This window comes from Phocoena sinus, chromosome 8 (assembly GCF_008692025.1).
Source record: "Phocoena sinus isolate mPhoSin1 chromosome 8, mPhoSin1.pri, whole genome shotgun sequence".
NCBI lineage: Eukaryota > Metazoa > Chordata > Mammalia > Artiodactyla > Phocoenidae > Phocoena > Phocoena sinus.
In genome coordinates, this window is record NC_045770.1 from 49447786 (window position 1) to 49691954 (window position 244169).

Below are 244169 nucleotides of genomic sequence, written 5' to 3' on the forward strand. Positions count from 1 at the left end.
GGAATGAGTCACTGTCAAAAGGCAAAGAAACATCCCTGGTTATCACATGAGAAAGACAAAAAATTATTCCAGTTTAGCAGTAATTTTTTCCCACCCTGCCACATGTTGCAATGCCAGTCATGTTAAAATAAACTCTTTATTTTAGAATAGTTTTAGATTTACAGGAAAATTCCAAATATAGTACAGAGAATTCCCATATACTCTCCAGCTAATTCCCTCTATTAACTACTCTATGGTCAGGCCACTCAGGATGGCTGTTTGCTTGCTCTCTGTGCATTCCCTGCTTCACCAGTGCCTGCTTCACCTACAGCCTATGCACCTGACTCACCTTGCTACAAGCTTGCCCCTGCCTCAGCTGACGCTTGTTCTTATCAAAAGGGCGGTGAGGGGCGTGCCCCTCTGCTAGTTTCCCTGGTAACTAATGAGCCAACCTATAACTGGCAACCTCCCCTTGCCCCACCCCCAGGAGCAAAGCCTGCCGCCATGTCCTCCCCACTGATAGCTGCACACAGTCGGGTGTCACTCCAGGGCCTTTCTCCAGGCAGGTAAGCACCCTATCCATTAACCATTGATATCTCTGTTGCTGACTCTGGGCTCTTCCTTTGGTCTTAAAGCTGGGCAAGTGCAGGCCGTGTAGGCCTGCAGGGTTCAGCCCATAACTACTTGTCACAATTAATGGGCTGATGTTGATATGTTGTTAACTGAAGACCATACTGTATTCAGATTGCCTTAGTTTTTACCTTTTTCTCTTCCTGGATTCCATCCAGGACACCATATTAACATTTCATCATCGTGTCTCCTTAGTCTTCTTGGCTGTGACAGTTCCTCAGACTTATCTTGTTTTTGTGACAGTTTTGAGGAGTACTGATCAGGTATTTTATAGAATGTCCCTCACTTGGGATTCATCTGATGTTTTCTCATGATTCGACTGGGATTATGAGTTTTTGGAAGGATGTTCGCAGAGCTGAAGAGCCATTCTCATTACAGCGGATTAAGGGTGCACGACTTAATCACTGTTGATGTTGACCTTGTCCACCTGGCTGAGGTAGAGGCTTTTTCAAGTTTTTCTGCTGTGAAGTTACTTTCACCCCCCTTTTCATGCTGCATTCTTTGGAAGGAAGTCACTGGGCACAGGCTGCCCTTAATTAGAAGGGAGTTATGCTTCAAGTCCTTGAGGGCTAAGGAGCACAGGAGATTTGTCCATTCTCCCCCGTTTATTTTTTCAATAATTTGTTTCTATCAGCAGGGACTAGTAGATATTCTAAACTTTCAGTTATAATCCAATAATACTTTGTTTTGTTACTCAGATTGCTTCAGGTTTGGCCATTGCGAGCGTGTTCATTTGGCTCCTGCGTTTCTTTGGCATACCCACGTCATTGTGGATTTTTTTTGAGCACTTTCTTACTTTCTGGCTCTACAAGAGATTCAGGCTCATTTTGTAGATTTCCTGCCTGAATCCTAGAATGAGCCATTTCTCCAAAGCACCCTGGTTCCTTTCATTGGAGAATGGTATTAGGAACTGAGATCTCCCCAGGAGGTGTTGCCGGCGCCTGGTGAGGACCCGAGAGTGGCGGGGGGTGGCTTCTAGGCCTAATCTCAAGGTACTGGCGAGAAAGGCGTCAGGAGTGAAAGGTGAGAGAAGTGCTGGGCCATCGGAGAGAGGAAGCCTCAGGGAGCCTCGAGGGCATCACCAGGGTCTGCCAAAGCCCCCAGGCCACTGGCTGGGACCTGGAGAGGTGAGGAAACACTGTGAGGCCTAGTACCGGCTTTGTGTCTGAGGCAGTGTTGGTGGGGGGAGCGGGGAGCCGGAGCCAGGGCAGCCTGGGGAAGGCCTCACCTCTGTCCCCGCCTTTGGGCCTCGCGGCGGCTCTGCTCGTGGCCTCTGTGGAGTATTCCCGAACTAAGTCCACGTGCCTGATGCACAATGAGATCAAAGACACCGAAACATCAGAGTTTGGAGCAGACTCTGGTTTATTGCAGAGCCAAGCAAGGATACAGGATGGCTCGTGCTCAGAAACCCCAAACTCCCTGATGGTTTTTTGGGGAAAATTTTTATAGGAAAAGTTTGGGGTGAGTGCTGCAAGGGGTGTAACTTTCTTCTGCCCGTTGGCAGATCCTCGCCTTCCCTCTTCCCTGCCCTCATCTGCCTTCTCCCGCGTGAATCAGTTCTGAATATGGGAGGGGGAGGGCGTCTGGCTTACTGTTTTTATGAACCCCTGCTTGCGGTTGGGGGTGTATTTAATCTGAGGCCTTAGGGTCCTTTGGTGTCTCTGAGTGTTTTCTGTGTGTGTACATATTTTGCTCTTAATTTCATAAATAAGCATATATTGAAGGTGGGGGAAAGAAACCTGAGATCTAGGGGTTAGATGCTCTCATGGCTACTGAGGTGTCATTTCCCAGGCTGCCAGAACAAGGACATAAATGTATATGTATTAACTCGTATAATATACATACCTAAAATGTTTCTAAATGTAATCACCTCTATATTAAGCTAAACATGAGTTCATACTGATGTCTCCACTCTAATCCATTACCACATAGATCATTCTAGCCTCCTCCCCTTGCTTGTCTGTAACCTCCTACCCCCACAGTGGGAAACCCAATGCCAGTCATTTTTCCTATCTTTATTTCATTTGGACTAACTGATCCAGGGTGGGACCTTCTGCTTGGGGGAAGTCCTAAAGAACCTTCAAATCTTTCACATTTTGGCTTTTAATAGTCTTTTAATTACCTTAGGCTCCTACTTCTTCCCAAACTTGATGATAAACATCTTCATTATAATTCTTCCAGTATTTCACACATCCAAAGCATGGAAACATAGTGAGTAATTGATTGAAAGGGCAACAAATCCAACCTCATATGAGAGATATAATTTTCACAGTCAAAAATGTGAGGATTCGGATTGTTTCTTTCTTTGCTTATCTATTACCATTTTAATGTATTAACTCTGAGCCCTCAACTTGCCTCACATCCTAATCATGTTTAAGCTCAGTCAAATGCAATGAGTTATCTAGTGGTTTAGAATTGTCAAATCTCTTGCCCCTGCTTCCCACAGTATCCGCAGTTGGCATCTGGGTTCCAGGGTGTTTTGCATCACTTCAAGGAATCAGAAGAGATTAGCTTCTGCTCACCAAACCTGACTTGAGTCTCCTGCTCCCTGTGTGATGGTCCCATCTGTTTCTCCTTATACTCTTGATCAACTCTCTTTTGGGTAATTCTTGGAAAGGCCTTAGCAAAAAGGAAAGATTAAATTATGCACAGGCAAATTGTGAATTGTGTATCATGCTGCTTGTATCAGCTAGGGTTCTTTAGTCAAAGGTATAAAGGAAATATCTGAGAAATACAAACATAGATTTACATGCACATTACCCGATCTTCTCCATAGTCAGCCAAGTTACTCACCTTTCTTGGCAGCAGGTGAGGGGTGGGGTAGACAGAGGGAAAATTGGATTCTTAAAGAAGGAATGCAGAGAAAGGTAACAGTCAGCTGCTGACATTATAAGCCAAGGCAATAAAGTCTAAATTTATTTTGTTCCCTTTCTTTTATATAAATTTCTTTTATTTATTTTTGGCTTCATTGGGTCTTCATTGCTGCACGCAGGCTTTCTCTAGTTGCAGTGAGCGGGGGCTACTCTTCATTGAGGTGTCCAGGCTTCTCACTGCGGTGGCTTCTCTTGTTGCGGAGCATGGGCTCTAGACACGCAGGCTTCAGTAGTTGTGGCATGCAAGCTAAATAGTTGTGGCTTGTGGGCTCTAGAGCACAGGCTCAGTAGTTGTGGCACACGGGCTTAGTTGCTCTGCGGCATGTGGGATCTTCCCGGACCAGGGTTCAAACCTGTGTCCCCTGCGTTAGTGGGCAATTCTTAACCACTATACCACCAGGGAAGCCCCTGTCCCCATTTTACATATCAGCTTGATATAGAATTTTTCCCATGGTGTAAATAAGATAGCCGTAAAACTACAAGTAGAAAAGACAGGATAGAAGATAGAAGCAAAAGTGAAGCCCATCCTTTATAATCCAAGGTTATATTGAAGACAGAAGGTGGGCTGAAGGCAGAAGAGAAGAAACAGAGGTGGAGAGGTAGACAAACTGTGCTCCATTCCTCTCCCCGGGCTGCAACCCTGACAAGTTGAAGAGAATAATTAGGGCAGAGGGGTCCTGGCCCACTCCCTATTTGGAACCCTGGGAGGAGGTTGCCTGGTGGGCCAGGTTCCCTGACATGTCCATAAGAATTTGGGGATTGGCCACATGAAAGAAGCTCAATGGTGCAGCCTCTCTCTAGCTGCTCTCTCTTCCCATGGGATTTGTTGGAACACAGGAGCTTCCACTGAACCCTGAAATGGGGAAGCAGGAGGTAGCTGAGTCTGAGAGCCAGCTTTCCAACCAACGGTGGTCAGGGGTGATTCAGCAGAGAAAGATGAACCCCACCCCACATCTGATCTCACCCCAACCAGAAGCCAATGGAGGATATGTGAAGTTTTTAGAGCCATCACTGATGAGGTGAGTATGGCAACTAGGAAGTACTGCAGCCTCTGCCAAGCCTTGCAAAACCAGATTACAAGCTATGCCAGCTTTGGCTTCAGACACAAATGCCAGCAGGGCAAGCATCCCTCTAGTGGGCAAAGAACACTGTCATGGAAACAAGAGATGCTGCTGTGGAGACCAGGGAGGTCAGAGAATATCACGTGAACCCAAAGAACCCTTTCCTTCTACCTGCAAAGAGGACAGAGTAAGCCACAACCCGCTCACCTGAGAGCCATCTTGGAGCAGAGCAGGGTTGTGGTCAGAAATCTGAGCAACAGATGTTTTTACCTAAGAAGAGTAAGCCTTATTTAAAGGGAATTCTTGAAAGTATTGCAAGGGACTAACTCTTCAATATTGTCCAAAAATAAAGTTATATTTCATGTGGTCTCTCTGACCAATAAATTCCAGCCAACTTAGTCAAGAAAAGAAGTGTTAATGGAAGACCCCTGGGCATCTCACAGAGGAGCCGCAGCAGGAGCCTGGGGTGGGGGTGGGGAGAGGACTCCAGCTGGTGGGAATGGAAAAGCTGCAGGCTCTCAAGGAAGGAAGGATACTGTTACTAGAAACAGGGAAGGGATGCTCAACAGGAAACACAACAGATGTTCACAGCTTTCCTCTTAGTAAACAGGGAGGCTTGGTCCAGAAAGCAATCATTCATTCAACAAATATTTATTGAGCACAATGGAGAGGAGCAAGACTACAAAGATGAATCAGGAGGAGGAGCTTCAAGATGGCGGAAGAGTAAGACGCAGAGATCACCTTCCTCCCCACAGATACATCAGAAATACATCTACACGTGGAACAACTCCTACAGAACACCCACTGAATGCGGGCAGAAGACCTCAGACCTCCCAAAAGGCAAGAAACCCCCCACGTACCTGGGTAGGGCAAAAGAAAAAAGAAAAAACAGAAACAAAAGAATAGGGACAGGGGCTTCCCTGGTGGCGCAGTGGTTGAGAATCCGCCTGCTGATGCAGGGGATGCGGGTTCGTGCCCCGGTCCAGGAGGATCCCACATGCCATGGAGTGGCTGGGCCCATGAGCCACGGCCGCTGAGCCTGTGCATCCAGAGCCTGTGCTCTGCAACGGGAGAGACCACAACAGTGAGAGGCCCGCGTACCACACACAAAAAAAAAGAATAGGGACGGGACCTGCACCAGTGGGAGGGAGCTGTGAAGCCCCTGAATCAGTGGCTCCTTTAACCCCATCCTGTCTGAGCAAAGAACAGATGCCCTCAGGCGACCTACACGCAGAGGCGGGTCCAAATCCCAAGCTGAACCCTGGGAGGTGTGCGAACAAAGAAGAGAAAGGGAAATCTCTCCCAGCAGCCTCAGGAGCAGCGGATTAAATCTCCACAATCAACTTAATGTACCCTGCATCTGTGGAGTACCTGAATAGACAACGAATCAACCCAAATTGAGGAGGTGGACTTTGGGAGCAACGACATATATATATTTTTCCCTTTTTCTCTTTTTGTGAGTGTGTATGTGTATCCTTCTCTGTGTGATTTTGTCTATATAGCTTTGCTTTTACCATTTGGCCTAGGGTTCTGTCTGTCCGGTTTTTTTTTTTTTTTTTTAGTATAGTTTTCAGTGCTTGTTATCATTGGTGAATTTGTTTTTTGGTTTGGTTGTTCTTTCTTTCTTTTTAAATTACTTTAAAAAAATTTAATAATTATTTTTTGTTTTTTATTTTAATAACTTTAAAAAATTTTAGTACTATTTTATCTTTTTCTGTCTTCCTTCTTTCCTTCCTTCCTTCCTTCCTTTCTTTCTTTCTGTCTTTTCTTCCTTTTATTCTGAGCCATGTGGATGACAGGCTCTTGGTGCTCCAGCCAGGCATAAGGGCTGTTCCTCTGAGGTGGGAGAGCCAAGTTCAGGACATTGGTCCACCAGAGACCTCCCAGCTCCACGTAATATCAAAAAGGTGAAAATCTCCCAGTGATCTCCATCTCGACGCCAAGACCCAGCTCCACTCAATGACCAGCAAGCTACAGTGCTGGACATACTATGCCAAACAACTAGCAAGACAGGAACACAATCCCACCCATTAGCAGAGAGGCTGCCTAAAATCATAATAAAGTCACAGAAACCCCAAAACACACCACCGGACGTGGACCTGCCCACCAGAAAGACAAGATCCAGCCTCATCCACCAGAACACAGGCACTAGTCCCCTCCACCAAAAGCCTACACAATCCACTGAACCAACCTTAGCCGCTGGGGGCAGACACCAAAAACAATGGGAACTACGAACCTGCAACCTGAGAAAAGGAGATCCCAAACACAGTAAGTTAAGCAAAATGAGAAGGCAAAGAAACACACAGCAGATAAAGGAGCAAGGTAAAAACTCACCAGACCTAACAAATGAATAAGAAATACGCAGTCTACCTAAAAAAGAATTCAGAAAAATGATAGTAAAAATGATCCAAATTCTTGGAAATAGAATGGAGAAAATACAAGAAACATTTAACAAGGACCTAAAAGAATAAAAGAGTGAACAAACAGTCATGAACATCACAATAAATGAAATTAAAAATTCTCTAGATGGGATCAATAGCAGACTAACTGAGGCAGAAGAACAGATAAGTGACCTGGAAGATAAAATAGTGGAAATAACTACTGCAGAGCAGAATAAAGAAAAAAGAATGAAGAGAATTGAGGACAGTCTCAGAGACCTCTGGGATAATATTAAACACACCAACATTTGAATTTTAGGGGTCCCAGAAGAAGAAGAGAAAAAGAAAGGAACTGAGAAAATATTTGAAGAGATTATAGTTGAAAACTTCCCTAATATGGGAAAGGAAATAGTTAATCAAGTCCAGGAAGAACAGAGAGTCCCCTACAGGACAAATCCAAGGAGAAACATGCCAAGACACATATTAATCAAACTATCAAAAACTAAATACAAAGAAAACATATGAAAAGCAGCAAGGGAAAAACAACAAATAACATACAAGAGAATCCCGATAACATTAACAGCTGATCTTTCAGAAGAAACTCTGCAAACCAGAAGGAAATGGCAGGACATATTTAAAGTGATGAAAGGGAAAAACCAAGATTACTCTATCCAGCAAGGCTCTCATTCAGATTTGACAGAGAAATTAAAACCTTTACAGACAAGCAAATGCCAAGAAAATTCAGCACCACCAAACCAGCTTTACAACAAATGCTAAAGGAACTTCTCTAGGCAGGAAACACAAGAGAAGGAAAAGACCTACAGTAACAAACCCAAAACAGTTAAGAAAATGGTAATAGGAACATACATATCGATAATTACCTTAAATGTAAATGGATTAAATGCTCCAACCAAAAGACATACACTGGCTGAAAGGATACAAAAACAAGACCCGTATTTATGCTGTCTACAAGAGACCCACTTCAGACCTAAGGACACATGCAGACTGAAAGTGAGGAGATGGAAAAAGATATTCCATGCAAATGGAAATCAAAAGAAAGCTGGAGTAGCAATTCTTTTATCAGACAAAATAGACTTTAAAATAAAGACTATTACAAGAGAAAAAGAAGGACACTACATAATGATCAAGGGATCAATCCAAGAAGAAGATATAACAACTGTAAATATTTATGCACCCAACATGGGAGCACCTCAATACATAAGACAAATACTAACAGTCATAAAAGGGGAAATCGACAGTAACACAATCATAGCAGGGGACTTTTAGGGGACCTTAACACCCCACTTTCACCAATGGACAAATCATCCAAAGTGAAAATAAATAAGGAAACACAAGCTTTAAATGATACATTAAACAAGGTGGACTTAATTTATATTTAAAGGACATTCCATCCAAAAACAACAGAATACACTTTCTTCTCAAGTGCTCATGGAACATTCTCCAGGATAGATCATATCTTGGGTCACAAATCAAGCCTTGGTAAATTTAAGAAAATTGAAACCGTATCAGATAGCTTTTCTGACCACAACGCTATGAGACTAGATATCAATTACAGAAAAAAAACTGTAAAAATTACAAACACATGGAGCCTAACAATACGCTACTTAATAACCAAGAGATTACTGAAAAATTCAAAGAGGAAGTCAAAAAATACCTAGAAACAAATGACAATGAAAACACGATGATGCAAAACTTATGGGATGCAGCAAAATCAGTTCTAAGAGGGAAATTTATAGCAATACAATCCTACCTTAAGAAACAAGAAACATCTCAAATAAACAACCTAACCTTAAACCTAAAGCAATTAAAGAAGAACAAAAAAAAAAAAAAAGAAGAACAAAAAAATCCCAAAGTTAGCAGAATGAAAGAAATCATAAAGATCAGATCAGAAATAAATGAAAAAGAAATGAAGGAAACGAGAGCAAAGATCATCAAAATTAAAAGCTGGTTCTTTGAGAAGATATACATAATTGATAAACCATTAGCCTGGCTCATCATGAAAAAAATGGAGAAGACTCAAATCAAGAGAATTAGAAATGAAAAAGGGGAAGTAACAACTGACACTGCAGAAATACAAAGGATCATGAGAAATTACTACAAGCAACTATATGCCAATAAAACGGACAACCTGGAAGAAATGGACAAATTCTTAGAAATTCATAACCTTCCGAGACTGGACCAGGAAGAAATAGAAAATATGAACAGACCAATCACAAGTACTGAAATTGAAACTGTGATTAAAAATCTTCCAACAAACAAAAGCCCAGGACCAGATGGCTTCACAGGCAAATTCTTTCAAACATTTAGAGAAGAGCTAACAACTATCCTTCTCAAACTCTTCCAAAATATAGCAGAGGGAGGAACACTCCAAAACTCATTCTACGAGGCCACCATCACCCTGATACCAAAACGAGACAAAGATGTCACAAAAAAAGAAAACTGCAGAGCAATATCACTGATGAACATAGATGCAAAAATCCTCAACAAAATACTAGCAAACAGAATCCAACAGCACATTAAAGGATCATACACGATGATCAAGTGGGGTTTATCCCAGGAATGCAAGGATTCTTCAATATATGCAAATCAATCAATGTGATACACCGTATTAACAAATTGAAGGATATAAACCATATGATCATCTCAATAGATGCAGAGAAAGCTTTTGACAAAATTCAACACCGATTTACGGTAAAAACCCTCCAGAAAGTAGGCAGAGAGGGAACTTCCTCGACATGAAAAAGGCCGTATATGACAAACCCACAGCCAACATCATCCTCAATGGTGAAAAACTGAAACCATTTCCACTAAGATCAGGAACAAGACAAGGTTGCCCACTCTCACCACTATTATTCAACATAGTTTTGGATGTTTTAGCCACAGCAATCAGAGAAGAAAAAGAAATAAAAGGAATACAAATCAGAAAAGAAGAAGTAAAGCTGTCATTGTTTGCAAACGATATGATACTATACATAGAGAATCCTAAAGACTCCACCAGGAAAGTACTAGAGCTAACCAATGAATTTGGTAAAGTAGCAGGATACAAGATTAATGCACAGAAATCTCTTGTATTCTTATACACTAATGATGAAAAGTCTGAAAGAGAAATTAAGGAAACACTCCCTTTTACCACTGCAAGAAAAATAATAAAAAACCTCGGAATAAACCTACCTAAGGAGACAGAAGACTTATATGCAGAAAATTATAAGACACTGATCAAAGAAATTAAAGAGATACAAACAGATGGAGCGATATACCATGTTCTTGGATTGGAAGAATCAATATTGTGAAAATGACTATACTACCCAAAGCAATCTACAGATTCAGTGCAATCCCTATGAAACTACCAATGACATTTTTCACAGAGCTAGAACAAAAAAATTTCACAATTTGTATGGAAACACAAAAAACCCTGAATAGCCAAAGCAATCTTGAGAAAGAAACACAGAGCTAGAGGAATGAGGCTCCCAGACTTCAGACTATACTACAAAACTACAGTAATCCAGACAGTGTGGTACTGGCACAAAAACAGAAATATAGATCAATGGAACAAGATAGAAGCCCAGAGATAAACCCACGCACATATGGTCACCTTATCTTTGATAAAGGAGGCAAGAATATACAGTGGAGAATAGACAGCCTTTTCAATAAGTGATGCTGAGAAAACTGGACAGCTACATGTAAAAGGATGAAATTACAACACTCCCTAACCCCATACGCAAAAATAAACTCAAAATGGATAAAAGATCTAAATGTAAGGCCAGACACTATAAAACTCTTAGAGGAAAACATAGAACACTCTATGACATAAATCACAGCAAGATCCTTTTTGACCCACCTCCTAGAGAAATGGAAGTAAAAATGAAAATAAACGGGACCTAATGAAACTCAAAAGCTTTTGCACAGCAAAGGAAACCATAAACAAGACGAAAAGACAGCCCTCAGAATGGGAGAAAATATTTGCAAAGGAAGCAACTGACAAAATATACAAGCAGCTCAATATCAAAAAAACAAACAACCCAATCGAAAAATGGGCAGAAGACCTAAATAGACATTTCTCCAAAGAAGATATACAGATTGCCAGCAAACACATGAAAGGATGCTCAACATCACTAATCATTAGAGAAATGCAAATCAAAACTACAATGAGGTATCACCTCATACCTGTCAGAATGGCCATCATCAAAATATCTACAAGCAATAAATGCTGGAGAGGGTGTGGAGAAAAGGGAACCCTCTTGCACTGTTGATGGGAATGTAAATTGATACAGCCACTATGGAGAACAGTATGGAGGTTCCTCAAAAAACTAAAAATAGGACTACCATGTGACCCAGCAATCCCACTATTGGGCATATACCCTGAGAAAACCATAATTCAAAAAGAGTCATGTACCACAATGTTCATTGCAGCATGTGGAAGCAACCTAAGTGTTCGTCGACGGATGAATGGATAAAGATGTGGCACATATATACAATGGAATATTACTCAGCCAAAAAAAAGAAATGAAATTGAGTTATTTGTAGTGAAGTGGACGGGCCTAGAGTCTGTCATACAGAGTGAAGTAAGTCAGAAAGAAAAACAAATCCAGTATGCTAACACAGATATATGGAACAACAACAACAACAACAAAAAATATATATATATGGTTCTGAAGAATGTAGGAGCAGGACAGGAATAAAGACGCAGACGTAGAGAATGGACTTGAGGACACAGGGAGGGGGAAGGGTAAGCTGGGACGAAGTGAGAGAGTGGCATGGACATATATACACTACCAGATGTAAAATAGATAGCTAGTGGGAAGCTGTTGCGTAGCACAGGGAGATCAGCTCGGTGCTTTTTGACCAGCTAGAAGGGTGGGATAGGGAGGGTGGGAGGGAGGTAGACGCAAAAGCGAAGAGATATGGGGATATATGTATATGTATAACTGATTCACTTTGTTATAAAGCAGAAACTAACACATCATTGTAAAGCAATTATACTCCAATAAAGATGTTAAAAAAAAAAAAAAAAAAAGAAAGATGAATCAGTCAGGGCCCCTAGCCTCAAGAGCTTACAATCCAGTGGGAGGGGGCCAACAGGAAAAGCTATATCACCTGTCTGAAGGGCAGAGGAGGACAGCTGCTCTTGCAAGAATGAGAGGAAAGAACAACTAATTCCCTCTGGACACATCATAGCTGGCATTTGAGCTGTGCTTTGAAACTGTGTAAGTGAAAGAGAAAGGAAGAAGGATATCAGTAAAGGGAGAAAGCATGAAGAAAGGTATAGATGTGGGAAAGATAATGCACCGTTAGGGAAATGCCAATAACCAGGCATTGTTGGTACTCAGAATGGTTAATGAAATGTTGAAGATAGGAAGCTGGAAAGAAGAGCCGGAAAGAGAATGACTTTTTTTTTTTTAATTGAAGTATAGTGGATTTACAATGTTGTGTTAATTTCTGCTGTATATCTGTGGCTCAGTTATACATATATATACATTCTTTTTTATATTCTTTTCCATTATGGTATATCACAGGATATTGAATATAGTTCCCTGTGCTATACAGTAGGACCTTGTTGTTTAACCATTCTATATATAATCTTTTGCCTCTGCTAATCCCAAACTCCCAATCCATCCCTCCCCTACCTTCCTCCCCCTTGGCAACCACAAGTCTGTTCCCTATGTCTACGAGTCTGTTTCTCTTTCTTAGATACGTTCATTTGTGTCATATTTTAGATCCCACATATAAGTGAAATCATATGGTACTGTCTTAGAAAGAGAATGTCTTAAATGTGAGGCCAGGGAGTACAGCTTCATCCTGTAGATGACAAGGAGCTACACAGTCTTCTAAAGTCATATTTGCAGTTTGGAATATTCACTCTGGCAGCAACACGGGGAATGAATTTAGGAAGGAAGAGACAGGCGACTCTAGTCCATAGGGAAAAGGATGAAGGATGGAAAGAGCAATGGAATGTCAGACTTGCTGGAGAAAGTTTCCTCAGGAAAGAACGTTGGGAAGTGTCCTAAACCCTCTGCAGAAGCCTATCAAAGGCCAATTCATCAACAGATACCCAGGCTCACTCTACGCATGCCTTTTTAAGAGCTGCAGTCCTGTCATTATCCCCTGGGCTCTTCTCCACCCATCTCTCTCCTCGATGGCTCATACCAGCATGCAAGCATACTCTGGTATCTCTCAGATCTGAAAATATTCTTGATGCTGCAGTCTGCTGCCCAATCTAGCTGTTCCACTTCCTTAACAGGGGTTTCTATTTTCAGGTTCTTCTCATGGTTGCAAAATGGCCAGTGTAGTTCCCACCCTCTTATCTGCCACCTAAGGAGAAGAAAGGGGAAATGTAGCTGAGTCAGTCTCTTATGTTTCATTGGCTCCCCACATAGCAAGGGAGGAAACTCTGTTTGTTAACTGAAGAGTTTGCTGCCCCAAGAAAAAGTTAACAAGGAGGGAGAGAATGGATGTGAGGTAGACAAGAAGAAAGCTCTGCTATGCTTCCCTTGATGTCTTTCTAGAACACCTTCATTTCTGTTTTTTAACATAATTTCACAAAAGAGGTATCAACATACACCATCTCCACTCCCACCCTTCGTGTTCTTTCTTCCATCAATCTGGGTTCTATCCACATTACGCCATGTTACTAAATCCAATGGACAGAACTCTCTTTCTCATACTCAGCTTCCCAGTAGCGTTCAAATATTTCTCCATGAAACACTAACCTTTCTCTCTTAGCTTCCTCAGCATCATACTTCTCTGTTTGTTCTCCCACTCCACTAGCCTTTCTCCATTCTCTCACTGACTCCTTCTTCCTTATTAAATCGTATTCAATTCAAGCCTTCCCCCTGCCTTTCTTCTTGTCTCTAGCTATAATTTCCTCACAGGGGATCTCATCCAGTCCATGGCTTTAAATACTATCTGTATGCTGATGACTCCCAAATTCATACCTCCAACCAAGACCTCATCTCTGATCTCGTCTCATACATTTAGTTACCTACCTGGCATCTCAAACTGGTTTTCTCAGAAACCTAGCATGTCCAAACTGAAAGTCTTAAGATCCTCTGATCCCCTCCCCAAATCTGTTCCTCCTCCAGTTTCCCCTTTCTCAGTAAATGGACTCTCTGCCCATCTAGTTTCTATACCAAAACCCAGAAAAATCCATTTTGACCCCTTTGTCTCTCTCACCTTCCACATCCCATCTATCACCAAGTCCTGCCAGTTCCACTACAAATATTTTGTCAATTTATTTTTATTGCCAGTGCCACCAGCCCAGCACATACCACCATTATCTCTCTTCTGGACTACCATAATGTCTTAATTGTTTCTCTTTTCTCCACTCTTGCCCCCCTTCAATCCAATCTCCAGAGGGACCCAGAGTGATCATTCAGTATTTTAAACTGGATCATGTTTTCTCTCTTCAGAATTCCACAATGCCTCCCTATTGCAATTAGAATAAAGCCTAAAGTCCTTACTTACATCGTACATGATGCTTCCTTTGCTGAGCTCTCCAGCCTTCCCCTCCCTTTATGCTCCAGCCAAACTGGTCTTCTGTCAGTTCACATAAATTCAAACTCATTAAATTCTTTTTTTTTTTTTTTTTGCGGTACGCGGGCCTCTCACTGTTGTGGCCTCTCCCATTGCGGAGCACAGGCTCCGGACGCGCAGGCCCAGTGACCCTGGCTCACGGGCCCAGCCGCTCCGCGGCATGTGGGATCTTCCCGGACTGGGGCACGAACCCGCATCCCCTGCATCGGCAGGCGGACTCTCAACCACTGCGCCACCAGGGAAGCCCCCCATTAAATTCTTGATCATGTTAGAAATTTGCCATTTGCGGTTTCTTCTGCCTGGAATGTTCCTCTCTCTGCTGCTCACGTCGCTGACCTTTCTCATCCCAACCTTATCAATTCAGAGAGACATTCCTTTATAACCATATCTAAGATAAGACACTGCTTCCCACCTTAAACAATCACAGCATCCTGCTCATTTCTGATTATGGCATTGACCTGACTATGCAATACTTGGCAAAAATCTTTAGTTGCAAATTTATTATTTATTAATTTACTTGCATATGGTTTACTCCCCTTCCAAGCTATATATTTTGTGCATGGTATACTGCCTGCCACTCATTAAGTACAATAACTAAATATTTGTTGAATGAGTGGAAGGAACAAATAGATAAGCAAACAATATCACATTTAATCTCTCCAGAAGCCTTATAATTTAGGTTTTATAGATGAGTAAACTGAGGATCAGAGGACTTACACAACTTCCTTAAGGATTTCCAAGGAGTAACAGGAATAGGAGTAGAGAAGCGGAAATTCAAAGCCAGGTCAGTTTCCAGAGTTTCTTCTCTTCTTCCACACCAAGCTACTTTCACAAATACCATGTGTCCAAGGCATCGGTCACCCCAATGGGTCATTTCTGTGCTTTGCAGTTGACCAGATAGCCAAGAAAACAACACCAGTTGCTTATGAGACAAAGAATTGAAAAGTCACCCCTGACTTTTATTATCTTCCCAGAACTAATTGGAACTCATTAAAAGACCTGATTCTAAAGGCAGGAAGAGGGGCTTCCCTGGTGGTGCAGTGATTAAGAATCCGCCTGTCAATGCAAGGGACACAGACTCCAGCCCTGGTCTGGGAAGATCCCACATGCCGTAGAGCAACTGAGCCCCTGTGCCACAACTGCTGAGCCTGCACTCTAGAGCCCACGAGCCACAACTACTGAGACCACGTGCCACAACTACTGAATCCCGCATGCCTTGAGCCCGTGCTCCTCAACAAGAGAGGCCACCGCAATGAGAAGCCCACGCACTGCAACCAAGAGTAGACCCTGCTCGCAACAACTAGAGAAAGCCTGCGCACAGCAACAAAGACCCAATCAGCCAAAAGTAAATAAATAAATTTTAAAAATGAAAGGCAGGAAGAAATCATTTTAATGAGCAATAGGACTGACTTTTTCTCAGCAACTAGAAGTCCAGAATTTCAATTTATGCTGAAGGAGGCTTTACTTAGCAAGAAAAGTGGCTGTTTCCACAAAGGATGGAGAAAATACTGAAGTTGAGCCAGGTCCTTTGCAACTTCCTGAAGACATTCTTTATCTTTCAAAGACTGTGACTGTCTGTGGTAGCCAGTTTAACCGTAAATATTTCCTGTTAGATTGGTTACATTTTTATCCTCTTTCATATTGATCTGTGTAAGAAGGTCAGGAAGGACAAAGTTAGGCTAGAAAGCAATAATTAAACTTTACTTCTTTTTATACTTTCTACTTTATATCATTCTTGGCACTTCAATTAGCATTTTAACAAGTCTAAGAAGTCTTGCTGTTAAGAAACCTTTTAAATTGTGTTTAGTCCAGATTTCCCAAACTTATTTGACCATGGACATCTGTTCATAATGTGTGTAGTAGACAGTCTCCATAGGTGGCCACCAACAATTCCTTCCATCCCTGTATGCACCTGCTGCTCTTCCCATCAACAGATGGTTTGTCTCCTCTCTCCTTGAATCTAAGCTGGTCTTGTGATTTACTTTGTTGAATAGAATGTGGTTAGAGTATGCTGTGCCCATTCTGGATTTAGCCCTTAAGAGTCCTGCAGGGGGGACTTTCCTGGTGGTCCAGTGGGTAAGACTCCACACTCCCAATGCAGGGGGCCTGGGTTCGATCCCTGGTCAGGGAACTAGATCCCGCATGCATGCCACAACTAAGAAGCCTGCATGCCACAACTAAGAAGCCTACATGCCACAACTAAAATCCCACATGCCACAACGAAGATCCTGCGTGCCGCAACTAAGACCCGGTGCAGCCAAAATAAATAAATAAATATTAAAAAAAAAAGAGTCCTGGTGGATTCTTCTTCTTCTTCTTAAAATAAATTTATTTATTTATTTGCTTGTTTTTATTTTTGGCTGTTTTGGGTCTTCATTGTGGTGTGCGGGCTTCTCATTGTCGTGGCTTCTCTTGTTGCGGAGCATGGGTTCTAGGTGCGTTGGCTTCAGTAGTTGTGGCACATGGGCTCAGTAGTTGTGGCTCAAAGTCTCTAGAGTGCAGGCTCAGTATTTGTGGCGCACGGGCTTAGTTGCTCTGCAGCATCTTCCCGGATAAGGACTGGAACCTGTGTCCCCTGCACTGGCAGACGGATTCCTAACCACTGTGCCACCAGGGAAGCCCATGGAGGATTCTTCTTTTGCTCTCTGGGAAACTGGCTACCCTGAAACAAGTCCAGCTATTCTACTGGAGAGAGAGGTCCAGCCAGATGTCCAGTTGGGAGGTGACTTTCCCAAGATTATCTAGTTATTTGGGCCAGAACCCTGCTCTCCTGATACCCTGTCCAGTGCTCTGTCCACAACACTTGCTACCACCGATCTGCCTGTAAGAGTGATTGTTCCTGATCTCATGGATGGTTTAATTTAACACATCGGGATTTTAACTTATTAGAGACTCTTAGAAACTTGAAACTATCTAGTTCAATCTAACACATCATTGTAGTTTTATTTATTTTTCTAACTTTTACCATTGAGGGCCTCCCCTTATTTCTGTGGTTTATGTAGAAGCACCCCCCCACCCATGATAACAGTTAGATAACACTAAACAGTTCAGAATCTGGCATCAATCATTCAGAGTTTAAGTCGTAACTCCACTAACTGGCTTAGACAAGTTCATGCATCTCTCTGAGTCTCAATTCCCTCATCAATAAAATGAGGATTTAAAAAGGCCTACCCATTGGGCTTCCCTGGTGGTGCAGTGGTTGAGAGTCCGCCTGCTGATGCAGGGGACACGGGTTCGTGCCCCGGTCCGGGAAGATCCCACATGCCGCGGAGCGGCTGGGCCCGTGAGCCATGGCCACTGAGGCGGCGCATCTGGAGCCTGTGCTCCGCAATGGGAGAGGCCACGGCAGTGAGAGGCCCGCGTACCACAAAAAAAAAAAAAAAAAAAATCATACCCATTAATTAATTAATAGTATTTTTTATTTTGTTCTGCCTTATTTTATCACATGATTTTTTTCATTTTTTATTAACCAAAATCAAACCACCAATCAGGACTTCTGATCATCACAGGATAACTGGTATTACCACTGTGAGCTAAAATAACTTTTGCTAAAAGACAAGAAGATTAATGTCTTCGTTAACCTGAGTGGACTTCTGTAGGAAGATGGTTAATGTCAATGGTTAAGGTTTTCTGGGTTTGGGAGATATTAAAAAGGACTTGAGGTCTCCTATCTTTATTTACAGTGACCCCCTAAAGAGGCACTGGTCCAGAGAACACCCCTTCCAGCTTTGATATTCTCAAATTCCATAGACATCCTCCTTCCCCCCAAAATCCTCTGCCAAAGGGACTGCAGCTTCCAGAGGACTCCTGTGGGCCCCCATCTCTCCTTAGGCTGCATAAGACTCTCCCCAGTGAGATGACCCCTGTGAGAATGGAGAATGAAGGGCAGCCTGCAGGTCTGGGGCTCATTTTCCAGGTGTAAATGCATGTGATCAGTCTGCACTTGAATCCATCCAGTGCTGTTTCTACCAGAGCTGATCTTTGAAAGGATAGGTAAATACCAGCCAAGGAAAACACAGTATCTCAAGGGTATGGAGTGAGTAAACTCCCTGGTTACTAAATGTCCGATCAGAAAAAAAAGTTTTAAAAATTCCATTAACAATCACAGCCATTTAGAATAAACTTTTAAAATGAAAGTTCACCCATCAACATCTCCATGCCTATATTTTTTCAGGAAGTAATAAGATTTTTTTCTTCCTTTGGGACTCAAACGCCAGAGTGAAGCGCTCTCTGACATTTGTGGTTTGAAACAGCATTTCCTGTTTCAGAGATGTTTTCTAAGTTTGATGAGTCTGTTTTTTTTCCTGCAATTTCAAATTAAACTGAAAAAACCTGATAACTTCAGTAAATAACTAGGAGTGGAATAGTAGCATCACATGATAAATGCACTTTTTAAGAAACTGTCAAATCCTTTTCCAAAGTGACTGCACCACTTTACATTCCCACCAGCAGTGTATGAGAATTCTAGTTGCTCCACACCTTTGCCAACAGATAGTATCAGCCTTGTTCAGTTTAGCCATTCTAATTAGTCTCAAATAGTCCCTAATGACTAACAATATTGTGCTTCTTTTCAAAGACTCATTTGCCAAGTGTATCTTCTTTGATGAAGTATCTATGCAGATCTTTTGCCCATGTTTCACTGGGTTGTTTGCTTTCTTAATACCATGTTTGAAGAGTTATTTTTTGTTGTGACTACAATTACATTATCAGATAAGTGATTTACAAATGGTTTCCCCTAGTCTTTGGCATAACAGAATCTTCTGAAGACCAGAAGTTTCTATTTTAGATGAAACATAATTTATAATTTTTTCTTTCATAGATTGTGCATTTCGTGTTACATTTCTAAAAAATTCTGTTTAATACACTGTCATGAAGATTTTCTCCTATGTCATCTTCTGAAAGATTTATGGTTTTAGGCTTTACATTTAGATCTTTGATTCTCTTTGAATTTTCTTTGCGTATGGCATGAGGAGTAGATCAAGTTTTATTTATTTTAATTTTTGGATACAGATATTCAATGGTTAAAATACCATTTGTTTAAAAGATTAGCTTTTCTCCATTGGATTATCTTTGTACTTTTTTTTTTTGCTGTACGCGGGCCTCTCACTGTTGTGGCCTCTCCCGTTGTGGAGCACAGGATCCAGACGCGCAGGCTCAGCGGCCATGGCTCACGGGCCCAGCCGCTCCGCGGCATGTGGGATCTTCTCGGACCGGGGCACGAACCCGTGTCCCCTGCATCGGCAGGCGGACTCTCAACCACTGTGCCACCAGGGAAGGCCCTGTCTTTGTACTTTTGTTGAAAATCATTTGACCGTATATGTGTAAGACCTATTTCTGGACTCTCTATTGATCTATTTATTTATTTTTCTGCCAGTACCACACTGTCTTGATTATTGCTGCTTTATGTTGAATCTTGAAATCAAGTAGTGTAAGTCCTATCCAGGATAATTTTCATATTAGACATTGTAACGTTCATTTCTAAAATTTTCATTTTGGTTTTGGTTTTTTTATATCTGCATGTTACTACTTAGCTATGTTCAATCTTCCTTCTTGAATATATGCAATATAAACACGATAACTTTTTAAATGTTCTTTTCTACGAATTCTATCATCTATGTAATTTCTGGGTCTGTTCCTACTGATGGATTTCGTTATCCTCATCGTGGGTATTACTTTTGCTTCTTTGCATTCCTGGCAACTTTTGATTGAATATCAACCATTGTGAAATTTACTTTGTTTGGTGCTAGATATTTTGTATACCTATAGATACCCTTGAGCTTCGTTCAGGACACAGTTAAGTAACTTGAAGACAGGTTGATCCTTTCAAGACTTGCTTTTAAACTTCATTAAGTGGGATCAGAGCAGCCTGTAGTTTAGGACTGATTTTTCCCTATTGCTGAGGCAATTACCTGAGTGCTCTGCTGTGTCCCATCTATCCATTTCTGGCTCATGAGAACATAACCTATTTTAAGCTTTGTGTGATCGTGGATTTTTCCCTCTATTCTTTCAGGTGGTTCTTATTCCAACCTAACTTTCTTTCTTTAGTTTCCTTACGCACACGTGCTGATTAGTATTCAGCTGAAGACTCGGGGACCCTATGTGGATCTCAGGAGTTCTTTTGCTGGACAGGTCTGTCCTCTCTGATTGTCTGACCTTCAAACTCTAGCCACATTGGTCTCCCTGGATTCCCTACTCTGTTTCCTCTACTTGGGAAGCCTCTGGTTTTCCCTGGATTCCACCCCCTGCCCCACCACATTGCTGCCTGGAAACGCTCCAGAAAGAAAGCTTGGGGCAATCATAGGCTCATCTTATTTGTTTTCTCTTTCTCATATATTTTACTAAGTCCCTGCTAATCCTCCATTCCTGTAAAACAAACTTTGCTACATATCCACCTAGCCTTAACCAAATTCTGATTCTTCTTTATCATATTTGGAAATAAGTCTCTCACTTCACAAGGATCAAGGATGAATGCTTTTAGAAAAGCTGCAGGACAGAAATTGTGAAAGCATTAGATGTGATAGAGAAAATATTCTTCCCTAAATTAGAGGGCTTTTTAACTCTCTGCAAGCACATATGTGTAGTAGCAGCTTTGTAACTTTTCTCAGTTTTCTGTAGTTCCCAGACTTCTTAGTGGAATATTGGAGTCCTAAATAAACTCTGGTTTAATGTCTGATTTTAACTTATGTTTAATAGCCCTTTAAAACTCAGGCAGTAAGTTAATAGTTGTACATAAAAAAGGAAGTCTATGGAATTTAGTGTCAATCATCCATTACGAGTGGCATGTTTGATCAGTTTGGGACCATTTGGGAGAGATTTTTTGACCATGCTTTGGGAAGTATTGCTCTGGGGCACTAGCTCTCAAGTACATTGATGTAATTCAGAGGCATGAGGTACAGCAGAAATAATTTGATGTCATGATTGTAATTGTCAAAGAACAAAACTTCGTGAAACGTTGACTTCTTATAAATTTGAGTAGATTTTACGGTATAACTATAAAAATACTATCACTTTCTCTTGCTTGCCTTCATGTCTTTATGCTTTTATGAGTAGAGAAAAGGGGTTGCCTCGGGTAGTGGAAATTTCCTGCCCCAGGAAGTACTTTCGAGAGCATACTTCCTGTGTGTAAGCCTTCTCTACCAAGTCAGAGCCAAGGAAAGGATGGGCAGTACCACTCCAGAAGATAGCATACTATGTCATTGTTATAACATGATGGAAAGAGCAAGGACTTACCTGCATGAACTCCCAGCTCTAACATTTACTACTTGTACAATCTACCTTGGCAATCTAATTCCTCTGTCAGAGCTAAAGTCACCTTTCTCAATGTCCGTGTTTGCATTGGCAAAATGAAAATAATATTTACTTTGAAGGTTATCGCCTTGAGGGTTATTGAGGATGAGGAATAATATTTGCAAATGTCAATACATATAGCTTATTAAATAAATTTTGGTTAAGTGAATGGAAAAACAAATTAACTCTGGCTCAGGACAAGTCAAAATAATTGTAATCTTTTTTTGAAATTATGATTCTTTTAAGCTCCCCAAATTCCTTCTTCATGCCTCACCTCTTCTTTTTTTTTTTTTTTTGCGGTACGCGGGCATCTCACCGCTGTGGCCTCTCCCATTGTGGAGCACAGGCTCCGGACACACAGGCTCAGCGGCCATGGCTCACGGGCCCAGCCGCTCCGCGGCACGTGGGATCTTCCCGGACCGGGGCACGAACCCGCATCCCCTGCATCGGCAGGCGGACTCTCAACCACTGCGCCACCAGGGAAGGCCCTCACCTCTTTTTTTTTAATTTAATTTTTTTATTGAAGTTTAGTTGATTTACAGTGCTGTGCCAGTCTCTGCTATACAGCAAAGTGACTCAGTTATACACATACATACATTCTTTTTTTTCATATTCTTTTGCATTATGGTTTATCACAGGATATTGAATATAATTCCCTGTGCTATACAGTAGGACCTGGTTGTTTATCCATCCTATTTATACCAGTTTCCATCTGCTAATCCCAAATTCCCAGTCCTTCCCTCCCCCTCCCGCCTCCCCCTTGGCAAGCACAAGTCCGTTCTCTATGTCTGTGAGTCTGTTTCTGTTTTGTAGATAGGTTCATTTGTGTCATATTTTAGATTCCACATATAAGTGGTATCATGGTATTTGTCTTTCTCTTTCTGACTTACTTCACTTAGTATGATAGTCTCTACTTGTATCCATGTTGCTGCGAATGGCATTATTTCATTCTTTTTTATGGCTGAGTAGCATTCCATTGTATATATATATGTACCACATCTTCTTTATCCATTCATCTGTCAATGGACATTTAGGTTGTTTCTATGTTTTAGCTATTGTGAACAGTGCTGCTCTGAACAGAGGGATGCATGTATCTTTTTGAATTATAGTTTTGTCTGGATATATGCCCAGGAGTGGGATTGCTAGATCATATAGTAATTCTATTTTTAGTTTTCTGAGGAACCTCCACACTGTTTTCCACAGTGACTGCACCAACTTACATTCCCACCAACCATGTAGGAGGGTTCCCTTTACTCCACACCCTCTGCAGCATTTATTATTTGTAGACTTTTTAATGATGGCCATTCTGACCAGTGTGAGGTGGTACCTGGTTGTAGTTTTGATTTGCATTTCTCTAATAATTAGTGATGCTGAGCATGTTTTCATGTGCCTGTATGTCTTCTTTGGAGAAATGTCTATTAAGGTCTTCTGCCCATTTTTCGATTGGGCTGTTTTTTGGTTGTTGTTGAGTTGTATGAGCTGTTTGTATATTTTGGAGATTAAGCCTTTGTCGGTCACATCATTTGCAAATATTTTCTCCTATTCCATAGGTGTTTTGTGTGTGTGTGTGTGTGTGTGTGTGTGTGTGTGTGTGTGGTTTCCTCTGCTGTGCAAAAGCTTGTAAGTTTGATTAGGTGCCATTTGTTTATTTTTGTTTTTATTCCTATTGCCTTGGGCGACTGACCCAAGTCTCATGGTGTCATGTCTTATGTTTAAGGCTTTAAGCCGTTTTGAGTTTAATTCTGTGCATGATGTGAGGGTGCATATCTCACCTCTTTTGATAGGAACTTACTGGATAGAAGGAACAAGTTGCCCAGTTATGAATAAAGTGAGCTGACTACTTACAAAAATAACTGTAATTGAGAAATGAACTTAAAAGAGGACAGCTTTTCTCCTTGATGTATTTTATAGTTGATTTTTTTTCAAAAAATAATTCACACTCTTAACACCTAGTATTCCAAAATCAATATAATCCTATAGATCAAAGAAATCTTAATTTGACCTCTTACAACTGGTACACACACACACACGGACACACACACAAAGTTAAAAGCTTCATAAGCATTCAAAATTAAGCGAGCCTAAATTTTGTGGCATTTGTTATATTTTGTTAACTTGTCCATCTGTATTGCCAGACTGAAAACTCCCTAAAGGTTAGAACTATCTTTTATTCATCTTCCCTGAGAAGTCCGGCTTATTTGTTAAATTGTGTGTGCCCCTCCTGGTGCACAGGGACTACGGGATCTGTGATAGAATATAATAGTGTGAACACAATCACTGGAGTCACACCACTGTATTCTCCCCAGCCCAGCCCGTGAAGCTCTGTGGCCCTGAAAATACTGCGTGTTTGTATGTCTCTGTGTCTGCATCATGAGAATAATCGTCATCTCTGCTGAAGAAGGTGGCTGTAAGAATACGGTTTGATAAGATGTGAAAACCAGCTTTTAAACTGTACCTATTTAAAACCTCTAATAAGATCTTTATATGATGCTCACAGTAACGTTGTTTTCTTTGTGGACAGATTGTGTTGTTGTTGAAGTATAGTTTGGTTTACAATGTGTTAGTTTCAGGTGTACAGCACAGTGATTCAGTTATACATATACATCTATAGATAGAGATACACTTTTTCAGATTCATTTCCCTTATAGGTTATTACAAACTAATGAGTAGAGTTCCCTGTGGTATACAGTAGGTCCTTGTTTATCTATTTTATATATAGTAGTATATATAGCAGTGCTTATCTGTTAATCCCAACTTCCTAATTTATCTCTTTGCCCCCCTTTCCCCTTTTGGTAACCATAAGTTTGTTTTCTATGTCTATGCATCTCTTTCTGTTTCGTAAATAAGCTCATTTGTATCTTTTTTATACACTAGTATAAAATTAGAAAAAAGCAAAGTTCAAAAATGGGAGAAATGGTTATACAAACTATAGCATATCTGTATAACTGAGGGTCCGTTCTCTACACACACAGGTGCATGCACGTACACACGCACACGCACATCCCTCCCATTCTTTTCTCTTCTGAATGCCCACTATGGTATGTACTCATTTACCCCTTGACACAATTAATGACCAGGATCCCCAGTCACTAGGGAGTCAATTGGTTCCCAGTACTAAGGGGCGGAGTCTTGCTGAATAAAATTAAAATATAGTTACATTAGAGGTCTTTAAGACAGTTCGACTTGTCGCTGTTATCTAGAACTCAGATCAGTTATTATTCACGAGGACTTGCTGCTGTCCCCAAGTTCTAATTTTATGCCAACTATTTTCCTTCTTGAAACCATCAAACCATATACTGTGCTGACACTGAAAACATCTATCTTTGATGTTTCACTGGGCCTGTTCTTGAGTATTGTATTGAGAAACAATAGGTCAGTTTAGTTCAGAGAGATATAAATTCATTTTCTGAGACCTTACCAGGAATGTTTCCACCTCACCACACCCCATTTCCTTTTCTCTGTTTCTTGCATTGTCTTGCCCAGACAGCATTAGTACCACATCAGGGTCAGCTTTGGACATACTCATCAGAGAGTCATAAATACAGATTCTGATTATTGCTGTGAGGGAAGGAGTCTCACTAATAAGGAAGTTATGAAAGTGGGGTCATGGGTCAAACCATCATGAAGTCAAGGGTCTTATCTCCTAGCACTTCTCTATCCAGCAAATATACCCATTCCTATGGTCCAACCAAAGGCAGAATATAAGTATTGGGTACCCTGGTTCCGAAAATTTTATTACCTTTCTCCTAGGCCTCCCCCAACAGTATCAAAGTAGACAGTCCCAAACCTCACCTGATTTTGAGCTCCACTTATCTGACTGGTCACAGACTTCCCTGCCCCTCCTTATTTCCTAGTGTGGTATTTATAAAATGTCATGATTCACTCCTAGTGAAATGTTGTGAGGAAACAGTCCACGCTACTAAAAGTAATTTTGAAATAACACAAGCTTCTTACTTGTATATCTCAAACACCATGAAGGGAACACAATGTTGGAATCTCATAATTCTTTTTTAAAATCCACTTTCATTCTCTCCTGTCCACAGCCCACCCATCCTGAGGCTGGTCCCTTTTATTTCCTTTAACCCTTTCCTCCCATTCCAATCAGCCTCCTTGCCACATACCTCTTATAATCCCCTCTTCCTCTTTTCTCCAGATTTTCATTAGAAAGGCCAAGAACTGGTATAGCAAGTAGAACCCTGCTCCACAGTGTAGAAGACAACAAGTGGGAATTTTCATACTATAATAGATGTATCTCATCACAGCAAGTAGTGTAGTGTTATCCAGTTTGGCCAATGGGTGGGGGCAGTAGTCATTTTGAATAGCAGTTCTTAGCACAGCAGAAACTATGGAACAGGAACGTTTACGTGTCACTTGGAGTTGCCTAGTTGAGAGAATAGGGTTTCACGTTGCCCATCAACGTGATACTCACTTTCCACTTCCTTCTTGGACCGCAATTCAGGAGGGAGGACAGAGGGCTGTGGAAGTGATGGGAAGGAGGGAAGCTGAAGCAGGCTGGGGGTGCCCAGCAAAGCCACGCAGATGACTGCTGTGGTGATAATTTACCCCTAGCTAGTGTGTTTATTGTGTCAATCCTCGGAAGTTTTTTTTCTTTTCCCTCTGCAGACAAAGAGGTTGGAATTTTAGTTTATTTCTGAGAACCATAATGGAAGAGGACTAACAGGTCTCGGCAGGGATGGGAGAGTAAGTCTTTTGAATAGTGGTCCTCCAAATAGGCGACACAAAATCGCGTATACAGCCACTTAAAATGGTGTTTTGAAGACTATTGAATGACATGGGGAAACAAAATAAGCAGGATGCAAATTGTCTAGGATGTGGCAGCATAATCCTGCTTGTTTAGAGAGAAAGAACATTCACCTGGAAAAAGAAAACTAGCCGTGTTTATCTCTGGAGCCCAGTGATTTTTTAATTTTTATTTGTTCCTTTTTGTGCTTCCTGACATATTACTATTTTAAGTAAAAGTTTCTAAAATTAAGAAAAAATCAGGGGCTTCCCTGGTGGCCCAGTGGTTGAGAGTCCGCCTGCCGATGCAGGGGACATGGGCTCGTGCCCCGGTCCGGGAAGATCCCACATGCCGCGGAGCGGCTGGGCCCGTGAGCCATGGCCACTGAGCCTGCGCGTCCGGAGCCTGTGCTCCGCAACAGGAGAGGCCACAACAGTGAGAGGCCTGCGTACCGCAAAAAAAAAAAAGAAAGAAAGAAAGAAAAGAAAAAATCAGTAAAACATAACCCAGATAGTGAGCATCCCTCCAGTGGCTCACAGGTACCCCAGAACATCACCATTCAAGCTAACCTGTGCCCTGAGCTGTTCCTTTGGTTCCTGAAGCTTCGCCGTGGTGTCCTCACCAGCTCACCGCATGAGGCCCATCCTCCTTTCTAGCCCGCGCCTGTTCCCACAGTTAACTCGGACTACACGCTGCACCTGTGGTGAAGTGGTTGAGAGGAGCAACAGCGATGTGGAGGACAAGGGAAGGAAAGTGAGAAAAAGCAAGTGACTGCATTCATTTTAGGTAGAAAATGACAGCAAGATGTTCTAGGTCACATCTCCCTCTTGAAGGAGGTAGAACAGAGCATCTGAAGAAGTCTCCTCAGACATAAACTCAAGGGCATCTTTGTACAAATCTAAATCTGGCTGCTGTATCTCCATGGGAACAAATATAGTCCTTATCTTAAAGCCTTTTTTTAATGATGGGCACTTTGTGGGCAATGTGATCATCTTCAGTATGTCTGTGAAAGTTTTCAGAAAACAAGGCTGGTGGCCAGGAGAACTTGGCGACTCTAGTCTTACAGGTTTCCAGCATGATTTTGTCAGCTCACCAGATAGCACCATCACTCTGGTAGGAGCTCATACAAGTAAGCTCATAAGAGATTGATAGCTAATGAGAATGTCAGTTCATTCATTGAAAAGTAAAATGACATTAGAGATACGGCCATATGACCCAGCAATTCCACTCCTAGGTATATTACCCAAGAGGACTGGAAATATATGTCCACACTAAAATTTGTACATGAAATTTCATAGCAGCATTATTCATAACAATCAGAAAGCAAACACAACTCAAATGTCCATCAACCAATGAATGGATAAATAAATGTGATATATCCATACAATGGGAAATTATTAGGCAATTAAAAAAAAGAATGGAGGGCTTCCCTGGTGGCACAGTGGTTGAGAGTCCGCCTGCTGATGCAGGGGACACGGGTTCGTGCCCCGGTCCGGGAAGATCCCACATGCCGCAGAGCGGCTAGGCCTGTGAGCCATGGCCGCTGAGCCTGCGCGTCCGGAGCCTGTGCTCCGCAACGGGAGAGGCCACAACAGTGAGAGGCCCGCGTACTGCCAAAAAAAAAAAAAAAAGAATGGAGTACTGATGTGTGCTACAGCATGGATGAACCTTGAAAACTTTATGCAAAGTGAAAGAAGCCAGACACAGAAGGCCACATATTGTATGATTGCATCTATGTGAAATGTCCAGAATAGACAAATTCATAGAGACAGAAAGTAGATGTGTGGTTGTCAGACGCTGGGAGAAAGGAGGAGTTGGGTGTGGCAGCTAACAGGTACAAGGTGGCTTTGTGAGTTGATAGAAATGTGCTGGAATTAGATAGTGGTGATGTCTGCACAACCTTGTGAATAAAAACTCCTGAATTATACACTTTAAAATGGTGATTTTTCTGTTATCTGAAAATGTATGCTCTGTGCATTTTATCACAGTTTGTTTTTTCTTTTGCCGCACGGCATGTGGGATCTTAGTTCCCCCAACCAGGGATCGAACCTGTGCCCCCTGCAGTGGAAGTGCAGAGTCCTTACCACTGGACCGCCAGGGAAGTCTCTCCAGTTTTTTTTTTTTTTTAATTTAAATGATGGCTGCTTAGAGGACAAGATCATTTGACCAGTTCGCCCTCCAGATGTGAACTGAATCATAACCAGAATAACTGACAAGCGTGGATTTTGAGCAAGGGGGAGTTTGTATGGTTTAACCGTTTTGTGGTAACTGATCTGATGCCTGTCCCGTGGAGAGAAGTACTTGGTGAGCGCAGAGGTGCCCAGGGCCCCCCCCCAGCCACCTGGATAGGTACCAGCTTGAGCAGAAGGAGCAATTCTAGACCTTCCCTGCTTCTATGTGGTGAGGATTTAATGTATTATAGCATGGGCTGGGGTTGTTCAGGCCTTGAGCATGGTAGAACCTGCAGGTAATGTCATTCTTCTCTGTATCGGGCAGGAATGAGGGAGCAGGCCTAACAGAACTGTAGTGATAAAATATGGTCATTCTTACAGCCATCCAGCAGGAGACTGATGGCCGGTCTGTGGCCTGATGGTCCCAGTCAGTGTAGTCAACATTCTGTGGACACCTGGGACCCATCTGGAACTATTCCAAGCCCTGGAATGTCATCATGAATGGCCAAGACTTGTGAGTGAGCATCTGGCTGAGTCAGGGGCAGCTCTCGGCGGGGAGGGAGAGTAGGGAAACAACCATCCTGTTGCCTGGTGCACTCATTGCACAGCTGGCCCCAATGAGCCATTTATTTGTTGACCTTGGACTAGTTGCTGAAGAATGATGGCTGGAGAAGGATGCGCTGGAGTGGCTAGGAAGGCAGTTTTCTCTCCTGAGTAATGATCTGTCCTTTCAACACAGCTGTGTGCTTTCAAGCCAGGTCTCTGACCCAAGTAGAAGCATCAGCAGCAATAAATACATTAAGAAGCTAAGCCAAGGCCAGATGTGTGACTTTCTCCATGAGATATCCCTTCCCACTTGATGAAAGCCATCTTCTCATTTTTCTCTCCTTTTAAAAACTTTAATACTTATGGAAATGGTATCTGTCAGTTTAGATGCCCCTCTTACAGAGTGCTTTCGTACTAATTTGGTTTATATCATCTGGCTTAATTCACGTTCCCCACCCTGTATCTGCACTCCCACCTGGCTGCAGCTCTCCATCTTCTCGACCTCTTCTGGGCCTCTTTCAGCAAAGGATGCCTACAAGATTAACTGCATCTACATGGTCTTGAGGGCTTTTAAAAGTTTCACTTTGTTTTCTTATCAATTAAGGAAATAGATTTCTTAAACTATAAGAAGAAATATTTTTAAATTCTTCACTTTAAAACATTGGTGAGGGACTTCCCTGGGGGCACAGTGGTTAAGAATCCACCTGCCAATGCAGGGGAGACAGGTTCAATCCCTGGTCCAGGAAGATCCTGCATGCCATAGAGCAACTAAGCCAGCACACCACAACTCCTGAGCATGTGCCCTAGAGCCCACAAGCCACAACTACTGAGCCCGCATGCCACAACTACTGAAGCCCACACACCTAGAGGCCGTGCTCCACAAGAGAAGCCACCACAGTGAGAAACCTGTGCACCACAACCAAGAGTAGCCCCCGCTCACCACAACTAGAGAAAGCTTGTGTGCAGCAATGAAGACCCAGCTCAGCCAAAAAATAAAATAAATAGTAAAAGTAAACAAATAAATAAATAAATAAAATATTGGTGAAACTTAATATTGCCTCTAGAGCCAATTGCAAGTAGAGATAAAAAAGTTTTTAAATGTATCATTGTTTTCCCCCACCCACTTCTATGCCTCTGTTTCCATCTCTGTTCAATGGTAATTTAAGTTAAGAAATTTTATTTTGCTCTACAAAAATCAACAGCCACCTTGGAGTAGTCATGGTGCCATTTTAGGCCAGTTATAGAGAATTAAAACATTGTATATATTTCATAATTGAATCCCTATCCGTATTAAAGTATTTTCGGCAGTCCCTTCTCAATTCAGACACATCTTGCATCACTAGTAACAATTTATATCCCATAATAGTCAAAATCATTAGATGAATGAGAGGAGAGGCCAGTTTCTCTTTTGGGGGAGTTGAGGGTTGAGGGGGATGGAAATCAGTTAAATACACTGACATGACACTTGAAGATCAAGTCCCCCTTATCCAATCACCTAGCATTTCTCCATCAAAGATCATGGAAGGGGTAACATTTCTTATTTTAATCAGCACAGCCTTCCCTGGCACTCTACATTTTTCTATGTTCTACTTCACTATATTCTAATGATCTGTTTACTTAATTACCTCTCCTCCTAGACTGGAATACTGGGAGGACAGGCACCAGATCTTATTTCTTGCTTTAGTCCCTATGCCTAGAAGAGAGCAGGTGCACAGTAAATAACTATTGCCTGGAACAGAGGAATTACTGGAGTTAGAAGGCATAGGTTCTTAGAGTATCAGAGGTAACTCAAGTTAAAAATAACTGTGAACTGGTCACATCATTTGTTTGTTGTTTGTTTGTTTTTACTGAAGTATAGTTGATACATAATATTATGTAAGTTACAGGTGTACAATACAGTGATTCACAATTTTTAAAGTTTTTACTCCATTTATAGTTACTATAAAATACTGGCTATATTCCCTGTGTTGAACAATATATCCGTGTAGCTTATTTTGTACCTAATAGTTTGTACTTCTTAATCCCCTACCTCTATATTGCCCTTCCCCACTTCCCTCTCCTACTGATAACCAGTCGTTGGTTCTCTGTGAGTCTGTTTTCTTTTTTGCTGTATTCACTAGTTTGTTGCATGTTTTAGATTCCACATATACATCACACAGTATTTGTCTTTTTATCTCTGACTTATTTCACTTAGAATAGTACCCTCCAAGTCCATCCATGTTGTTGCAAAGGGCAAAATTTCATTCTTTTTTATGGCTGAGTAGTACTCTAGTGTGTGTATGTGTGTGTGTGTGTGCGCGTGTGTGTATCACATTTTCTTATTCCATTTATCTGTTGATGGACACTTAGGTTGCTTCCATATCTTGGCAATTGTAAATAATGCTGCTATGAACATTGGGGATCATGTATCTTTTCAAATTAGTGTTTTTGGATATATACCCAGGAGTGGAATTGCAGGATCATATGGTAGTTCTATTTTTAGTTTTTTGAGAAACCTCCGAACTGTTTTCCATAGTGGCTGTACCGATTTACATTCTCACCAACAGTTTTCTCCACATCCTTGCCAACATTTGTTATTTGTGTTCTTTTTGATGATGGCCATTCTGACAGGTGTAAGGTGATAGCTCGTAGTTTTGATTTGCATTTCCCTGACGATTAGTGATGTTGTACATCTTTCCATATGCCTGTTTGGACACATTATTTGTAAAAATTAGGCACAGAGTACCTGTGCATTGACCGACTAACTGGCCCAAGCAATTCAAGGGCATGGCAGAGCAACAACAGTCATTTTTTTACTAAACCTTTTTATTATAAAAAAAATTCATACATTAAGAAATGGTACACCAAAATAGTATAATGAACATCTGTATACCTATGAGCTAACAAAATGTTGACAATTGTTAATATTTAGCCATATTTTCTTTATCTATATCTGTAAAGATTTGTAGACTTTTTAAAGAGCTGTCATGTTTAATAAAAAAGACAATCTTTTATAAAGAGAGCGTCTAAAGAAAGGCCATTAAAAAAAAAAGAAAGGCCATTAAAAGTTCATTCCAAAAAAAAAAAAAAAAAGTTCATTCCATTGCCTAGGGAATGAAGACCAGATCCCTTATGGAAGCTTTCAAGGCCTTTCATCATCTGGATCTTGTTAACTTTCTTCCTGGATTCATCTGTTGCTGCCCCTTGACTTCATCGTCTTCTCCAGCCAGGATGAACTGCTTTAAATTCAGCATCTAGCTTTCTCTATCCTTCCTCTAGGTCTTTTCACATGCTCTTGCCTTTGCCTGGTACATCTTACCTCCTCCGTCCACCTTCATCTGGCTAAATCTTACTTTGCCTCTAAACTTAAATGTCTTCTCCCTCCTCCTTCCCAGCACATTCAGGCTACCTAGGAGCTTCTACCACATGCTTTCCCAGTACCCCTATCAGAACTCTTAAAACATGATGTGACATAATAAGAAATATATATTTGGCCTCTGTGCAAACCCCCTGCCCCTTAACCTGGCACACAGCTCCTAAAACCCTTGGAATCTCTGTAGTGACACGTGTCTTTTTGTTTACTAATGAGATGGCTGTGACTGGGTCTCCTGTATGGCAGCTGGTTGCCAGGAAAATGGACCATGTCATTAGAGGATTGGAACTTTTAGCTTCAACCCGCCCCAACCTCCAGGGTGGGGAGAAGGTCTAGGGGTTGAGTCAGTTAACTAATGGCCAATGATGTAATCAGTCATGCCTATGTAATGAAGCCTCAATAAAAAAACCCTAACTGAAGGGGTTCAGAATGCTTCCAGGGTTGAGGAACACATGAATGTACTGGGAGGGTGGTACACCTAGAGAGTGCATGGAAACTCCACACCCCTTTCCACGTACTTTGCCCACTGCATCTCTTCCATCTGGCTGTTCCTGTTCCTTTTATAATAAACTGGTAATCTAGTAAGTAAACTGTTTTTCTGAGTTCTGTGAGCTGTGCTACCAAATTATCAAACCTGAGGAGGGGTCATGGGGACTTGCAATTTATAGCCAGTCGGTCAGAAGTACAGGTAAAGCTTTAGGACTTGCAACTGGTGTCTGAAGTTGAGGGTAGGTTTGGGGATACGGTCTTGTAGGACTGAGACCTTAACCTGTGGGATCTAATGCTACCTACAGATAGATAGTATCAGAATGGAGTTGAATTGTAGGACACCCAGTCAATGTCCACGGAGAACTGGAGAATTGCTTGGTGTGAAAAATCTGCACATCTGATGTCAGAGTGTTGAGAGTAGTAGAAGAAAACACTGTTTTCCTTTAGTTGGTGAATAGAAGAAACAAGGGAGTTTTTTCCTTTGTATGCCATATGTTTCTCTCCACCATTAGACCTGACCTAGATGATAAGGATCTTCTTTCATTTGTCTATGCAGCCTCCATTCCTAACCAGGTCTTTCCACATAGTAAGTGCTCAACGAGTATTTATTGAAAGAATAAGTTCGTGAAGAGGCACTAGGCTAGGTAGGCATTATAGAACTTGAGGAACTGAATGCCCTTGGCAAACTTTTCCCTCTTTTGGCCTTAGTTTCCCCATTTGTGCTCAATGTGCTCCAGACCTCAAACGCCATTATTCCATTGTGCTGAAAGGAATAGCTTTTAGAGCTACTAAATGCCAAGCAGTTCCTATGGCAACCACAGGTTTTATTGGCCCAGACCTGCAGCATTTCAATCCGATTGCATCAGGCACTAGGAGACTCCGGGGGCCCTCCCTTCTCCCAGAGGGCACCCAGAGGCATTTTATCTGATCTGTCTTCTCTGTTTTTGCCAATTCCTCTAGCCCTGGCCTGTTTCTGAGGTCCTGAGAGATTTAACAGATGGTTGCTATAGAAACAGCATCCTCCTGAAAGTCCTTTCCCTCTCTGTGCAGACTACTCCTGACTATGCAGGTTAGCTCCCAGTGAATGCATGACAGGGTCCTAATAAAAGCTGACTCGAGGGGAAATCAGGAAATAACATTAAGTATAACATATGGCATTTGTAGTGAGATTTCACTTAAATACCAGCTCATCTAATTCTCTTGTCAACTGGGGAAGTGATTGTTACTATCCCTATTTCATAGATGAGGAAACTGAAGCTCTGCTCAGAGAATTAAGAGGCTTTCCTGTGGTCACAAAGTTAGAATGTGAAAGCAGCTATTTAAAGCCAAGTCTGATTTCAAAGCCTGTATTCTTAACCATTAGGTGTTATTGCCTGATAATTCAAGCAGGTGACAGTGAGACCTTAGCACTGTGTTTGGAGAAAATGAGTTCCCTGGAACTGACCAGGTACCAGGGCCTCACCAGCAGTCCAGTCTCCCACATCTGGAAGATAATTTAAGACTGTCTGGAGCTGGTGCCAATGTTCAGTTGGATGGATAAGGCAGGATATACCAGGCACTGGCAGAATTCAAGGTCACACGATTGTGAAGGAAGCCATACCCTCCCAAAGCCTTACTTCTCACCTTTCGTTTATTTAATTCTCATAAAAGGCTCATGAAAAGCAGGTTGTCATGCCCATTTTACAGATAGGGACACTGAGGCTCAAAAATATGACTTGTCCAAAGCTAAGTAGCAAGTAAACTGTTGCAAAGGGGATATTCTAGATCTTCTGATTATAATGGCAGAGGAGAGAGCTGTAAGTACAGTGCTCCAAGTACTAAAAATTTAATCATCTCTTGTCACAGAAGGCATGGCCACAATAGATGATAATGATAATGGACAACATTTATTCAAACTTATGTGTCCAAGAGGCTGGAAAGTTAAGGGACTTGCCTAAGATTTAATATTCTCTCCCATCCTCACAATAACCCCATAGAGTAGATATTACTATCCCTTTTTATAGGTTAGGAAACTGAACTCAGGTAAAGTGTGAAATATAATAAGAATTACATATTTGGTCTTCACCCTAGCTTCTGGCACAAAACGAAAACAAGTTTCCTAAGAGATAATAATAATATGGTGTTTTTGTTATGTTAATGAGGTGACTTTTGGACTAGACCTAAAAGTGGGGGCCGGCTGCCAGGGGAGCCAACCATGTGCTTAGAGTTGGAACTTTCAGTTCCACCCCTGACCTCCACGGAGGGCAGAGGGGCTTGAGATGGAGTTCAGTCCCCAATGGTTTATGACTTAATCAGTTATGCCTATGTAATGAAGCCTCCTAAAAACCCAAAAGGAGAGGGTTCATAGACCTTCGAGGTTGGTGAACATGTGAAGATTTGGGAGAAGATGGTGTGCTTGGAGAGGGCTTGGAAGTTCCAGACCTTTTCCCATACCTTGCCCTATGTATCTCTTCATCTCCCTGTTGATTTGTATCCTTTAATATCCTCTATAATAAATCAGTAATCTGTGGAGTAAACCATCTTCCTGAGTTCTGTGAGCCACTCTAACAAATGAATCAAACTCAAGGAGGAGGTGTTGGGAACTTGTGATTTATAGCTAGTTGGTCAGAAGTACACGTAAAAACCTGAGCTTGTGACGCATCGGAAGTGCAGGGTGGTTGTCTGGGATTGAGTTCTCAACTTGTGGAATCTGATGCTATCTCCAGCCACATAGCATCAGAATTGAGGTGAATTGTAGGACACCCAATTGATGTCAAAAAAAATTGCTTGTTGGTGTGGGAAAACCTCCCCCCTGCCCCGCCAACACACACACATTAGCATGGGTGCGCAGGACTTTTATGAAGGGACTTTCCCAAGTTCATCAAGTAAGTATATTGGTAGAAGCTGAATTTCAGCTCAGGTATATCTGATTATAATCCCTCCACAATTAAAGCAGATCTAGAAGGACCTGGCAAAAATTTAGTTTCTCTTTACCTTGCTCACATTCTGATAGATTCCTCAGCTTAGTAAGCCCTCACCTATCAAATCCAAGCTCTCCCATCTGTATCTGTGTTTTGGCTGCATGTAACCCAAAATAACAATAGTTTAATGATTGGACATTATTTTTCTTTCACATAAGAAAGCCCCAGAGGTAGGTAGCCTCAGGCTGGACTGGCAATTTCAGAATGATCAGGAAGCCAGGCCTCCACCAGCTCTCTCCTCTGCCATTCTTATGGTATGGCCCTCATCCTCAAGGTCCAAGTGGTTGATAGAATTCCAGCCTTCATGCCCAACTTCCAAGCAACAAGATGGAGGAAGGGATAAAAAAGTAATGTACTTCTTTCCATTAAGAGACTTCCTGGAATTACTATATAACATGTTCATTTACATATCCCTGGCCAAACTTAGTCACATCTAGCTGCCACCCCTAGCTGCAAGGGAGGCTGTAACCATATCATTCAACAGGGCATTCTGTTACTGAGGAGCAAGAGAAGAATGGAGGATAGAGTGAGCAATCAACAGTGCTGGTCACACCGTCCTACAAGGCTCAGCTTTAGTTTCATCTCTTTCCTGAAGCACTGCTGACCACCAAAGTCCAATGTGATCTCCCTCCTCTGAACTCATCACATTTACCAATGTGGCTTTTGGCACGCACCATACTAGCTTCTGTGTGACTTATGTGGCAGATATGATAGGTAGGCAGATGATGTGAGACAGATATATCTGAGACATAAAAATGTATATAAGTATCTATATAATAGATGTAGATGTAAACAAAGATATAAACTTTCAGATGGGTATAGCACAGTGGTTCAGAAAAAGTACAGTTTGGAGTTAAACAGATCCATGTTCAAGCCCTATCTCCACCGATAATTTCTGTGCAAATCTGTAGGTGAATTAACCTAAGCCTCAATTTCTTAATCTGCAAAATGAAGACCATAACTGAACCCACCTAATAAGGTTGTGGTGATAGCTAAATAAGACGATGCGTGTAAAGGACTCAGCATATTGCCAGGCACGTAGTAAGTGCTCATTAAATATTAGCCACTCTTATTTCTCCTTCATTCCTCACAATGGCCCTGTGAGATTGATGACATCATTCTCACTTTTAAAAAGAGGAAACTGAAGTTCAAAGAAGTTAAAGAACTTGCCTAAGGTAACAATGCTAATGGTGGTACTACTGAGACAGGAACTCAAACCTGACCTCAAATCCTGAGCTTTTAGTTCAAGACTCCTGTCTCCTGTCTCTTTTCACCCCTGGCATGTCAAATACATAACCTGCTGTAACAAATACAAATGAATCAGCTGTCACTCTGTCTTTTGCTTTAAGGCCTTCTAGGTGTTATCTCTACCGCACATTGAAATACAGGGAAAAATATTTTTAATTTTCAGGATAAGGATCATTTTCATATGAAATCCATATAGGGTGGAAAATCTGATTAGAAAGATTTTATTTAGAAAGAAATTAGCTCAAGGCAGCCTTTTGGACTAGCAGAGGAATAATGAGGAAAAGCAGATGCATGTAAGTAAAATATGAAGCTGCTCTCCCTCGGAGATGAAATTTAGCATTCCAAGTTGTGTACTTCATTTGCTTCAAGTCCGAAACCATTTGAGTCTCTTTCTCACTAAGAATCAAGATATTTTCATAAGCAATAACTCGACTTAGAGATTATTGTCCTTGGGAAGGAAGGATTTGGTACACTCACATACATTTCTAGAAACTAAGAGATATGCATAGTCCATTGTAGCCGACAACCAAAGCAGAGGGCATTCGTACAGTATGTCTTAAGCTGTGATAGTGAGCAGATCAGCTTCTTCTTACAATCCTCTGAGGTGAATCCTTCTTAACGTGAAGAGGCTCAGATTCAGTGTCAAAACTCCTGGGCTCTAGTTCTGGACACTATTGTGAGGTAGCTGCCTTTACACACAAGCACCCCTTCTCTCTGCCTTTCCATTTCAGCTTCAATAAAATAAGAGTTTGGCTATCTGACCATTTAGGAACCATCTAGCTGAAATAATATTTTATAGGTCTGGGATTAATTCTGGACATTTGCAAAGAATTAAGTAAAGCATATTAAACGTTACAGGCCTCATTCTAATTTGTTTTGTCTGCTGATTTTGATTTTTATGAGGCATCTTTTCCTCTTCATTTTTTGTTGTTGTTGCCTTTGAGGGGGTGATTCTCCTTAGGATTTGTACTCTGTACAGAATATTGCATATTGCTGACATATTGATGAATAATTTTAAAAATCTAACATCTGTATAGCATTTCACACACTCCAAAGCAATTTCACTCTCATTATCTCACTCAGTTTTTTTACAATTAACCCCTGAGACTGGAACAGTATTGTTGATGCACTGGAAAAAGCATGGATTTGGGTCTCAAAGAGCCTGGGGCTAAATTTCAGCTCAACCCTTTATAAGTCAAAAGAAGCTGGGAAAATTTCTGAACTTTTCTGAACTTTTCAGTTTCCTTATCTTCGAAACTGGGAAGATGGTAACAATAAAATGAGGTTTTTGCAGAAAACACCTAGCAACCTAATAGTTGGTCTCTCCTTTTATCTTGGGAAAGAAAGCTAGAAAGCTAGATGGTTGAGACTCTCCTAAGGTTAAGAGCTGCCCAAGGCAAAATCTAAAAAGAAGGAGTCAAGAGATTAACCAAATTTAAGACTCCTGCAAAAAGTGTACTTTGTTTTTCTCATATTTTGTTAGAAAGATGAGTGGGTGAGTATAATAAGTGGGAAGGGTCTGAGGAAGTGTTGGTCTGCATTGGGAGTTCTGGCATTTTGGGACCTCCAGGCAGCCCAATCATTCATCCTTGCATCCGAGAAACATTGATTGAGCAGTTACTGTTTGCGAAAAGACCTCTCAAGTGGGAAAAAAGGAAGGGATTTGGAGGTTAGTGTGAGACCCTGAAGGCACAGGGTTTTTTGGTTTTCTTTTTTGTTTTTGTACCTTATTGAGGTGATGGAATCCCAGGGCTGATGGTGGCCTCTGGGAGGGTTCTTAAGTCACTGGTTTATTCTAACACTATGCTGGGTACTGGAGACTCCAGTACTTCTCTTCTTCAAGTTGCTTATGGTCTAGTGGGGACACAGCAATGGCCCCAGGAAAGGTATGAGCACTCAAATAGGTGTCACAGAAGGGAAGGTGCTTCTGTGTAGGAAGGTCACGTAGGCTTCCCAGAGAAGATAGTTTTAGAGCTGAATCTTTGAGGTAAGGCTTAAGAGGAGTTTACCAGACTGACTGACAAGAAGAAGAAATCTTTCCAGGCAGAGGTGAGACAAAGCCCAGAGCATTTTGGAAACCGCAGATAGTTAAGGATTTACAGGGGAGCAGAAGAGGCAAGACTAAAGAGATAGATGGTCAGGGGAGATCCTGAAGCCTGTTAAGGAACAAAATTCAACTGAGTAAAATTTAAAGATCTTATTGGCTTTATTTAGCAATTTATGAATCAGGGAGCATCCAATCTAGCTGATAGAAGGAGCTCGGAAGAGCTTTATAAGGCAAGGGATTCTTACAGACCAAAGTGAGCAGGAAAAAGGAAGTTATACCGGGCATTTGCTAATTGGTTAAAGCAGGGTAACTTTCCTTATATGGAGCGCACGGAAGTCTTGGAGTCTGGCTAGGTAACGTGCTGAGCAGGCAAGCATTGATTGGCTGACCTAGACCTTTCTTCCTTTTCTGGGAACACTGAGCATAGAAACTTAAGTCTTGTTTGCTAGCATGGGGCTAAGCATGAGTGACACTATCTTGGGCCTAATGTGGTTACTTAACAAGGCTTTGACTAGAATCAAAAGTGACAAGATCCTATAGACAGTGAGAAACCAATAAGGATAAGTGTGCAAGTAATACATCCACTTGGTCTCTGAGAGATCCTGTAGGCCCACATTCAGAGATGCACTCAGGTGGGTGGAAGAGAGGGTAAGGTTCAGGTGGACTGACTGGAAGGAAACTTGTGGAAAATTCCTAGTCACCAGAATGGTGCCAAAACTTTAGTAATTTTCTGTAAAAATTTAGAGGAAAATTATTCACTTTTCAAAAATATTCTCATTTCAAGGCAGCTGTAGTTTAGTAGACTGGACTTAAAGCCAGTTTAAATTCTGTTTTATCACTTATTGTCTCTGTGACAATGGACAAGTTTCTTACACTCTTTGCTTCCATTTCATCATCTGTAAAGCAGAAATAATATTTCCTATCCTGCGGGGTTATTGCAAGATAAGGATAATGTATACAAAGGATCTCAGTTTCGGTAGTTAACTTGATAAATGCAATCTATTATTATACAAATGTTTCTATTTTAATTTGCTGCAGACTCAGCTCTCTGAGTATATTTAAATATGACTTAATTTAGAGTGTTCAATCTATAAAAATGGAATTACACATGAAATACCAGGAACACATTTATTTTTTAAAAGGAGGTCTGCCAGCATCTTCTTTGTAGTTCTCCCTCTGTCCCTGAAGGTCAGATTCTTAAAATATTAGGTGGGAGAATAGAATAGAGGGAAAATAGGCAGCAAACTGTTAAATCATTTAATTATATATGTTTCACCTAAATCATTTGAATCCTATGATGACAACTAACCTTTTCCAGTTTTCCTTTGGTTTTTTCTCTTTATAGCTTTAGTCACCTCAGACAAACCAGTTAAATTTCAGAAACCCTTGAAGGATTGTGTGTTCCCAGCTCAGCCTCACTTAGAATTTCAAATGAGATGCCACCTTCTCTGAGAACACTCAATTGTTCTTTTATCAATTCCTGGAATTTCCTAACGTCAGTCATTCAGCCAGCCTTTATTAGGTAATTTCTATTCTTGGTGGGTAGTACAAAAAAGAGAAAAAGACAAATCATTCTGATGCAGAATTAATGGTTTGGGCCTTCTGCAAAACTTGCAGCAAAAAGGGCTTTTTCTCCCTTGCAGTTTACAAGGCACTTCACAGTTTATAAGGTGCTCTCACGGACACTATAGTTTTTAATCCTCCCAAGAACGGTCTTGTGCATTATAATCAGCATTTTGCAAATGAGGACATGTCGCTCAGAAAAGATTTGCAGCCTACTCAGAAAATGCACGGTTAGTCCGAGGGTAGCATTGGTGCTTCAACCCAGGTCTCTCTGACTCCAGGTCCAGGTCTGCTAAGACACAGAGGCCTGACAGCTAAGCCTGAGAAACCTTAATGAAAACGCAAATTATCCTAAACTTGGGTGATGCATGTATATTGTTCAGATTCTTTTCCCTTGTAGGTTATTCAAAATATTGAGCATAGTTCCCTCTGCTATACAGTAGTTCCTTGTTGGTTATCTATTTTATATATAGTAGTGTGTGTATGTGAATCCCAAACTCCTAATTTATCACTCCCCCCCCCCCCCGCCCCCGCTCCACCTTTCCCCTTTGGTAGCCATAAATTTATTTTCTATGTCTGTGAGTCTATTTCTGTTTTATAAATAAGTTCATTTGTATTATTTTTTTAGATTCCATACATAAGTGATATCATATGATATTTGTCTTTTCTCTGTCTGCCTTACTTAGTATGACAACTTCTAGGTCCATCCATGTTGCTGCAAATGGCATTATTTCATTCTTTTTAATGGCTGAGTTGTATTCCTATATCTACCACATCTTGGACATTTAGGATGCTTCCATGTCTTGGCTATTGTAAATAGTGCTGCAATAAACATTGGGGTGCATGTGTATTTTCCAATTATGGTTTTCTACGGGTATATGTCCAGGAGTGGGATTACAGGATCATATGGAAGCTCTATTTTTAGGATTTTAAGGAACCTCCATACTGTTTTCCATAGTAGCTATACCAATTTAAAGTCCCACCAACAGTGTAGGAGGGTTCCCTTTTCCCTTTTCTCCACACACTCTCCAGCATTTATTATTTGTAGACTTTTTGAGGATGACCATTCTGACTGGTGTGAAGTGATACCTCATTGTAGTTTTGATTTGCATTTCTCTAATAATTAATGATGCTAAGCATTTTTTCATGTGCCTTTTGGCCATTGGTTTGTTTTCTCTGGAGAAATGTCTATTCAGATCTTCTGCCCTTTTTTTTTTCTTTTTTTGCGGTACGCGGGCCTCTCCCTCACTGTTGTGGCCTCTCCCGTTGCGGAGCACAGGCTCCGGACGCGCAGGCTCAGCGGCCATGGCTCACGGGCCCAGCCGCTCCGCGGCATGTGGGATCTTCCCGGACCAGGGCACGAACCCGTGTCCCCTGCATCGGCAGGCGGACTCTCAACCACTGCGCCACCAGGGAAGCCCTTCTGCCCATTTTTTGATTGGTTTATTAGTTTTTTATATTGAGCTATATGAGCTGTTTGTATATTTTGGAGATTAATCCCTTTAGAAATCAAGTTTTCTTTCAAAAATGCCTGATTCTCAAAACTAGTCTCCTCCTAAGGATTCATCAAAGAATTCCGGTCTGAAACTGAAAGCCAAATAATAGGTAATTTGCTCTAGGTGGTATCTGCCCTCCCAATGCTTTTGCCCTGGGTCCCGGTGAGTGCAAGATCTTGTGTGCGCCCTCCAAGAGTGGAGTCTCTGTTTTCCCCCAGCGCTGTGGGACTCCTGCAATCAAGCCCCTCTGGCCTTCAAACCCAAATGCTCTGGGTCCTCCTCTTCCCGATGCCAGACCCCAGGGCTCTCACTCCTGTAGGAGAACTTCTGCAATATAATTATTCTCCAGTTTGTGGGTCATCCACCTGTGTGGCATGGGACTTGATTATATCTTGAGTATGGCCCTCCTGCCATCTCATGGATTTTTGCTTTATGTCTTTTAATGTAGAATGTCTATTTTTGGTAGATTCCAGTCTTCTTTATCGATGGTTGTTCAGCAGTTAGTTGTGATTTTGGTGTGCTCATGAGACGAGGTGAGTTCAAGGTCGTTTTGCTCTGCCATGTTGTCTCCTTCCTCCAAGAGCATAATTTTAACCCATTTTACTGTGGGTAAACTCCCTCTAACAGGTGAGTTTGAAATACCTTAAGTAGTCATTTTTAGTGGGTGATGCTCACTGCAATGAAACTCAGTTTTAGGAAAAAATGATTCTGCATTCAGAAAGAGACAGAAAACATGGGAGAAAGTCATTAATAAGACATGAGCTAATAAAGCAAAGACTTAAAAATGCTAGTGATATTACTTTATGATTTTATATTTTCTTTTCCATGTTTTAAAGCAGATTAAATAAATTAAATCAATTAATTTATTGTTTTAACTTTATTGCAGTATAGTTGATTTACAATGCTGTGTTAGTTTCAGGTGTGCAGCAAAGTGATTTAGTTATACATATACACATATTCATTCTTTTTCAGATTCTTTTCTCATATAGGTTATCCCAGAATTCTGAGTAGAGTTCCCTGTGCTGTACAGTAGGTCCTTGTTGGTTATCTATCTTATATATATTAGTGTGTGTATGTTAATCCCAAACTCCTGATTTATCCCTCCCCACCATGTTTCCCCTTTGGTAACCATAAATTTGTTTTTGATAATCTGTAAGTCTGTTTCTGTTTTGTAAATAAGTTCATTTGTGTCATTTTTTTTTTTTTTTTTTTTTTTTTTTTTTTTTTTTGTGTCATTTTTTTAAATTAGATTCCACACATGAGTGATATCATATGATATTTGTCTTTCCCTGACTTCATTTAGTATGATAATCTCTAGGTCCATCCATGTTACTGCAAATGGCATTATTTCATTTTTTATGGCTGAGTAATATTCCATTGTATATATGCACCACATCTTCTTTATCCATTCCTCTGTCGATGGACATTTGGTTGCTTCCATGTCTTGGCTATTGTAAAGAGTGCTGCAATGAACATTGGGGTGCATGTATCTTTTCGAATCATGGTTGTCTCCAGATATAGGTCCAGCATTGAGATTGCTGGATCATATGGTAGTTCTATTTTTAGTTTTGAATAGAGCAGGTTTTTATCTTATAGCCTTATCTTTTTCTTAGGGAAAAGACCCAGATCTCTGAAAGCAAAGACATTTCTTAGATTTGCTTAGTTTGAATTTCCTCCATTTAAAAAAATATATACAATAGAATTGGGCAAAATAGATGGGGTTAACAAGAAAAAACATGGAAAATTTAAAATAGAAGTCAAGTTGGTGCCATGGGCACTGGTGCTAGACCCTGGCTGCTAAGGCTGACACTGAGGCTGCTAAACACTATATAATTCGGATGCCCCTGCCTCCACCACCCCAGGCTGAACTCAACTACCTGATTCTTTCTATCACTTACTTCAGACTCACAGTCCCCAGGCCACATCCTCTCTCAGGGAGCTGAGAGCAGAAAACCTGCCGCTTCAGCTTCTAGTCTAGGGATTAAAGAAAGGAGGGTTTGGATGTGAGACAGCATAAATGTCAGCAATATGCACTGTAAGGACTTAACCTACACATTTTTAGCAATGGTCACAGGGCCATAGACCAAATATTGCTTCTATAAGCACCCCACAAAGGAAGAAGGATGCCAGGTTTGATCTTGGTAAATGACACCAGGTATGTTGCTGGAAATCAGAGCATGAACACGTGGGCTACAACCCTGAGAGGAGAATGTGATGTGGAGGCCAGTGTGCCTGCATCTGGAATCTGTATTCTCCAGTCTGTACACCTATCTGATCTAACACTCCAGAAATGTTTGTCTTGGAAGCTATGTATAATACCATGAAAGTGCAATTTGTCTTAAAGAGGCAGAAACTCATTCATCAATTGACAAGCATTTATTCAACGTGTAGTCTAGGCACCAGGAATAAAAATATCAGCATAACATAGCCTTTGATCATGAATTGGCCACAGTCTGATGAGGGAGGGGACTGTGATTAGAGGTGAAAGTTACAGATGGGGTCCTGTGAAAGGGTGGAAAGGTCACCGGGGTAGAGGACTTACGAGTGGCATGGGGTTACAGAAGGCAGTTACTGAATTGCTCTCTCACTCTGGTATGTAGAACGGACCCTTGAACAACAAGGGTTTGAACTGCACGTGGACACTTCCATGCAGATTCTTTTCACTAAATACATCCTACATTACTACACGATCTGTGGTTGGTTGTATCTGTGAATGTGGGACCAGGGATATGGAGGGCTGACTGTAAAGTTACACGTGGATCTTTGCATGGGGGTCAGCACCGCTAACCTCCACATTGTTCAAGGGTCAACTGTACTGGCAAGAGGGCCAGTTTGCCTCTCTTCGTTCATGAAAATTTTTAGAATATTTCCCCTCCCTCTTCTCTGATACTTTGGACAGTGAATCATGGACTGTCGGTTCTCTGAAGGCTGGAAACAGATCTAACCCAAACACCTCCAAGCAGCTAGCACATAATTGGTGCTCAGAAAACATTTTTCCAACCAAATGAAACTACAGTTACAAGTTAAACCTCTTCCCAGCTTTGGAGCTCAGTTTTCTTCACTATAAAATACAAGGTATAGACTAGACCAGGTGATTTCTGAGGTCCCTGCTACTGTAAACGGTCTAGGACTCCACCTTGCATACTTTTGCAGAATATTCAATTTCCCAGTTCAATTCAAGCCATTTATTTTTTATTTATTTATTTATATTTATTTTTGAATGAGGTGGGTCTTTGTTGCTGCATGCAGGCTTTCTCTAGTTGTGGCGAGCGGGCTTTTCATTGCAGTGGCTTCTCTTGTTGCGGAGCAGGGGCTCTAAACGCGCAGGCTTCAGTAGTTGTGGCACGTGGGCTTCCGTAGTTGTGACTCGCGGGCTCTAGAGCGCAGGCTCAGCAGTTGTGGCACACAGGCTTAGTTGCTTCGCAGCATGTGGGATCTTCCCAGCCCAGGGCTCAAACCCGTGTCCCCTGCATTGGCAGGAGTATTCTTAACCACTGTGCTACCAGGGAAGTCCAATTCAAGCTATTTAAATCTTTGCAAATTAATTTATTAAAATCCTGTGGATCCCAGCTGTTGAGAATTTGGTAGATGGCTGACTTCTGTCTGCAGCGGCTGAGGCTGTGCCTATAAAATGTCAAAACAACCATTGAGCTCTGTCAAACAGCTCAACAGGGCTGATTGAAGAGAGGGCAGCCACTCTCCAGTCTGAAGGGGACAGTCAGTTCGGTTAAAATGTTCACTCCTATGACCTCAGGCAGATGCAAATCTCATTCACCAGATCTTGAGTGTCCTCAGTGGCTCAGGCTCAGCATCCACTCTAATCATAGGAAAAGGAACTTATGATAGACATGTGTGCCTTGAGATCATTTCTGTAAATGGACTTTGCAACGATAGCATGCTATCACAATGTGACTTACTACATTATTGTTAGTAGTGATGTTGCTATTAAAAAGTCTGGAAAAATATACGGCAATCTGTTAGCAGCATTTGTACCCGAAAGGTGAGATTAAAAGATACGTTTTTAGATTTGTGTTTCTAACGAGTTTGAATTTAAAACAATCAACTCACATTAATTTTGTACCAGAAAAACCAATTAAGAGAAAAAGATAAATAATGTGACCTCCTCTGTGTGCAGTATTGTTTTGTAATAATTTTAACCCCATGTCCCTGGGCAGGGAGTCACTTGGAATCCTGATGTTGCCATGTACTTACTAGCTGGGTGGCAATAGCCCAGCCACCTAGCATCTCAAAGCTTATTCCTTTATGTGTTAAATGCGGATAAAACTGTTCTCCTCCCAGAATCAGTGAGAGGACTTCAGAGGTGAATCTAAAAATACAACAGTGTAAATTAAATAAAGGAAGCATTGTCATCTCACTGGATCTTTCCTGTAACCATGTTGTTTTGGCCGGCCAGATTTCTCATCTCCCGATTTATGAAGGATGCAACAAAGGCCCAGATAGGTTAAGTAAATGGTTTTGGACAAGAAGGCTAGTTAGCTCCAAGGTTTATTTCCTATTTGCATATTTTTATGCATATGTTTTTAATGTATCTGTTTGCCTAGGGCTAGGGTATTACTTGCATATCATTTTCTTATACAATCCAAAAAAGAATACAAGTATAAAAGAAGAATATCGCGGTTAACAAATCTACTGTTAACAAGATAGTTGTCACCATCTTGGGCAGCCGTGAAGAAAGAAACCCGAAACCAAACCCAATTGAAGGCTGCCAAACGTAATTTTCTGCAGCTTTATTTATCTCTATAAAGCAATTAAACAAAAGGCAGAAAAGATGAGAGAGGAAAAAATAGCTCAAACTAAGACAACCTAATATTCTTTGTGCTGTCTCTTTCCATCCCCCAAGCCCCACTTCAGCTGCAGCCTCTAGAAGCGCCTGTGAATTCTTAACACATTGAGGCTCTGTCTCATATTTCACAGTTCCTGAAACAACAGATAGTGCACAGGTGTCACTGTGAATGGCCGACCCAAAGACTGGGGGCTCAGCTGCCTCCATCGTTCAGAAGGGAATTGCTGAGAGTTACTTCTTTACCATTCCAGGCAGGCATGGTTGGCTCTGCCACCGGTCAGCGGTTTGACCTCAGACATAGCATTTAACTTTTTCAAGCCTCTATTTTTTTCATCTGTAGAACAGGTATATTTATATCTACTTCACAGAGTTGTTGCAATCATTAAATGAGACACACATAGGATTAAATGAAATTAATAGTAAAGTGACTAGCATGGGGCTTGGCATTTGATAGGCGCTCAAAAACTGCTTACTGGGCTTCCCTGGTGGCGCAGTGGTTGAGAATCCGCCTGCCAATGCAGGGGACACAGGTTCGTGCCCCGGTCCGGGAAGATCCCACGTGCCGCGGAGCGGCTGGGCCCGTGAGCCATGGCCGCTGAGCCTGTGCGTCCGGAGCCTGTGCTCCGCAGCGGGAGAGGCCACGGCAGTGAGAGGCCAGCGTACCGCAAAAAAACCCCAAAAAACTGCTTACTATCTCTAAGAGGCATTGTGGTTTACGGGCTAAGTCCCCGGACCCTGATCCAGGCAGCCTGGGTTTGAATCGTGGCTCTGACGTTTACTAGTGTGTACTGGACAGTCGTTTATCCTGTCGGCTTCTCGTCTATAGAATGGGGATAACGACAGTGCCTAGTATAAGGATTCTAAAGTGCTTAGAACAGGAAGTGTTTGTTAAGTAAATTGCAGAGGGCCCATACATTATCTAAGCTGCCACGTGGGAGGTAAGGAAGCAGAGAGAGCCATCTCAGCCGCAGTCACTCATGGCACCACAAGTGTTCTAGCGACCCAAGGGCACCCGCTCACTTCTCCCTGAATCTGTTGCTAGCGCTCCTGACAGCTTCTCACTCTCCACTCTCTCCTCCATCAGTGGCTTCTGTCCTTGAGCTTCCCCACCTGCTGCACCCTGCCTACAGATTCCTCATCTGACTGGTGTAGTTACTCACCCATGATTCCCCTCCCCTAAGGCACAGATCTCAGGCCAGGCCCCCTCAGAGGCCGCTGGCCTCCTTCACATCCATCCAGTCTCCAGTCTTCAGTTGTGACCACAGTTGCAAAGCGATTCAAAGACCAGCGACGTCTGTTCTAGGAAGGTGGCTGTAAGAGGGGTGAACATTTTAAATTATGGTTGCATAACCATCACAGCAATTAATGAAATCCAATCCTCCTTCATACGTGGGGAACTGAGCTTCAAACTGAGAAGGCGAGCTGTCCAATGGCATGCGCTAGGTTGAAAGGTAGAGCTGGAACAAGACTTCTGACTCCCAGTCCAGTGGTCATTCTACTCCTCCAAATTCCTGAATCTTCCTCAAACATTGCTGAGCGCCTACTAAAGACTCTGCCCTTGGGTAAGTGCACATCGTGGACAACAATAAAGCACATGATGGCCCCCGAGGGGCTCTCATTCTGCTGGGGGAGACAGACAAGCAAATGAAACAGTAAGACAGGCAATATTTTAGAGGCATCTATAAAGTGCTAGGAAAACCCAAAGGCAAGAGAGGTTACCCCTGTGGGCAGAGTCAGGGGAACACGCCCAGAGGGAGGCTTATTTGAGCCAGACCTGGCAGGATGAGTGGAAGACAGTCAGCATGATAAGACGGGGAAAGCAATCTAGACAGGGGGACAAGGGTGGGCAGAGGGCATGGAAAGTAAGGGAGCATGCCTAGTCAGAAGACGGTGTGGCAAGGCTGGAAGGAAGCCAAACTGCACCTGGGGGAAGGGGACAGGAGAGGAAGCAGGGGCCAGTGAGTGCTAACTTCCAAATTAGTGTTCAGCGTGATCACAGCCATAATATTCCTTCATCTCACTGCCCCCTCATTCCCACCACTCACCTAACTGACACCGCCTGGGAGTTTTCCCTAACCCTTATCCCCTTCTGTGCGTTCTTACAGGACTCTGTACACGTCCCTGCCACAGCACTTGCACAGCGTCCCCGAGCCCTGTCTCCCTGACTAGGCAGGGACACTGCGTCCCTTGCCTGTCGCGGTCTCCTCAGTGCTGATGTCTTGCACAACAGTAAACATCTACGGACTAAATAAACAGATGCATGATAGAAACAATGAACAAAGGCTGCATAGGACTTAGGCAGGGGAGAGTATGGTGAGAGAGTCCCAAGAAGGTAAGCTATACTGTAACTGTCCTCTTATTTGAGGATAGCTGGTCTAAGAATCTGTCAGTTACCCGCCCTCCCCCAAAAACAGATTGGTTAAGTCAGAGAATTATAGAAAAACAAAAGCCTTACATATACTGGGGCAGAGATTGCCAGTTATCCCCAATAACCCTTCTACTAATTTCTCTTGAAGTGCTAGAAACCCAGATTTTAGCTGGGTATGTGGCTTCCTAGAATAAAGACTACATTTCCCAACCTGCATCAGCCAGGCCTGGCCATGTGACCAAGTTCTGGCCAGTGAGATGCGAGCAAAAGTGACATGTGCAAGGACCATCACATCAACATCCAGTCATTTCACCTGTACCTTTGACAGTACTTTTGTAAACTCCTTCAACTCTATGGAAGCTTTACCAAAAAATACAACTCATCTTTTATGGAAGTAAGTTCTATTTCATCAATCTATAAAATATTTTATTGAACCACAGCAGGAATAAACAGGTGAGGATCACACTGAACTGACTCTTGATAAGTAGGGACTAATAACCAGAAATTCAGTTAGTGGGAGTGAAAGTCTGCACACAAACCAGAGAGTAGCCTCTTAGCTCTAAGCACTCTTCCTCTCACAGGCATCCATCAGAGCACTTACAGAGGAAATAGCCCCAGTTTACTTGACAAGGCCATAACATGAAGGTAGCTAAGAGAGCTTCTCCTATAAAAGCCAAAAGCACAGGGATATTGGGTATATGGGGGGAAAGATGAGTAGATTAGATGCAGCAGCACTGCCAGAAGTGGCCAGGGCTGGACAAAGAAGTGCTTCTGTGGGGGGGTGGTTGGTCTCCTCTGGACACCTTCTTGGACCACTGGTGGTCAGTGGGCAGTCTCACTGCTTGTCACCACCAGTCTGGCCTTTCCCATAAGCTCAAGTGTTCTTAAAGAGGCAGTTCCTCTGATCTCCTGCAGGCTTGCTTCCTGCCATCTGGTAGGAGCCACCAGGCTGGGCCAGTGCATAGCTCTTTATATACCTGGCAGGTAGAAGGGAGCTTTGCAGTTCACGGTGGGAGAGGGAGAGATGAGATCTCTGGGCTCCTTTGCCATGCATGCCATGCCGTCAACAATAATATATATGCAAAGAAGCATGTTAGGCTTGGAAGACCTCTGGTCCCTGAGGCCACATGCACACAAGAACAGCCTGTACTTCCTGGGAAGCTGGCCCTACTCCCTCTATGGGATGTTTGCCCAAGAAAGAACAGCAGACCTGGTCTGTTCTGTGGCTTGGAAAGAAGGGCATGCCAAAATAGTTCAGGCAACAGGAGACAGAGAGAACAAACAATGACATAGGAGCCAGGAAGGCTCATGCCTGAACCAGGAGAGAGATACACATGTACTGAGCAGGAATTCTAGAAATGTTTGGTGACTGGATAAATGTATCACTTTCCTGTTAGGTGTATGCATCAGTGTGTGTGTCGACCTGCATTTGGGCGCCACCAAGTCGTCTGTGTTCTCATAGCGTGGTAACCTGTAATTGCTGTTAGGATGGGTCACAGTAGCTTAATTATGTGCTTACTTGTTGATACCCACCTCAAACTGAAAGCCCCACAAGGGCAGGGACTTTATCTTATCCTGATCTTCTCAGGAACCAACACAGACATAGATGCCTATAATCATTTGATGAACGAATGACGTGCTATACACTTTATAGAACACTTTTACAGTCATTATCCCACTTGATCTTCTCCCTAAAGCCCTGTGAGTTAGCAAGAGCAGCTTTATTATCCTCATTTTAGAGATGAGCGCACAGACTCAGAGAGGCCAAAGCAGCAGCTAAAGTAAGTGACAAAGCCTTTTCTCAAAGTAGATCTTCAATCTCAGATCTCCTTTCCAGGGAAAAATAAAATGAGAGAGCATCACCTCCCGATGGGGAGGAGGAAACAGAGATCTCTGGTCTGACTCCCTGACTTTGTGGACAAGGACAGCAAGGCCTAGAGAGCCAGTCAGTGGGAGAACGGAGGCTTGAACCCAGGTCCCCCACCTCCAAGCCCAGTGCACTGTCCTGTTCAGCAGGCAGAGTCTCTCTCTGCCTGGGGGCTGTCGGTCCAGTTGTTGGGGATGCTGGTATTGACAGAGTGACAGGGACGAAATTCTGATAAAAGACCGGGGGACAGACAGCATGGCGTCTCAGTTGCTGTCAGCTGTGCCCTAAGCAGGGAGGCCAAGCACCACCCAGCCAGCTGTGCTGGTGACCGTTTTGGCCCCAGCAGCAGAGGGATATACATTGAATCCAAAGGAACCAGATTCCTCCATCTTGCTTTTTCCTTTGGGGTCTTAGCAGCCTTTCCTTCACTTAAGAAAGAGATTCAAGTTTATCCTCCCACCACCCAACCCATGTCATGGTAGCAGATATGTGTCTCAACAGTAGAAAAACCATGCCCATCATCAGTGCTTTGGCAGGAGTAGCTCTCATCCCCTCTTTTCTAATGGGCTTCCCCATGGATATCCGTCCATCTGTACGGGACACCATTGCCTGGCACGAAGTTGCCATTGGTGAAGGGCTCATCTCAGCTGGAAAGTTTCCTGCAGACTGAAGTGCCCAGCTGGCCACCTATGGACGGGGACTAAAGAGCTCACGCCCAGAACCGCTCACAGACCTCACAGAGCAAGTGGGCTCTGGGCACAGGCATGGGGGGTGGTGGTGGGGGGGTGCTGTCAGCCCTGGCTCAAGAGCCACTGTCCAGAGTTTGGGGGGGTCCCAATTCTAGTGGGATGAAACTCACCCATTCCCTCATCACCCCTTCCAGTGCCTGAAGAGGCCACAGAAGCTCTGTTTATGGAAGCCAGATGCCCCATAGGACCTAGTCGCCCCGCCCTTGGAAGCAGATGAGGCTCCCCTTAGGGTCTGGCCTATTCCTGAGGCCTGTGCTCTCATGATCCAGTGCCAGGGACTGTGCAACTGCCCTTGTTTTGCCCCGCATCACCCCAGATGCACGCCTCAATCCCTTCACTTGTTTCCCCAAAAGGATTTTGTGAGTTTCAGAGAGGTGAGAGGGACAGGGAGACAGCCCAGCACAGAATGCTGACTTATGCCATCTCCCTGGCTCCAATATGGACCATGCCCGGTAACGGACCCCAGCCTGCATACCCTTCATCCACTTCTGAGTCCCCCGACAGCTACAGTACGTTGTTTCCGCAACACTGCAGCTTTCCACCTGTGTCTACTCCTCCAACTGTGGGCTTTCTCCAGCACCTAAAATTTATTCAACCCATCCAGGGCAGCCCCGAGGTGCCGGCCAGGACTAATCTTCAACCAAGGAGGGACAAGAGCCCAGAGAAATACTCCAGCCTCCTTGACTCCAGATGGGACAACTATGAGGGACATTCAATCCAGTCCTTCAGTCTCTTTGGGACTGAGCCCCCGTTGCCCACATGCGACCTCCTCAGTAAAGTACCTCTAGGGCTTTCTTCCTTCCCTGCCCCTCCCCTCCTTCCCTCACCTGTGCTCCCTAGGCTCACCTCTCAGATAAACAGCCTGCACCCTACCCCTTGTCTCTGGCTTGGGTTTGGAGGGACCCAAAGTCAGACACTCCCTTTGGCACTCCAGCAGTTCCCTTCTCGGCTAGTCAGATGGTTCATCCCCCTTCTCTGGTGACAGCAGATACTCATGAGGACTCAGCTCTCCTAAAGAGGCCAGTGCGGTTTCTTCCCACAACAGTTGCTTTCTCGCTAAGGGGAATTCTGTACCTACTTTTAGAAAAATTTTCTCTCTCTCTCTCTCTCTTTCTCTCTCTCTCTCTCTCTCTCTCTCTTTCTCTCTCTCTCCTCTCTCATACGTCTGGTTGTTTCATTTGTGTTTCCTCTGTGAGAAACACGTGCTTAAGCTAAACAGGGTAACAATGGGCAGTAGAAAAGCCCATTTTGGCCTCACCCAGCTAGTACCCAACTGCTGAAACTGGGAGCTAGAAGGCCTGGCCTCTGGTCCATTTGTATCACTCACTTGTTGGCCTTGGGCAAGTCACATACCTTTCTGGCATCTCTTTCATTACCTCTTAAAAGAAGGAGGTGGTGTAACTAGAGATGATCATACTAAGTGAAGTAAGTCAGGAAGACAAAGACAAATACCATATGGTATCACTTATATGTGGAATCTAAAATATGACACAAATGAACCTATCTATGAAACAGAAACAGAATCACGGACATAGAGAATAGATAGGTGGTTGCCAAGGGGGAGAGGGGTGGGAGAGGGATGGATTGGGACTTTGGGATCAGCAGATGAAAACTGGTGTATATAGGATGGATAAACAACAGGGTCCTACTCTATAGCACAGGGAACTATATTCAATATCCTGTGACAATAATGAAAAGGAATATGAAAAAGAATGTATATATGTATAACTGAGTCACTTTGCTATACAGCAGTAATTAACACAATGTTGTAAATAAATTCAACTTCAATTTAAAAAGAAAGAAGAAAGAGGTGGGCTAGGAGTGTTACTGCACACAAGTTCCCATGCCCGACGCACAGTGAGGCCAAACAAACGGGAACATCAGAGCTGGGAGCAGAGAAAAGTCTATTGCAGGGCGGAGCAGGAATAGGTGGCTTATGCCCCCAAAACCTTGAACTCCCCGAAGGGTTTCAGCAAAGCATTTTTAAAGGCTCGGTGAGGGAGGGGCATCCCAGGGCACGTGATCAGCTCATGCACAGTTCTCTGGTTGGTTGATGTTGAGGTAACAGGGTGGTAAACATTATCCCTCCTTAGGCCCCAGCAGGTCTGGGGGCTACGTGCTCATGATCGTCACGTAGTTAATTTCTTCCACATGGTGGTGGTTTTTAGCATCCAAAAAACTCAGGAAATATGCATGAGATACTATTATCTGGGTACGTCAGAGAGGAGCTACATCAGAGGATACGGGGGTGGAGGTCTGCCCCGGGAAGGCCCAATAGGTTCCTGCTTGCTTACAGGAGAGCTGTGAGGTGTGTAGGTAGCAAAAAGAGAGCCAAGAGGTGACACTACTCACCAGAGGAGCAAACCATGTCAGCCCCCGCAGTCCCTCCATATCCCCAGTTTCCTCTCCAACAAAGGAGTTGGTCCAAATGGCCTCTGACCTCCTCCAGCGCCATAAGCCACAGAATCAAGTCCCTGCTGCTGGTAACATTCAGAGATAATTAGCAAACTGCAAAAAGAGAAAAAAGTGAGTGCTCGGGTCCAATTGATGTTGTTTTCAAAGTAGAGCAGCCTGCCCTAAGATGAGTGGATAATTGAGAAGGAAAAGCACATCCCGCCTCTGAGATTCCCACAAACCCCCCCCCCCCCCGGCACACAGAAGGAAAGGCATCCGAGACTGACCCCTGACTAGAAATGCTGGGGTGGTTCTTGATGCCGCTAGCAACACAATTCACAGTCTGAACTTGTTAAGGAGAAAAATGTAAGAGTACCTTGTTCCCCCAGGTGACACGATCACCAAGTGCCATGGATGTTGCATCCTAAATACAGGTTGCCCTCACAGCTCAGAGCTAACCATGGGAAACGTCAAGGAGGAAAAGCCACTTTCTCTGCTTCAATACTGTTTTTACGGTCATAAAAGAGTACCTGTTCACTGCAAGGAAATTTTCAAATACACACAAAGGAGATGCTAAGCCTGGGTCCTGCGGTGGGTGCCAGGCCAGGCTCTGGACTCTAACCTGCTGGGCAAATGCCTTCATCTGCCCAAGTCACAGATCCCTCACTCGTAAAATGGTGGTGACAACACACCCCTCGTAGAACTACTGTGGGCCTCAAATGGGGCAGTGTGTGTGCGAGGGCTTTACACACTGCAGCCACCTCTTCGGACTCCAGAAGGGCGGTGCTTAGCAACTGAGCGCACACACCGGTGCTGCAGGCTGAATGCTCCCAGGTGCCACTGATTGATCCTAAAGCCCGAGAACGTTCTTTACTCCTGTGCCGGTCTTCTTGCCTGCAAAATGAAGATGATAATAATAATAGCTGCCTCCTAGAGGGTATTGGGGGAATTAAATGTGATCATTTACATGACATTCTCAGATCAGTACCTGGCCAAGATAAGCCCTCAAAAAAAAAAAAGCAAGTTATTATAGTATTTCTCATTTAGCATAGGCTCCTTGAGGGCAAGAATGTAGCTCTTTTTCCAGACCCTCATACAGTGCCTGACACATATGAATAGTAAATCAATATTTATTTTCACCACCTCCTTCTTCATCCACCCATGTGTTCTCTTGTCCAGGCAAAACCTCCCTGGTATCAGTTACATCTCAGCCGACATGGACTCTGAGATGTGTCCCCACTCATTTGGTTTCTGCCTCTCTTCAAACATGGTGCCCATCCCTGGAGAAGGACTGTGGGTTGAATGAAGGACCCCCAAATTATGGTCCTAATAGCTGAGATTATTTTCTACACCATAAATGTGGATACAAGTTGAGTTGGATTAGAGGCGTGTCCAAAATGCTGTGAACTTGATGAGAGGCAGTGACAGCTGAGCCCTTTACCACTGCGTGGGTTATGAGGCACCAGCCCAGAGCCTCTGTCTACAACCTGGAAACAGCCAGAGTGGGCCTCAGCCCAGGAACATCTCAGGCAGACCTGCCTGTGCCTACAAAGGGCAGAGGAAAATGAAAACTGCCATTGAAGCGACTTGGCATCACACAGAAAAACAAGTGAACAAAAGATTTATTAGCTGAATTCAACAGTAATTATGCTTTCCTACTGGATGCAGGAGACTGCCTTGTGTAATATAATAAGAGCATCCGACATGGCCTGGGAAGACTCAAGTTTTGCTACTCGTCTTTCTGAGCCTCAGCTTCCTTATCTGGGAGATGAGGATAATACCATCTGCACTATTTCCTCTCTCTCTCATTGTGAAGATCAAAATAAGGTAAGGAGGGCTTCCCTGGTGGCGCAGTGGTTGAGAGTCCGCCTGCCGATGCAGGGGACACGGGTTCGTGCCCCGGTCCGGGAAGATCCCACATGCCGCGGAGCGGCTGGGCCCGTGAGCCATGGCCGCTGAGCCTGCGCGTCTGGAGCCTGTGCTCCACAACAGGACAGGCCACACAGTGAGAGGCCCGCATACCGCAAAAAAAAAAAAAAAAAAAAAAAAAAGTAAGGAACCTGAAGAGCCTGGAAATAATAATGGCTGTATCAATTTAAGAAAGATCAAAATCTATTTTTGCATTTCTTCTTTAGCCATGAAGAGTGGTAACAATAATGCCTTCAATCTTTGTAGGATGGGTAGTCATATGGGTGTTCCCACTGTATTTCTACCTCCTAGCACAGGGTCTGGCAACTGTAGGTACTTAATAAATATCTGAAAAATGACAGAATTAATGACTACCACCAGCATTTCCATTTTCCTAACCGTGAGGACCCAAGGAATATTTTCTTTAAGTGAAAAAAGCATGACTTAGTGACTCCTACACATCTGGGTTCAAATCCAGATTGGACCATTAATAGCTATCGAAGGCTAATCAGTTAGTGACTTTGAACCTTCGTGTCCTCTTCAGGAAAGTGTGGACCATGGGCCCTTATCGTAACAAGTTGTTGTGAAGAAAAAGAATGATATAACCTACGTAAAGCTCTTAGTTACCGTTATTCTGCCTCTGATGTCCTTATCAATTCAAGAAAAATTAGGTTCGTATGAACTCAGAACCATGAGAATTCTTAAAAATTCTTTATTCCAATTTCATCAGTGGAAACCTAAGGCCCAGGAGTTAAGGTGACTCCCAAGGTCACAAAACTCTCGTATGTGCTCCTTTAAGTTGCCTTCCATCTGGGCACCTGGGTGTTTTAGGAGCACCCACAGGGACCCTAGACAGTGCAAACAAAGAGCCCCATCTTCCTGCTGCCTCCGTCTGTGAGGGCATAGAAAAGCATCATTTGGGATGATAGCTGAGGTTTTTGTGTAGTTTTTCTTACTTGAGCTCCTCTGATCTGTAAATTTCTACATAGATACTTGTATCTGATAAAAGAAATTTCAAAGCTTTAAGATTGAGCATAAAACCAGAAAGTATGACCATTGTCCTTGGTGGGTTGTTTTTTTTTTTTTTTTGGCTTTGTTTTTTTAATGATTCTACATTTTAATTACCATAATCTCCATCTGCTATTTTTTTTTTTTTTTTTAATTAGAGAGACAGTACTGGAGCACATATCTTACAACACTTTTCTAAAGCTGCCAAGCACTCGGGCTCTTATGCGCATAGTTTATTCTGTTTTCCTTGGGAATGCACTAATTGCATTTACCCAAGCCATGTGCTCCCATTCCAGTTGGGAACATCTATACTGTAAAGCTTCTGCTGCAGAGAAGAGCAGATGGAGAAATGGCTGATAAAAGAAGCGTTCTTTTGGGGAAAGGAGCCTGGGTGCCAACCAGCAAAATGCCTTCTTTTCCTGTCACTGCAGAGAAGTATGCCAATGACAGAATTTGAGATCAATCAAGGTGGCAACTTATCTAAATTATGGCACAAGCATCTTTGGGCAGATTGTATACAACCTCTTGATTCTGGGAGCTATGCGAGACATTTTAAGTGGTTCCTCATTTAAGTGGTTTTTCATCTCTGAAGGTCCAAGCAGAACCTAATGACTATTGGGGGGACATCGTAATCCTGATGATGTAATCCTACTATATGCCAGGTATTCTTCTGCCTTTCACATCTCTAAGTCTCACAATAGCCCTGTAATAAAGATACTATCATTCTTCCATATTATAAATTGAGAACTGAGATTTGAAGAAATTAAATTCACTTAAAATTAACTTGTCCAGGGCTTCCCTGGTGGCGCAGTGGTTGAGAGTCCGCCTGCCGATGCAGGGGACACGGGTTCGTGCCCCGGTCCGGAAAGATCCCACATGCCGCAGAGCAGCTGGGCCCGTGAACCATGGCCCCTGAGCCTGCGCGTCCAGAGCCTGTGCTCCGCAGCAGGAGAGGCCACAACAGTGAGAGGCCCACGTACCGCAAAAACAAACAAACAAACAAACTTGTCCAAGGTCCTACAGCTGATAAGCAGTAGAGCCAGAATATAAACTTGTGTCTGCCTGGCTTTGAATGAAGTCTGTGTGTTCTGTCTCTTAGGGCCTGGACCATGTTCTTTCCCACTCTGCATTCCACAGAGAAAGGCAGGTGCAAATAGGAACAGGGAGTTCAGCTTCAATTAAAGAGTCTGATCAGCAATATCTAAGGATCCTTCCTATTCTGATGTTCAAAAACTACAAGAGGACGTTTCCATGTATGTGCTTGCAATCATAAAAGTCCTCTACAAAGACAAGTTGCTATTAAACCTTGAAACCTTCTCTGGTTCTCAGCTTGTAGTGGCCTCCGATAGTCTGTTCCTATTTTTTGCTCCCTCTTAACCCCTCTGTACCTAATCTCCAATGAAAAGAAGAGGCAAAATGTGCAATCATCATAAACTTTCTAAAAGAGGTGACTGGGTAGTCTCTGCTTTGTTGGGGGAAGGGGAGGATGACGCTTCCTAGCCTGGAGAAATGGAGCAATAGGTGATTCCTGCCTGGACCTGCCTGTAGTAACATTTGCTTAAGAAAAGTTAATGTACGGGGGCTTCCCTGGTGGTGCAGTGGTTAAGAATCTGCCTGCCAATGCAGGGAACACGGGTTCGATCCCTGGTCTGGGAAGATCCCACATGCCGCAGAGCAACTAAGCCCACGAGCCACAACTACTGAGCCCACATGCCACTGCTACTGAAGCCCATGCTCCTAGAGCCCGTGCTCTGCAGCAAGAGAAGCCACCACAATGAGAAGCCCACTCACCACAACTGTAGAAAGGCTGTGCACAGCAACAAAGACCCAATGCAGCCAAAAATAAATAATAAATTTATTTATTTATTTATTTTTGTGGTACATGGGCCTCTCACTGCTGTGGCCTCTCCCGTTGTGGAGCACAGGCTCCGGACGCGCAGGCTCAGCGGCCATGGCTCACGGGCCCAGCCGCTCCACGGCATGTGGGATCTTCCCAGACCGGGGCACGAACCCATGTACCCTGCATCGGCAGGTGGACTCTCAACCACTGCGCCACCAGGGAAGCCCAATAAATTTATTTTTTTTAAAAAAGTTAATGTATGTATTCCTCACAAAATCCTATAAGGAAAGTACTATTACTAACCCCCTTTTTACAAACCTCCATCTATAAATGAGGGAATATCAGGTACAAAGAGATGAAATAAATTGTCTGAGCTGGTAAGCTGGTGGAGAAATATATATATATATGTATATATATATATATATATATATATGTGTGTGTATATATATATATATATACACACATATATATATATATATATATATATATATATACATATATATATACAGTCTCAGTCCATCTGGGCTGCTACAAAAAAGTTACCATAGGCTGGGTGGTTTACAAACAACAGAAATTTATTTCTCATCGTTTTGGAGGCTGGGAAGTGCAAGGTCTATGCATCTGGTGAGAACCTGCTTCCTGGTTCATAAATGGTCGTCCTCTTACTGTATCCTCACATGGCAGGAGGGACAAGGGTCCTCTCTGGGGTCTCTCTTATAAGGGCATTCATCCCATTCAGGAGCGTTCTACCCTCATAACTTAATCACATTCCAAAGGCCCACCTCCAAATGTCATCACTTTGGGGATTAAGTTTCAACATATGAATTTTGGGAAACACAAACATTCAGTCTATAGCACATATATATATTATATTTATTTATAAAATGTAGGAGAATGTCTTATTTTTATGACCTTGGGGTAGGGAAGGATTTCTCTTTCTTTTTAATTTATGTTATTGAAGAATAGTGGATTTATAATATTGTGTTAATTTCTGCTGTACAGCAAAGCGATTCAGTTATACATGTATATACATTCTTTTCCACATTCTTTTCCATTATGGTTTATTACAGGATATTGAATATACTGTAGTTCCCTGTGCTATACAGTAGGACTTTGTTGTTCATCCATTCTGTATAAATATAATGGTTTACATCTTCTAATTCCAGACTCCCAATCCTTCCCTCTCCCACCATCCCTCCCCTTTGGCAACCACAAGTCTGTTCTCTATGTCTGTGAGTTTGTTTCTGTTTCATAGATAAGCTCATTTGTGTCATATTTTAGATTCCACATACAAATGATATAATATGGTATTTGTCTTGCTTTCTGACTTACTTCACTGTATGATAATCTCTAGTTGCATCCATTTTGCTGCAAATGGCATTATTTCATTCTTTTTTATGGTGAGTAGTATTCCATTGTATATATATATACCACATCTTCTTCATCCATTCATCTGCCTGTCAATGGACATTTAGGTTGTTTCTATGTCTTGGCTATTGTGAATAGTGCAGGGCAGGGAAGGATTTCTTAATCAAGACATACACACAAAGAAGAAAGTCTGATAATTTCAACAACTTAAAATTTTTTCATGATTATTTCTCAAAAGTTACTATTTAAAAAAAATTAAGATAAAGCCACAGACTTGGAGAACATGATTTGCCACACATATAATCTCTGTAGAATGGACAAATGTTTTCAGTCTAAGAGATGTAGTCATGATTTAGTAAACAGGAAAAGTCCCATTTTAATATCCCTTCCCATAATATCCATAAATAATAATATTCATAAACAATATCTGCATGTGTTAAAATTTATATAAATGGTATTTATTATTCTAGAGCTTGCTTTTCTCATTATCTTTTTTGATCCATTTAAATTCACACCAGTTATTTTACCTGTTGTATAATATCCCATTGTATGACTATATCATAATTTTCCTTTTCTATCCATTCTTCTATTGATGGGCATTTAAGTTGTCCTAAATCTTTCGCTACTACGAATTATGCTGTTAAAACAGAGTAGCGTGACCATTCTGTTTAGGAGTACATTTACAAATATATTTTTATACTCCTATTGTTTATTTCTAATTTAATTATATTGAGATCAGAGAAATAGTCATTGGTTATTGACTCTGAAATTTGATGAAGCTTTCTTTGTTTCTCTTGTATGATTATTTTTTTAAATGGCCCGGGGTACTTGATTAAAATGTATATTCTTTATTGTTGGGTAAAAGACTTTATCAATTAGGTCAGAGGGTCTGGAAGTTATAGCCTTAGGGCCAGATCTGGCCCGCAGGCTGTTTTTGTAAAGTTTAATTTGAATATAGTCACGTTCTTTCATTTAGCTACTAGTTGCTTCTATGCTACAAAGGTGAGGGAACCTTATGTGGCCATAAAATATTTACTATTATCTGATCCTTTACAGAAAAAGTTTGCCACTCTCGCATTAGGTAAAGCTTTTAATTGTGTTGTTCAAAATGTTCAGCTCCTGCTAATTTTATATCCATTTAATCTGCTAGTTCCTGATAGCGGTGTGTTAAAATCTCCTACTGTAACTGTAGATTTGTCAATTTCTTTTTGTAATTCTATCAGATTTTATTTTATGTTTTTGACACAGAGGAAAGCCCTGGAGGTCCAGGACCTTCACACTCTCCATCCTGCTGGCCCCCCAGCCACCCTCTTGCACTTGAAATTATTTTTGGACTTAAGTCAGGTATCAGCTTCTGTGGCCACAATCTCTATGAGACAAATGTTGTTTTCAGAATGTTTCTCTTTTATTTGACTTGAGGAAGATGTTCAGTAAGTGATAGCTGTCAAAGAAAGGCAAAATAGAACATGTCTATGTCCTGAGGGCAAGCTATTAATTTCACTCTGCAAGTCCAGCCTTTTTCTCTGGCCCCAAACAAAAATCTCCCCGTCCTCTAAAAAAATGTCTAGCAAAGCTAGTTGTAAGCATGGTTGTGGGGAGAGGTCCAAAGCCGAGAAATGTCAACAATGGGTCCCACAAGGTGTAGAGCAAGCACATTTGGAGAGGACTGACAGGATTTATTGGAGGGAAGATAATTTGCCAGCCAGAGAGACTGACTGCATTTTGTACACTGCTTGACTTTCCGCAGCTGCCAGAGACAAACCAGAGATTAGGGGACATTACAAGTCCTACCACAGATGTTGCAGCATTACTGAGGACATCAGCTGTGACCCAGATAACATGGTGAATAATGTGACCCCTTGCCCAGCACTGCTCATGTGGAAAAGTACAGATTTGTATCTGAAAGAAGCAGGTTAAAATGGAATTTTAAAAATTTCAAATCAGGTCAACATGTGTGTATAATCCAATCACTATACGCCAGGCAATGAGCAAGGCTCTTACATACTTTACTTAATTTAAACCTTACAAAAGTTCCCATTTCCAGATGAGTAAACTGAGGCCACAGAGCTGGTAACTGAGTGCCATGATGTGAACCAGTTTTGTCCGGCTTCGAATCCCATGCTCTCTTCCCTTCAGAAGTAAGTACACTCATACCTGGTTGAGGGTCACACCAGGACACATAGACCCATGATGCAAAACAGCGTGGGGCAAATGCCTCAGGAAGCGGGGGAGGGTGGCAATGCTGCTTGTACAAAGACTAGAGAGGAGAGAGCCAGCACTCACTGCGCGCTTACTCAGTGTTACTCAGGGTTGACTGTGTTCTACTAAGAGCCTCAGGGGTGCATCAGTGTTCTGATTCTACAGATAAGGAGACCGAGCCACCTAACTTGACTAGATCACAAAGCTATTAAGGTTAGAACCAGGATTTGTGCTCAGCTCATTCTAATTCCTTACCATTATGAAATTTTTTGAGCCATCATATCAGACTTAGGGAGGCAGGAAGGGACTTTCATAAATCTTTAGTGAGAATGTTACTTAAGAGGATCCATGGAGGGCTTCCCTGGTGGCGCGGTGGTTGAGAGTCCGCCTGCCAATGCAGGGAACACGGGTTCATGCCCCAGTCCGGGAAGATCCCACATGCCGCGGAGCGGCTGGGCCCGTGAGCCATGGCCGCTGAGCCTGCGCGTCCGGAGCCTGTGCTCCACAACGGAAGAGGCCACAGCAGTGAGAGGCCCAGGTACAGCAAAAAAAAAAAAAAAAGAGGATTCATGGAGTATACATGTATAACTGAATCACTTTGCTGTACACCTGAAACTAACACGCCATTGTAAATCAACTATACTTCAATTAAAAATAAATTTTAAAAGGGGGAAAAAAAAGAGGATCCATGGAAATATTGGTGGGATTTCAACTGGTAGAGCTAGAATGAGGGTCTGGAATGGCAGGGAGACTGTGGGAGCAAAAGTAAGTTAGCTCTGGAGGTGGCCGTGGAAATTGAGCCATGGGGTCTGGCATGAGCTTGAGGTGTAGGCAGTGGAGAGGAGAAGGGGGACGTGGGCTAACTCTACCCAGGGAGGGCCTGACCATGCAGGGTCCTGTCCACAGCAACACAGCTTCTCCACTGAGGAGAGCAGCTACTGGGTTTGTGGAGAGAACTCCAGAAGCAGCAAAGCTGTAGTTAGGTTAGCAGAATTTGGCTTTGCAATCTGTGTACAGGGGAAGGAGGACAGGAAATCTAGAGCCATGAGTCACTTGGAAGTTTAAGTAGGAAGAAACAAAGCTGTCAGTATCCACAGATGATATGTGTGTCTACATAAAAATCCCAAGAGAACCTAAAATCTAATTATCTGAATTATAGAAATGTTGGTAGATAAAACAAATGTGAAATATACACATAATGAAATATTATTTAGCCTTAAAAAGGAAGGAAATTCTGCCACATGCTACAACATGGATGAAACTTGAAGACATTAGGCTAAGTGAAATAAGACAATCACAAAAGGTCAAATATCCACTTGTACACGGTACTAGAATAGTCAGATTCACAAAGACAGAAAGTAGAGTGGTGGTTGCCCGGGGCTGGGGGGTGAATGGGGAGTTAGTATTTAATGGATATGAAGTTTCAGTTTGAGAAGATCAATTCTGTAGATGTAGAGGGGCAAAGGTGGCACAGAATTGTGAATATAGTTAATTATATTTAAAATATGGCTAAAATGGTGTTTTATGTTATTTATTTTAAAAATAGGGTTAAAGAAAGTATGTGTATAGACAAGAAACCTGGAAACACTGAAACTATCTTATTGATTTGCTATCTTATTGGAATAGTAAGGTTGTGGGTGACTTTCTTCTATATGTTTGTTGCTACAAAGTGTTTACAAAGAATAAAAACTTTAAAGAAAAAAAATGGATGTAGGACTTGAATAGAGTTTTCTCCCAAAAAAAGATATACAAATGCACATAAACAGATGCTCAACATTATTGGTCATTAGGGAAATGCAAATCAAAATCACAATGAGATACCAGTTGACGCTAACATAGCTATTATAAAAACATTTAAAAAAATTTTTAGTTTATTTTTTTTAATTTATTTATTTTTGGCTGCACCAGGTCTTCATTGCTATGTGCAGGCTTTCTCTAGTTGCAGCGAGCCGGAGCTACTCTTCGTTGTGGTGCACGGGCTTCTCATTGCAGTGGTTTCTCCTGTTGTGGAGCATGGGCTCTAGGCATGCAAGCTTCAGTAGTTGTGGCACACGGGCTCAGTAGTTGTGGCTTGCGGGCTCTAGAGCGCAGGCTCAGTAGCTGTGGCACACAGGCTTAGTTGCTCCACGACATGTGGGATCTTCCTGGACCAGGGCTGGAACCCGTGTCCTCTGCATTGGCAGGAGGATTCTTAACCACGGTGCCACCAGGGAAGTCCCAAAACAATTTTTTTAAAACAGAAAATGACAAGTGTTAGGAAGGGTATGAAAAATTGGAACTTTCATACACTGCTGGTGGGAGTATAATATGGTGCAACTGTTTTGGAAAACGGTCTAGCAGTTCTCCAAAAAGTTAAACATGAGTTACCATATAATCCAGCAATTTCCTTGCTAAGTACATACACAAGAGAAATGAAAACACATGTCCACACAAAAACTAGTACATGAATATTTGTAGCAGCATTATTCATAATAGCCACAGGTAGAAACAGCCCAAATGTCAATCAGCTGATGAATGGATAAACAAAACATGGTATATCCACATAATGGAACTTTTATTTACTATAATGGAATGAAGGAAGGTACGTGGGAATACTCAACACTTTCCACTCAAGTTTGCTAAGAACCTAAAATGGCTCTAGAAAATAAAGTCTATTAATGTTTTTTTTAAAGAGTGAGGGAAGCAGGTGACTCTTCCTGCGGTGGTGCGGGTTTGAGGAGGAGGCTTGCGGGGGTGAGGCATTTAGGTGCAAGGCTTCCCCACCCTCACTGGGTGATGTAACACAGACCTTGGAGCCAGATTTGCTGGGTTTGTACCCCAGCCCCCATATTAAGTGCTCTATGGCTTTGGACAACTCAGGTAGCATGAATCTCATCGGCACAGAGAGAAATCTTCACTGAAAACTCATTGCAGAGTGGCAGGGGAAGCCGGATGCCACGACGGCAGCAGCAGGGCTTGTGGCAAGAATCATGGCTTGCAGGCCTCCCCGAGTGTTCTCGTCTTCCTGCAGCTTGTAGACCCTCAGGCGTAGGAGCTGTTTCAAGCACACAACCTTGAGAGACTAAGGTGTTCTTGAGACCATCTGTACCAAATCCATGACTGAACCCAGTGAAGACCTCTATAGAAACGTTCAAGATTCTGGTAGCACATGCAGTGACCTACTCTTTCAGCTACCAGCTGCTGGAAGATAGCCTTGTAGACAAATTGCTCCCAATTCAGCCTGTTCTAGCTGAACAGCTACTGTAGACCCTCATAATCTGACTTCAGAAAGGAGACCGCCACATTCACTGCCATGCAGCTGACAGGGTCCTGGTGCTCAGGCCGGGTATCAGGCCTGAGCCTCTGAGGTGGGAGAGCCAAGTTCAGGACATTGGAACACCAGAAACCTCATGGCTCCACGTAATATTAATCGGCAAGAGCTCTCCCAGATCTCCATCTCAACACTAAGACCCAGCTCCACTCAACGACCAGCAAGCTCGAGTGCTGGACACGCCATGCCAAACAACCAGCAAGACAGGAGCACAACCCTACCTGTTAACAGAGAGGCTGTCTAAAGTCATACTAAGTTCACAGACACCCCAAAACACACCACCAGACACGGTCCTGCCCACCAGAAAGACAAGATCCAGCCTCATCCACCAGAACACAGGCACCAGTCCCTTCCACCAGCAAGCGTACACAACTCACTGAACCAACCTTACCCACTGGGGGCAGACAACAAAAACAACAGGAACTACGAACCTGCAGCCTGCGAAAAGGAGACCCCAGACACAGTGAGTTAAGCAAAATGAGAAGACAGAGAAACACACAGCAGATGAAGGAGCAAGATAAAAACACACCAGACCTAACAAATGAAGAGGAAATAGGCAGCCTACGTGAAAAAGAATTCAGAGTAATGATAGTAAAGATGATCCAAAATCTTGGAAATAGAATGGAGAAAATACAAGAAACGTTTAACAAGGACCTAGAAGAATTAAAGAGCAAACAAACAAAGACGAACAACATAATGAATGAAATTAAAAATTCTCTAGAAGGGATCAATAGCAGAATAACTGAGGAAGAAGAACAGATAAGTGACCTGGAAGATAAAATAGTGGAAATAACTACTGCAGAGCAGAATAAAGAAAAAAGAATGAAAAGACTTGAGAACAGTCTCAGAGACCTCTGGGACAACATTAAATGCACAAACATTCGAATTATAGGGGTCCCAGAAGGAGAAGAGAAAAAGAAAGGGACTGAGAAAATATTTGAAAAGATTATAGTTGAAAACTTCCCTAATATGGGAAAGGAAATAATCAGTCAAGTCCAGGAGGCACAGAGAGTCCCATACAGGAGAAACATGCCAAGACACATATTAATCAAACTATCAAAAATTAAATACAAAGAAAAAATATTAAAAGCAGCAAGGGAAAAGCAACAAATAACATAAAGGGGCACTCCCATAAGGTTAACAGCTGATCTTTCAGCAGAAACTCTGCAAGCCAGAAGGGAGTGGCAGGAGATATTTAAAGTGATGAAAGGGAAAAACCTACAACAAAGATTACTCTACCCAGCAAGGATCTCATTCAGATTCGATGGAGAAATTAAAACCTTTACAGACAAGCAAAAGCCAAGAGAATTCAGCACCACCGAACCAGCTTTACAACAAATGCTAAAGGAACTTCTGTAGGCAGGAAACACAGGAGAAGGAAAAGAACTACAATAACAAACCCAAAACAATTAAGAAAATGGTAATAGGAACATACATATTGATAATTACCTTAAATGTAAATGGATTAAATGCTCCAACCAGAAAACGTACACTGGCTGAATGGATAGAAAAACAAGACCCGTATATATGCTGTCTACAAGAGACCCACTTCAGACCTAGGGACATATACAAACTGAAAGTGAGGGGATGGAAAAAGATATTCCATCCAAATGGAAATCAAAAGAAAGCTGGAGTAGCAATTCTCATATCAGACAAAATAAACTTTAAAAAAGACTATTACAAGAGACAAAGAAGGACACTACATAATGATCAAGGGGTCAATCCAATAAGAAGATACAACAATTGTAAATATTTATTCACCCCACATAGGAGAACCTCAATACATAAGGCAAATGCTAACAGCCATAAAAGGGGAAATCGACAGTAACACAATCATAATAGGGAACTTTAACACCACACTTTCATCAATGGGCAGATCAACCAAAATGAAAATAAATAAGGAAACACAAGCTTTAAATGATACATTAAACAAGATGGACTTACTTGATATTTAAAGGACATTCCATCCAAAAACAACAGAATACACTTTCTTCTCAGGTGCTCATGAAACATTCTCCAGGATAGTTCATATCTTGGGTCACAAATCAAGCCTTGCTAAATTCAGGAAAATTGAAATCATATCAAGTATCTTTTCGGACCACAGCGCTATGAGACTAGATATCAATTACAGGAAAATAATTGTAAAAAGTGCAAACACATGGAGGCTAAACAATACACTACTAAATAAACAAGAGATCACTGATGAAATCAAAGAGGAAATCGAAAAATACCTAGAAACAAGTGACAATGAAAACACAACGACCCAAAACCTATGGGATGCAGCAAAAGCAGTTCTAAGAGGAAAGTTTAGAGCAATAAAATCCTACCTGAAGAAACAAGAAAAATCTCAAATAAACAACCTTACACCTAAAGCAATTAGAGAAAGAAGAACAAAAAACCCCACCAAAGTTAGCAGAAGGAAAGAAATCATAAAGATCAGATCAGAAATAAATGAAAAAGACATGAAGGAAACAATAGCAAAGATAAATAAAACTAAAAGCTGGTTCTTTGAGAAGATAAACAAAATTGAAAAACCATTAGCCATACTCATCAAGAAAAAAAGGGAGAAGACTCAAACCAACAGAAATAGAGGGACTTCCCTGGTGGCACAGTGCTTAGAGAATCCGCCTGCCAGTGTGGGGGGCACAGGTTCAGTCCCTGGTGCAGGAAAATCCCACATGCCGTGGAGCAACTAAGCCCATGCACCACAACTACTGAGCCTGCGCTCTAGAGCCCGTGAGCCACAACTACGGAGCCCATATGCCACAGCTACTGAAGTCCACATACCTACAGCCCGTTCTCCACAAGAAGAGAAGCCACTGCAATGAGAATACTGCGCACTGCAACAAAGGCTAGCCCCTGCTCGCCGCAACTAGAGAAACCCCACACGCAGCAAGAAAGACCCGACGCAGCCAAAAATAAATAAATAAAATAATTAATTAAAAAATAATAATTTACAAAATAAAATGGTAAATTAAAAAATAACAGAATTAGAAATGAAAAAGGAGAAGTAACAACTGACACTGCAGAAATACAAAGGATCATGAAAGATTACTACAAGCAACTATATACCAATAAAATGGGTAACCTGGGAGAAATGGACAAATTCTTAGAAAAGCACAACCTTCCGAGACTGAATCAGGAAGAAATAGAAAATGTAAACAGACCAGTCACAAGCACTGAAATTGAAACTGTGGTGAAAAATCTTCCAACAAACAAAAGCCCAGGGCCAGATGGCTTCACAGGCGAATTCTATCAAACATTTAGAGAAGAGCTAACACCTAACCTTCTCAAACTCTTCCAAAGTATAGCAGAGGGAGGAACACTGCCGAACTCATTCTACGAGACCACCATCACCCTGATACCAAAACCAGACAAAGATGTCACAAAGAAAGAAAACTACAGGTCAATATCACTGATGAGCATAGGTGCAAAAATCCTCAACAAAATACTAGCAAACAGAATCCAACAGCACTTTAAAGGATCATACACCATGATCAAGTGGGGTTTATCCCAGGAATGCAAGGATTCTTCATTATGTGCAAAACAATCAATGTGATACACCATATTTACAAACTGAAGGGTAAAAACCATATGATCATCTCAATAGATGCAGAAAAAGCTTTCAGCAAAATTCAACACCCATTTATGATAAAAACCCCAGAAAATGTTGGGAACTTACCTCAACATAATAAAGGCCATATATGACAAAGCCACAGCCAACATCGTTCTCAGTGGTGAAAAACTGAAACCATTTCCACTAATATCAGGAACAAGACAGGGTTGCCCACTCTCACTGCTATTATTCAACATAGTTTTGGAAGTTTTAGCCACAGCAATCAGAGAAAAAAAAGAAATAAAAGAATACGAATAGGAAAAGAAGAAATAAAGCTGTCAGTGTTGGGCTTCCCTGGTGGCGCAGTGGTTGAGAGTCCGCCTGCCACTGCAGGGGACACGGGTTCGTGCCCTGGTCTGGGAAGATTGCACATGCTGCTGAGCAGCTGGGCCCATGAGCCATGGCCGCTGAGCCTGTGCGTCCGGAGCCTGTGCTCTGCAACGGGAGAGGCCACAACAGTGAGAGGCCCGTGTACCGCCAAAAAAAAAAAAAAAAAAGCTGTCAGTGTTTGAAGATGACATGATACTATACATAGAGAATCCTAAAGACTCCATCAGAAAACTACTAGAGCTAATCAATGAATTTGGTAAAGTAGCAGGATACAAAGTTAATGCACAGAAATCTCCTGCATTCCTATACACTAATGATTTAAAATCTGAAAGAGAAATTAAGGAAACACTTCCATTTACTGCTGCAAGAAAAAGAATAAAATACCTAGGAATAAACCTACCTAAGGAGACAAAAGACCTGTATGCAGAAATCTATAAGACACTGATGAAAGAAATTAAAGAAATACAAACAGATGGAGAGATATACCATGTTCTTGGATTGGAAGAATCAACATTGTCAAAATGACTATACTACCCAAAGCAAACTACAGATTCAATGCAATCCCTATGAAACTACCAATGGCATTTTTCACAGGCTAGAACAAAAAAATTCACATTTCCTATGGAAACACAAAAAACCCTGAATAGCCAAAGCAATCTTGAGAAAGAAAAACAGAGCTGGAGTAATCAGGCTTCCAGACTTCAGACTATACTACAAAACTACAGTAATCCAGACAGTGTGGTACTGGCACAAAAACAGAAATATAGATCAATGGAACAAGATAGAAGCCCAGAGATAAACCCATGCATATATGGTCACCTTATCTTTGATAAAGGAGGCAAGAATATACAATGGAGAAAAGACAGCCTCTTCAATAAGTGGTGCTGGGAAAACTGGACAGCTACAGGTAAAAGAATGAAATTACAACACTCCCTAACACCATACACAAAAATAAACTCAAAATGGATAAAAGATCTAAATGTAAGGCCAGACACTATAAAACTCTTAGAGGAAAACATAGAACACTCTATGACATAAATCACAGCAAGATCCTTTCGGACCCACCTCCTAGAGAAATGGAAATAAAAACGACAATAAACAGATGGGACCTAATGAAACTTAAAAGCTTTTGCACAGCAAAGAAAACCCTAAACAAGACGAAAAGACAACCCTCAGAATGGGAGACAATATTTGCAAAGGAAGCAACTGACAAAGGATTAATCTCCAAAATATACAAGCAGCTCAACATCAAAAAAACAAACAACCCAATCGAAAAATGGGCAGAAGACCTAAATAGACATTTCTCCAAAGAAGATATACAGATTGCCAACAAACACATGAAAATATGCTCAACATCACTAATCATTAGAGAAATGCAAATCAAAACTACAATGAGGTATCACCTCACACCAGTCAGAATGGCCATCATCAAAAAATCTACAAGCAATAAATGCTGGAGCGGGTGTGGAGAAAAGGGAACCCTCTTGCACTGTTGATGGGAACGTAAATTGATACAGCCACTATGGAGAACAGTATGGAGGTTCCTCAAAAAACTAAAAATAGAACTACCATGTGACCCAGCAATCCCACTATTGGGCATATACCCTGAGAAAACCATAATTCAAAAAGAGTCATGTACCACAATGTTCATTGCAGCACGTGGAAGCAACCTAAGTGTTCATCGACAGATGAATGGTTAAAGAATATGTGGCACATATATACAATGAATATTACTCAGCCAAAAGAAGAAACAGAATTGAGTTATTTGTAGTGAGGTGGACGGACCTAGAGTTTGTCATACAGAGTGAAGTAAGTCAGAAAGAGAAAAACAAATCCAGTATACTAACATATATATATGGAACCAAAAAATAGGGGCAGGACAGGAATAAAGACATAGATGTAGAAAATGGACTTGAGGACACAGGGAGGGGGAAGGGTAAGCTGGGATGAAGTGAGAGAGTGGCACTGACATATATACACTACCCAATATCAAATAAATAGCTAGTAGGATCAGCTGCATAGCACAGGGAGATCAGCTTGGTGCTTTGTGACCACCTAGAGGGGTGGGATAGGCAGGGTGGGAGGGAGACGCAAGAGGGAAGTGATAAGGGGATATATGTATACGTATAGCTGATTCACTTTGTTATACAGCAACAACTAACACAATAATGTAAAGCAGTAATACTCCAATAAAGATGCTAAAAAAAAAATAAAAAAGAGTGAGGGAGAAAAGGAATGAAGTATTACTACCATGTTAGTTACTACTGTAGCTCAGGCTGCTGTAACAAAATACCATAGGCTGGGTGGCTTAAACCTTGGGCATTTATTTCTCACAGTTCTGGAATGCTGGGAAATCTGAGATCATCAAGGTACTAGCAAATTTGACTCCTGGTGAGAGCCCTCTTTCTGTCTTGCAGATGGCCCCCTTTTTGCTATATTCTAGAATGGTGGAGAGAGAGAGCTCTCGTATCTCTTTCTCTCCCTGTAAGGGCACTAATCCATTATGGGGGCTCCACCCTCATGACTTCATCTAAACCAAATACCCAAAGACCTCACCTTCTAATGCCATTACATTGGGGGTTAGAGTTTCAACATAACAAATTTTGGGGGGACAGAAACTTTCTCTCCATAATAGTTACTACATTAGAAGTAACATGCTACAATATGATTGAATCTTGAAAACATTATAAGTGAAAGAAGCCAGACACAAAAGGCTGCAATATTATATGATTCCATTTCTATGAAATGTCCAGAATAGGCAAATCCAAAGAGACAGAAAGCAGATTAGTAATTGTCAGTAGCTGGAAAGAAATTAATGGATACAGGGTTTTCTTTTGAGGTGATGAAAAATTTCTTGAAATAGAGAGTGGAGATGATTGCACAACATTATGAGTGCATTAAACGTCACTGGATTATATACTTTAAAATTGTTAAGATGGTAAATTTTATGCTATGTGTATTTTATCACAGTAAAAAATACTATTATTCATTTTTTAAAAGGTGACTATGTACTCCAGAGAAAATTTTTGCAAACGTGCACAAGAGGACATGTTTATAATTGCAGACTTTAGTTAGCTGGGGGAAAGGGGAAATTTATGTGTCCCTCAGCGGTGTAATAGATAAACTGTCGTTCATTCATATCCTGGAATACTAAGCAACAATACATGAAGGTTCGTAGCAGCATTATTCATAACAGGTGCAGATGGAAACAGCTCAAATACCTATCCACTTATGACTGGATAAACAAAAAGTGGTCCACCCCTATATCCCTCCTGCTCCTGCGCCCACCACCAAGCCAACCCTCCCCATCTTCCCAACCCCAGCTCAGGTCAGCACTTTGAGGGGCTTCTCACAAGAGTATGGACATCTCCATTGCTTGTCCAAGCTCTGTGCATCCTCTACTCCCTGAAAACGGACTGCCTTAGCCAGTCCTCACGCCTGGGGGAGGACACGATCTTGTGCGGTCCTCCAGAGAAAGGATCTGGGAACAGGCCTGTGCAGGCTCTGAAAACAGGAGTGGGGCCATTTGGACAGGAAATTCTGGGATCCTGGGTTTTCAAAAATCGGTCTAGAAAAATATTCTCCCTGTGAGGAGGGACTTGGCCAGAGGAAAACTAGAGTGAGGTACTCTAAATTATGGGGTCCAGGGCAGACCCTTGCCACCTTTGGATGCTTAGGTCTTTTGGTGATACTAGACTTAGATAGCCATGTTCTATTGCTTCCAGAATCTGACAATTAAGGCAATATTATAACACTTTGGAATCAGCATTTCAGCCCTGTGAACATTAGTGAACTTAATACACTCCCTCTGAAAGAATTTGTAGGTTAACTTGGGGCACAAGAATGACAAAGATTTTTTTTACTTGAAGTATAGTTGATTTACAATGTTGTGTTAGTTTCAGGTGTACAGCAAAGTGATTCAGTTATTTATATATATATATATATATATATTCTTTTTCAGATTCTTTTCCATTATAGGTTATTATAAAATATTGAATATAGTTCCCTGTGCCATACAGTAAATCCTTGTTGTTTATCTATTTTATATATAGTATTGTGTGTATGTTAATCCCATACTTCTAATTTATCCCTCCCCACCCCTTCACCCTTTGGTAACTATAAGTTTGTTTTCTATGTCTGTGAGCCTGTTTCTGTTTTGTAAATTAAGTTCATTTGTATCACTTTTTTAGATTCCACATATAAGTGGTATCATGTAATATTTGTCTTTCTCTGTCTGACTTACTTCACTTAGTATGATTATTTCTAGGTCCATACATTTTGCTGCAAATGGCATTATTTCATTCTTTTTTATGGCTGAGTAATATTCCATTGTATATATCAATATATACTACATCTTTATCCATTCATCTAGCGATGGACACTTAGGTTGCTTCCATGCTTGGCTATTGTAAATAGTGCTTCTATGGACATTGGGGTGCATGTGTCTTTTCGAATTAGAGTTTTCATCTTTTCCGGATACATGCCCGGGAGTAGAATTGCTGGATCATATGGTACAAAGATTTTTTTTAACAGCTGCCAGCCAGTGCCACCACTTGTTTTGCTGCAGCAGTGGCCCATGAGCAGAATTCTGAAAGCTGGACTTCCATGTGAGTCCTGGTGGATAAAGTGGCTCTTTTTCTGGAAGCAGCCACATCACTTCTGCCAACACCCAGGCCACCAATCTGCTACACTCTCATACTCCTGGATGAAGCCGACTTTGCAGAGACCATGATGTTATTTCTCAGCTCCTCAGCTTTCTGGGAGTCCTTTTTCTATTCACAGAATGGCTTTTAAGCTGCAGTTTTCCATCAACAAGGACTAGCCATGACCTTGTGCATCAAAAGAAGTTATAGCTGGTCAACTTTTCCATCAGCACTCAGCTCACCCCATTTCAAAAGAGAAGTTCCTAAAAAAGCACATTGCAAATATCCTCTTTTCATTGTTGATGTAATGAACTTTATTACCTCCTTCCTATTAATGATGTGGGGACCTAAACATTTAATCCGAGGTCCTCATTTTGAACTCTCTACCATTTCTAGTACATTGGGTTTCTGGGGCTTTTGTGAAAAGGCTGGGGATGAAAGGCAGTGTCTCCATCTGAATGGAAATTACGCATGAGAAGTTATTACAGACCCAGGTGAACTGGAAGTGAAATAAATAGTCACTATACCCCAAGCAGGAAACCACTAATTAGATTTTTGAGCTCAGCATAAATGTCTCCTAAGCTGCATGTTAATACAGGAACTCACTGTATATTGATTCAACTTGCTTGAATCAAAGGATGCACTGGCTGGATGTGTCTCCAGCGCTTTAATTGTGCTAAGCATCCCACAGCAGCGGTTATATTGAAATGTAAATAACACCCTGAACCATCATTTGTGTCTATAGTGTTTGGAAGCTGGTCATTCTAGGAGGAACAGAAGAGAGCTCAACAAGGGCGTGGATAAAGAAAAAGGGACAGAGGAAAGTAAATGCAAAGTGGCGAACTATTTGCTTGGTAGAATGCAACAGAGGACATTTATAGCACTTGAAGACAGAAGCCTAACTTTTCATCCTGACACAGGGGAACTCATTCCACCCCCAGCATAAACTGAGAGCCGATTAGACAAACACTCAGAGTTCAGAGGGCAGGGCAACTATTTATATACAGTTCTCCTTGGGTTAGCCTTCTCTCAGAACAGTCTGCCTCCCAGGATCTTCTGGGTTGGGAGAAGAGTGGTGGTTGCCTCACTTTGAATTTCTTCCACCCTGCCTCCCCCCAAAAGAAAACAAAATCAACAATGAAAACAAAATCAACAATGGAACAAGGAGGAGACCCTGAAACAAATAAGAGGCTGAGAGTAGGGAGAAGGAAGAAAGAAATCTACCCAAAATGAATGAAGTCAATCAAGCTTCTCCTCAATCAATGATTCTAAAGAGTGGTCCCTGGATTCTCAGCATCAACATCACCTGGGAACTTGTTAGAGATGCAAATTCTCAGGCCCACCACAGATTTACTAAATTGAGAACTCTGGGGGTTGGTCCAGCAATCTGTTTTTATAAGCCTTCCAGGTGATTCTGAGGCAAGCCAGAGATGGAGGACCAAACTGTCTTAAATCATTATCTCCCCAAGACCATGCACCTTCCGTAGCCTAGCTGAGGAAGCCCCAGCAGCTTTCAAGTCAGCTGCTTCCATTTCTAACAGAATATTGTGAAAATAATGCTTATCTGACACTGAACACCACACCGGGAGCTTCAGGAAAGAAAATCAAATAGATGTCTCCCAGCAACCCTCACCCTGTGACATCTACCCCTTTCCTCAGTTTGTTTGTGGGCTGTATTCTTCCTCTAAGCTTGGGGTTCCTAATTTCATTTGTCTTCCTAATTTTATTGTCTTGCCTTAGAGCAAGGATCTGCAAAGGATCTTTCCAGGGAATAACCAGGTTAACTCCATGCAGATTTCAAGTTTGAATTAAGAAGCATACCGATGTGGCCGCCAGAAAATTAAATTATCACTGTATCATCCCATATTCATAGCCAGGGACACCATTCTTTCATAATTTATAAACACCATTTTCTTAAATCTCTTAAAATCTGCTTCTCATAACTATTTTTCCAGAGGATTCCTGGTAATGCATATATAATTTTATATGTATGTAAATGTAACTTTTCCCCAGGATTCCTGGTTATTATAAAGACCCTTGGTTTCCTCACCTTTAAAACTAAACAGTAATACTAAACTTTCAAGGTCATTGTGAAGACCAGATACAATGTAGTGTTTGTCAGCAGTATACGCTTAATAAATGGCATCTAATTTTACTGATATTTTCTGCTTAGTCTGTTGTATCTAAACTTCCTAAAGGGTCCAAAATAAAATTCTTCACTCTAATAAGACAATGAATAACCTGGGAGAATAATGGGAACTTAAATTTTTAATTTTAAGAAACTTTAAATTCTGGAGCGAATAAACACAGTAAAAGAAACTTTCTGTTTGTATGGTGTATCCATAATACACCAAGTAAGAAGGTTCTTAAGGGCCTGTAGATTGTCACTACCTAAGTGGGCTTGGAAGAGAAGAAATCGCTAACAGAATGGCCCAAGTAGATGGTGCTCATAGAGTGAGGGACTTGAGGATTAATAGGAAGTTAAGTGATTTCCACCTGACCTCTTCTCTACCAAGCAGATGGCGAAGAGTGTGTGTGGTCTGTGAGCTCAGGCTGCCTGCTTTGGAATCTGGCTCTATCGTTTCCTAGCTGTGTGTTCGTGTGCGAGTCACTTCATATCTCTGCACCTCTGTTTCCTCATCTGTAAAATGGGGACAAAAACAGCACTCGAATTGCCTGGCATATAAGTCAAAAGTCAAAATGTTTTCAAGTGTTTAGTGTGAGCCCAGTACCAGTCTACATTCTTTATATGTATTAGTTGCTTTGGTGCTTATAACAGTCCTAGGAACTATCATCACTTTACAGCTAAAGGGAAAGAGAGGTTGAGTGATTCCTCCCACAGCTAGTCAATTGCAGGCCCAGCATACAAACCCAGGTAGTCAGGATCCAGAATTTTCTCTCCATCTACTACCCTGCATGGCCCCCTTACAGCAAACAGGAGCAATTATTATTACCACCACCACTGCTTCTGCAATGAAGGTGTAATTTACTTGTTCAAACTCTGCAGAGCTGATAACATTGAGGAAGCACCCACTGTATTCAAAACACAACTTCTAATCTATCTGTGGAGACAAGATATACAGAATTTGCTCACTACTTATCAGATGTGCAAAGGAAGAAGGGGAGGAAGGGAGGAGGGAGAGAGAAAAAAAACCTTAACTCTCATTTCCTATAACCTATCTCACCTTGCTTTCAAGCACTCATCCAACTAAGGTAATGGGGAGATGTGGGAGAGAAAGAGTTGGAAAACTTAAAACCTAGGGGAAGCTATGCTTCTTCCCCTTGTTTCCTTCCATCTCCTGCTGCCTCTGCTGTTGATGGGTCTGTGACTGGCCTCCTCTGGGTCTTTCTCTCACTAAAGTTTAAGACTTTAAACTACAGGGGACACGGGACTAGTGTAGCCATACCCTGGATCTCACTGGAACCACTGGTCCTCTAAGACATCTGCAACTGCTTTGAGGTCCCCAGCGTGGGTGGCCTGCCCTGCCCTCTGCCGTACTATCTCTTCACTTCTATTATGAACAACCTCCTTGGCCTTCTGAGCTCAATAGCCAGCATCTTCCAAGTGCCCCAGTGCCTGAGGACCACATATAACTTCTGCATCCCCTTAGTAGAGAACTAAGGCCCATCTCTTAAGCAATTCTTTTAGCAATTCTTACCCTACCATCTGGATACCTCACAGGCCGGGGTGCCATGCCAAATTCTGGGCTGCCCCATGGGGGTTACAGTGTCTTTGCGGCATGTGTGAGGAAAGCAGGACACCGGCTCATATATTTTCTATCTTTATGCTTCTATCATCCTGTCTACTGGTCCACGACCATCCTCAATATCTGATTCCAGAGAGAGGAAGGGAAAGTCATTTGCATCTGAGCTCTCTCACCTCTTCTACCCGGTACCAGAAGGTCTTCCAATTTTCTCTTCCCTCCTGGAAGGGACATTCCTTAGGTCATAGCCTCCTCCTTTCTTCATTTTAGCCTTTTGGTCTTATCCTGTTAGAGAAAACATTATGGAAAAATACACAGAATTAACAAGAAGTGAAATTGCAACAGGAGTTATTTTTAAAATATCTATGTTATAGGCACAAAACATTAAGTTGTCTGAGTGGGTTGTATTAAACACTTGATAAGAGGCTACAGGAGTTCAGAGGAGTTCAAGGGGGCAGCAATCATCAAAGCTAAGATAGTGTAGGAAGGCTTCATGAAAACGATGGGATTCAGGGTGAGTTTGAAAGCTTTGTACTCCTTGGACAAGCAGAAGAAAACTGGAATTGACATTGCAGGAAGGGAAAACCAAGTGAGCAGGACATGGCATGTGTAAGATCTCCTGGGCACACCAGTTTAGATGGAGCAAAGGGTTTGTTTTGGGAAATGATGCAAGACAAGACAGGCCACTAGTGGTTGGATTATGATGGACTTTGAATGCCTCAAAACAACCCCATTAGGTAGGCAATTTCTGTATCCCTGTTTTACAGATGAGGACCCAGAAGCTCCAAGAAATTAAGTGGCTTGTCTAAGACCAAACAACCAGTTAGTTGCAAAACCTTCAGTCATCAAGTCTTAATCTTCACATGGATAAAACAAAGTTATATTTGATGATCCATATACTTTCATGTTCCTCCATGATACCTTGATGAGGAGAGGTTGGTATCCATATACCAGAGTCATTTTCAACCTCACCAGCACACGCACAGTTACTCTAAGGTCAGCGTGGATTCTTTGTGCAGCTTGAGCTTTCAGATGTGTGCTGTGGGCATGATAGATACCGTTGGCGCTGACAACTGAAGGCAAATTGAATTTTCTCCTTGACATCTCCACAGGATGTAGTTTACCAAGTAAAGCCCTTTTCTATATGCCATGGGCTCTGAAAACATGACCGCAAAAGGTACAGTCATGTAATGTTGCTGTTACAAGTTCCATTCAATTTACTTCGAAATGTCATTAAAAAATGCTTCTGTCAGAGCGCAGGCCTTGGAAAGGAGAAAGGTCTGTTGGGGTGTTACTGGAGATGACGGGCGATCACTGCTGTAGACCATGGATGGAAACCAGGCAAGGCAGAGAGTCCAGCACAGGGAGGACCTTTGCACAGGGGATAAATATAAGGACTAGGGGGAGCTAACGGGCGCAGGAGTGGTGCATAAGGTGCTCAGAAGGGACCATGCTAAGACAAAACACTCCTCCCAGGCTCTCAGTTATCCTCATGATGAATAAGACTCTCAGAGCAGTGCTCACTCTCTGCTTAACATCTCCACTTGGAAACTGATACAAGTCTGGGTATCCTTGAAATGTTTACACTCTAAATTTCCCTTAACCTAATTACAGTCACTTCATCATAATTGGGTTGAGTGACTCTACTTTCAATTCTAATCAAGCTCTAGCCTAGAGGTGTGGATCTTCTGATTTGCATTTCTATCATTTCCTTCTCAGTATCTATTTTCAGCTTTTTCTCCTTGGCTTCCCTCAGAAAATGGGGCAGAATTGTCGACTGGCTCTGTAGCTTAATAGTCTGCAGTTTCCCTCTCCTTTTCTTCTTTTTTTTTTTTAAAGCCTATTTACTTACATTACGTAATCACAGCTGGAAGAATAAGCCCTTGCTTCACTAAACCATGCACCAATGGCTTTGAGACAATGAGCAAAGTGTATTAAATGTCAGTGCTTCTTAAGAAATATTCGCAGTGAGATTCTGCCCCGGAGTGTCACACAGAGAAGGCCACTCTAGTCATAGGTGCTTTTGGCAGGGCCACTGCGTGTACTCGTCTCTCCCTCCAGCTCTGGAATTCTCTAAGGCGGGCCAGTTTCCTCTGGGTCTGACAGGACTGATGTCTTGACATTTGTTTGCCTTGTTTTTGGCATGGGACTCTACTGCACAGTGAGCTCCTTTCCAGTCCTTGTCCCCAAGGAGCATCTGTGTGTCCACAGATGTGCATAGTCATGTTATTGTTTTTTCTTAACTTTTGAGCATTTTGTTCAGTTGCCACACCTTGGATTTCTATTTTGCACCACTTCCTCCAGCATAGATGGTCCTCAGAACACAGTGTTTTCTCACCCCTTTGGACTTTACATATTGATATCTCTGTCTCAGATATTGCTGTCCTAGAAAATATCCACTAGAAAGCTTTCCCAAAGAATCCCTAGAGAAATGCAAACACTTCTTTGTCTGTGCTCTCATTACACTTTGTACATGCGACCAACCTTTAAGGCAGTCTTCACACCAGATTAGAATTACTTGTTTGCATGTCTGTTTCAAGAGATAGGGAGGTATTTAAGAACAGCTGCTGTGTTAGGGTCTCCAAAGAAACAGGACCAATAGTGTGTGCATACAGAGAGAGAAGGTGATTTATTTGAAGGAATTGGCTCATGTGATGGTGGAGGCTTGGTGAATCCAAAATCTAATAGGGGAGGTTATAGGCTGGAGACTCAAGAAAGAGTTGCAGTTTGAGGCAGTCTGCTACAGAACCAGAAAGAGTCACTGTTGCAGATGAAGTCTGAAGGTGGTATGCTAGCAAATTCCCCTTGCTTTGGGGAGGAGATCAGTCTTTTATTCTATTCAGGCCTTCAACTGATTGCATGAAGCCCACCCATATTATGGGGGGCTATCTGCTTCACTAAAAGTCCATTGATTTAAACGTAAATCTCATTCAGAAACACTCTTATAAAAATATCCAGAATAATGTTTGACCAAATATCTGGGCACAGTGGCCCAGACCGGTTGACACATAAAATTAACCATCACAGGGACTTGGTCTCATTTGTCTTTGACATTCTTAGCACCCAGCAAAAGCTTAATATACAGGGTGTTTGCTGAATAAATGATGTCCAATGAAGAGAGAACAAATGTTCTTAAAACACCCAGTTCAGTATGACCTGACATTTTCTTTTTGACTTATCTGTGTAATTACAAAACCCCTTAAAACAGTGGCAGTGTTCCATTTAGAGACTGATAGACAATCTGGCCTTACAGGCAAAAATGGTAGGAGCAAATCCTGGGAAGAGAAAAATAAGCCTGTGCCCAGAAATGAGAAAGGCTATGTCATGCCCATTCTTAAAGCTGAGACCATGTAATATTTCCATTTATGGCTCTTCTCTTTTACTGGGCCTCTGAGTTGGAATGGAAATACATCCAACAAGGACTTTCAGACTAATCCCTGGGCACACCCTGCACCTTCTCTTCCATCCCTGTTGCTCTTAAGCCACATGAGTCACAGGTAGAGATTGTAATAGATGGAATGCAAGGTTCCATCTCATAAATTCAGAGAGGCCACTTCCCTACTTTCCCATCCTTTGGTCTGTATTTGTCTCTTCAAACTTTCTATATGCCCCCTGAAGTCAGGGTGAGAAAAGAAGGGTGTTGGAGGTGCCAGTATGAATTGTACTAAGATTATTTTTTAAAGTAATAGAATGTCCTTGAAAGACCTATAACTATAATGATATAACAGAGAGACGCATGAGGGCATTCTATCTAACCAGCAATAGAGGAAATGAACCTGCAGTTGCTTGGGGATTTTCTTTGTTTGATTTATTGCAGCCCTTTTTAAATGACACGGGTGAATTTAGCTCCTACCTTGGGACTCATTTATGGGGTTTTGATAGGCTCCATAATTTTCAAGAAGAGTGAAGTGTCCGAGCACTTATTCATTCATTCAAAGCACATTTATTGAGGCCTCGTGCTAAGCCATGAAGATGACTAAGACCCAGCCCCTGCCTCAAAGAGCCCAGTGGGGGGAGGCAGCCATATACAGACGGTTTAAGTAGCATTATTTTCTATGCTTTCTTTGATGGAGACATTTGGTTGGTTTCCAGTCTTTGGGGGATAAAAATAAAGGCTGGCGTTGTATGGGGACCTCTGATGAGAAAGGATGCAATTAAAAATCTCCAGTCAACAGGAAGTCAAGGTATAAGTGATTCATTCTAAATTTGCAATCCTGACTTTATGAGCATTTCAAACAATTTATGAGAATTGCCAATGAGAATACAAACCAACCTGATATTCTGAACAGTTATTCTTATTAAAAGCTAATGACAATTTCTACACATGATCTCCCTACCTCATCCTACTTTTGCACACAGAAGCTGCCTTATTGAATCCGACTGTGATGGGAGGAGCCTGAGGTCGGAATTGCAGAATTCTTAAGTGTCATAAATTTTACAGTCAGACAGCAGTGCCCTCAGTAGTACTTGGGGGAGATATAGACACAATTGGACAGTCAGTGGTGGGAAATTATATTTATCACATGGTCCTGATTGTAACTCAGTGCATATTTTCATGCATCCATCCATCCACTCATTCTTTTCTTAGACAATGTTCTAGGCACTGTGCCAGACACTGGAGGTAGGAAGTTGAATATGGTCCATGCCCTTAAAAGAGCTCCCTGTTAGAAAGAGATACAAAAAAGAGAAAAGGTGATTATAAGCAAGGTAATAAGTGTTGTTATAGAGTAAACACAAGGGCCACCCGTTGTTATTTATTTATAGAATAAAATTGCACTGCTACTCCCTAGAGATGTGCGTTAGGAAGACCTAGGAGACTGCTGAAATACAAGAGCTAGACAAGGACAGAAAAGGCTCCAGTAGAAGGTGGTATTGGGCTTCCCTGGTGGCACAGTGGTTAAGAATCGCCTGCCAATGCAGGGGACACAGGTTCCAGCCTTGGTCTGGGAAGATCCCACATGCCTTGGGGCAACTAAGCCCGTACGCCACAACTACTGAGCCTGTGCTCTAGAGCCCATGAGCCACAACTACTGAGTCCTCGCGCCACAACTACTGAAGCCTGTGCCCCTAAAGCCTGTGCTCCGCAGCAAGAGAAGCCACCACAGTGAGAAGCTCGCACACTGAAACAGAGTAGCCCCCACTCGCTGCAACTAGGGAAAGCCCACACGCAGCAACGAAGGCCCAGCACAGCCAAAAATAAATAAATAAATTAATTAATTCATTAAAAGAAGGTGGTATTGACCTGAGTCTTGAAGAATGAGGAGAAGCTGGCCATGTGAAAGAGGGAAAAGGGAGATATGTGTGAAGATTCAGTTTTGTTCCTCATGAAATAAGATTTATTCTTCACCTTGAATCATTTAACCATGAAGATGTCATGTCTACTTCCTGTCAGGTCCATTCATTCTTGAGAAATTTTTAGGTGTTGAGAATCTACTAATTCCATTTGGACAGGAGAAAATTCCACAAAGTCCAACAGATCAAGTACATGTAACTATCCTGGAGAATCTGGAATTTGAAAGCCTATGAGGGAACAAATAAATTTAAAGAATAATAAAAACAGTTTCTATTACTTGAGTGTAACTCTGCACCAGGCCCTGGACAGGGTACATAGTAAATAACGTCTCAGTGAATCCTTGCAAAAACCGTAAGTGGTATGTTTTATAGACATTGCAGCTGAGGCTTGAAACAATAAATTTACCTGCCCAAAGTCACAAAGATAGTAAGTGGAGGACCTAGTTTTGTTTGAACCCAAATCTTTGCTCTTGAGAAAATAAAATGAATTAAGAAATAGTAAAGATTTAAGAAGTCATATAAAGTTCTCCCTGTCCCAAATCTCTCCAATTATAGTTTTGTAGGAGAATCTAATCTACTCTCCCACCTCCCATAACCCACTGAAGGACCCACTTCTCCCCCCAAGAGAGGTAATAAGAGTAAAGTAATAGTTTTGAACTTGTATCTTTTTTGACACAACTCAAATGATACACATTTTGGAGAAGCATTTCCAACCTTTTATTACAGATAAAAATCATCTGTATAACTTCCAAAGAAACCATCAGACGAGTCTGGCTTCACTAAAATCATTAGAAGTTGTTGTGTGTAGTGGATTTTATTACTGGTGAGAATTACACAAGTATATCCCACTTTCTCTAATATACAACAGCCTAGAAGGGACATATTGTCCAACAACTCAAAGGAAGAAATAACAACATTGATATTGAACCACAATATCCCCTGGCAGAAACAACAAAAATAAGCATTTCACTTTCTCTTTCAAAAATCCTGAACCCTTGTTTCAGTAAAGCATTTCTGAGTCACAGACTTACATAAAAAGACATCCTCCTGTATTAGTCAAGGTTCTCCAGAGAAATAGAACCAACAGGATGTATATATAGGGAAAGAGGGACTTATTTTAAGGAATTGGCTCATGCAGTTGTGGAGGCTGAAAGGCCAAAATCTGTAGGACAGGCTGGTGGGCTGGAGTCTGAGGGAAGTTTAGGTTGCAATCTTGAGTCTGAAGGCCATCTGAAGGTCTCCTTCCTCATGGGGTCTGTCTCCTTCCTTAAGGTCTTTAGTTGATTGAATGAGGCCCATCCACCTCAATCATGGAGAGTGATCTTCTGTACTCAAAGTCTACTGATTTAAACGTTAATCATATCTAAAAAATACATTCACAGCAGCATCCAGATTGGTGTTTGAACAAAAAAACGAGTGCCACAGCCTAGCCAAGCTCACATAAAATTAACCATCACATCTTCCAAACTCCAAATCTCAGAAAATGGCAGCACCATGCACCTGACTGCCCAAGTGAGAAGCATGGAATCATCTAGATTCTTTCTCTTCCTTCACCCCACAACCCAAGTCCCGAAAATACTAACTCCCAAATATTTCTAGACTTAGTGCCTTCCTCTTCAACCCCATGCCTACTGCCAAACCATTGTCTCTTATCTGATTTATTAAAATTGTCCCCTAATCTCCTTGCCTCAAGTTCATCCTCCTCTTACATTTCAAAACCATTAAACTCATGTTCCATCTTAAAATGCTTCAGTGATTCTTCATTGTGATCTAGATAAAATCCAAGCTCCCTAACACATGGCCTTCGGGGCCTTCATGACCTGGCCCCTGCCTCTCTGCCTTCATGTCCCTCCACTCATCCTTACCCCAAACCTGGACAGCTCCTTGCAGGGGCCAAACACCCCATAAATTTTTCATATTGCAGTAATAGTCCACACACTGCTCCCTCTGTAAATAATGTCTTGTCCATCTGGAAAATGCCTACTCCTCCATCTTCACGTCCCAAATTTCCCTTCTTCCCAATCAGGCTCACTTTTGCTACAGACGCTTTATACAATACAAGGTTACATTTTCCTTTTTCTGAGTTCCCATGGTATTCAGTTCATACTTCTATCAATCACATTTCATAGACACATGAAAAATATATCTAGTTACATGCTTTTCATCACCATTAGTATGTAACCTGGTTAAAGGATTAGATTTTTGTCTTTATCCATCTTGGTAGCCTCAGTTCAAAAGAGAAAACCCCATTTAGTGCCCATCACTTAGCAAACATCCAGTAAATGTTTGCAATGGTCTTTTTACTTACTTGTAAGCATCTCCTTCTAGATATATGCTCTTCAAGGAAAATAGTTGCGTGTCTGGTTTACCGGTGCCTGCCATAGTGTCTGGCATATAGTAGACATCTAGTAAAGATTTGTCCAATGAATGAGCACTTTAGCCATTAAGTTTGATCATATCAACCTCAAATATTTTCTCTGTTTTTCTTGTCCTGAAGTCTTCAGCTAGGTAGAAAGGCTCTCGTTGGCATGGACTAGTCTTCTACATTTTTGTTGTCCTTTCTCCTCTCTGCCCCCACCCATCCTAGGGCCTAGCACAGGACCGGCTACATGCTGGAGACTCAATATTTGCTGATTAAATAATGAATAGGTTTTACACCTGTGTATTCATTTCTCTGAATCAGAGCTTCCTCATATCAAAATTTATCCCTGAACCTGTTATAATGAACTGGGGAAAATCAGGCTGAGTATCAAAGGTCAGCTCTGCCCAGGAGAGATGGAATGCATGTCTCTTGTGATTAATCTGTACACACCTCAGGAAGGCACACACCCATACTCTCCAAGAGCATTGTATTTCATCCTGATGCTCAGATGAAGGATGAGGGAAGGAACAGTCAGAGGGGGGAAAGCTGCTGAAAGAAGAGAGCTCCATGTAGGTACCTTGGGACTAAAATGAAGCCAGAGCCAACTGGCGTCAGTTAAGTCAAGGGAAGTTGTGGCTTCATCTTGAACCAAAAAGCAACAAGCTCACCCTGAGCCAAGCAACTCACCCGTACCTCTTAGGCAAGCAGCACCTGGAAGGTGACAGTCTCTTTATACACCAGTCTTTGCTCAGAGTTCTGGGCATCCTCCCAACCACATTCATAGCCAAAGCCCTGGACTCCAACATCTCATTCCCACCTTGACTCCTCACTTCTTCTCTGTTCCTTCTGACTGTGTCTTCTGTTTCTAGGTCAGAGGCCAAACCTCCAGGACCTAAAAACAAATATGACTTCTCCAATGTGACCCTCCTGAACACGGTTTTACAGGATAAGCAGTGTATCAGAATGGAAAGAGCAGGTGCTTTGGCGTTATCAGAGTTGGGGCGTTATCAGACTTGGATTTGAATCCCACTCACAAGCTGACATACCTTAACTCCCCAGAGCCTCTATTTCTTAATGGGTTAAAGCAGATTTAATAATACCTACCCCATAGAGAGTGTCTTAGTCCATTCGGGCTGCTATAACAAAATGCCATAAATGGAGTGGCTTATAAACAACATTTATTTCTTATAGTTCTGGAGGCTAGGAAGTACAAGATCAAAGCACTGATAGATTCAATGTCTGGGGAAGGTCCACTTCCTGGTTCACAGAGGGTGCCTCCCTTCTGTGTCCTCACATGGTAGAGGAGTTAGAGAGCTGTCTGAGGTCTCTATAAGCCAGAAGGGCTCCACCCTTATGACTTAAGCACCAAAGGCCTCACCTCCAAATACCATCACACTGGGCATTAGGTTTCAACATATGAATTTTGGGGGACACAAACATTCAGACCATGACAGGGTAGTTTTGTATATTAAAGGAGATAAACAAGAGTAGCTATTATCACCACCATTCATTCACCCAGCCCCTTTCTCTATCTGTATCTGTTGGTCCTCCAACCTAGAGGGAGATGGACATATAACCAGACACGCCAATTGTTCCATTCTTTCCTTCTGGCCATGGTAATTACTTGACAAATGGGCAGGTGGCCCAAACATAACAAATTAGCTCAATGTCTGTGAGGTTTGAAAATGGAAGATGGGAGATGAGATCTCACTTCAGAATCACAGCTCTAAGAATGACATAAGACTCTAAGAGCAAACTGTATAGCCACCTTTACCACCACATAGAAAGACCCTGCCTGAACAAATATCCAGAGAAAACTCTAATTTGAAAAGATACGTGCACCCCAATATTCATAGCAACACTGTTTATAATAGCCAAGACATGGAAGCAACCTAAATGTCCACCGACAGATGAATGTGTAAAGAAGATGTGGTGTGTATGTATACACAGCGGAATACTACTCAGTCATAAAAAAGAATGAAATAATGCCATTTGAGGCAACATGGATGGACCTAGAGATTATCATACTAAGTAAAGTAAGTCAGACAGAGAAAGACAAATGCCATATGACATCACTTATATGTGAAATCTAAAGTATGATACAAATGAACTTATTTACAAACTAGGAACAGACTCAGACATGGAAAACAAACTTATGGTTATCAAAGGGGAAAGGGGGTGGGGAGGGATAAATTAGGAGTTTGGGATTAGCAGATACAAACTACTATATATAAAATAGACAAACATCAAAGTCCTACTGTATAGCACAGGGAACTATATTCAATATCTTTTAATAAACCATAATGGAAAAGAATATGAAAAAAAGATATATATATATATAATTGAATCACTTTGCTGTGATTGAATCACACCAGAAACTAATACAACATTGTAAATCAACTATACCTGTAAACCAACTATACTTCATTTAAAAAAGAAAGAAAGAAAGACCCTGACTGAAACTTAAGCCAATAGAAGAAATCTAACCCAGACATGCAAAAACTGTGTCTTAATATGTCTGAATGCCAGAATCCAGCAGTACCTGGAGCTAGCTCTGTTCTCAGATTTTCCAGTACATGAACAATACACTGCTCCTTTTTGCTTACTCTAATTTGAATTGGGTTTTCATTCACATGCAACAGAGTATAGAACTATATAGAAGGAACACATTCCCTCAGATTCCAGTGGCCAGATTCCAAAGGTGAGCAGTAAGGGAAAGGGGTCAATATCCCTCCTTATTACTGTTTTTTCTCAGACCAGATACCATCTGGCCTTTCTGAAAAACTATATATTCTAAAAGTTACTAAATCATGTGTTATATATCAGAAGTAAGAGAAGGATAAGAAGTTTATCCAGAAGGATCACACAGCACTTCTCAGCTATCTGATAAGAAAACCAGATCGTGTCTACAGATCCATTTTTACTTCAGTCTGTGTATCTGTCAGGAAAACGGAAACCACTCTAAGCATTTCAACAGAGGGAACTTAATATAAGGAATTGGTTAGACAGATGTTGGGGGGTTGAAACAGCAAAAAGGGAACTTTGAGGTACCCAGGGATTGTTAACTGCAATTAGAAGCTACCACCCCTAAGGCTGAGGGAACAAAGAGAGAGACTAAAGGAGGCGCTTCACGGAGCTAGGTTCAGACCTCCGGGAGAGGCAAACCTGGCTGCTGCTGATACCACTGATGGAACAAGATGAGGTTAGGGCAGGGAGTTCCGAAAGGAGCTGGAGGCTAGAACCAACTACTCCCACTGGGGCAAAGAGCTATGACTGGGATGATAGTTACAAGAACCACAAGCAAACAGGAAGTCACTTCTCCCCTCCTCCTGCCTTCCAACTTCCTTCTAGTGCCCCCTAGTGGCGGAACCTAAAAAGATGCCAACCTACAAAGGAGAAAAATGTTTTGCCGAGATCCAGCCCCAGCATCACAAAGCAGAGTATAGAAATTTGGATTTGGAGCTGAGTGACGATAATTGAATAACCAACACAGCCCGCACTCTTAAATCATATTTCTACTTGATGTATCTCCCTTCTCTTATCAAGGGAATCTTGATAAGACAGTAAGACAATTCTTTTATCAAGGGAACCTTCCCAGCTCCTTTTGCCTTGGCTGTCAAAGATAGAGCTTAAATAATCCCTAAAAGTTTTTGCTTGTTTGCTTGCTTGCTTGCTTGTCTGTTTTTTAAGACTGAACTACATCTTTGCAAGTCATTTCTCAAGTAGAAGTCCAAATAGAGAACCTGGGCTTGTTTAGCCTGACAGAAACTTATAAGGATAGTTATGAGTGTCCCAGGATCTTCTCTTCAGACAGTATCCCAGTAACCACTGTAAGATAGCAAGAGAATAAAAATCAATCCAAGGAAAACTGCTATACCCACTTTGCTCTGTACAGGACAAGGAAGTAGTGTGTATTACTACTCACTCCTAAAAACTTGACACATCATTATAAACCCTTTAAGTCCAACTTTCAGTGATGCATGCAGGTGTCATGGTACTTATTACAGTCCATATGTCCCTTCCAGCCAATGGACTGTTATGAATAGGCATATTTTAATATCTCCATTCTTGTCCATTTATCCCACAGTACACATAAATGTGACCTGCAGATAGGGTCCTGACTACTCTGCTTAACTTGGCTGATTGCCAGAGTACAGTGACTCCAGAGAACAGTGGAACAGAAAATAAATGGGCCCCCAAAATTGACCTCTTACAATTGGAGTTCTGAAATTCCATGATAAAATGCCTGGGGCAGGGGTTTTTTAATTCATTTTTCTGAGCACTCATTGAATTATTTATATCTGCAAACATCCTTCAATTTTAGAATTTTTATTTTATCTCTTGAATAATTTTCTTCCCTCTCCTTCTCATTTCTTATGGAAACATCAATTACTCAGCTATTGGACCTGTTGACTCATCCTCTAATTTCATCTCTTTTCTCCTCTACACTCCATCTTTGTCTGACAGTCTGCTTTCTAGTAGCCCAGTGGGAGTAAGAGGGTTTGTGCCTCATTGTCCAACATGTAGACTTTCACTTAATCCCACTGCTTTCAGTAAGATGCCTGTCCTCTACTGCCCTTGGTGTCTTGAGTGCAGAACGAGGATGACTCAATTTCTCCAAAGAATAAACTGCTTCCCCTTGCCTGCTGGGATGTGAGAGGTGATTGCCTAGTTGATTAAGGTGCAGAAGAGAATATGGTCGTGTTCCTTGTTCTCATATAATCCTGTCTTTAGCCTCATCCCTCACTTCTACCTTGTGAGGCCTCTGGTATTTCCAATTCCTGAGCCTTTCTGGAGTTATTGAAAGAGCTTTCCTTATTGTCATCTCCCTCTGCAGGATTCCAAAAGTTGTCTAAACAATATAGTAAAGCATTTAAGAGCGCAGGACCTGTGTCCAGATTGCCAAGGTTTGAATCCTAGCCCCTCCACTTACTAGCCATTTGACCATGGGCAAGTTAAAACCTGTGCTTTAGTATTCTCATTTATAAATGGAGATTGTAACAGTCCTACCTCTTTAGGGTGTTATAAAGATTAAGTAATACCTTTAAAATATTTAGACAGGTGAAAGATTTGTACATTGAAAACAACAAAACATTGTTTAAACAAATTAAAAAGGACACAAATGAATTGAAAGACATCCCGTGTTCATGGATTGGAAGACTTAATGTTGTTAAGATGTGAATACTACACAAAGCAAGCTACAGATTTAATGCAAACACTATCAAAATCCCAATGGCTTTTTTTTTTTTTTTTTTTGCGGTATGCGGGCCTCTCACTGGTGTGGCCTCTCCCGTTGCAGAGCACAGGCTCCGGACGCGCAGGCTCAGCGGCCATGGCTCACGGGCCCAGCCGCTCCGCAGCACGTGGGATCTTCCCGGACCGGGGCACGAACCCGTGTCCCCTGCAGCGGCAGGCGGACTCTCAACCACTGCGCCACCAGGGAAACACGGCATTTTTTTAAAGAAATAGAAAACTCCACCATAAAATTTATTTGGTATATCAAGGGGCCCCAAATAGCCAAAGCAACCTTGAAAAAGAACAAAGTTGGAGGTCTCATACTTCCTGATTTCAAAACTTATTGCAAATTTACAGTAATCAAAACAGTGTGGTACTGACATAAAGACAGACATACAGGCCAATTGAACAGAATAGAGAGTCCAGAAATTTTCAACAAAGGTGCCAAACCATTCAGTAAGGGAAAGGGCAGATTTTTCTTTTTTTTTTTTGGGCAGATTTTTCAATACATGGTAGTGGGATAACTGATACAAACATGCAAAAGAATGGCATTAATTCAAAATGGATCAAAGATCTAGACCTATAAAACTTTATGATATTGGGTTTGGCAATGATTTTTTTTTTTTTGGATATGATGCCAAAAGTATAGGCAACAAAAGTAAAAAGAGATAAATTGGACTATATTAGAATTAAAAATCTCTGTGCATCAAAGGACACAGTCAGCAGAGTAAAAAAGCCGCCCATGAAATGGGAGAAAATATTTGCCAATCATATATCTGAAAAGTTGTTAATACCCAGAATATGTAAAGAACCCCTAATTCAAAATAACCTAACTAAAAATTGGGCAAAACACTTAGACATTTCTCCAAAGAAGATATACAAATGGCCTCTCCCCATCTGGCTCCAGTCCCAGAGAGTCAAACCTGCCCTCCCAAGTATCCCTAATGAGGAATGAATCACACAGGAAATTTCTCTCTTTGGGTCATTTTCAGTTCCTTAAACACACTCTCTAGCTCTCCACAAGAGAGTTTTGAAAACTTGAGCATTTGCTGTATACCTCAGTGAGCAGAGCCTTGGGGCTCCTGGATGTGAGATGAGGCACCCTGTCCTCAGATGGTAGGAGAAGGAAATCTCCACATCCCCAGGTAGGACTAAAAGCCCAGGACAGCCTGCAGGCCATACAGATTGACAGAGATCCAGCCGCTGCTCCCTCCCTACTGTTTAATGACATCCTGGAGAGTCTGACCTTCCAGCTCCCCAGGTTTCTGGTACTAAATCACAGTCCCTTAGAAAATCAGCACACTAAGAGGCATTAATCATTTCTCTTTCTCACAGATAAAATGTTTTTTCTACTGATCCTGAGTAGGAAGTGCACCAGAAATGGTGTGTATTCTAAAGTGATTCCTTTCAATCTTCCCGTCTTAGGGAAAGATCTTTCCACCCAGGGTTCCAGCCTGCACCCCAGGCACTTCTCTTCATGATTCGCCCTGGTACTCAGAGAGCTTAGAAGTCATGTAATTCACCCTTAACTCTGTACAGAGAGAGAAACTGAGGTTCAGAGGGAAGATAGGCATGACCAAGAGGCCTGAGCTGTCAGAGCCAGATTCAAGTCTAGATGTCTGTCTAGCCACTTGTCCCACCAGACAAAGGGCAACCATGTCTTTTCAATACTACCAATACCACACCTCCGGAGCCGCCAGAGAGTGTTAAGAGACTAGGCCTTAAGGATTTCCTTCTTTTGTGCTATGTCAGCATGAGCAGGTTACCTACCTTGCTCCTCAAGGTGTGGCCCCCTGACCAGCAACCTCGGCAATACCTGGGAGCTTTTTGAAAATGCAGACTCTCAAGCTGCAAGCCAGACCTACTGAATCAGAATCTGGTTTTAACAAGATCCCCATGTGATTTATATACACATTAAAGTTTGAGAAACACTGACTTAAATTGCCTGACCCTCAATTTCTTTATCTGTTAAATGGGATAATAGTACCTACATTGTGAGATTGTTCCAAAAATTAGCAGCAAGTTTATCTTGCAACCAGTAAGATTCCTTGATTTGAAAGCTTAGAGATTCTCTTCAGGGAGGTTTAAAACTCAGTCATCTGGCAGCATTAAAAGAAAGGAAATCTCCATACACTGCTTCAATTTAATTCAAATATCTTATAACTTACAGTGATGATTAGAGCAGGAGCTAGAATATAATTCAAATTAAGAAACAACATATTTAGTTGTTGGCTCTTGGGTGAGACTGCCTGGGTTCGCTCGTTTCCTAGAAAGGCATCCTTGAGCCACGTATTTACCTTACCTAACCTCAGTTTCTGAACCTGTAAAGTGAGGCTAAGAACGCATCACGTGGTGATAAGAATTCAGTGAGGCCCTCCACGTGAAGCACTTAGCACAGGGCCTGGCTCGTGGTACATTTCCAGAGAAGGTCAGCTCCCGTCACCACCATCATCATCTGCGTCATTATCAACCATAATTATGTTCTCTGTGATGTCACTCAATGACTGTGACTTGGGAAGGTCTCAGCACCAATGCTCCTGATGAGAGAGACAAGACAGGAGCCTCTCCCTCTTTGATGTGAATAATCAATGGAAACCGGCAATAGACATGCTTTCTCATAGTTAAGCATACTTCTCTAACTCTTACTAGTTCCCTTTGTCCTGAATGATTAGGTAAAATTTTCTTTTTACCAAACGTTTTGTGGGGAAAAGCTCAAGATGGTTATATGCAGCGTGTTAAAAGTCATTTTTATGTCCTCCAACCGAGCACAAATGAGAGCATTTCAGCAGTTCAACAGTTATATTCAGTTCAGAATCACTAACTAGTTCTTTACCAATTCACAAGCAGTGTGAATTCTCCAGAGGGGCTTTGCAGGATACTAGGATTCTAGTTACCTAACTTATCTCCTACCCCACAATTAAATTAAACAAAAAGAGCTGCCACCATCTTTCATATCAGAACAAGTTTCTGAAAAGGAGATTCAATTCAGCCCACATTTTGGCCTTAAGAAGTAACTGAGGCCCAGAGACCCCTGGTAATTTAGTAAATGGCAACTTATCCAAAGTCACACAGGAGGTCAGAAGGGGAAATACCTAGGTCTTAGAAAGTTCAAAGGTTGCAGAGTCCAGTGTCTCCCAGCCCTTAAAACCAGTTTATTTGTCCCAGTGTTTGAGCTAATCTCTCCTGCTATAGCTCAAGTGTAATTACTCTTATCCTGCTATCTACATAGAAATCTTCAGGGCTTCCTTTTTAAGTCCCACTCAACTTGCCCTTCACACAGGTATCTTCTAGGGAGAAATTAGTTCAACCCCATTAGCCTCAGATCCCACCATCTTTGAATGGGAGGAGGTGAACCAAAGTGTGGTATGTCCACTCCCTTGAGAGTTGGGGTAAAGAATGGGGCGACCTGTGAATTGTGAGCCCCCTGCAGTAACAATCTAGGTCTCTGTCACTGAGCAACAGAGAGCACAGGGAGTCATCACAGGCTTTTGCTTTTGTTTTTTTGGGTTTTTTTTTTGCGGTATGCGGGCCTCTCACTGTTGTGGCCTCTCCCGTTGCGGAGCACAGGCTCCGGACGCGCAGGCTCAGCGGCCATGGCGCACGGGCCTAGCCGCTCCGCGGCATGTGGGATCTTCCCGGACCGGGGCACGAACCCGTGTCCCCTGCATCGGCAGGCGGACTCCCAACCACTGCGCCACCAGGGAAGCCCAGGCTTTTGCTTTTGTATCGCAATCAACAATTTTCAAAGCACATTCACATACTACTAAGCCTTCCAACCATCCCATGAGGAGAGCAGAGCAGGAATTATGAAGCTTCATACTTTCAGGTAAATAAAATGAGCCTCAGAAAAGCTAAACGATTTTTCCAAAGTCACAAGGCTAATGAGCAGTCAGGCCGGGACCAGCCAGAACCAAGATCAACTATTTCTCCCAGGGTTTCTCTCACACACATTGGAAAAGAAAGCTCAGGATGGATCCTGCCTTAAGCTATAATTAGAAATGCTCTGATCATCATTTGATGCACTAATGAGTGCGAGCTGGCAGTCAACCAAGAACAAGGATGATACAGACCCACTACCATGGGGAAGCCTGGGGTGGAGAAAAGGAGAAGAGAGAAGGGTTCCCAGGGCAAACATCTCAAACTCCATTGTCTTACTGAAGATGAGATCTGACCAGGCCAGACCAACCCATTCATAAGCACTTTGGGCTCTGGTCCTAGACCAAGTCCCTGGGGGACAGAGATTTTGTGTCTCCAGTGGCCAGCACTCTGCTGTGCACGGAGTTGGTAATGAATGAATGAGTCCATGCTAATTCCTGGTTTTGTCTTTCACAAGGTCATTGCCCTCACCTTTGGTTTTCTCCCCTTGTATCCTCTCCAATCTTTCTAGCCGGGGTCAGTGTCAGGGCTCGTAATCAAGAAGGGAATTATAGACCAATAAAGGCCTCACCTTGGCCCATCACAGAGTGCAAGCAGCTCTGGGCCTGAGACAGCAGTTTTCAGTTGAACCAAGCTAGCAGTTTTATTGCCCATTCCACTTGTACACATCAGATTGGACATTTGTCCCAGCAGAGGGATTGCTTATTGCAAAGCAAAATGAAATCAATACAGTTTTATTAGCCATCCAGTGTAATAAATTTGCCCCAGATGACAGCCTCTAGGCCCAATTCTTACCAATCCAGGCTGAGTCTAAGATCGGAGGAATATGTCCAAACATTCCCCATTCCTCCTGCCCTCTCCTCTCTGTCCTGTGTACCATCACCGTGATCCCAGCCTCAGTCAGTCTCAGTCTCTTAATCACTCTTTCTGACTCCAGGCTCTCTGCCCTCTAGCCTTTCTCCACCTGATCTGAACATTCTCTCCTTCCTGTGGCAACATGGCTCACCTCTCTCAACTGATTTCTCACCACTGCTCCCAAACATCCCACAGGTCAATGGAACCATTCCCCAGTCAGCCCATGAGCATCCCCACCTTTGCTCATACTATTCCCTCTGCGTAGAGTGCCCTTCCCTACTTCTTTACCAGGAGAACTCCTACTCATCTTTCAAAACCAACTTCCTCTGGGAAGCCTTCCCCAAAGGCCCCCCAGAAAGAGGCAGTTACTCATTTCTCCACACTCTCTCAGTATTTATTCATATCCTGATGCCTGGCACATTATCTTTTAATTTTCATTTACTTGTCTCTTCTCCTACTTGTAAAATCCTCTAAGATTGGTATGGAGCGTGATTCAATGTTCAGACAACCTTGAATACCCATGCCTGTCATGACATCCATACCAGGCACACAAAAAAGTGTGTTGACATGCGCTGAAAGTGTTACTGAGAATTGTCCAAATCTCTAGAGAACTCAGGAGCTATTGATTCAAGCAATTCACAGATTGCATGCTGGTAAGAGCTATTGAAAGTTAAGGAACACCCTCTTAAAAGTATGCAAATTAATGAAATTTTTTAGAGCGCAATATCGTGATATAGTGCAACATTTTAAACGTGTAAACTCTTTGACTTGGCCATCCCACTTCTAGGAATTCTTCCTGTAGGTATTCTCACATATGTGCACTAAGAAATATCTACAGGAATGGTTGGTGCAGCTTTGTTTATCACAACAACAACAAAAGGATACAACTCAAGTGTCCATTAATAGGAACACCAGCTAAAAGGAGAATGTTTTACCTAAACCATGTAGTACTATTCAGTTAGTAAGAAGAATGAAATAGACCTATATGTACTGATTTGGAAAGATGTCTGAGGTATAACCATAAGTGAGAAAAGCATTGCAGCACAATGAAAAAAAAAAATACACCAAACAGTTAACAGTGGTTATCTTCAGGACATGGCATTAGAGAATAATTTCATTCTAAACTCTAGAGATTCCCATACTTTTTTATCTCCAGACAAGCGATGCATTTATAGTAAAATGCATGCTTTTTTTTTTTTTTAAGCAGAAGGCTCCCCTCGTCTCCTCCCTAGCTTCCCAACTGAGTGCTCTAGAGAATAAGCAGCCCAGCACTGTTCACAGGCTAGAAAAGCTAGAACCTGCTTCTTTGCAGGTGCTCCATGAGGGAGACACAGCTCTGAGTGCTGCTTCCTCCCAGCTGGCAATCACGCCCCCCTCTTCTTCTGCTTATGCTGGGGGTGTGGAGAGGGCTCAGCAGGATGGGTGGGGTGGGAGGCAGGTAGGTGGGAGAACTCTGACATCAAAAGCTGCCTCTGCCTCTCTCTCTTAGCCCTCAAAGCTGCCTTGTTGAGACCAAGAGAACAGAAATAAACTGCAGGTACATCAGTTAACTGCAGAAACAGCCCTCTACCTTGACTTCCAGTGGCATCCTAGGTGCTGGGCAGGGTCTCCCACAGCAGGAAATTCTGCAGACAGGAAGGCTGGCCTGCCCAGACACTGTCTGCAGAAGGCAGATGGAGACATATCTCTTTGGAAAAGAAAAGGACAGAACAGTTGATGAATTCCATGAATTGGCAAATTGCCTAATCTAATCTTTCTCTTTGGGTGAGTGTCCTTTGTCTCTGCTTTAAAGGATGGAAAATGTCGCAAGGGTGACACTGCTGCCAGCTTTCTTCCTATTAAATAACAGGATCCAGGTCTGGCCTCACCAATATTCCAGAAGCCCAGGAAAGGCCATTAAGCCAAATGAGCCTCTCCCACCCTCCCGCTGTGTAAGCTCTAGGATCTGACCTGGGCTGGGAGGGCCCGAAAGATGCATATATAGTAAATAAAAATAATTCTAGTCACGCTATATTATTAGTTCTAATAATGCTAGTATTATTATTATTAGCTAAATAATAGCTCAATAAATATTACTTTTTTACTTTGTGTCAAGCACTGTGCAAATGCTTTATATGCATTTATTTCCCTTTAAAACAGTCATATAGAAAATACTATCATTATGCCCATTTTACAAATAAGAACACTGATATTGTATTAAGTAACTTTCACAGCTAGGAAGTAGCAATACTAGGACTGGTTTAGCCCCACTCTCAACCACTATACTACAGTGGTTTGTACAGAAGAATCTTAGCATTCATGAGAGATACACCAAGATGAGCCCAAACTTTAGGACTAAGCACACATATTTACCTCCCCCTTAAAATTCTATAATACTGCGGGGGGAAAAAATAATAAACCAATTAACATGAGAGTCAGTATAGCATACTGGTCAGACACACAAGCACTGGAATCAGACTACCTAGGTTCATATCTCAGCTCTACCATCTATCAGCTGTATGACCTTGGGCAAATAGTTTAACCTCTCTGAGCCTACTTATTATAAACCTTACCTTCTGTGTGAATGCATAAGGTATGTATTATCTCATGTAATTCACAAAACCCTGTGTAAGACATCTTCAGTTATAAGAAGTACCATTGATTTATGGACCACTAAGAAAGAAAAATTCCCACCATTTAATCTATACATCCCAATTTCAGAGCCGATAAAATTAAAAAGAAAACGTGTCTTAGAATCAATGAAGGATGGTATTATCCCCAAGGTACAGATAAGAAAACTGAAGCTCATTCAGATGTAAACAACTTCTCAGTTAGTCTTCTCTGTGCTCTGCTTGGGTTGTGTTTCTGCTCTCCATCCCACACTTAGAGCTGGTTTTGTTTGTTGGTTTGTTTTTAATTAAGCATAAAAACCACACCACACTTTTCCTGCTAGAAGCATCCAATTTACTTGAACAACTCCAGAAAGGCCATGACAGTTTGGAGGATTGGGTGTTCTGTGTTTAAAGGCAATTCTGATGTTTCATATGACCTAAAGACAGGACCCCTCACTCAGACTATTTCATGTACAAAATAGGGCTTTCCCTTGTTCCCTTTTATGGCAAACGCCTCAGGGTTTGTAGGAAGTTGAATGGGAACACTTGAAAAGAAAAGCAGCATTTCTTAGTAGAAAGAGCATTTAATAGAAATCCAGATGCCTTGTTTTCTTAGTAGAAAGCACTTAGTAGAAAGCACTTAAAAGATATCTCGTTCTCTTTCTGACCTTCTCTTTGGTCCATCAGGACTGGGGAGAGCCGGTGAGGAACAGCAGCTACAGACCCCCAGCATTTCCTCCTTCCCCCACTCAAGTTGGAAAGGATCCTGGAGGGCATCTGCTCCAGCCCTCATGTTATAACGAGGAGAGTGAGGCCCTCCTGGAGGAAGGGACCAGCCTCCATCACACAGTCCGTGGAAAGAACATGGGCTCTGGGCTCCATCTCCGACCTGGACTCGAGCCCAGCTCTGCCACTGTGTCCATATGACCTTGGGCAGGTCTCATAAGCTCCCTGGAAAAGAGCTGTACGAGTTCTTCCCTTAAAGTGTTAAGGATTAATAGATACCTGACAAAGTCTGGCATAAAGAACACAATCAATATCACTTATTATTTACTACCTACAACTTCCCATCATTTACTCTGGTTATACCTTCTCCAACTGTGCAGAGTAAGTCTGATTCCTCTTTAATACAGCAGCCCTTCACATAAGTGAAGAACGTGGTCCTGTTCCCCGGGTCTTATCCAAGTTATGCTACGTAGTCTCTTCAGTCCTATTTTTTGTGACATGATTTTTTGATACCTCATGGACCCAGCTATCCTTGTTGAAAAATTCCATTTGTAGTTGTTTCTTTTAAAATGATACACACTATTAAAGAGTCAACATGGAAAGAAAAAATGACAGATCATGAAAAACTATTCACAGCATATATTAGAGGAAGGATTACTATCTCTCTAGTAGATAAATGAAAAAATCCTATACCATATACTACATACATAATTTTTTTTTTAATTTGAGCCCAGTTTTTTAATTTGAGCCCAGTTTTTTTTAATTTGAGCCCAGTGCATGAGCCCAAAATTCACAAAAAAAGATTTACAACTAGTAAACAAACACCTAGGAAAATAACCAACCTCATTAATAATCAAAGAAATAAAGACTAAAAATGATTGTGAGGTGCTATTTTATACGTAAAATTAGTGAAGAAAAAAAAGGTTTTTGTCATGATAATATCTGGTGCTTGTGAGGGTACAGAGAAACTGTGCTTTCAAAAGTACAACTGCCTAAATAAATTTATACAGCTTATTTATAAAACAATTTGGCAATATATCTAAAGAGCAATAATAAATGTTTATACTCTCATCCAATAAAGTCAAGTCTGGAAGGTTATCTTAAAAAAATGAAAACATTTTGTATTGTTTACAAAACAAGACTCGAATGGCCAACAATAAGATATTGATTTAAACAATTCAGTCTACATTGTCTAACATAATGGTTTAAAAGTCTCGTACCCACATGAGAAAATGGTGATCATGAACCATTTATATTAAAGAGTAAATAAATAGTTAATATTACATTTTTTTAAAGTAGGCCATAAGATGGTATATACACTGTTACTTATGGCAACTATGCTTTAAAGAAAGAATTCATAAGAAAAAAGATGTAAATAATTGTTTTCTTGAGATAGTGGAATTATTTTTACTTTTTTTTCACCTCAGCTGGGAAAATACATGGTGATTGTACTCTGAGAGGCTGCAACTGCAGAAATATCTAACACTTCTGCAGGAAAATTCAGTTAAGTAAATCTCTGACTAAGGACTTTTATGAAAAGGATTTTAAAAATAACAATAATACATTTATTTCAAAAGCAAGTGCTGCCAAAACCAATTTCCCTAAAACCACTTCACTCCAGTATTTGCAGGCTGGTAAAAACATATCAGTTCATGAGGGATGCATATATATTTGTATAAAAAGATGTCATGGCTATTTCCATTTGGGAACAGATCTTTCAGTTGAAATTATAAACCTGTGCTGTCTTTACCTGAAGAGGATAAAAATATTAAAAGGACAACCAGGGTAATATCTTGTTAGGAATAACTTCCCAACCAGCTCCTTGAAAACATTTTGCTTTACTTATTTCATTTGCTGGTTACGGTGGAGAGGGTCTGGGAAACCAGTTGGGACTCTGATTCTAATTATGACAGTAATTAGCTATAAAACCTTGAGCAAGTTACTTAACTTCATCATGCCTCAGTTCTCTCATCTGTAAAATGGGAATGAGAATACTTAGTTATAGAAGTATTATAAGGAATAAATGAAAAGGGGTGTGTATTTTCAACAACCTATCAAAGCAGATGGTTGGACATAGTATCCCATCCTCCTACCAGCCCACGAGGTTTCTGAGGGAAATACAAGTGTGGGGCAAAGTCTGGCTAAAGAACACCCTTTGCTGCTATGAGGCCATGAATACTAATGAAGGCTGGGCCACATGGAGCACTCCTTTGTCTACGCGACCTGGATCCTGGGTTCAAAGTGAAACCAAGTAGGACCTCATGGAGCTTTCCCGGGGACAGAACTCCCATGTTCCCCACCTCTTGTTTGTAGAAAAGCTTTAGCCTCCTAGGCCTTCCCCAAGTTCCAAAGAGCAAATTTAATCAGAGAAGTGAGAAAAAAGCAGAAACAAAACAGTCAAGCAAGACAAAATAATAAGAGTTTAGCCATAAAGCAAAGTCAAGGACTTTTAGTTCCTCCTCAAGGGCTATAGATAATGTCCTGAGCCATATCCTTGAGTTGTTTTGCAGATACTAAAACCCTTACCAGGAGGAAGAAGTTAACTGCATGCAGACCACCAGCATGTAGACCCCAGACGTGTTGGAACCAGAAGATTGATGATGTTGACTACGGAAATACTACCCAGTTACCTCACCACCAACCAATAAGAAGAACGTCCATGAGCTGATCAAGCACCCTGCAACCCTCTCCCTCACTTTGTTTTTAAAAACTCTTCCCTGAAAGCCATCAGGGAGTTTGGGTCTTTTGAGCCTGAGCTGCCTGTTCTCTTTGCTTGGACCCACGCTGAATGCCTTGCAATAAATACTGCGCTTTCCTTTGCCACAACCTGGTATTAGTAGATTGGCTGTACTGCACATCAGGTGAGCAGACCCAAGTTTGACTTGGTAACAAAAGCTGACTGAGTGGCCTCCTTTGCCCCTTCCTTGTCAGCCCGCCTGAGAATCCCAGATCTTACATCTCAGGTAGGGAGGAAAGACCAATGCAGAAAGAAGCCAGGCGAACAAAAGAGCCCACATGCTCAGGAGCAGAGCAGGAGGGCCTCTGCAGGCCTGCCCATGGTAGAGCTGGTCTGGGCTTCACAGACGGGGGCAGTAAAAACAGCCCCTGGCTTGTCCCACCTTTACACAGCAAGGAATAAGAGGCTGAAGGAGCATAAGAGAGCAAGAGAGAGATGGCTGCAGTGTTCCCTGACCAAGAGAAACCCAACCCTCTGGAAGGAAGACAATCCCAAGAGACCAGCTGTCTATCAGCTCTGACCTATAACTGGTTCAACTCAGTGGATTCCCCTCTCCCTGTCCAATGAAATGTGCTCAGACACCAGTGATCTGTAGCAGTGCTCTCCCTACATGAAGTGGAGAGAATGAGGCAGCCTCGAGGAGTGGGTGAGTCTCCCCCGGGACTTACACGAAGGACCAGTGCATGATCCATCACACCAATGATGTTTTCCTTCCCCTTCTGGCCTTCCTCCTCTGGCCAGAACTGTTTGGAAGCCAGGGTCCAAATACTCAAGGGCAGTCAACCCAAGGTTGGCCAGCAACCCGTAGAAAAAAGTGTTACCCAAGCAGGGCCAACAGTAATTAACTGAGTCAGCCTCACTCTCTGGAACTTGGTTAGAGATTTAAGGAAGGAATCAGATATATGTTAGAGGAAGAAGCAGCAAGAACGCTGGGCTGGTTATTCTCTCCTTGCCCTCATCCTACCCTGGAGGCATTCTCTACTCCTCTCTGCCCTGGTCTCCTGGGGGCTGACCTCCATGAGTACATTAACCAGGCTCCTTTTCCCTCTGGCTTCTAGCTGGGTTCAAGTTCAGCCAATGGGGCAACTGGCAGGAGATTGGAGACTGGAGGAGAGAGAGGTCACAGTATTTAATCATCCCACTCCCTCCCTCCCACACCCCAGGTCTGGCGATGTCTGCCTTCGCTTGTGGCCACAGTTCCCGCCAGGCAGTCCTTAGAAGACAGCAACTTCTAACCAGGCTCCAAGACCACCATCTCCTCTCCTTACTCCTGTAGCCCCGGGAGTGACAATGGCTTCCTATGCTTGCTAGTTTCTGGGGTCTTCTTGTGGGTTCCTTATCTCTGCCTACACTTTTGCAAAAAATTCCTTCATTTAAAAGTTGTTCAAAAATCCCAGCTGAGGAATGCCAACCATTTCCTGCAGAGGCCTGAACTGATACAAAGAGAAATGGAATAGAGGGAGGACTTGCTCCTGAGGTCCTGGATTCTGAAGGCTCCCCCTTTTCAGCCTCCTTTATGCCCAGCTACTAAGGATCCCCCTCTTCTCCTGAGGTGTGGCCTTGTCTTTCTACTTTCCAGGGCTGGGCTCACGCATCTATTTTCCTTCTTACCACATGTCTCTACAATAAACGCCCTGTTCTCTTGTTCTTACACCACTGCCAATGCCTAGGTGGCTGGAGGGTGGTACCTCATGCACTGCTGGTGGCCCATAGAGCTGGCACAGCATCTGAGAAAGTCCATCTGGCTGCAGCCACCATTAGCTTAGCTCTTGGATCCATCAGAAGGAGAAGAGGACCACTCAGAGCCTAGATATGAACTCAGATTTGAACCCACGAACTCCTCACTGTTATCAAAGAGATAAAATAAATGAAGTAGGAGCACGTTACTACAAAGGAATCTCGTTTACACACATTCTCCTCTGAGTTTAACAGTATCCCCTTTGGCTTTTCTTTCTGTGATAATTTTCCCATCTTATGTCCTTCACAGAGAACCAAACTCACAGCCTCAACTGTGACGCATGAACTCAGGTGCGGTGGGAACCAAGCTCTTATGATTCCTTTGTACCATGATTTCATTAACATTTTCTTTTTCTTTTTTAATTAATTAATTTATTTTTGGCTGTGTTGGGTCTTCGTTGCTGCATGCGGGCTTTCTCTAGTTGCAGCTAATGGGGGCTACTCTTCGTTGCGGTGCGCAGGCTTCTCATTGCAGTGGCTTCTCTTGTTGCGAAGCCCAGGCTCTAGGCATGCAGGCTTCGGTAGTTGTGGCGCGCAGGCTCAGTAGTTGTGCCACGTGGGCTTAGTTGCTCCGTGGCATGTGGGATCTTCCCGGGCCAGGGTTCAAACCCGTGTCCCCTGCATTGGCAGGCAGATTCTTAACCACTGCGCCACCAGGGATGTCCACATTTTAAAACTCACTGTTACTTGATTTTCTATTCCCATATTTTATCTGGGAGGCAGCCTGCCACATACTCACCCATAAAATGCAAACCTGAAAACTGAAAAATAAACCAAGGGTCTGGATAAAACTAAAAATAATTGCAATCACTCTTAGAGACACTAGAGAGGAGGAAGTGTGGGTAACCTCCACCGCTGGACTAGCTAACCTCCAATGCCCTTCCAGCTCGGAGAATCTTTGCAAGAGTAGCCTTTGTCTGGACAGTTAAGTTGCATGCTGGTAGGCCCAGCCTTGTTCATTGCCAGGATCTGTACCCCTTGTCCTCCAGTGGGTGAGGTCTGGGGATGCTACTTGACTCCTACCTGCAGCACCACCCTCATGCAGTCTCTGGAGCTGGTCCTGTCCAGAGGCAGGCATGAGAGTTTCCTCCTGACCATCTCTGCATTATTGCTTCCAATGGTCAATACCCCAAGGGCAAGAACAATACTTCTGCATGGCTCCTGCCTGAGGCCCTAAACACAGTAGTTTCTCAGAGAATGTTCACTGAATGAATGAGGGAGTGTTGTTCCCTGTGCGTAATCCCCAACGGGGCAGCCTTTCCTGCAGCCCCGCTACGGCAGCCATGGTGAACTCGCTTGCGCAGCCCCTCTACTGTGCCCTTGGCAGAGGCTGCATAACTAGAAACACAATTTTCCAACCTTCCTTTCGCCTACATTCTGAATGTGATTTAGTTTCTCTAATCAGAGGCACTGGTCTGAGACTTAAATACATGGCGAAAGAGACACAGCATGAAGCATCAGTTTGGAGGGTAGAACAGAGTCGAACTGGCTTGGGCCCAGCTGTGGCAGCAGCTTTCTGATTCTGCACTTCCTGATTTTGGCAAAGGCAGCAACCCTGCGGGGTGATTTGGGGGAGTCATTCCTGGAAGCTCAATTTAGATTCTGTTTCTTCGACCTTCCCAGGAATTCTGTGAACCATAAAAGCTTTTTCATAAACCCCTTTCTGCTAACCAGGTGAAGAGGTTCTGTTATTTCTAACTATGAACCCTGACTGACCCCTTCCACGCTCTCAAACTCCTCCCAGGCTTCCACCTGCCAAAGCTGTTCCCCAAACTCAAACTCCCACACGCATCATCACAGCTCAGTTTACCTAAGCTGTATTAAGAACTTGCTTTGCTCAGGGCCCTGGGCAAGACGCTGGAATTATTGACAAAAATGGGACCTAGTCCCTGCCCTCCTGGAGTTTATAGTCTAGTGAAGCAACTAATTGTGTCATCAAATAATTTATCCATCCGAGACCGGGAATCCAAGAAGGTTTTAAGTGCAAGGTACTTCTCTTCTGGGAAGCTCCCTTGTAAGGCAGCTCATCTTCCTTTCACAAGTGTTGACGGAGCCCTGCTCGGAGCATCTTCTACAAAGTGAAACAAGGATGTGTAAACGTTTTGTCAGGTGAGGGATTTTTAAATCTACCGTGAGGTGACAATACTCGCACACCACAGTCAGCTTGACTTCCACGAGGACAACACACACACATGTCCCATCAACTCTACCCTGTTTCTTCACAGTAAAGGCTCCTTCTCATTGCTTATAACAGTGTAAGGGACACACAAAAACTTACCCACATGCAGCTGTCGGGGAAGAGAATGCTGCTTGTCTTGGAGATTCCAAGGACTTGGTGCCATTCCAGCCATATCTCCTATTAATCTCTCCATTCGCCCTGAGGCTCAGACACATCTAACTTTCACCGGCTCCAAAACATGACCTGCCCTGTCTCCCTGCACCTTCCTCCCTCTGACCGTCCACACTGCTCTCCTGCTGTGTCAAAATCAGCTGAATGCCACCTGCATCAAAAAACCTTCAGTCGACGCCTGGAGACAGGATGAACTTCTCCATATCTGTACTGTAGACTCTTGTCATTTACAGATTTTAACACTCTTCATTTTGAACAGTTTCAAACTACCTTAAGGTCCAAGACAGGGCTAATTTGGAGTTTTGTTGAGGAGAGAATTTGAATCACAGCTGCTATGAGGCTGGGGTACAGGAAAGTGTCACTGAACCAAGAGGGTGGTGATAAAGTTTCATGTAAACAAGGTCCTGGAGGAGAAAGGGGACAGAGAATGGTGGTGCTTGCTGGTCCACTTTCACCTTTATCCCACTCTCTTAGAGAAGAAGGGGTTGGTAAGGGATTGGAACCTAGCCCCTGAACGCTAGCAAAAGGGTCTGGGGGCATCAGGAGATGCAGGCCAGGCCCACTAATAAGAGAAAGAGGAAGGCAGTGTAGGGGGGATGGCCAAGGACCAAGGGGGCAGGACTGAGCACTGATGACTAGAAACCAGGGCTCAGGTACCAGCTGTCAGGTAGGAACTAGAGACCTTAGGGCCAGAGAGCCGACCAGCCACCCAGGAGCCAAGTGCCATGTTTCCATATTCCTTTGTCACATCTACCAATTGAGCCTCCTATTTCTGTTGTATTTTTTCTGAATTCTGTGGGAGAGTATGAAGCTATAGAAGATTCCCCAAGTTCAGAGGTCCTAAAGGCCTTGGTATACGCCCTCTGAAATGAGAAAGTATACTGGATTTGGTAAGCGCCTCCATCACTGTACTGTCACCTGGGGGTCTTTTCCTCCACTAGACGGGCCAGGGACTTTGTCCTGGTGGTCCTTGTAGCTATCTATGAGCCCACAGATCGAAGTGGAGCCATCAGGGCACTTGTCTACTGGACCAGGTTGATTGGTTCAGGAGTAAAATCATAGTCAAGCTGGCTCGTGAATCTCTCCCCTTCAGCGTTTGGACTTGGAATCAGAGAAAACTCAGTCAGTCTCTCTCTGGTGGCCAAAGCCAGATGCAAAACTTAAAGCCATCAGAGGCTGTTTTTTTTCCCCTTTTGAAAAAAGCCAGACTGCAACCAAATGATAGTAATAACAGCTAATACATTTTAAGTCACATCTATGTACCAGGCACTATGCCAAGCCCTCTATGTGCCTTTAATCCATTTAGTCCATAATCCATTTAGTCCTCACAACAACCCCAGGAGGTAAATAATGTAATTATATTTGTTTACAAATAAGGAAACTGAGACAAAGCAAGGTTGAGTAACTTGCTCAATATCATACAGCTAGTAAGTAACAAAGCCTAAGGTGATCTGGCTCCAGAGTCCATTATAACCTCTACTCCACCTCGCAGAGTTGGTCGGCATAATGTTAGAGAAGGATGTGTGTGCAACCAGCACACAGCTGGTTCTCTAGGTGAATTTCTGTCACTAGCAACCAAAAAATTCCTAGCGAAGATAATATACGCCCAGAATGGAGCATGGTGTCCACCAACAACCTTGGTACTCGGCATCTTACTCTTCCCATCTCAACTGGGCAGCCAAAGTGAGATCCCAGTTCCAAATGAAATCATATCCTTAAAACCCTCCAACCTCCTCCTAGTGCCCTAGGAGAAAGTTGAGACCTCTCTGTGTAACATACAAGATGTTTCGAGGTCCTGCTCCTGCTTCATTTCTCACCATTCCCCTGCCCCCTTCCCATGATGATCTACAACCAGGAGGAGAAAAATGAGTTCCTGGGCTCCCATGCACTGTCTCAACCCCGCCCCATTTTATCTAAGCTCACCCCAGTTGCTCACAAGCAGTTCTCGGGATTGGTGTCTGATTTGGGTCCTCATCCCCCAACTGGTTTTTGCTACTCACTTCTCCAGAGACAGAAAGCCAAAAACAGAACTCAAGACCTTAGCACTGCCAGATGAGGAGTGCTTACCTGGCTGACTCCCAAACACTGTATCCACATCATTTCTGTCCACTGTATTTCACCTACCTGGGATTCTGCTGCCTAACTGAAATGACATATGAGCAAGCACCCCGCACGGTGCCTAGAACACAGTAGTTGTTCAGTATGTGATATTTTCCTTCCTTCCTTCCTCTCTTCCTCTCTGGGGAACGCTATTATTGTCCTCATCCTGCCCCCATGAGAGCATCTCGGGACAGAGGCCCCACTTCGTCTACGGTGCAGTATATCTGAGAACTATCAGGCCTACTATCCAAGTCCTAGGATCTGACAAGAATAGTTCAAGTCCTAATGCCTTAGGTCAATGTGGGTGCTACTCTGGGGGCTGGGTCTGTGGCTGCAGGTGGGTATCAAAGGGCTTAGCTGTGAAGAGGAAAGAGCTTCAGAAGCTGACACCCCAGCAGCCCCGATGGTGCTGGTCCCACAGCACCTTTCCCTGACACTGGATTCACTATAAAAAGAACAAGCTCAAAGCAAATTATTCTGGAAGCACCTTTCCTCTTCAGAGCAATTCTCTTTGTGTCAGCAGAAGAGGGCTGGAGCATCTCATTCTGGTACAATTGGAACAATTACCCCTTAAATGTGATAATTACAACTTGATCATTTGTAGGCAACAACAAGATTTATTCCAAGATTTTCTCCTCCTTGTTGGAACTTTCTGTGAAGAAACTACTTATTTTCCAGATCCACAGGCTCCGTATTTCTGATCCAGATGTGAATGCCTTCCAGTGCCTATCTTCCCAAGAGGACATAAATTCTGATACTTCTCTTTTGTGCTGTTCTGTTAAATTTAAGGATGACCATGACAACTGCCTGGATAACTTAAACCGGAAGAGGACTAGACCTTTAGCATGTGCCCATGTACTTAAGAGCCAGCTGTCTTGTCAGATGCCATACTGACATCTTGGCAACCATTTGACAAAGGTGGCAACATGAATAGTGTTTCTCTCAAGGCCATGAATACAGAAAAAAGCTATATTCAGATTGCATTTTGTATCTGGAAGCTGCATGATTGATCTGCCCATTCTGGACATCAGAATCTTATCTGCATGATTCAAGGTTTGGAACATTATCATGGCTGCAAAAAGTCGAGAATAAACAAACCTAACCTATGAAATAAACTATATACAAATTATTATGCAAATTACTTAAGCATAAGTGTACATAAAATCAATTATAACCACCACCATGGGATGTGAATGTCACTTCAGGAATCGTGAAGCCTTTTGATGCTTAGCCAGGTATGTCTAAAGAACATTTCTGCCCTCTTCCTGTCCAGAAGGTCTTCATTTGTCATCCTGATCTGCATTATAATCCTTTTCTGGGCCCACAGGGCACATGTTCCACATATACATCTCTGTAATGGCCACCTCCTAGTCTTGAGGTTTGGGGAATTCTCAGTCTCTCTCTTTTTTTGAGATGTTAAACTTTTTTTTTTTTTTTTGCATTTTAATCTTTTAAATTGAAGTATACTTGATGTGCAATATTACATAAGTTACAATATAGTGATTCACAATTATTAAACGTTATACTCCATTTATAGTTATAAAATATTGTCTATTACCCAGTGTTGTACAATATATCCTTGTAGCTTATTTTATACGTCTCCCTTTTCTTTTTTTTTTTAACATCTTTATTGGAGTATAATTGCTTTACAATGATGTGTTAGTTTCTGCTTTATAACAAAGTGAATCAGTTATACATATACATATATCCCCATATCTCCTCCCTCTTACATCTCCCTCCCACCCTCCCTATCCCACCCTTCTAAGTGGTCACAAAGCTCTGAGCTGATCTCCCTGTGCTATGCAGCTGATTCCCACTAGCTATCTATTTTACATTTGGTAGTATATATAAGTCCATGCCACTTACTCACTTCGTCCCAGCTTACCCCTTCCTCTCCCCGTGTCCTCAAGTCCATTCTCTACCTCTGCGTCTTTATTCCTGTCCTGCCCCTAGGTTCTTCAGAAACTTTTTTTTTTTTTTTTTTAGATTCCATATATATATGTTAGCATACAGTATTTGTTTTTCTCTTTCTGACTTACTTCACTCTGTATGACAGACTCTAGGTCCGTCCACCTCACTACAAATAACTCAATTTCGTTTCTTTTTATGGCTGAGTAATATTCCATTGTATATATGTGCCACATCTTCATTACCCATTCATCTGTCGATGTACACTTAGGTTGCTTCCATGTCCTGGCTTTTGTAAATAGAGCTGCAATGAACATCGTGGTACATGACTCTTTTTGAATTATGGTTTTCTCAGGGTATATGCCCAGTAGTGGGATTGCTGGGTCGTATGGTAGTTCTATTTTCAGTTTCTTAGGGAACCTCCATACTGTTCTCCATAGTGGCTGTATCAATTTACATTCCCACCAACAGTGCAAGAGGGTTCCCTTTTCTCCACACCCTCTCTCCAGCATTTATTGTTTGTAGATTTTTTTGATGATGGCCATTCTGACTGGTGTGAGGTGATATCTCATTGTAGTTTTGATTTGCATTTTTCTAATGATTAATGATGTTGAGCATTCTTTCATGTGTTTCTTGGCAATCTGTATATCTTCTCTGGAGCTATTTCGATTTTGGTCTTCTGCCCATTTTTGGATGGGGTTGTTTGTTTTTTTGATATTGAGTTGCATGAGCTGCTTGTAAATTTTGGAGATTAATCCTTTGTCAGTTGCTTCATCTGAAAGTATTTTCTCCCATTCTGAGGGTTATCTTTTCATCTTGTTTATGGTTTCTTCACTGTGCAAAAGCTTTTAAGTTTCATTTGGTCCCATTTGTTTATTTTGGTTTTTATTTCCATTTCTCTAGGAGGTGAGTCAAAAAGGATCTTGCTGTGATTTACGTCATAGGGTATTCTGCCTAAGAGTTTTATAGTGTCTGGCCTTACATTTAGGTCTTTAATCCATTTTGAGTTTATTTTTCTGTATGGTGTTAGGGAGTGTTCTAATTTCATTCTTTTACATGTAGCTATTCACTTTTCCCAGAAACACTTATTGAAGGGCTGCCTTTTCTCCATTGTATGTTCTTGCCTCCTTTGTCGTAAATAAGGTGCCCATATGTGTGTGGGTTTATCTCTGGGCATTCTATCTTGTACCACTGATCTATATTTCTGTTTCTGTGCCAGTACCATACTGTCTTGATTACTCTAGCTTTGTAGTATAGTCTGAAGTCTGGGAACCTGCTTCCTCCAGCTCTGTTTCTCTTTCTCAAGATTGCTTTGGCTATTTGGGATCTTTTGTGTCTCCATATAAATTGTGAAATTTTTTGTTCTAGTTCTGTGAAAAATGCCATTGATAGTTTGATAGGGATTGCACTGAATCTGTAGATTGCTTTGGGCTGTATATTCATTTTCACAGTGTTGATTCTTCCAATCCAAGAACATGGTATATCTCTCCATCTGTTTGTATCATCTTTAATTTCTTTCATCAGTGTGTTATACTTTTCTGCATACAGGTGTTTTGTCTCCTTAGGTAGGTTTATTCCTAGATATTTTATTCCTTTTGTTGTAATGGTAAATGGGAGTGTTTCCTTAACTTCTCTTTCAGGTTTTTCATCATTAGTGTATAGGAATGCAAGAGATTTCTGTGCATAATTTTGTATCCTGCTACTTTACCAAATTCATCGATTAGCTCTAGTAGTTTTCTGGTGGAGTCTTTAGGATTCTCTATGTATAGTATCATGTCATCTGCAAACAGTGACAGCTTTACTTCTTCTTTTCTGATTTGGATTTCTTTTATTTCTTTTTCTTCTCTGATTGCTGTGGCTAAAACTTCCAAAACTATGTTGAATTATAGTGGTGGGAGTGGGCAACCTTGTCTTGTTCCTGATCTTAGTGGAAATGGTTTCAGTTCTTCACCATTGAGAACGATGTTGGCTGTGGCTTTGTCATATATGGCCTTTATTATGTTGAGGTAAGTTCCCAACATTTTCTAGAGGGTTTTATCATAAATGGGTTTTGAATTTTGTCGAAAGCTTTTTCTGCATCTATTGAAATGATCATATGGTTTTATCCTTCAGTTTGTAAATATGGTGTATCACATTGCTTGATTTGTGTATATTGAAGAATCCTTGCATTCCTGGAATAAACCCCACTTGATCATGGTGTATGATCCTTTAATGTGCTGTTGGATTCTGCTTGCTAGTATTTTATTGAGGATTTTGCATCTATGTTCATCAGTGACATTGACCTGTAGTTTTCTTTCTTTGTGACATCTTTATCTGGTTTTGGTACGAGGGTGATGGTGGTCTTGTAGAATGAGTTTGGCAGTGTTCCTTCCACTGCTATATTTTGGAAGAGTTTGAGAAGGATAGGTGTTAGCTCTTCACTAAATATTTGATAGAATTCGCCTGTGCTTTTCTGAGAATTTGTCCATTTCTTCCAGGTTGTCCAATTTACTGGCATATAGTTGCTTGCAGTAATGTCTCATGATCCTTTGTATTTCTGCAGTGTCAGTTGTTATTTCTCCTTTTTCATTTCTTATTTGAGTCTTCTCCCTTTTTTTTCTTCATGAGTCTGGCTAATGGTTTATCAATTTTGTTTATCTTCTCAAAGGACCAGATTTTAGTTTTATTGATCTTTGCTATTGTTTCCATCATTTCTTTTTCATTTATTTCTGATCTGATCTTTATGATTTCTTTCCCTCTGCTAACTTTGCAGGGGTTTTTTGTTCTGCTTTCTCTAATTGTTTTAGGTGTAAGGTTAGGTTGTTTATTTGAAATTTTTCTTGTTTCTTTAGGCAGGATTTTATTGCTATAAACTTCCCTCTTAGAACTGCTTTTGCTGCATCCCATAGGTTTTGGGTCATCATGTTTTCATTGTCATTTGTTTCTAGGTATTTTTTGATTTCCTCTTTGATTTCTTCAGTGATCTCTTGGTTATTTAGTAGTGTATTGTTTAGCCTCCATGTGTTTGCCACTTTTTACATATTTTTTCCTGTAATTGACATCTAGTCTCATAACGTTGTGGTCAGAAAAGATACTTGATACGATTTCAATTTTCTTAAATTTAGCAAGGCTTGATTTGTGACCCAAGATATGACTTATCCTGGAGAATGTGCCATGAGCACTTGAGAAGAAGGAGTATTCTGTTGTTTATGGATGGAATGTCCTATAAATATCAAGTAAGTCCATCTTGTTTAATGTATCATTTAAAGCTTGTGTTTCCTTATTTATTTTTATTTTGGATGATCTGTCCATTCGTGAAAGTGGGGTGTTAAAGTCCCCTTCTATGATTGTGTTACTGTTGCTTTCCCCTTTTATGGCTGTTAGCATTTGCCTTATGCATTGATGTGTTCCTACATTGGGTGCATAAATATTTACAATTGTTATATCTTCCTCTTGGATTGATCCCTTGATCATTATGTAGTGTCCCTCTTCGTCTCTTGGAATAGTCTTTATTTTAAAGTCTCTTTTGTGTGATATGAGAATTGCCACTCCAGCTTTCTTTTGATTTCCATTTGCATGGAATATCTTTTTCCAACCCCTCACTTTCAGTCTGTATGTGTCCCTAGGTCTGAAGTGGGTCTCTTGTAGACAGCATATATACAGGTGTTGGTTTTCTATCCATTCAACCAGTCTATGCCTTTTGGTTGGAACATTTAATCCATTTACATTTAAGGTAATTATTGATTTCTATTACCATTTCTTAATTGTTCTGGGTTTGTTATTGTAGGTCTTTTCCTTCTCTTGTGTTTCCTGCCTAGAGAAGTTCCTTTAGCATTTGTTGTAAAGCTGGTTTGGTGGTGCTGAATTCTCTTAGCTTTTGCTTGTCTGTAAAGGTTTTAATTTCTGCATCGAATCTGAATGAGATTCTTGCTGGGTAAAGTAATCTTGGTTGTAGGTTTCCCCCTTTCATTACTTTAAATATGTCCTTCCACTCTCTTCTGGCTTGCAGAGATTCTGCTGAAAGATCAGCTCTTAACCTTATGGGAGTTCCCTTGTATGTTTTTTGTTGCTTTTCCCCTGCTGCTTTTAATATTTTTTCTTTGTATTTAATTTGTGATAGTTTGATTAATATGTGTCTTGGCATGTTTCTCCTGTATGGGACTCTCTGTGCCTCCTGGACTTGATTATTTTCTTTCCCATATTAGGGAAGTTTTCAACTATAATCTCTTCAAATATTTTCTCAGTCCCTTTCTTTTTCTCTTCTTCTTCTGGGACCCCTATAATTCGAATGTTGGTTTATTTAATGTTGTCCCAGAGGTCTCTGAGACTGTCCTCGATTCTTTGCATTCTTTTTTCTTTATTCTGCTCTGTGGTAGTCATTTCCACTATTTTATCTTCCAGGTCACTTATGCGGTTTTCTGCCTCAGGTATTCTGCTATTGATTCCTTCTAGAGAATTTTTAATTTCATTTATTGTGTTGTTCATCTTTGTTTGTTTGCTCTTTAGTTCTTCTAGGTCCTTGTTAAGTGTTTCTTGTATTTTCTCCATTTTATTTCCAATATTTTGGATATTCTTTACTATCATTAATCTGAATTCTTTTTCAGGTACACTGCCTATTTCCTCTTCATTTGTTTGGTCTTGTGGGGTTTTGCCCTGCTCCTTCATCTGCTGTGTGTTTCTCTGTCTTCTCATTTGGCTTAACTTACTGTGTTTGGGTCTCCTTTTCGCAGGCTGCAGGTTCGTAGTTCCCGTTGTTTTTGGTGTCTGCTCCCAGTGGCTAAGGTGGGTTCAGTGGGTTGTGTAGGCTTCCTGATGGAGGGGACTAGTGCCTATGTTCTGGTGGACGAGGTTGGATCTTGTCTTTCTGGTGGGCAGGACCACATTCGGTGGTGTGTTTGGGGGTGTCTGTGACCTTATTATGATTTTAGGCAGCCTCTCTGCTAATGGGTGGTGTTGTGTTCCTGTCTTGCTAGTTGTTTGGCATAGGGTGTCCAGCACGGTAGCTTGCTGGTTTTGAGTGGAGCTGGGTGTTAGTGTTGAGATGGAGATCTCTGGGAGAGCTTTCGCCATTTGATATTATGTGGAGCCAGAAGGTCTCTGGTGGAACGATATCCTGAACTCAGCTCTCTTACCTCAGGGGCACAGGCCTGACACCCGGCCGGAGCACCAAGACCCTGTCAGCCACACAGGTCAGAGGAAAAGGGAGAAAAAAAGACAGAAAGAGAGAAAAGTAATAAAATAAAATAAAGTTATTAGAATAAAAATTAATTATTACAAATAAAAAAATTAAAAAGAAATGAAAAAAATTATAAAAAATGAAAGTTAGAAAGAAGAGAGCAACCAAACCAAAAATCAAATCCACCAATAATAAGAGGTGCTAAAAACTATACTAAAAAAATTTTTAAAAAAAGGACAGAACCCTAGAACAAATGGTAAAAGCAAAGCTATACAGACAAAATCACACAAAGAAGCATACACATACACACTCACAAAAAGAGGAAAAGGAAAAAATATGTATATATCGTTGCTCCCAAAGTCGACCGCCTCAATTTGGGGATGATTCAGTGTCTCTTCAGGTATTCCAGAGATGCAGGGTACATCAAGTTGACTGTAGAGATTTAATCCACTGCTCCTGAGGCTGCTGGGAGAGATTTCCCTTTCTCTTCTTTGTTCCACAGCTCCTGGGGCTCAGCTTTGGATTTGGCCCCGCCTCTGCGTGTAGGTCGCCTGAGGGCGTCTGTTCTTCGCTCGACAGGACGGGGTTAAAGGAGCAGCTGATTGGGGGGCTCTGGTTCACACAGGCCGGGGGGAGGGAGGGGTACAGTTGTGGGGTGAGCCTGCGGCGGCAGAGGCCGGCGTGACGTTGCACCAGCCTGAGGCGTGCCGTGCGTTCTCCCGGGGAAGTTTTCCCTGGATCACAGGACCCTGGCAGTGGCGGGCTGCACAGGCTCCTGGGAGGGGAGGTGTGGATAGTGACCTGTGCTTGCACACAGGCTTCTCGGTGGCGGCAGCAGCAGCCTTAGCGTCTCATGGCCGTCTCTGGGGTCCGTGCTGATAGCAGCGGCTCGCACCTGTCTCTGGAGCTTGTTTAGGTGGTGCTCTGAATCCCCTCTCCTCGCGTACCCCGAAACAATGGTCTCTTGCCTCTTAGGCAGTTCCAGACTTTCTCCCGGACTCCCTCCCGGCTAGCTGTGGTACACTAGCCCCCTTCAGGCTGTGTTCACACTGCCAACCCCAGTCCTCTCCCTGGGGTCGGACCTCCGAAGCCCAAGCCTCAGCTCCCAGCCCCTGCCCGCCCCAGCGGGTGAGCAGACAAGCCTCTCGGGCTGGTGAGTGCTGGCCAGCATCGATCCTCTGTGCGGGAATCTCTCCACTTTGCCCTCCTCTCCCCTGTTGCTGCGGTTTCCTCCGTGACTCCGCAGCTTCCCCCCACCCATCCCCCCGTCTCCACCAGTGAAGGGGCTTCCTCATGTGTGGAAACCTTTCCTCCTTCACAGCTCCCTCCCTCCCTCCCTCCCTCCCAGGACAGAGATGCAGGTCCTGTCCCTATTCTTTTGTCTCTGTTTTTTTCTTTTTTCTTTTGCCCTACCCAGGTATGTGGGGGAGTTTCTTGCCTTTTGGGAAGTCTGAGGTCTTCTGCCAGAGTTCAGTAGGTGTTCTGTAGGAGTTGTTCCACATGTAGATGTATTTTTGATGTATTTGTGGGGAGGAAGGTGATCTCCGTGTCTTACTCTTCCACCATCTTGAATGTCTATCACGTCTCCCTTTCTGTAGTTCCAAGTTCATGCCTTAAGTGCTGATAGAATCATGAAACCAATATTTTTATGGTTCTAGTGGCCATTATTCCTAATATATAAATGCAAATATCTACAAAATGCTCCAACTTACAGAGGCTCGCAATCCTGCTTGCCTTTCCTGAGCAGTGTTACATGTGTATCCCTCAGCCTTTCAAGGGAAGGGCACCACCTCCAAATGAAGTGCCATCTTCAGGGGTCTCCCACCACCTAGAGGTCCTCTACCCCAGGCTACTTCTCATGTCTTACAAACGTTCCCTCCTGCCCATAACAGTTTGGAGTGTTGCTGTTTCTGCATTTCAAATTCTCTCATATCCAACCTACACATATTCCATTAATCTGTAGAGGATACCTTTGTCACCTCTGGTCCTCCGGTTCTTCCACAGGAAAACATACACCCCATCATCCTTTGATAGACACATTTGGGCTGTTTCTACCTTTTGATTAATATGACTAGTGCTGCTATTAACATGTGTGTACATGTACTTACTTGAGTGTCTGCTTTAATTCTTTGGATAGACATCTAGGAGTGGGATTGCAGGGTCATATGATAATTCTCTGTTTAACCTTTTGAGGGAAGACCCATTTCTTTTTGAAGTGGATGGGGAATTCTTTGTGAAAGGGGATGGATGTTTTCCTGTGGAAGACCCAGAGATGACTGGGTATCTTCTACAGAGGGCAAGACTGTGTCTTATGTCTGGATTCTCATGGCTTAGCACCGTGCCTGGCACCATAAGTACTGCTCAAGGATTAGTTGAAGGAATAAATGAAAACTCAATGAGAGACACTATCAAATACAGTGTAACATTGCAAGGTATATAATGTTTTAACAGTTTTTTTTATCTTTTTCATTTCTTTCAATCATTCTTTCCTTTGATTCCTTGTAACTAGCAAACTTGTAATGGGTTGTCATTGCCGGGCCCCTAATACAATCAGGAAAACTGTCTCCCCATATTTGTGGGGACAGGGGTTGGTGGTCCCTTTCAAGACATGAAAAATGTGATGTTAATATAAAATAACACAAAGCTTTTGTGACAATGAGCCCCTCTGACTCAAAGATTACAGAAAAACTGTAAAATTTGTTGCAGAAATAGGGCAAAGGATTGTCTTCGGTTCAGTCCACATATGCCCTCTAGTGTCAAAAACTTCAAGTAAGCTAAGGAAGGAAATGGAGTCCATTGGGTCCCAACAGTCTCTCTCTCAATGCCTCACTCACCTGCCTTAAAAAATACACTGGGATTCCTTCATATCACCTATTCTAAGAGAAAATAACTGACCGATGTGAGTGGCCCAGGCTGCATCCACTCTCCTTGAAGTCACCAGAGCTACATTCACAGAGCTGGAGGACATCCGGCTATCTCATGCAATTATGTCCAACCTGGGTCCCCAGACCTCTGGGCATCAGAGGAAAGAGTATTGGGGTCCTCTAGAGGGTCCTGGCATTTCAAAATGCCTAAGGAAATCGTACTGTAGCTGGAGATGAAACTGGAAACCACCAAAGAAATTGGCAAGTACCTTTTCCTTCAGCTGGAATTAATCAGCTTGGTGTTGGATCGTCACTGCTTCTCTCCCACTTGCTAAGTGGTAGTTACCTATGCCTTGAATTAATTACAAATAGGAAAATAAGTAATGATTTTACATATGTGGTGGGTAAAGAGTACAAGATATGTTTAAATTGGGGACTCATAAGGGTAAAAACATAATAAAAGTGGTCCTTCACAGTGAAAACTTCAGGACCCACTTCCCTGCTACCCTATTGGCTGGCCTCTGAGGTATGGATTAACTAGGTTGCTTTCAAGAGGGAACATGTCTCATGGCCAGGTCCCCTCATCAGACATTGGGAGTAGCAAAGATTCTTCAGCCTGCATTAGTGAATGGCACATAGTGTTTTCTGGAAAGGTGCTCACACTCGCTTTTATCTGTTTGGGCTCAAAAACTTTTGAAATCTCCCAAGAGTCTACTCAAAATTCTACCCAAATTATTTAGTCCTTTTTTCGTCTTCTTTTTTCAGTTTTATCTCCCCAAATTCCACCCAATCTTCCAAATAACTCCTATGCCCCAATCTGTCAGGTCTTCTCACCAAACTATGATTATATTTTTTTTTTTTTTTTTTTTTTTTTTTTTTTTTTTTATGCGTTACGCGGGCCTCTCACCGCTGTGGCCTCTCCCGTTGCAGAGCACAGGCTCCGGACGCGCAGGCTCAGCGGCCATGGCCCACAGGCCCAGCCGCTCCGCGGCATGTGGGATCCTCCCAGACCGGGGCACGAACCCGTGTCCCCTGCATCGGCAGGCGGACTCTCAACCACTGCGCCACCAGGGAAGCCCTATGATTATATTTTGAACGTATATTCATTCATTCAACACATGTTTACCAAAGGTTCATTATGGTCCAGGCTTTATGCTAGGTGTTGGTGAAAACAGTGACAGACGTGCCTCTACCATCATGCAGGATACAAGTAAGAAGTGTCGTGACATGGGAAAGTTGGGTTGCTACAGGAGTCCATAACAAATAGACGAAATCTACATGTGGGGAGAGGAGGGACCCCCCCCCCCAAACGGGTGTGAGTTAAACTAAGATCTGAAGGATAGGAAGAAATGAACCAGGTAAAGAGGAAGAGAAAGGGCTCCAACTTGAGAGAACACCATGCACAGAGGCCCCAAAGTGGGAAGGAGCATGGAGATTAATTTAATTAATTAATGAATTAAATGTCTTTGTTTACTCCAATCCTCTCTCCTAGACCTTGTCCCTACAATCTCTGCCCACGAAAACCCTTAAAAAACCCTCAAATCTTACCTTCTCTTGCTAACCATGACCGAAAAGTATCATCCTCAACTGAACCAAAGGATTTTTTTTTCTGTAACATTTAAATGACACCAATCCATTACTGCCTTGTGTGGAAGCTATTAGCACACTTGTTCTATTCTCCCAGTTATATTATACGTTCTGGGAGAGCAGAAGTCTTTGCATATAGTAGGACCCAAATAGTTGTTGGACTGAGTTATGTTTCTTTACATTCCTCACACATCTAGCCTTAAACTAACTAGCCGGCATACAGATATTTCTGTGAGTGAAATTAAAAGAATGAAAAATGTTTTAAAGTCCAGTGAAGGGCAACGATTGTTAAGAACTGTGAAGGGTCTAAGATCTTACCTATTTGCAAGACAACAAGTTAGCCTGCCACAGTTGCCTGGATGTTGGCAGAAGACAGGAGGCTCCTGGGCCAGAGACAAAGGACGTAATTACAGCACAGCAAGCTGCCTGATCATCAGCATATTTGCATCAGTTCCCCTTCCCCTGAGTCCCATGTTGTGATGCAGATAGGCCCAGGTGTGTGCCTGAGTGTGCAGTGGATTGCATTACAGAGAGGAACCCTGAGCTAGAAAAACCCAAAGTTTTTATAATAGGCAGTAAGCATGAGGCTCCATTTGGCTCCAGAGGGAGACACTGCACTTCCCAAGGCTGTTCATTATACAAACTTCCTTAAAAAGAGAGTCCATAACAAAAGGCAAAGAGAGCCTCTGCTAACGAGCCATGCAGAAGCATGAGAGACCCATGGAGAATTACTTCTGAACATTGGGCAAAGTCAACAGGCATTAGTAATAAAAATAGCCACTGCTTGTTAGGTGTTCATATGTGCCATGTACCGAGCTGAGTATTTTATATGCATCAGCTCCTTTATTCCTCTCAACGCACGAGAAAATATTAACACATTTATGGGAAAACATTTTTATCAATTAAGACTTTCAGTATACAAATGATAGCAACAATGGAGAATTTGGAAACACAGGAGCCTTAGGAAGGTCTCAGGAAGTGGCTAAATCTATTAGCTGAATACCACCTGGACTCTCACTCCATCTGCTATCTCTGCTTCTGCCTTTCTGTACTTCTCTGGCAAAATTGTGACTGTGCCAGCTCCCAAATTCACTTGCTGTAGTGCCAGCGAACTTCAGAAGATGATTAAGAATCCCTGAATCCAATCGCCAATTCCATATTCAATTCCAAAGAATATGATTGGCCCAGCATCAACACTGTGTATTTGTGTTGGGAAGAGAATTTTACAGTAATATAAATAACAAGAGGTATAAAAGAGGTACACTTTTTTTCATAATCATTACTGAATTTAAGGTAATTTGTGTTCCCACTTACTGATCTGTATCTCCCAGGCTGTGAGCAGCTGCAGTTGTTTTTATTAACAATGCCTGTTGACTTTACTCATATCGTTTAACAGAATTATAGTCACATTGGGGATATATATGTATATATTCAATTTTTCGAGTTTTATATATATTATTAAAATTGTTTTCCAAATATGTTATACTAACATAAATTCCTGCCAGCAGCTTGAGTGACCCTATCTGATGGCTTATTTGGTAGAATTGATCATTATTTTTCAGAAAATCTTTAACAGGTAAGAATCGGTCTATCTTTAGGTTTGACTTTTTTTTTAACTGGTGAGATTAAACTTTTTTTTTTTTTTTTAAGGCATTTATATTTCCTCTCCATTTATTTTTCTGTTAAAGCCCTGGCAGGAAGCAAGCGTTCTTTTAATGTGCCTCAGTGCTTAGAATAGTGCTTGTCAAGAAGATGACGCTCACAAAGCTTTAAAAACAAACTCATAGATTGGCCAACCCAGTGGTAACTGTTTTACATCCTTGTAAGAATAATTAAGCCACTAAAACCTAACAATTGTTTACCATTTTAGAATTTACACAGAATATATTGGCACATTTGAACCCCACAACTACTGTGTGTTGTTATTTTCAACATTTTACCATGTGGGGAAAAGTCTGGAGTACTGAGGTCTGAGAGGGATAAAGATTTAAAATCTTGTCTACCGTAGAAACGAAGGAATTCAGCTTCCCTGAAGAAAGCGACTAAACCAAATACATTTCGTCCTCCTGTGCACGAGAGGGCGAAGCAGCAGGATATGAAGCAGCAAGGAGGGGCCCGCGGGACTACACTTCCCAGAAGGCCTCTGCGCGATCCCCCGGGATGCTCAGCGGCCGAGGACTGCACTTCCCAGGTTGCCGTGGGGCTAGACGTGACTCTGTCTCCCACTGAGCCAAACGGGAAATGGGCATTGGCTTTTCGGTGGGAGTTGGCTGTTGAGCTGTACATCTCATTGCCTGGAAATGGGAGCCGGAAGGTTCTCAAACAAGATTCCGCTTTCTTAGGGCGGTAACAGCGTGCACGGGTTAGGGAGGGGAGGTGGGAAAAGCGGAGCCGCTCTGAACCATGCTAGGGAACTGTGGGTCCGTCTGTGAAGAGGCCCAGCTTTGCGGGACAGCTGTGTGAGCCTGCGCCGAGAGACGCTCGTGTGACAGGCCGAAAACTACACTTCCCAGCATCCTCGCGGTACCAGAACTACCTTACCCAAAAGCCTGAGCGCTATTTATCCAGCCTTTCGCCCTACCCCGCCAGCTGGAAAGCCGAAGACATGTGGGGTCGCTGGTTTGGGCGGCTACTGCGTTCTGAAGGCTGCGGGGCCCGCCGGGTTTCAACTCCCCGCGGGCGTTTTTCGCCGGCCCTGAGGAGAGGTGAGAAAAGGCACCGCATCACCGATGCCTGCGTGCTCTGTAGAAAGACGGTGCCCGTGGTTCGTGCATGCTCGGGCGAGCATGAGGCGAGGGTGCCACGCCTTCCAGCCCACTCCGGGTCCTGGCGACCCTGCTTCCGGGCCTCGCCCCGAGGGATTGAGGCGGGAGGGTCGAGGACGGAGAAGAGGACCGCCTTCCTCTTCGGAGGGCTTTCCTCTGCAGGCCTGGCTTCCCGCCTGGCTCCGCCACTAGAGCCCCGCCAGGCGTCTTTCTGAACCCTTCTCATTATTATTATCAAATGGGGCTGATAATCCCCGCCCTCTCGTAGGTGTGTCGGGAGCAACCGTTAGGTAATCTGTGTTCGGAGAGGCCGTATATTTTTCGCGGCCTGTTCAGACTTAGACTGTGTTGCTTAGGTGCAGTCCTCGAACCCAGGTCTCTGGTAAACTACAGCGTACATTTCAGGTCAGGTCCGCTTTATTTTCGCTGATTTTCAGTACTCTGTAATCACCTAGTAGCCTTTCAAAAAAAAAAAAAGGAAGGAAAAGAAAACGGGAATGCCGTAACTACAAGGGTTGACTGGGAGGCGCAGCTGTTGGCAGTGTGTCCTGGACGTCTGACTTTGAGAGACGTTACCAGAATCTTCTTTCCCCTAATTTAAAAACTCTTTAAGGTTGTCCGCAGAGTAGGCACTTCGTAATAACCATTGTCTGTTCACCTTAAATCTTCAGTGCCGGGTGAACTGAGCCGCCCAGTACCACTACTTTGTGCTGTTTTGCTCATTGTTTCGTTTTACTCACCCAAGCAAGACTGCAGTTGTAGATCCCCCATCTATAAGACCGCTGTTTAGTTCCCAGGGTCCTTGGCAAGGTATTTGTACATATTTAGGTGTTTAGTATACACGCACATCATGATGGGCTTTACAAAATGGACGTAGCATTTTTTTGAACCCTGGAAAATCGCCGCAGCCTCAATCCTTTGTAACCTTTTAGAGCTAATATGATATGTGTCCCTCTTCATTAAACAAATATTTATTGAATGTTTACTGGGTACAAGTAGTTTAAGCTTGCCTCATAATGTCAGTAATCAAGGAATTTGAAAACCTTGACCTCTGACCAAGGGAAGGGTCTTAGTTAACTATCACCTAGTCCCATTCCCTATTTAAAGATAAAGGAAGGGCTTCCCTGGTGGCGCAGTGGTTGAGAGTCTGCCTGCCAAGGCAGGGGACACAGGTTCATCAAGCCCTGGTCTGGGAAGATCCCACGTGCCACGGAGCAGCTGGGCCCGTGAGCTATAAATACTGAGCTCTGCGCGTCTGGAGCCTGTGCTCCGCAGCAAGAGAGGCCGCGACAGTGAGAGGCCCGCGCACCGCGATGAAGAGTGGCCCCCGCTTGCCACAACTAGAGAAAGCCCTCACACAGAAACGAAGACCCAACACAGCCAAAAATAAATAAATTTATAAAAAAAAAAAAAAAAAAAAGATAAAGGAAGGCACAGGAAGGTTTGTCTAAGTTTTGTGACCAATAGTGCTGGATTCCTAGTTCATTACTACTTCCCAAACTTAGCAGAACATCAAAAACACTGGGGGTGCTTTAAAAAACACAGTTTTTGGCCCTTCCGCAGAACTACTGAGTCAGTCTGGAGAGGTGGACCCCATAGATCTCTCTGTTAGTTTATTATTTAATATATTAATCCTGATAATTCTCATGCATCTAGCAAAGCATACGTCTACAGACCAGCATGTAAAAATATATATTAATGATCACCCACATCACTGAAGTGTTGCACCTCTGAAGTTAGCAGTAAATTTTTAAAATTCTTTAAGTATAGTTGATTTACAATGTTGTGTTAGTTTCAGCAGTGACTCAGTCATATATATATATATATATATATATACACACACACACACACACACATATATATTTTTCAGATTCTTTTCCATACTTTATTTTTGTCTTTTTAAAAAGTTTTTATTGAAATATAGTTGATTCACAATGTTGTGTTCCAAATGTATAGGAGAGTGATTCAGTTATACATATGTATATTCTTTTTTTACATTATCTTCCATTATAGGTTATTACAAGATATTGAGTATATCCATTATACTTTATTACAAGATATTAAATATAGTTCCCTGTGCTATATAGTAGGACCTTGTTTTTTTAATCTATTTTATTGATACATATAGTAGTTTGTATCTGGTTTGTAGTAGTTTGTATCCGGTTTGGGTTTAGTTTGCTAAACCCAAACCCCTAATTTATCCCTCCTCCCACCCTTTCCCCTTTGGTAACCATAAGTTTGTTTTCTATGTCTGTGAGCCTGTTTCTGTTTTGTAAATAAGTTCATTTGTATTATATTATATGCCACATGTAAGTGATATCATATGATATTTGTCATTCTCTCTCTGACTTCATTTAGTATGATAGTCTCTAGGTCCATCCATGTTGCTGCAAACAGCATTATTTCGTTCTTTTTTATGGCTGAGTAATATTCTGTTGTACCACATCTTCTTTATCCATTCATCCATCAGCGGACATTTATGTTGCTTCCATGTCCTGGCTATTGTAAATAGTGCCACAGTGAACATTGGGGTGCATGTATCTTTTCAAATTATGGCTTTCTCTGGATATATGCTGAGGAATAGGATTGATGAATGATGTGGTAGCTCTGTTTTTATTTTATTTTATTTGTTTTTTTTGTTTTGTTTTGTTTTGTTTTTTGCAGTACACAGGCCTCTCACTATTGTGGCCTCTCCCGTTGCGGAGCACAGGCTCCGAACGCGCAGGCTCAGCGGCCATGGCTCACGGACCCAGCCGCTCCACGGCATGTGGGATCTTCCCAGACCGGGGCACGAACCCGTGTCCCCTGCATCGGCAGGCAGACTCTCAACCACTGCGCCACCTGGGAAGCCTTGTTTTTATTTTTTTAAAGGAACCTTCATACTGTTCTCCACAGTGGCTGTACCAATTGATATTCCCACCAACAGTGTAGGAAGGTTCCCTTCTCTCCACACCCTCTCCAGCATTTACTGTGTGTAGATTTTTTCATGATGGCCATTCTGACCGGTGTGAAGTGATACCTCATTGTAGTTTTGATTTGCATTTCTCTAATAATTAGTGATGTTGAGCATCTTTTCATGGGCTTTTGGCCATCTGTATGTCTTCTTTGGAGAAATGTCTATTTAGATCTTCCGCCCATTTTTTGATTGGATTGTTTGTTTTTTGATATTGAGCTGCATGAGCTATTTGTATATTTTGGAGATTAATCCCTTGTCAGTCACTTCGTTTGCAAATATTTTCTCCCATTCTAAGGGTGGTCTTCGTTTTGTTTATGGTTTCCTTTGCTGTGCAGAAGCTTTTAAGTTTAATTAGGTCCCGCTTGTTTATTTTTGCTTTTACTTCTATTGCCTTGGGAGACTGACCAAAAAAAACATTGATATGATTTATGGCAGAGAATGTTTTGTCTGTGTTCTCTTCTAGGAGTTTTATTGTGTCACGTCTTACATTTAAGTCTTTAAGCCATTTTGAGTTTATTTTTGTGTATGGTGTGAGGGAGTGGGGTTTTTTTGTTTTGGGGGGTTTTTTTTTTTGGTTGTGCCACACGACATGCGGGGTCCTTAGTTCCCCAACTAGGGATGGAACCCATGCCCCCTGCAGTGGAAACACAGAGTCTTAACCACTGGACCACCAGGGAAGTCCTGGGAGTGTCCTAACTTCATTGATTTACCTGCAGCTGTCCAGCTTTCCCAGCACCACTTGCTAAAGAGACTGTCTTTTCTCCGTTGTGTATTCTTGCCTCAGTTGTCAAAGATTAATTCATCATAGGTGTGTGGGTTTATTTCTGGGCTCTCTGTTCTGTTCCATTGATCCATATGTCTCTTTTTGTGCAATACCATGCTGTTAGGATTACTGTAAGCTTTATAGTATTGTCTGAAGTCTTGGAGGGTTATGCCTCCAGCTTTGTTCTTTTTCCTCAGGATTACTTTGGCAGTTGTGGGTGTGTTTTTTTTGTGGTTCCATATAAATTTTAGGATTGTTTGTTCTAGTTCTTTGAAAAATGTCATGGGTAATTTGATAGGGATCGCATTAAATCTGTACATTGCTTTGGGTAGTATGGCCATTTTAACAATATTAATTCTTCCGATCCAAGAGCATGGGATATCTTTCCATTTCTTTGAATCACCTTCAGTTTCCTTTATCAATGTTTTATAGTTCTCAGCATATAAGTGTTTCACCTCCTTGGTCAGGTTTATTCCTAAGTTTTTGTTTTGTTTTGATGCAGTTTTAAAAGGGATTGTTGTCTTACTTTCCCTTTCTGATATTTCATTTTTAGTGTAAAGAAGTGCAACCAATTTCTGTACATTAATCTTGTATCCTCCTACCTTGCTGAATTTGTTTATCAGTTCTGGTAGTTATTGTGTGGAGTCTTTAGGGTTTTATGTATATAGTGTCATGTCATTTGCATATAATGATAACTTTATCTCTTCTAATTTGGATACCTTTTCTTTTTCTTGTCTGATTGCTGTGGCTGGGACTTCTAATACTATGTTGAATAGAAGTGGTGAGAGTGGGCATCCTTGTCTTATTCCAGATTTTAACGGGAAGGCTTTTAGCTTTTCACCATTGAGTTATGTCGGTTGTGGGATTGTCATAAATAGCTTTTATTATGTTGAGATATGTTCCCTTTATAGCCACTGTGGCAAGAGTTTCTATCATGAATGGATGTTGAATTTTATCAAGTGCATTTTGTGCATCTGTTGAGACAATCATGTAGTTTTTTTCGTATTTTCTTTTGTTGGTGTGGTTTATCACATTGATTAATATGCATATGTTGAACCATCTTTATGATCCTGGGATGAATCCAACTTGATCGTGGTGTATGATCCTTTTTATGTGTTGTTGGATTTGGTTTGCTGTTATTTTGTTGAGAATTTTTTCATCTATATTCATCAAAGATATTTGGCCTATAATTTTCTTTTTTGGTAGTGTCTTTGTGTTGTTTTGGTATCAGGGTGATGGTGGCTTCAGAGGATGACTTTAGAAGTGTTCCCTCCTCTTCAATCTTTTGGAAGAGTTTGAGAAGGATCGGTATAAGTTCTTCTTTGTATGTTTGGTAGAATTCTCCAGTGAAGCCATCCCAGTCCAGGACTTTTGTTTGCAGGGAGTTTTTAAATTATACATTCTAATTCACTTCTAGCAATTGGTTTGTTCGTATTCTCTCTTCTTGATTCAGTTTTGGTGGGCTCTATGTTTCTAGAAACTTGTCCATTTCTTCTAGGTTGATGAATTTATTGGCATATAATTATTCATAGTATTCTCTTACAGTTTTTGTATTTCTGCAATTTCAGTTGTTATTTCTCCTCTTTCATTTCTTATTTTGTTTATCTGGGTCCTCTCCCTTTTCTTCTTGGTGAGCCTGGCCAGATTTATAGATATTGTTTATCCTTTCAAAAAACCAGCTCTTGGTTTTTTGTTTGTTTGTTTTTAAGATTATTCTTTTTGTTTTGTTTTGGCCACACCACGCAGCTTGCAAGATCTTAGCTCCCCGACCAGGGATTGAACCCTTGCCCTCTGCAGTGGAAGCGCAGAGCCCTAACCATTGGACCATCAGGGAATTCCCCAGCTCTTGGTTTTATTGATTTTTTTTCCTACTTTCTTTTATTTGTTTGTTTGTTTTTTGCAGTACGCGGGCCTCTTACCGTTGTGGCCTCTCCCGTTGTGGAGCGCAGGCTCAGCGGCCATGGCTCATGGGCCCAGCCGCTCTGCGGCATGTGGGACCTTCCTGGACTGGGGCACGAACCCCTGTCCCCTGCATCAGCAGGCGGACTCTCAACCACTGCGCCACCAGGGAAGCCCCCTACTTTCTTTTAATCTGTTTTATTTTCTCTCTCTTTATCCCTCTTTTTTTTTGTTTGTTTTTGCACCATGTCGCATGGCTTGTGGGATCTTAGTTCCCCAACCGGGGATCAAACCCAGGCCCTCGGCAGTGAAAGCACAGAGTCCTAACCACTGGATCAACAGGGAATCCCTTTTTTTTTTAATTAATTCTTTATTTTGTTTACTTATTTATTTTGGCCATCCTGTGACTTGCGGAATCTTAGTTCCCCGACCAGAGATTGAACCCAGGCCAAGGCAGTGAAAGTGCCAAGTCCTAACCACTGCACCACCAGGGAACTCCTTATTTTCTCTCTAATCTTTATTATTTGCTTCCTCTGCTGACTTCAAGTTTTGTTCTTTTTCTAATTCTTTTAGCTGGTAGGTTAGATTATTTGAGATTTTTCTTGTTTTTTTTGAGGAAGGCCTGTATTGCTATTAACTTCCCTGTTAGAACTGCTTTTGCTGTATCTATAGATTTTTTATGGTTGTGTTTTCATTGTCATTTGTCTCAAGGTATTTTAAAATTTCCTCTTTGATTTTGTCATTGACCCATTGGTTTTTTAGTAGCACATTGTTTACCCACCATGTAACGTTTCTTTTTCTGTGGTTGATTTCTAATTTCTTGCCATTGTAGTCAAAAAAGATGCTTGAAATAATTTCTATCCTCTTAAATTTTTGGAGGTTTGTTTTGTGTCCTAGTATATTGTCTGTCCTAGAGTATATTCCATGTGTGCTTGAAAAGAATGTGTATTCTGGGGTTTTTTTTTGATGTAATGTCCTAAAGATATCAGTTAAGTCTAATTGTTCTATTGTGTCCTTTAGGGTCTGTGTTGCCTCACTGATCTTCTGTCTGGATGATCTGTCCATTGATGTCAGTGCAGTGTTAAAGTCTCCCACTATTATTGTATTTCCATCAGTTTCTCCCTTTATGACTGTTAGTATTTGTTTTATGTATTTAGGTGCTCCTATATTGAGTGTGTATATGTTAACGAGTGTAATATCCTTTTCTTGTATTGATCCTTTTATCATTATACAGTGTCCTTCTTTATTTTTCTTTATGAGTTTTGTTTTACAGTCTGTATTGTCTGATATGAGTATTGCTACCCCTGCTGTCTTTTCATTTCCATTTGTATGAAGTGTCTTTTTCCCCTCACTTTCAGTCTATGTGTGTCTTTGCCCTAAAGTGGGTTTCTTGTAGGCAGCATAATGTAGGTTCTTCTTTTATTACCCAGTCTGCCACTCGTGGTTGGAGCATTTAGTTCATTGACATTTAAGGTAATTATTGAATAAATAAATATGTATTTATTGCCATTTTAAACCTTGTTTTCCAGTTCATTTTGTATTTCTTCTTTGTTTCTTTTGCTTTTTGTATTTCTTTTTGTGGCTTGATGGTTTTCTTTTGTATTATGCTTGAGTACCTTTCTTTTTGGTGTCTGTGAATTTATTGTATGTTTTTGATTTGTGGTTACCTGGTTTCCAAGTATGTTAACCCATTACTATGTCTACTTGCTTTAGACTGGTAGTTATATAAGCTCAAACGCAGTCTAAAAGATCAACATTTTCGTACTCCCTTTGCCCACATTTTGTGATTTTGATGTCCTATTTTTTACATCTTCATGTTTATCCTTTTCTGTGCATTGTAGTTATAATTGCTTTCATAAAATTTTTTTCTTAATCTCTGTAGTGGTTTATTTAAGTGATTTACTTTCCTATTGTGATTTTCTCTTTCCTATAGATTCTTGCTTCTCTATTTAGAGAACACTTTTCAGTATTTCTTTTAGGATAAGTCTAGTATTACTGTATTCTTTTAGTTTTTGCTTGTCTGAGGAATTTTTTATCTCTCCTTCTATTCTAAATGGTAATATTGCTGGGTAGAGTATCCTAGGTTGCAGGGTTTTCCCTTACTTTGAATATATCTTGCCACTCCAGGCCTGTAACGTTTCTGTAGAGAAATCAGCTGATAGCCTTATGGGGGTTCCCTTGTAACAAATTCTTTATTTTTCTCTTGCTGCCTTTAGAATCCTCTCTTTTTAACTTTTGCCATTTTAACTATAAAATATCTTGGTGTAGGTCTGTTTTGGTTTATCTTGTTTGGGACCCTCTTGTTTCCTGTACCTGGATATCTGTTTCCTTCTTTAGGCTTGGGAAGTTTTCAACCATAATTTTTTCAAATACATTTTCAATCCCCTTTTCTGTTTCTTCTCTTTCTGGGATCCCTATTACGCATAGATTGGCACACTTTATATTATCCCATAGGTCTTTTATGTTGCTTTCATCTTTTTTTTTTTCATTTGTCTTTCTGTCTGCTGTTCTGATTGGGTGATTTCCATTACTCTGTCTTCCAGATCACTTCTTTATTCTTCTCATTATTAATTTCCTGTTTATTGTCTTTAGTTTGGTTTTCATCTCAGCAAATGAGTTTTCTAGTTTAATTGGCTCCCCTTTATAGTTTCTAGTTCCTTGTTAAAATGATCTGTATTTCTATCAATAGCTATTCTTAATTCCTTAAGTATTTTTATTACCTCCTTTTTGAACTCAGCATTTAGTAGGCTGTACAGGTCTGTTTCATTGTTTCTTCTTTCAGGCTAGTTCTCTTGATCCTCTAATTTGGGGTGGTTCTTCTGCTGCTTAATTTTACTTATATTTCTCTGACTGAATTTAGGAGAAACAGTTATCTACTGTGGTCTTGAAGGGCTGTTTTTATGTTGGTGTGTCCCTGCATAGCTTCCATGAGTCTAATATTTTTGCTGTGAGGACACTTTTTAGTATGGATGCCTGCCACATATCCCCTCAGTGTGTTCTGGTCGTTATCCTCTTGATAGGGGGGTGTGATTGGTGTTGTGGTAACCAGAGCCTGCACTGGATGTTGAGCATCGTCTCACCTTTGGTCTGGTTGTCACAGCCCTGTCAGGGGCAGGGTTTGCTTGCTCCCCAGTTGTTGGAGTAGAAGCCCCTAGATCCATGTCTGAGCTGTGGTGTAAGGTAGGCAGGACTGGAGCACTTCTTCTGGTAAAGGAGCCACTGAATATGCCTCCACAGGAGCTGTCCACCAGGAAGTGCACTCTGTCATGTTGCCTGTCATCCGTGTGTGCTCACAGAGTACAATGTTGTTGTCACTCTGTCATGTTGCCTGTCACCCGTGTGTGCTCACAGAGTACACTGTTGTTGGCACTGCGCTTGGCCCCACCTCAGCTGTCGGAATGCAGCAATCAGCCCAAATGTCCCTCAGGTGCTATGCTCACAAAGCCACCAGCACAGGTCCCTAGTGCATTTCCATTGCAATCACATAGGCACCAGTACTGCTGTGGGAGCCACAGAATTAGCCCAGACCCCAGCCCCACCTCTGTGTGCATGCTAATGCCAGACCTGCCTCAGCCATGGGAACACCAGTAAACAGCTCGGATGACCCACAGGTGCTGAGCTTACAAAGGCACCAGCATCATAAATCTGCCAAACTCACATCCTTGGAGATATGGCTCAGGTTTCAGCCCCACCTCTGGGTATGGGCAAGCCACTGGCACTTACACGTTTCCAGAGCTAATAGAGTCAGAGCCATACCAGCTGTGAGCATGCTGGTAATCAGGCTGCTATGGTGGGATATCGCCTCTCCCTTCACACATGCATTAACAGTGGGGCTTCTGTGGCAGACCCAGGCTCCGTTCTGCACACACTCCCAGTTGCAGCCCGGACCACACTCCAGCCACTTTGTGCTATCTCTACTCAGACAACATCAGTCCTCTCCCCGGGTCTGTCTGCTGAAGCTCGAGTTTCAGCCCCCAGCCCCCAGGTGCACTAGCAGATGCGCATCTCAGGATGGGGAGTGCAGTGAGGTGGCCAGGACTGTATGCTGGTCTCTGTTCTGCATGCTGCAAGCCAGTTGCTGCACTATTCCCTAAGTCTCTGAAGCGCCCTATCTATTCCAGCTGATCTCCCAGCCAGTGAAGGGGGTTCCCAGAGTGAGAGAAGCTTTTTTCTTTCACAGCTTCCTCCCAGGGGCATAGGTCCTGTCCCAATTCTTTTTTTTTTTTTTTTCTTTAGTCCTACTGCATTACATGGTGATCTTTCTTGAAGCTTTGATTGTATCAGATCTGCCAGTGTTCACTGAGTATTCTGTGAGAATTGTTCCACATGTAGATGGATTTTTGATGTATTTGTGGGAGGAGGTGAGCTCCACGCCCTTCTATTTTGCCATCTTGATCTCTCCCCTGAGACAAATATTCTTCACTTGGGCCGTCTGAGAAATGATTCTTAGTTTCTTTGCGTGTGATTTACATAAAAATCACATGCCTACACAAAGTATTACCAGCTGCCTCTGCAGTTCTCCTACTCAGGAAAGAAAGCAGACCACTGTCAGAGTGAGGGAGGTGAGGGATGAAGAGCAGCAGCTATGTGTGGACTCTATAGTTTGCTTCAGTTTTACATTTTTTCTCAACTTTGATTCTTTGAAGAGCCAAAAAAGGTACAGAGTACAAATGTTGAAGAATATATTTATTATCGTTATTGTTTTCATAGAACTTTGGCCTACAGTGGCTGCTTTGACTTATAAATCTGACTGTGCATCAGGGCTACCTGTTAAGATTTTAAAGCATTATAGGCTTGGACTGTACCTCAGAACTACTACACAAATAACTCTAACAGTTATGTTTAGGTATATTTATTCTTCAAAATCCTTACAGTTGAGTCTGCTATACAGATAGGGTTGAGAACCACTGGCCTACAGGATAAACTTTAAATACCATTGCATTGCAAGCCATGATCTTCATAGTCTGGGCCAGTCTATTTTTCTAGTCCATTCTCCCTATTCCCTGTATCTACTCTCCTACCTTTGTAGCAGTATTATAGAACTTGCCATTCTCCAGACACCAGATTTTTTTTTAATCTTCCTGAATGTTTCATTTGTTTGTTTGTTTGTTTTTAGCAGAATCTGACTTGTATTTCTTCTTTTGGGACACGGTATAAAAACTAGCCTGGTTGTTTTACTCTGCTTCTCTTTAGGAAGTCCAACCAGGATATACGTTACATGAACTTTTTTTTTTTATGCAGCAGGTTTACATTTCCCTTATCATCTCCATTTCCAGTGTTACTCATTTAGAATAAATCTTGTTTGAGACCCCATGAATTTACAGAAATCCCCAACCTATTGCTAAAATCGCAAATCCAACTATTTTACAACTCATGAAGTGATTTTTATTGATTAATTTTAAAGGTATGAAGCATAAATATCCTTGTTAAGAGTTGGGTACTGTGAAGAGTGCTGAAGAAATATCTGTATAAGGAAGGCTACCTAGTTTTTGGCTTCCTTCTAAGACGGATTTTCAGGCACCCTATTTATCTTCTAAGGAAACTATTATTACCCTCGCTTGTTACCTGCAGTTTCTGGCTGTGGTTCAGGGAGGGGGAGCTCAGAGAAAACCTAGTGATAGGGTGACAAATATAGTCTGATTTGCCCTGGACTATCCATCCCTCAGTTCCAGGCCAAGTAAGATGATTGGTTATTATACCTGGTACATTCTTAGAGTTGAAGAGATGGAACTGACAGTATGGGAGACTAAAATGACTTGAGTTCACAGAACAGATACCATAGAGGAGAATGTGCACAGAGAGAGAACTTCAGAGATTAGCAAAGGATCCACTTAGAGTACTTAATGGAGTAGTGAACAGTGTGTACATATGAGAAGACTGCCTGAGACTAGAGAAAGAACCACTATATATATATATATATATATATATATATATATATGTATGTATGTATGTATGTATATATATATGTACATATATATACACACACCATATATGTACACACACGCACATATATGTATAGTTACATGTATTTAAGGAGAACAGTACCCCACACACCTACAGGACCAGGAACAATGTCTGTTTCCATCAGCCAGATGGGAAAAAACTCATTCATGGGACATTGGGTAGGATACATTTAAGGGTATTACCTCATTAGTTGGGGATAAATAACCCTAGACTGACCACTACTCTGGGCCTGAATAATGTATATTAAAATCCAGACCTAAAAAAATCAAACCGTTTCTGAGTAATTTCAGTGCATTCCAGAATGAAGCTCAAGAATACTTATAAATATATCCACCACCAAACAAGATAACAAACTTATTATTTAGCATCCAATCAAAAATCACCAAGCATGAAAAAATCAGGAACACACAACCTATAATGAAGAGAAAAAAATCAATAATTTGAAACCAAGCTAGAACTGACAGATGTAAGAATTATCAGACATAAACATGTTTAAAAACTTAGAAGATATAGGAAAGGTAAATCTATCAAGTTGAGTTTCTAGATATCAAAAATAGGTTTTATATGAAAACTGCATTAGATAGAATTCCCAACAAATTTGCCTTGCAATATAACTTGTCCTATGTGTCTCTTCCATCTCGTTGTTCCTGAGTTTGGTAGTCTTGATGTTGTCACAAAATAATGTTCCTTTCCTATGAATAAATTTTTAAAAAGTAAATAAAATTCTGCTGAGCTTAGAAAAAAAAATTAGTCTTGCAGAAGAGAAGATTGGAAAATTTGAAAATATAGCAATAAAAACCTATCCAAAGTGTAAAAGAATGTGGGAGGACGAGGTAGAAAAAAGGTTCCAGTGAGCTCGGAGACATCTTCAGTTGGCCTAATATATGTGTAACTTGAGGCCCAAAAATAGAAGGTAGCAAAAAAATTTTGAAGAAATGATGGGTGAAAGTTTTCAAATTTGAGGGAAACTATAAAATGACGAAGCTCAACAAACACTCAAGTACAAGGAACTTGAAGAAAACAACCAAGGCACATCATTATAAAATTTGTTTAAAGCAAAGATCAAAAAATAATAGAAACATCCAGGAAAAAAAATGAAATAAGCATACTAAATACAGAGCAACAAAGATAAGACTGACATCAGATTTCTTCTTGAAAAAAATGCAATTGAGAAAACATTGAGGCACCATCTATAAATTACTAAAATATAGAAAGCTGTCAAGCCAAGAATTTATTTAGGTCTTCTGCCCAAATTTTGATTGTATTATTTTTCGATATTTAGCTGTATAAACTGTATATTTTGGAAATTAATCCCTTGTCAGTTGCATCCTTTGCAAATATTTTCTCCCATTCCATAGTTTGTCTTTTTGTTTTTGTTTATGGTTGCCTTTGCTGTGCAAAAGCTTTTATGTTTAATTAGGTCTCATTTGTTTATTTTTGTTTTTATTTCTATTACTCTAGGAGACAGATCCGAAAAGATATCTCTGATTTATGTCAAAGAGTGTTCTATGTTTTCCTTTAGGAGTTTTATAGTATCTGGTCTCACATTTAGGTCTTTAATCCATTTTGAGTTTATTCTTGTGTATGGTGTTAGAGAATGTTCTAATTTAATTATTTTACGTGTAGCTGTCCAGTTTTCCCAGCACCACTTATTGAAGAGACTGTCCCTTCTCCATTGTATATTCTTGCCTTCTTTGTCATAGATTAATTGATCATAAGTGCATGGGTTTATTTCTGGGCTTTATCCTGTTTCATTGATCGATGTGTTTGTTTTTGTGCTGGTACCATACTATTTTGATTGTTATAGCTCTGTAGTACAGTCTGAAGTCAGGGAGCATGATTCCTCCAGCTCTGTTTTTTCTCAAGATTGTTTTGGCTATTGTGTCGTCCTCAGTTTCTTTAATCACTGTCTTATAATTTTCAGCATACAGGTCTTCTTGCTTCCTCAGGTTTATTCCTAGGTATTTTATTCTTTTGGATGTGATGGTAAATGGGATTGTTTCCTTAAATTTCTCTTTCTGATTTTCGTTGTATTGTGTAGAATTACAACAGATTTCTGTATATTAATATTGTATCCTGCAACTTTACCAAATTCATTGATGAGCTCTAATAGTTTCCTGGTGGCGTCTTTAGGATTTTCTATATAGTATCATGTTTGTTTTCTACATCTGTTTCTCAGTTTCTGTCCTGCAGACCAGTTTATCTGTACCATTTTTCTAGGTTCCACATATATGCGTTAATACGTGACATTTGTTTTTCTCTTTCTGACTTACTTCACTCTGTATCTATTTGACAGTCTCTAAATCCATCCACATGTCTACAAATGACCCAATTTCGTTCCTTTTTATGTCTGAGTAATATTCCATTGTATATATGTACCACATCTTCTTTATCCATTCGTCTGTTGATGGGCATTTAGGTTGCTTCCATGACCTGGCGATTGTAAATAGTGCTGCAGTGAGCATTGGGGTGCATGTGTCTTTTTGAATTATGGTTTTCTCTGGGTGTATGCCCAGTAGTGGGATTGCTGGGTCATATGGTAATTCTATTTTTAGTTTTTTAAGGAACCTCCATACTGTTCTCCATAGTGGCTGTATCAATTTACATTCCCACCAACACTGCAAGAGGGTTCCCTTTTCTCCACACCCTCTCCAGCATTTGTTGCTTGTAGATTTTCTGATGATGCCCATTCTAACTGGTGTGAGGTGATACCTCCTTGTAGTTTTGATTTGCATTTCTCTAATAATTAGTGATGTTGAGCAGCTTTTCATGTGCTTCTTGGCCATCAGTATGTCTTCTTTGGAGAAATGTCTCTTTAGGTCTTCTGCCCATTTTTGGATTGCGTTGTTTGTTTCTTTAATATTGAGCTGCATGAGCTGTTTATATATTTTGGAGATTAATCCTTTTTCCGTTGATTCGTTTGCAAATATTTTCTCCCATTTTGAGGGTTGTCTTTTCGTCTTGTTTATGGTTTCCTTTGCTGTGCAAAAGCTTTGAAGTTTCATTAGGTTCCATTTGTTTATTTTTCTTTTTATTTCCATTACTCTAGGAGGTGGATCAAAAAATACCTTGCTGTGATTTATGTCAAAGAGTGTTCTTCCTATGTTTACCTCTGAGAGTTTTATACGGTCCGGTCTTGCATTTTGGTCTCTAATCCATTTTGAGTTTATTTTTGTGTATGGTGTCAGGGAGTGTTTTAATTTCATTCCTTTTCGTGTAGCTGTCCAGTTTTCCCAGCACCACTTATTGAAGAGGCTGTCTTTTCTCCATTGTATATCCTTGCCTCCTTTGACATAGATTAGTTGACCATAGGTGCATGGGCTTATCTCTGGGCTTTCTATCCTGTTCCATTGATCTATATTTCTGTTTTTGTGCCAGTACCATATTGTCTTGATTACTGTAGCTTTGTAGTATAGTCTGAAGTCAGGGAGTCTAATTCCTCCAGCTCTGTTGTTTTCCCTCAAGACTACTTTGGCTATTGGGGGTCTTTTGAATCTCCATACAAATTTTAAGATTTTTTGTTCTAGTTCCGTAAAAAATGCCATTGGTAAATTGATAGGGATTGCATTGAATCTGTAGGTTGTTTTGGGTAGTATAGTCATTTTCACAGTATTGATTCTTCCAATCCAAGAACAGGGTATATCTCTCCATCTGTTGGTATCATCTTTAATTTCTTTCATCAGTGTCTTATAGTTTTCTGCATACAGGTCTTTTGTCTCCCTAGGTAGGTTTATTCCTAGTTATTTTATTCTTTTTGTTGCAATGGTAAATGGGAGTGTTTCCTTAATTTCTCTTCCAGATTTTTCATCATTAGTGTATAGGAATGCAAGAGATTTCTGTGCATTAATTTTGTATCCTGCAACTTTACCAAATTCATTGATTAGCTCTAGTAGTTTTCTGGTGAAATCTTTAGGATTCTCTATGTGTAGTATATCATATCATCTGCAAACAGTGATAATTTTACTTCTTCTTTTCCAATTTGTATTCCTTTTATTTCTTTTTCTTTGATTGCCGTGGCTAGGAATTCCAAAACTATGTTGAATAATAGTGGTGAGAGTGGACATCCTTGTCTTGTTCCTGATCTTAGAGGAAATGCTTTCAGTTTATCACCATTGAGAATGATGTTTGCTCTGAGTTTATCATATATGGCCTTTATTATGTTGAGGTAGCTTTCCTCTATGCCCACTTTCTGGAGAGTTTTTATCATAAATGGGTGTTGAATTTTGTCAAAAGCTTTTTCTGCATCTATTGAGATGATCATATGGTTTTTATTCTTCAATTTGTTATTATGGTGTATTACATTGATTGATTTGTGTATATTGAAGAATCCTTGCATCCCTAGGATAAATCCCACTTGATCATGGTGTATGATCCTTTTAATGTGTTGTTGGATTCTGTTTGCTAGTATTTTGTTGAGGATTTTTGCATCTGTATTCATCAATGATATTGGTCTGTAATTTTTTTTATATAGTATCTTTGTCTGGTTTTGGTATCAGGGTGATGGTGGCCTCACAGAATGAGTTTGGGAGTGTTCCTTCCTCCGGAATTTTTTGGAAAAGTTTGAGAAGGATGGGTGTTAGCTCTTCTCTAAATTTTTGATAGAATTCACCTGTGAAGCCATCTGGTCCTGACTTTTGTTTGTTGGAAGATTTTTAATCACAGTTTCAATTTCATTACTTGCGATTGGTCTGTTCATATTTTCTGTTTCTTCCTGGTTCAGTCTTAGGAGGTTATACCTTTCTAAGAATTTGTCCATTTCTTCCAGGTTGTCCATTTTATTGGCATAGAGTTGCTTGTAGTAGTCTCAGGATGCTTTGTATTTCTGCAGTGTCTGTTGTAACTTCTTTTTCATTTCTAATTTTATTGATTTGAGTCCTCTCCCTCTTTTTCTTGATGAGTCTGGCCAATGGTTTATCAATTTTGTTTATCTTCTCAGAGAACCAGCTTTTAGTTTTATTACTCTTTGCTATTGTTTTCTTTGTTTTTATTTCATTTATCTCTGCTCTGATCTTTATCGTTTCTTTCCTTCTGTTAACTTTGGGTTTTGTTTTTTCTTCTTTCTGTAGTTCCATTAGGTGTAAGGTTAGATTGTTTACTTGAGATTTTTCTTGTTTCTTGAGGTAGGCTTGTATTGCTATAAACTTCCCTCTTAGAACTGCTTTTGCTGCATTCCATAGGTTTTGGATCATCGTGTTTTCATTGTCAGTTGTCTCTAGGTATATTTTGATTTCCTCTTTATTTCTCCAGTGATCGCTTGGTTATTTAGTAACGTATTGTTTAGCCTCCATGTGTTTGTGTTTTTTATGTTTTTTTTCCCTGTAATTGATTTCTAATCTCATAGGGTTGTGGTCAGAAAAGATGATTGATATGATTTCAATTTTCTTAAATTTACTGAGGCTTGATTTATGACCCGAGATGTGATCTATCCTGGAGAATGTTCCGTGCACGCTTGAGAACAAAGTGTAATCTGCTGTTTTTGGATGGAATGTCCTATAAATATCAATTAAATCTATTTGGTCTATTGTGTCATTTAAAGCTTGTGTTTCTTTATTAATTTTCTGTTTGGATGATCTGTCCATTTGTGTAAGTGAGGTGTTAAAGTCTCCCACTATTATTGTGTCACTGTCGATTTCCTCTTTTATAGCTGTTAGCAGTTGTCTTATGTATTGAGGTGCTCCTATGTGGGTGCATATATATTTATAATTGTTATATCTTCTTCTTGGATTGATCCCTTGATCATTATGTCGTGTCCTTCCTTGTCTCTTGTAACATTCTTTATTTTAAAGTCTATTTTATCTGATATGAGTATTGCTACTCCAGCTTTCTTTTGATTTCCATTTGCATGGAATATCTTTTTCCATCCCCTCACTTTCAGTCTGTATATGTCTCTAGGTCTGAAGTGTGGGTCTCTTGTAGACAGTATATATATGGGTCTTGTTTTTGTATCCATTAAGCAAGCCTGTTTCTTTTGGTTGGAGCATTTAATCCATTCACGTTTAAGGTAATTATCGATATGTATGTTCCTATGACCATTTTCTTTATTGTTTTGGGTTTGTTTTTGTAGGTCCTTTTCTACTCTTGTGTTTCCCACTTAGAGAAGTTCCTTTAGTATTTGTTGTAGAGCTGGTTGGTGGTGCTGAATTCTCTTAGCTTTTGCTTGTCTATAAAGCTTTTGATTTCTCCATCGAATCTGAATGAGATCCTTGCTGGGTAGAGTAATCTTGGTTGTAGGTTTTTCCCTTTCATCACTTTAAGTATATCATGCTACTCCCTTCTGGCTTGTAGAGTTTCTGCTGAGAAATCAGCTGTTAACCTTACGGGAGTTCTCGTGTATTTTATTTGTCGTTTTTCCCTTGCTGCTTTCAATAATTTTTCCTTGTCTTTAATTTTTGCCAATTTGATTACTGTGTGTTTTGGCGTGTTTCTCCTTGGGTTTATCCTGTATGGGACTCTCTGTGCTTCCTGTACTTGGGTGGCTATTTCCTTTCCCACGTTAGGAAGTTTTCGACTATAATCTCTTCAAATATTTTCTTGGGTCCTTTCTCTCTCTCTTCTCCTTCTGAGACTCCTATATTGTGAATGTTGTTGCGTTTAATGTCCCAGAGGTCTCTTAGACTGTCTTCATTTCTTTTCATTCTCTTTCCTTTATTCTCTTTTGCAGCAGTGAATTCCACCATTCTGTCTTCCAGGTCACTTATCTGTTCTTCTGCCTCAGTTATTCTGCTATTGATTCCTTCTAGTGTAGTTTTCATTTTGGTTATTGTATTGTTCGTCTCTGTTCTTTAATTCTTCTAGGTCTTTGTTAAGCATTTATTGCATCTTCTTGATCTTTGCCTTCATTCTTTTTCCGAGGTCCTGGATCATCTTCACATCATTATTCTGAATTATTTTTCTGGAAGGTTGCCTATCTCCACCTCATTTAGTTGTTTTTCTGAGGTTTTATCTTGTTCCTTCATCTGGTACATAGCCTTCTGCCTTTTCATCTTGTTTATCTTTCTGTGAATGTGGTTTTTGTCTTTGTGATAGCTTTGTCTGATTTTGGTTTCAGGGTGATGGTGGCCTCATAAAAGGAGGTCAGAAGTGTTTCTTCCTCTGCAATTTTTTGAAATAGTTTCAGAAGGGTAGGTGTTAACTCTTCTCCAAATGTTTGGTAGATTTCACCTGTAAAGCCATCTGGTCCTGGACTTTTGTTTGTTGGGAGTTTTTTTTTTTGTTTTTTTTGCAGTACACGGGCTTCTCACTGCTGTGGCCTCTCCCGTTGCAGAGCACAGGCTCTGGACACACAGGCTCAGCAGCCATGGCTCACGGGCCCAGCCGTTCTGCGGCATGTGGGATCTTCCCGGACCGGGGCATGAACCTGTGTTCCCTGCATCGGCAGGCGGACTCTCAACCACTGTGCCACCAGGGAAGCCTGGGAGTTTTTTAATTAATTATTTTCAGTACTGGTACTTGGTCTGCTCATATTTTCTATTCCTGGTTTTGTCTTGGGAGTATGCACCTTTCTAAGAATTTGTCCATTTCTTTCAGGTTGTCCACTTTATTGGCATATAGTTCCCTGCAGTAGTCTCTTATGGTCCTTTGTATCTCTGTGGTGTTGGTTGTAACTTCTTCTAATTCATTTCTGATTTTTATTGATTTGGGCCCTCTCCTTTTTTTTCTTGATGAGTCTGGCTAAAGGTTTATCAATACTGCTTATATTTTCAAAGAACCCGGTTCATTGATCTTTTCTATTATTTTCTTCATCTCTATTTCATTTATTTCTCCTCTGATCTTTATGATTTCTTTCCTCCTACTAACTTTGAGTTTTGTTTATTCTTTCTCTAGTTGCTTTCGACGTAAGGTTATTTGAGATTTTTCTTGTTTCATGAGGTAAACTTGTATCGCTTAGAATTGCTTTTGCTGCATCCATAGGTTTTGGATCATCATGTTGTCATTTTCCTTTTTTCAGGTATTTTTTTATTTCCTCTTTGATTTCTTCAGTGACTCATTGGTTGTTTAGTAGTGTATTGTTTAGCCTTGACGTGTTTGTGTGTTTTGCAGTTTTTTTCTTGTAGTTGATTTCTAGTCTCATAGTGTTGGGGTCAGAAAAAAATGCTTGATATGATTTCAATTTTTTTAATTCATTGAGGCTTGTTTTGTGGCCTAGCATGTGATCTATCCTGGAGAATGTTCCATGTGCATGAGAAAAGGATGTTTATTCTACTTCTTTCAGGTGAAATGCTCAATAAATATCAATTAAGCCCATTTCATCCAATTAACTATATATATGTTCTTATTGCCATTTTGTTAACTGTTCCGGATTTTGGTAAGTCTTTTATTTCCCCCTTCTTTTGTTCACTTCTCTTGTGATTTGATGACTATATTTAGTGTTGTGTTTGGATTCCTTTTTCTTTTCTTTTTTTAAAAAATAAATTTATTTATTTATTTATTTTTGGCTGCACTGGGTCTTCGTTGCTGTGTGTGGCCTTTCTCTAGTTGTGGCTAGTGCGGGCTGCTCTTTGTCTTGGTGCGTGGGCTTCTCATTGCGGTGGCTTCTCTTGTTACGGAGCACAGGCTCTAGGCACATGGGCTTCAGTAGTTGTGGCTTGTGGGCTCTAGAGTGCAGGCTCAGTAGTTGTGGCACACAGGTTTAGTTGCTCCACAGCATGTGGGATCTTCCCAGACCAGGGCTGGAACCTGTGTCCCTTACATTGGCCGGCAGATTTTTAACCACTGCGCCACTAGGGAAGTCCCCTTTTTCTTTCTTGTGTGTAGATCCATTGTAAGTTTTTGGTTGGCGGATACCATGAGGGTTTTGTATAGCAGTCTATGTATATAGATGATTGTTCTAAGTTGCTGCTCTCTTAATTTCAAATGCATTTTAAATACCCTTCATTTGTACTTTCTTCCCCTCACAATTACTGGGAGTTTTTTCATTTGTTTTGGTTTTGCTTTTGGTTTTTTTTGGCCGCACTGCACAGCATGCAGGATCTTAGTTCCCTGACCAGGGATCGACCCCATGCCCCCTGCATTGGGAGCTCAGAGTCTTAACTGCTAGACTGCCAGGGAAGTCCCCACAATTACTGTTTTTGATATCATATTTTACATTTAATTGTTTTGTGTATCCCTTAACTGCTTGTTGTGGATAAACATGATTTTACCACTTTTGTCTTTTAAACTCCCTACTGGTTTTGTGTGTGGGTGATCTCCTACCTTTACTGTATGTTTGCCTTTACTGGTGAGCTTTTTCATTTTGTAATTTTCTTGTTTCTAGTTGTTTTCTTGTTTCTAGCTTCTAGGTGGTCTTTATCATCTAGAGAAATTTCTTTATCATTTGTTGTAAAGCTGGTTTGGTGGTACTCAATTCTTTCAGCTTTTGCTTGTCTGTAAAGCTTTTGATTTCTCCATCGAGTGTGAATGAGAGCCTTGCTGGGTAGAGTATTCTTGGTTGTAAGTTTTCCCCTTTCATCACTTTAAATATATTGTGCCACTCCCTTCCGGCCTGCAGAGGTCTGCTGAAAAATCAGCTGATAGCCTTATGGGAGTTCCTTTGTATGTTTTTTGTTGATTTTCCCTTGCTGCTTTTAGTATTCTCTCTTTATTTTTAACTTTGTCATTATGATTACAATATGTCTTGGTGTGTTCCTCTTTGGGTTAATCCTCTGTGGGAATCTCTGCACTTCCTGGACTTGGATGACTGTTTCCTTTCCCAGGTTAGGGAGGTTTTCAGCTACTGTCTCTTCAAATATTTTCTCAGGCCCTCTCTGTCTTCTCCTTCTGGGACCCCTATAATGCAATATTATTGTGCTGATGTTTTCCAGAGGTCTCTTAAACTGTCCTCATTTCTTTTCATTCTTTTTTCTGTTCAGCTATAGTGATTTACACTGTCTTCTAGCTCACTGATCTGTTCTTCTGAATCATTTAGTCTACTATTAATTCATTCTAGTGTAATTTTCATTTCAGTTATTGTATTCTTCATCTCTGCTTGGTTGTCCTTTGTATTTTCTACCTCTTCATTAAAAACTTCTAACTTCTTGCTCTGTTTATCTGTTCTCCTCCCAAGTTCTTTGATTATCTTTACAATCATTACCCTGAACTCTTTCTTGCGTAGATTGCCTATTTCTGCATCAGTTACTTCTTCTGTGGTTTTATCTTGTTCCTTCATCAGGCATGTATTCCTCTGCTATCTCATTTTGTCTGATTTGCTATTTGTATTTTTATGTATGTGGCAGGCTAGTTACCTTGGAAATGGCCCTCTGTAGGCGGCATCCTGTGCATCCCAGCGGTGCACTCCTCTCTTGTCACCCAAGCTATACACTCTAGGGGTTCCCCCTAAGAGGGCTGTGTGGGCAGTCTGGTAGGTTTGGTTGGCCCCTAATCTAGTTGGTTGCCACAGCCTGCCTTGTGTGGATGCTGCTAGCTGCTATTTAGTGGGGCCTGGTCATGACATGGATGGTCGCGGAATCCTAAGGGGTCCCAAGGCTAGTGCTCACTCACTGGTAGGTGGAGTCAGGGTCCCAAAGTCTCCTGAGCTGTTGCCCACCCACCGGCAAGTGAAGCCAGATCCTGGTGTTAGTGCCAGGCTACTGTCAGGCAGAGCTGGTTCTGGAGTCTGGCTGCAGGGCCCAGGGATCCCAGAGTTCATTTCAGATTGTTGGTGTGGGGCCAGCTCCTGACACTGTTGGATCTGGGGTCCAGGGTGTTCCAAAGTTTGCATTGGCCTGCTAGTGGGTAGGGCCAGGACCCAGCTGGCCCCAGGGTAGGGTCTGGCCTCCACTGCAGGATCATAGGTTTGTTGCTTCTAGTGTCTGCCTCCCGGTGTGTGAGGCTGGTCTAAGGGCCTGTGCAGGCTTCTTGGCAGGAGGGACCAGTGCCTGCCCACTAGTGGTTAGAGCTGGGAGTTGGCCCTCCTGTTGGCTGGGCTTTGTCTAGGGGTGTGTCCAGAGGTGGCTGTGGGCTTTTTAGTCTTTAGGCAGCTTCAGTGCTTATGGGTGGAGCCGTGTCCCTGCCCAGTTAGTTGTTTGTCCTGAGGCTTCTCAGCCCTGGTGCCTGCAGGCTGTTGGGTGGTACTAGGTCTTGGCTAATGAGCCAAGATAGCAGCTGCCAGCAGCAGCAGTGCTCACACAGCTGAATGTTCCCCAGTTTCTGCCACCTGTGTCTATGTCCCCAGGGTGAGCCACAGCCACCTGCCTCACCACCTCTCCAGGAGACTCTCCAAGACCAGCAGGCAGGTCTGGCCCACACGCCTATCAAGTGACTGCTTTGCCCTGGGTCCTGGTGTGCGTGAGATTTTTGTGTGGGCCTTTAAGAGTGAAGTCTGTTATTCCCCCAAGTCCTGCGGGGCTCCTGCAGTTAAGCCCCATTAGCCTTCAAAGTCAAACGCTCTGGGGGCTCATCTTACAGGTGTCAGACCACCGGGCTGGAGAGCCTGACGTGGGGCTCAGAAATCTCACTCCTGTGAGATTACCTCTGCAACACAATTATTCTCCAGTTTGTGGAGCTGGGATTTGATTATATCATGTGTTCACCCCTCCTCTCCATCTTGTTGTGGTTCCTTCTTTATGACTTCAGTTGTAGAAGATCTTTTCTGGTAGGTTCCAGTCTTTTTCATCAATCGTTGCTCTGCAGATAGTTGTGATTTTGCTATGCTTGTGTGAAGAGATGAGCTCAGGGTCTTTCTACTCCACCATCTTGGCCACTCTCTCCCAAGATGGAGCTCTTTTTTTGTGTACGCAGTTAAGTTAGAAAAAGCCAGCCTGATAAAAATGTCTTTTCAGAATTCTGACCTTAAACAAAAGTCCTTCTAGGGGGAACTTGCATTTCTCTTCCTTTGTCTTTTAAATGTAAATATACTCCCTGATCTTCGTGTGTGTGTGTGCGCGCGCGCGCGCGCGCGTGTGTGTGTGTGTGTGTGTGTGTGTGTGTGTTTTGAGAACTTGGTCTCTGCCATCCAAAAGGTGCACATATGGTATACATTTGGCAACCTATCGAATAGACTGGGATTCTGAGCAGTCTTTTGTGTGACTGTACCACCTCTCAGGGGCTTTTTGCCATCTTAACCTTTGTTGAGTCAACCTGTACAATGAAGTCTTTTACTTTCTTAACTGTTTTGGGGAGTAAACTTTCTGGATCTTGTTTAGGCTCCATCTTTTGCACTCTCTTATGGGGAAGCCTCTTGCATCTTACTGGTTTGAGTCACTATTAAGGTACATCTCATTAATGACTAGATGATGGATCCTTCAAATTTGAGAAACTTCAATTGGTAAATTTTTAGAGAGCTCATTATAAACAGCTGTTTTATTGGTACCTATGGGGGGGGAAACAAAAGGTGGGAAATACATATAATGGTGTTGACTGAAAAAAACATGCACAACATGAGAGCTGTGAATTAAATTTTATTTGGGGCATAATGAGGACTATAGCCCAGGAGACAGCCTCTCAGATAGCTCTGAGGAACTGCTCCAAAGAGGTAGAGGGAAAGGTCAGTATATATATGATTTTAGTGAAGCAGGGGGGATATGTGCAGTCCGGCACACATTTTTGCAGAAGGTTACTGCTGGTCATGAGAAGCAGATGTCTCCCTTGATGATTTTAGTGCTTTTCTAAATACGAAAAGATACAAGAATTTGGGCTCATAAAACCTTCTCCTGAAAATATCTAACTATTCTGTCAGTTTTTCCCAGAGCACAGAGTGCCTCATTCCTGATCTCCGCCCTGAACTCCTTTCAGGGTGTGTTGAAGGTCAGTGACTGCAGTGGCTAGTGACTTAATACTTAGAGAGGCAGATGGCAAATGCCAGTTTTTAGTTGGCAATGGTTAACCTAAAAACTCCCTAAGTTTAAAACAAACCAAAAATACAAATGGTTTGGGAAGCCTTGTTTGTGGTCTCCACTTCCCCTCAGTGGGTCTTACAGATGCTACTAAAAACATTAGAATAATTCATGTTAACTAGGTTGATTAACAGGGGGGAAAAAACTGAAGGGAAATTCTAGAGACTTTTTCCCAACCAGGTGGAAATTTTAAAGGGAAGTGTCCCAAATTAATAAAGAAATCTTTAGATGGTTATTTTTAAATGGAGTAAATAAAATGGAAATTAATGGGATTAAATCAAAGGTTTGATACAGCACTACCTGAGGTTGGATGGGCCAAAAGGATCCCTTGCTGTCCCCAACATTACAGGGCCCCAGACAAGTCCACTCTGTTTACCTCAGTGTTTTATTTGTTTGTTTGTTTATATTTATGTATTTATATATTTAAAAGGCTGGAAGAAAATTACACTCAGATACCTGACCAACAGTTACTTGGGGCAACAGGCCAATAAAGTTAAAAGATTGAGAAAAGGGCTTGAAACCCTTGGCTCAACCCCCCACTGGGGATCCCAGAGCGTTTTATACAAAAATAGATATAATGGTCAGGATAAAAAGAAAGGCTTTTAGGACTCCTTGTAAGACCTACACTTGTTGATTGAGTCCTTATGGAAACTAAAGTTAAAAGAATAAAAGTTGATAGAATTGAGATGAAAATTTATAAAAGTGTACCCATTTTAAGTGGGCTTTATATAAGATGGTTACATCTCTTTTGCTTAATTATATCGTGGAATAGACATGTTTTACTGGTGAATGCTTCCCCTGCTTGGTATTATAAGGCAGGGCATATGAATTTGCCCCTAAGGAAATATTAATTAAACATGCTAAAGGAAACCAGTAGCATTACCTGAGCCCATACAGTATAAAGTAAAACTGAGAAAGAGGGCCTTTGTTGAATGCCTTATGCAAGCTTTTGAAGGCATGATAAATTCAGCCCTGAAATCCTAGAACACAGAACTCCCGAATTGCAGTTTAGTTGGAAATCTTCTCACTGATACAAAAAAGGAAATTAAAGAAAACATAGTTGGGCAAATTAATCTTTTAATTTGGTGTCATTTAGGTGGCAGACCTGTTTTTGTGGAATTAAAAGCAACATCTTTGTCTTGCAAATCTCTATAAATCAGAAATGTAAATACAGCCCACAATGATCTGAGACTGAACCTAATTAGCTCAGTCAGGTTTCAGAACCTGAAACCACCGAGGGAAAAAGGAAAAAAGTGGCCTTTTTAAACTCAAACCACTGGAAAGGCTCCCTCAGCCAAAATCTAATTCATAGCCTCCTTAAGGGTTTATCAAGGACAAATACAAATATTAAAAGTCTTTTCCACAAATAGTAAAGCCTTTGTCATCTGAGCAAAGAAATTTAACTTACTCCAACTGTTATAAATAACTAGTAAATTTACATTGTAGTACAAGAATCATAATTAAGTTTTTAAAGTGAAGCTATGAGATCTCTAAATTTGTCTATTTATGTGTCTGTGTAGACATTATATGTATGAAATATCTCTACCTCTGGGAAATATTATCAAAATTAAATTTATAAAGAGCTCTATTTAATTGACTTAAAAGTAAGTGCTTACAAATTAAATATTTCTAAATATGAAAGAAACTGGCCGGAAGGAGTTTCAGGGTCACATGATCTAGGAAATATTCAATATTAAATTAACGTCTGGTATTAAAGCTAGCTTAAGTTTGCTGGTTTAATCAATGTAGACATATCTTACTTTTATAATAAAAGTAAGTTTACCGAAGGTCAACATGTTCATGTTATTTCTGTTACAGAGTTTGTCAGCAAAAAAAAAAAAAATTTTTTTTTAACTTGGTATGGTAGTATTTTCATAAGTTATAAAATAAAGGGGAATGGGATGAGAGTTTTTAGGTGAACCCTTTAGGAATAATTATGTTTGGGGTATGTTTATTTAAAATAGTTTCTCCAGAGTTTTGGTAAGTTGAGTTTTGCTAAGTTAAATTAAATGGCAGTTCACTGAATATCCAGGTCATTTCAAATAAGATAAAATACTGGAACAGTAATTGCTAAACAGATCTAAATTTACCTACTTTTGTCTCCTTACGAGAGGGAAACTAAAGATGTTTGGGTTTATTAGACCCATATCTTATACCACATTGAGAAAAGAAATTATGTTATATGTTTCTAGAGGTTATAGGATATTCCAATAAGGAAATGCTGGTATGACAGTTTACAGTTACTTGCTGATTGTTGATTTTTGGTAGAGAGTAAGGTTTTTAAGGGTTAAAGGCGGAATATGTAATTAAAGTTACTAAAAATAATAAGGGAAACATTTCAATATGCAAGGAAAGTAGGATGAGTGTTTTCAGCAAAAGAAGGTGTGAGGAATGAAAATACATTTTGTTAAGGGGAAAAAATGATTGTCCTAGAACTGGTTATTTTTGGATGGAAAAATATAGGATAAACTAATACGTATACAAAAAGTCTTAGAAGGGAGACTTTCTGTAGAAAGTAGACTTTCTGTAGAAAGGGAGCCCTGAAAAAGGAGTTTTGTACATAGTCAGGCTGGGATTAGATTAAATTTAATTAGGTAAATGGATTTTGTTATTAAAAGGCTGGTGCAAAACTGGATTTGGTTCCTCTCTTTGTTAAGAGAACAAAGTTTTCTTGGAGTATTGCTATTGGAAACAGATTGTGTGAGTTTCTTTGCCTTTAAGTGATCTGTATTTGTTTTTTGAAGTACTGTTTCACAATAACCTATGATCCTATTTGACCAAGTGTTTTGAAACCTTTTTGATGTTTTTGACAAACATCCCAAATATGAACTTCTTTTTTTTTAATAGTTCCGCTAACATCTTTTTTTTTGGCTGCGTTGGGTCTTCGTTGCTGTGCGCGGGCTTCTCTAGTTGAGAAAGTGGGGTCTACTCTTCGTTGTGGTGTGCGGGCTTCTCACTGAGGTGGGTTCTCTTGTTGTGGAGCAGGGCTCTAGGCACACGGGCTTCAGTAGTTGTGGCACGTGGGCTCAGTAGTTGTGGCTCACAGGCTGTAGAGTGTAGGCTCATTAGTGGTGGCGCATGGGCTTAGTTGCTCCACGGCACGTGGGATCTTCCCAGACCAGGGATCTAACCTGTGTCCCCTGCATTGGCAGGTGGATTCCTCACCACTGCACCACCAGGGAAGTCCCCCAAATATGAAATTCTAACTAAAGTTCTTTTGACCTCCAGCTAACTCTGATCCGGATGCTTTGAAGGAACCCTGAGACATCTCAGAGAAGAATATTAAACTAATTAGGCTTATTTGGTATGTTAAATTACTTGAGAAGCATCATCAAGTGATTGGAGATGAACCATAGGTTATAGTGTATAGGTAAATGTCATTAATACAGATATTCCAAAATTTATATGGAATACCTAAAAATCTGATGTGCCCTGGTATAAGTTATCAGTCATAAGTCTAATTATCTTAAAATGTGTGTCACATAAGTATCCAAGTTTCTTGTCAATTGCATTGTAATCAGATCTTTAACCGTGCCATTTTAAGTCTTGTCGTTTGTAAACAATCATTGTTTTACTCTGATGCTTTTATAAAATGAAGATCTTAAAGAAGATGCGTAAAAATGACTTTTTGACAAATAAAAGTTTCTGATAATTTTCAGATCATACCACTGAACTGGGTAAGATATTACAGAATTCGGATGGGAGACCTGATGACTGCATTCAGATCTTCAGGAATTAATTACATGAGACTAAATGAACTGATGAATATGATTTATAATTTTATCACTTTTTCTGAAATATACTGGATTTTAATCCTTGTTTTCCAGGAAAACAGGAAAAGCTTTCCTCTTATGCTATGACCTACAACAAGTTGATAAAGTATACCTTTGTAAACAAAGATGAAATATATATCATTTTCTCTCTGCCTGATCCTTCCAGAATTTGGCTTCTCCAGCTGGCTCCCCTGTGAACTTGATGGTTTATTGCAACCAGATTACAACTAGTTATACTAATCATTGCTTTAATTTGTTCTCCTTGTTTTCAATTTGTTTATACTTTCTGTCTCTGCTGTACTATGACTTTATTAATGTATAAAGCTGTATTAGTTGTGTTACCTACATCCTGTCTGTTTTATAAGATTACTGTCGGGCTTCCCTGGTGGCGCAGTGGTTGAGAGTCTACCTGCCGACGTGGGGGACACGGGTTCGTGCCCCGGTCCGGGAAGATCCCACGTGCCGTGGAGCGGCTGGGCCCGTGAGCCATGGCCGCTGAGCCTGCGTGTCCGGAGCCTGTGCTCTGCAACGGGAGAGGCCACAACAGTGAGAGGCCCGCGTACAGCAAAAAAAAAAAAAAAAAAAAAGATTACTGTCTACTGGGGAATTCCCTGGTGGTCTAGTGGTTAGGACTCCAAGCTTTTACTGCTGAGGTTGCAGGTTCAATCCCTGGTCGGGGAAGATCCCACAAGCTGCACAGCGTGGCCAGGGGAAAAAAAAAATTGTTGTCTTTTGCATTACCCAATATGTAACCAGGTCTCCAGCAAAATTAATGATGGCTAAAAGTCTTCAGACCGTTGATTATATATACATAACCTACATAAAATAACTGTAATAGTACAACTCTAGTTATGGGAAGAAGCAACAAGGGAAAACATTTTCTGGATCAAAAGAGACTAGTAAGACAGGTGATCCAGAGAAGTTTAGATTATCAACAGGGCCTAATCCAAAAATTAACACATTGAGTATAGCCTATCAACAGAATCTTCACCTGATCTAGGAATGAGCCTTCCTAGCACCATGGGACAAAATTGGTCATGAAATGCTTCCCAAATGATGGTTGGATTTATGAGCAAGGCGAGGCACTGTGGATGAAAAATGTTGCCTGCCATATCAGTAAACGAAGGATGCTGCAGCCACCAGCCACTGCAGCCACCCTCAGCTATGCACTCGGAGGGGATTCAGGGTGGAGAAAAGCAGGACACCGGTCCTAGATAGTTAAGGTGCATATCAAAGGAATGATTTCAGTAAGCCCAGACCCTTGCATCTTCCCATACATAGTAAAGCGCTAAATTCATTAACTTGAGATGTCTGGTTTTCTTTAACAGTAATCTTTTGATGTTCCAACTACCTGGTTTTTGCTGCAAAACTCCTGTATATCTTGGCTCCTCCCTTACCTCTTCGGAGCAGTCTCTCAGACGATCTGAGAGGCTGTCCTCCAGGCTTAAGTCCTCAGAAAATCCACTGAATAAAACATAATCCTCAACTTTTAGGTTGCACTTTTTTTTTTTCAGTCAACAAGTAGGAAGCTTCTCTTTGTGGAAGGTATTAAGAGTTTGCTGACTGAAGTCAGAGGGACTGTGTACTAATATGCCTTGCTCTGAGACCATAAGATCTCAAATTACTTAGCTCCTCTGAGCCTGTTTTCCTCATCCACAACATGAGAATTTTAAGGATAAAGTAACAGGTGTGAAAATAGTAACATGTTGTATAAATATTATTACTGATTTTTTCCCCTAAACCCCAAATAAAAGACTGAACTTCTAATCAACTGAATGAACTTCTAATCAAGGATAGGTAACTAAGGGTACCAATCATTGTTCCTAATGCAGTTGTTATAGAAATCTGCCCCTCTTTTTCCTCTAATTTTCTTTTTCTCTCCCTCCTTAGGTTCAGTATTGACCCACAGGCACACTGCTTAACTCTTCTAGATGCCACTCAAAGCCAAAAAGATTGCCGACCTCTGTGCTAATGAGTGTGTGTGTGTTCAAAATTGATCCACCTTTACATCTGCTTCCTTTTATTTCTGGTTAACCAGAATTCATCTGAGTACTTGAATGAATTAATATAAAGGACTAGACATTACTCTTTATTTGAATTTAGAGTTTATGTTTAGATTTTTAAAAAAAACATGTTTCCTGTTTATTAGTCTATAAAGTCAATGAAGACATCTGTTATGTCTGGTTTTGCTCATCATCCCCTGTGCCTAACACAGTGCCTGGCACTCAGATGTTTCTTGACTAGAAAGTTATATAGGAAGGAATCACATTTGCCTTACACTATACTAGCAGAAAAGTAATACCTGAGGTTGCAGCTTTGTCTTTTAAGTACCTAGATGTCTTAAGTGGCTTAGGATAAAAAAGACAGCATGGAGTAATACAGCCTGAGATTTGGAGTCAGAAGACCTGGATCTGAATCCTGATTCTGCCAGAGACTCTATGACCTTAGGCAAGACATTAGGCAAAACCTTAGGCTTTACCTTTCCTAGGCTTGATTTTCTTATCTAAAAAGGTGAATAATACCATGATGCCTTGGTAGTATATAAAGTATCTAGTATAGTACCTTGTGTTTGATTAGTAGTTTATACTAATTAGCAGTTATTTCACATAATACATAGTAATGGCAATAAAGTTGTATATAGACAGAGTTCTCCCCCAAAGAAAATACTTTTTAATAAATTCATCAGCAGTAGATAGAAAAGAACCATTCTGTGTCTAGGTTAAAAATTGGGAATTTATTGAAATAGGACATTTATTTCAAAAATGAGAACAACGTCCTAGGTCTTTTGTGTTGATACCACTAAATACTTCTGGATTTAAAATCCGATTCACTGATTGATTCAACAATAAAATACTGTGAGCCAACTATTTGCCAAGCACTGTTTTAGGTACTAAAGATACAGATGAAAGACACAGTCCAGGCCTCATGGCACTTACATTCTGGTTCAGAGAGACAAGCAGTAAACAAGATAATTCAGATTAGAACTGAGAACTGTGTAGGAAATAAACTGTGGATATGTAAGAGTGGGAGGACAGAAAGCTACTTTAGACGGGGGTATATGTCTAAAAATTATCACAGCTCTGTGAAAGACTTCTGAGCAAGAAGGAGAGTTGCTGGACAGTTTCTGCTCTCCAGTAATTAGAGATGTGCCAGCAATACCCAAAGCTTTTTTTTTTTTTTTTTAATAAATTTATTTATTTACTTTGGGCTACTTTGGGTCTTTGTTGCTGTGCGCAGGCTTTCTCTAGTTGAGGCGAGCGGTGTCTACTCTTCGTTGCAGTGTGCGGGCTTCTCATTGTGGTGGCTTCTCTTTGTTGCGGAACACGGGCTCTAGGCGCGTGGGCTTCAGTAGTTGTGGCATGCGGGCTCAGTATCTGTGGCTCACGGGCTCTAGAGCGCAGGCTCAGTAGCTGTGGCGTACGGGCTTAGTTGTTCCGCGGCATGTGGGATCATCCTAGACCAGGGCTCGAACCCGTGTCCCCTGCATTGGCAGGTGGATTCTTAACCACTGCGCCACCAGGGAAGTCCCCCCCAAAGCTTTTGATGTATATTATGTTATGATGTTAGACTGACTCTTAAAATTTTGGCATACTAAAAGACAGCAAACATTTACTGAATGTCTACTACGTACAGAATAATGTTAGAGACTTTTCAAATAAAAGAATCAGGGGCTCAGGGACTTCCCTGGCAGTCCAGTGGTTAAGACTACCCTCCCAATGCAGCGGGTATGGGTTCGATCCCTAGTCAGGGAATTAAGATCCTGCATGCTGCACGGCGTGGCCAAAATAAAAAAAGAATCAGGGGCTCAGACAAATCCTTTATCTTGCTTGAAATTACAGAATTCCCAAGTAGAAGAGCTGGAACTGTATTACAAATAGATGGGGGGAAATGCTTTAGAAGCTAAAATGTGACGCTTCTCTTAGCTACTACAAAAAAACCTGCCTTCTCTTTTCAGATTTCTTCACCACCGCAACCAAGGAAGGATATGATATGAGGCCAGTGGACATAACTCCTTTAGAACAAAGGAAATTAACGTTTGATACGCATGCATTGGTTCAGGACTTGGAAACTCATGGTGAGAAACATGGGTCCCTTTTGAAAGAATATCAACAGTACTCATAACAAATTACCTAGTCAAGACAACATCACCATTATGAACAATTAAGAGTCACTGTTTAGGTTGCTTCCATGTCCTGGCTATTGTAAATAGAGCTGCAATGAACATTGTGGTATATGACTCTTTGAATTATGGTTTTCTCAGAGTATATGCCCAGTAGTGGGATTGCTGGGTCGTATGGTAGTTCTATTTTTAGTTTTTTAAGGAACCTCCATACTGTTCTCCATAGTGGCTGTACCAATTTACATTCCCACCAACAGGGCAAGAGGCTTCCCTTTTCTGCACACCCTCTTCAGCATTTATTGTTTGTAAACTTTTTGATGATAGTCATTCTGACTGGTGTGAAGTGATATCTCATTGTAGTTTTGATTTGCATTTCTCTAATGATTAATGATGTTGAGCATTCTTTCATGTGTTTGTTGGCAATCTGTATATCTTCTTTGGAGAAATGTCTGTTTAGGTCTTCTGCCCATTTTTGGATTGGGTTGTTTGTTTTTTTGATATTGAGCTGCATGAATGGATAAAGATGTGGCACATATATACAATGGAATATTACTCAACCATAAAAAGAAACGAAATTGAGTTATTTGTAGTGAGGTGGATGGACCTGGAGTCAGTCATACAGAGTGAAGTAAGTCAGAAAGAGAAAAACAAATACCGTATGCTAACACATATATATGGAATCTAAGAAAAAAAAAAACACAAGGTCATGAAGAACCTAGGGATAAGACAGGAATAAAGACACAGACCTACTAGAGAATGGACTTGAGGATATGGGGAGGGGGAAGGGTAAGCTGTGACAAAATGAGAGAGTGGCATGGACATATATACACTACCAAACGTAAAATAGATTGCTAGTGGGAAGCAGCCGCATAGCACAGGGAGATCAGCTCCGTGCTTTGTGACCACCTAGAGGGGTGGGATAGGGAGGGTGGGAGGGAGGGAGATGCAAGAAGGAAGAGATATGGGAACATATGTATATGTATAACTGATTCACTTTGTTATAAAGCAGAAACTAACACACCATTGTAAAGCAATTATACTCCAATAAAGATGTTTAAAAAAAAGTCACTATTTAAATATGAGCCATCCATAAAATAGAATATTTTAGTCACGAAAATGGTATAGTTTGAAGAGTATTTACTGATGTGAGAAATGCTCAAGATACATGTGCAGAATGATTCCAATTATGTAAAAAGACAACTAGTTTCTAGGCCTATACTAAAGTTTATGTGGAAGTACAAGCACAATGTTTAAGAATAGAAAAAAAAGAAAATCAAAGAATGTCACAAAAAATTACCAGATGTCAAAACAGTTATTTAAAGTATATGAAGAGCTTCCCTGGTGGCGCAGTGGTTGAGAGTCTGCCTGCCTATGCAGGGGACATGGGTTCGTGTCCCGGTCTGGGAAGATCCCACGTGCCGCGGAGCGGCTGGGCCCGTGAGCCACGGCCACTGAGCCTGCGCGTCCAGAGCCTGTGCTCCGCAACGGGACAGGCCACAACGGTGAGAGGCCCACGTACCGCAAAAAACAAAACAAAACAAAACAATAAAGTATATGAAACTATAGGAATAGAAGAGTTGATTTAATGGAATAGAATGGTATTCAGCAACGTGTGTCTTAGAAAGCAATAAAGAAGGCATTACAAATTAGGGGAAGGAAGGACTGTTTAATAAATGAGCAATGATAAATGACTAGCCATTGGAAAAAAATAGATTCCCTTACTGAAAAATAAATTCCAGATTGATTAAAAGCTAAATGTAAAACAAAGAAAGACTACAAAAAATATTATAGAAATATTTTTTGACTTTTAGAGTAAGGAAGCAAGACAAAACTCAAAAGCAATGAAAGTAAAAGTAAAGACTGACAGATGTGACTACAGAAATATTTCTTTAAATCTGTGTATCAAAGGATATGATCTGTAAGGTTAAAAATGTTAGCAACACATATGACAGTGAGCCTATTGCTTTAATATACAAAGAATTCATATGAATCAATAAGAAAAGTTAAGCAGTTTTATAGAAAAATGGACAAAGGCCATAAACAGCTCACAGAAAAATAAATTACCAATAAATGTATGTAAAGATGCTTAATCAAGGAAATGCAAATTTTAAGTATAAATTAAAATAATAATGCAGTACCATTTTAATGCCAATTATACACTCAAAAAAGACTAGTAATACCCATGTTGATGTAAATGTGGGGAAATGGATCAGTGGAATTAAAATTGGAGAGTGCTTTTTAGAGAGTAATTTAGCATAATCTGTCGATTTTTAATTATAACCATTTTTTTAAAAGACTGCAGTTGACCCTTGAACAACACAGGGGTTGGGGCACCGACCGCCTGTGTAGTCAAAAATCTGCATGTAACTTTATAGTGGCCCTCTGTATCCGCAATTCCACATCCATAGCTTCAAGCAACCACAGATTGTGTGGTATGGTAGTATTTACTGTTGAGAAAAATCTGCATCTAAGTGGACCCACTCAGTTCAAATCCATGTGTTCAAGAGTCAACTGCATGAAAATTTAAATGATAGAAGTTATTCTACCTGTCTATTTTGAGAAGGATGTGCACTTTTAAAAAAAATATAAATACCTATTTGCCGCTTGTAGGATTTGACAAAGCACAAGCAGAAACAATTGTATCAGCATTAACCATTTTATCAAATGTCAGCCTCGATACTATCTATAAGGAGATGGTCACTCAAGCTCAACAGGTAATGTTTTCATTTTTATCACTTCTGACAGTTCCATTAGACAATTATTTTCATAACTGCATCTCTGTTTAGCCACCCACCTTCTAAACACACCTGCATCTTCCTTATTATTCTCTCTAAAGGAACCAAAAATGAAAAACGTGTAGCAAAGTCAGTATCCAGAGAGACTGAGGAGTTAGAATAGTCATCACAAAATTATGGTAACACAAAGAGTAAAATTTTGTCAGATCTTTCATTGTGTAAGATAATTATATTATTTGAGTCATGGGATGGTGGTAGGTTGTTAGTGAAACAACTTTTTCCACATAGAAAGCCCACCACAGTAGAAGAGCTGACCAGTTTACTGCAGTCATGTGTATGTTCTGGTTAATTTTCACAAAGTTGGAAAGCTGGAAGGGACTTAACATACATGGCTGGGAAGGAGTTCATAAATCACCTAAGATGCTTTAATCTGACCAGATACCTGAATCCTTAAACGCCAAGTAATACCATTTACTAAGAACTTAAGAAGTGAGAGGCAGTGCTGGGGACTGCTCATATATGATCTTATTTAATCTCTCTAACAACCTTGAAAAGTAGGTAGAATTATTCTATTTTACCACCGAAGAAAGGATCAGAGAGGTTCAGTAATTTGCAAGAGTTGTCATTGTGGTGCTATGGACAAAAAGCAATAATTTTATATGAAGGATAGAATAAGCTGAATGAACTTAACTGTAGAATAATAATTCATAATCTGTCGATCATGAATTAATTACTGTGTTTAAGAATCTGTTTTCTTTCTCTGGTTATATTTTTTTAATTTTAATTTTTTAAATTTAGGCTTTCTTCTTCAGATAAATATTTCACAGCAGAGAAATATTAGGATTTCTTTCTTACATAAAATTAGGAGCTCTTGCATAAAATGTCATTACTTCAAAGGTCATGAAAGAGCGAAATTTTTAAAAGATTTTTTCTGTAATATCCAAATAATTATGTATTTAGAATTAAAAGCATTCAGCCCCTAGATTTAACTTAACTTTAAATTTGTATGTGTATTATTTTAGCTAAATTTATTCAGGATCATAACAGACTATTAATATTAAATCCACCAAAGAAAAAGCCACTCATTTAATCCCCCCCAAACCTTTGAGCTATCCTGAAAGAGCTAATGGTACTCCTAAATCAGATTTTTAAGTTTCTCTGCAATATAATCAGTGAATTAAAACTGTTTTTTGAGGAATTTTTATGCTGCCAGGGCCATTTAATCTTACATTTAAAATGTAGGATTGGGGGCTTCCCTGGTGGCGCAGTGGTTGAGAGTCCGCCTGCCGATGCAGAGGACACGGGCTCGTGCTCCGGTCTGGGAGGATCCCACATGACGCGGAGCGGCTGAGCCTGTGAGCCATGGCCGCTGAGCCTGCGCATCAACGGGAGAGGCCACAACAGTGAGAGGCCTGTGTACCACACACACACACACACACACACACACACACACACACACACACACACACACAATGCAGGATTGGATGTAGGAACACTACTATTGAACTTCTGGGTTTTTTATTACTGGTGTATGAAATCAAAATCCCATTCCATCCTTGAGCCATAGGCCATGAGGCAAACAAGCTTCATACCTGATCACTTCAGAAAGAGCCATGCTAAGTCAAGTGTGCTCAGTCTGAGAATTCGGTTATATTCTGAATTTGCTTATAGTCTGAATAACATTCATATTCTCTGGTGGCGCCACAGTAGTTACAATGATCACACTTTTAATAGATTTGACTGTATTAAATTTTTCCACTTAAAGTTTTTGAAGATGGACATACGTGCTATCTTATAGGCTTTTTGAGTCCCAAACTATTTAGAGGCGGAAAGGGAGGTAGAAAGAGTTTAGAGTCACAGTACAGTAATTCCTTATTCTCAGGTTCAGAGTCTATAAGAAGTATGTAGTTACATTTTCTACTCTTCTCTATGTAGTTCTGGTAATAAAATAACATTTTGTTAAAGACTTAAACAAAAATAATAATATAGTTAATGTCTTCGAACTCCTTCATAATGATATTTGGGGGGAACAAGACCGACAACCCCTAGAGGCCACTTCTGTATGACTTCTGAGGTAATTCTCATGAATATTTCAAGCAGAACTGCATAAAAGAAAATGAACCTCCCTCCCCAATAATATAGATGAGGGATAGGGAAAGCATTAGAGTCAGGGATGTCTATTGTACACAGTAAAAAATACTTTTTAATTTTATGATAGGAATAATATTTAAAGCAAAACTCCCTCCACATCAAAACATTGGAGTCACACTGTCCTGCTTCAGCCATTAGACACCTGTCTCATGACATTCATTGAATGCTAACTGTGCACCAAGTATTACTGTAAGCATTTTACATGCACTATATCATTTAGTCCTCAAAACAACTCTATAAGATATAGGTAGTTTTTATTCCTATTTCAGCAAAGAGGAGGTCAAAGAAGCTAAATAATGTGCCCAAAGGCTCATAGTAAATGGCAGCGTTTGGATTCAAACCCAGGCAGCCTGACTCCAGAACTCACATTTTTTTTTTTTTTTTTTTTGCTGTATGCGGGCCTCTCACTGCTGTGGCCTCTCCCATTGCGGAGCACATGCTCCGGACGCGCAGGCTCAGCGGCCATGGCTCACGGGCCCAGCCGCTCCACAGCATGTGGGATCCTCCCAGACCGGGGCACGAACCCGTGTCCCCTGCATCAGCAGGCGGACTCTCAACCACTGTGCCACCAGGGAAGCCCCAGAACTCACATTTTTAACCTCCAGTCTATGTGGCTGTGCCATCTGACCGCTGTTCTTAGAGAATATGTGTGCACTCCAGACCCTTTGAAGACTGAGTCATTCCGTAGCCATGCATCTGGAACTACTGTAGCCTCTGTTTTCTAAATGTCAAGGCAGTTTTGAAATAGGCTTTCTCACCCATATTGTGGTCAGTGGAGGACTGTAACCCCAACAATGTACTCCTAGCCACAAACTATGACAACGTGGGAGTTCCACTAGTCATTCTGTTCTTGTTTGGGTTTTTCTGTTTTGTTTATAAACCCTGTTATAGAGGGTTTCTTTCAAGGTTACACCTTCATCTACTTTTTCTTTTGATTAAAAAGAGATAAAAGATGAGTCAGCAAGCTACACGATTTTGAGAAGTTTAGTGGTTAACGTTATATTTGCCTTGTGAGACTGCTTTAAATCATTTCTACAAAAATGTCCCTCCCTAGCAAAGTAAAAGTTTATAAGTCTATCAGATAGGGCTTCCCTGGTGGTGCAGTGGTTAAGAATCCGCCTGCCAATGCAGGGGACCCAGGTTCGATCCCTAGTCTGGGAAGATCCCACATGCCACGGAGCAACTAAGCCCGTGCACCACAGCTACTGAGCCTGTGCTCTAGCGCCCGCTAACTCCTGAAGCCCGCGCACCACAACTCCTGAAGCCTGCGCACCTAAAGCCCGTGCTCCGCAACAAGAGAAGCCACTGCAGTGAGAAGCCCGTGCACCACAACAAAGAGTAGCCCCCGCTCACTGCAACTAGAGAAAGCCCACACGCAGCAATGAAGACCCAACACAGCCAAAAATAAATAAAATAAATTTTAAAAAAAGAAAGAAAGAATTTGTGTGGTGATGGAGGTGTTAACTAAAAACTTAAAAAAAAAAATCTATCAGATAGGGGCCACCTTTTCTTTCACAAATTCTTTGTAGTGCCAAATATAGGAAAGATACTCAGGAATTTAAACCAAACTATGTTATACTGACAATTATTTAAACCATACTTCTATTTTATTACCTGACTTCTAAGTCTTATTCAGTATCCTGGAAATTTCTGATGGTAGAAGATCCTTCAAAATCAACTTCCCTGGCGGTCCAGTGGTTAAGACTCCATGCTTCCACTGTCTGGGGTGCAGGTTCGATCCCTGGTCGGGAACCAAGATCCCGCAAGCCGTGCAGCCAAAAAATAAAAATTAAAAAAAAAAAAAAAGCAAAGCAATGAAAGATAAAAACTTTCCCACATGGATATTTTTAAAATAAATAAACAAAAAAGAGTATTTGCTGAGGAGCTCTTGGAGGTTAAGTAAGCATTTAATTGGGATTCTTTCATTGAAAAGACCTAGACATGTGTTTCTCTTCACTGGGAAATACTTTTTCTTCCTTGAATCTCCTACTTCTTTTAATTTTGATATTTCAGATATATAGGTTTCATTTGTTTTGTTTTTTACTTAGCCAAGCAACATTATACCTTGTAGCAAGACAATAATTTTTAAAAATTTTCATGAACAATTCCATGCAATGGGATGGCATCACTCAGTTATTTTAATTTTTCATTTTAGGAAATAACAGTACAACAGTTAATGGCTCATTTGGACTCCATCAGGAAAGACATGGTCATCCTAGAGAAAAGTGAATTTGCAAATCTGCGAGCAGAGAACCAGGTGATGCAAGTCTCAATTTATTACTAATAAAATAACTGATTTCATAAGTATCCTACTTGGTGAAGAATAGGACCCCAAAACAATTTCATATGGTTATTAAATAATTATTAGCAAGTTTTTAGATAAAAGTATACATGTTTAACCATACCTAACCTATGTATACATCATAGTTTCTTGCATACTAAAGAATGACAGTTGTATCTTAAACAGGTCACATAAAAGGAAATCTTTGATCTACATATATTTTATTAAATTTCTAGTGTAGTTCAGAATAATGTTCTCAGAACTGACAGTAATGTAGCATTTTCCATTTTTTTGGTTCTGTAATAATTATTTTGTCATTTAAGAGAAAAATGTTTCTGTAATTCAGTCAGAACTTTGTTGTTACCCACTAGCTTAAAACATTTTAAAATTTAGAATACCAATCTTTTTTTATTTTTAAGTAGAATACAGTAGGTCCCCCTTTATCTGCATTTTCGCTTTCCACAGTTTTTAGTTACTTGTGGTCAACTGCAGTCTGAAAATATTAAGTGGAAAATTCCAGAAATAAACAATTCATATGTTTATGTCACACTGATCTGAGTAGCATGATGAAATCTTTCACCGTCCCACTCCATTCCCCCCAGGACATGAATCATCTCTTTGTCCAGTGTATCCACACTGTATATGCTACCTACCCATTAGTATAAGAAAAAACATAATACATATAGGGTTCAGTACTATTCGAGGTTTCATCCACTTGGGGTCTCGGAACATATCCCCAGTGGATCAGGAGGGACTACTGTATTGAAACATAAATACATTGTCTAATGTTATGTTCGTAATTATTTTCTGAATTAGTTCTTTTTTTGTCTTTATTCTTTATCAGATAATGTATTAGAAATCCACAGAATGTCCAATTTTTGCTTATGCAAGGTTTCAGATTTTTTTTAATAAATCATAATATGGACTTTGATTTAACACCAATTGTGTGTGATCTTTCTTTATACCTAGAAAATGAAAATTGAATTAGAACAAGTTAAGCAACAACTGATAGTAAGTGAAACTTTTTTCCCCACTTCAGAATAGTTCATTAATTTCAGAACAAATATTCATTACAAGATCACTTTCTTAATTTTTTTTTCTTTAAAGAATGAAACCAGTCGAATCAGAGCAGATAATAAACTGGATATCAACCTAGAAAGGAGCAGAGTAACAGATATGGTAATGTGCTTTTAAATGTACTTTTTTGCACTTAATCCTTTTTAATTCCTTTTAGTCTTTTTTTTAACCTCTTGATAAACCATATCGTTTAGTTTACAGATCAAGAAAAGAAACTTATGGAGGCAACCACAGAATTTACCAAAAATGTAAGCTGCTATGTAAAAGTTTCTCTTCTGTATAGCTCTCATGCCTTATGTAACTGCCTTTATATGTATCATTTTATAAGTTTGGACTTCAACAAGCTAGCCCTATAGATTCCATGATTTCCTCGTAGCTGTTATAGTTAACCAGTACTTTGGGGGAAGCTGCTACCAGGTGGAGGGGAGTACCTGAGCTGTGACTTCTGAGTCAGAATCAAGCTTTCCAGGTAGCATACTTTTTTTTTAACTAAATTATTTTTATATGGACGAGAACTATTTTTTAAAAAAGACAAGGATTCACAATTAGTATTTAATGAATGCCTAGGTTCAGTCAAATAAAAAGTTTTTATGTTAGATACTGTTTTACTTACCTTTTTTGTCTATTAATTTATTTAATCCTCATATCAGCCTCTGTGTGAGGTAGGCACTCTATTCCCATTCTACCAATTTGGAAAGTGAGGCAGAAGGAAGTTAAGGTCACACAACTAAAAAGTGGTAGAGCCAGATGTCAACCTGGATTCTAAATTCCATACTCATAACTACTGTTTACCTCTCAGTAATCCTAAATTGTGATCATTAATTAATCTCTGTGGCTGAGTAAAACCTAGCTTTCTGACTCAGCCTAGTCCTTTTCTTAAAAGTTAAGAAGTCACTCGGTCTACAGTCTAACATAAGAGACATCACTCTTGATTATAATTCAGTAGACGCGAAGGTCCCATTTGCTGTTCTAAGCAGCCTGTATTCCCTTCTCTAACTTCTTGGCCAGATAAGGGAGATAAACAAGGAAATCAACAAATTCTCTCCCAGCTAATTTCTGAGCTATAAATATCATCTTATTTCTCTTTCTACCCCTTAGTCCCTATGCATATAGCATTCAGTGTTACCCAACAAGCATTTCTGCCATCTCCTTTAGTATTGGTGCCAGTTCATATTATAAACCCAGTTGGTTTTTCCTTTTGCAAAATACATTTAAAGTTTTAACTGATATCCTAAGGACTTTATACAAATAAGATGATAGTTCTGTGACTAACATTTTTGCTTCTTAGTTTATCCTCATATATTTAGGTCTCAAATACAGGCATACCTCAGAGGTATTGCAGGTCCACTTCCAGACAACAGCAATAAAGCAAATACTGAAATAAAGTGAGTCACACAAATTTTTTGGTTTCCCAGTGCATATAAAAGTTATGTTTACAATATACTGTAGTTTATTAAGTGTGCAGTAGCACTATATCTAAATAAACAATATCTATACCTTAATTTAAAAATAACTGCTACAAAGATGCTGATCATCTTCTGAGCAGTCAGTGCATGGTAATCTTTTGCAATAGTAACATCAGAGATCACTGGTCACAGATCACCATAATAAATATAGTAATAATGAAAAAGTTTGAAGTATTGCAAGAATCACCAAAATGTGACACAGAGACATGAAGTGAGCAAATGCTCATGGAAAAATGGCGCCGATACACTTGTTTGACTCAGGGTTGCCACAAAGCTTCAATTTGTTTAAAAACAGCATGCAGCATCTTCGAAGCACAATAAAATGAGGTATGCCTGTATCTTCCTGTGAGGTTTTTAGTAGAATGTGCCCAGAATGTGATAATCCTAAGAAATAGTCTCCAAATATCAAAGTAGAAGGAATACTTTTTGTCAATTTGTAATATTCATGTAGTGTTATTTTTTCTTTTTAATATCACTGTGCTTTTTTACTGTTTCCCCACTTAAAACTTTTGTTACACAAAATTAGCCCATAAATGAGGATTTCTAAAGTAAACATTTTTCTCCATGATACACAGGGACAAAATTTAATTGTCTTATTCTTAATTACTACAGGATACCAAAACCAGAGGTATTATTTCAGAGACCGGTAACAAAATTGACACTGAAATTGCTTCTTTAAAAACCCTAATGGAGTCTAACAAGCTTGAGACAATTCGTTACCTTGCAGGTAAGGCTGTGTTTGTCAGAGAAAGGAATTACTGTCATTTGATTTTCGGACTTATTAGCTCCTACCTCCCAAGGTCGCCATGGGGCACAGAAGAAAAAAAGGAGGAGCTGTAACAGATCTTCTTTATTGTTTGGTTCCCTGGAGTACTTGGAAAATGTAAGTTTAATAGGCAGTAAATTTAGGATATAAGTTTAACAGGCAAACTCTGCATCCTCCTAATGGGAAAAAGCATATGGATGTCAAAGATAAACATAAACACAAGTACAAAACGATGCAAAGATACACTGGGTATTCCACAATGAAAAAAACGAAAATTTTTAGATAAAGATCACCAAAATAGATATAGACCATTAAAAACCACAGCAAGCAAAGGGGCAAAAACTACCTCCTATCTTGAATCCAACTGACAGAGCAGGGATACTACCCAAAATTAGATTATTTGTCACATACTGAGTTCCTTAAGTACCATGTGACCTGACCAATTTACAGAGCCCCAAGGAGTTAGAAAGAATGCCCTAGTCGAGTAGTACATTTTTCTTTGTATAAAAAAGTAATACATTTTCATCCTAAATTGTTCATATAATTCAAAAGCAATATAGTAAAAGTGAAAGCCTTCTCCCTCCCCATGTGTATTTATTATTAATAGTATATATCTTTCTAGGCTTTTCCTTCTATATGTGAACATTGCAGAATTTTTAAACAGTAATTAGATGATACTGTACAGAGTACAACTTCTAAAAATTTAACCAAATGTTTTGATTATCTTTCCACATGAATACATAGACTTTTTTTTTTTACTAGAAAACATACTATTCCATTGTATGAAAATACCATAATTTATTTATCCAAACCTCTATTAACAGACATTCTGCTCCCAACTGTTTTTATTAAAAACAATATTGCGGGCTTCCCTGGTGGTGCCAGTGGTTAAGAATCCACCTGCCAACACAGGGGACACAGGTTCAAGCCCTGGTCCGGGAAGATCCCACATGCCGCGGAGCAATGAAGCCCATGTGCCTAGAGCCCGTGCTCCGCAACGAGAGAAGCCCCTGCTCGCCACAACTAGAGAAAGCCCACGTGCAGCAACGAAGACCCAATGCAGCCAAAAATAAATTTATTTTAAAAAATATTGGACCAAATAGCCCTATATATGTGTGAGTAAATACACACACACCCCTTTATGCCATCATGCTAGTATTTCTATATAATAAATTGCTTGTGCACATCTAAAAATTGGGGTCAAAACGATAGGCACATTTAAAATTTTTATGTTATTGTCCAAAATAAAATTGCTGCTTTATACCATCAGTGATTTTCTGGGTAGGCACTAATTATGTTGAAGCGGCAGCAGGAGTAGAGATGGAGCCCCTAGCCCTCAGCTGATGCACACCCCGACTCCCCCTTCCTCTCTTCAACTTGAATGACTTAGCATCTAAGATCCATTTGAAAAAAGGGTTCTAAGGCTAAAACAAGATTTGAAAACCCCTATTCTAGCAAAGTCTCTGGAACCAGAGATCATCTGTCCAATAGGAATGCTAACAGGAAATGCCAAATCAGCGCAGTTTGCAGTGTTCATTCCCACTTTGAAAATAGACCTCAAAGCACCCCAGGTTAGGAAGAGCTTTGTATTCCACTCAGCTTCTTCTAGTGTATTTACCTAAAGAGTTATCTTCCTTTCCTTTCTTCACTGAGGATTTACAACTAACAGTTCTGAAGGCACCACCCTTTATTTTTAAGAGCAACAGCAACTACCTTGGAGACAGGTACACATAGTGTTGAGTCCTGCTTCCACCACTTGCAAGCAGTAAAACTTTGGGCTTGTTGCCTCGTCTGTATGATGGGAATACTATCACCAACCTCATAGGGTTTTAATTATGGATAAATACGGTGATACATGAAATTCTTTAGCACACTATCTGGAACGTGGTAAGTAGGATCAAATGAGAGAATGTATAATTGACCAGTGGCAACAAGATAAGAAACTGTTTAAGTGTTATTCTTTCTCCTCAACTGTCCAGCTTCCCCCTGTGTCTCAGAGAGACCTAATCCCATTTCTTAAAACTAAGGAAATGATCTTGTCATTAATCAAGTTTCAGTAAGTAGTGTGACCAAATGGAATAATGTATAATTAGATTTACACATTAAAAATAGGATAGCCTTAACTATATGAAAGGCTGTTTCTCATGTCTTTTTTTTTTTTTTTTTTAATTGTTTGGCTGCGTGCAGGCTTTCTCTAGTTGCGGCACGCGGGGGGCTACTCTTTGTTGCAGTGCACAGGCTTCTCATTGCAGTAGCTTGTCTTGTTGTGGAGCACGGGCTCTAGGTGCATGGGCTCAGTAGTTGTGGCACAGGGGCTCTAGAGCACAGGCTCAGTAGTTGTGGTGCACGGGCTTAGTTGCTCCGCGGCATGTGGGATCTTGCCGGACCAGGGCTCAAACCCGTCTCCCCTGCATCGGCAGGCGGATTCTTAACCACTGTGCCACTAGGGAAGTCCCTCTTGTATCTTTAATCATAGAAGTTTGCTCTTCATCTCAGAGTCTCTATTTTAAAATCATGGCTGTTTAAACAGACTAGAATCTAGGGAGTCCCTAAAAGCCTCACCCAAATTCACCTTCTTAAGGAGAACAGAAAGGTTTTCTAATCAGTATGATGTAACATAGAGAACAAGTGGTATATTAACTGTTTAAAAAGCCTGATGCGGGCCTTCCCTGGCGGCACAGTGGTTAAGAATCCGCCTGCCAGTGTGGTAGACACGGGTTCTACCCCTGGTCTGGGAAGATCCCACATGCCGTGGAGCAACTAAGCCGAGGCGCCACAACTATTGAGCCTGCACTCTAGAGCCCGCGAGCCACAACTACTGAGCCCATGTGCCACAACTACTGAAGCCTGTGCTCCTAGAGCCCATGCTCTGCAACGAGAAGCCACCACAATGAGAAGCCCACGCACCGCAACAAAGAGTAGCCCCCCCGCTTGCCACAACTAGAGAAAGCCCACAGGCAGCAATGAAGACCCAAGACAGCCAAACACAAATATATTAATAAATAAATAAATAATAAAAAATAAATAAAAAGCCTGATGCTTTCTCTGCCTTTTCTTCTACCTCATTGAGTTTTTTTTTTAAGGGCTTCCATTAAAATTTCATTTTTTATTTATAAATTTTTAATAATTACGAAATCACTTTTTCTTTTTGACTTTTTTTTTTAATAATTGCCTCACCATACTGTGTTAGTTTCTGTTGCACAACAAAGTGAATCAGCCATATGCATACACATGTACCCATATCCCCTCCCTCTTGAGCCTCCCTTCCATCCTCCCCTTCCCACCCCTCTAGGTCATCGCAAAGCACCAAGCCCATCTCCCCGTGCTATGCTGCTGCTTGCCACCAGCCAACTATTTTACATTCAGTAGTGTATATATGTCGATGCTCCTCTCACTTTCTCCCAGCTTTGCCCTCCCACCCCATGTCCTCAAGTCCATTCTCTATGCCTACCTCTTTATTCCTGCGCTGCAACTAGGTTCATCAGTACCATTTTTTTTTTTTTAGATTCCATATATATGCGTTAGTATAACGGTATTTTTCTCTTTCTGACTTACTCTGTATGACAGACTCTATGTCCATCCACCTCACTACAAATAACTCAGTTTCATTCCTTTTTATGGCTGAATAATATTCCATTGTATATATGTCCCACATCATCTTTATCCATTCATCTGTTGATGGACATTTAGGTTGGTTCCATGTCCTGGCTATTGTAAATAGTGCTGCAGTGAACATTGTGGTGCATGTCTCTTTTTGAATTATTGTCTTCTCAGGGTATATGCCCAGTAGTGGGATTGCTGGGTCGTATAGTAGTTCTATTTTTAGTTTTTTAAGGAACGTCCATACTGTTTTCCATAGTGGTTGTATCAATTTACATTCCCACCAACAGTGTAGGAGGGTTCCCTTTTCACCACACCCTTTCCAGCATTTATTGTTTCTAACTTTTTTGATACTGGCCATTCTGGCTGGCATGAGGTGATATACCTCACTGTAGTTTTGATTTTCATTTCTCTAATAATTAGTGATGTTGAGCATCTTTTCATGTGCTTCTTGGCCATCTGTATGTCTTCCTTGGTGAAATGTCTGTTTAGGTCTTCCGCCCATTTTTTAACTGGATTGTTTGTTTTTTTGATATTGAGCCCCATGAACTGTTGGTATAGTTTGGAGACTATTCCTTGGTCTGTTGTTTAATTTGCAAATGTTTTCTCCCATTCTGAGGGTTGTCTTTTTGTCTTGTTTATGGTTTCCTTTGCTGTGTAAAAGCTTTGAAGTTTAATTAAGTCCCATTTGTTTGTTTTTATTTGTTACTCTAGGAGGTGGTTCAAAAAGATCTTGCTGTGGTTTATGTCAAAGAGTGTTTTTCCTATGTTTTCCTCTAAAAGTTTTATAGTGTCTGGTCTTACATTTAAGTCTTTAATCCATTTGGAGTTTATTTTTGTGTATGGTGTTAGGTAATGTTCTAATTTCATTCTTTTACATGAGGCTGTCCAGTTTTCCCAGCACCACTTATTGAAGACGCTGTCTTTTCTCCATTGTATGTTCTTGCCTCCTTTGTCATAAATTAGGTGCCCATATGTGCGTGGGTTTATCTCTGGGCATTCTAACCTGTACCCTTGATCTATATTTCTGTTTTTGTGCCAGTTCCATACTGTCTTGATTACTGTAGCTTTGTGGTATAGTTTGAAGTCAGGGAGCCTGATTCCTCCAACTCCGTTTTTCTTTCTCATGATAGCTTTGGCTATTCGGGATCTTTTGTGTTTCCATACGAATTGTGAGTTTTTTTGTTCCAATTTTGTGAAGAATGCCATTGGTAGTTTGATAGGGATTGCACTGAATCTGTAGATTGCTTTGGGTAGTATAGTCATTTTCACAATATTGATTCTTCCAGTCAGAGAACATGGTATATTTCTCCGTCTGTTTATGTCATCTTTGATTTCTTTCATCAGTGTTTTATAGTTTTCTGAGTACGAGTCTTTCACCTCCTTAGGCAGATTTATTCCTAGGTATTTTATTCCATTTGTTGCAATGGTAAATGGGAGTGTTTCCTTAATTTCTCTGATTTTTCGTTGTTGGTGTATAGGAAATGCCAGAGATTTCTGTGCATTTTGTATCCTGCAACCTTACCAAATTCATTGATTAGTTCTAGTAGTTTTCTGGTGACACCTTTAGGATTTTCTATGTATAGTATCATGTCATTGGCAAATAGTGACAGTTTTACTTCTTCTTTTCCAATTTGTATTCCTTTTATTTCTTTTTCTTCTCTGATTGCTGTGGCTAGGACTTCCAAAACTGTTGAATAAGGGTGGCGAGAGTGGACATCCATGTCTTGTTCCTGATCTTAGAGGAAATGCTTTCAGTTTTTCAGCATTGAATATGATGCTTGCTGTGGGTTTGTCATAATATGGCCTTTATTATATTGAGGTAGGTTCCCTCTATGCCCATTTTCTGGAGAGTTTTTTTTTTTTTTTTTGCGGTACGCGGGCCTCTCACTGTTGTGGCCTCTCCCGTTGCGGAGCACAGGCTCCGGACGCGCAGGCTCAGCGGCCATGGCTCACGGGCCCAGCCGCTCCGCGGCATGTGGGATCTTCCCAGACCAGGGCACAAACCCGTGTCCCCTGCATCGGCAGGCAGATTCTCAACCACTGCACCACCAGGGAAGCCCTGGAGAGTTTTTATCATAAATGGGTGTTGAATTTTGTCAAAAGCATTTTCTGCATCTATTGAGATGATCATATGGTTTTTATTCCTTAATTTGTTAACGTGGTATATCACATTGATTGATTTGCGTATATTGAAGAATTCTTCCATCCCTGGGATAAATCTCACTTGATCATGGTGTATGATCCTTTTAATGTGCTGTTGGATTCCTGTTTGTTAGTATTTTGTTCAGGATTTTTGCATGTATGTTCATCAGTGATATTGGTCTGCAATTTTCTTTTTTTGTGATATCTTTTTCTGGTTTTGGAATCAGGGTGATGGTGGCTTCGTAGAATGAATTTGGGAGTGTTTCTCCCTCTGCAGTTTTTTGGAAGAGTTTGAGAAGGATTGGTGTTAGCTCTTCTCTAAACGTTTGATAGAATTCACCTGTGAAGCTATCTGGTCCTGGATTTCTGTTTGTTGGAAGATTTTTAATTACGCTTTCAATTTCATTACTTGTGATACGTCTGTTTATATTTTCTAATTCTTCCTGTTTCAGTCTTGTAAAATTGTACCTTTCCAAGAATTTGTCCATTTCTTCATGGTTGTCCATTTTATTGGTATATAGTTGTTTGTAGTAGTCTCTTATAGTCCTTTGTATTTCTGCAGTGTCCGTTGTGATTTCTCCTTTTTCATTTCTAATTTTATTGATTTGCATCCTCCCCCTTTTTATCTTGATGAGTCTGGCTAAGGGTTTATCAATTTTGTTTATCTTCTCAGAGAACCAGCTTTTAGTTTTATTTATCTTTGCTATTGTTTTCTTTGTTTCTATTTCATTTATTTCTGATTTGATCTTTATGATTTCTTTCCTTCTACTGAATTTGGGTTTTCTTTGGTCATCATTCTCTAGTTGTTTTAAGCGTAGGATTAGATTGTTTATTTGAGATTTTTCTTGTTTCTTGAGGTGAGATTGAATTGCTGTAAACTTCCCTTTTAGAACTGCTTTTGCTGCGTCCCATAGGTTTTGGGTCGTCGTGTTTTCATTGTCATTTGTTTCTATGTATTTTTTTATTTCTTCTTTGATTTCTTCAGTGATCTCTTGGTTTTTTTGTAGTGCACTGTTTAGCCTCCATGTATTTGTGTTTTTCACAGTTTTTTTCCTCTTAATTGATTTCCAATCTCACGGCATTTTGGTCAGAAAAGATGCTTGATACGATTTCAATTTTCTTAAATTTTCCAAGGCTTGATTTGCAACCCAAGATGTGATCTGTCCTGGAGAATGTTCCATGTGCACCTGAGGAGAAAGTGTATTCTGCCACTTTTGGGTGGAATGTTCTGTAAATATCAATTAGATCTATCTAGTCTATTGTGTCATTTAAAGCTTGTGTTTCTTATTTATTTTCTGTTTGGATGATCTGTCCTTTGGTGTAAGTGGGGTGTTAAAGTCCCCTACTATTATTGTTACTGTTGATTTCTCCTTTCATGGTTGTTAGCATTTGCCTTATGTATTGAGGCACTCCTATGTTGGGTGCATAAACATTTATAATTGCTATATCTTCTTGGACTGATCCTTTGATCATTATGTAGTGTCCCTCCTTATCTCTTGTAACAGTCTTTATTTTGAAGTCCGTTTTATCTGATATAAGTATTGGTACTCCAGCTTTCTTTTGATTTCCTTTTGCATGGAATATCTTTTTCCATCCCTTCACTTTCAGTCTGTATATGTTCCTAGGTCTGAAGTGGGTCTCCTGTAGAGAGCATATATATGGGTCCTGTTTTTGTATCCATTCAGCCAGTCTGTGTCTTTTGGTTGGAGCATTTAATCCATTTACATTCAAGGTTATTATTGGTATGTATGTTCCTATTACCATTTTCTTAATTGTTTTGGGTTTGTTTTTGTGGGTCTTCTTCTTGTCTTGTGTTTCCCACTTAGAGGAGTTTCTTTAGCATTTGGTGTTAATGAATTCTCTTAGCTTTCGTTTGTCTGAAAAGCTTTTGACTTCTCCATCGAATCTGAATGAGATCCTTTGCTGGGTACAGTAATCTTGGTTGTAGGTTTTTCTCTTTCATCACTTTTAAGTATGTCCTGCCACTGCCTTCTGGCCTGCTAGTTTCCACTGAAAAATAAGCTGATAACCTTATGGGGATTCCTTTGTATGTTATTTTTTGTTTTTCCCCTGCTGCTTTTAATATTTTTCCTTTGAATTTAGTTTTTGTTAGTTTGATTAATATATGTTTTGGTGTGTTTTTCCTAGGGTTTATCCTGTATGGGACTCTCTGTGCTTCCTGGACTTGGGTGACTATTTCCTTTCCCACATTAGGGAAGTTTTCCACTATAATCTCTTCACATTATTTTCTCAGACCCTTTCTTTTTCTCTTCTTCTTCTGGGACCCCTGTAATTCAAATGTTGGTGCGTTTAGTATTGTCCCAGAGGTCTCTGAGATTGTCTTCAATTCTTTTCATTCTTTTTTCTTCATTCTGCTCCTCAGCAGTTATTTCCACCATTCTGTCTTCCAGCTCACTTATTTGTTCTTCTGCCTCTGTTATTGTTATTGATTCCTTCTGGTGTATTTTTCATTTCAGTTATTGTGTTGTTCATCTCTGTTTGTTTGTTCTTTAGTTCTTCTAGATCTTTGTTAAACATTTCTTGTATTTTCTCAATCCATGCTTCCATTCTGAAATTCTGGATCATCTTTAATATCATTACTCTGAATTCTTTTTCAGGTTGATTGCCTATTTCCTCTTCGTTTATTTGGTCCTGTAGGTTTTTACCTTGCTCCTTCATCTGTGACATATTTTTTTTGCCATATCTTTGGTTTTTCTTTCTCTTATGAGTGGGATTGTGTTCCTGTTTTACTGGTTGTTTGGCTTGAGGCTTCCAACACGAGTTTGTAGGCTATTGGGTAGAGCTGGGTCTTGGTGCTGAGATGAGGAACTCTGTGAGACCTCACTCCGATGAATATTCCCTGAGGTCTGAGGTTCTCTGTTAGTCCAGTGGTTTGGACTTGGAGCTCCCACCACAGGAGCTTCCTCCTAACCCTGGGCTCACAAATCAAAATCCTGCAAGCTGCATGGGGTGGCAAAAAAAAAAAAATAACAAAGTAAAAAATAAAATTAGACTAGGAAACTAACAGATATGTTAGAAATAATGTAAAACTAAAAATATAGATGAATCAACAACTGGAAGGGACATCAGTACCACAACAGTAAAAACGAGGAGGAGGAGGAAAAAGAAAAAAGATGGGTGGAGGGCGTTGGCTGTGGAGAGCGGGACCTTAGCAAGGGTGAGGTTTGGGCGATGGGCAGGGCCAATGCTCAGGACCCACAGGGCTGGAAGAGGCCCTGGGGGCTCCGGGGGGTAGGGCTTAGGCTCAAGCAACAGAAGGGACCGAGGTGTGCCCCCCCACCCCTCGTTTCAGAGGGCAGGGGACCTCACCTTGGAGCCCAGCAGGATTCCTGGGCTCAAGTGGGCAGGGCAAACGCCCTCCTCTCCTGCTCCTCCAGTCTGGGGTCTGGGAGTGCCCCTCCTGCCTGCCACTCCTGATCTCCCCAGCCTCCTTCCTATGCCCCCAGTACCAATGCAGCTGGGTGGGAGGGTGGCGAAGGGGGAGCCTTGGAGGGCAGGGGACTGGCCTGGGAGCTCAGCAGGCATGAAATCATTTTTAAATGTACTGACAAGGCAATTAAAATTTTCTTTTGGATGATATGGATGTCTGTTTTACTGGCTTAACTACGTAATTTTTCAGTACATGTAAGAAAGGTGGTTTTTCACTTATAAATTATTTCTAAAATTAGAGTTTGTAATTATTTAAAGTAGTCATTGTTAATAGTGCTAATGTTAATACTGACTTTAAACACTTTATAGATTCTAATGACATAATGTACACTTTTAAATTACTGTCATCCTTATTCTGGTTTAAAATACAGGAAGCTTTTAAGAAGAATTGATATTAATCCAGCCCTAATGGATATCCTTTATCCTTAGCTTAATTTTCTAGGGAATTAAAAACCTAAAGTAGAAAATTGGTTGGATTGGGAATTCCTTGGTGGTCCAGTGGTTAAGACTCCATGCTTCCAATGCAGGAGGCGTGGGTTTGATCCCTCGCTGGGAAACTAAGATCCCACATGCCGTGCAACGCAGGCAAAGAAAAGAAAACTGGTTGGATTTCCTGATTTTGCTTTCAATTTAAATTGAAGATGACATTATTCTCTTTGTCTCTGCAAGATAATCACAAATGCATTACCTATAACATGTTTTCTTCTTTTCACAGCCTCAGTGTTTACTTGCCTGGCAATAGCGTTGGGATTTTATAGACTCTGGAAATAACAGTGAAACTACTACATTATGTTCCTACTCCTGCTGCTGCTGACTTCTTAGAACAAACACTGTGCCAGGATGGATTTACTCTGAACATTGAAAGTTGCAGTAGAAACTTAATACAAGATTATTTAAAGTACATATGGACTAAAGGAAATGTTTTAGAATGGGAAGGTGTATTTTGTCTTTGTTTTTTATATATGTCTTTATTTCATTATGTTGAAAAGATGCCATTCAAAACCTGATTGATTAGAGACAGACAGGCATTTTGTCTTTATCCTTTTGATAGCTCATAGAAACTGAACCAGAGTTTTCTTGTTTGCTTGAACAACTGTAAATCATACAGGATTTCTTTGGTATGTGTTGCAAACTTGTTTAGTTACAAATAGGGAATCTAAAGTATAGAGCAATCAAAAGACTGACCTTGGGGCTTCCCTGGTGGCGCAGTGGTTGAGAGTCCGCCTGCCGATGCAGGGGATACCGGTTCGTGCCCCGGTCCGGGAGGATCCCGCATGCCGCGGAGTGGCTGGGCCCGTGAGCCATGGCCGCTGGGCCTGCGCGTCCGGAGCCTGTGCTCCGCAGTGGGAGAGGCCACAGCAGTGAGAGGCCCGCATACCGCAAAAAAAAAAAAAAAAAAAAATTGTAAAAAAAAAAGACTGACCTTGTATGGTCCAGCGAGTGAGAATCAGAGGCTCTCCAACTAAGTTTTTTTCAAAGAGCTAACAGCTGGCTTGTTTTCAAAACAAAACTTTCTGTATTTTGATTCAAAATATCTCAGAATCCTCTTGCCTAAGAAAATTCTTGGCACACTGTAGATAAATCTGTGTTGGATTAATAAATAAAGACCATATAGGTTCCATTGTAATAAACTCTATAGTACATTTGCTCACTCAGTAAATAAGAATGCCTGCTATGGGCCAGACAACATGCTGGCACCCATGTGCACAGAGCTGAACATGGCTTCCTTATCATGGAACTGACAATCTTAGTTGGAGAAGACAGACAGTAAACAGGTAAATTATTCATTTGTTACAATTTAAAATATGCTAAAATATTGAGAGGGAGTATTTCTTTCCTCCATGTGAAGGAAGCTCCAATAGCATAATATTGTAATCACTCTTCCTTCAACCACCCTGCCCTAGGTGATTAAGTAAGGTGAAAGGAGAAACAAGGCCCAAGTAGCCCAGCCACTTCTCCCCATTCCTGTTTGGGACCAGCCTGTCTACAGAGAACATTCATTCTGTTCTGCTCCTGTAGGATCAAGTTCACCTCTACAGGGTGAGGCCTGCTCTAGTACAGTGATACTTGGGACAAGGTAAGTCCGATTCGGGGGTCAGTGATAAGTTTACTGGACTGAAGATATTAACCACATTCTCCAATATCCGTTTTATCAGTAAATAAAGGTATTATTTAGGTCCTTATATCAGTTCATTTTTTTGAGTTTATTTTTGTATATGGGGTTAGAGAATGTTCTCATTTCATTCTTTTACATGTAGCTGTCCAGTTTTCCCAACACCACTTATTGAAGAGATTGTCTTTTCTCCATGGTATATTCTTGCCTCCTTTGCCGAAGATTAATTGGCCATAGGTGTGTGTGTTTCTCAGCTCTCTATTCTGTCCCATTGATCCAGATGTCTGTTTTTGTGCTATTACAACACTGTATTGATTACTGTAGCTTTGTAGTATTGTCTGAAGTCTGGGAAGGTTTTGCCTCTAGCTTTGTTCTTTTTCCTCAGAATTGCTTTGGCAATTCTGGGTCTTTTGTGGTTCCGTATAAATTTTAGGATTATTTGTTCTAGTTCTGTGAAAAATGTCATGGGTTGTGGTCAGAAAAGATTCTTGAAATAATGTCTATCCTCTGAAATTTGTTGAGGCTTGTTTTGTGTCCTAGTTATGTGGTCTATACTAGAGAATGTCCCATGTGCACTTGAAAAGAATGTGTATACTGGTTTTTTGGGGTGTTATGTCCTGAAGATATCAATTAAGTCTAACTGTTCTATTGTGCTATTTAGGATCTCTGTTGCCTTATTGATTTTTCTGTCTGGAAGATCTGTGTCCATTAATGACAGTGCAGTGTTAAAGTCTTATCATATTCCTGTGAATTTCTCCCTTTATGTTTGGTAGCATTTGTTTTATGAATTTAGGTACTCCTATATGGAGTGCATATATGTTAATGAGTGTACTACCCTCTTCTTGTATTGATCCTTTTATCATTATACAGTGTCCTTCTTTATCTTTCTTCATGGCCTTTGTTTTTTAAAGTCTATTTTGTCTTATATGAGTATTGCTACCCCCACTTTCTTGTCATTTCCATTTGCATGAAATATCTTTTTCCATCCCCTCATTTTCAATCTGTGTGTGTCCTTCACCCTAAAGTGGATCTCCTCTAGGCAGTATATTGTAGGTTCTTGTTTTATTATCCAGTCTGCCATTCTGTGTCTTTTGATCAGAGCATTTAGTGCATTGACATTTAAAGTAATTATTGATAAATATATATTTATTGCCATTTTAAACCTTGTTTTTCAGTTGATTTTGTATTTCTTCTTTGTTCCTTTCTTCTTTTTGTGTTTCCTTTTGTGATTTGATAGTTTTCTTTTGTATTATGCCTGAGTTCCTTTCTTTTGGGTTTTTGGGAATCTATTGTATGTCTTTTTGATTTGTGGTTACTCTGGTTTTCAACTATGTTAACTGTCACTATATCTACTTGCTTTAGACTGGTAGTCATATGAGCTCAAACACATTCTAAAAGATCTACATTTCTTACTCCCCTTCCCTACATTTTGTGATTTTCATGTCTTATTTTACATCTTCATGTTTATCCTTTTCTGTTCAATCATTTTCACAGAATTTTTTGGATTGTTTTTTAACTGTGTACTGTCTTATTTAAATGATCTTCAATCCTTTTATATATTTACCTTTTCTATTGTGATTTTTCCCTTTCCTATAGATTGTTGCTTCTTTTCAATTTAGAGAAGAGCTTTCAATATTTCTTTTAAGATAGGTTTAATATTGCTGTTTACTCTCTTAGTTTTTGCTTGTCTGAGAAATTCTTTTTGTCTCCTTCTATTCTAAATGATAATCTTGCTGGGTAGAATATCCTAGGTTGCAGGTTTTTCCCTTCCAGGACTTTGAATATGTCTTGCCATTTCCTTCTGGCCAGGAAAGTTTCTGTAGAGAAATCAGCTGAGTGCTTTATATTATCCCATAGATAGCATACCTTCTGTCTGCTGTTTTGACTGAGTGATCTCCATTATTCTATCTTCCAGATCACTTATTCGTTCTTCTGCATTATTTACTTTGCTGTTTATTGCCTTTAGCTTCGGTTTTCATCTCGGCAATTGAGTTGTCTAATTTTGATTGGCTCCTCTTTACAGTTTCTAGTTCCTTGTTACAGTGATCTACATTTCTATCAATAGCATTTCTTAATTCCTTCAGCATTTTTATTACCTCCTTTTTGAACTCAGGGTCTGGTAGACTGTAGAGGTTTGTTTCACTGTTTGTCCTTTCAGGGGATTTCTCTTGTTCTTTTAATTGGGAGTAATTCCTTTGCTTCTTTTTTCTTACATTTCTCTGACTATGAATTTAGGAGAAGCGGTTATCTGCTGTGGTCTGGAAGGGCTGTTTTTATGTGGGAGCATCCCAGTGTAGCCTGCCTGAGTCCAGTATCTTTGGTGCAAGGGCTGTTTTTGGTATCGATGCTTGCCATGTCTTTCCTTTGTGTGTGCCAGCCATTATCCCCTTGATAGGGGAGTGTGATTAGTGTCATGGTGACCAGAGCCCATAATGGATGTTGAGCAAGTCCTCCTCTTTGCTCTCTGGGTGTCACAGCCCTGTCAGGGACAGGGTCTGCTCCCCAGTTGTTGTAGTGCAGATCCCCAGATCTGGTTCTAAGCTGTGGTGTGAAGTAGGCAGGACTGGAGCACTCCCTCTGGGAGAGGAGCCACTGCATGTTCCTCCCCAGGAGCTGCCTGCCAGGACATGGGATTCTGTCATGCCGCCTGCCACCCGGTGTGTGCACCCACAAAGATCAGTGTTGCTGGCGCTGCCCTTTGGGCCCACCTCCTTTTGGGGGCCCTGGTAATAAGTTCAGAGCATACGCGCTCACCAAGCCACCAGCGCATAAACCCACTGGAGCTGCATCCCCTGAACCCGCAGTCAGCCCAGGGTGCCCTCAGGCACGCATGTGTGGTTCCAGTGAAAAGTCTGCCAGAGCAGGAACCTGCCAGAGCTGCATCCCAGCAACCACAGTGGGATGGCCAGCTATCAGTTCAGCTTTCAGCCCCACCTCCACATGCACACGCCCCCAGTTATGGTCTGGACCATGCTCCAGACCCTTTGGTCTGTCTCCATGCAACCAAACCGAGTCCTCTCCTTGGGTCTGTCTGCTGAAGCCTGAGTTTCAGCACCCAGTCGCTCTGCACACCAGCAGGCGCACATCTTGGGCTGGGAAGTGTGGTGATATGGTCAGGACCTTCTGTGTTAGTCTCTCCGTACCCTGCGGTGCCTCAGGCCAACTCCCATACCCTCCTCTTCAGCCTTTGAAGTTCCCTATCTGTCCTGGCATACCTCCCAGCTGGTGAAGGAGGTTCCCACAGTGAGGTTAGCATTCTTCCTTCACAGCTCCCTCCCAGGGGTGCAGGTCCCATCCCAGTTCCTCCTCTTCTCCCTTTTCCCTTCATCCTACCCAGTTACATGGGGATCTTTCTTGAAGCTTTGGTTGTATGAGATCTGAAAGCATTCAGTGGGTGTTCTGTGAGAACTATTCCACATATGGATGGATTTTTTGATGTATTTGTGGGAGGAGGTGAGCTCCACATCCCTCTACTTATAAAGGGGAAAAAAAATGAGGCAGTGGAAAGCACTATGGTCATCACCAACACTAAAATTAGTGATTGTCATTTTGTAGAATAGCTACATTGACTATATATATAACAGTGAATATACTAAATGATATGTATCAACTCACCTATTTTTCATCACAGCCCTCTTAGGTAGGTGGTATTATCCTCATTTTACAGCTAAAGAAACCAGGTAAGTGAAGTTAAGGTCACACAGTTGTAACTTCACACAGGTGAAGTTGCCAAGATCACATGGCAGATAAGTCACAAGACTTTAACTCAAGATTTTATGTTCTTACTCGATAGTAAGAGTAATCTCCAAGTTGAGTTCTCTGAGAACTCACTGTAGTTGTGATTTGCATTTTGCTAATACTTAGCAATACTGTCTAGGCTCTTCTTTCCTTTTTGTCTTATGCTCCATCACCCCCGGTAGTGCTCTCATTTGCAAAGTTCAGTGACTCACTACCACCCCACATTCCAGAAGAAGAAAGGGGAAGGTGTGGGAAAGCCCTTTCCCTTTAGGGACATGACCCCTAGGGTTTTACACACCATTTTTGCTCACACTCTATTGGCCACACTTGGTATCTTAGCTGCAAAGATGACTGGGAAGTCAGTCCTTATCCTGAGCAGCCACAAGCCCAGGTAAACCCTAATACTATAGAAAAAGGGGAGAAAGAGGTATTGGGAGACATCCAGGGAACCTCTGCCACAAGGATGCATGCTTCTATTACAACACTCTTCTGGTATTTCCTACCTCACTTGTACAGAGACTAGAAATGTGGCCTTGAGAAAACAGGAGGAAGTGTAACAAACTGTTTCCAGGTTGGGATTACTTTAGAGTCATCAGGCTAGAAGGAAAAGGTAAGGCTGTGTGTAGTCCCAGAAAGTGAGAGAAATGTTGGCTTTGGGAATTCCAGAATGCAGACTCTGAAATTCCCCTCCTAAGGTTAGAATCCCAGCTCCACATTGCTATGTGACTCTGTGACTTTCTTAATCTCCATGTATGAAATGCTGTACCTCTTTTCCTACATCTGTGGTGAGAATTAAGCAGTAATACATGTAAAGGACTTGGTACAGATCACACACATAGTAAGTGCCCAATAAATGTTGACAAATGTTTTTACTACAGATTGAAAGCCTATTGGAAACCACAGAGAAACTAACAATAATGACTAATGACTATAAAGGTTATGAAAAGGATAGGTAAATTTTTGAACACTTCCTTACAGGCCTTTGACCAGCCTAAACTGGTCTTAGCAATCAAATGCACTCGTGTCAGGGCAAACTGGTCCTGATGATACTGGGCCAAAATGGCCTGTCCATGTAAGGTACTTGCCAGGGCCTAGAGATGGGCAGTCTGGGGTATGGTAGGAAGGCTGATGCCAGTGAAGCAAGCTCAAAGCCAGCAATCAGATATTCAGAGGGAGGCAGAAACTAGATAAGTGCCCCAAGAGAGTCACACGTCTTTGCTAGCTCAAGGAAGAAAAGAGTGGGGTAGGAAAAGTGAGGGAATTGAAGTCAGAACTGAAATGAAATGCCATGGTGGTTCTTTGGTCAGCAAAGTCAAGGGAAAAGAGAAAAAAGAGAAGAAAGAATAATAAAGCCACATACTTTTCATCCTGTCCAGTCAACCTCATCTCTGTTATTCCTTTCTTATAAGGCTTGCAAGACAAAACAATGGTTGAATTCTAAAGCAGATTATTTAAATGTATATTTTTGGCAAACATGCGTTATGTTTTTTTTTCTTTTTACGAAAGCTGATTTTCATTTTATGTAAACTTCCCTGGAGATATTTGGTTGTTATTGTAAAAAGTTGTCCTTTTCTAAAACTTACTTACTTGTCTTTGTCTCCTAAGTTCAGATTTTTTAAAACTCAAGTCATTTGACATACACATGGCCAATAGGCACATGAAAAGATGCTCAACATCGCTAATCATTAGAGAAATGCAAATCAACACTGCAATGAGGTACCACCTCACACCCGTCAGAATGGCAACATTTGTAGTGAGGTGGATGGACCTAGAGACTGTCATAGGGTAAAGTAAGTCAGAAAGAGGAAAACAAATAACCATATGCTAACACATATATATGGAACCTAAAAAAAAAAAATGGTCATGAAGAACCTAGGGGCAGGACGGGAATAAAGACGCAGACCTACTAGAGAAGGGACTTGAGGACAGGGGGAGGTGGAAGGGTAAGCTGTGACAAAGTGAGAGAGTGGCATGGACATATATACACTACCAAACGTAAAACAGATAGTGGGAAGCAGCCGCATAGCACAGGGAGATCAGCTTGGTGCTTTGTGACCACCTAGAGGGGTGGGATAGGGAGGGTGGGAGGGAGACCAAAGAGGGAGGAGATATGGGGATGTATGTATATGTATAGCTGATTCACTTTGTTATAGCAGAAACTAACACAACACTCACTGTAAAGCAATTATACTCCAATAAAGATGTTAAAAAAATGTAGACACAATAAAAAAAATCTACAAATAACAAATGCTGGAGAGGGTCTGGAGAAAAGTGAACTGTCCTACACTGTTAGTTGGAATGTAAATTGATGCAGCCACTGTGGTAAACAGTATGGAGGTGCCTTCAAAAAACTACAGATAGAGCTACCATATGATCCAGCAGTCCCACTCCTGGGCATATTCCCAGACAAAACTATAATTCAAAAAGATACATGTACCCCTATGTTCATAGCACTATTCACAATAGCCAAGACATGGAAACAACCTAAGTGTCCATCAAGATCTGAATGGATAGGGCTTCCCTGGTGGCGCAGTGGTTGGGAGTTTGCCTGCCGATGCAGGGGACACGGGTTCACGCCCCGGTCTGGGAAGAGCCCACATGCTGCAGAGCGGCTGGGCCCGTGAGCCATGGCTGCTGAGCCTGCACATCTGGAGCCTGTGCTCTGCAACGGGAGAGGCCACAACAGTGAGAGGCCTGCATACCGTTAAAAAAAAAAGAACTGAATGGATAAAGAAGATGTGGTATAAATACACAATGGAATACTACTCAGCCATAAAAAAGAATGAAATAATGCCATTCGCAGCAACATTTGCTTCATACTAAATGAAGTAAATCAGAGAAAGACATATATGATACCACTTATATGTGGTATCTAAAATATGACACAAATGAACTTATTTACCAAGCAAATACAGACTCACTAACACAGAACAAACTTGTGGTTGCCAAGGGAGGAGAAAGGTGGAGGAGGGATGGATTGGGATGCAAACTATTAAATATAGAATGGATAAACAAATAAGATACTAGTGTATAGCACAGGGAACTATATTCAATATCCTGTGATAAACCATAATGGAAAAGAACGTGTGTGTGTATAGCTGAATCACTTTGCTGTACAGCAGAAATTAACATTATATATCCATACTTCAATAAAATAAATTTTTTTTAAAAAATCAAGTCATTAGAAAAGTTGGGAGAAAAGCTATACCTACACTAGTAAAAGAGTACTCTCTACAGAAAGTAAAAGAAATATAATTCTATTATGAAGCCATAATAGAACTTCTAATAATCTTTATAACTAGACCTTTTGATTACTGTGTTATCTTATATTGTAAAGTTTATGTCAATACTTGCAAAATTAACTACTCATAAATGTAGAGTTTTGACTTGCCTACATAAATATATAAAAAATATATTGGGAGGGGGAATACAACTGAGTCCATGTAATTTTAATCCGTTTGACATTATACATTTCTGCCTTCAGAATTGGAATGACAGCATGTCTGAGTAATTCTGAGAAGAATTTATAGATTTACATTTATATCAATTTAAAAAGAAAAGAAAAATCAAGCAGGTTTATTTAAAGTTATTTCACTGATTAGTACCTTTTCACAAAAACTCCCCCAGAAGACACCTTTTTCTTCACTCGCCTCTTCTCTTTGCTTGACTCACAAGGAGGGTCATCTTCCTACAAAGAAAAAGAGAACCAAATAAGATTTCTATGCTAGACACATTTTCGTCTTTCTACGTTACTGTTCCAAAAGAAAAAATTTAACCATGACAGCATTTTCAACTCTGGTTTACATTTCTTTTAGAATTGTGTGTAAATACTTACATCAGAAGCACCAGTTCATATTGTGCTGATTCATCAGACTACCTTTACCTCATACATCCCCCCCACAGAACACCTTGTTGTTTCTGCTTCTATTTTAGACCAACATTTTACAACATATTACTAAACAAAATAACACAAAGCATTAGCATGGCATCCTCTGGATTCTTTGCAAGCCCCATTCTGTTAGGAATCACATTTCCTGGATCCTGTATTTCCTTCTCTGTTCACAAAACATCCCTCAACTGCTCTTGTCTCTTTCACTTTGCCCTGCCACACACTGTTTCTGAATATTTCTCATCCGTTGTGGTACTCTCAGTACCTAGCACAGAAGATTCTCAATAAATGCTCTGGGAAGGAGTAAGAGAGGACTAGAAACACAGTGGATACTCACTAGATGTCAGTCATCTTTGAATAATTCTTCTAGTCAGAAAAGTGCTCTGCACCCAGTTGGGCAGGAGAGATCTGAATGCAGGAGTTTCAGGAACATCACAAGGCCACATGTCCATCAGGAGAGCCCCTGGCTGGAGGTAGGATTCCCCAAGGTGTTCCCACCTACACCTTTGCTAACGAGGTCAGTCAGCTTAACTCATAGAAGTGTGTGAACATAGAAGCAAACTGCTGTTTTTCCACCACCCAGGAAAACAGAACCACACACGTTCCCTCCCCCTTGAGAGAGGAATAGATGGGGAATCTGCTGGCCCTCCCATAGAGTGGCCAGGCACTGGTGAGCACAGGGCAACATGATGGTCCCTTCTCTTGAAAAAGCTTACCAACCAGTCTGAAGACCAGGAACAACAAACCTTTTACTGGGGCTTAGCATATGGTACCCACTGTATTTCATACTTTACATATAAAACAAGGTGAAATAGGTTGTATTAACAACATTTTATAGATACAAGGACAGAAGTCAAAGACATTAATCAACTTTTCCCAAGGTCACAAAACTAAGTAAATGGCAGGATTCAAATCCAAATTTTGTCCAACACCAAAGTTCATGTTGTAACCATTCCTCCATCCTGTCTTCCAGCAAAAAATTGCTCATTCAGTTCCTAAAACTACACTGTATACTGTGTATACTGTGCTACAGGTACACAAAAAGGAATGAGATCTGGTTCCCACTCAGGAGTCTGTGGTGGAATAGCAGATATAAAAGAGGTGCTCAGTTCACTCCCCAGCTTTCAAGAGGTCCTCAAGATCATTAGGGGATGAATGCAATAATGTCTATGAAAGAACACTGAGGTAGGGCAGGAGTTTATTAACCTCATCCAACTAGATAGATAGAATTAGAGAAAGAATATAGAAAATGTAGGAAAAGAGAGGAAGCTACTTGTCAGAGGTAGCCAATTTTCTAGTGCTTAATAGAGTTACCAAACTTTCAGAAACAGTTAATATTTACTTTCCTTTACTTTTCATATATGCTAACTCCTGAAGGAGTTTAAACAATCCCAAATACTCTAGAAATAGTGGTCAAATACCAAAGCATCTACTAACATCAAATATGTACGTTGTTCTACCAAACCAAGCAAGCCTTACTGTAAACTAGTTCAAAAGAAAATATGTGCTTGGCACTCAACAGGCCTCCAGTAAGTGTTCGTTGAAAGTTCCAAACTTCCAAATTCCAGAAATTTCTGCATTGGGGGAACATTCTTCACCAAGATTAGTCATTTCCTCATCATAAATTATAGACAGAAACATATTTCTCCCTAATGTGTGTTTTCTCCCAAACTCAGGAAAAGAGAACTGCAATACTGAGATATTAAACACATGATTCATGGTGCTTAGACACCTAAAGCAATTCTAAGTGTAAATTAAACCACCACCCCTATGTGAAAATGTATATATTTTAAATACTAACCGGTTTCCATCTGAAAGAATTTACAGGTTTGTTGAAGAGATTAATAATACTGCGTGAAACTGTTGACAGGTTATGTGTCTACAAATGATTGCCTGGGTATATGGAATTCTTGTTTTTAAAACAATTTCATGCAATCTGGTAAGTTTTGGGAAGCATACACAACTAAAGGGAGATAAATCCCACTTTGATTACCAGAACAGTCTCTCATCAGAGTGTCAAAGCAGTAACCAATAGAGAGAGAGAGAAATCACAAACTTCTAGAACTTCCTTAGACTAACAGCTCAGATTGGATAAACTCACTTAAGCCCTCAGATTGCTCCAAGGACCCTTACAGGCTCACAGGCTAGGATGTCAGAGGACAGGGAGAAGCCCAGCAGAGATAGAAAACAAGGGTAAGTTAAACACAGAAGTATTCATAGAATATTACCAGTTCCAGGTTGGCTGTTCCTGATTAGCAAGCATGGCCCAAAGCTTTAGACCAACAACTTCTCGAATGATACTGGTTTTGGAGATGGAAGCTATGAGGAGTTCAGTGCTGCATCAATCTATAGACAGACATCTCTACCAAAGCTAGTATAGTTCCCATCTAGTTTACGTTTTTTAAGTAAACATTTTTATTTAAGTACAATACACCTATCAAAGAGCACCCCGAAAAGTGTACAGTGTGATGAATTTTTACAAAATGAAAACACCCAATGTGACCACAACTGAAATCAAGAAATTGAACAAGAAACTGAACATTACCTGTATCCCAGAATCATCCATTTGCCTCCTCCCAGGCACTATTAACTTGATTTATTTTACGTATTTGGGGACTGCATGGTATCATACTGTAGTTTTCTTTTGCTCAGCATTATGTTTGTGAAATTGACCCATAGTGATGTGTAGAGCAGTAATTCATACATTTCCATTGCTTTATAATATTCCATTGTATGATTATACCAAAATGTATTTATTCTTACTGTTGATAGAATTTTTTATCCAGTTTGGGGGATATTTATACTAATGCTAATATGAATATTCTTGTTCATGTCTTTTGGTGCCCATCTGTGTACATCAAGAGACATGTACTCATTGCACTGGGAACTGAGTCACAGATGTATATATGTTCAGCTGTACTCAATATGGCCAGACAATTGTCCCAAGTGATTTAAAATCAATTTACACTCCACCAGTGATGAATAAGAGTTCCACTTGCTCCACATCCCCATCAATACTTGGTAATGTCTGTTTTGTATTGTTTTAGCCATTTTGGTGGTATATTGACATCTTGTTGGGTGTTAATTTATATTTGTGATAACTAATAATTCTGGTAACACTTCTGAGTACACTTTCACGTTTATTGGCCACTTGTATATCTTATTTTGTGAAGCGCCTGATCATGTCTTGCCCGGTTTTTTACTGGGTTGTCTGTCTTTTTCATACTGGTTTGTGTAAGTTCTTTGTGCTTTTGGATAGAAGGAAGGAAAATAAGGAAGGAGATATATTTTCCTACTCTTTGGCTTGCCTTTATTAATGTTGCCCTTGATAAAGTGAAGTCTTATTTTAATAAAGTCGAATCTATCAATTTTTTTTCTACCCCAAGGTCACAAAGATATCCCACTGTGTTATCTTTTGGAAGCTTCATCACCTCAACTTTGTATTTAAGACATATCTTGAAATGTTTGAATTACTGTATATAATTCCAGTATAAGTAACATTTTATCAAATTACTATAAATTTTATATTTAAATTTTCATAAATAAATTCACTTATTTGAAGACCTAACATCAAAAATTTTAAAGACCGGGCTTCCCTGGTGGCGCAGTGGTTGAGAGTCTGCCTGCTAATGCAGGGGACACGGGTTTAAGCCCTGGTCTGGGAGGATCCCACATGCTGCGGAGCGACTGGGCCCGTGAGCCACAACTACTGAGCCTGCGAGTCTGGAGCCTGTGCTCCGCAACAAGAGAGGCCGCGATAGTGAGAGGCCCACGCACTGTGATGAAGAGTGGCCCCCACCTGCCACAACTGGAGAAAGCCCTCACACAGAAATGAAGACCCAACACAGCAAAAATAAATAAATAAAATTAGTAAACTCCTACCCCCAACATCATCTTTTAAAAAAAATTTTTAAAGACCAATTTTTCAAACTAAATCTTCTCATAAGCACAGTGAGTGAGCTGGAAGGGCAAAGGGGCTACACTGGCAGTAACGAGTGTCACTAAAAGGGGGTTAGGCAGTTAGGTTCAAATCATGGCTGCCCATCTAACAAGCTGTGTGACTTTACGCGAATTCCTTATTTTCTCTGAGATTTGGTTTGTTATTTGTAAAATGAAGAAAATAACATCTGCCAGATATAAAGTTCCTGGCACTGAGCGCAACACATAGCAAGTACTCAGTAACTGTTGATGATGATGATGCTATTAATCAAGGCAAGTTAGATCTCACAGAATTTAAATTTTCAGTGCTGTGTGTAAAGTAGCCAATTGAACTATAATACAAATGATGAGGTGCCCTCAGAGCAGTACAAAGTGCTTGCTGAAAGGAGGACAGATCATTTGTGGTCAAGGGGGCTAGGACAAGGTTGATGAACAAGATGGTTCCTAAAGAGGATTTTGAGAGGCAGAGTTGACAAAAGGCTTCAAAGTATATGGACAAAACGAGCAAAGGCTTGGGGGTGGGAAAGTGTGGGGCAAGTTCAGAAAAGGTAGGCGATGTATAGGAGAATAGAAAATAAGGCTGGTGAAGTGCGTTAATGCAGGCTGAGACAATATGTGAGAAAGCACTATAAAAATGTATTATTATCAAAACCAGTTATTATTATTATAAAAAACCTATTTAAGTGCATTATGTCAGACTATCCTAGGAATTTTTTTTCTGGCTAAAAATTATGCTCTTGCAGATTCTTTCATAGGGGAAAAAGTCATATGCAATCATAGGTCCTTACCAGAAGGTGGCAGGAGAGATTTAGTCAGAGCTTCTTGAAGCCTCTATATAAATGAGCACTGAATCAAAAGTTCATTTTATTTATACTTTACATATTTAGACTCCACAATAAACTAATTCGTCCTCCTTTCAGATGCAGAGAGCTACACACATTTATCCACTGACTGTTTATACAACTCAAATGTAGAAAATTGAAAGAAAGGAAAAAAAAGAAAAGGATATGAGGAAGGGAGAATACCATGAATACTAGTAGACAGAAAATGCCTCGGGAGTTCTACACAGTATTTCATCTAACATCAGTACCATCCCATGAGGTAGGTGTTATCCTCATTTTAAAGATGAGGAAATTGAGACCCAGAAGCTTTTGCAGAACAGAAAATAAGCAGCTGCCATTAGAGGTCAGTGACATTTGCTCATTTACAAAAACTCGTGTAACCTACCGCAAAAACCGCGAAAAACGATGGGCCCAGAGTACAGGGACCTCGAGTCAGCGCTCCTGAAAGCTACACATTGTTGGTAGAGAGCAAGGTCTTAGGAAGGATGTGCTCTATTAGTGTATGACATCAAACCACCCTGGGAACAGACATTTCTGGGCAAGAAAAGAATAATTTTAAATAGCTAAAAACCAAAAATTTTCTATGTAGACCATCAATCTGGATTGACTCAAAAGGCGTGCAGCTCGGGTGATCTCCAAAAGATCTAGGCAGCTAGCTAGCGAAGAACAATGTATGTTCTTGCCTCTGAGGAGACTAGAATAGGCAGAGTTCCTGCCACAAGGTGGAGAGGGAGCGGATCTGGAGTGTCAGTGGTAGTTTATAAAAGGTGTATGTCCGCTAGCCAACACCACATGACTGCCCCAGCCAGCCTCTCCATACTAAAGTGTCCCCAGAGGCTAAACGTGGTATAAGATGGTCACTGCAAAAATGAAGATAATGGATTATGATGATTATTTCTATCCCTTGGAAAATTAAGCACTGGTGAGATACCAAAACCCAGAGAAAGTGAATTTGCATACAGAAATACACACGTTTGCAGATGAACAGAATGTTGTCTAATATGAGACCAAACCATTAATAGCGGCTTCCTCTGGAGAGTGGAACTTGATATGGGGAGGAGCATCTGCCCTGTTTTTAACATTTTACAATAAGCACATATATTAATACTTTTTAAGTGGTTATTAAAGAGACTAATGATTACCTTGTACAAAATAAAAAGAAGCCAGGAAGTTTTTATTATATATCATATTTGGGGTGATGTAGATCTGGAACAAAATTAACTTACCCACGAGGACTGAAGAAAAAAATTCCCTATGGAAGGAAAATATGAAACGTACCTGAATCTCTACACTATGTCACATGAACTGTCCACAAAGGCCACATCTTCAGAGCAGGGGAGAGTGAGGGCCAAAGTTTCCCTGGTGAGCTTTCTGCCTGCTCTACTGAGACTGGATAGCCTGAAATGCAAGCACCACTGGGGGTTTCTTGCTGTCACTTTCACTCTATTTTCTATACTCCACCTGCTTTTCTTCATTTGTTCTTTGTTATCTGTTTCTCATGTCAGTTTCTTTTTAGAGCAGTTTATTTTGGATATTTAGAATTAAAGCATACATACTCCATAGCTGTCTCAGAATTCTTATCAATTACTCTGCTTATAAAATTTTTTTCCTTACATGATACAATAATAATAAAACTTACTGCACACATATGAACCAGGTTGCTATTCCAACTGATAGGTAGGTACACAGACACATATGTATGTGTATATAGTTTTATAGAGTAATGTATGTGTGTGTATATATATATATGTATGTGTATATGTATATTCCTTTACTCCTTACTCCTAGAAAATATGTTATTAACTCCAATTTACAAATAAGGCAAAGAGAGGTTAAATGACTTGTCCAAACCAAAAAGGGCTGCAGCCAGGATTTAAACCCAAATAGCCCCCTCCAAAGCTGGTACTCTTAGCTACTCTTGTATACTACTTCTTGAGAAAGATAAATGTGTTAAGAAGGATACCAACCACAGCCGCAAAGTTGGGAACCTGAGTTTTTTCCAGCATCTCCCTGAGTTGATCCACCTCTGCTCGATACTCATCCAGCTGACATTCTAATTTTTCTCTGCGTAGTCGTTCATACTCTAGGTGGCCCTGCAGCTCTTTGATAGTCCTGTCAAAAAAATTTGGTTTCAATCAATCTCCAATATCAACTAGCAATTATTTTTGGTAATAGTGAAAAGTATCCATACATTATATACATTATATTTAAGGCAAATAAAACAAAGAAAGCATTTTTTCAACAAATATATACTGAGAGTGTACTATGAGCCAGCACTGATCTATACATACTGGAGATAAAAGCAGTGAACAAAACAGGCCACATCTACCCTTGTGGGGCCTACCTTGGCAGCAGTGGTGGAAGACAGTAAAATAAATAAGTAAATACATGTATTTCAATATAAGTAAGTAAATATAAGTATGTTGGAAGGTGATAAATGCTAAGGGAGAAAAAAATAAAGCAAGAAAATAATAGAAATGTTGTTGAGGAGGGGGTTAATACCCCATATACAATGACCAGGGAAGGCCTTACTGAGAAGGGGGCTTGTGAGCAAAGTCCAAAAGGAAATAAGAGATAATCAAGTAGACATCTGGGGTACGAGCATCCCAGACAGAGAGAATAGCAAGTGCAAAGGCCCTAAGGCAGAAGAACACCTGGTGAACTCGAAGAAAGAAGCCAATGTGGCTGGAGTAGTCAGGTAAAAGGGAGCCAGAACAAGTAGGGCCTGGTAAGTCGCAACAAGGACTTGGCTTTTACTCTGAGTGAAATGGGAAGCCATTAGAGGATCTCAACAGAGAAACGGCATGCTCTAACTTAAATGTCTTTTGCTTTGTTTAGCTTTGTTTTTTTTAATGATGTAAAATTTACTTTGAGTGAATTACACAAATATCTAGTTTAAACAATTCAATGAGTTTCCACTAATGCATCCACCATGACTACCAAGATACAAAATACTTCCATCATCTCAGAAAGTTCCTTCATGCCCTTCCCAGGCAACCCTCACTTCGCAGAGGTAACCACACTTCTGAATACCTATCGTGTTAGATTAGTTTTGTCTCTGCTTGTAAATGAAGTTGTACATTATATTCATTTGTGTGCCTGGCTTCTTTCAGTCAACAATATGTGAGATTTATCTGACTTAGGTTTTAGCATGATGAACAGACTGCAGGGGATGAGGGTGGGGGGTGAGGGAGCAGGGACAGGAAGTTGGGAAACATATCAGGAAGATGTTAAAATATACCCAGACAAGTGATGCTAGGACTGGAACCAGGGTTTCTTTCTGCCTTATTGCTGGATGGTGAGGGCACCAGAACTCCCAAGGCATGTTGAGTTGGATGTCAGGTCTGAAGGAGGGCAATCTAAGAGTATACAGTAGTAGCCCTGGTATGGAAGTGAGTGGGGTTGAGGTTGGAGATAGGAAAGAAGAACATTAACTGTGGAAACCTAGAATTCAGCAAATGAGAAGAGAAAATCAGCCCCAGGACAGAATAACACAACCACGTTTTGCTGTATTCTGGGTTTCATCTAACCAATCAATAACGACAAAGGCAAAAGGACATCTCTCAAACTAATACTTATCCAGGTTTCCTTTACAATTAGATATAAGATCAGGAGTTTGTACCCAAAGAATAAATGTCTTCAGATGTACTCAACACAAAGTGAGAAACACATACTAGAGAAGAAGTAAAGCTTACTCAGAGGAAACACTGCAGTCTCAGCTAATAAGAAACTACAATCTGGCACAAAGCCTAAAGCAATCTTTATAAAAAAAAAAAAATCCTGCTCAAATGACTTACATCAATATAATAACCATTTCACACTGAAATGTGAACATTAGAATTAAACGTTCCATTAAAGACTATTATTAAAATTGTAATGACCTTGGATAATAGGTTTGGAGTCATACAGACTCAGACACAAATCCTGGCTCCACCCCCCACGCTTAGTCCTCCCTTTGTGACCTCATGCGAGTTACTTGTAAATTCAGTCTTGGTTTCCTAATCCACGTACCGAGATAATAGCTAATGGAGCTGTGAAGACTGCATGAAACAATATATACAAGAGGCTTATACAGTGCCTACCATACAGTAGTGCTCAGAAGTACTACAAGCATCCCTAGCAGTAGTACAGTAATATGTCTTGGAAGAGAAGTAAAGGGAACAAAATTTAAAGCTCATTATCTAGGAAATAATTGCTCTACTGTGAAGTACTTTTCTAGACTACAAGGGAGCTAAGAACTTTCGGCTAGGTTCTTAGGCAGAGGCCAATACTAAAAATATTCTACATCTCAAACACTTTAATCAATACAGAGGCAGTCAGGAATTCCCTGGCGGTCCAGTGGTTAGGACTCCACGCTTCCCTTGCAGGGGGCACGGGTTCAATCCCCGGTCAAGGAACTAAGATCCCGCATGCTGTGCAATGCAGCCAAAATATACATACCTACATACATATATATATATATATATATATATAGAGAGAGAGAGAGAGAGAGAGAGAGAGAGAGAGAGAGAGAGAGAGAGAGAGAGGCAGTGGACAGCACTTATGTGATGTGATTTATGAGATACCAAGGAGGCCCCTGATTAAAAAAAAGAAAATTTCTTTTTGGTCTACCACAACTTCCTAGTGCCTAAAATCCCATTAAGAGACAGAGTATTTTGGCTTAAGATTTTGTCTTCTGTTCAAACTCCCAAGTACCCATCTTATCAAAGATTTAGATGTTACTCTGAATACATTTACCAGACCTCTTACTGAGATTAAATTCAGAAGAGGGTGAATGCAAGAGAAACAGGAGGTTCTAAGAGTATGAGGGAAAGAGACCCAACCAAAGGAAAGGGCAGGGGAAGTGGAGAATCCATGTGCACTGCTCTTTACAGACCCTTGTTCTGATTAAACTACAAGTCTCCCCTCCTGTCTCCCTGTGTTCCCTGTCCACTGTGGAAAGCAGAGACAAGCAAAGAGGCAGTGGGAGGAAATAAGCACTTGGCATCCTCTATCCCAGCAGCCATTAATTAACTAGAGAGGTACCATATGTACCGAGAGCCAATTTCAGGTGCAGGAAGTGAAAAGTGAGGGAATATGCAGGCGTTCTGAGGGGTGCCACTGTCCGTGAACATAGGACTAGGTTGGTGACTTGTGAGCAAGCAGTCCAATTCGATAGGGATGGCTAGAGACTGTGTTGGTTGAAAAGCTCAAAGTAACTGTGGTCTCAAAAAAACAAAGGGGCTTCCCTGGTGGCGCAGTGGTTGAGAGTCCGCCTGCCAATGCAGGGGACATGGGTTCGTGCCCCGGTCCGGGAATATCCCACATGCCGCGGTGCAGCTGGGCCCGTGGGCCATGGCAGCTGAGCCTGCGCGTCCGGAGCCTGTGCTCCGTAACAGCAGAGGCGACGGCAGTGAGAGGCCCGTGTACCGCAAAAAAAAAAAAAAAAAAAAACAGACAAAAAAACGAAAACAGGAACTCTTCTTAGCGTTTTAGTTTTGCGAGACAAAAAGTTCTGGAGGGGGCTTCCCTGGTGGCGCAGTGGTTGAGAGTCCGCCTGCCGATGCAGGGGACACGGGTTCGTGCCCCGGTCTGGGAAGATCCCACATGCCGCGGAGCGGCTGGGCCCGTGAGCCATGGCCGCTGAGCCTGCGCGTCCGGAGCCTGTCCTCCGCAACGGGAGAGGCCACAACAGTGAGAGGCCCGCGTAACGCATAAAAAAAAAAAAAAAAGTTCTGGAGGATGGTTGTACAAAAATGTGGAATGTACTTAACACTACTGAATTCTGCCTTAAAAGTGGTTAAGATATATGTTATGCTTATGTGTATTTTACCACAATTTTTTTTAATTTTTAAAAAATTTAAAAAAATTTTTTTTTAATTGGTGCACAAGTTTTTGGCACCACAACGAAGACCTGTGTTGGGTCTTTGTTGCTGCGCGCAGGCTTTCCCTAGTTGTGGCAAGTGGAGGCTACTCTTTGTTGCGGAGCACAGGCTTCTCACTACGGTGGCTTCTCTTGTTGCAGAGCACAGGCTCTAGGCACGCGGGCTTCAGCAGTTGTGGTGCACGGGCTTAGTTACTCCGCGGCATGTGGGATCTTCCCGTCCCAGGGCTCAAACCCAGGTCCCCTGCACTAGCAGGTGGATTCTTAACCACTGTGCCACCAGGAAAGTCCCTTACCACAATTTTTAAAAAATCTTAACACCTTCTCCATCTGGGGGCTTAGGAGGAAAACAGGTTGGAGACTCACACCCTTTGGTGGGGATGAAAAAATAAGTTGTTAATCAACAAACCCTCACGTGGCATTTAGAAAGGTAAGTAAAAACAAACCATCAAAGTTTTGAGGACATTACTTTTCAGACTCAAGCTGTTCTTTCTTCTGCTTTAGATCTTCTTCTGTTATGCCTCCCAAGTGTTTATAGTTGCTCTCTGCAATTTCCAGGAGGTGTCTCAATTCTACAATTTTCTTATAAGCTCTCACTGCAAGACAGAGTTGAACAGGAACCTAGTTTAGACAGATAACAGCTCATGAGCTCACAGGATGCTGGTCCTGGAGCATACTCTTCCTCTAAAGCCAGTGTCTGCATGGTCAGTGTCTGTATGGTTCGGGGAAGGAGATGGAGGGAGGGTGGTGTCTATATAGAAGGACACATATCAGTAGCAGAGTATTAGGGTGAACAAGCAGTGAAATATCTAAATGGAGGATTCTGTTCCTGCTGTTGGAGGATATATCACTGTTATGACTATTAATACCAGGGAAAGGAAGGGAAGGGGAGGGGAGGGGAGGGGAGGGGAGGAAGGCTGGCTAGCAGTGTTTTAGGACTAGTTATATATTACAGGACCATGCACAATCTATTTATGTCAGAAAATTAGAAAAACTGAAATATGCTTGATTTATTTATGATAAATCAGAACTAATCCAGCCCCCCAATTTTATGATTAGTCACTTGTAATATCTAGGCAAGAGGATATTGAGAAAGAAGTGTGTTAAGAGCTACCTTGAGCTATTCTCCAGCTATCAAAACCATGATTTTTTCTATCCTTTGTGGTACAAGTTCTCAACCTGGGGTGATTTTCTCCTCCAAGGAACACTTGGCAATATCTGGAGACCTTTTACTTGTTAAACCTCGGGGGATGGAGGGAAACAGACTATTGGCATGTAGAGGCTCAGGATGCTACTAAATATCTTAAAATGCACAGGTGGGCCCCCCTCAACAAATAAGTATCTGGCCCAAAATGTCAATAACACAGAAGCTGAGAAACTCTGCTTTACAACCAGGTTAGCAAATCACAGCCTCTTCTCCCTGACACTCACCACTCTGATTTATCTCTCAATGGTTAGAGCTGCAGGTTCCAAACTATATACATCAGAATCAACTGGGGTACTTTTTAAAAATGTATATGTTTGAGCCCCATAGCAGTCCTACAAATTCAGGTATCAGTAGTTAGTAAAAGCTCCTCAGACAATTCTGACGGGCAGACAGGTTTGGGATCCACCATAACTAATAGCAAACAAGTAGAGGGGATCTTTTTTTTAATGTTACATAAAATGGAAAGAATTGTGATGGTTTATTTAATTCTTTAACATTTGAAGGCTATGTTTTGAAAGGGCTGTTCTATGGGATCATCAGAGGTAAGAGCTAGGATTAATAGGGATTAGTTCCAGGAAGAAAGATCTTAACAAAGGCGAAACTTTTCAACAAAAACAGTTAAGAGGGTGGGAGGGAGGGAGACGCAAGAGGGAAGAGATATGGGAACATATGTATATATATATATAACTGATTCACTTTGTTATAAAGCAGAAACTAACACACCACTGTAAAGCAATTATACTCCAATAAAGATGTTAAAAAAGAAAAAAAGTTAAGAGCTATCATGTATTTGTGGAGTGCCTGTGATGGGAAGGACACTATGATAAGTGCCTTATACATTTACCCCTGTCAAAAGGTAGAAATGGGCCACATGGGTGATAGTGGGGGCCTTGTCACTGAAGGTGATTGGATGCTGGATGACATGTGACAGGAATGTTGAGCCAGGAGTCAAACCTCAAATGGGGTTCTATGATGCCATGACCCTAAACCTAATTCACTAAAGAATGCTCTGAATTGAGGCTCAGTTCCAAGAAGCCTGTGATGACAAGAAATCCAATCAGTCCCCTGTAGGCACTCTGGCAAAACCTAGTATTCCAAGAGACTGGCCAGTCCTTTGGATTTTGCCCTGGAATAAAATTAAATAGTCATGTCAAATAGCACAGGACTTCATATATAGTACCTTCACTAGCTGCAAGCACCCCAGCTGGGCACCAGCCAGAGCCTCACTATATGGCAAGGGTGCAAGAGTGCATTTGTGTCAAACACACCACAGAAGGAAACTGTTCTAGCTTCGTTCTTGGTCTTTCCTTAAACATCTTTAAAAATTTTTGTGATTCACTGACAATGATCACTTCACAAAAATCTCCTACTCAACTAATTTCAGAAGACACTGAAATTCTACAAATCAACTGTTCATCTTCTGCAGTTCTAATAAGTCCTTGCTAATTCTCAGTACAATCAACAAAAAAGAAATTTAGGCAAAAAAAATTTTTTAATAGATAAAATGGATTGCATCAAAATTAAAAACTTGCACTGGCAAGGACATCATTAAGAAAGTAAGGATAAAAGACAGCCTCCTCAATAAGTGGTGCTGGGAAAACTGGACAGGTACATGTAAAAGTATGAAATTAGAACACTCCCTAACACCATACACAAAAATAAACTCAAAATGGATTAAAGACCTAAATGTAAGGCCAGACACTCTCAAACTCTTAGAGGAAAACATAGGCTGAACACTCTATGACATAAATCACAGCAAGATCCTTTTTGACTCACCTCCTAGAGAAATGGAAATAAAAACAAAACTAAACAAATGGGACCTAATGAAACTTCAAAGCTTTTGCACAGCAAAGGAAACCATAAACAAGACGAAAAGAAAACCCTCAGAATGGGAGAAAATATTTGCAAATGAAGCAACTGACAAAGGATTAATCTCCAAGATTTACAAGCAGCTCATGCAGCTCAATAACAGAAAAACAAACAACCCAATCCAAAAATGGGCAGAAGACCTAAATAGACATTTCTCCAAAGAAGATATACAGATTGCCAACAAACACATGAAAGAATGCTCAACATCATTAATCATTAGAGAAATGCAAATCAAAACTGCAATGAGATATCATCTCACACCAGTCAGAATGGCCATCATCAAAAAAATCTAGAAACAATAAATGCTGGAGAGGGTGTGGAGAAAAGGGAACCCTCTTGCACTGTTGATGGGAATGTAAACTGATACAGCCACTATGGAGAACAGTATGGAGGTTCCTTAAAAATCTAAAAATAGAACTACCATACGACCCAGCAATCCCACTACTGGGCATATATCCTGAGAAAACCATAATTCAAAGAGTCATGTACTAAAACGTTCATTGCAGCTCTATTTACAATAGCCAGGACATGGAAGCAACCTAAGTGTCCATCATCAGATGAATGGATAAAGAAGATGTGGCACATATATACAATGGAATATTACTCAGCCATAAAAAGAAACGAAATTGAGATATTTGTAGTGAGGTGGATGGACCTAGAGTCTGTCTTACAGAGTGATGTAAGTCAGAAAGAGAAAAACAAATACCGTATGCTAACACATATATATGGAATCTAAGAAAAAAAAAACACAAGGTCATGAAGAACCTAGGGGTAAGACAGGAATAAAGACACAGACCTACTAGAGAATGGACTTGAGGATATGGGGAGGGGGAAGGGTAAGCTGTGACAAAGTGAGAGAGTGGCATGGACATATATACACTACCAAACGTAAAATAGATTGCTAGTGGGAAGCAGCCGCATAGCACAGGGAGATCAGCTCAGTGGTTTGTGACCACCTAGAGGGGTGGGACAGGGAGGGTGGGAGGGAGACGCAAGAGGGAAGATATATGGTGACATATGTATATGTATAACTGATTCACTTTGTTATAAAGCAGAAACTAACACACCATTGTAAAGCAATTATACTCCAATAAAGATGTTAAAAAGAAAAGTTAAAAGACAACCCACAGAATAGGAGAAAGTATCTGCAAATACTTATACTTGCAGATATAAGGGACTTATATCTGCAAGTACTCTTACAACTCAATAGTAAAAAGATAAACAACTCAGCTGAAAAATAGGCAAAGGATTTGAATAGACATTTCTCCAAAAGATATACAAATGATCAATGGGCACATGAAAAGATACTCAACATCATTATTCATTAGGGAAACACCAATCAAATCTACACTGAGATACCACTACACACTCATTAAAACAGTTTTAGTTATTAACAAGACAAACAATAAGGAGTATTGGCAAGGAAAGGGAGAAACTGGAACCCTCAGGCATTGTTGGTGGGAATATAAAATGGTGCAGCTATTTTGCATAACAGCTTGAAAGTTCCTCAAAATGTTAGACATATTTTTACCAGATGATGCAGCAATTCCAGCTGCTAGGTGTATATCCAAGAGAAATGAAAATACATTTCCATTTTCAAAAAAGCATGTATACAAATGTTCATAGCAGCATTATTTTTTTTCATATTTATTTATTTATTTATTTAGGCTGTGCCGGGTCTTAGCTGTGGCACATGGGATCTTCGTTGAGGCATGGGGATCTTTAGTTGTAACATGCGGACTTCTTAGTTGCAGCATGCAGGATCTAGTTCCCCAACCAGAGATCGAACCCGGGCCCCCTGTACTGGGAGTGTGGAGTCTTACCCACTGGACCACCAGGGAAGTCCCAGCAGCATTATTCTTAATAGCCAAAATGTGGAAACAACTCAAATGTCCAACAACTGACGAGTAGATATATAAAATGTGGTATAGGGACTTCCCTGGTGGTCCAGTGGCTAAGACTCCACATTCCCAATGCAGGGGGGCCGGGTGTGATCTCTGGTCAGAGAACTAGATCCCACATGCTGCAACTAAGAGCTTGCATGCCGCTACAAAGATCCTACATGCCACAACTAATACCCAGTGCAGCCAAATAAATTTAGGAAAAAATAAATAAAAAATTAAAAATAAAATAAAATGTGGTATAGCCATACAAAAATATTATTTGGCAATAAAAAGGAATAAATTATGAAGTAATGATCCACGTTACAATGTGCATAAACCCTGAAGACACTGTGCTAAGTGAAAGAAGCCAGTCACAAAAAACCATATATGGTATCATCCCATTCATATGAAATGCCCCAAATAGGCAAACCTATAGAGACAGACAGTAGATTAGCAGTTGCCTAATTGGGGGGTGGTTTGAGGGGAAGGGAGAAGAAGGTAGAGGTTAGGGGGCTTGACTACTAATGGGTATGAGGTTTCTTTTGGGGGGTGATGGAAATGTTACAAATTTTATTGTAATAATGGTTGCACAAATCTGAATATACTAGAAACCATTAAATTGTACACCTTAAATGGGTAAATTGAATGGTATGTGGATTATATCTCAGTGAAGCTATTTAAAATAAAGCTGTCAGGAAATTCTGAAGGGATCATTGACTCTGAGTCTCACTGTGGGGTGATCCAGGTGGGCTGCTTGTTGGGAGCCCCTAATATCAGCATCTTTTAGGTTGCATTCACCAGGAAAGAGGCTTCTACCATCACCTGGAGAGTGAGGTTCTGCCTGACGATGTTCTGGGAGCTCTTAAAAATAATTTTTTTTTAAAATTTAGACATGAATTAGAAGTTTTTCTCAGACAATACAGTTTTGGTACTAGTTTTTCCTGCCAGAATAACTGAAAATACTTTCCAGAGATCATGAGGAAGGGAATTGACATTTACTAAGCCTCTAGGCACTTCCCATTCTCTAGCGCAGTCTGTGGGATGACATTACGTTAATATTCTCATTTTTACAGATGAGGAAACCAAGGTTCAGAAAGTAACACAGCTAGAAAGAGGTGAAGCTCTGATGTCTGAATCCAGTGCCAAGCTCTGCTCACTTTACTACAGCTGCCTCTGCTTTGGTTAGCCTCTGTTCAAAAAGATCCTTCTCACCTTTCTTCTATGAAAGAGTGCCATTGAAACAGTTCCTCTCATCCATTCATATGAACCATGGCTCTCTGACAAATATCATGAGAAGTGAAATCAGGGTTATATGGCAGGAAAATACCCCTTTCCTCTTTGAGGGACAAAGATCATGTCTCACATTCTTTATATGTTCAACAACCCCTAGTACAAAAATCTGTACTAGTTCTGGTTCCCCAAAAAATATCAAAGTATTTTACCTTGTAGATGGTAGTTGTCTTTAAAATAATTCCCAAATCTGTGGTATTTTTTAAAGGAAAAATCATGGAAGAGTTGGCACACTTACCTCTGGCATCTGTTTTATCCGACTCACTGAGACCTATATCATCCTTGGCATCAGTGCTTCCCTCAACACCATGTCTTATGAAAAACTTAATATCATTTTCATCAATTTCACTCTCATCATCTGTATCATATTTCTGTAGTCCTTCCAATAGCTTTACTGCTGCTAAATGGGCAAACCTGTAGAAAAGAATTAGTAATTACAAGATCCACAATCTTTTTCAAATTGAAATAGCAGTTTGCATTTAATTTAGGGAATTACACTCTACATTATCGCACCAACTCACACACCAGTGAAGAACGAAAACTGTATCTGAAGGTCAGTGACAATTTGATGCATATCCAGCAATGCAGGGAATTCAAACAGTTAGTGGAAACTAAGGACAAGCAGTCATATTAAAGAATGATTCCAGAATTTTTTTTTTTGGCCACGCCGCAGGGCTTGTGGGATCTTAGCTGCCCGACCAGGGATTGAACCCGGGCCCTCGGCAGTGAAAGCGAGGAGTCCTAACTACTGGACTGCCTGGGAATTCCCAGATTCCATTTTTTAGTGGCAAAAATCCAACTGAAAGAAGTGACCCAATATCAAAAGAATATTTGGTGTGTCCCCAAACGGAGCTGCTCAACTGAGTAGAAAGCCCGGAACGACCCTACTTGATTTACCTGTATTTACTACCTTTTCCTGATGGCCTAATTTAGATCATAGAATTAGTTCTGGTTCCAGAGGGAAAACTATAGCTCTAGCCCCCTTAATCTTCATCCTTCCTCAACCCTCAAAGCACTCAGCATGGCTTTGAAATTTAATGGAAAAATAATGCCTTTCATATCCACATTTCTTATTTTCTTTGATCTTTCCCACATCTCTATGAAGCTTCTAATAATATACCCTTGGTTTTCAAGTTGTTGTTGTGATTGTATGTAATCTGCATTATTTTTCCCACAGTTTTGCTAATTAAAATGTTCAATGCTGGGACTTCCCTGGTGGTGCAGTGGTTGAGAGTCCGCCTGCCAATGCAGGGGACATGGATTTGAACCCTGGTCTGGGAAGATCCCACATGCCGCGGAGCAGCTAAGTCCGTGCGCCACAGCAACTGAGCCTGCGCTCTAGAGCCCGCAAGCCATAACTACTGAGCCCGTGTGCCACAACCGCTGAAGCCTGTGCGCATAGAGGCCGTGCTCTGCAGCAAAATAAGCCACCGCAATGAGAAGCCCGCGTACTGCAACTAGAGAAAGCCCGCGCACAGCAACAAAAACCCAACCTAAGCAAAAATAAATAAATTAATTAATTTAAAAAAAAATGTTCAATGCTTTCTCTTAGGACATGGAGAATTACTCGCTAAACATAAAAACCTCAAATTTTATTTTGTTCACACACGTCCATAACCATGTGCACATGCACACATATATCTTTACCTTTCACCAGGTACTGCAAATCATTAACAATATAGTAATAAACATAGGAAGTTGTACGGTTAATAGAATTCATTATCTCTATTACTAGATTGTCACTTCACAGCTATCATTTACTGAGTACTTGCTTTATGCCAGATTCAAGGTTGTTTCTATAACACTACACTCACACTAGCACTTTGGTGCATGAATGACAAAGAAATGTGGGTCAGAAATTATGAATATATTCAGATACAGTACTAAATCACCCATGTAATACTGATATAAAGACAGACAAACAGATCAATGGATAAAATACAGACTACGGAAATAAGCCCACGCATACATGGACACCTGACGTGGACAAAGACACAAAGGCAATAGAAGAAAAAGGACAGCTTTTTCAACAAATGGTGCTAGAACAATTAGATATCCATATGCAAAAAAAAGAACTTGGATACATACCTCATACCACATACAAAAATTAACTCAAAATGGATCACAGACCTTAATGTAAAACCTAAAACTGTATCTATAACAATGTCTAAAAGAAAACATAAAGGAAAATCTTTGTGACTTGGTGTAAATCAAAGATTTCTTAGATATGATACCAAAAGCATAACCCATAGAAGAGCAAATTGTTAAAAAAATTTTGCTCTTCACTGTTAAGAGAATGAAAAAACAAACCACAACTGGGAGAAAATCTTCACAAAACAAAAATCTGAGAAAGAACTAGTATCCAGAATATAGAAAGAGTTCTTAAAACTCAACAATAAGAAAACCACCCAAGTTTTAAAAGTGGATAAAAGATCTGAACAGTGGATAAAAGATCTGAACAGTCACTTCATCAAAGGAGAACGTACAAATGGCAAATATGTATATGAAAAGATGCCCCAAATCATTTTCCATTAGGAAAAAACAAAAAACACAATGAGACACCACTACACACCTACTGGAATTACGAAAATCAAAAACTCTGACAATTATCAAATGCTGGCAAGGTAAGAAGCAACAGAAACACTGATCCACTGATGATGGAATGCAAATTGGTGTGGTCACTTTGGAAGGCACTGTGGCAGTTTCTGATAAACACACCCTCTTAGCATCTGACTCAGCAATCCTACTCCTACGTATTACTCAAGTGAACTGAAAACTTATGTTCACACAAAAATCTGTACCTGAATGTTTATAGCAGCTTTATTCATAATCACCAAAAAGTAGATACAAACAAGATATCCTTCAACAGATAAGGGGATAAGCAAACTATGGAATACTACTCAGCAATAAGAGATGAACCACTAATACACATGAATGATTTTCAAAATAATTATGCTTAGTGGAAAAAGCCAAATACATAAGAGTACATACTGTATGATTCCATTTATATAAAATTCTAGCAAATGCAAACTAATCTATAGTGACAGAAAGCAAATTAGTGTCTGTTTGGGGATGGGGCAGTGGAAAGCAGTAGGAGGGAGAGATTACAAAGGTGCACAAGGAGATTTTAGGGGGTGATGGATATGTTCACTATCTTGATTGTGGTGATGATTTCACAGGTATATACATATATCAGAATTCATCAGTTTGTGCTGTACAAATATGTGTACTTTACTATATGCCAATTATACCTTGATAAAGCTATTTTAAAAAATAAAAAATAGTGGGCCTGAGTTGATAATGATGCTACTATGTGGTAAAACAAAACCATATTCCATGGCTTCAAAGAGATCCCACAGACAAAATTTTAAGGAACATGAACTCACAAACAAAAATTGCATGGCAATTTAATGAATAATTAGGCCCTTGCATCCCGTCAAGCCTCATGTGCAACTTTTAGCCCACACTCCTACTTTAGATTCAAGCAGTTCTGAATCACATGCGTTCCTCAGACACACAAGGTGTTATCTTAAAACTCTTCCTCCTTCAAGTGTCAGCATAAATGTTGCTTTCTCCAAAAAAAAGTTTTCCCAGACTTCTATATAAATTCTGTCCCCCGCAGTTGCCTTCATAACTCTTACCATCATCTGTATTAACATTTCTCCCCCACAACTTTAGAATAGCAATACTTGGGCACTTTTTCTTCTGTGCTCTTACTGCACCTTATACATGAAATGTAATACGACATACTGATTATAATCAATAAAAGTTATGTTTGCACATTTGTCTCTCCACAAGACTGTAAGTTTCTTGAGGGCAAGGACTATTTTTTTTCATCTTGGTAAACTTAATGCTAACCATAGCACTTGGAGCATGGTAAGTATACAGGAAGTTGAATGAAAAAACAATCAAATGAACAAATGGATGAACTAAATATTCCGTGAGGGCCTGACCTGAATGAGCTAGAGGTGTTCAATAATAGGTGTTACATTTAATTCAAATATAAATATCAAAATTTGTTTCAAAATCCATGACTCCTTTTGATTACTCCTTTTTATCACACAGAATTTCTCAACAGGTGCCAGCATTTGGGTGGGACAATTCTTTATTGTACACTACTGTTCTGAGCACTGTAGAATGTCTGGCATTCCTGGACCTGACCTCATGAAACATTAGTGATGGTCTCCATCACTGTGACAACCCCCTCCCCACATTTCCAAATGCACACCCCCCAAGAAGGGGGACTACTACCTCCCAGCTGAGAATCACTGCTTTAGAGAGAAGAGCTGATATGTTGTCAAATGTTAATTCAGCTTGAAAATTATCATTCCATCAGCATTTGACTGAGTCCTATAATCCAGAAATCTTCAGAGATTTCTGAGTATAGGAGAGTAAATGCAAAACTTTAAAAACAAAAGAAAGAAGCAAAGCAGATAGGGATACCTCTTAGCCACATCACTGGGTTTCTCCCTTGCTTTGTTGGTAATATTACTGTCTGCTCCCATTTTAATTAGCCACTGCAAACACTCTATGTGGCCTTGCCCAGCAGCTGTAAAAACAAAACAAAATGTACACACAAAAAAGTTACTGTTATTAGAACAATTTTCTAAAATTTTGGACAGTACCACTGCAGAGTATTTTTGTAAATACTAATCCTTACAATAACCAGCAGAAGTAGGTTGGCCAGATGTTATTTTCTCTATTTCATTTATTCATTCATTAGACAAATATTTAATCAAGTATCTGCTGTACTCAGCCCCTATGCAGAGAGCTTTACATACAGATATAGATGTTGAAGCTCAAAGAGGCTATTTAACATCATACAGCCAGTAAGTAATGGATTTGAAACTATAATCTAGGTTTTTTCTAATCCTTATCCAGTGTTCATCTACTGTATTCATAGCTCCTGACCAATCTTGTACCAGGCCAAATGTAAGTGCAATCTGTGTGAATGTGAAAGACTTTGAAAATCTTTTGCCATCTTGTATAAATAGCTTATTCCTCTGACCCTCATAACTCAAAATGTTCAGGGCCCCTCACTGATTACCTAAACTGTTCACCACCTTTCCTTAAAACACATGCACTCAATATTAATTTTCACCTCCACAACTCTGCTTATGTGTCTTCTCACCTAGTGCCCATCACTCAATCATATGATCATCTAATTTCTCCCCTCCTTCTAGGTCCATCTCAAAATGCAGGGAAACTGTTGGGGGGAAACTCAGTCCAAAAAGATCTGAGTTTAGGTCCACTAAACAACAGATTGGAGGACAGGACAGAACTTAGCAAGTGGCTGGCATATAAAGACACTCAATAAATGTCTATAGAGTTGATGAATAAATGAATGGAAAAAAATGAATGAAACCTCAGCTTTGCTCTTACTAGCTGTGTAACCTCAGTCAAGAAACCTAAGGGGGGACTTCCCTGGTGGCGCAGTGGTTAAGAATCCGCCTGCCAATGCAGGGGACACGGGTCCGAGCCCTGGTCCAGGAAGATCCCACATGCCGTGGAGCAACTAAGCCCATGTGCCACAACTACTGAAGCCCGTGCGCTTAGAGCCTGTGCTCCGCAACAAGAGAAGCCACTGCAATGAGAGGCCCGCGCACCACAACAAAGAGTAGCCCCTGCTCGCCCCAACTAGAGAAAGCCCGTGCGCAGCAGCAAAGACCCAACACAGCCAAAAATAAATAATAATTTTTTTAAAAAATAAATAAAAAATAAAAGCTAAATAACTCAACAGCAATTGTGTCAGAACTGAAGATGAAGCAGGAATCATAACTTACCTTTATGCATAAGAGTTGATCCATTATTATCACGTTCATTAATATTGATTACTCCATCTTCTATTAATTTCTTAAGCATTTCCAAATCACCCTTAAAGGCAGCCACATGACCTGGAAATGCTAAAGCTATGAATTAAAAATTCAGCATTTCAGGAAACATAGGAATTCGTTCCTTTTCCCTGCCTTAATCAGTCACACATTTCAGGTTTCAGTATTAACTCAACTATGAGAATGTTACATTGGAATTAGTTCAGTTGATGCAATGACAAGTAATAGAAAGAGAATCATAAAATAAGATTATTATTAACAGTGTAGCCTTTCCATCCCTCAGGATCTCAAACATGCCAGGAATATATGGTACCAGAACTATTCTTGCCATCTTCCCTGTTTCTCTCAGGCCACCACAAAACACAAGGAGATGGTCATTTTCAACCCTTTGTATAAAGACATACTTGGTCTCAAGTCCTACATTTGCACAGACCACTCCCTCCCTGTTTACAAGTGAAGAAAGCAAAAGAAACTGGAAGGAGATAAAGTATATGTGTGTATCTATACATAAACATAGACATAGACAGGTGTGAATACACCTGACCTAGTGCCTAGCACATAGTAAATACTTAATAAAATGTTTTTAATGATAACAACGAGATATACTGAGCCCTTACTGAATGCCAAGCATGGTAGTAAGCACTTGTAAGGACTGCCTCATTTAACCCTCTCAACAACCCTGAGGTAGCTATTCTCATTTCTGTATATGGAAAGGAAACAACCTAGAATACCCAAGGAGTATTTTAAAAAGAACAAAGTTGGAGACTTATAATACCTGACTGTAAGTCTTACTATAAAGCTACAGTAATCAAAACTGTGTAGTACTGGGCTTCCCTGGTGGTGCAGTGGTTGAGAATCTGCCTGCCAATGCAGGGGACATGGGCTCGAGCCCTGGTCCGGGAAGATCCCACACGCCGCAGAGCAACTAAGCCAGTGCGCCACAACTACTTAGCCTGCGCTCTAGAACCCACGAACCACAACTACTGAAGCCTGTGCACCTAGAGCCTGTGCTCCGCAACAAGAGAAGCCACTGCAATGAGAAGCCCGCGCACCGCAACGAACAGTAGGATAGCCCCCACTCACCGCAACCAGAGAAAGCCCCCGTGCAGCAACAAAGACCCAATGCAACCAAAAATAAAATAAATAAATTTATTTTTTTAAAAAAAGAGAGACACGAGAGCTTGCTTTCTCTCTTTCAAAAAAAAAAAAAAAAAACACTTTGTAGTACAGGCAAAGAGACCTACCAATAAGACAGAATGCATAAACAAAATATGCATCCGTACAATGGAATACTATTCAGCAATAAAGAGTAATGAACTACTAATATACACAACACAAATGAATCTCAAAAGATTAGAGAAACCCATTAGAAATCCATTTCCATTAGAAAACCCAAACTAATCTATAGTGACAGAAAACAAATCAGTGGCTGTGTACGGCCAGGGTGAAAAGAGGGATGAACTACAAGAGGGTATGAAAAAACATTTGAGATGAACTGCATACTTTAAATAAATACAGTTTATTTTATATAAATCATACTTTAATAAAGTTGCTTTTTTTAAACAAGGATATCATTTGTGAAAAAACAAGCCACAGTGTGAGAGAAAAAATCTATATCAGATAAAATAAATAAATAATTGGTATCAGAACTATATAAAACAGCTCAAATTTTTTAGAAAAGGACAAAGAACACAATTTTACAGGCAATTCAATAGAAAACTAGAATAGCCAATAACTTTACTAAACAATGTTCAGCCTCATTAGTAATCAAAAAACTGCAAATAAAAACACAAGTTAAACCTCTTCATACCCAACTAAGTGGCAAAAATTTTTACGTCTGACAATACTGAATACTGTTTCTCTAAATTCTCACCAAACATTGCTGATGAGAGTGTAAATTACTACAACCACTCTGATAAAGAATGCAGCATTTATAACTATTTATACTGAAAATGGGCATATCCCAACAAGCAAAACCTAAAGTAGAGTTTCCCAACTATTTACCAAGGCAGTGCTCTTAACTCTCAATCTTCAGAGAAGATAGGCAGTACCTCAAGAAGCCTCATCCAACAGTACCAGTATGCCATACAAATATCATTTTCTATGTGGGCAAAGTGTGAAAAGGGTAGGGAAGCACTTCTCTAAAGAACATCCTGGGGCTTCCTTGGTGGCGCAGTGGTTGAGAGTCTGCCTGCCGATGTAGGAGACATGGGTTCGTGCCTCGGTCCAGGAAGATCCCACATGCCGCGGAGCAGCTGGGCCCGTGAGCCATGGCTGCTGAGCCTGTGCGTCCGGAGCCTGTGCTCCGCAAGGGGAGAGGCCACAACAGTGAGAGGCCCACGCACCGCAAAAAAAAAAAGAACATCCTGTGCATGTAAACAAGGACACATACAGGAATATCAATTACCACCTTGATTGTAATTCTGAAAACTGTAAACAATCTAAATGTCAAATCGGAGAATGGATAAACAGTGTTTTTTATTAAATGCAATACCACAATTTAAAAGAATAAACTAGAATACATCTATCTGTCTAATAAACCTCAAAAATCATAACATTTTGTGAAAAAAGAAAGTTAGAGAGGAGTATACATTACTATTTCATGCCATTTTTATAAAGTTTTAAAAGAAGTTTCAAAGACTTCTAGTTGTCCACTAAAATCCCCTTCCTTCCACAGTAACAAGAGCTGCATCTGAGCTGAGGCCTCTCAGCTGGGTACTAAATTATCCAGGCTTCCTTGCAGCTGGGTGTGGCCATGTGACTAAACTCTTGCCAACAGAATGTTAGCAAAAGTGATGACTGCAAATTAGATCTTAAAAATCCTAGCTTAGGGCTTCCCTGGTGGCGAAGTGGTTGAGAGTCCGCCTGCCGATGCAGGGGACACGGGTTTGTGCCCCGGTCCGGGAAGATCCCACGTGCCACAGAGCGGCTGGGCCCGTGAGCCATGGCTGCTGAGCCTGTGCGTCCGGAGCCTGTGCTCCGCAAGGGGAGAGGCCACAACAGTGAGAGGCCCGCGTACCGCAAAAAAAAAAAAAAAATCCTAGCTTATACTCTTGTTCTCTCCCCACCTCCTGCTGGATTAGCAACAACTAGAGAGAGCTAGTTAGGAAGATAACAGGTCCCTGAATGACTACATAGAACAGATGCACTCTCCAACCAGGGCTATTATATAAAAGAAATAAACTGCTATATAATTTAAGCTGCTGAATTTTAGGATTTCTTATTAGATATAACAGTTTAGTCTCTTAAACTAAAAATACACAAAATGATACTGCACATTTTTGTGAGTATATATATACTAAATATAAAACCATAGAATGGAATCACAAATCCAAAATAATGGTTACCTCTGAGGGAGAAAAGGAAATGAATGGTATTAAGGAGAGAGAACCAGGAAGCTTCAAGTGTATCTTATCTATAATATTTTATTCTTAAATCTAGTGGCATAAAGAGTGTTCATTGAAGACTCTCAAGATGGCAGAGGAGTAAGATGTGGAGATCACCTTCCTCCCCACAAATACATCAAAAATACATCTACATGTGGAACAACTCCTACAGAACACCTACTGAACTCTGGCAGAAGACCTCAGACTTCCTAAAAGGCAAGACACTTCCCACGTACGTGGGTAGGGCAAAAGAAAAAACAGAGACAAAAGAATAGGGACAGGACCTGCACCAGTGGGAGGGAGCTGTGAAGGAGGAAAAGTTTCCACACACCAGGAAGCCCCTTCACTGGCGGAGACGGGGGGGTGGGTGGGGAGGAAGCTTCGGAGCCACGGAGGAAAGCACAGCAACAGGGGTGTGGAGGGCAAAGTGGAGAGATTCCTGCACAGAGGATCGGTGCTGACCAGCACTCACCAGCCCGAGAGGCTTGTCTGCTCACCCACCGGGGCGGGTGGAGGCTGGGAGCTGAGGCTCCGGCTTTGGTCAGATCCCAGGGAGAGGACTGGGGTTGGCGGCGTGAACACTGCCTGAAGGGGGCTAGCGCTCCACAGCTAGCCAGGAGGGAGTCCAGGAAAAAGCCTGGACCTGCCTAAGAGGCAAGAGACCATTGTTTTGGGGTGCGTGAGGAGAGGGGATTCAGAGCACCACCAAAACGAGCTCCAGAGGCAGGCGCAAGCCGTGTCTATCAGAGCGGACACCAGAGATGGGCATGAAACGCTAAGGCTGCTGCTGCAGCCACCAAGATGCCTGTGTGCAAGCACAGGTCACTATCCACAGCTTCCCTCCCGGGAGCCTGTGCAGCCCACTACTGCCAGGGTCCTCTGATCCAGGGACAACTTCCCTGGGATAACACACTGCAACGTCACGCCAGCCTCTGCCACAGCAGACTCGCCCTGCATTCCCCTCCCTCTCCCTGGCCTTGGTGAGCCAGAGCCCCCTAATCAGTGGCACCTTTAACCCCCTCCTGTCTGGGTGGGGAACAGACGCCCTCAGGCAACCTACACACAGACGCAGGGCCAAATCCAAAGCTGAACCCCAGCAGCTGTGCCAACAAAGAGAAAGCGAAATTTCTCCCAGCAGCCTCAGGAGCAGTGGATTAAATCTCCACAATCAACGTGACGTACCCTGCATCTGTGGAATACCTGAATAAACAACGAATTATCCCAAAATTGAGACAGTGGACTTTGGGAACAACTGTAGACTTGGGGTGTGCTTTCTGCAACTAATTTCTTTCTCGTTTTATGTTTATCTTAGTTTAGTATTTAGAGCTTATTATTACGGGTAGATTTGTTTATTGATTTGATTGCTCTCTTTTTTTTAATATATATATTTTTTATTTTCCCTTTTTCTCTTTTTGTGAGTGTGTATGTGTATGCTTCTTCGTGTGATTTTGTCTGTATAGCTTTGCTTCTGCCATTTGTCCTAGGGTTCTGTCTGTCCCTTTTGTTTTTTTTTTTGGTATAGTTTTTAGCACTTCTTATCATTGGTGGGTTTGTTTTTTCGTTTGGTTGCTCTCTTCTTCCTTTCTTCCTTTCTTTTTTATTTCTTAATTTTTTATTATTAATAATATTTTATATTTTTTAAAATAAATTTATTTATTTATTTACTTTTCTTTCTTTCTTTTTCTCCCTTTTCTTCTGAGCTGTGTGGCTCACAGGGTCTTGGTGCTCCAGCCAGGTGTCAGGCCTGAGCCTCTGAGGTGGGAGAGCCAAGTTCAGGACACTGGTCCACCAGATACCTCCCGGCCCCAAGTAATACCAAACAGCAAAAGCTCTCCCAGAGAATCTCCATCTCAACGCTAAGACCCAGCTCCACTCAACAACCAGCAAGCTACAGTGGTGGACATCTTATGCCAAAAAACTAGCAAGACAGGAACACAACCCCACCCATTAGTAGAGAGGCTGCCTAAAATCATAATAAGGTCATACACACCCCAAAACACACCACCAGAAGCGGTCCTGCCCACCAGAAAGACAAGATCCAGTCCGACCCACTAGGACACAGGCACCAGACCCCTCCACCAGGAAGCCTACACAACCCACTGAACCAACCTCATCCACTAGGGGCAGACACCAAAAACAAAAGGAACTACGAACCTGCAGCCCGTGAAAAGGAGACCCCAAACATAGTAAGTTAAACAAAATGAGAAGACAGAGAAATATGCAGCAGATGAAGGAGCAAGGTAAAAACCCACCAAACCAAACAAATGAAGAGGAAATAGGTAGCCTACCTGAAAAAGAATTCAGAGTAATGACAGTAAAGATGATGTAAAATCTTGGAAATAGAATGGAGAAAATATGAGAAACGTTTAACAAAGACCTAGAAGAACTGAAGAGCAAACAAACAATGATGAACAACACAATAAATGAAATTTAAAATTCTCTAGAAGGAATCAATAGCAGAATAACTGAGGCAGAAGAACAGATAAGTGACCTGGAAGATAAAATAGTGGAAATAACTACCGCAGAGCAGAATAAAGAAAAAAGAATGAAAAGAATTGAGGACAGTCTCAGAGACCTCTGGGACAACATTAAACGCATCAACATTCGAATTATAGGGGTCCCAGAAGAAGAAGAGAAAAAAAAAGGGACTGTGAAAATATGTGAGGAGATTACAGTTGTATAGTTGAAAACTTCCCTAATATGGGAAAGGAAATACTGAATGGAGTCCAGGAAGCGCAGAGAGTCCCATACAGGATAAATCCAAGGAGAAACACGCCAAGACACGTATGCCCAAGACATATATTAATCAAACTATCAGAAATTAAATACAAAGAAAAAGTATTAAAAGCAGCAAGGCAAAAGCATCAAATAACATACAAGGGAATCCCCAGAAGGTTAACAGCTGATCTTTCAGCAGCAACTCTGCAAGCCAGAAGGGAGTGGCAGGACATACTTGAAGTGATGAAAGGGAAAAATACCCAGCAAGGATCTCATTCAGATTCAACGGAGAAATTAAAACCTTTACAGACAAGCAAAATCTAAGAATTCAGTACCACCAAACCAGCTTTACAACAAATGCTAAAAGAACTTCTCTAGGCAGGAAACACAAGAGAAGGAAAAGACTTACAATAACAAACCCAAAACAATTAAGAAAATGGTAACAGGAACATACATATCAATAACTACCATAAATGTAAATGGATTAAATGTTCCAACCAAAAGACATAGACTGGCTGAATGGATACAAAAACAAGACCCATATATATGGTGTCTACATGAGACCCACTTCAGACCTAGGGACACATACAGACTGAAAGTGAGGGGATGTAAAAAGATATTCCATGCAAATGGAAATCAAAAGAAAGCTGGAGTAGCAACTCTCATATCAGACAAAATAGACTTTAAAATAAAGACTATTACAAGAGACAAAGAAGGACACTTCATAATGATCAAGGGATCAATCCAAGAAGGTATAACGACTGTAAATATTTATGCACCCAACATAGGGGCACCTCAATACATAAGGGAAATGCTACCAGCCATAAAAGGGGAAATTGACAGTAACACCATCATAATAGGGGACTTTAACACCCCACTTTCACCAATGGACAGATCATCCAAAATGAAAATAAATAAGGGAACACAAGCTTTAAATGATACATTAAACAAGATGGACTTAATTGATATTTACAGGACATTCCATCCAAAAATAACAGAATACACTTTCTTCTCAAGTGCTCATGGCACATTCTCCAGGATAAGTCATATCTTGGGTCACAAATCAAGCCTTGGTAAATATAAGTAAATGGAAATTGTAACAAGTATCTTTTCCAACCACAATGCTATGAGACTAAATATCAATTACAGGAAAAGATCTGTAAAAAATACAAACACATAGAGGCTAAACAATACACTACTTAAAAACGAAGAGATCACTGAAGAAATCAAAAAACACTCAGAAACAAATGACAATGAAAACACAATGACCCAAAACCTATGGGATGTAGCAAAAGCAGTTCTAAGAGGGAAGTTTATGCAATACAATCCTACCTCAAGAAACAAGAAAAATCTCAAATAAACAACCTAACCTTACACCTAAAGCAATTAGAGAAAGAAGAACAAAAAAAACCCACAGTTAGCAGAAGGAAAGAAATCATAAAGATCAGATCAGAAATAAATGAAAAAGAAATGAAGGAAACAATAGCAAAGATCAATAAAATTAAAAGCTGGTTCTTAGAGAAGATAAACAAAATAGATAAACCATTAGCCAGACTCATAAAGAAAAATAGGGAGAAGACTCAAATCAATATACTTAGAAATGAAGAAGGAGAAATAACTGACACTGCAGAAATACAAAGGACCATGAGAGATTACTACAAGCAACTATATGCCAATAAAATCGACAACCTGGAAGAAATGGACAAATTCTAAGAAAAGCACAACCCTCTGACACTGAACCAGGAAGAAACAGAAAACAAACAGACCAATCATAAGCACTAAAATCGAAACTGTGATAAAAAAATCTTCCAACAGGGCTTCCCTGGTGGTGCAGTGGTTGAGAGTCCGCCTGCCGATGCAGGGGACATGGGTTCGTGCCCCAGTCCGGGAAGATCCCACATGCCGGGCCCGTGAGCCAAGGCTGCTGAGCCTGCACGTCTGGAGCCTATGCTCCGCAATGGGAGAGGCCACAACAGTGAGAGGCCTGTGTACCGCCAAAAAAAAAAAAAAAAATCTCCCAACAAACAAAAGCCTAGGACCAGATGGTTTCACAGGAGAATTCTATCAAACATTTAGAGAAGAGCTAACACCTATCCTTCTCAAACTCTTCCAAAATATACCACAGGGAGGTACACTCCCAAACTCATTCTACGAGACCACCATCACCCTCATACCAAAACCAGACAAAGATGTCACAAAGAAAGAAAACTACAGGCCAATATCACTGATGAACATAGATGGAAAAATCCTCAACAAAATACTAGCCAACAGAATCCAACAACACATTAAAAGGATCATACACCATGATCAAGTGGGGTTTACCCCAGGAATGCCAGGATTCTTCAATATATGCAAATCAATCAATGTGATACACCATATTAACAAATTGAAGGATATAAACCATATGATCATCTCAATAGATGCAGAGAAAGCTTTTGACAAAATTCAACACCCATTTATGATAAAAACCCTCCAGAAAGTAGGCACAGACAGAACTTACCTCAACATAATAAAGGCCATATATGACAAGCCCACAGCCAACATCATCCTCAATGGTGAAAAACTGAAAACATTTCCACTAAGATCAGGAACAAGAAAAGGTTGCCCACTCTCACCACTATTATTCAACATAGTTTTGGAAGCTTTAGCCACAGCGATCAGAGAAGAAAAAGAAATAAAAGGAATCCAAATTGGAAAAGAAGTAAAACTGTCACTGTTTGCAGATGACATGATACTATACGTAGAGAATCCTAAAGATGCTACCAGAAAACTACTAGAGCTAATCAATGAATTTGGTAAAGTAGCAGGATACAAAATTAAAGCACAGAAATCTCTTGCATTCCTATACACTAATGACAAAAAATCTTAAAGAGAAATTAAGGAAACACTCCCATTTACCACAGCAAAAAGAATGAAATACCTAGGAATAATCCTACCTAACAAGATAAAAGACGTATATCCAGAAAACTATAAGGCAATGATGAAAGAAATTAAAGATGACACAAACAGATGGAGAGATATACCATGTTCTTGGATTGGAAGAATCAACATTGTCAAATGACTATACTACCCAAAGCAATCTACAGATTCAACGGAATCCCTATCAAACTACCAATGGCATTTTTCACAGAACTAGAACAAAAAATCTCACAATTTGTATGGAAACACAAAAGACCCCAAAGAGCCAAAGCAATCTTGAGAACGAAAAATGGAGCTGGAGGAATCAGGCTTCCAGACTTCAGACTATACTACAAAGCTACAGTAATCAAGACAGCATGGTACTGGCACAAAAAGAAAACTATGTATCAGTGGAACAGGATAGAAAGCCCAGAGATAAACCCACGCACATATGGGCACCCTATCCTTGATAAAGGCGGCAAGAATATACAATGGAGAAAAGACAGCTTCTTCAATAAGTGGTGCTGGGAAAACTCGACAGCTACATGCAAAAGAATGATATTAGAACACTCCCTAACACCAAACACAAAAATAAACTCAAAATGGATTAAAGACCTAAATATAAGGCCAGATAATATAAAACTCTTAGAGAAAAACATAGGCAGAATACTCTATGACGTAAATCACAGCAAGATCCTTTTTGACTCACCTCCTAGAGAAATGGAAATAAAAACAAAACTAAACAAATGGGACCTAATGAAACTTCAATATGAAACTTCAAACTTTTGCACAGCAAAGGAAACCATAAACAAGACGAAAGACAACCCTCAGAATGGGAGAAAATATTTGCAAAGGAAGCAACTGACAAAGGATTAATCTCCAAAATTTATAAGCAGCTCATGCAGCTCAATATCAAAAAACCAAACAACTCAATCTGAAAATGGGCAGAAGACCTAAATAGACATTTCTCCAAAGAAGATATACAGATTGCCAACAAACACATGAAAGGATGCTCAACATCACTAATCATTAGAGAAATGCAACTCAAAACTACAATGAGGTATCACCTCACCCCAGTGAGAATGGCCATCATCAAAAAATCTACAAACAATAAATGCTGGAGAGGGTGTGGAGAAAAGGGAACCCTCTTGCACTGTTGGTGGGAATGTAAACTGATACAGCCACTATGGAGAACAGTATGGAGGTTCCTTATAAAACTAAAAATAGAACTACCATACGACCCAGCAATCCCACTACTGGGCATATACCCTGAGAAAACCATAATTCAAAATGTGTCATGTACCACAATGTTCACTGCAGCACTATTTACAATAGCCAGGACATGGAAGCAACCTAAGTGCCCGTCGACAGATGAATGGATAAAGAAGATGTGGCACATATATACAATGGAATATTACTCAGCCATAAAAATAAATGAAATTGAGTTATTTGTAGTGAGGTGGATGGACCTAGAGACTGTCATACAGAGTGAAGTCAGAAAGAGAAAAACAAATAGCGTATGCTAACACATATATATGTAACCTAAAAAAAAAAATGGTTCTGAAGAATCTAGGGGCAGGACAGGAATAAAGACACAGACATAGAGAACAGCCTTGAGGACACGGGGAGGGGTAAGGGTAAGCTGGAACGAAGTGAGAGAGTGGCATGGACATTTATACACTACCAAATGTAAAACAGATAGCTAGTGGGAATCAGCCACATAACACAGGGAGATCAGCTCGCTGCTTTGTGTCCACCTACAGGGGTGGGATAGGGAGGGTGGGAGAGAGACGCAAAAGGGAGGGGATATGGGGATATATGTATATGTATAGCTGATTCAATTTGTTATAATGCAGAAACTAACACACCATTGTAAAGCAATTATAATCCAATAAAGATGTTAAAAAAAAAGAAGTGTTCATTATATTACATTAATCTCTCTATATTTCTGCTTAAAATATTTCATATAAAGAAGAGAATCTGGATGAATGTGTGGACAATGATACATAACATATTTTAATATAACATGTCTTATAACTCCTTTCTTTTCCTCCTCCATTTATTCTACTTATTAAATGCTAAAACACTTCAGGTTTATTACTTACTTTCTTGATCTTTTGGATCATTTCCTTCATACTCAGCCCCCTGGATAAACTGTAAAATGTTCTGCTTAAAGAACCTCTGGGCTAGGTCCAATACATTTTCTCCATTATCATTGAAGGCTTTCAAAGCTTGGGAGGCACTGCTCATTCTACTGAGTAGGAATTTAAAACAGTGAAGGTGGCCTTCCATGGCTGCTAAGTGAACTATAGGTGAGAGAAAAAAATAATAATAATTTAATTTTAAATTGACAATAAAATATCTTGAAAAAAGAAACAACACATTAACTCTAATCCTCCTAGGGAGACAACTATCCCTATCCTATATAACAGAGATGTACTCTGGATGCAAGGATAACAGACCATTTTTCCAGCTTACATGTCCTTACTCAGTCAGCCTTCTAGTCAAGCCACAGCAGTACATTAAATGGTTGAATAGCTACACTTACTGTGAATGTAGAGAGGCCAAGTGAGGGTCACCAAAGAGCAGGTCTCAGAAAATTTTCTTGGAAAGTGAAATCCCAACTGCGCAGCTTATAATTATATGGAAAAAATGCCTTCTATGTAATATAGGTGCTAGATAGATAAATTTATCTTAATATTTTGGAAAAAAGTGGAAGAAATAAACCAAAATAGTCACTATGCAAATAGGGGTGATGTTATTTTTATCACTATGTATTTTGTCACTTTTTCATAAACATTATTTTTATTATAAACAAGAAGACTAGATCAAAACTGCAGACTAAGCACACACACTATCTCACCATTTCTTCTCTTAAATTCTTGAAAATAATAGAAAAATATTTTTTAAAGCCATAAAGGACAAGAAAAACAGACAAGAACACCACGAACAGACAAGAAGTGTTAAGGAATCCCTGAAAGAAAATATCAATATAATGAATCAGATTGAGGAACAGCCATAACCCAAAAGCTGCAAAAAACAGGAATGGTTCTGGGGTATTACAAGCTTAGAGGCAATGATTACAAAGAACAAGAGAGCCTTTACACCTCTTGAGAAGTGACTATTTGGGAAAGACTCCAATTTGTATACAAATCTTGGCTCTGGAGAAGTAGGGCAGTGCCCAAGTCACCAGTAAAACTCAGGAGAATCAATTAAGTAACAATGTCCACAAGTAGTTGGCACGTGCCAGTGTACACTTTCTCAGCTGAACCTTCCACTAAAAAACTCCCTCTGACAGTTCGGACTCCTCTAACTGCTTACTCATCATATACATGAAATGTATCATAGGCATTTCAAACTTAACAGGTCAAAAACTGAACTCCTTACCCTTTTTGCATACATATTCCTTACACAGCTTTCCTCATCTCAGTTAATGGAAATGCTCTCCTTTCCATGAAGGTCAAGCCAAAAACCCTGGAGCCACCCTTGACTCCCATTTCTGTCACTCCCCACATCTGATCAATCAGCAAATCTTACTGGCTCTATCTGTAAAACATACACAGACCCCAATTACTTCTCATTATCTAGTCCAACCAAACAGTAACCTAAATTATTGCATCAAGCTCCTAACCACTCATGCCCACACCCTCACTACAATCTAGTATTATAAACACAATAGCCAAAATGATGGTTTTAAACATAGATCATGTCACTCCCACGCTCAAAATGCTTCAATGGCTCTTGTTACCTCTCTGACCTCATCATCTATTACGCCCTCACTTCTGTTCCAACCACACTGACTTGCTGTTACTCAAATACGCAAGGCACAATCCTGCCTCAGGAGTTTTACACATTGCTGTTACATCTTCCTAAAATGTTCTTCCCCCAGGATATCAAGACTTGCTCCCTCAACTCCAAGTCTTCACCCAAATGTCACCTCTTCAGTGAAGGCTTCCCTGACTACCCTATTTCAAACTTCATCCCCTGTAACACTCTACTCCCCTTTGCTATTTAATCCAAACACATATCCCTATTTAATACAATATATATTCTGTTCATTCATTTTTATTATTGTCTGTCTCTCCCCTCACCACACACAACGGCAGAGACTTTTGTCTGTTTTATTTGCAGTGATATCCCCAGCACCTAGGGACTGACACACAGATGCTTAATAAATTTTGAATTAATAGTTTTTAACAGAGAGGTCTGAATATAAGCAGTCTAGTCCTGAGGCCACATTCTTAACCTCTACCTTACACTATTAAAAAATATACTACATATGGTTATAAAATAATTATACATGTTTAAGGAAATAAAAGTTGATTTTTTTTTCAATGAGCAGGCAACAAGAGACTAACAAAGTGATCAGGCAAATTCAAAAAAGAACTTAATAAAAATGAAATTCCCCCCTACCTTGTATTGAAGAAAAGTCAATTCCAGGTGGAAATGTGAAAATAAAATAATAAAATTCCTAGAAGATAATATAAAAGAGTGTCTTCATGAAATGAAGACTTTCTGAATCCTGTTAAAAAAAAGTCTTTCCTTACTTTTTTTTCACAGGATTCAGAAAGTACTAACCATAAAGGAAGAGCTTATTAAACTGGACTACAGTAAAATGAAAACTTCTATTCATCAAAAGATATCTTAAAAGAATGAAAAGGCAAGACAATAGAACAGAAAGGATACTTAAAAGGAAAAGATATTTGCAACACATGTAAGTGACAAAGAGCTTGTGGTCAGAATATATAAAGAACCCCTACAACTCAATTAGAAAAAAAGAGGGACAACTCAATAAAAATTAAAAAAAAAAAAAAAAAATGCAGGGCTTCCCTGGTGGCGCAGTGGTTGACAGTCCGCCTGCCGACGCAGGGGACATGGGTTTGTGCCTCGGTCCGGGAAGATCCCACATGCCGCGGAGCGGCTGGGCCCATGAGCCATGGCCGCTGAGCCTGCGCGTCCGGAGCCTGTGCTCCACAGCAGGAGAGGCCACAACAGTGACAGGCCTGCATATAGTTAAAAAAAAAAAAAAAGTGAAGAAGCTTCAAATTGGTATTTCACAGAAGAAAATAACTAAACAGCCATTAATCATATGAAATGATGTTCTACATCTCTAGTCATCTGGGAAAATTCAAATTAAAACCACAATGAGATATTACTATACACTCAAAAGAATGACTAAAACTAAAAAAACTGATAGTGTCAAGTGCTGATGAGAAAGTGGAGTAATTGAAAGCCTTAAACACTGCCTGTGGGTGTATAAATTGATAAAAACCACTTTGGAAAGTCAAAAGAAGCCACACACAAAAGGACACCAGTGTATTATTTTATTCCATGGAGTTCAGAAAAAAAACAATACTAATTTTTACGTTGGAAGTCAAGGTAGTGATTAACTTTGGAAGTTGGCAGTAACTAGAAAGAGGACACGAAGGAGACTACCCTGTTTCTTGATTTAGCTGATGGTCACAGAGAAGTGTTCACTTGTGAAAATTTAGTGAGCTGTGCATTTGAATTGGGCGTTTTTCTGTATGCATGCTATATGTCAAAAATAAAATTTTTTTTAAAAAGACTGAGAGTAGGGGCTTCCCTGGTGGCGCAGCGGTTGAGAGTCCGCCTGCCGATGCAGGGGACTCGGGTTCGCGCCCCGGTCCGGGAAGATCCCACATGCCGCGGAGCGGCTGGGCCTGCGCGTCCGGAGCCTGTGCTCCGCAACGGGAGAGGCCACAGCAGAGAGAGGCCCGCGTACCAAAAAAAAAAAAAGACTGAGAGTAAAAGAGCTACTTCCAGATACACAAAAATCAAGAGAGTTCATACCAACAAACCTTCACTAAATGAACACTAAAGGATGTCCTTCAGAAAGAAGCAAAATGATCCAAGATAGCAGTGTCAAGGGATGGAAGATGAGGGCAGGGAGGAAAGTCAGAGCCAAATTATGAAGGCCCAGCATGCCAAGCTAAGTAATCAGAGATCCACTGGGATCTAGGGAGTTTTTAATAATCAAAGTGATTATTTTGCCTGGACTTCCCCTTCATTTGTTTGCTACCTAAGATTCCTTTAAGACATAGTTCAAGTATTGTTTCAGTAACCAATCTCACTGTGGTCTAACTCTCTTCTGAACTTCTACAGCACCTCTTAGAAGAAGACAGGGTACTTAAGAGTATAGGTCTCATCTGGCTAGTTGACCGCAGGCTAGACAACTGCAATTAGCAAATTAACTCAAATACACTAGTGTCCACTATCTGTACTATTACTTTTTTAAGTAATCTGTGGGGAAGAGACATATGAAGTTAAAAAACAATAACACTAGAGAGTAGATGAGGGAAACAGCTGGTGGGAAGAGTAAATCCAAGTTTAATTTTGGATATTTCTCTTTTGCTAATATGGTTCCAGAAAAAAAAAATCAGTCCCATGATGGGTACATAACATAGACATAATATAAGATAAAAAATGTTCATGTCAACATATTTACTACTTTAGTTTTGTTAGGAAATATTAGAATGATGACAGTTCAAATTTCTTAAACATGATCAAACATTGTTAAAGTTTACATTAATAGAAAAACAAAGTATTTGCTTTTGCGAATACCTGGAAGGTTTCCATTGTAGTCCACATCTTCTATGCTACATCCCCATTTAACAAGAAGTTGCAGACAGCCAAGCCGCCCATGAAAAGCTGCATAATGCACAGGTTTCCACTCTCTCTTATCAGTCACGCTGGGATCCTAGAGGTAACATTCACAAGGACTCAGTTCTTTTACGTTTTGTAGGGGAAACACTAAGTCTAGCAGCTTAATTCTGCAAATGAGAATTGGAGGCTGTTCTTAAAACTATAAGGCAAACACTAAATATCATAGAAATATTTACTGCAACCACTGATTTGAACATATGAGCTAATAATATACAAATGAAATTATAAAGTCTTTTAAAAAAGAACATAACTAGCCACATAAAAATCGTTTCTTTTTAAAAAGGAACTTAACTAGTCATTTTACTGGTCACAAGTTCCTGACCAATAAAATGAAAGAGATGGATTCAAATGATCAAATATTATCCTTGGGAGCATAACCAAAGAGTTAATGAAAAAATATTTAACTCGTATAAGAAGTTACTTTTTACAGCCACTGGGTAATATTAAAAATAAATATCACAATAAATGAAATTTCTGGAGATATAAATCACTTTCTAAATTAGTGTATGAAATAAGAGTTACCAAAGAAACAGGTAAACACACAGCAAGTCAGAAAGATTTACAATCCCTGGTTAAGATGTGTCTGGAAGCTTCAGAATCTTCCCTGTTAAACTCTGAACTGACATGAAGAATTCATAGCCTCTGAAATATTTTGTACCACTAAGCTGTTTTTTTGGTTGTTGTTGATGATTTATCTAAATTATTGCTCCCATGTTTAAAGATAGAAAAGCTAAAGAGAGAGATCAAATTACTTCCTCAAAGTCACATAAGGGATTTACAAAGTCAGGAAGAGATAACCAGACTACCAAATGTTAGTCCATATGATATGGACTGTATGGACTATAGTCCATATCATTATACGTTCTCACTTATTAACAGGCATCCCTCACCACTCCACTTCGGAGCATTATTTGTAAAGTGAAAGAATGTCCGTGTGTTGTCGCAAGGTGTAAAGGAGTGCATCCACGATCATCTTGAGCTGCCAGATTGGCTCCATTAATTATAAGAGTCTGAAAGTAGAGACATAAGAATGAGTTTATATGAAGATAGATGTTAAATCATAAATGCAGATGCAGATTATTTAAAGGCAAGGAATTTGTTAACCTATAGCTAAGCTATTACGTAAGTTCTTACATGTGTGCTACACACAAAGTGTGAGAAATTCTTAGCTAGTCCTAAGAAAATGCTTGAGATCCTTTTTAACATTGCCTAGGAGACATGTATACCCAATTTCACATTCTGATTTGAGCATGTACATACAATTTATAAAACAAACTTTTCATGAGCACAGATTAACAACCACTAAGTTAAATAATTTAATGCTAAGCTAACAAAATTGAAATTTAAACTTCCTCTATTTCAAAAGCAGAATCTTTTATTAACTGGGTTTTGAATACAATAAAAGGATTTCATTACTAAAGTAACCAGTTCTAAGCTCCAAATCAAAATTCTAATGGCATCTGAGGAGATTCCATCTGAATTTACAATTGGCCCAATTTCTGTATATGGGTTACATCATATACACAACACACCCCTTTATATAATATAGAGAGTAATTGGTTTAAAAAATTATTAGCAAATATTTTTCAGTTTTACCTCCGTCCGACTTTTTTTCTTTTAACCAGGCTATATTTACCAGCATCTCAGCAAAAGTTTACTTAGTCATAATTCCTACCAAGAGTTTTAGGAAGAACAGTATCCATGATTTTGCCTGACTCCCATTAACAAACTAGTCAATAATCATCACAAACCATATACTGAGTGCTTACTATGTCACTACAAAGAATATGAAGATTTATCAACTTAGGGAATTAGGACACATGTAGAGACAAAGACAATCAACTATACAAAGCAGTGCTTTGTAAGTAACAACTACAAAGTATAGTACCCCAAAGCATCACAAAAGCTCTAAGAATGAAGAGATCACTTTGGGGAACAGAAGGACAATCAAGGGAGAGGGAGTGGGTTAAACTAATGCTTAGAGGAAGGAAAGCAAGTAAAGCTTCATTTGACCCTGATATCCCCTTAAGTTACTATTGTATTTGCTCCTTCCTTTCACTGCCTACTTTCCAAATACCTCAATGCCTCGACTTCAAATCCACCTGCAAATTGGGTGCTGTCCCTATCACTGCATAGAAATATAGCCAACCTCTCCCTATAGAGAGTTCTCTAGTTCAGTGGCATTTCCTTAAGTGCTGTTCCCCTTAGTTTTATTCTGTAAGTGATACTCTGCCTGACTTCAACTTCTTCCTTCACTTGCACAGCGCTAATGGGTCCTGACTCTCTATCTCTCTTTCTCCTCTGAATTCCTTACTCATTTCGCTGCTTCCTCCCATCCCTACTAGTAACATTTTTCAACACTCAATCCTCAGTACTCTGTACTCTTCTCTAAGCTTTATTACTCCTGAAATCTTTGTCACCAGTGTCCTTTTCAACTGCCCTGTCCTTCGGCACCCGAATGACCTATAGGCACCTTAAACTCAACATGGGCCAGAGGTGAACTCAACATCCTTCCTCCCGAACCTCCCCTGCCTTTCAGATGTCCCTATCTATAGTGCCATAATTATCTGTCGTTCTGACTCAAAACCTTACAGTCTCACTACACTTTGCCAATGCCTGCTATGCAAGATGTTTTAAATAATTTTCTTTGTTTCCCACTGCCACCAACTAATCTCACCCTCTATGGTTAGTGATAATATCAAAAGTCTCTGATTATCTTGCTTCCAAACACTCTCTTCATCCTACATAATCCTGGATACATCTTGCTAGAATAATTTCCTGAAATATTGTTTTCATTACTACATTCCCCTGTTAATGTCTATGTGCATGTATGTATGTATGTGTGTATATACATATATACACACACATATACGTGTGTACAGTATACATATAAAATTCTCTTTCCTATACAAATGAATCTTTATTCTATTCCTAAGACATTTTACAAGTCTGGCTTTATCTAAACTTAGTTCAGAACAAATCATCTACACTCAGTCAAACTCATATAATGGTATATTCCTTGAACACACCTCATTTTTCCAATTCAAAGATTTCACATAGAATTATAGCATAGAGGTTAATGGGACAAAGTCTAGGTTCAAACCCTGGCTTTGTCACTAACTTAAGCAACGAACTTAACTCTCTGAATCTGTTTCCTAATCTACAGGAAGGGAAACTCATAAGATTATTGTATTAAATGAAGTGATGCATGGGAGACGGTGATTGACACACAAAAAGTGTTCAATAAATTAAAATCATTATTTTTATTTGCTCCTGACACCGTCCCTACCTACAATGCTTCTTCACTACTTATCTTTTTAAAATCAACCCATTCTTTTAGGATTAGCTGAAGTTTCATTTCCTCCATTTATGATTCCCTTATCTTCTCTTAAGTTCTGCAGTTCTTCTCATCTATACTTTTCATGAGAACCTTACTCAGAGACTGTGATTTGTACTGTTTTGTAACTCACTGAGTAAAGCTACTGTCATTCCCAATAGAATCTCAGGCTTCTTATAGGCAGGGACTGTTTGCTTATATGATTTTGTATTCCTCGAAGCTCCAGTCCATTTCACAACATTGATTAAGTCTATATACTCTAATAAACTAGATCCTGCCACATATTAATGTATAACTCTGGCCAGGAAATACATTAAATGAGGAATTTTAGGCATGGCAAGCTATAAAGAAGATAATCTGGGCATGACTATGACATCCCTTAAAACAACCCAAACAGATAGCCAACTGCTTTAGAGATAATATAATTTCCAATCTTATACAATCTGTCTGAGTGACAGTTGGTACCAAAATATGAGTCCTAGAATCCAGTAAGTTTTTGTTTAGAACATAGAACTACTAAGTCTACGGGATCAAATTATTAGAATAAAGGCAATAGCCCAACAGAACTATGCTAAAGTAATTAAACTTATTGAATTTTTTTAAAAAGTAACCAAAGTTATTATTACCTGCATGCAAGCATCCTGTCCCCTGATGGCAGCTATGTGAGCTGCTGTCCAACCTCTCATGGTTGCTCGTGAGAGATCAGCTCCATGCCAGAGGAGCCAATGAAGACACTATGTTAAGAAAATACCCATGTTAACCATGTTAGCAGATATTTTTAACATTTTTATATCTTTAAAGTTAGTCTATCATCATGAAATACTACAGCCTGAGAAGCATCATAAGTGAATGAGGGGGCCAGGTATAAGAAAAACAAAAGCACAAGCACAATGATATGGTAACCCACATTTGGCCTTACTGTTAGGTAAACAATATGGAGTGGTAGGAGCTATGGCAAACTGGAGACCACATTCCCTGTCCATAAGGTGAAATACTACTCAATTCCAGCCAGTTTTTGCAGTGAGTGAAATGCTGGTCCATATCTTACATTTGACCAATACTCTGCAAGCCAAACAAAACACATCTGTGGTCAAATTCACTCAACAGCTGCCAATTTACAATCTCTGCCATAGATCTTTAAATGGGTCCAGAAACTTGTGTATCAGAGAAGACACTGTAATTCTGATGATACTTTCTAAGAAAATAAGTGGCATATTAAACAAAGTGAGGGAGTAAAACACATCTTCATTTAAGATTTTTTTAAATCAACTTAAGTCTCAATATAATTCAGTACTAGAGGTCTGTGCCACATATAGTGTTACTCTCTTTATATATTCAAGTTTGTAGATTCTACCTTAAAGAAGTTTCTTTCTTTATAAAAGAATTGATTGTATCACTGGGATACACTGTGACATCAATCATTGCGATATCATTTTTTGAAAAGGCTAATCATTTAGGTATCATTTGCCTGTCATGGAGATTAATGGCCAATAAAATATGGGGAGGGGTGGAGTTGAACCTCACTAATAATCACAGAAAGTCATTCATTTGCTCAACAAATATTTATGGAGAACCAACTATATGCTAACACTGTACAGGTACTGGAGAATAAAACCACTGTAAACATTCATGTACAAGTTATTTATCTCTCCGGGGTAGATATGCAGAAGTGAGATTTCTGGGACACAGGTAAGTATATGTTGTTTAACTTTATAAGAAACTGCCAAACTGTTTTCCAAAGTGACTGCACCATTTTACATTTCTACCAGCAGTGTATGAGAGTTCTAGTCGCTCCATGTCCTTGTCAATACTTGGTATTATCATTTCTCTGGGTTATGCTTTTGTTTTTGTTTTGCCATACTAACCGGTGTGTAGTGACACCTAATTGTGGTTTTAATTTGCATTTCCCTAATGGCTAATGATGTTGAACACTTTTTTCATGTGCTCATTATCATCCACACGTCCTCTTTGAGAAAGTGTCTAATGAAGTCATTTGCCCGTTTTTAATTGGGTTGTTTTCTTACTACTGAATTGTGAGAGTCTCATATATTCTGGCTACAAGTTCTTAGTCATATTTATGATTTGCAAAGATTCTCTCCAATGTTTTCTTCTAGAAGTTTTAGAAGGTTAAGTTTTACATTTGTTTATCATCTGCTTTCAGTACATTTTTACATATGGTACCAAGTATGAGTTGAGGCTCATTTTCTTACGTATGACTGTCCAACTGTGCCAGCACCATTTAATAAAAATACTATCTGTTCTCCATTAGATTGCCTTTGCATCTTTGTCAAAAATCAACTGACCAATCAGCAGGTCTTCAGAAATGACTACGTGAGGAGCTTGGTAAATCCTCCCCAAGAAGCAATGACAAAGCTAAACAAAGTTGTCAAAAACAACCATTTAGGGAATTCCTTGGCAGTCCAGTGGTTAGGACGCCACGCTCCCACTGCAGGGGGCAAGGGTTCGATCCCTGGTCTGGGAAGATCCCACATGCCGTGGAGCAACTAAGCCCCTGTGCCACAACTACTGAAGCCCCCATGCCTAGAGCCCATGCTCTGCAACAAGAGAAGCCACCGCAATGAGAAGCCCACGCACTGCAACGAAGAATAGCCCCCACTCGCCACAACCAGAGAAAGCCCGTGCGCAGCAACAAAGACCCAACGCAGCCTAGAATAAATAAATAAATATTAAATAAAAAGGATATATATATGTATAACTGAGTCACTTTGCTGTACAGCAGAAATTAACACAACATTGTAGATCAACTATACTTCAATAAAATTTTTTTAAAAAGAATTCTAATATCAAAGTTATTGTGAGGAATAGACAATATACTTTGTCAATAGATACCAAAACTCAAGGCACCTAATAAATACTAAGCACTGCAAAAAATAAAAATAAAATGTCCAGTTTTCAAAATGTCCAAACTAAAAAATTATGAGACATACAAAGAAAACAAGAATGTGTAACACATACACAGGAATAAAAAGGAATCGATAGAAACCATCTCTGAGGTACTTCCCTGGTGGTCCAGTGGTTAAGACTCCGCACTTCCAATGCAGTGGGCACAGGTCCCATCCCTGGTCAGGGAACTAAGATCCCACATGCCATGAGGTGTGGACAGAAAAGAAAAAAGAAAAAAAAAAGAAACCATCTCTGAGAGGGCCCAGATGCTCAGCTCAGAAAGACATCAAAGCAGCTATTACATATAGCTTTAGAGAACTAAAAGAAATTATTTTTTAAAGAATTTATGTTGGGACTTTCCTGTTAGCACAGTGGTTAAAACACCCCCTGCCAATGCAGGGGGCACCGGTTGGAGCCCTGGTCCAGGAAGATCCCACATGCCGTGGAGCAACTAAGCCTGTGCACCACAACTACTGAGCCCACGTGCCACAACTACTGAAGCCCGCACACCTAGAGCCTGGGCTCCGCAACAAGAGAAGCCACCACAATGAAAAGCCTGCGCACTGCAACAAAGAGTAGCTCCCGCTCGCTGCAACTAGAGAAAGCCCGCATGCAGCAATGAAGACCCAACGCAGCCAAATAAATTAATTTTTTTAAATTTATGTTTAATGAATTAAACAAAAATATGATGACAATGATTCATCAAATAGAAAATAAAGAGACAGAATTTAATAAAAAAAAGAAAATTCTGAAGGTGCAAAGTATATCTGAAATAAAAGTTTACTACAGGGGCTCAAAAGCTGATTTCATCTGACAGGAGAAAAAAAATGAAGTCTAACAAAGCACAGTTTTCACCAGCTGTTAATTTAGTGATCATTTTATACTACCAACATAGTACCATGAGTCTTAAGAAATTTCAGAAAGGATAACAAAATGTAAAGGTATTAATGCAGTACTCAAGTAGAGAATTAGGACATGATCCTCAAATGGGAAAGTAGAAAGTTGCCAAAACCTTTTGATTTAGATTTATTTTTGTTAAAATTTAACGAACATTTCTTGAACAGCTGCTATGCACTATGCTATACAGTAAAAATATAAATTTAATTCAACAAATTCATCAATACAACAAACATTTATTGGGAACCCGCAATGTGACTCCAATATGCCAGACACTATGCTAGATGCTGTGGAAAAAAAGATAAATAAAATCCAAATGGTACCTTCAAAGAGCTCAAAATCTATTGTTTTTGTTTTTGTTTCTTTGCGGTATGCGGGCCTCTCACTGTTGTGGCCTGTCCCGTTGCAGAGCACAGGCTCCGGACGCGCAGGCTCAGCGGCCATGGCTCACGGGCCCAGCCACTCCGCGGCATGTGGGATCCTCCCGGACTGGGGCATGAACCTGTGTCCCCTGCATCGGCAGGTGGCCTCTCAACCACTGCGCCACCAGGGAGGCCCCAAAGAGCTCAAAATCTAACAGAGAGGGACTGCCCTGGTGGTCCAGTGGTTAAGACTCCGCGCTCCCAATTCAGGGGGCCTGGGTTCGATCCCTGGTCAGGGAACTATATCCCGCATGCTGCACCTAAGACCCGGCACAGACAAATAAATAAAAAATAAATAAATATTTTTTTAAAAAAGAATGTTAAAAAATATCTAACAGAGAATGCAATTCAATGTGATAAATACAATTTTTTAAATGTGTATAAAATTGAGGGAAAAGTTGCTAGTTGGAGGATACTGAGGGGGGGAAACACAGAAGGCCCTGCCAAGTGGGTGCTACCTGACCTGGATTTCAACAAGCTAACCACTGGGAAGAGGTGAGACCAGCCAGATGAAACAGCATGTACACAGTCTATGATAATATGAAATAGTGGACTAGTTTGGGAAATGACAGTAGTCACCAGTACTGCAACATGAAACAAGTCTGATGGGAGATGAGGTTGGAGAGGTAAGCCTACCGTATTAAATAGCTTAAACTTCATCCTACAGGGTATAGAGAGTCACTACAGGGACTTAAGGAAGGTTTTAAGTAATAGCAGATTTTTGTTTTAGAGCAATAATTTTGTATGCCCGTTATGAACTAGAAGTAGACAAGAGAGGAAAGGAGGAAATCAAGTAGCTCTAAGGCAGTGGCTATGAAGGTGTAGAGGACAAATCTGAGACAAAGACAGAACAGAATCAACTGACTTAGGGATCAGTTCTCACTACATCAATGTGCATCATGAAGCACTTGACCTAGACAAATGCTGATACTGTGTTTTGCTTCTGTAAAATCCTGAGACAACTCAATATGATGCAAAGGACATTAGCCTGGAAAACTAAGAAAGGGAGGGAAAAGAATAACAGTTTAGTTTTAGACCAACTAAATTTAAGATGCCAGTCAGATATGCATGAGCTGTTGATAAGCGCCGGATGCAGAAACCAGAATTCAAATTCTGGAGAGAAAGCGAATCAATGAATTATTATGTAGAAGTGATTAAGCCAAGGAAGTCTAAAAATGGCCTAGAGAGAGAGTGTAAAGTTGAAGAGAGACACCCATTGGCAAGAGCATAAAGAAAACCACTAATTTTAGAGAAGGCAGGGTAGGTTAATCAGAGAAGCTGAAAAGATCCCAGGAAAGAGATGAAATAAATGGTATAGCAACAAGTCCTATCTTATTTCAAATATGGCAGAGTAAAATCAGTATTTCCTCCTCTCTTCAAAATCATTTAAAAAATTAAAAAAAGAGCAAGAAAACCCCATCTTTGATGAAGCTAGGAGATATCTGAAACCACAAAACAGATGGGAAAGCTGCCAAAGTACAGATCAAACAGGAATGTGGGAGCAAACACCAGAGAAAATCCCCACACAGGGCTGCAAGCACAGAAAAACCCGTCAAGGCACATTTCTCCCAGGTGAGAGGAAGCCACTAAAAGGCCAAAGCAAAAACCCCTATAGTTCAAGTGGGGCACACAAACTGGTGGAGAGAGATTCTTTGGACCAGATTTGGTTCCAAAAAGCCGAAAAGCCCAAACAAAGAAATCACACAGAGAAGCTATATTCATGGAAAGCAGACTCTGTGTGGCAGGGAGAAAAGAGTTGCATAGTGAATAGACCTACTGCAGCCTACAGACTGGAGAAATGTAATAGCTAAAATAAACTCCCCACACACAACCATGAATTGTGAGAAAAATTCCAGTTGGCTTTGCACACAGCCCAAGAATAAGAAGTTGTGCATACAAATGAACTTATCTATGAAACACAAACAGACTCACAGACATAGAGAACAGACTTGTGGTTGCCAAGGGGGAGGCGGGTGGGAGAAGGTGGATTGGGAGTTTGGGATTAGCAGATGCAAACTATTATATACAGAATGGATAAACAACAAGGTCCTACTGTACAGCACAGGGAACTATATTCAATATCCTGTGATACACTATAATGGAAAAGAATATGAAAAATAATATATATACATACATATAACTGAATCACTTTGCCATACAGCAGAAATTAAGACAACACTGTAAATCAACTATACTTCAATAAAATAAATTAATAAAAAAAAGAAGTTGTGCATAAAAATATTCACTAAACACTGCTTGTACTAGTGAAAAACTGAAACCAATGAAATATCCATCAATCAAAAAAATCGATAAATTCTGATATTCATCTAAGAATGGACTATTACAGCATGGCTGAAAGGAATGAACTAGAGTATATATATGTAACCATGTCATTAAAATTCAAAAACACATTGTTGAACAAAAAAAGCAAGCTGCAGAATGATACAAATAATATGATGACATTTATATAAACATGTCCTTTAAAACAGTGATATAATCATATGTAACAACAGCATAAAACATATATGGTAATAATAAACATCAAATTCAGGGTAATAGTTATCTCTGGAGTTGGAAGGAGAGAAATGACACCTGGGAGGGGTGCTCAGGGACTTCAAATGTATCTGTGATACTCCATTTCTTTTCCAAAAATCTGAAGCAACTACAGCAAAAATATTAGGATTTGATACAGCCAGGTATGCATTACGTTATCCTCTGCAAGTTACCCTGTATGCTTGCCTTAGGAACCCAGCCGCCACCCTGTGAGGAAGCACAGACTAACCCACATGTGGGGACCTCACAAAAAGACCCCCGTGGAGAGGGATCAAGGGGCGCAGCCTACAACCAGCATCTACTACCAAATGTCTGCGTGAACAAGACTTCAGAAGATTCCAGCCCTGGCTTTTAAATCTTCTAGATGGAGCCCCAAACATCATGGAGTAGAGACAAGCTGTCCCTGAAATCCAAATTCCTGGTTCACTCCTGAGCATAAATAAATGGTTATTTTATACCACCAAGTTTTAGGATAACTTATTACTAAGGTAACCAGACCGCCCAAATGTTAGACTGAACTGAAAAGAAAAATATTTGTATATAAATGCATAACTGAATCACTCTGCTGTACAGCAGAAATTAACACAACATTGTAAATCAACTATACTTCAATAAAATAAATTTTTTTAAAAAAAGAAAAGAAAAATATTTTCAGTGCCTAGCATAAGGCCTCAGTCCTGTTTGCTAAATTTACAAAACTGTCAACGCGCTAAACTTACCTCAGTTTAATAACTTATATAGTTTCTTACCTCCAAACTGCCAGAATGTGCTGCCCAGTGTAAAGGGGTAAATTTATGGAGAATGTCAACTTCATTAATGCTGGCACCACATTCTACTATTTTTGAAAGCTGTTTTACATCTCCAGCGCGTACTGCATCATGTATGCTACCAAAATGCACTTTCTTCCTGGCATCTACTGAAAAACAAAATTACTTAAAATATATTACAAAACTAAAAAAAGACTAAAGCAACAACTGAACTGAAAGTACAAAATCACTTTGGCTTTCCAAATAATTTACTACAAAGATGTTTGTGATTAACATCTTAATCTGACTTCAATTTCAGCTCTAATATGTAAAGAGCACGGACGTTGTCACCCCCATCCATATAGGAAAAAAGCAGAACAAACAAAGTCAACAACTTTTCTTGCACTCATCAAAGAATTGAAGTCTCGGGACAAACGGCCACCCTGAATTTGGAGAGACAGGCAAATACAGAGAAACACAGTCAAGTTCAGCTTACCTGGAGCAGAAGTCACTAGAACCATAAGCTTCTAAAAGCACTTAAATAGTAATTTTGACAAGTTGCTGGGGACCGGGTATGTAGTAGCCTAACAGTGAGAAACTCCTCGGGGCCATAGTCTTAGGAGGTCCCCTCATTTTCATAGATTTTACCTTCAAAACGCCACCAGGTTATCACTGTGAAAAACCAAGAAAAATCACTTCATGTCTTTGGTAAAGGGGGAGAGAGGTAACCATTTTGAAATCTGCCCAGCTATTCTCTGTAACAAAGGCCTACTCTCCAGTGAAAAAGACTTTACCAGAACCTTATCTCACACAGGCAGATATATTTTACTAATATTTTTCATATCTTTCTCGTATGTCCTACACTAAGAAAGGAATGGCAGGTCACAATTTTTACTTCATACATTCTAGCGCCTTATATTTTATAATATAATGTTCCAAACATCAAGACTGGATTGTCAGCCTTACTGTACCGTGAAATATTTTAATGTGCATTGTGAACCAGAAGTAATAAAAGTATCTAAGCACGAACAGACAGTTGTTGGAGAAGGAAGAAGTAAATAGTTCAATCAAAGCATTTCCTAAACCAAACAAACAGGCACAATTCCTGAACTCAAATTGTTTTGAAAAGAACTCACCAACACCTCTGGCAGATAATCTATGCAGCCTTGTATTACTATTTATCTATGTATATGTCCTCTCTCCACAATTAGCATGTTAATTTCTTGACAGCTGAAATCATTTCTTATACCAACCCTTAGCAAAATGCTATGCATTTTACTCAAAAGTCCTTTGAGCATGTACCATATGCCAGGTGCTATAACACAATGAATAGACATGGATTTAAGACATTTTCTTTCCACTGACACTTTAAAATCTATTGGGATAAATTCGATGAAATCGAAAACCTGACAGTAACATCTTAAGAGACTACAGGTAAAATAAAGGAGGAGGAAACACTCGAGCAAGTCTTTGAAGAACAATTAAGATCTATGCATACGGGAAAGAGAGTAAGGAAGCACCCCGAGAAAACCAAACCACTTGGTAAATGTTTAATGATGTTAATCCCCTAGGTCAGACCTTCATTACTCTCCTTTATGTTTGTTTTTTTATATTTTGGCCATGCCGTAAGGCATGTGGGGTCTTAGCTCCTCGACCAGGGATCGAACCCGTGCCCCATGCAGTGGAAGCATGGAGTCTTAACCACTGGACCTCCAGGGCCTTCCATTATTCTCCTTTAAACAAGTACTGCAAATGACGTTCTACCCACTGTAATACATTTTATACAGGGACGCTCTAATCCATCGTATACAAGGACACTATTCTGATCACTTCATTCCTCCACTCTGAACTGCTTCTGGTTATCCGCTGCTAGTCTAGAGAACCAAATCCAAGCCCTCAGTATGACAGTCTATGCCCTCCCATAATTTGGCTCCATCTAATTTGACAGCCTTTTTTCTCACCACATTCCATTCCAATTTATTCATTCATCCACCCATCTATCCACTCAACATTAATCTGGTATCTACCATAAGGATAAAAAGAAAAAGAAGACATGATCTCTATCCTCAAGGGACTCACAGAGATACACAAACACAATTACAAAACAATGTAGTAAGAGCAATGACAGAAATATTCATAAGAAGTTATGAAAGCACAGAAGACTTCTAACTTTGCTAGGGTAGGTGGGAAGGAGAGCAGAAAAAGATTCCTAGAGAAGGTAACACCTAAGATGAATCTTCAAGGATTAGCAGGAATTTGCCAGGTGAAATGGATGTGGGGAAAGGCATCCTGGACAGGTCAAGAAACTATAAAAATACCCACCCTATTGTTGAAGCATAAAGTGGAAGGAAAAGAGGCTAGAATTAGACAAGAGGCAAGCTGTGCTGGAACTTGCTGAACTTGAGCAGAGTGGGGAGTCATTGAGGGATTTTAAGCAGAAGAATAAGAATGATCAGATTTGTAATGCTTTGTATATGGCTGGCTGCAGTAAGGCGAATTCATTGAGCAAAGGGCAAGAGTATAGACTCAAGGAGACCATGTAGGAAGATATCTACAGTAGTCTACACCAGAGAGGTTGAGACCCTCAACCAAGTGAATGGCAGTAGGAACAGAAAAGGAGACAGATCCAACATGTATTAAGGAAGCAGGATGAATTGAACTTGGATGGATATAGTGGGTGAAATAAGGGAAAAGTAACGGGACAACTCCAAGGTGTCTGGCTTAGTTACATAAGTGGTGTACTGCCACTGAGACAGTGAACACTAAAGGACAGAGAGGGCATATGAATACAAAATTATATTCTGAATGTGTTGGTCTTGAGGTGCCCATGGAAGAGTTCCAGAAAGGAGTTGTACATATGAGTCTGCAGCTCCAGTGAGAGGCCTGGAGTTGAGTTCTCAGTGTTAGCTGTGTCTCAGTATTAGGCAGCTTTTTCTGATCCCCAACCTCACCCTATACTGGAGCCAACGGCTCTCTACTCTTCTTTATAGCATTCATCACACCAGTAATTACTTGCTGAGTATTCATCTTCCCCACTAGAAGGAAGGAATGTGCCTGTCTTCTTTGCTTACATATCCTTAAGACAAAGCACATAATAGGCACTCAATAAATATTTACTGGATGACTGAATGAATAACAGATTCCGGGGTCGTCACTAGGGTTGAAGCCATAGTACATGACAAGGAAAAAAGCACTAATGATGGCACTACCCAAGGGAAAAAGCAACGTTTTAAAAAGAGGATAGAAGAAAATTCAGGGTAGATAAGTAGATAGATAGGTAGGTAGGTAGATAGATAGATAGAGTCAGCAGAGTGGAAGGAAGAAAATGAGATAAGTCTAACATTCTCTCCAGAGTCAAATGCTGCAGAGACGGTAGAACTTAAAAGAGTCCATACATTTTAACAAGAGTTGATGTCAGCTGGGAACGAAGTCTCAGGAATGCGCGCAGATAGAAAAATAAAAAAGGAAGTAGAGCTGAAATGAGGAAGGATGGGGGCCAGGTGAGCAGCTCTGTGACCTACTGAAAACAGGTCAATTAAGGGAAATGAGGAGTGACAGGTGAGAAAGGGAACTGCCAGAAGGGGCGAAGCTCCTGTGAGCTGAAGTGAGAAAAGGAGTGTGGCAGAGATGAGGGCCAGTGAAGTAATCTGACTCACACGGGGTCGCAGTCTCCGTGCAGAAGGTGGAGGGGCCTGAACCGGACACCCCGGGCATGGTGCGACCCCTCGGACTCCGGGGAGGAGTCGAGTCCAGGGCCCTGCTGCTGCGGCGGTCTTCGCTCGCTGTCACCCACGAGCCAGTGCAGCAGCGGCTGTCTTCCTCGTCGTCGCTAGGCCGGGGGACGCCGTCCTCCGTCGTTCTCTCCCAGGAGCCCCGGCAGCGGGAACCTTCGTCTTCGCTTTCTCTCTCCCAGAAGCAGCGGCGGCTGGCGTCTTCGCTGACGCTCACGACGGAGGAGTCGCTGGCCACGTAGCCGCGGTCTTCACTCACCCCCTCCTCCCAGGAACTGCTGAGGCTGCGGCCGCCATCCACACTTCCGCCCTCCCAAGAGCCACTGAGGCGGCGGCTGTGGTCGTCACTGCCTCTCTCCCCGGAGTCGCTGGTTCGGGGACCCCGGAGCTCCCTGACTCCCTCCCAAGTCCCACTGAGATGGAGGCCGCGGTCTTCTCTGACCGTTCCCCCGGAGTCACTAGTGGGGTGGCTTCCGACTTCACTTAAACTCACGTCGCTGCTGCGGTCTCCCCTTACTCTCTCCCAAGAGTTGCTGGGACGGTGGCCACGGTCTCCCCTGACTCTCTCCTGAGAGATACTGCGACGGTGGCCCAGGTCTTCACTGACCCTTCTTGAGTCATTGCGGGAGAAGCGGACGTCTTCACTTGCTCTTCCCGTCGGTACCCTGCAGCGGTGGTCGCTGCCTTCACGGATTCCTTCCCTGTCTTCGCTACGACTAAAGCTCTGGCCTTCGCTAACTCTTTCCCTGGATTGGTCGCCGCGATGGCCGTGCCGGCCGTTTATCCTCCACACGCGATGGCTGGTGCGGCGGCCGCCGTCTTCGGTTGCTACTCCCCGCGATTCACTGTGGCGGCGGCCGCCGTCGGCGAGTAACCTCTCCTCTAAGTCGCTTTCCAGCGTCCCGACTCCAGCCGTTGCAGCGATGGTGGAGCCGTCGCCTTGGAAATGAGTAAACTTCCGGCGTGCTGCGGTCATTTCCGCTCCCTCGCGGTCGTGCGTCACTTCCGGCTTCCCTGCAGGGTTTTTTTGTTTGTTTGTTTTTTGTTTTTTAACCCCAAAGCTTTTCCTCTAGAGATGGTGGAATGGACCGGTTTTCGATGAAGTTCCGCTCAGTCTCACATTCGGCCTGTCTAGGCCCCGCCTCTATAACGGCCTGGCATAGGTCGCGCCCGCCGTGTCTCGGCGACGCACGTGGAGACTCCAGGACTGCAGTCGACGTAGGTGACCTGCGTGTGTGCCTCGGGCCGGGCAGGGCCTTTTATCCCCGGCAAACCGAGTGTCATTTTTCAGTGCTGGTTGGAGCATTGGAGAAAATATATTCTTACCCTATCATTTCATAAGTATGGACAAAAGACCTGATGGAGGAGTTAGCAGCTGCAGCGCTATCATTGTTGCGTGTTACTACTGCCAGGCTCTTTGATAATCGCTTGGTACTAATTCTCACACTAATTTTGTAAGGTAGGTGTTATCCCCATTTTACAGGTGAGGAGATTCAAGGTATCAGTAATTTGCTAAGATCCAACAGCAGGTAAGTTGTGAAGCCAGTATAAAAACAGGTCATCAGTCAAAAGACTGCACCAGGTCTCCTGACTCCAAGGTTCCTTTAACTGTAAAATGTTTACTTTCAACATTTTGGCCCAGATATTTTTCTGCAAGCCTACTGCATAACGTGTATTCTTCCATTCATATTTATAGCAAATATATGGGTCAGGTCTTGTGCTAGCAGCTGAAAACACAGAAATTAGAATTCTCTGCCCTCCAAGGGCATCACCCACCTTGATTCTCCTTTTACCCTGTTTTTTCCTATCCTTTTGCCACAGGTTTTGTTTAGTGAACACAGCTGGCAAATTCCCCCGACCCTACCTTTCCTCTCTTGAAATACAGTAAATGCCTTTCTTTAACTTCCATGGCCTCTTGTAACATTAATAACTTCCATTTGTTGAGTTCTTATGATGAATCTGGCACTGTACTAAGCGCTTTATATTAGTTTTTCTGTTTAATCCTTCACCTAACCTACAAGGATAGTATTACTGTTCCTTTCTACAGTTAGAGAAGTACAGCACCAAAGTTAATTGCCTGAGGGTACACAGCTAGTAAGTATTAAGTCCTTGCATTAGGTTTCCAACCTAGATCTTTGATTTTGCTGTGCATACTCCTCGAAATCTCTGAATTCCCACAGCCTTTATTAGACCACTTATCATACTGTATTACAATTACCTGCTTAACAGTTGGTTCTCACCCCTACCCCCCAGGGACTCTGACCTTCTGGAAGGTGGAAACTGTATCATTATTCATCATGGCATTCCTAACATTTAGAATACTTAGTTGAAGGGAAGGAATTACTAACTGTTGTGTGGGTAAGTGGGTTGATGGTTGGTTGATTGTCTGGTGGATGAACTGATAGATTGAAAGTAAAATTTTTCAGGGACTTTGCTGGTGGTCCAATGGTTAAGACTCTGCACTTCCACTGCAGGGGGCATGGGTTTGATCCCTGGTCGGGGAACTGAGATGCTGCATGCTGCTTGGCGTGGCCAAAAGAAAAGTAAGAAAAGTAAAATTGATCAGTTGGAAAGGAATTTGGAATTAGTCAGCCCAATGCCCTAAGTTTTGGAAATGGGGCAACAGAGGCCTATTGTCTTACCAGACATCTATTGAGTTATTAATATGGGCCAGTTTTTATGCTAAATGATTTGCAAATAGTCTTAATCTGTATTATTATTTCTATTTTTACAGGTGAAGAAATCAAGATTTGGCCAAGATCCCATAACTAGGTGGTGGGGAGTTGGAACCCACTATGACTGAACTCCAAATTAATACAATGTTTGTAGCCACTTATATAATAATGGTAAAGGCATTACTTTTTTGCTCTGTTGTATGGATAAACACACTGAGGCTGAGGGAATAAGGCAGCACACTCTTAAAGGATACACACTTGGTGGAAAGGATCAGAAAAGGAAACAGAAACATAGAGAAGCAGAAAAAGTAAAATCTCCCTCCCAAAATAAACTTGAAAGGAATTAAAAATAAAAGCAGAAGTTAAAGAAATAGAAAATAAAATTGATCATAATAGTAGCTGATGTTCAAAAAGAACAATAAACAGACAGCAACTCTGAGGAAGAAGAAGAGAGAAAACAATATCAGAAGCAAAGGGAACACATTACAGATATTAGGGACTTTGAAAACAAGTGAATTATTTAGTGTAACCGTATAATCTTGAAAATTGACTTGGACATTTTGGTTTTGTTTTTTTGCGGTACGCGGGCCTCTCACTGTCGTGGCCTCTCACGTTGCGGAGCACAGGCTCCGGACGCGCAGGCTCAGTGGCCATGGCTCACAGGCCCAGCCACTCTGTGGCATGTGGGATCCTCCCGGACCGGGACACGAACCCACGTCCCCTGCATTGGCAGGCGGACTCTCAACCACTGCGCCACCAGGGAAGCCCAGACTTGGACAATTTTTTAGGAAAATATAAATTTTTTAAAAATTGGCTGAAGAGTTAGAAAACGTTAATAAACTGATAATTATAAAAGAATGCCTGGGCTTCCCTGATGGTGCAGTGGTTAAGAATCTGCCTACCGGGCTTCCCTGGTGGCACAGTGGTTGAGAGTCCACCTGCCAATGCAGGGGACACACGGGTTTGAGCCCTGGGCCACGATGATCCCACATGCCGTGGAGCAACTAAGCCCGTGCATCACAACTACTGATCCTGTGCTCTAGAGCCCGTGGGCCACAACTACTGATATAGCCCGTGCTCCGCAATGAGAGAAGCCACAATGAGAAGCTCGTGCACCACAACGAAAAGTAGCCCCCACTCGCCGCAACTAGAGAAAGCCCGTGAGCAGCAACAAAGACCCAATGCAGCCAAAAATAAATAAATAAAATTTTTTAAAAAAATTCAATTGAAAAAAAAGAATTATATGGGCCAATAGCGATTAAGAGGCTAAGAAAAGCACACTGGTTTTGGCAAGGAGTCATTGATAATATTCAAGAGAGCAATTTTAATGAAATAGGCAAGATGTAAAAACCAGATTGCACGGGATTTCAAGGTAAGTGAGGGACTGACTATGAAGGAAGTTTCTCAAGTGAAACAGGTTTCAGAACACACTGAAGTGGGCATCTCAGCATTCCAGAGACTCAAAACCCTTTTAAGTAGGAAGCTTACGGTTACAATGAGTAAAATTGGCTAGTCCTCCATCTCTACCTCAGTTTTTCCAAAGTGGGGTGATAAGGCAGGTTGTTCCTCTAATCCCCTGTAAACCAGCTCTTTCCATCTAGTTCTAGAGGAGGGAGTAGGACCAACTCCAGGACAAGAATTAAGTGGATTTTGGTAACCGTCTCTACTCTTTTCTGCCTATAGACCCTCTTACTTCCCAAGCATTCTTTCCCTTTGGTGCTCACCTCTAATCCCTCACTGGGGCACCCCATGGGTGCATTTTTGCTCTCTTTAACTTGCTCTTCCCCACCTGCCCAACAAAGTGTTCATTATTTCAGAGAGCTGACCCCATATAGGAGTAGGAGGGCACTTCCTACTCCTACAGGAGAAGTTCAGGCCTTTTTTGACACTAGTCTGATTTTCCATTTCTACCTCCAGATTACCTCTTTAGTCAGCTAAACCTTTCCATTTGTAGACATGCTTAGATGCCTCCTTATATCTTCCTGAATGTTTTGTATAAACCCCTCGAAGCATTCGTTAGATGTTAAATAGGCTGTAAAGAAAGACAGCCAGGAAAATATAACTAGAATCTAAAATTGTTTATTTTAGGTTAAACTATTCTGTGAGAATCTAAGTTTTTTTCTTTTTTTAATATTGAAATATAGTGAAATATATGTAAGTCTCAGGTGTACCACAGTGATCCACAATTTTTAAGGGCTATATTCCATTTATAGTTATAAAATATGGGCTAGATTCTCTGTGCTGTACAATATATCCTTGTAGCTTATTTATTTTCTACATAGTAGTTTGTACCTCTTGATCCCCTACTCCTATCTTGCCCCTCCCCCTTCACTCTGGTAACTGCTAGTTCTCTATATTTGTGAGTCGTTTTCTTTTTTGTTATATTCACTAGTTTATTTTTTAGATTCCACATATAGTGATATCATACAGTACTTATTAAATTTTTAATATATATAATAATTAGGTCATTTTTCTCCCCAAAGCTTATTTTACTTTGAGCTGAATAACAAATTCCTTTGTAGTATTTAATGGAACCTAAAAGTTGGATGTTTAAAAATAGGTAAATTATGTTGAAATCAGAGAACATTGTAAATAGGGTATGAACAATGAAATTTGTAGATTTTAATACAATATTCCTTTTATTTCTTCTCACAAACTTCAACTCTTATTTCAAAAGACAGTATTCCAGGGACTTCCCTGGCGATCCAGTGGTTAAGACTGCACGTTTCCACTGCAGGGGGCGTGAGTTCGATCCCTGGTCAGGGAACTAACATCCACATGCTGCACAGTGTGGCCAAAGAAAACAAGACAATATTCCAGCTTCCCTGAGGCTTCCTTTAGCTTTCTTTGCTATACTCTCGTGTAGAATAATGGTTCTAGTTCCTAATGATATGTGTTTACTACTTTTCCGTTTTTTTAGGGGGCTAAAATTAGGTGTTGCTGATTTCTAGGTCAGTTGTCAGATCTGGCCGTTTATTATAACAGAATTAACTACGGAGCTTTTTAAAATTGGGATATAATTGACATAAAACATTAGCTTTGGTGTTTAAAAAGCTATAGAGCTTCTTAAATATTAGAGGTGTCTCTGAATGAGAATCTACTAAATAAGACTCTCGAGATAAGCAGTCTCTTCTTAGCATTCACTGTGATTCTAATGCACAGCCAAATTGGGGGGCACACTTCTAAATCAATACCCAACATCTACATCAAACAAAAACTAGGAATTCTCAATTTCAACTGCAAATACCTATGAACATCTCAGAGAAATACTGTCCCTCCGCCATTACAACTAAGTCCTTTTGTGCTATTGATGGTATCTCCTTCTAGCTCTGAGACTGACTTACCAGTCATCTGTTTTCAATCTTTCTCCAACAAGTTCCTTTTAAACCTAAGTGCTAACATCTTTGTTCAACTACAATTAAATCTCTCCAGTTAAGTTTCAGAGATGAGCAGCTTTTATTATTTTGTCCCCTCTCACCCATACTCTTCTTCAGTCAATAGGGGATACGTCTTAATTTTTCCGTATTTCGTAACTTTGTTGACTACCTATTTAAAAAAAATTTTTTTCCCATTGCTGGTTTTATTTTACTTCTTTAATTGTGCTTATTTTTCACCTCCCCACCTATAAGTCTTTAAATGTTTCCCAAATACCCTTGGTACACTTGTAGGTTTGAATGTTGCCTTCCTCTTGATTGTGACATACTTTTAATCATTTGGTAAAAGCTATGGATGGTCTTCCCCAAAAAAGGCACAACAGGAAGTTTTGCCTACATTTTTAGATTCAGACCCCAGCATTTCTTCCATGATATTGTTCATGTATGTTCATATATTGGGGCATCACATAATGTGTTTCTCTCTCTTAAATTCATTGGACACGTTTTCTCACTCGACCTCTCTGTAGCATTTGCTAATCTCTTTAAATTTTTATTCACTTGATTCTTTAAAAACAAAGGCCAGGGCTTCCCTGGTGGCGCAGTGGTTGAGAGTCCGCCCGCTGATGCAGGGGACACGGGTTCGTGCCCCGGTCCGGGAAGATCCCACATGCTGCAGAGCGGCTGGGCCCGTGAGCCATGGCCGCTGAGCCTGCGCATCCGGAGCCTGTGCTCCGCAACGGGAGAGGCCACAACAGTGAGAGGCCCGTGTACCGCAAAAAAAAAAAGGCCAACCTTAGATGCATAA

General features: G+C 40.8%; 2 protein-coding genes across 10 annotated transcripts; one reads left to right on the plus strand and one right to left on the minus strand.

Annotated features, from left to right (window-relative positions):
- Positions 1–122066: 122066 nt before the first annotated feature.
- CCDC90B (coiled-coil domain containing 90B) lies at positions 122067–187665 on the plus strand. Of its 4 annotated transcripts, XR_004350990.1 has the most exons (10): positions 122067–122560; positions 154740–154859; positions 157515–157618; positions 161946–162047; positions 163041–163082; positions 163179–163250; positions 163343–163396; positions 165227–165341; positions 175291–187254; positions 187303–187665. XR_004350990.1 is itself a non-coding variant. In XM_032639301.1 (9 exons), exons 1-9 carry the CDS (start codon positions 122461–122463, stop codon positions 175344–175346), a joined length of 765 nt encoding a protein of 254 aa, XP_032495192.1. In that variant the 5' UTR covers positions 122067–122460; the 3' UTR covers positions 175347–187665. The 4 variants fall into 4 exon arrangements, 2 of the variants coding, with proteins under 2 accessions (XP_032495192.1, XP_032495193.1); XM_032639301.1 differs by having other exon boundaries at positions 175291–187665; XR_004350991.1 differs by lacking the exon at positions 157515–157618 and having other exon boundaries at positions 122163–122560.
- ANKRD42 (ankyrin repeat domain 42) lies at positions 180315–238244 on the minus strand. 6 transcript variants are annotated; one of them, XM_032639295.1, is made up of 13 exons: positions 237241–238244; positions 233588–233754; positions 226689–226796; positions 223616–223735; positions 222624–222759; positions 218147–218347; positions 206992–207117; positions 205652–205757; positions 201447–201622; positions 195429–195555; positions 191064–191208; positions 184032–184114; positions 180315–180355 (listed from the first exon to the last, which is right to left on the minus strand). In XM_032639295.1, the coding sequence occupies exons 1-13, from the start codon at positions 237296–237298 to the stop codon at positions 180325–180327; spliced, it is 1584 nt and encodes a 527-aa protein (XP_032495186.1). In that variant the 5' UTR covers positions 237299–238244; the 3' UTR covers positions 180315–180324. The 6 variants fall into 6 exon arrangements, 5 of the variants coding, with proteins under 5 accessions (XP_032495186.1, XP_032495190.1, XP_032495188.1 ...); XM_032639299.1 differs by lacking the exon at positions 233588–233754 and having other exon boundaries at positions 237241–238240; XM_032639297.1 differs by lacking the exon at positions 180315–180355 and having other exon boundaries at positions 183861–184114.
- Positions 238245–244169: the final 5925 nt, after the last annotated feature.

Coding starts and splice junctions, on each gene's coding strand:
- CCDC90B (XM_032639301.1), top strand. CDS start 122,461: ATGTGGGGTCGCTGGTTTGGGCGGCTACTGCGTTCTGAAGGCTGCGGG. Junction 122,561..154,739: donor TTCGCCGGCCCTGAGGAGAG/GTGAGAAAAGGC, acceptor TTCTCTTTTCAG/ATTTCTTCACCACCGCAACC. Junction 163,251..163,342: donor GGAGCAGAGTAACAGATATG/GTAATGTGCTTT, acceptor CATATCGTTTAG/TTTACAGATCAAGAAAAGAA.
- ANKRD42 (XM_032639295.1), bottom strand. CDS start 237,298: ATGCCCGGGGTGTCCGGTTCAGGCCCCTCCACCTTCTGCACGGAGACT. Junction 222,760..223,615: donor TAATGCTCCGAAGTGGAGTG/GTGAGGGATGCC, acceptor TGTTACCTCTAG/GATCCCAGCGTGACTGATAA. Junction 184,115..191,063: donor TTCCCAACTTTGCGGCTGTG/GTTGGTATCCTT, acceptor TTTTCTTTGTAG/GAAGATGACCCTCCTTGTGA.